The 243,793-nt window shown below is 39.3% G+C and overlaps 4 protein-coding genes and 1 long non-coding RNA gene across 10 annotated transcripts; 2 read left to right on the forward strand and 3 right to left on the reverse strand.

The window, feature by feature from the left end:
- Positions 1-36,330: 36,330 nt before the first annotated feature.
- On the reverse strand, positions 36,331-79,408 carry PDHX (pyruvate dehydrogenase complex component X). The gene is made up of 11 exons (XM_066997163.1): positions 79,249-79,408; positions 71,578-71,661; positions 66,999-67,099; positions 59,654-59,862; positions 57,623-57,721; positions 52,432-52,615; positions 50,396-50,543; positions 48,003-48,061; positions 45,674-45,832; positions 40,285-40,349; positions 36,331-38,338 (listed from the first exon to the last, which is right to left on the reverse strand). Exons 1-11 carry the CDS (start codon positions 79,373-79,375, stop codon positions 38,074-38,076), a joined length of 1,500 nt encoding a protein of 499 aa, XP_066853264.1. The 5' UTR covers positions 79,376-79,408; the 3' UTR covers positions 36,331-38,073.
- Positions 79,409-79,416: 8 nt separating this feature from the next.
- Positions 79,417-95,605, forward strand: APIP (APAF1 interacting protein). Its single transcript, XM_048058870.2, has 8 exons — positions 79,417-79,550; positions 83,183-83,283; positions 85,708-85,756; positions 87,067-87,184; positions 88,481-88,616; positions 91,495-91,662; positions 92,226-92,339; positions 93,539-95,605. Exons 1-7 carry the CDS (start codon positions 79,506-79,508, stop codon positions 92,323-92,325), a joined length of 717 nt encoding a protein of 238 aa, XP_047914827.1. The 5' UTR covers positions 79,417-79,505; the 3' UTR covers positions 92,326-92,339; positions 93,539-95,605.
- Positions 95,606-118,673: 23,068 nt separating this feature from the next.
- On the reverse strand, positions 118,674-141,249 carry LOC106044491 (uncharacterized). The gene is made up of 5 exons (XR_001212309.3): positions 140,939-141,249; positions 123,939-123,973; positions 121,701-123,850; positions 120,422-120,618; positions 118,674-119,674 (listed from the first exon to the last, which is right to left on the reverse strand). It is a non-coding gene; the product is annotated as an uncharacterized lncRNA (long non-coding RNA).
- A 6,881-nt stretch (positions 141,250-148,130) lies between these two features.
- EHF (ETS homologous factor) lies at positions 148,131-235,085 on the reverse strand. 4 transcript variants are annotated; one of them, XM_066997164.1, is made up of 14 exons: positions 234,325-235,085; positions 220,355-220,521; positions 212,081-212,254; positions 204,971-205,090; positions 204,203-204,291; positions 203,266-203,403; positions 163,745-163,844; positions 160,826-161,071; positions 160,441-160,500; positions 158,100-158,168; positions 157,941-158,009; positions 154,854-154,913; positions 152,544-152,739; positions 148,131-151,705 (listed from the first exon to the last, which is right to left on the reverse strand). In XM_066997164.1, exons 6-14 carry the CDS (start codon positions 203,284-203,286, stop codon positions 151,606-151,608), a joined length of 921 nt encoding a protein of 306 aa, XP_066853265.1. In that variant the 5' UTR covers positions 203,287-203,403; positions 204,203-204,291; positions 204,971-205,090; positions 212,081-212,254; positions 220,355-220,521; positions 234,325-235,085; the 3' UTR covers positions 148,131-151,605. The 4 variants fall into 4 exon arrangements, with proteins under 4 accessions (XP_066853265.1, XP_066853267.1, XP_066853266.1 ...); XM_066997166.1 differs by lacking the exon at positions 204,971-205,090; XM_066997165.1 differs by lacking the exons at positions 220,355-220,521; positions 234,325-235,085 and adding an exon at positions 215,723-215,864.
- ELF5 (E74 like ETS transcription factor 5) lies at positions 215,748-232,028 on the forward strand. Of its 3 annotated transcripts, XM_013194620.3 has the most exons (7): positions 215,748-215,873; positions 219,875-220,001; positions 226,240-226,473; positions 228,105-228,155; positions 229,740-229,886; positions 230,934-231,129; positions 231,735-232,028. In XM_013194620.3, the coding sequence occupies exons 2-7, from the start codon at positions 219,878-219,880 to the stop codon at positions 231,829-231,831; spliced, it is 849 nt and encodes a 282-aa protein (XP_013050074.3). In that variant the 5' UTR covers positions 215,748-215,873; positions 219,875-219,877; the 3' UTR covers positions 231,832-232,028. The 3 variants fall into 3 exon arrangements, with proteins under 3 accessions (XP_013050074.3, XP_066853268.1, XP_066853269.1); XM_066997167.1 differs by lacking the exon at positions 229,740-229,886; XM_066997168.1 differs by lacking the exon at positions 226,240-226,473.
- Positions 235,086-243,793: the final 8,708 nt, after the last annotated feature.

Below are 243,793 nucleotides of genomic sequence, written 5' to 3' on the forward strand. Positions count from 1 at the left end.
GCCAACTCTTTTATATCTTCTTTGCAGAATGTTTTATTACACACACAAATCAGCCTAAATAACATCAGCCCTTTCTGATTCAGGGAAAAATCCATGAAGTAATGTGTTAACTATCAAATCTAGGAATGTCTAAGACTCACCATTGTAAGTAGCATAACCTTTCTAATTCTTATTAAGAAATCTAAAAGTTTCAAAGTCATACAATTCCTAAAAGTATTAGGAAGATTAGAAATTTGAAAACATCTGTACATGTTTCAGTATCGTTCTACAATAACTTATTTTACGATTCTTAACTAGGCTTCCTTTTCTCCTTAAGCCAAGCTTCCACTTTTTTTTTTTCATTTGTTTTGTTTACGTGTGATCATCTCCCATGTTGCATTATCCATCTGCCTTAACACCAGTTAAAGGCATAAATAGCATTTCTGTATATGGCATACCTCTCATTATTCAGTCATTAGCCTTATTCCACCATGTTTCTGTTGTTCCCATGCTGTCTAGTTTCATTTCCTCTACCATCTCAAGTTCCTCCATTGTGTTGCCAGGTTGTGGTATTAGTATATAAATATTTGATTTCACCCTGACCACACCCAGTCTCTCAGATGAGGTGTAGTTCCTTCTGTACCTGAATGGGTCCCTGTTTTAATCTACATGATTCCTCTTGCTGTCTTTCTACCCAACACTCCTTTGTGTTTTGCTGTATCCTTATTTATCTGATTTTTCCTCTTTTGGTGAGCACAAACCAAGCCTAGAAATCATACAGGTCTTTCCCCAACTTCTTCCCTTGATCTTTGTTTTAAAATTATTGTCTCATTATCATTGCAGAGATTTCTGCAGTTGATTATTTAGAATGTGATTTAAAGTAGGTCACCCATTAGCTTTTACCTTTTTACATGGCCTATCATAGTACAGTTCATAATCAGTAATATAACAGTCAGAAGTGCAAGATACCTACTTGACACAAGTATTGAGGCTTCTGGCAGGGGAAAAAAAAAAAAGAAAGTTGTGGAGGAAGTATATCTACATGGCTTTAGATATAGATTACCCAGTTCCAATTTTCAGATTTGTTCCTGTACTATGTATTTTTAGACATTAGTCCAGTCTCATTTTTGATGTCTACTTTAAAATATTTTGCAGTCTTATGGATATACTTCCTCCAAATTTTTCAGCTCATTAGTGCTTGTTTTACCTCCTTTGCACCACAGTAAATTCCTCTCCTTCTTTGGCATTCACTTGCTTCAGCACTTGTAGACTGTTATCACAACTTCTTCTGAGTCAATATTTTACATATTCTTCCTATGTCAGTCTTTCCTGACCATAGTCATTTTGCTGGCATGGTTTGCTCTAGAATTTTTGCAATTTATCAACATCTTTTTACATTAGCATGTGACCTATGCAGAATATTCATCTTTCCTTATCAAACAATAATTTCTAAAATTAAAACAGAATTTTTTAAACTGTCACATCTATTTACCACATCATTTTTGAATGAAGTTATAGAACTGTATTACTCTTCATGCTGACAACTACCTTAACCACTACTAGATTGTTCCTCCCAGTTTTAGTTATGCATTGTCTCATTGTATAGTACACATTTCTGGGATAAGAAAACATCTTTTTCTACAATGACTCTGGGCAGCACATCATAAGCAGGCCATGCCACATGAGTAGATTCACAACCATTAGCCACAAAAGAACATGATGACCACAGCACGTTATCTTGTGTAAACAAAAAGAACATCTAATACTATTTTAGTTTTGTTTGTTTGTTTGTTTGTTTTGTTTATTTGCTTTTTATCTCCCCCAACTCATCCTACACATAGACGGAAAAAAAGTAGCAGAGATAATTTGGTGTCTGCGGAATACCAAATGTGAAAGCTGTGAAAGTACAATGAATCTTGAACAGTTTATTACTGTACGATTATCCAAGGTTTCTAAATTTGCCCTTCAAAACTCAGATGTAATATGATTGCAAAAATGTGCATTCAGAAGCAAAACATTTTGGTCCTAAACTTGTTTTTATATGAAATTCTGAATAATTATCATCATGAATGTTCAAACATAAATACTAAGTACATTAATTAAAAGTATATTACCAATGTTGTGAGAAAATTGGCTTCAGCAGCATTCAAAAAAGACCATTGGGATTAGAAAAAGAGGGTCTATGATCTTGCATTAACCTCCATTTGCAGTACTGATTTACAGAAAAAAAACATTCCAGTTTTCTTACTCTCAGAAAACAGACTACAGATTGCAATTAATTTTCCTTTGCAGGGACATTGGGAGAGGGAGAGTTTTGGAAAGGATTTTTGTCCTTTTCTCGCACAGCATTTGAAGTTATGAATTTCCTTGCAGTTTTATTACTGTACACCCAGACCTGGAAAGGCAGATCCTAACACACTTACCATGAAGTGTGTGGTCGTCAGCTGTGAAAATACAGATGTAGCGTTGTTAATTTGTTTCCTCCAAACAAGTCCAATTTTTCCTTCATGGACATGAAAAAGATTTGGCATGTGCCTCTTTGTGAATGTGACAGAAGAGAATTTAAACCCTTCCAGCGCTCTGCCAGTGAACTTTACAGGGTAGAGGTTTCTTGTGTTCTATTTGTTATTATTTTTATTTAAAAAAAAAAAAGGAGAAAAAAAGAGGAAAAAAAAAAAAGAGGCAGTCTTCTGGCTTGCAAATAATTAATGGCATAGAAACTCACTCAACCTAATCTATGATTCAATGTGAGTAAAAAAATGAGTTGTAGAGAGGAAGTGAACACTTGTAGAAGAGAGGGAAAAAAAATACATAAAAGAAATGTATGAGAAAAGGAGAAAGGAAAGAAAAAAGGGGAGAAAAAGTAAAATTCAAAATCTTCTTAGTGAGTTCCATTCAGGAAGTAAATGTATGTACAAATAGCTGAGCAACAAATACCGGAGCACTAGTACTACTGTCCATTCAACTTTTCTTGTAAGAGCATACAGTTCCCCCTTGAAATTACCTCAGGCAATTCAAAGGAAATATTGGCTGCTCACAGAAATCCTAAGCAATCTGGAGAATTTCCAAGACTTTTTTTTTTTTTTTTGTCTTTGCCAGCCATTTTGAAACAAAATCTACAGGAGTGAAATCTGGCTTAAGTTCCTCTGCCTGTATGTTCCAGAGCCCCGCAATAACCTTTCCTTTTCTTCTTCCATTCAGTCTAGCTCAGTTTTTCATGAAGTATTTTTAGGTCATATTTTCAAGAAGAATAAAAAGCACTCAGAAAATGCCAAAACATTATTAAAAGAGAATGGAAAAATTTATATATGAAGTTTAGCTAATAGCTCAAATATTCTCCCTACATCTCTGTCTTCTTGGAAGAAAGCCAGACAGGGCTCAATTTCATTTCAGTATTGTAGATCAAGAAAAATGTTTTATTATATGCAGGGAAAGGGGAAGAAAGGAGGGAGACATTGGTTGTGTAGGAAATCCCTTCTACTGAGGAAAGAAAATCTTTAAATAAGTTTTAAGACTCTGAGACAGGAAAAAGAAAGCACACAAGACTGTACCCTGGGTTACAAATTAGTCCTGTGTAGAGAGAAACATATTTCCATTCCACTAAATTTTGAACTAAATTTTTTGGGGGTGTCTGGTGTGTTAAGGTAAATAGTTGGTTGGAAAAAGCCAGTCAGAACAGTTTGGTCATTTCAAAACATAAAAAATAGAAATATATTGTTTTATTCAAACATCCATACTTCTGACGCTTTTCTTTCAATTTTTCTAACACCCACATACTTTACATTTTTACATGGGAGTGGTTGTTGCATCAGGACCATGCCATATTCCAATCCTATGAATGCTGCTAAAATTGTAAGAGTAATAACTGCATCTCATATACACCCAGTGGCTCTTTGCAGCTATGATTATCAAATATTCCACCTCCACAGGGCATGCCCAAACATGGGGCTAAGCAAAACTTTCATTGAAACTGCCAAATTCCTTGTAGTCACACAAACTCAGAGAAATAAAGAAGGTATCATAGTCAAGGAGAAGACAAGAGCTGACCCACAGATAAGTGGACTGCAAACAGGAGCCTGTTGAAAGACCTCGCTGGGAGAGAAGTAGACCTAGGCTGACTCAGTAAGGAAACAGGCCAGAAAGCAAGAGGGAAATTGTGGTGTGGAATAGAAGCAATAGAGAAGTTCAGCTTTGTGTTGAAAGATATAAAACTGGCAGCCATGTCCACACTCATACGGTTTCTCTCAAGACATATGCCTTCTCCTGCCAGGAGGATTGCCCCACTGAATGCACAGTAAATTCTCTCAGGATATAAGGCTGCTTTGTGCTAGAGCCACATGGTCATCTGTCACTCCTCGTAAGCGCACACTTGTAAGCATCCGTCTACCACAGATAACCATCACTGTCAACTGAGACAAAAACTGTGATAATACTGAAGATAGTTTTCTGCGAGGCAGCACTTTTGGAGGCTTTTTTTTTTTTCATTTTGCTTTTGAAAACCTAGCACATTGCATATTAACACCTCTTGTTTTTTAGGTTGCAGGGTCAAGGTTCCAAAATGAGGAAATATCAGGAATCATCATTCAGTCCTGTTGTGTGCACAAGGAAGCCACCTTCACAATTTCAGTCATATATTTTCCACCTTCACAATGCCTTATGTAACATACATGCTGCAAAATACTCTGGGAAGGGAGTAATGCTGTGAAGTAAAAGTGATTATTGGCAGTAGCACCATTACTCACCATAGAGACTGGGAGGTGTATAGCAGTTAAACTGTGGGACTGAAGGAGGTAAAGGTGTGTTCAGGGTTGAGGTTAAAAGTTAAGTAGTACCCTGTGAAACTGAATCCTGTCTCTGCCACATATTTTCTATCTGGACCTGGAGAACTTGAAGCAAATATATATATATAAACACAATTGAAGGCTGCATGTTGGCTTCTGAATGTCTGAACTGAAGCTTCAGCTCCAGTTACAAAAATCTTACTACAGTCTTACTTAAAAAAATCTTACTTACTAAAATCTTACTTACTTGTGAACTACAGCTGCAAATGAAGAGAGAGCGAGCTCTAATTTTTGTCAGGACTGCGTATGGTGGCAACAAATAGAACTGTACTGTCACAAATCAAGCACATGAAGTTAATTGTTTCTTTACATAATAAATCCCATGTGTCCCTCCTGGAGGTAATATAATTTACTTGTCTCAGGGGGTGGTGGTTGGGTGTGGGTTATAAAGACAAATTATAATGCTTGAATGTTTCAAAAGCACTAGTGATGAATCAAAGAGAAGCAGAAGGGCTTCTTGGTCATCAGACACAGCCCCTAAGTGCCAAACACAGAATAATGAGGCATAAACAAAATACTGAAGAGATTCTTATTAAATGAGCACTGTCTATGTCAAGCACTGAGTCTGGGGTCCTGGGAAGGTGAGGAGCAGAAGCAGTGCGTGATCATGAATTGAAGTAAGCACTGTAATCAGAGGTATAAAGAAGCCAAAATTAGGCAGCACAGACAAACCTGGTTTTGTTATTTGCTACCTTTTGAATGCTTGACTTCATGGACTGATGTACTGTTCTCTTCAAACTGTATGTCTATACAGCTATATATCCTTTCCCAAATCATTTCAAATGACTTGATCTTATGACACTTAGCAAGGCTTCTAGGGTTATCCATTGCCAGGTTAAGGACTGTGGCTTTGAGAGGGAAGCCAGCATATCATCAGCTTGTCAAGAGAGCACTGAGGGTTAAGAGTTAAGAATATTTGCAGACGACCTCGGGTAAGAAGAGAAAACAACCAGCAGTCTCCCTACAACTTCCTGAGTATTTACCGAGTTCACGTTTAAGCAAGACAGCCTATCCAGCAAACTGGCTGCATCCTCTACAACCTCAGTGCTGGCAACATTGTTCTGAATGGACACCACTGCCATTCTTTGGAGCATCTTAAATGCTTCATCGACAAAAAGCCTATTTCCCCTCTCTTTACTATCATACAGTCTCCTTTTAAAGGGATGATACTAACAAGTTCTGAGTGCATTCAACTGTCTTCATGTAAGCTTGCAAAACTTTACTGTGATTTTCTCCCCTAAAGACCAATTTCTCTCTGAGGCACCATTGCTGGACAGAGCAGCAGATAATCTTTCAAATTAGAATGCAACTTTTATATTTCAGGTACAACTTTCTTTTAGACGATATCTGGGCTCTTTAAACTATAAATTCAGTAAAAATATTCCTCCTGCATTGCTGCAGTGTTGCTCAATAAAAGAAAGAGAAAAAAAAAAAAAACACAAACACAACAGTTCTCTAAAACTCCCGAAGCTCACTGTGAGAGATTTCTCACTCCCATCCCACAGAGGAAGTTTTCCAGTTCGAGCCTCCCATCTCAGCTGGGGAATGCCCTGATACAATGAGTGGGAAGCTTAACCTCAGGGAGTCACAAGGAGACTGAAACAGCAGATCACAAGGTGAGAGAGAAAGAGAGAGATCAACTAAGGAAGGCTCTGCAGACCGCTAATAACACAACTGCATCAGAGTGCAGATATAGCCAATAGACATTACACCACACATTTGATTGTAGCCAGCATTCTCTTAACTTGAGAATGGGAAATTACACCAAGATGAGAAAATCTTAGCTTCTGCAATTGTTTAAGTGTTTCACCCTTAATTAGCACCCACTACATGAAGACAGAGCAATCATGTTACATAGTGGTAACAGCCCACTCAAAATAGTTACTAGTGAAGATTCCTATGATTCAGACATGCACATGCATTCGACTAAAATCCTGAAAGGAATTTAAAAATTGGAACTTTTAATTGAATCAAGGAATTGTGATAGTGGAGTAGAGAACCATCCAGTGTAATATCCTGTCCGCAAATTAGTAACAGGTTATACATAATGGAGGAGAGAGGAAAACCCAGCAACACAGTCTTTCAAATACTGGGAAACAAGCTATTTATCTATTCTACTTAAGAAACCCAAGGAAACTAATCTAATGCCATTGCTAATGTACTTGTCAAGTGAGTGTGATTTTCTTTTTCTTAATTAAAGGCCTTCATATTCCAAACTGCCAATGAAGCACTATTCACCAGAAACTTAATTAACATAGTAGCCTCTTAAAGTGATGTTCACTTTTCTGCTTAGTTTATATTTTGGCCACATTTTGTTTTTCATTTCCTGATCACTATGTTCCAAGCACCACCAGTTTTGCTTCTAAAGGAAAAGAAAGTTTATTTTAGTTGCTTTCACGTTTGATAGATAACAATTCACGTGATTTTGCTGTTATCTTTTGACTCGCATGAGACATTATCTTATGATGATATTTGGCTTTTGTATCAGATCTACGGTACAATTTGCATTTCAACTTTAAAACTACCAGGTAAAATACAAAATACACCAATATCATTTTCTCTGCCCACAGCAATATCTAATCGTTGTTCACTATATGGGTATTTATAATGGACAACAATTACTATTTAATTAGCAGTCCATCATCATGAATCGACTAACTACAAAATACATTTAAGGATTAATTTGTCCATCACTGCAATACAGCAACTGATTGAGAGCATATTATTTTGACAATTGTTTATTCCAGATGAGTATATGTGAGAATTTAAGGTGGAAGAATGCTGCTACTTGGATTGTGACCAGAACTCCGGGTTGCGTTCTTAAATGCAAAGGAACGTTCATAGGACTAGTTACAGCAAGGTAGTCATTAGCATCCCGTGCACAGTTTGTTTAGTCCTAACTAAAGCCAAATGCACAGCCAGATGGGCAAAAAAAGATGGAAGTGAGTTCTCTGAGTCAGGGGCAGGATGCAGAGAATGAAGTGAGGTCCCCTGTTTGCTATCTCCCCCACAAAAGCTTTCTGCCCATTAGTTAATAGCTTCTTATTCACAGGTAGTGATTATTACATTTCCATGGCATAAGCCTCCTCTTCCCAGTCACACCCTGAGCTCTTTCTCCCACCCAGGAAATAAGCCACAAACAGGTTGCTTTGTTGCATTTCTGGTTCCAAGCGTACCTTATTCTGTAACACGTTACTGTAATTATTGCTTTTTCTCTGGCTATTCCCATAATAATTTTCTAGCTTAAGGGGAAAAAAAAATATTCCAAAACAGGTTTATGATGCATTGAGGGGAAAATACAGAGAAAGGATGTAGGAAACAAGTGATGATGTCCTTAAGTGGTCAAGATTCCAAACGGTCTCTTTCTGCTGCAGAATATTTTTAAAAATTTTGCTTTACGGAAATACAAAACCAGCCCCCAAACAGTTACATGCATAGATGTTTTGGTACCTGTGGTCCTTATGCTATGCTTTTCCAGGCTGTAGCTGTGTCCTCATTTAGACTTGTACATTGCATTCTGGCTAGCATTGGTAGGGTTAAAGCATAGAGCATCTATTTAGTACCCTTGTCAGAACAAAACCCAGGGTGGTATAACTCTTGCTTTGCTCTTTCTGTTGCTCTGTGCCCAAATCCATCCAAAAGGAATAAATTAATTCCTAGAAAAATAGAATATTTTATGATGATTTGAATACAAACTCCTCTGGAGATAATAGGCATAATACTTTTTTTTTTTTTTTTAATAATAAAATTAGTACATTCTGGAAACAAATAGCAGGCATACCTTTCATATACATTTGGAATACAGAGGAGACGAGATCTGAGAAAAAAATGTTAGGTCCAGAGAATTCTTGATTTCAAAAGATGCCGGGTGCCAATTAAGTACTGTTAATTAGGCCCTTCATGTCAGTATTTTTAAGCCTGACATACATGCAGTGCAGTGCCAGGTACATATCATGTGCAGTGCCAGGTACATATCATATAACTGTGTGCTGTTGCAATTACTGTTCTAGTTTGCACAGGTGTTTGTTTCATCTCATTTTGCCTAAAAGCAAACAGAAAGCTATGTTAATAAAGATGTGAAATTGTCCTGAAATAGAGTAAGAGCTTTAAAGACTGAAAGTCTCTATGTCAATCTCTCCTGAATCATTTCATTATAAAATTTATGAGAGTGCTTTATGATTAATCCAAAGCCCTGAATGCTCGCGTTGGCTGCAGTAGGCGAGAGTCGCCTTTGCAAGCAGGGAAGTAAAACTAAAGGCAACCTAGCGAGCTGAGACTTGTTTCTTCTTACAGGTTGGTTTTGGTGACCCTGTAAGAGTAGAATTAATAACTGAGAAGTTATTAATTTGGCTGCCTCTGCCTGCTGTGACGCTGAGCATGCCTCCCACTTGGTAGTACTCCACTCACGTCACAGGAATGTTAGCAGGACTGGCAGCAGAGCAGGCTGCACGTAAAGAGCACTGGTCTGATAGCCACTGAGCTTGTGTAACTCAGTTTTCCAGAAACAGAGGAGACATTTTTAAGCAATTTAAGTGAAGGAATTCAGTGTTTCTAAGTCAGAAAGCCCCAAGCCTGTGAAATCTGGGAAATCCCTGCTGTTCAGTTTCCATCCAGTAACTCTCACTAACTTCAAGACTGTCAAGAGTCTTGACAGTCAAGACTGTCAAGAGCCATTTCACAAGTACTTAGACTGAGATTTACCGAAAGTAGAATAAGCACTATCTATATTTCTCTCAAGCTCACCATACCTGTATGGTATGGTATACCTAAAGCACACAATGACTCTATTAAGTGGACACATTATTATTATTATTTGGCAAAATAGATGTCAGTGAAATGACAGAACCACAACAATATTTACAAATTAATGCTTATGTTCTCCTTACAGTCATTTTAATAAAAGCTTTAATTTTGGTAAATCTAACTCTACTTTGCTCTGATTTTCATATTTTCAAGTGGCAAGAGTGTATCATTGTTCATTTACACTCCAATCACATGGACAGCATGCGGGCAGGATTTTTTTCAGCTTACCCTGTGGGGTTTTTTTCCCTTCTGGTTTATATCAAATGACTACTTCAGACTCAACGTTTCATAAACAAGAAATTCTGTCTCTTCTGTTAAGTAGCATACACATGAATATGCTCTCTCTCACACAGAAATACTTTTCTATTTTAATCTTTTCCAACAAAATTATACACAAATAGAAGGAGATGCAATCCTGATCTCTTCTGGTCACTTCAGGTAAAAACCTCCAAGTTTTGAGAAATTCAGTGAAGATACCTTGGACCGTATAAGTCTAAACAAATAACAATTTTTAAATAGACAACATGTTAGCACCTCATGTTTTTTAAGGACAACTTTTATCTTGACATATTCGCTATAATTTAACTACATGTGATTCATCAATTGTGATAAAAAGTAAATTTAATTTTTTTGTCGTAACATGTAGTTTGTATGTAACAAAAAAGTCTTTGGACTTTGTTTATGAAGTTATTCCGTATTGATTTCAGGGTTATTTTTGCAAACTCAAACAACTGGGAAAGTCTGCTGAGAAAGTTGAATTATCTCTTCCTTAGTGTGCGTTCTTCAATTTACCTTAAAAAAAACAAACAAACAAACAAACAAAACTGTTTGCTAAATTGCTGCCTTGCTTAGACAGTATGTGTATGAATAGCACTGGCATGACGTACAGGCCATGTATTCATTCAGGGTATTCTCTGCCTGTAGACAGACGGACCCCGCCAACAGTCATTCAGCCTCACACTCTCCAAGCTTACTCAGAAGATTATCAAGCACATTTGGGAAAGAAAAGACAGTTAGTTAACTGACTCAGTGAAAAAGATCAGATTTCCAAAAACGATCCCTCTGATGTAATCAAGATGTCTTTAAAAGAACAAATGAGTCATGTTGCTATAGCAGGACAACATTTCCATGCATCGTAGCTATGCAGTATAACCATGGAAAACTGTGAGAAGGGGATAAATCATGCTCATGTAACTCATGCTTTTGGCTCTGTTATTATCTCAGCCCAGCTCCATGCAATTCAGACTCCCCTTGGTTTCACCTGCTGTGAACCATCACACATAGTACATGACAAATTCCTTCACTGGCAAGTATCATATCTCTGGCCATGATTATTTCACATAGAAAGGCAGACAGCGGAGCCACAGTGTTCTGCAGTTCCCTTGGCTCTTCCAAATGTTAACTTCTCTAATGTCACATTTGAAAAGGGAACAGTTGCAGAAAGTGGCGTTAATCATTTAGAAGGCAGCACTTTCACCTTCTCCCACCAAGTGTTATGCCTGAAAGGAAGAAAATAATATATTTACACTGTTTGTTTTCGGGAGATACCACTCTCTTCTGCAAAATGTGCTGCAGGCAGGATAGTTACATTTACTTCAACTGATAAACAGGTGGTCCTTCCTTTCTCTGAGCCTTGAAAATGTAGAGTACCAATTGCCCATGAGGCAAGAAAAACAGCAAATGGGTGCCTACAAAGAACCAGATCCAAAAAAATAGCTTCAGACATACCTCAAGTGCAAACCAGGAAGGATTCAGGGGATCTCAGCCAAAGGCTGCTATCTTCAACAATCTTATCTCAACATTTTGATACCTATAGGGCTGTAGTTTGTGCAATAAAATGACTGATTTCTGCTACTGGACATGCTCAGAAAGCTTAAATGCAAAATGCACTGAGATCACAAGAGCTAAAAAGTATGATCAGATTTCTTATCAGTGATGGGAAATATTGATTATTGTTCACCTAACACTGAATAGTAAATAGATTTTTATTTATGGGAAGTAATAATTTATAAGGTGTAGACTAACTCCTGAGAACCACCACTCCAGGACAGCCCTCCAGATTGACTGTCTTTGCTTTTGAATGTTGTGTTCTTGACTACACAGTGGCTCACTTTTATGGGTATAGGTAAAGATAATCAGGTGCCTGTTTATCTTCTAGGCTATCTGTGGCTTTTTTTTTTTTCCCCCTGGAAGTGTGAACCCTAGGCAGAGGAAAGCACTGAACCTGTGTCTTCTAATTCCTGAGCAAGACTAAATGTTAGACTTCCTTTCACAGGAAGTCTATCAGCCTGATAAAAACCCCACCGCCTCTGAGCCAACATCCTCACTAAGAAGACAAATTGGGCTCTGAAGTCTAGAAGGAGGTTTCTCACTGGAAATTCCAGTTTTTAATATACTTCAGGTCATGACTAAAGAAGAATTCCAAGCCCGGGAAAAAGGTCCAATTTTAGAATTATTGTTCTACCAGCCTCTATCAGTCTGCCTTGAATGACCAGGCTGGCTTTTAACCCAATTCTCCAGGCATTGCAAGATGCTTAACATACATCCAAACCAAAAAAGTACCCTTTTTTTTTTCAGATGAGACTTCTATAATTAATTTCCAGGCGTTTCTGTAACTTTGACAGTCTAAAAGACTCAGAATCCCATGGAATTGATTAGGAGCATAAATACGGGCACTGGGACAGTTGTATGCAAAAGATTTATGGGAGACAGTCCTGTAAAAACATTCACCAAAGTCTCTCAGTCTTTCTCTTCTTTCTGAAAGAAACAATGAATTGGATTGCCCTGTCTGGAATCCCATAGTCTCTCAAAACCTGTAAGACAGAGTGTTAAAAGTCAATAGATGCATCATTTGCCTCTTAATATTCAGGTGGAGGCTGCCAAGAGAAAATTACTTCTGAATTCAAAGTTAACTGGGCAAGACCATTACAACCATAATAACAATGTGATGAAAACCTTTGTTCTTCAGTCATGTACAGCTCACATTTCCTTCACAATATTTAATTGGAATGAGAAACCTCCTTGTATGCCTCTCTAGAGGTAGAGTCTGGGAAGCCTCACATCCTGTTCCCCTCACAAGGACCAGCTCCTTCCTCTTTAGGTGTTTTGGAAGGAAAAATACATTGTGAGAATTTTTGAGGTTTGCCAGCTCATATGCAATAATCTATTTCCCTCTGGGGTTCATTTCGCCATTTACCAGCAGCTTCAGGTGAGAAAATCAGATAATAGCACTAAATCATGATCTCTTGATTATTACTTGATGGCTCTACTATGACAGCAGAACACATGATATACTTGCACAGAGACATATGCAAATCTTCTGTTACTGTCCATGGCAAACTTGTAGCTCCGCTGAGGCAGCATATCTCATCCTGGAAAATTAAGTGTTGTTTGTTTAAGTGCAGCTAGTCCAACATGACATTTTGCCTCTGGAAGCAGTGGCTCATCTCTTTTTCTGTGTCTGTGTTGATACTGAGCAATAGGCAGCATTTCAAGCAGTTACTTTCAGCAAAAGAGATGTGACACATGTATAAAGGGGAACTATTATTGTTCTACTGTCTTTGCTTCTAGCAAAACTAATTGGTTTCACTCGGCTTCCCCCTTACCTAACTTTCCTGCTGAGCCAGAGTGAGACCTTTGCTTTCAAAAAAATAAATCTTCCATTAAGGCTTCAGAAACATGTGTCTGGATGAATAAAACAAATACCAAAAAAAGAGAAGGTCCTTAAAATTACCTTAGGAAAGAGACATCACACTAGCTGACCTGTAGAGTTGACTGTTGTGTATGTACAGCACAGCTGATGGCCTACACCACCGTCCGTGAGCACCACAGTCTGCTGGAGTGTTAAAAAAATCAGATCACAATCCAAATAATTTCTGAACAAAAACTACACACTGGTGTTCAAATGAGTTTTCTCTCTTAAAACTAGTGGTATCTCTCTGTCATTTCTTATAAAGTATAGATTTACCTAGACAAAGTAAGGAATGAGGTGTCACATCTGAGTGGGTTTACTCTGAGAAAGCTGTACTTTAAAGATACTATGGCATGGACTGAAGTGTAATTTAGCAAGTTGATTGAAAAATCAGTTGTTGCACACTGAGTTTGATTCTCAGAGCCAGCTGCTTTTAGGGAAATATGATGTTATTCACCTTTGGAAGAAAATTATTAGAGAAACTCCCTAAAGTGGAAATAAAGCCACACACCTCCCCAGAACTAATCAGGGGAGTTAGCTATGCAAACAAATTACATTAGTTATCAGACTGTTTTGGATAATTAAGTCTCATGGGCCAGGGTGTAATCACCGGAAAATTCCCACCCTCTCCCCACCTCTGTGTATGACTTTGAATACATTCCTCATGTGTCTTATTTCTGTTTTACTGTAGCTCATCAATCATACAACACTATTGAAAACAGGATGCAGAGGTGAATTGTTATCTCCCAGATTGAACTGTTAGATCCTAAATAAGAGACTGGAGTTCCTGTGCCATTGAATTGAAGCTCTCTGTGCCTGGATATTTCTGTACTCTGAAAAGACCCTGCAAAGATTACTTAATTCAGCTTTCTGCTCAGAGGCTGGGAGCCGCAGAAGAACCTAGGCAGAATACTGCTCTAGCGTTGTGCAGGTGAAGGTCACCCACAGGTTTTGCATCGGGCTTTTAACTGGGACCATGGACTAGCTGCAACAGAGCACAAGGCTGCTAACCATCTTCTGCGGATCAGAATTAGGAAAAGTGTGCTTTGAGCCAGAAAGGAACAACAGCTTTGCAGTTCTGGACATGGGCCTAGTTATCAGGAACAAAAGACAAGTGTCAGACAAGAAGGCAGTGGAGACAGCTTAGAGCAATAACCACAGACTTGCATGATTGACTCGATAGGGAAGCACCTGAAAATGCTGTAGGGTTGCTGTGGCTAGCTTCAAGGCAGCTGTATCCACAGCAAGCTGAAAAAACTTGTTCCTCTTGCACCTGCTAATGAACTCAAGCGAAAGAGAATGTAGGCCCAAACTTTGGGGCTTTGCCATTATCACATTTATATTTTAACGACCACAATTAAATAGAAACCTTGAAACATTTGGCTTTGTAAAAATATACCTTAACAATAGAAAAGTAATGAAAGAAGAAATCTTGCTATGACTTGTAGTATTGGATAATAATGCATGAAAGAAAAAAATAAAAGGGAAAGAAAGACATCCTACTCTAGACTAAATCCACCCTGACAAGTGAATATGGCAATAAAATCAATAAGGACTGTAAAGTAGCTGCACTACTAAAATATTTTTCCAAAGCACATTTTAATATTAGATCACTACCAACACATTTCTGAAAAAACAGCTGCAACAAAAGCCATCAACCATGGCATCAGTCCTTATAAAGGGAGAAAAGAACAGTATGAGCAATTCTCACCCATTGCTTAGCCAAGACATGGAAAAATATATATATATATATCTTTCAACATTAATAACTTTGGAAGTGTGTTTTGGTTGAAATTGAGGGGAAAAAAAGGAAAAAACACCATGCTAGAAACTGTACAGCTTGATAGCCCTATTTTATCTAATTTCACAACTAATAATTTCTTTTGCTTTCTAAGAAAACTTACATGATAAAAATAAGCATCCTTGACATGGATGCCTTTTTTCTTTATTTAAAGTGTTTTTTTTTTTCTGTTTTTTTGTTTTGTTTTGTTTTTTTTTTTTTTCTTTTTTTTTTTTTTTTCTATTTTTAAAATCAGTATTACATTAAATTTCTGGTAAACCATACACTTCTTATGCCTCTCTATACCAGCATCTCTAGCATGGCCCAGGATTAACAGATTACATGATCTGGGGGAAAGTCAGTTCAGACACTGATGGTTCTTAATGAAGGAACTCAGACTTTCAAGCAGTACAGAGGAGTCCAATACAGAAATGTCTTGCCTGGGGAAATACAGTACTTTTTCTAATGGCAGCTGCCACTGAGTCATCAAGCACAAGTGGTTAGGGAGAAACTGTTTCTCAATGCCTTGTACTTCAGTGATTCAAAGGCACCAAGCAGATAACACACTGCTTCCTTTTAAAAATTAACCACAAAGCCCAACAAATATTATTAAACGAAATAATGTAGCTAGAAACCGTATCTAGGGGTGACAAAGCAGACAGACTTGTGATGGATCAGCTGCTTCATAAAAAACGCAAAATAGCTGAAAATATTTCCCTTTTTATAATACTGCTTTTGTGTGTCATGACGAGATAAAAGTCCTTACGGGTTTTTTACTTAGAACATTCTAGAAAACATGGCTTTGGCAAAACTGCTGTGATCCTGATAACTAATAAGAATGGTACTTATTGTGATTGTTTGACAGCCATTTTACTACAGATTGATGAATAAGTAATAAGAAGAAAAATTTAAACTGAAAGCTCCCAGCTGAAGTCAGTGGAGATGTGTGGGCTGAAACTAGTGGAGAACCAGCACTTTGCTAGAGTGCAGGAAAAGTTATACACAGCAGTTCATAGAAGGCCTCTAAAAAAATAAAAATTAAAAAATAAATAAGTCAATCTTGCTTCTTATATAATGAGATCACAGCAATGGCTGAATACAACACCTGGCTGTTATAGTAATGGATGTTTTCAAAATGCATAGTTTCTGTGTCGCGGTCTACACCCCTTGCTTTACCTGCTTTTACAAGAGATGTCCAAATCTGTTTTTTCATGTTAATAATAGTACGAAAGCAAATATCTGTTTTCTTTTGTTTTGCTTTGCTTTTTAAAGTGCAGCAGCCTCCAAAACGCATCTTAGCATCTGCTCAGCAGCATGGAGTAAAATGGCACAATAAGGTTCAAGCAAACCAAACCGAAGTTGTACAGGAATCTTTTTGGAAAGGCTGGAGGCAATTAGTCTACCTGGAACACTTCCCGCAGCGCAGGTCACTACACAGCCCTTTCCCAGTTCTCTGCTTATTCCACCATTCTGCTGTGACAGTCTTGGCTACCTTTCCAGCAGTCTTAAAAGCCAGCTGCTGTAGAATATTATACAGCCTTAGAAACTATTCATGCTACTATTTGCAGAGTGCAGAGAGAGGGAATTTTGCCTCTCTCCTTGCCGGTGGCACAAAGTAGTTAAAATCTTGGTCAGATGTTTGACTTGGAGAAGATTTAAAATTAATACTCAAGTATGAAAGACCCAATAACTCATGGAAACAACTGGAGAAAAATACCATTATTAAAATGGCAGAAGTGCTAAGAATAACCAAACTTCTTGATATCATGAGTGAAAGATCACTTGTTTCCATTCAAATCCTCTCATGTTTCATACAAAATATAGATTTGAATAGGCAGCATTTGGGTAATGATGAAGCTGAGACCTAAAATAAGAGTGGGAAAAGAGATTTAAAAATAAGAACAGAAGAAAATAAGAATGGAAAATTGAGAGGCAAACAAAACAGAATGATGTGAGAACCAGTGGAAGAGTGAGTGCCAGGAGACAATATTGGAGAAAACAAAAAGAGAAATGAACTACAATGAGATGAAGAGGGGAAAAAAAAAAAAAAAAAAAAAAAAAGAGAGATCAGGAGAATAAGTCAAGATCTTGGGGAAAGGAAAGTAAGAGATAAGGTATTATTAAAAATAAGGGTTTGACAAAGAAAATATCACGTCTCTAACCCTGATCTTCCTACTGTGTCACCTGGAAGCTTTGTGAACACTAATAGACTTACATGTTCTACTGAAATTGTAGAAACTTCTACTAAAAATTTTACATATTTTTCTCAGCTTAGTTAGCTAGCTGTCTAGCTACCAAGTGGTTCCGCCATTGTAAAACTGCTGACACTATAAAATACATTAATCTCTACAACAGTGAAATCATGCAGTGTATCAACTTACTGTAAATCTTTATATACTGTATACTATTGACTGGAGGGTAAATATTATGTAAAATGTATGAACATACACAGTTAGATAGTGCATCCTCTCTCAAGTTATCCTCACTGTAGCACAGGTTGTCTATCTTTTAAAACAAATCTGCATGTATTTAGCAACGGCTTTGTGAAATAAAAAAGCTTTGCAAAGTTAAATTTCCAGAGGCTACCCTAGCCATGCCAAAACATATAAACACAGTGAAGCAACATTTCATTTTCTCTAAAGTTGCTCTTTTGACTGAACTACTACAGCTTTCCAGGCCATTCTATTATCCACCAGGCTACTGAGGATGATGGTTACTGATTTTTGAGAGCATTGTTTTACTCACTATGTAGCTTCTGAAACAGCTCATAGCTGCAACATTGAAGTCTAATACTCAGCAGTTATGGACACAACTTGAGGAAGGTCTTGTCGCATCATAACCCATCTCACACTCTTGTCCTTGTTCTTGAAGAAGTAATAGTTGTCCAAGAAATGGATGATCTTTAACTACAACCTGTTAAAATGAATTTAGATTTAGTTTTTTTTGTTTTTTTTTTTTTTTTTACAGGTGTACACTTGGCAATTCAGTGTATTTCTTCTTACTTAGGCCATTTCTGCTTACCCTAATATTTGTCAAATGATCTGTCTGAATCTGTCTAAAACTTAGCAAGGCAGAAAGTAACAGCACCCTGAGTTTGCTACACCCACAGCTTTTAGATCACAGGCAAAATGCTGAGATACAATGAAACTGGTTCTAGTGCAATAAATATACAGTACAATAAATATACAATAAATATAAATATAAAAATCCAATTAGGGTTAAAATGAAAACTCATTTTTTAAGGTGAAAAGATGGGCAAGTGGATCCGGTTGTGTTTATGAAGTCTCAGAATGTTCTCACTTTAAATCCCAAACTGGACTTTGAAACAAAGAAAGCAGAAAGAGTCTGCAAAGAATCTATCCAGCTCATATACAAAGCATGGCTCATTCTAGGGCAAAACACTTTGGGTAAATTTAATCACTTTGGTACAGACCATGAGGCCAGAGAAACATAGGAACTAAAGCTTCTAGATTATTCCTTAATGATGGTGCGCCAGTTTGAACTCACATTAAAAAAATTCCACAGCTACCCAAATGAACTGGAGTGAGAGTGGAGTCTCTTGCAGTGACTTAGGTATTTAGGAATTTATATTCCACTGACTCACGATAAGACTTAAGCTCTTGCAGGATACATTTTTATGCAATGTGGTCCCATTACTCAGTAACGGGATTCAAATTTATTACAGCACTTTCACCTTTGAGTGTTTTACTTTCAAGTGGTACCAGGACACAGCAAACAAGCCCTGATTTCCGGCTAACTACTGGCCTACTAACTTTGCACACAGATCTTTAAGCTACCTTGAGCCAAACGAAAGACCCAGCTCAATGGCTTTTTATCTGAAGTTCATCTTTGCGATGAGTCAGCCATACCCAATGCAAGATAAACACATGAAGGAGTGATTCTGGGGAGAGATACAATGCTGGTACGATAGATTATGTCACTGTAAAAAGTTGATCCTTCACAAAGATTGTTTAGCTTGTGCATCTCTGCTATATCTGTATGGATACGCAGTGAAGAGACAGTCTGTTTCTTTATCCAAAAATGTAAAGTGTTAGAAAGACATTTACAAAGAACAACAACAACATGAATTTCTGAGAAACAAAGAAAGATGATAGCTTGCTTTTGGGCCTAGAGGACACGTTTTCACCTTAGTAAAGCATCAGCACGGGAGGTTGCAGTTGGAAGCCATGGTGCCTTGAGGTCTTCAAAACCCAATGAGAGGAAAAAAAAAAAAAAAAACACAACAAACTGATTCAGAGCAGTCCCACAAGACTGCACGTGGTGGGCCGTGTGCTGCTAATAAGGATCCATCAACACCGCCAAGCAAGACAGGGGATGAGTCTGTGCAGGGAGTCCAGTCAGGAGCAGGAGAAGGCAGAGCCAGAAGCAAGGCCACAGCACACACCTGAGGGGTCTGGCCAAGAGACAAGTGGCCTACAAGGAAAATCCGAGAAGCAGGGGCTGAGACAGTGACAGCTACATCATAACCCAGGCCAGTAGTGAAACCTCCTCACCTCTGAGATTAAACAGCCCACGGGCAGAGGGCACGTGTGTGTAGGTTTACATGTCCCAGCTGAGGCAGGCTGGGGCCCTTCAGGCCCATAGCACCCTCAGAGAGGCCTGGCGCTCATGTTCTTCTTCAGGGGTGCCAGCTTGGTCTTTGTCCAAATACAGCCCTCCATGACGCAGAACAGTATACAGTAACACAGTGCATGGCACAAATGTAGGGGAGATATCCAAGTACAAGAAGATGAACAGGTTTGTAACAGTGGGACATGGTATAAACACAGGACACACAACGTGGCTGCAGAGCTCTTAGACAGGGAGAATACTGCACATACTTTTCCGTGGCTGTTTTGTTATAAATAGAATCAGTAACGGTAGAGAGGATAAAACAGTTTCTCGGCAAGTAGAGCAAACATATGTTAGAGACTCAGTTGACACTAAATGGAGTTTGGAAGAAATCCAATAGTTAAGTGCTTTTTTTTTTTTTTCCTTAAATTAAAACAATACATTTTGCACCTGTGCATTTATGACTTTGGTATTATATTAACATTACCCACCTGCTCTTTTCCAGCTCAGTTAGCAGTAAAATTTGAGGCAGCCTAAACCCAAGTCATATAACTTAAAAGATACATGTAATATTATGATTTATGATTCACTTTGTCTTTTTTCTGTTCACAAATGTTCCGTTGCAATCTTTGAGACACTCAGAACCTGAGACTTAAAAAGCTAAAGCCTCTTTAGTAGCTTTATTTTGGGTACTTTCTTTTCTACTGGCTAGAAAAAATGAAGGTCTGATTGCAACACAAGTTTTGTTTTCAAGAATGACTTCAAGTGATCTCAGACAGAGTTTACTATGTCACTTGTGTGTCACAGGAGAATCAGGAACTGGTCAGTCAAAGCTAGCAATTCCAAATGTTAAGGGATTCAATAGTAATATTTAATTTTGCAAATATGGTTGCAAGGTGTTTTGTGAAAGAGTCACTGAATTTTCTGAAGTCACTGAACTTCATTACGCCAAAGGTTTCACTGAACTGAATTACAACAAAGGTAATTTTAAACTTCTTAATGAATGCTTTAATTCAAATCCCTCCTAATAAGATCAAATAGTTGTTAATTTGTTAACAAATCACATTTGCTGCTGGTTTAGAAATGGTAAGAGATTTTGTAGCCTCTCAGAGACTCAGGATGCAAAATACATAGATATTTTAAAGCTGAAACCAATCTTTTTTGTTGGAAGTGAACTGCAGTGGGGCTTATGAAGCACAGTTGTAATTCACTTTTCTTAAATGGCTCTCTGAAGTATAAGAAGCTTCATGAGGAATATGTCCTTTAATATGCGTAATTCCAGAGTTATTTCTCCATGCAAGGACTTTGCTCCAAGTAACTTGCCCAACAGGATTATTTTTCTGCATCTTCTCTCAATACTGACTTCTTGATCGACCCGAGGCTGTTCTTAGGGAGCTTACGCTCTGAAATCTCATTTAAGCGCCCTGAAAAGGGCAGCTTTCCTTAGGAGCTCTTTTCTGGACAAGATTAATAAAAATAAGGATGTCTTCTGATAGCATCCACTAAGGCCTTCGGCAATATTGCATTTATGATTTACCATTTACCATGAGTGCTTTGGAGATATTGTATTATTGCCAAACATAAGATCCAGCCAACAAAATGCTCACAGATGCAGAGAAAAAAGAGGAAAAAAAAAAAAGCCTGAAAGTAAAAGGATAAGGGAAAAACGAAACTACTCTGATAGCATGACATATAGGAAAAGAAGGCCAAACAGTCTGGAAAATAAAAATGAAATATTGGGCTCACAAGGTTCATCAGAACTAGAAAAGTCAGCAACAGGTGTAACAGATGGGTGGATTCTATGGAGCAATCCACAAACGGAGCTCTTCTGTCTACTTCCATACAAACCTAAAATGAATCACCAAGAAACCATCCTGGGGTTAATTTCAGCAGAAATATGTCCCTTTTTCTGGCTTTCTACCCCAAAATTCAATGACCTGTTGAGTAGGAGATTGAGTTGATAGCTCTTGCCTCTTTTTAGTTGCATCAGATAGCCAGCATGCTGTGGTTGATTGCCTCACATTTACCCAGCAGGCACAGCAAAGCGAGCTTCTGCTTTTTCTGTAGTCTATGAAAACCACAGAGAAGGGCCTGGTGTTTTCTTGTTGCCTTATAGTACTGGACCTTGAACACTTGAGTGATGTGCCTAACCGTTGGAAAAGGCTCTCATTTTCCAACCGTCTTTTCCTGCATCACTCCAGCAGTTATAAAGTAACACAGTAAGTTAATATGCGGATATTTTAGTCAGTCTTTGCTATTGGCAATTCTCTTCCTCCTACATCATTCTGCCTTCTGTCTCCAGTGCAGGCAAATTTAAACAGTTTTCCACACCCTTTGATGCATTGCTTGGTGAAGTAGGTGCTATAGAATATTTTAGCATCAGCATGTGAGGGTAGGCCTGTTTAAAATCCTGGCAGATTCACAATAAACAATACACTGTGGAAATAGAGCCTGGAAAGTTACAACTGCTTCCAAAGCTCCAAAAAGAATACCTCACTGGAGTTTACCTCACTGGAGTTTAATCACGTTACCTTGGGGATGACGTACAATAACATGTATTTAGCTATTAAGGGTAAAATCCCTCCTTCTCAAGTACCCACCCTACTAATAATAATCCTCGAAGATTGTCTTCTGTGTAAAATCCAGTGGTTTTTTTGTTTGTTTGTTTTTTGTTTTTTTTTCCCCTGCAACTAAAGAGACACAGAAATTTTATAAAATAATCTGCCATACAGAGGATTGATGTCTGGATAATGGATTTGACTCTGAAATGTTAAAATTGAATAGTCATTGGAGAAAATAAAGGCACAGACTCACTGAAGTCTATTCACCTTGAGAACAGCGTGTAAGTGCATAGCAAACTGCACCGTAGCAAACTTCTGATGAAGACCACTGGGGTAGGTATCTTTTCTGTTAAAGTCAGTTTAGATGGGTTGATATCAACATGTGATGCTGTGAGCAGAAACTCATTTAGGCTCCATAACTGTTAAAATGACAATGGAACAATGAAACTAAACCACTTCTTTTTGCCTACATGTTGCTCAAAAGGAGTGTAAGAGATGCTTACCTGGGAGAAGCTTTGCTGCTTAGTCCATGCACAATGGTATATCAGAGAAAGAAGTGTATCTGCCTTTGCACGTTGTCCTCTACTTGTAGGGTGATGTCCCATACTGCAGACAGTTCAGTGGAGTAGAGGGAAAAAGCTATAGTCTTTTAGACAACGAGAATGGGAATAAGCTTCTTGTATCCTTGTTCACCATATCACGTGTACATAGACTTAATAGACCTTTATTGTTCATACATTTCTAAAGCCTTTCACCAAACTGTATAAGCAAAGGCAAATGTTTGTACCTCTTAAATATATCCAAGGCATAAAGATGTGACCTTTTCTTTCTGGGATTTTAATTACAATTCTTTGGAACCATGCTCCTGTTCATTTCCCCACAGAAACAGGCCCACGACATCTGCAATGAATACCATGTGTTCACAGCTGTGATCAGAGAATGAAGCATCTCAGAGAGTTCTCCACTGATTCCTGGAGAAGGTTGCCTGTTCCCCAGTACAATACTTATGCCTAATGCATTACACACAAGGCACCAGAAGAGCTGAAGTGCATCAGCAGCCAAAAAAGAAAAGCTGCAAAATAACATATTATTCAGTTTAGATTGGGCGTCTGCACTTAACAGCTTGTCATTTTCCTCTACTTGGGCCACATTGAAGCAACCTCTCATAATGCTCTATAGTGTGACAACAGAAGACTCACACAATAACACCAATGTATCGGCCAGAAAAGGGGTGCAGAATCAGAGCTATTTCTTCCAGAACTTAAACAGTTTAATTTTTATTAAGTACACCATAGTCAAGGAGTCATTGTTTTCCATCAACACAAACTGCAAAAACGCCTGGCTGGCATCCCAGGCACAGATTGTCCATGTTGGATACTTGAACTAGGGCAAACAAGCCACTGCACAAGTGCTTCTCTATTCTGTTGATCACAGATGTGTTCAATACAGTCCACATAAGAAATCTCAAAGACCTGTTGAGTTTTATACTCACAATGCTTGGAGAGAAGGCCTCTGTAAGGAATGTTATTTTTACCATGGATAACATCCCTGGATGCAGAAGAGGCATGGGAGGTAAGTACCGCGTTCTGGAGCTCACTGGACAGTTCTGAGACAAGGAGACAGTCCTGAAGCAGGCTGGCCATGAGTCACCAGGCCAGTCCCTTCTCCTTCCATCGACCAGACTTGCTCTGTTTCCTACTGTGCCACCTGGTTGACCTGCACCTCCACTTCCAATATCCATCTTTAGTCTCTGGTATACATTCCTCTTCTGGGAAACTCCATGCCCCTCTTCAGCATGGCCTCTTTCTATAACCTTTTATCTCACCTGCTAGAGTGTATTCACCCAATTATTTTCCTTGGAACATACTAGAAAATGCACGCTCATCTGTTCTAAAAATCAGGCCTAATTACAGACTTAGTTATATGACTGTTTGTATGAATTACAATCATGTTAATTAATTATTAATTCTTATACCAAATAATCAGTTGGAATAGTACTGGGAAAAGTCTAGTGTATGGCCTTTTACAGCAGTTAAATCTCCTTGGTGTTTGAGATCAAAGGCATGGGTTTGATGATGTCATGCTCTTGGTTTAAGATGACAAACCTAGTGTGCTGTAATCAGCATCAACATGTACCAGCATCTCTTGTTTTTTCCCCCTACTTTTTTTTCTGTCCTAGTGTCAGCCAAGTATTCATTAAAGAAATGTTCTTTCTGAACATTCTTGTTTCATTTTGTACTTGCAGAGGACTTAGGAGATGCCTACCAAGTTATTGTTAGGTTGCTTTGGAAATTCAAGTATGCTCAGAAAAGTACATATCCTTATAATAGAAGAAGGATTTTCTTCTTTTTTTCTTTTTTTTAATCTAGGTTGATTTTTTTTTTATTTAAAAGATGCAAATACATGTATATAGAAAAAGCAACTATATTTCATATTATTTACTATGTAATGAAGTTATCCTGAGGAGCACTACTTAATTTTTACATCTGCTCTAAACACAGAACAAGGGAGACCAGTTGTCTTTGTAGTTGGATGCATTTGATATGAAATCAGAACACACTTAATTTATCATTTGCAAACATCTTACCCAGTTTTAGGAGCAATTATTATTATTTTTTTTCAAGTTCTGGATTTTAAAAAGATTCTGTATTTTCTTTCACATGCCTCAATAAATCACTTGGTAAGCACCTGATAAGCAGGCGATCCTTGGAAGTATGGAGTAAGAGTCTATTTGTAGTTTGGAGTTTCCAGGAAACCTACACTTAAAACTCCAGTCATCAGCAAGCATTTAGCTTTGTGCCAGGAATTACTAGACAGGACTTTCCTCCTCTTTGATTCATAATCTAAATTTCCAAATTATAGATAACAGGAGTTGATGCTGAAGACTGAGTCAGATTTAATCAAAAGTGAAGATTAAAGCGTTTCTTTCCTGCTGTATCTGTTTCATTGAACTTCATTTCACTGCTATAAGTGATTTGAAGTCTATCAGAAAGCTAATCAAATTAAGCTATTCTTCAGCAAATCCTTTGCTTCTCATTTTGAAAGTGGCTTGCAAGCTGATTCCTGACCTGTGCATGAAGCAGCTCTCTGCCAGTAACACGGCAGTTCTAAGGGCTGTGCGTACCACACGTACCTTTATCTCTGGGACATACACATCTGGTGATGTTAGAAACAAGTCTCCAAGTCTAAGGAAGAAATTATTCTTTTTATATCATACATTGTAGTGACAGTGCAAAAGGTACCTTCAAAAAACAAAACCAAACATTCAGTTAAAGTAATCATTCATGCTCATTCTCTAGGGAAATAAGAAACAGTAAGCCAAAACCTAATAGTTTCTCTCCATGCTTATGTGGTAATGAGAGTCAGTCATTGACATGCAAGCCTCAGACTTATTTTAGACACTTTGGCTATGCCACCTGGCCTCTAGCTGCTATTCCAAAAGGGCAGCTATTGTCCCCTATTGCTTTAGCTTCCTTCCTTTTTATTTTTTTTGAAACCACTTGTAAAAGGCCACCACAGTCCCAACACATAATGTGGGGGAAAAATATAATTAAAGCCATAAAAGCAAATTATAAATCATATTAGCTTCAGCAATGGTGCATTTTACATATCCCTCAGCAAACAGCTTCTAACAGAGTGATTTGGCAACAGGTACCCTGTTCTAAATGCTAAAAAAAGAGTGTAATTTAAATTAATGAGGCCTACTTTAGTGAATCCTGAAGAATTAAAATAGTTTAGAGACGGAAAAGGAATTCTTTTGAAAGGGTGGCAAATCCTGCTGGATTACGAGTAGTGAACGATTTACAAATGAGCAAATAAAGTAATCTTAATTATAATACTTCCTCTTGCTTCACAGACTTTCACTAGTTAGCTCAAAAGAAACCATTTCAGGAGTTTTCTGAGGAAGGCAAGTGATCACAATATTCACAAATATATATATTTATATCCACAATATATATTGTCTCATATATATGTATATATATATACACACACATATGTGTGTGTGTGTATAGATATATATACACGTATATGATATTCATAGATTTCTTACTCGAAGCCTCTATTTTTCACCTCTTGCAAAAGCTGTGAAGACATCTACGAAACAGTTCCTGACATGGGGTTGGTAAAACCAGAAGACAGGTCATGGAGAAGCATTACTAGCAGGGATTATTTGAAGCCAATTGCAAGATGAAGGGGAAAAAGAGCTAACAAATGAGAAAGGATGGAAATAAGCTCACAGGAGAGGAGGCAACAGAGCTGTGTTTTTTTTTTGTTTTGTTGTTTTTTTTTCATTTTGTTTTTTCTTTTCCTTAAGCATATGATTCACAATGTGTCTGAGATTTCAAGACTTCTTTCTAACAAACATGAACAAGGACCCTCTAGAACATCTCTACAACAGTCAGATAAAGTTCTGCTTCTGGAATATCCTGTCTTTATATTTACTGTAGTGGAGAAACAATGAGCTTAAAATGTTGAAATCATCACAAGGAAAATGAAAATCTAACTTTCTTGTAAGATTTCTCACTTGTAATCTCTGGAGTCTTTATAATATCTTCAGGTAGCTAAACTGGGTGCTTCAGCTTTCTGTTGTATTGTAAGTTGTTTTCTTGGTCTTCTCATAGTACAATTGTTTGAAAGAGATGAGGCCAAGTGCCAGGAGACCTGAGACACATGAACATGAAGCACCATGTGCTTCCCTCATTGACATTTCAGTATCACTGGAAGCAAACTGCAGCTTTTCAATATATTGTTGGAGACACTACCCTAATGCTTTCAGTCTTTTAGCACCTTTATGGACAGTCCCAGTAGCATTTGCATTTTATGACTCTGGATTCTATTCACATATAAGCAGGAAAACAGTTACTGATGAAAGAATATTCAGAAAGTCTTTAAAAATTTAACACCAATACAGTTTAAGTCCTCACAGACTTTGACAAAAGTTGAAGTTTCCCATCTGAATATGCTTTGCATTTTATGCAAATGAACATTTTTGAAATATTCATAGCAATTCTAGCAAAAACATTTTTAACTACAGATATACCTCCATAGTTTTGTGAAAATGACTGTCTACTTAAAAATGGTTTTGGTAGATGAAGCCACTAATTCTTCCAATACATTGAAACTAATCTTAACGGGGCGGGGGGAGGAGGAGAGGGTGGGCAACACCAAAACCAACAACAACAAAAACCACAACGGAGTAAAAGGAGATTAGATATTCTTCTCACCTTTTTGAAGGCCTAGAAAAACGCTCTTCTTGCCATTTCTTATCATAGGTGAGATAGGGATTTATCCTAGAAAACATATTTAGCGGTCGCGTACCTTAAGAAAACACTATTTAGAATTGCAATCTATAATTGCTTAATCTGATGTTTGCATATAAAAGTCAGTCAAGCATTCAAGCTAACCACAAGAATAATAGCTAAACACATGCAAATATTTTTTCAACATCACAAAAATTTCAGAAGAACCCCCTAAAAATTCCAGAGTCAGAAGAACATATTCTAGAGTTTGCAATTAGAACTCATGGTTGGTATGATAATTCCCTCTCATTAAGGCTTTTTCTGCTTCTCACTTACAAGGCAGAACTAAAATTTCCTGTGCTTAATTAACCTGGAAAAAAAAAAAAAAAGAAAAAAAGAAAGACAACAACAAAATATTAAGAAAAATAGCATCTAGTCATGCAAGAATCCAGAGTTCTTTTGAAAGTTCCAAGCAAAGTTACTATTTTCCTGCGCTAATCTCTTGCTTTATGTCATTAGGTAGACAAATTTGTATCATTAGATTAAGCATTACCCACTGCTATGGCTAGTCAGTAATTTTTTTAAAAAGCTGGTATTTCCTGAGGTATTGATACCTGTCCGCTCAATTCTGAAATTACAAGTAAACTGGCAATCGGGTGTAGAGCATACCTACAAACAGACAACCACTACATTAAACAGCCTAAAAATTAATAGGACTCAGGTTTAGAGTAGTCCAGAGAAAATAATGGCCAAGGCTACACCCAAATCAGCCCTAATCCCTTGAGATCTCTAGACTACCCTTTCTGGATTCATAGATTGATCAATTAACTTAATCAAATCCACTATAAGAGTTGCAGCTTTCGCTTGGTTAGTTGATTGCCTTTTTGTATATATTTTAAACAAAATTAAATGTTTAAAAAATCTCCAAGAGCGCTAGACACCTTACACTCAAACAAGAATGTAAGGCTTCCCTGTCTCCTCCCTGCCAAGTCAGTCATATATATGTCAGTCCGAAATACCGTGATGAGCTATGCATAAGGGAAAGCCGCCTTCTCACAGATTGCCTCATAGATTCTTCAGGGTATATCTCTCAGCCAAGAGTATCTGCTCCTAGCTATCAACTGTCTCATCGCTTCTGTTTGAGCAACAGATGCAATGTTGCAATTATTTTCTTCAAATGTAATCAGGGCAGGTTTCTCTCAGACCTGCCCCGATGTTGTACCCATACACATACATTCTCTCACACACACACTGAAGTAGAAGTGTTGAAGGCTCAGCAGGGAAGTTCAGAAGCCTGTCCCTGCTCATCCTGCAGCCCAAGCCCAAAAGGTTTGCAAACATATTTGTTAAGCAGTAGCGTGACTGGCCCTCTCTGCCAGTCTGTCTCAGCACACACAGATGCACATTTGCACATGCACACACGCATGATGCATAAACATGCTTTAAAAGGGTGGCCAAGAAGTAAAAGTCACTTTCATAAGTGTGTTATGGACTTCAAACTTATGAAGCTATATTTCTCTAGGAATTTACTAAAGATAAACACATGGGCAGAGATCACTTGCTTATGCCTTATGGCTTCAAAAATCCAAGCATTCCTTGATAATCAATAAAATAGAGATCCTATGCTACACAAAGAAAGATGACCAAATACAGGTGACAAAGACAACTACCTTTTGACTTTCTTTCATCTCCTCTACCCTACACAACAGGGACGATCTTCCAACATAAAGGATGCCTTCCTGCCAGTGTGCATTCTTCGGCAAAATACCCCTCTCTCTCTAGGGTCAAAATCTCACCCGATATTTAAGCCACATGAATATAATTGAAGACACTCCTGATAGGTCAACCTAGTTTTGTGAATTCATAGCAGCATCAATGCTATTGTTAAAGCTGAAATCAATAACCTCGGGGTAAACAGTGAGTATTGACCTTCATATGCATCATTCTTCCCTTTAATACACCCAAGTGTGTCACAAAGTAATGATTAACGCAGTTGTCACAGCAACAGGCAGCTGGGAGAAGCTGACTTGTTTTAAAACAAAAGTATTAACACAGATCTGTTGTGGTAAAACTACAAGCCTGTCCTTCAGCTCACAGTCAATGAAACCAGGTGCATCGTGGCTAAAGACACTGGTATTGAACAACATGTCCGTAAGAGGAGATGATCATATTTCTTCTTCTTTATAAACTTTTCTTATTTCAGTAAGAGCACCTAGACCCTTTGCTTGGGGTCTTCCTCTGCTGATTTCAGAGTGGTTGAAGCCTGATAGCATACAAATATATAGGAAAAGCAGATGAGGATGTAGGTGCCTTAGAGCACTGTTTAGGATAATTTAGCACATTCCAAAATTTCTCTTCCATTCCAGGCTGGGAGTTGCTCAGCATCATTAGCACTTGTTATGAGTTTAAGCAAGACATCACCTGCTTTGAAGACTATGAAAACTAGATTAGGCTCAAAATAGAAATGGACAGAGGAAGGACTCCTAATCTGCCCAAAAAAGATGCAATTTCTGTATTCATCAACAGGAAAATGCAAATTGTTACCACATCTGATAATGTCCTGTAAGCACGACCAATTTATTTGAGAATTGATTCCAAAATAAGCCTGTAGATAACTTGTCTCTATTTTTTTTAAAGGAACAGCTTGAAAGTTATTTTCATTCGAATCTGTGTAGTGCTTATACTATGAAGTGAATAGTTAAGGTGTTCTAGAGTCTTTGTCACAATGAGAAAATGCATAAGCAATGTATTACACTCATCACATGTAGCTAACATTTAAACTTTGAGCCAGAAGTCTTACATTTTGGAAGGATAAGAAGAGTTTCAGAAGAAGATGCAAGTTCCTCCATCAGCCAGAAACCCCATTCCAGCTCCTATTTTCCATACAAAGAAGAGGAAACAGAGTGATGCTGTCTGCTGAGACAGAGAGAATATCAGAGCACACTGCTAATGACAATTGGGATGTGACAGAAACTACAAGTATCCACAAGGCTAACAGCCTTCATGGGTATTTAAGTTTGTAATTTATTTGGCAGGGAAGAAATTTGAAGTGCACCAAAGCTGCAGAATAAAACACAACTACACAAATCTTCATAAGAAAGGCAGCTGAATTGGGAATTAGTTGATGAACTAGGTTAACAGAGAGTATCCTGTACGGTTCAATTGCTTGAATCCCTTCAAAGTGAAGTGAACAGCACCCTATAATGTTACATAGACAATGCAAAAATCATGAAACTTTAGAAGAGAGAATATCTACTGCACTAACAATTGAATATATTTTTCATACAAGTGTGAACAAAAATAAAAAGGCTCACAGCTGTCCTTTCTTCGTGTCTAGCTCTAGGCCACAGGAAAGGAACTTTTTAAAGTATAAAAAAGAATCTTCTCTTGATCCCTAATCTTTAAGGAGATAAACAATGGTATTTATTGACATAGCATGAATCATCTTCCTAGTACAGGTAATGAACAAACAGAAAAGTCTGTCATTTTCCAGCTAGTCATTTCTGGTAATGACACAAATGTTTAGCTTGCCAGGACAATCATTAAGGAGAGAGTGAAGAACAATATGGTTATTGTATCTGAATAACTATCTACCTTGATACCGTCAAGTCAAAGCAAAACAGACGTCAAAGGGAATACAAAGTGAGCACTTTACAAAATCTCCTTAACTAAAATTGACATCCAATCCTCCAGTTAATGCTTTGTGTCCCAGTTTAATTAACACATTGGCCTTCGGAATCTCCTTGATTCCTGCAAAATTTACTAGCTAGCATGTTTTTACAAATCACCAGCAAGTTATTGTGGACATCCGACTGCTTTACCCAAGCATGATTACAAAGGAAGAAATCATGGGAGCATGTAACTTTACAGCTTATGCTTAACTAAGGACATATTGAAAGATATTTTCAACTAAAGTGATCATCAGTTTTTCCTCTGTTTAATCTACTACGGATGTAATTGCCATGCTGATGTAAAGGAATCTGCTCACTGTGCCTTCAACATTTTAGGGACAATTGGAATATAACATCCAGTTCTGCAGGAAATGCCATACAGCTACCACGGTTTCTGCCTAATCTTAATTCCAACAGACCAGGGCACGTTAGTATTTACTATTCCTTCTTTATTTGCGTCAGGTGCTTTCCAAAACACTTCAAAAACAAACACTGAATCATCAAGCTAAAGTTTAAATTCAAGCATAATACCTACGTACTAAAATAGTTTAGTGATTATTTGCAGAGACCTTAACAGAGCCAGACTCTCAGAAAAACAGACTGCTCTGTCTGCCCTCTGCTGGCCTTTGTGTATTTCAATTTTCCATTTAAAATGAGTCCTTGACTGAAATAGCAGAAAATAGCAACACCATCAAGGCTTATACCAAGTAGATCCACCAGCAAGGAGTACATCAGTACCTTGATTCCTGTTTTTGAAGAACAATTCAGTGAACAGCTACACTTACAAAGATGAACATGCTGATTAATACACCTTCCTGGAAAGGAATTTTGCATAAATATGCACATTTCTGACAATTTACAAAATAAAGCAGTTTGTATAATATATTAAATATATTATTTATAATATATATAATATATAATATATTAAAATATAAAAAATATATAGATTAAAAAGTGCACTTCACATGCTTGGCTGTCAAACTACAAAATTCATTTTTCATGCTACATTAACATAGGCAGAAAGGGAACTAGTAGGAAACACTGAAGATTTTTCTCTATTGTGCTAATATCCTTTAAAGCTACTGCATCAGTGCTCATTTTCATTGCATCCTGAAACCACTGTTATGCTTATCTTAGATATAATCCTTCTGCAAGAACAATATCTACTCGTCTGAATTGAAGAAAAAAGAAATCATGTAATAAGTTTCTAACAACCCAGTATGCAAAGACTAACAGTAAAAGAACAACTTTTGAGATACTCAGAAAGGGTTACCGAAACACTGACTGGACCATCATTTTAACTAATATTTGGAAACTTCAAGGATAGTGAAAAAATATTGTCGTAATAACCATACAAAAGAACACACACTGAACAACCATAATTTTTCTCTCTTTTCTGCAAATACATTGTGTTTTGTGACTATTCACATGGTATTCAATCCTTATTTAAATAAAAGAAAAAAAGGGAAATACAAACAGCAGGCTACAAACAGGTATTGGAGTATAAAAAATTGTGGGTGCTAGGTTACGTCCTGAATTATACTGCTTGACTGCTTATTAGCAACCTTCAGGGTAAAGGAAATTAATAGCTACTTATTTCGGCTCCACGGTGTACTATAGCACTAAATGAATATTTCTCCTGATCTAGAAAACTTAGAAAATTGAGAGCATATGGACAGCTAGTTAGATTTTACTAGTTGGGCTGCAGTACTTCATAAATAGTAGTGAAGGATATTATATTTCAAAGCCTTGGGAAACAACAACAAACAAAAAACAAAACCAAAAACCCAAACATTCTCTAAATAGCATGAACCAGACTTGCCAGTTAAGTCAGACATGATCAGGAGACTTAAAAACAGCCCTTCCACAACATGGAAGTGGTATAGATGGTATAGAATGTAAATTGAAATATTACCTATGGGGAAGACAACAAATTTCTCAGATTACTAGAGTAACTGGTACAACGATGCAGTAAGTGACCTTGTAGCAATAAAAATAATCACCAATAAAAGCTCAATTTGAACAGGTAACTGAAAAGAAGTTTTATGTGACCTAATACAATGAAGGATGGTCCCTTGCTGCACTATACTATTGAGAATCACTCTCATACAGTTAAGCAGTTTCATTCAAATTCCGCATGTGGTCTGACTCCTAAAAGTTTCCTTCTAAAAACAGTACCTGACTTGCACCAACGTTGAATGTCAATTTACAATCCCGAATTGAAGTTGTATAGGATCACCCAACTGTGTGTGACAGAGGAACATTGTGTGCATTAATCTGCAAATAAGACCACCACCACTACTACCTGCTTCAAAGAATGCTTGCTCTTTATCTAGCACTACCACAACGTACAGCTTTGTGGCTTACAGGAAGGGGCAGCTTGGTTGAATACCAGAAGAGAGCCTGTCTGTCACAACTATCCATCTCCTGCATTCTTTTCTAGCTTACACAGCTGTATGGACTATATGGGGTCTGGAAACAGATCAAAGAGGGTTTTGAACACATAGATACCGCATTCCTTGATAAGCAAGTCAATGACGTGCATCGCTGTGAATTCTTAAGACAATACTTCTACATTTTAGGAAAGGGGAAAAAATTCATCACCAACAATGCAGACCCAAGAAACCTGGATAAAAACTGTAAGGTTAAAAAAACCGCAAGTCATAAAATGACCTACTAGGTTCAGTAACCTATACATTTGTAGTGTTATATAGCCTGCTTGCTTACAGAAAATTGCCTCATTGGCAAGAGGTTTCCTTGTAATATGGCTTCCTTCTGCCACAAGACAACATTTGGATACTTTTCAGCCCCCAAAGCTTTTAAAACTGAGTTTATGGTCATGTTTGCCGCATCAACTGCTCAGCTGCTCCATTTCCTATCCAATGTTTTTAGTTCCATGATACAGATTTTCACATCCTTGAAGTGGAGCGGTTGTAAAAGATACTGGGTTGTCCATTAGTGAGACCAAAATTCTTCTCCATAAAAACAACAAAAACATCTGTAGCAGAAGTGACAGAAATTAAGATTCCCAGTTGGCTGCTCAGGATCTTGCCCATTTTTGGTATACAAATAAATTGTTTTCCTTACTGTGATTAACCCATAACTGAAAGTGCTAGGATAACCTGAGTAGTACTGAAAGGGGCTTGCAATGTGTGCATCAGATGGAAAAATCACCAACCCACCAATCCAGTTGACACTGGTCATTGCACAACCATTACTCACTATACTTTATTTCCCTTGTTCTCAAGGAAATTACAATAATGTACAAATTTTTCAATGGACTTTAGAGAGGAAAAAAGTATTTATGGCCTGAAATAATACATAAAAAGACTCAGTAAAAACATAGAAGTCATGAAAAAAAACAACTAAATAAAAAAAGAAAATCCACTTCAAACCTACACTTTATCACCATAAAACTAATCAGATGACTAATCCTAAAGGCAACTTTATTTTCTTTCACTTTATGGCACAGCCTGTTGCATATGAAAAACATGTCAAACATGACACTTAGTTCCAGTGATTCTGCATTAGTTTCCCCCAACTGCAGTTTCAATCTGAAATGACACGTACTTTAATGCAATCAAAATGCAACTTGCTGTACAATGCAGCATATAAAAGCATGTATTCTGGCTTTGTCACATTTATAGCTTGCTGATCAACTTTCAAATTCTGTTGTATCCAATAGGACTAATCTCTAGTTGAAATAAAAGAGTCTATTTTGTATGAATGGAGATGAACATGTGGACAAAAGGATTAGGTGGAAATAGGACTGTGCATTCACTTTGTAGGACTGAGGTTCTTTCAGGGATAATGTTTGGAAGACTAATTCCAGAAAATTTATTTTAGAAGGAATATATTGCAGGAAAAAAATATCCCCAAAAGTCAAGAATTCTAAGAGCATAATTAGGGATTGAAACCTTACACATATAGTTCATGACTTGCCAAATATCACAAGTCCATAATAACTACCCCATAGTTTTTTCTAACTATACCCCTTTCAAGGAAAATTATATAAAGAAGGCAATTTTCACCAAGCATATCTTAAAGGCAGATATTTCTAGCAGACAACAGCATAGTCATCAAATTTTAATTGTGTTTTAATTCTTCAAAAAGTTAGATGTGTTCATGGTATTTCTTGCTTAGGCATGTAAAAGATGTTAACAGATGTCATTTTAAAGAACAGAACAAAAAAATTATTTTTCATACAGGAAATTTTTACTTGAACTAACTTCAAATGTAAGCATAACCATTTCATATGCTTCACTTTGAGGTCCATTTTAGTCATTGCCCCCATTCCCAAATCCCTGAGCTCTCCACAAGGATATTCATTGTTTTATTTTAACCCACATGAGCAACTCGTTAGCTCCCTTCTGCTAAAACTGTAGATGTTACCGAATGGTACAATTACTTAAGGAGAAACATTTTGGGGGGATCTGACTGCTATCACAACATGATTGAATTCCAGAGAGGTCCTTCACAGGCTGATGACTGACAAATCACATACATCCATTTTTCTGCCAAATGACAATGTTGGCAAGCAGGCAGATGTAAAGAAAACAGATTTAAAGTTTTGATTTGCTTTACTGAGAGACTGGCCCAGTTCAAAAGTTGCAAGGGTTTAATTAACCTGTAGAAAAAGTTGCATTGTCTTCATGTGTTTGTGTTAAATAGGGCAAGTATTAGCACCCACATGAATGAGACAGCATGATAAATGCAGTACATATATGCAACACCGCCTTCCAGTGGCTCCAAAAAAACGTTAAGTAAAATACGCTGACTTGCCCTACATGAACTCAAGCACGCACACAAAACTGTAGATGTGTATACAAATCAGTCATGCAGCCCTTCGCTATAGTCAGCCAGAGAGCAGAATACAAGTGCTGGGGAGCACACACCAACACTACAGTGTACCTAGTACAAAAATGAAGATCACTGTATCAGGTTTTAAATTAGCCTGCACACACTCTTGTGCAGATTTACCTACACAAACAAATGAAAACGCATTAAGTACAATATATTATGGTTCCCTCCTCCCCCCTCGAAAGTACTATGGGATTAATAGACAACTTTGGAACAATTCATGGTCAACCATTTAAAACTGCAAATAAATCTTAAGCATGCAATTGTGAATAAAATTTCTCAGTGAAAAACTCCTGGAAATACCAGTAGATTACCATTATTATACAGTAAACTGAACTTAGTAATCAAAAGTTTATTCTCTCTTTACTGTTAGATTAACAGTTCATGAAATTTATTGTATTAGAACAAGCTAAAGTAACAAACTCATGTAATGAAAACTCTCAGCTCAGTATTAACTAAAAGTTTTTCTCTTGCAATTAGCTTTTTAAATTATGGCAGCAGCTCAACAAACAAGTCCTCTGAATCTTAAAAAAAAAAAGTACTTATAAAAAAACAGAATTAGACGAACTCCCAGAATACAACTGAATTTATATTTTCACCAGGTCCTGTAAACACAATTGTTTCATTACAAATTCATACTTTGGATGGTTCCACATTCACATGCATTCATTCAAACTCATGGTTCCATATTCATACACAGGAAAAAGAACAATCCATTTCTGTTCATTTAAACTTCAGGCCACTGCATTTATGACTCCGAGTTACAATTCAATATACAACTAATGATGAAACACTTTGTATTTACATCTTTAATCTATCCATTCAAAGAACAACATTAAAGAGCAAATTTTCAGTGTGCAAAATTTTCATACTGCAGCCTCCGTGAAATTAAAAGATCAAAGCCAGTTTTTCATCATAATATTGCTGGCACAAATAACTTGTTTTTTAAGCTAACCATAGTGTATCATAGAATACCTGAAAACAGTATTTTTCATATTTTGTGGTACTGAAGAAGAAATTTGAGTTGGGGCAACTTTGAAGGCAACTTTTTTTTTTTTTTAAATTAAGCCAAAGAAAATCTGTTACTAATTAATTGTTGCTCTATTTTCCCCAGATATTGGTAACATCAAAAACTGAAATCAGCGAAGCTGAGATTTCATCATTTCCAGAGAATACATTTATTCTGATATTCTGATTCTCATCTTTGCACTCATCTCAATGCATGAGATTAAGCAGCAGTCTTAAAATACTGAAAAAAATAGATGCCGCTACAATTTAAATGTGCTATAATGAGATCTAATTATATGAATGAAGCTGTGGATTCTATCAGATTATTTCGTATTTTGAGAAATTAATTTTTTCTATGATCTAATTTAGTCTCTCACATTTTCCAGTCATTTTTTTCCCCATTCCTCTCTCCAGTCAACTTGTTTTTTCTCAGTGCAGTTTGTAGTAAAGAAGAATGAAACCAAACAAAAACTTTTTTTTGGTTTATAACTTCTTTGCTCTTATGTAGGAATCCAATGAAATTTCTGTCAAAAGCTTATGAACCTTACTTCAATCTTATTTGGATGGTACAACATGCCAGACAAGCACTTTGCAAACTGAAAAACTACGGCAGCAATACAAATTAGCTACTCCACAACCTCAGTATTGATCAGGAGTCATAGCAGCACATTGCTCAGTTATAATTCTTGCTTACCTCGCTATAAAAGCTAGATGTTTAGCCCTTAGATGAAGCACCTCACTCCCTTTTAAATTTTATTAAGTTTTCTTAAGCTTTCTTTTACAGAGGAGATTGACTTTTCTATGCAAACATTATGTCCTATTAGTACTAAATGTTTAAAGAAATGTGGTATGTTAACTTTGAAGTGTTTTTTTAGCTTTACAATATAAAACCTGATCATTGGAAATGACTAAAAGCATGAAAATTAACAGTTTTTCATATTAATTCAATAAATTAAATATTTTAACTGTCTATCTCACACTATTTACTCCCCTCTAATGTACTTGGGGGTGTTTTTCTGTAACAGAGTTCTCTGTGTTGTCAAAACAGGAAGCAATCTTCACTGAGTTTAACACAAGGCAAGTCGTATCGGATTCTCAAGGTTTGCTTTCAAGGTCTCCAGAAACTTTGAAGCCAGTTCATCATCTACCACACGACCATCACTCGAAAGAGTCACTGTCATGAGTTGATGCTGCTTAAGCTTCTCATTCCCTTCTTCATCTTCCACAACCTTGAGCTCTGGTCTTGCTCGACCCACTGCTAGGATGCAGGCCTGTGGAGGGTTTATGACTGCAGTGAAATCGTTGATGCCAAACATGCCCAGATTGGAGATACTAAATGAAAAAGAAAAGAGTTATCAGTAATGTCAGAAATGACATCTCCTAGAAGAAGGTCTATATCTAAAGACTATTGTAGCTAATTTCTTTCTGAACGCCAAACTCATTAACTCACTAAAAAGATCTGAACTGGATTTCAGTTGGGCATATTCAGACTCTTGGAGATCTGGGATTTTTTAATTACAACTAATGCACCTTTTTCTAGAGTCCTATTTCTTTACAGGAATACATCATTACATTACACCACAGTGATCACAAAGGCAGTTACAACACTTTTGCTGCATGGGAATATACAGTAATATTCACAGTTCCTTTGGACAGATAAATGCATCATCTCCAAGGAAGCACTGGATGTATTGCAACATGCCAGAAAGCTACCAAAACAAAACAACTTGTGTAATTTCTGTCACTGGAGATCTAACCACAGATTTAAAAAAAAATAACACAAGAACTACCTGGCTTTCAAACACAGTCCCCACATGATAACGTTTTAAAATGATTTTATACTTTATTCATGGGCCCATAATGGCCTTTTTCAAAAACAATGTCTTCAGAGTACAGAAAAGAGGAAGAATAAAAGGAAATATGCTGAAATTCAGAAAGTAGACAAGCTTACTTTCATAAATATGGCTGACAGGAAAAGCAATATCTTCAAATAAATCTTTGCCTGTCCCTATTCTAAGCCAAATGCCTTTCAAATGAAACCTCACAACTTCAAGTTACAATAGCCAAACAGTATGTTTTGAGCATTTAGATTATCACTCAGGCACAGAAAAGCCTTATCATGCCTTTCTCTCTTGAAAACTTTGTCTGTGTCACCAGCTGGGAAGTGGTACATGAGGAGGGGCTGGACTCTTGTGATAGACTGTTCACCAGAGAAAGTTGGCCTACCATCTCCTCCTTCTGTTAAAGTTACTGCAAAAAGTGGAAAAAGATAATCTGTTATTCTCTCATGGGCCATTTGTGTTTAAGACGACATCCATGCCTCCACTGCTGCATTTACATAAGCTTTTTATGGTGAACAGCTTACAAATTTTTATGACCACTCCTCCAGCATGACACAGCCACTTATTCCAGACAGGTGCAGCCCAGGCACACTCTACTATATATTACAGCAGTATTTCTGCAGAAGAATGTCATTTCTAGCAGTATTCTCATCACAATTTTTCCATTATAGAAGAATATTAATGATGAACATTCAGACTTAGCTTTTAAAAACTGACAAAAAGAGAGGTAAGCTAAAATTTGTGTAACAAAAGTGTTCCTTGATGACGCTGTTTGGCAAGAAACACTTCACTTAACAGAAAAAAGTTCACTTAATAGAAAAAAATATCAAGTATATGCTACTATTTAAAATCTATCTGCTTTGGTTTTGATGTTTCAGTTAAAAGCAAACTGCAAGAGTTAGCACCACAGCTTTGCTATAGCACTTGTTGCCCCTCTAGAGACATTCTTCTAAATGAATTACAGACAAACAGGGCATTACTGTATGCTGTGCTACCTCTGACAATGAACTAATTTTTAAGTATTTATTTCAAAAACGATTATCAATGCATTCTCCTAATTAAAGGATGCAATTAAAGAAAAACAAGCAAAAAACCTTTCTTCTGCAATTGCAAAAAACTAAGTGTGAAAACAAAAGTCAGAACAGTCTTGGTATGAAAAACCTGAATTCATCAAAAAATGAAAAGCCAGAATCACAGCAGGCTCTGATGAAATAGACTTTTGAAAGCCAGTACCGAGATAATACTTTCTCCCAATACATGACATTCAGCCCAGGCTTGGCCCTCATAATCATCCCATGGAGTTTCATCCTAAACGAATCAAGATTTTAAAAGGTAATGCATGAATGGTAATGCATTAATTTAATTCATTAAAATGGCTGAGAATATAGCAGTTCTGAACCCACATTGCTTATACTGAACACTGCTAGAGAATGTTACCTAAAAGATCCTCCCTGGTACTCTTCAGGTAACAGCTTTCCATCTCTTGCTTTCTTTGCTAGAGCCTAAGGAAAATGAAATAAGAAAAAGATGAGGAACAAGGAAAAGAAATTAAAGTGTTGTAAGAGTTTCATTCTTTTTACTTCAGGAAGACATTTAAGTACCATACAGCCACAAAAAAAGTCATCTGCTTTTGGATTGTGGTGAGCATTTTAGCAACATTGTTGTTGTAGCTGCAATGATTTGACAAAAAAGACTAGGACACAAAGCTTCATTTTCCCAACTATATCAGCTATTCAATAAAAGCTGTTCTCTCACCTTACCAACTTTGCTTCAGTTTTCACAATGGAACCAGTTAGTCTTTCCTCCACAGTGTTTTTATATAACAGGAATATCTAGCAATATACTGATGAGACAAATTCACTGTATTCCTCAACATATTTGTCTAAAAAAAAAAAGCCAGGTACTGGCATACTGTTTAAAAAAAAAAAAATGCCAGAACTTTCTAGTAGATGGAGAATATAATTCTTTCAGCTAAGTATTCAGCTACCTTCAACATAAGTAAGACTTCCCTTCCTGCAGCCTCCATTTCATTCATGAGACTTTTCTGCATCTAAACACAACAGAATAACTCTCCAGAAGAGTTTTCTTTGAAACACAGCCCAAGAAGTTCATACCATGTTCTAAGGTGATAAGATCACAGAGAAAAAGACCATTATGCATCCCCTAGCGTGTTTCTAGCTTAGTGGACTCCTTAGACAGAACCAGTGGGAATGATGATGAGTAATTCTTGCAGTACGTGTCACATCAGGAGGAAAGGACCCTGTGGAGCCCAAAAGAAATGGCACCCCAAAGTGGGTCAAGAGCCAGTTATTCAAGCCAGCAAGCTGTTCCTACACCTTTATATAGAATCCAATGGAAATGTGGTGACTGGAAATGTGCAGGGTGACTTCTCCATTAGTAGCAATCTTTTCCAAAGTAGGAGCTCTTCAAATGACAGCATAGACTGGCATGGGAATATACAGAAGAGGCGATCTATCCTATTCACATGCAATACATTTAGTGCTTTTGGCATATATTTATTCTGCAGGTGGAAAAGTGCATGGAGAATGTCAAGTTGTGACCGTTCCAGCATTATGACATCGTATGACAAAATAGCCATTTCCAAAAGCACAGTCAGGGAAGTAGGCTCAGATCTCAGTTACTGGGGAAGACTGATAAAAGCAACAGTCTGTTTGCATTTTCCTCCTTCTGCTCAAAATAATAAAAAAATAATTATAGTTTCTAAGCATTTAATTATGCTAGGGAAATACAAGTGGAAGTGAATGGAAAAAAAAGTCTGATTATCACCTCACGAAAAAAAGTAACATATCACATCTATGAAACTTTCTTGGAGAAAAAGATTCCAGGAATCCCGTTTTCCAGGAATTTTCTTCTTCCTTTTTAGGAGTTCTACTGCTGCTTTCTATGATTTTTTCCACGTTCTTTCTAGGAATCACCCTTCTTTCCAGGAATTTACCTTTCTGCCCCACATACCCTCTTTTTTTTTTTTTTTAAAGCCTGATTTCTGGGAATCGCTCCCTTTGCATTCCATAAGTTTTCTACATGCTTTCCATGAATATCCTATCAAGTGCTCTCCAGGAATATCTGTGTTTTCTAGAGATTTTTTAAGTGCTTTCTAGGAACCCTCTCTCCCACAGATGTGCTTTCCAAGAATCACATATGCTTTCTATGAATATCACCATCCCAAGAGGTCATTTCTATGAACCCTCACTGCCCTTCTTTCAAGGAATTCTTCCCCACCATGAAGAAATCCCTCTCTGCTTTCCAGTTTTCCAAGTGCTTTCCAGGCATTTTCCACAGGATTTCTAGAAGTCCACCTCCCTTCCCTGATGGGCTTTCTAGGAATTTTCCATGCCATTTCCAAGACCCCTCTTCCCTCAACATGATTTTTTCCAGAAAAAAAAAAAAAAAAAATCACTCCCCTTCTACTGTCTAGGGATTTTCCATGTTTTCTCAAAAATCCTAGATGTTTCCCAGGGATGTATATACAAATGCTTTCCTAGTCTCCAAAACAAGCTCTGAAGAAAATATTGTCCATCTATCCAGGTAAAAACTATACTGAACTAAAGCATTCCTACAAAAACCCTGGGAAACAGCATTATCTAATTCATTCTGTTATCACTAGAACTACTAGCCTGATCAAACAGGAGTTTTCTATCCCAGTGCTACAAAACTGTAATAATTCCAGGTGCCTACAAATATTGTGTGTTTTTTGGTGCGGTGGTTACCTGAATATTCTCAGAATATAAACCAAAAATAAATCAGTTCACCCATGCCAAGTTGCCTTTAGCTAAATAAATTGAATCAGCGACTTCATAAAGGCATGGTATATATATATATATGTATATATTCACTTCTTTTCAGCGGGCAATCCCTCTTGAATTACTAAACATTGCGGTTTCCCCTTAAAAGTTAGTCTGAAGCACTAGTGCTAGGCAATGGAAACTTAAGTGATAAAGTAGTTCATAAAACAGAATTTAAATACAATCTACCTTAAAATCTCAGCAATTCCAATGGGACATCATCTTTAAAATAAAGACTAAAAAAAGGTATTGCTGTTGTACAATGACTAGCAAGAAAAGCTTTTTATATACAGAAAAGTGTTGTTTAGGTGTCAACTTAGAAGTAATATATTAACAAATAAAAATGAAATAACCATGAAGACATGTTGTTACCAATTACTTCAATGTTTTTAAAACTAGATACAAAAAAAATTAAAAGTTATAATTGCTTTTATGTATTGAACGGTGATTTTTTTTTTTTAAATAAGATCATAAGCAGGGTATGTACAACTATTTTTTTTTTTTTTATAACCGTTGTTAGTCATGAAAGGCATTGATCCTCAATTAACAGCAAATACGGAAGAAACTCTGACTGTGAACTTAACTGTGGATCCAATTATTCTGTTTATTTAAAATCTTTGTGTTTCTACAGCATTTCCTTACAGAGGGCTTCATAAGCATTAATATAATAATCCTTAAAATTCCTTCTAAGGTGTTCATACCTTTGTTTTTACCAATTTACATCTGTACAATGTCTGGAAATTATAAAATAACTATTATACTTGCCACTGGATCTGACATAGATCAGCAATATAATACAGCTCCTAGTGGAATACTACTACTTATGTATGAAAAGTTATATCACAGCACAAAAAGGGATTAATCCATGCCACAACTATAACTACTAACCAATTCATTATCTGTGAGGAAGTTTATCCGATCTGGACTCTACCTCCATTCACATGCAAACAAAAAGAAGTCAATTCCATCATAATTTCCACTTATGACAGTTGCTTTTATCAGTTTCTAGCAAGTGAAACAAACAGACTGCTTAATTGTGTTGATGGGTATTTTCCACCAGAAATAAAATCTTGGCACGTCTTCTTGGACTATTTTGTGAGACAAACCCAACCAGTACATGGATAGTAACATCCATGACACTGTTGGTCAAGGTAAACAACTGTCTTCCCTATGTACATTTCTAAACAGCTTCCAGGCAAGGATCATAAAAGGCCACAGTAGTCCAACAATTGCAATGCCTTCAGCTTAAAACTAAACAGCAAGAAGTTTAAGGAAATCTCCTTCTAATGAATCGACCACTAAGTAATTCAAATTTACACCAAGTTTTCAAAACTATGACATATTTTCTATGAATTTAAAAGTTAAAAGGATACATTTAATTTTATTTCAGGCTTTTCTTCATCTCTGAATAATTATTGAACTAGGAGTTAATAGCCATGTGAATAGTGTTCACAGAATAGAGTCAGTATGAGCATAATACATGTGTGCAATTGCATTACTTGAGTGATGAAAATATGGAACTAGGATGCATATGACCTGGAAAAAAGTTAGATTTAACATGCAGCAGGAGACATGTAGGTAACTTTCACAAAGAAAACAGCTGCCAAAATACAAGGAAACTGGTGAAGAAACAGATGCAGTTTCACAGTTTGTGCCTTCAGAGCATGTACACATGTGAAGGGTACATATTTGTTTCAATAATTCAGTGAAGAAGTTGAGCAAAATTTTGTTGGCGTGGATACCTGCAATCTGTCTGATTCAATGGCTTTCATACAGAGTAGTTGTGACCTATGTTACACACATTCTATTTGAAATGAAAGGGAAATTGAAATGCTTACTTTATCATTGCCTATTAAACATAACACACGTGTACACTCTCATCATGGGAGCTGTGAAACACAATTTCTGTTAAGAAAGGTTTGCAATACTGTGTCACAGTATTAAGGTATCGGGGATGAAAATTGAAGCATATCCTACATTTCACTTCTAATAATGCTTTCCTTCTTGCCATTCTATCACTAATCACAATAATTGAACAATCTCAGCTGACCTTCTTCCTTGGCTGGCTAGAATATTAGTGAAAGGATTTACTTTCACAACATGTGGAACATGAAACAAGTCATACTGACCAGAAAATCATGGAAGACATCTTATTTCAGAACATTGTGTGTGATGACAAATCTTTTTTGTTACAACTCTGGTAGTTGTTTCCTTCTGCTTACACAGAATATCACGATTTCTGTAGTTTTCAGTAAAATACAAAAATTTATGAAGAATAGCTTCTGTCTTGTTTTAGGACACTTTCATTCCCTAGCAGCTACTTTCATTGCATTCTCCAGATACTGCAGGCCTTACATTAGCACACACTAAATGACAAAGAAAAGCTCAGGTTAGAGCATTTTATCATTCGTTGTGCTTTTTCCTGCCACAAAACACTTCCGCTATGACTGACAAGAATTTCCATGGCTTCAAGCCACCAATTGGCACCTGGCCTGTGAACCCTATACTGCTTATTTGTAAGAGGAGTTTAATGTTTCCTTTGGGGTGACATTCTCAGTATGAAAAGCTGAAGACAGTAATAAGTGCCATAATGTAACTGCATAGAATGTAACATGAGCAGCTACAAACAAATTTCTGGGAAATGTAGGAAAACAAAACACACAAAACCTCAAACCTAAAGATTGGAAATACCAGAAATTAATATTACCTAGTTTTCTCAGAGGGATTAGGGAAATACTTTGATGGCATCGAAATGCAGAGGTCTGTACAGTTTTATTTTTCCAAACGGGCTAGCCGGCCATCATATTGTTTAGTTGCACGGTAAGTCATTGTTCATTAAAAATGATAAGCTGTAAAATTAATAGTAATTAATAATTAATTCTAAGGAATACTGAAACAGCTTTAGACCCATTTTGAAAATGCTTTTCGTTTTATTGATGTGCATCTAGGTCATGCTACATTTTTCACTACAAGAAACTACATAGCTATTATATTCCTCAGCCTACTGTACATTGAAGTCCTACCTTTGCAGAGGCAGCAATTTCCTGTATTCCCTTGGCAGCAACATCTTTTATGATCGGTGTAATGAGACCTCGGTCTGTTGCCACAGCAATAGAAATGTCAATGGACTGCAGCTGCCTGCAGCCTTCTCCATCCCAGGTTACGTTCACATCTGGCATTTGCTAGGAGAAAAAAAAAAAAAAGCTGGTAGAAGAACAATGGTGCAATCAATTATCAAGAAAAAGGAAAATCCTTTAAGACACATAGCACGATACAGGCATTCACCAAATTAATTAGTGCATCACAGACTGCTGCATGTAAATGAAGGCAAAAGATCAGGTCACATCTGTCATCAGGACTGCTACAAGCAGGACAAAAAAATAATGAAATCACTGTAAAGCTCTAAGAATAGATTTACATGATTAACTTGATTTAAACTTACTTTGACAAAAAGCATGACTATATACTCCAGGAACCAAAATAAACAATGGCAGGGGACCCAGATGGTTTCTTTTTGTGCTACTGGAGAACTAACAAATTAACAAAAGCCTCTAAATTCCTTCAGGAGTCACTGACACCACCTTACAGACACCCAGAACACAAAAACCAAAAAGCATTGTAATTTCTCCCCCCAAATAAATCACAGGATATTGACTTTAAAAGCGTAAACAGAGATCTTACTATACCCGTGTGTTGTTTTCCAGTTTTGTCTCAAGCCTTGCCCTAAACAAATGAAGCTACAAGCAGAATATGCTGCAGGTACGCTCATTGTTATTGGGATGAAGTTCTCCTAAAATGCATCATAAATCTTTCTGCATAGACCTCCAATTAAAATTCAAATAATATCTACTGATACTTTTAATGATTTTTTTTTTGACTTTATCATATAAAGCCAAAGCAGCTCAGAGGAAAAGAAAAACAACAAACCAACATATAGGTGTAATCTCAGGTAACTGATCAGAGATACTGTGAAGGTGCTATTTCCAGTAAGTCCAAGATTAGTATTGAGTGACCTTAATGAAACTCAGAATTAGGAAATTGAAAACTGACACCATAGTGCAGAAGATATTCCAGAAAAAAAGTTATGGGAGGTACACACAGCTAAGCTTCATTCATGGAGATGCTAATTAACACTATCACATAATTTCTTTAATGTAAAAAAAGGAAGAAAAAAATCAAGTACAAAACTCAAAAAATAATCTACATCCAGTCTGTGCATAGGAACTCATATTTTTTGTTCCAGTTTTTCTTCTCTAACATAAGAGAAGGGGTAACTTGTCACTTCAGCATTATGGGTATAACTCCTGTACCATTAAGTACAATACTAAATGACTGAATGAACGATATTGGCCACATAACATTAAGCAATATATTTCAGACTAAGCTTCACATGCCATTAGGAGAAGATGAAAACTATGTTTCTGTCACAACTTGTCTAAGCCATTGTTGGAATGTTCTGTAAGTGGAAAAAAAAATAATAGAAGAATATGACCTGAAATGAAGTGTCTTAAAAAAGCCCCAAATTGGATAATCAACCTTAAAAATGGTTGACAATGGTTGTGATCTAAAAACTATAATTAAGAATTTTAAAAAAACTATAATTAAGAATTTTAAAAATCAAGACTTTTTTTTCCAGAAACTTATTTCATTATTTCAACTACAGCGAATAAACCTCTAACAGTATTACAGAGGAGTTTAGATTGTCTAACCCACGCATCTATAAATAACGTGGTTTCAACATTTTACCCAAACCAGGGCAGAGGTCTTTCCATATGTATATCTTTAATAACACATGTAGGCTGCTATGCTCTTCACATACAGGAAAATTAAGTCTGTTTTCAAGTTGAGCTTAAATGTGAATTTCTTTGAATCACAATTACTCAAAGCTAGATTACTATTTTAGATTTATTACTTTAGATACATTTAAAAAGTAAGCTTTTTAGGAAAAAGGGAGGGGAAAGGGGAGAAAATAATCACAAGAAACTTCAATGTGGAAAACTAAGCATTTGAAATCTTATCCCCAAATGAAAGCAACAAAGGTCATAATATTACAACAGAAAAAAATTACTTAAATCAGAATAGATAAAATGAGAACTCCATAACAAGTTTACATGGAAAGAAAAAGCTTTTGTTCAATTGTAAAACCCACTGTTTCCTTTGTCATCAGTGACTAAGAGTATATATTCACATCAAGTACTAGCATTTAACACTGTACAACAATGTAATGTGAATAGCAATAGAGAAAACTGTTTATTTTTCAATATTTTCTTAAGAATTCTTATAGTCATTTAATAACTGATTGTCAATTATTAAATTCAATTATTAAATTATTGAAGTCAATTATTCACTTACCTTCAGAGTAACTGCTGTCGCCTTGATAATAAAATCATTTACAGATACTTTAATATCATCTGCAAAACGAAAAAAAAATCACTGCCCTTAAGATGTGTTTATTAGACCTGTGTGATGACAAGGTTCCAGCAACTCAGCAGATTTGCTTCTTAGGATTATTGTCAGAAAGTAACTCATCTTTAAATTACTATCATAAAGGCAAGAACACTTTTTCTCCCCTTGGAACAAAAGAAATATCAAAAAAGAGAAGTCTCCTCAGCAGAGACATTCTTTCTAGCTTTTGATATAAAGTCAGAGTAGCTGCAAACTTGAGTATTATCATTTGTTCTAATGAGAAGTATTCCAGATGTGTTTTATGTTTTACATATTTACTTTCCATTTAGAAAACTACTATAGGATCTAAATACACAAAGATAATACTGAAGACTGCTATTCTTTATGAACTGTAATGCATAAACTGGAATAATTGCAAAGATCAGCTTTTATTCAGCTATGAATCACAAGTATGTCATTCTCCAGTGACCCTTGTGGCCCTGCAATGTAAGAATTAGCAAGGTGAAGGTATCTGCAAATCCTTAAATTGAGTTAATGCTATATTTTAAAGCAAGCTGCAAAATAATACGCAAGTAAGCAAGTTAATAAAAAGCAAAATTACACACAAAGAAGTCAGTATTAGCTAGAAACATATAAAATAACCTTAAGAGGACTGGATTACTTTTTTTTTTTGACTTAAGCATAACAAATACTGCATATCACTTAGTACATTTGCTTGCTTTCCCCCAAAACTTGGAAGAAGGAAGGGAAACAATGGCTACATATGCTCTGCATGTGTTTTTCAAAGCTTTGGGAGACCAAAGTACTAATAATGATCATGATTGCCAACAGAAGCAAAGCCTACAGACAATGCAGAATATTCCATAGTTGCTATAGAATTATCCTGAAGATATATGATATTTACACAATATTAAATTCATCATGCTTATAATAAAAAGGGTAAATTACTCTGCTGCCATCGTGACTACTGTCAGCTGAACAGATCAAGAAGCAAAACTACTTAATTTTTGAGACTGACTTACGGCATGTAATAAATATACATATCTTTAGGAATACTTCTCTGATGGGAAAATCATTTATAGATAACTATGTAAATTTCTCAAGTGATCATTAATTTAGAGGAATTAACCAAGTGACCATTTGCCACATAATTGACTTGCAATGTTAGCCATGAATAGCAATCTATGTTTAAGAAGAAACCCAGAACTCTAATATAACACCAGGGAATCTGCAAGTACCGAACTGGATTGACAGAACTGCAGCATGAGAGACAAACCTGCCTTTTTAAATACATATTAATTGTACTTTACTGATGTGAAAACTGGGTAGAAAGATTCTAATCTGCATTGTTAATTTTGAAAATATTAAGAAATTCTATTGCACAGTACACTCAGCTGATTTTAGGAAAAACAAAAACTATTTTAGTAATATCAAAGCAATCTTTGACTATTACCTTAAACTTCCACAATATTTTCTAAATACATCATTTCACTGAATACAGGTTGTGACAAAAAGTGAAAACTTCATTTCTTAGTCTTATACAAATATATTTTTTTATAAATAAAACAGTGACACATGAAAATTGGAATTTCCACATGACATATACTAAGATTTATAGCACTTGATTCAATTGTCAATGTGTATTTCAAAATTATCCAGTTCTCTGCGTGAAAGATTTCTGTTTACCTACCATCTTAACATAGCCTTAAGCATGTATCTAAGTTTTTCATTGGAAGAGGTAACTGCCTTACTCCCATTAACACCATTACTATCTGTCTCAAAGGGGAATTTACCATGCACTGGCTAGCAGGGGTTAAGAACTTTCTCTTCTTGTCATGGATAAAGCTATTCTCAACCAGAATTTGAGAGACTGTATTAGCTTTCCTTTTTCCAATAAATTCAGTGAAGAAGCCAGCAAAACTAAAAACTTTAACTTTGTACCTGGAAGGATAGTACACGAGGGTATTTTAATTTAAAGCTTCCCCTGTTATTTTTCACATGAAGAATTTGAGGTTTTTAAGCCATAAAAAAAATCTAAATATTGCTGTATCTGGATGGAATGAAACAAAAACCAACTGGACAATGCATAGTCCTCTGCAGTTGTCTACAAACCATTGTGTTAGCTGGCAAAGTAACAGCTCTGTCTTCCTGTATCTTGACAAGCTATCCAGTTCCACTAATCACACAGGACTACAGCTTGAGTCTGACATACAAAACACCAAAAAATACCATCATGTTCTGTCCACACAAAATCTACACCTCCTGGACACAAGGTGATGTGAACAAGGCAAAGTACACATTAGTGCCACATGCAATAGTAAGTCAGTTTAACCACTAACCTTTGGCCAGTTCAGTTCTTAATTTCAAAATAGCATCAATGTCACAGTCAGCAGCAGCATATGCATGAGGTATAGTAGTTTTAGACTCTGTTAATCTCTTAGCAATAACTCTTCGGATGTTGCTAGCTGGGATTTCTGTGAATGTGCCCTGAAAGAAATCACATAGTACAAATTAAATATCAAGAGAGCAAACATACATTCCCTTTGCTGAAACAAAACTCCCAATACTGATGCATTATCATTGGTGGTTCCCGTTCACTTCAAACTTCACCTATGTGGATCAGAAAGCAGCACATTCCAACTACAGAAAGTAACATGATTAAGATCAGTGAGTGTTCTAGTCTATTCCACTGAAGTTGGATTAATTCAACAGGTTTTACAGAACGAAGACAGTTCACTTTACAGTATAGAATTAATCCTAGAATTAATTCTAGCAGACGTCTTCAAAAAAATATGTCCAAATATTCAGGCTTCAGTTCTCAGCCAGGGTATGTAAGCGTTCTTCTCCATCTACCAGACCTGACATATTGCTCAGACTATGCTTTGTTCCCTATAAATTATAATAAATATTTCCTCAGTAAATTACTGCATTTCCAGTTCTCAGAGTAGTTGCTTCAGACAGGTTTCACTGCATATCACAGAACTGAAGGGGTTGGAAGGGACCTCGAAAGATCATTGGGTCCAAGCCCCCTGCCAAAGCAGGTTCCTTAGAGCAGGCTGCCCAGGTAAGCGTCCAGACGGGCCTTGAATATCTCCAGAGGAGGAGGCTCCACAACCTCCCTGGGCAGCCTGTTCCAGTGCTCCGTCACCCACACTGTGAAGAAGTTCTTTCTCATGTTGGTGCAGAACTTCCTGTGCTCTGTCTTCTGGCCATTACCCCTTGTCCTGTCCCCACAAACCACTGAGAAGAGGTTGGCCAAATCCCTCTGTCTCCCACACCTCAGGTATTTATACACATTGATGAGATCCCCTCTCAGTCTTCTTTTCTCCAGGCTGAACAGACCCAGGTCTCTCAGCCTTTCCTCATAGGGAAGATGCTCCAGGCCCCGTATCATCTTTGTGGCCCTCCGCTGGACTCTTTCCAGGAGATCCCTGTCTTTTTTGTACCGGGGAGCCCAGAACTGGACACAGTACTCCAGGTGAGGCCTGACCAGGGCAGAGTAGAGGAGGAGGATCACCTCCCTTGACCTGCTGGCCACGCTCCTTTTAATGCACGCCAGGATCCCACTGGCCCTCTTGGCCACGAGGGCACACTGCTGGCTCACAGCCAACCTGTCGTCCACCAGGACCCCCAGGTCCTTCTCCTCAGAGCTCCTCTCCAGCAGGTCATCCCCCAGCCTGTACTGATACGTCTGGTTGTTCCTTCCCAGGTGCAGGACTCCACACTTGCTCTTATTAAACCTCATTTGGTTTCTTCCTGCCCATCTCTCCAGCCGGTCCAGGTCTCGCTGAATGGCAGCACAGCCTTCTGGCATGTCGGCCACTCCTCCCAGCTTTGTGTCATTGGCGAACTTGCTGAGGGCAGACACTATTCCCTCATCAAGGTTGTCGACGAAGATGTTGAACAAGACCGGACTCAGCACCGGCCCCTGGGGAACACCGCTAGTCACAGGTCTCCAGCCGGACTCTGTGCTGCCGATCACCACCATCTGAGCTCGGCCAGTCAGCCAGTTCTCAACCCACCTTACTGTCCACTCCTCTATCCCACACTTTCTCAGCTTTGCTATCAGGATGTCATGGGAGGCGGTATCAAAAGCCTTGCTAAAGTCAAGGTAGATGACATCCACTGCTCTCCCCCCATCTACCCAGCTGGTGATGCCATCATAGAAGACAACAAGGTTGGTCGAGCACGACATATCTTTTTCCTTATTCTTCCTCTCTCCCTCCAGATACATTCAGTAATGTTTCAGTGCAAAAAGTTTCCCCAACTTCTTCATAGAAGCAAATCATCTTTTAAGAAAGCAGTGGCTTTCAGCACTAAGCAGCAGTGGCAATATTTACCTCTAATAAAGTTAAGGACTTAAAAGAAACATTACCGGTGCAGCTGGTTGTCCTGGTGTGGAAAGCGGTGGAACTGCTGGCCTTGGGTAAGCAGAAGTCACAGCTGTTGCTTGCGAAGCAGAAGGCACTGCACTAGGCTGGGGAGGAGCTGGAGAAACCACAGGTTTCAATTCACTGGGTTTGCCCTTCTGCTTCTCTTGCAGAAGTTTGAGAGCATCCCTGGTGATTAAACACAGTGAAATACTGACAAAGAAGAAACAATTTCAAAAATTCCCAAAGTATTACTACTCCATCGCTGATTTGTTGGCAAACTTTGTGCATTTAAATTTCTGTTGGTAAACCAAACGTTAAGAAGATGATTTTTAAACTGATACAATTACTGTCTTTGTTGATATCTTGAGTTATAGTAAATTATCTCATTAATTTCTATTAATAAAAGTTTTTTTGAATATGCAGTAACAGAAAACATTTGTGTCAGAAGCATTATATTTGTCATCACTAATTGTCAGTGTACAAGACAATTTGTAAATTGCACTAACCATTCTTGTAAATAAGGTATCAGAGTACATATACTTAGGTAATAAAGATCTGAAAATCTCAAATACAAGCTATTTCATTTGTTATATTTGGGACCACTTCAGCTAAAAAAATTAATTATGTCATGATAGTTATGATAGGTTTCTAGTGCTACTTTATAAATAATGCTCACAGGAAATTAAGCATTACACTTATCAATCATTTCTCTGTACCTTCCTGACATAAATATGCACAAACAGGTATAGGTAGTATACAAGTTCACACTTCATATACAGTTCGAAAGATAGCACCATACCGAAGACATACATACAAGGAAAACTCATATCTTTAAGCTACAATCCTATACCTACAGTAGGTGCATTGCATTTACATAGCTACATGCTAAACACTGTTTGCACGTATGAGGTAAAACAGATAAAATTATATTTACACCACCACTGCCAATTGCAAGTAAAATAAGCTATGCTAATAAAATCTGTCTCTACTAGGGACTTGGCAAAAGAGCTGTATCAGTCATGGATCACCTACCTTTATGCTCCGGATCTGATAACAAAAGCTTGTATCATGTACCCTACATAATCCTCTATCACTTCATGAAGCCATCATCACAGCATGTACACAAAAGTTTATTACATAAATTGGTAGAAGAAGTCAAAAGCAAGTGTAAAAATCAGATTACTGACAACCATAGCATGGCTTCTAAATATAAGGCATACCAAACAAAAAGGCTTTATACTTTCACTAATTACTGCTAAAGGGAGAGTTTATTCTTCAGTGAGTGTCAATAGTTTATATGCTATTAATTTTTTATGAAGGGGCAAAATCTCAGAACCACAGAACAATGTGAATGGACTTGTATGTTTTCTTAACAGTAGCAATCCAGAACCAAGAATTAAAACCTGAAAAGCTCTGTGTTTTCTATATATCTATTACTCATTGCTGACTTGCTTCAATTTGTTCTTTTAGCTTCAATATATACTTCAACAAATTATATTCAAGAAAATAAACAAATCTGAGGTCAGTAAATTCATCACTAAAGCTGTTACTTGTTTTTTCCAGAATTACATGGTAGCATTTCTTTTAAAAGTATTTAACATTTAACCTAATTACCACATGGGGGGGGGGGAGCGGAGGAAGATGATTAGATTTCACTGAATGAAAACCATCCTCTAGCATTACAATTTCAGATTAAAAAAAATAGTAACTACATGATGTAGTGCAACTTTCCTACTTAACATACTAGAAGCTACCAAAAATTACTTAAGGGTTTTAACTTGGCAGCCATAAGACAGACCATCTGCTCATTATATTATTCCCAGATTACATAGGATAAAGCTTTAATAACTTTTTATATATTTAAAGTTAAGAAAATGTTTTAAAATTACTTCCATGCATTATGCAAATGGCATACGAAACAGATGGCCCTACCTACCATAGCCAAGTCAAAGTGCTTTCATGATTTTGATGGCTTTTAGTGTGTTAACTGAAAAATTTATTGCTAGAGTTGAGCTTATTTTTAGACTAGAATATTCACTAAGGAGTTTCTGAATTTCGCGCGAGTATGAGATAGACATTTTTTATTTTTTAAACAACCTACTCCACATGACTTAACAGATTAAGAAAAATAGGCACATCAATATTATGACTGTCATGGGTGCAAGATTCGGAACCTGAACATAAGATGGAGGAGGCACCAAAACATATCAAATTACACATTTCTGTACAACGCCAAGAAGAGACATTTCATCAGAACTGGAAAAGAAAAGATGTGACCATCCCTTCCAAGCTACTTTATAAACCCCCTATCAATACAGGATAGTAATGGAGAAACATGAGAAGAATAGAGAAACATGAAAGAGAGCAATCTGCCCATGGAAGATACCAGAGCTTGGTGAACATTTGTTAAACAACGGAACGCTATACCAAACTGTTATTATTAGAAGTATGCAAATTATGGCAACTCTTCAGTTTAACCACTACTACAGAAATGTGCAGACTAACACTTTCTACTCCATCATGTTAGCCAAAACACAAAAAACGGACAAAGTAAACTGTGTATTTTGTGCTCAAAATATATTTTATATCCTTTAACTTGCCCATTTCACACACATGCCTAATAATCACTGAAGATCCAGTGTTGGCACCATGAGATGCACATTCTGACAGTAGCATACCCTTGTGGCAGCTATTGCTACCAAATTTCCTCAGTCTCCTTTCACCTGAACATCTGATTACTCTATTCATAGATTTCTTGGGAGAGGGAAAAGGTGAGCAGAGAACGTTAAACAACTTCTACTGCACCATCAATGTTATACAAGGAACTCATTCCTCCATAGTGACAGCTGATAAGCTGTATGAAGCACAGATACCACTGCAGGTCTGCACTTAATAAATACATTCACATAAAATGACTCGTTGGAAACCCATCACTACATAAGTGTCCTATATCTTGCTTGCAAGGGGAAAACATAAATGCCTGAGAAACTCTGAAATCCTCAATCACATCTAACTTAGTGACAGCAGGTAGGAAGGTACAGATGGAATGAACATGGCCTCAGAAGACCAGTTACTGCTGGTAACTAACACGCCCACCTTTCACTGTTTGCATTTACAAATTCCGACATCAGCAAATATGATGAGAAAGTGCCGAAGCAGTCTGAGACAATCAACAATTTTAACATAGCTCTCCCAAAACCAGTGTCTGAGCTGATGACTAGAAATGTGGTGTAACAGAGGTTGACTTACTTTCTGTTAATACATTAATTTTCTAGTATACTTCTGAAGAAAGCACAAGACACTGCTTAAAAAAAACAAACCACTCCAGAACAAAACCAAGCAGAACAAGGAATATAGTACTTCAGACTTGAAAGAAATGAACTATCAGCCCACTAAAGGAGCAAATTTGACAGAGAAAACTATCAAGTGAAATCACCTATTTCTGTTAAAAGTAAATTTTACAGTGCATTAAATCTAAAGATACAAAGTTGAGGGAAAAGAATCTTGCTTTCTTACATAACTCACTATCCTTCTTTGTTTCTTGTAATCTGAAACTTGGATTTTAACAATATTAAAAAGTCTTGGATTTAACCAAGGAAACTTGGTGTTTAACAGTGAAAATTGAACCTGCTACACTCCCTCAAAGAATCAATCACTAGACTAGTTAGAAACAAGAGTATGAGTCATTCAGCTATAAAGTATGGCATGCATTTAACAGGAATCTCAAGTTAGCAAAAGTAGTATTTCCCTGAATGTCTGTAGCAGCTTTCTACAAAAAAAATCTGCAAACATTTCATTTCCAAGTGTAATAGCAGAGCCTGGAGGCACCTGAAAGGCTAATACCATTTCAAAGCAATGGTTAAAAAATCTGCCTGCATTTTAAAATGTGTTTTCAAACTCAAAGTCTTTTGTATGAAAGAGATGTTTTGAAAAAATAAGATTGGTAGTCAGAACATTTTCATAGTTAGAGAAATCTCTTTGCTACATCTCTATGACAACTACGGAATGTTATAGGTGTTTCAAAGTCCTAGAGGGTTTCCACCTGCCATAGACTAGTAACGCACCACAAAATACCATTACAATTGCATAATGAAGAAAATGATCTCTCTGATAATTTGTTGCTGTACATAGCACATTCTATCCATTCAAATCCCTATTTTAACTCAATCCAACCAAAGACTATATGAAAAAGTTTTAAAAAGGAACAAACTTCCATGGTCTGCTTTTCCAGTACATTTCAGTTACACTAACCTAGCTTTGTATGGAAACAAAAATTCAAAAAAAGGTTGTATGGAAACAAAATTACAGCGGCTAACAAGGGCTGTGTAGGTGAATGATGGCATCAGTCAAAAATAACAAGTTCACTTAGAACAAAACCAAGAACTTCTACAAAAAGTTATCTTTAATAGCTTTACACACAACTAATGCAAAGATAACACACCATTTCAAGGCTAAGCATTCTGAATCTACCACAATACCTTTTTACACACAAGCTGCTAACTCCAACTGCGGAGCGTTAATCAGTAGAACAGAATACTCAAAATAATATTAAACTAGTAGAAGACTGATCACAACAAACCAGAGCTGTAAACACTCCTTAAACTAAAAATAGGAAAAACAATAACAACAACAAAAACCACACAAATTGGAGAAAAAACAGAACTCTGGGATTTCATTCATACCATGCATACATTTCATTGCTCTCCCCAGTTTAACAAAAAGGAGAGCAAATTAAATCCTGACAGATTTCATAGCTGAACTTCAACGAAAGAAGAAAAAGATCTGAATTCATCAAAGAATAGGAGCTGAAGAAAAAAGTCCGCTGTTACTTTGTTTTGGCTCTGTATCTCTGAGTAGGGAATAATTTAGATTCACAACAGTAGCTAACACTGCTGTCAAGGCACTGATAGCCACTGTTAATGTGACAGCAGTACCATACAATCCACGTTGAATATAAAAACAAAAATCTATTTTATTTAAAGTTAAAGGCTTCTTAAAGTATCTCCTAACCTATTCTCCCCATCTGCTTGACAGGTTCTTCAAATTACACTAGGCAACTAATCCAAAGAAAAATCTGGAAGAAAAAGATGGCTTTTATGAAAATAGACTTTTCAATTTCATGGAGATTGCTCTTGGTTCAAAGGAAGAAATAAAGGAATATGAGGTTGTATATTTACTGAAATATCTACATACTCTTTAGTGAAGATTCCTCGAGGCCCAGAAGGTGTAACATTGCTTGGATCTAGTCCATGTGTCTCCAGAATGTTGCGAGCTGCAGGACTTAAGCGAACCCTAAGGAAACGAGAATAAAAATTAACTATTTAAAACACTAAGGTTTACTTCTTCTATTTACTGCAAGAGAAATTATACAATTTATGCTGTATTGTGCAAGCAACAGCTGGGGAAGAAAACAGTTCTATGCAAAAGCTGTGATCCTAATACTAAAGACAGACTCTTCCCCCCCCTCACCAAGCTTCAATACCAAGTTGAATTTAAAAGCACAACAGTGACTTACAGGGACCAAAATAAAGAGTAAAAAACCCAACTTCAAATTTTCCTTCCTCAGCAGTATAGTGGGAAAGTGTTATCAGTGCAGAACCAAATACATTCTTTAAGACTAGCTTGTAGTAACATAAAAAATGAGTTTCAGGAACTTGGGCAAAAGGATTGCTCATCTCTACTATTTGTTTGGCTAGTTGGCTATGACTAATGCAGTTTAATTCTTATTATAACGTTATTTTTTCCCTAGCTTCCATTTTATTTTATAGTATTGATTTAATGAAGCAGATGTTCTTTGGGAAAGCAAGTCATACAGATGTAGCTGCATAATTCAGTATCTGCTTTGGAAGACTAAATATGAATTCATCCCACACTCAAACATATCTATTTGTTATTTCCTGAAGGAGAATATGTTTGCACTACATTGAATTTAAGGACTGTCCATACGTCCTTGTCAAAAGAACACATCATAAATGATCATTTGATGCCAAAGATGCTAATGCATCTCTGAAATTAACAGCTGCAGAGAAACAGTTGCACTTTTGACAAAAATACAAAACTTAATCCTTTCAAGTGCATGGATAATCGTCCTCCTACAGGTAACATTTGGGCATTGACCAAATGACCACTCAGTTGGTTCCACATGTCTTTCACTTCCATTAGAATAGCCCAAATGATGGTATCAAAAGTGAACATAGCAAACCAGATTAGCAAAGTAAGGAGGTATAAAAACAAGCAAAAAAATCCACACAAAAAAAAAGCACAAAACCTCAAACAAATGAAAACAACTCAAACCAGAACAGTTTGAGTAGCACATGCTGCCAAAATGAGAGTTCCCCATTCTTTTCTATAATAGGCTGACTTCACAGCTTTTATGTTATTATAATTCACTCCAAGTGGGGAGTAACACCCTTGGTTGACTTGATATTTTGTTTGCTTGTGTAACGACATATCCTAGTCAAAAATCTCCACCACAGTCATTTATAAGCTCTAATGTGAAACTGTTGTTTGAATAAAACTCTTCAGTTTGGATTATCTGCAGCAATGTCTAAAGTGCAGCCTGCAATACAACCCTATGATACATAGATTACTGTTACCTGCCTAACACTTTGGGGTTAATATATTTGCCTTCTAAGGTGTTTGCAAATGCTTATCATACCCAAACATATAAAAACAATCAACAACAACAACAACAAAAAAACACAACCTAACAAAGAGCACACAAACTCACGATCATTCTGTTAGGAAAATAAAAATAATTTGTTTCCTAATATCAAAAAGTGGAAGAACTTAGCATGTTTGGAGTGAGCCATTTGTTGTTGCTTGTCTCTTTTTTTTTTTTTTTTAGGAAAAAGATAAAGCAAGTTAAAGATAAACTGATCATCTGATGATAAGTATCTAATGATAAGCATTAGCATCCATCATATGTAAAAACAACTTTTTCCTCATCTAATCTTAGAATACTTCATAAAGCAATTATGTATCAGAATAAAAGCACATTAACAGAAGTTGCTCTAATAAAAGTATGTTGTTTGAATTGACTTTTTGGGAGTACAAGCAGAAAAATATTCTGAGAGGGCAAGCTTTACTACATCACACATACTGAAACACTCTCTTAAATAATAGCTTAATACTAGGTAAGAAGGGAAAAAATATTCTTCTTGGTTCAGCTCTGCTGATCTAACTGAATAAGAGTTCCATTTCATAATGAGCACAGAAACTCACTGCAATTTTCCAGGTGGATGTTCCAGTTTAGGAGGAGGGGCTGAAACTGAAGGACTTGCAGGAGTTGAAGTAGGTGCAGCTGCTGGTGGAGCCAGAGAAGATGGATCACTAACATCAGCTGGTATTTCGACCTGCTTCCAGTCCTGTCCTTCTTCTACCAGCAGACCAATTAGCGAGCCCAAGCGTACATTTTTGCTTCCTTCTTCCACCTAAATTTAAAGCAATGAGAACATTAAGTTATTGCATTGTCTAGACTAACATGACTAAAAAGGGTAGATGTAAAAATTTCAGGCATGTTAATGACACTTCATCAGGAAAATATATCCCATTTTATTTCTACTATTAATAATGAAGACTCATGACAGAAATTAAGTACAGCTGCTATTTTAAGGTGAAAAGGAAATATTAACTTACATTAATGCCTCAAAATCCCATACATCTAAAGTTAGCTAGCATTCAGAAGTTAAAGTGAGGAAACTCAGAGTACCTCTGGGGAAAAAAAAAAAAGCCCTGTTAGCTACTGAAAATGAGTGTGGATGCCTAATCTTTGGGAACAAAGCCTGAAAATTTTGCTAGTTATGTACAGCTAGATACTTTGAGATATCCACACTGTATCTAGCAATGGTACTTTTTAAAAACATAACTTTGTAAATTCAGAAGCTAAAAAACAGAAGCTCCAACCCCATAGCAAAAACTTAACTTCTTTTTGAGAAAGATAACACTTGCTTCATGCTATCATCCACTGCTAAAATTTGTCTATTTTAACATAACTGGTGCCAAATAACAAGTATGTCCCAAAGAAAATGCCAGCACTTATTTGATATACAATTCACTATTTCAGATAACACCTGAACAGAAATCTTACAGAAAGAATATAATGTAATTAAACCAGATAAGGCCAATCTGTTCCAGATGTTCTTTTCAAAATTAAGACGTATCTGTACGACAATCAAAAATAGCTTTTTTTAATGATTTCGCAGATAAAAGCATGGACTTTAAAAAAAACAACAACATTGACTTAATAACCTAATGAAGGTCTCCACAATAGGCTACTCCTATGGTCTTTGGAACGGTTGCAGAAGCAGAACTCTTTAGATCCTCAGAAGCAGTAACGTTTCCAGGGCATCATGCCAGAAGTTAAAATAGCTCTTGGGACCACAGGTAGCCACATATAACTTAGACTGTACCAAGCCCAAACAGAGTTAATTTCCAAACAAAGGAAACACACTAAAGTTCCACATAAAGCCATATTGCACAAACATTTGCCTCAGATGGAGTTAGTAAACATCTACCTGCACTGCTGACATTTTGACCAAGAAAATGCAAATCACTATCAAATGTTTGAAAAGTCCAAACTAAAAACAAGAAACAAAATAAATAGATACACATAGCATTTGAGTATAATATTGTTCTTAGTAGTTTAATCAAGTTTTGTAGACACTTAAATACTAATAAAGGAGAATGCTGTAAAACTGTAAGAAGTGTACTAGGCAGATGCAGATACTAGAACATTATTATTCAGGGAACATGGTTGTCTGCACACTTACGTCCTCTGACAGAACGCACCAGATTTCACTGGATTACCTGTCCCCCTCCCTAGAAGGGCCAGCACTAGATGTAAGAATGAACAGCAAAGCCAGTCTGTTCTGAGTATATTCTCATAAAACATTTCACATTTACAGCTTTGTCAGTGCACTTCGTCTTCCCCCAGGAACACTACATAAATTTTGGTGTAATACTTCTTTTTAAACGAGTATTCATTACATGAGGAAAAAAAAAAAAATCTGAGACAAATATTTCTTGTTCTGATCTCTCCATTAATACTCTGAAAAGCTGTATTTGAGAAAAAAGTCTGAAGTGCTCAAGATTTGACTTTTTTTTTTTTTTGAGATGAGTTTAAAGTACCTGGGAATAACAGAGTGCCAAGCAAAACTCCTGAACTGCTTAGTGTAAGGCTGCAGGACCCTATCACAGAAAGGTCCATTGATAAGCGCATTTATATAACTGCATAAGCTTGCAGTATTGCTACCACTCATAACCAAATAAAACAGCAGCCTGAAGCGGATGCAAACACAACCTACCTAACATAGCCACTGAAAACACAAAAAAATGGGTAAAACAAAAGAAAATTATGCTATAAACAAAAAAAATCACTGAAATTATTCACTAATAATTTTACAGCATTATCTTATTTAGCACTGAACAAGGCATTTAAAAACCTCCATTTGTCGGAATAGGAATCAGATGTTTGATGCTGAATACAAGATTCATGCCAATGACAACACAAAAGAAATGTCCCACAAGTTCAAAATACCTCCCGTGTTAATATGAAGCAGCTTTTTTTTTTTTGCAAACTAAGAATTAACCATTTTTTTTTCATGCTTTCATTTCTATGCAAAGGCATGTGTGTACAATAAAGAACAGCTCCATTTTGATAAGCAGTCTACAAATTGTACCTGAACAGACCAGTAAGCACTAGGATATGCTTGTGGTGTTAATTCTGCATTGCAATTTTGGTCTAAGAGTGCTTTAACGGTGCTATGATTGCACATGCAGAAATCCAACAGGGATGGTTGACCATTCAGTAATATAACAATTCTACTAGTCAGAATTTGTTTATAGACTAGCATTGCATGAGCATTCAAACCCACCAACAGTCTTCATAGTGAGCCTATTGTGCTTTTGTGCTTTTTCTCATATTCATTACTCCTCAAGATAAACAGCTGTGAAAACTCCAGCATTCCTTAATTTCCAGAACAAGTTTCCAACCCAAATGAATGTACGGTTTATATTTTTAAAAACACGTATGTTTAAAAATATTTTCAAAGAATAAAAATACATGCAAACAGCTTTTGCAGCTCAGAACTGGAAGAGAGAGAGACAAAAAATATTATATCGATTAACTTTTCACCTCCTGGATTTTTTAATCACAGCTTCTACATTTCCAAAATTCAAAATACCAGAAGACCCCTTTGCATTAAGTCTCAATGAACCCTGGAATCTCGGATGTAGAAAGAGCTAAAATAAGTAGTTTCACAATATTTCTATTACTCTGTGTTTAAGCATAACCCAGGAGATTCTAAAAACTCCTAGCTTAGCAGACAAATCAGCAAAGCACAGCCGAGCCATTCCAGGGAGAAAAAGCTGGAGAAGATTACTCCTCTATGCAATTAAAGTTTCCTCTGAGCTCGTGCCACTGCAGCACAGTGGCAAGTAAGGTGGACACAACTCATGCTGGCTGACTACAGTGGAAGTTTTACACAAAGTAGTTTCTGTTCATAGCAATTCTCATTTAGGTCATGAATGAGAAAACGGTAATGGATTTTAAATACAGCTCTTTAAAACAATCATTCATCCTTTGTTTTCAGTCCAAATTGAACTAAGTATTTTAGGCAAAAAAAAAAAGTCACAGTTAATTTAAGAACTAACACTACTGAAAGAATAATCACCTTTCTGAAATTACCCTTCTAAAATTTTCATTCACTCATTTAAGTTTTTAGTGCATTTTATACCAAATCAGATGTGATCATTAAAAGACAGATTCAGAGAGAAAAGGAATGTATGCATATGGACCTATTTTATTCTTAGCCTGCACTTTCTTACATCATACATACTTGCAGCATATAGTCTTTAAAAAAAAAAATAAAAAAAAACAGAACAAAAGGGTTAGAGAAGCCTGAATTCCTTTAATCTAATGAACCTTACCTCTTTAAAGGTAAAAAACCACAGTGTTAGTTTGCATTTGACTCAGTTTTCTGCTCAGTTAACATAGTGCAGAACTGTAGCTGGAATCAAACAATGTAAAACCGTTGCCTTGTTTCTTTTAGGAAATGAGTAAACTTCAACTGATTTGACCACTTAAATGCATTACACTTATTCTTAATTCCCCATCAACCACATCACATTTGAAACTTTTGAGATGATCTTTGAAAGGATAGCCTTTTCAATATGTAATCACCTTCCCATCCACAAACCTGAGCTTAATGTCATAAATTTTGCACAGAAGTCTACTGAACATCCAGTATAGAGCAGGATACTGCAAAAAGACTATTAAGAATTGTATTCGAGCTAAAAAAAATAAATTAAAAAAACAGCAAAATCACATCCTATTGCTCCCCTATTATTTCAGTTCCCAAAAACATCTGGAACTTTGTTCCAGTCTCCTAAAAAGTATAATATCTATTCTGTATTACAATATTTAAGCCCACCATTTCCAGATTCCAAAATGGAGTATTAACCCATTAAAAATTTGTTTGGCATAATAATCTGTTCAGGCTACTCCAATAAAGCTGCCCCTCTTCCCTTAATCTGAAAGACTTTACAGCTATTATCCCCCTTGAGACATCTCCTTCTCAGACTCAGCTTCCAGTGTATGATTGTTACTGGATGGTGTGGATGTCTTGGCTAAGGTTGAATGCCACTGCTAGAGAATCTAACTGCTGCCACTGTTGAATGTTGCCAGAGAGTCTGGTTTGATCGATAATTAAAAAAAAAAGGTACCACAACAGCAAAATGTACATAAGGAAATTTTGGAATCTGGGATGTTTTTGGAATACAATGCAGGGAACAGGAAAAACACAGTTTCTGAAATACTAATGCTACCTGTAGTCATCATGAACCACTATTAAAGATGCTTGCAAGTCAGCATTGGAGTCTACTATCCTTTCCTTTATGTCTCTTGGGGAAGCATACTTTAAGAATTTTGACACAGAGAATCCCCATGTCTCCTCTTCATATAATCTCACAAAGCAGTATCTGTAAATGCAGAATAGGTATTTCCTATTCAAGAAGAAAATGAAGAGGTTGCACAATAATTTTCAGAAGCATTCAAATCTGAAGATGAAAGAATTAAAAATAGTGAAACCATTACTCATCTACCAGTTATGAAAATAACAATATGAAGACAAAAAAAAAAAAATCCCCATGCTTTTGGAAGTGTCTGCTGTGAGATTTTGTTCTGGAATACCAGAATGGATTCTCTGAAAGTTACTAGATGTGCTGATATGCAGTTGAATGCAACAACTCGAGAGTTTTATCAAGGTGCTACAAAAAAAAAAAAAGGGGCCTAGGGAAAATTACTATTTAGCAATGCGAATTACAAGTAGGAAAAGGTTTACAAACTTCTTATTTATATAAACTACTGTTTGAAATGCAAGTTTTCTTGTAGAAATTGCACGCTAATAATAATTTCTTATAAACCCTGACAAGCTTAACTTGCAGCTGCATTCCATCCTAGATCACTTCTCCTCCCAAAACTCCTCCCACCTATTTTGATGCATTCATTTTTGCAAAGAATATTCCCTGTGCTCATACAAAAAAAGAAGATGCTAAACAGACCATCACTTCTTAAATACTCCCACAGACAACGGCAAGTACTCGCCCCTTTTTGCAGAGGGTAGCTATGCAAATACATTCTGCTACAACTGCATTTTCGTACAACAGCGATAGGCAATGTAATATACCAACCCAATTAGCTTTTGTAATAGCAGCACAAACAAGTCTCACTGTGGGCAGGGTAGAATTTCGTCTTGCATGCTGTTGGCTCTAGGAACTAGTTGTAGCTACACCCTTTCTGTAATTTTCTAAGTAGCTAGATTACAACTAGTAGCAGTATGTCTATATACCTCCACAACCCCATCTCTTGATTAGATATTCCCTAAATGAGACCTCCCTGACCAAATTACATTTTATCTACTACAAAAATTTGTCATCAACGGCATTCTCTTTCAGAGTGCAATCCCAGTTCTCAGTAATTGTAGGGCAGTTACCAGAGTAACACTGTTTAGCTGACACCAAGCATATGGGAAAGTTATCTCCTGCCACTTTAATTAAGCTATTGTTTCAGAGCAGGAGCCATCTTTCACAGACCTACCCTTAGTAAATGGCATTAGAGAGAACTACTGCAATCATTTTTCATCTTCAGGACAGTACCTAAGAAAACTGGTTTTACACTTTGTAAGATTTTAAGAAATTGATAGAAAAGGAAGGATGATACTGTGATTAAGTCAATGAACTGAAACTTAAGACAAAATTCAAGTCCCTGTCTATATGTGAGTCTTTGCTTTTACCTCACTGAAGCAGCACAAGATCTCTGCTCTTTAGATGCCTACTTGCAAAACAAAAACATTTAAAAAATGGGAAAAATATCCATATGCCATTGGCTTGAAAATCCAAGGTCAGTCCTAAATCTGTTTCAAAGAAGGAGTATTTATTCCTGTACTAACACTGTTCTTCAATTCAAGCAGTTTATCCCCTTGGTGTGGGTGCAATCAAATACTTTGATTTTTTGATTTTGCAGTCAAAGCAAATCTACGTTGCTAAGCTCAAGCAACCAAGATCCTTCCAATCACAGCCAACTCTTAAGTAACTTTGCTCAGCACCCTTCCTCTGCGAATTTACCTTTAGTAGCAACAGGTAACCAAAACTGTTTATAGGAACCCAAATAACGTCAAAATGCCACTCATCCTCTTGCATTTTACTTCTCCATCTCTACATTTTGTCCACTCTCTTCTTTCCCAACACACCACTTTGAACTAAATGTTTCTATAAAGGGTTTCATTATCTATTGCACATATAGGACAAAACAATTTCTCAAAAGTTCTTATTCAAAACTCTTCCAAGTCACTGTTACTGTTTAGCTATTGTGCATGGAGGGGAAAAATATCTACTATACTCCACCAGCACGAAAATTAGATAGTTTTGAAATTTTCAAGTAGGAAGCAGTTTGGGAAAGAAATGCATAAGAAACGGGAAAGGGAGAAAAATTTTGGTCCTCCCAAGCAAACCACATGGTTGGATTCTTTTGAGTGTAAAGAATGAAGCCTCTAATTTATCCATGGTATCCATTTAGAATGAGGCAGAGACTAGACTATAAGCACCAGGCAAATGATGCTTATAAAAAACTGTGGTTTGCAAGAAAGATTATGTTACAGCTTTATTAAACATTTCACACACAGGAACAACAGAAGATCACTACTGTATTCTTGGTTAAAGCACCACCCAAAACTACATATTCCAACTGACTGTCACTTTTTTCTCTAAGAAAGAGGAGTCAAACTGCAATGTTTCACAGGTGTAACTCATAAGGAACAAAAGATACAAATTAATACAACTCAATTGGACTAACTGAAAATCTCTCTCTAGATATGTCTAGAAATTACAAATACAAGTGGTCTGGTATACGTACTGATATAAATAGAGCAATTATTTCTCACTAGGAATGCAAATAAGTGCATTATACTAAGAGCTGAGCAGACTGAAAGCTGTCTAAACTAGTTTTTGAGGCACTATGCTAAACAACAGTCTCAAGAGAAATTGTAACATCCTACTCAGACAGAATTCCTACCAGTATTTTTGCCAATACGCCATCATCACTTGATTCCATGGTAACCACCGCTTTGTCTGTTTCAATTTCACACAATGCATCTCCAGCATTCACCATTTCACCTGCAAAATATAACAGAACTTAAGAATACTTAGACTAAACTTTATTTCAGAACTATTTAACCATGGAAGACAGACACTTAAGCATATAATACAGGCACTTTACATTCTTAAATATATTCTATAGCTAGCAGATTCCCCATCACGATTTATTGTGATATATTGTATCTTGCAATTCCAAATATGAACACTAAAATTTAGAGACAGAAACTGCAGCAGCAGAACATTAACATATCCATTAAATTCCAAATAGCATTGTTTATAGCAGGCTTTCCAAAAGGAAGTACACACACACACAAAATGAAATTTATTTGCACAAGACCATCAATTAGTAGCACTGGCACAAATACAATCCTCAGCCTTCCATTTTCATTGCTAGCCATAAGCCTAAGCATGATGTTTAAACCTGTAATTATTAAGATAATGGTCTTAGTCAGCAGCGTCTGTAACTAAGTATTACGGTTCCATAGTTTGTACCAATATTATCAAAGATTTAAGAAAAAATCTCAGGTACTTGAATCTTTTTGGCAAGCTTATCTGCAGGCTTGCTTCCTCAATCTCATACAATCAAAAAAGGTCTTATAGAAATGCATTTACTTTGTGAAATAAAAATATGCACAAATGTTAGAATCTGCTTTTGCAACATTACAGAAATCCAAGTAGAATAATTTTGAAGTCTACCCTTCCCCTGCTTTTCAAGTATACCTATAACTGCGGGCACAAAATTACAATGGGTCTGGAATCCTTCAACACACCAATACTGACCAGATGGCCTACATTAAAACTGAAATTACACTGAAGAACTTTGAGGTAGTTGAACGCTTTGGCCTCCAACAAAATATGATACTTTTCCTTATAGAGCAATGAAAAATGGGGTCAATATGTACAAGTCTAATGTGTACAGATGTTAATATTTCCCCAGTACCAGAACTGCTGCAACATTATTATCTAAGCACTTAATTCTTTCTGCTACTGATGCTTAAGCATCAGAAAGAAAAAAACAAAAACAACAACAACAACAAAAAACTTGTGCAGGTTACAACCTGTATTTAGGTAGATGATACATTTTTTAAATTTTATTATTAAATTGTTGCCTGTTTCAAAACTACCTCAATTAGAAAGGAAAAATAAAGCATTATGATTCTTGTGATCTCTGAAGTAACAAACAATAAAAGCATTCAAAGCTCAACCAATTACATAGTTTCAGAAGTTGTAAAAATTCCTATTGTGGAACTTGGCAGGGGAGGTCACAAAGTAGCACCTGATTATTTAATTTAATAGTCTAATTGCCGCGCCGCAGTTTGTGATAACTAGAGCATAAACAGTCTACACAGGAAACTAAATTTCCAGGCTTTATATCTGTGGCTTAATCCCATTGGATCATTAATTCAAGTGGCCTATATATCCTCAGATCATTAGGTAAGTACTTCATAGATGTTAAGAAACCAAATTGTTGGGCAAATTGTGCAATCTGCAAAGCTAACATAGGCAAGCAGAAAGGAACTTAATTCCGTATCTTATTCTCTTCTCCCAGCCTGTAATCAATCTGTAAATGTTCTGCACCTTTAAAAAGAAATCTTGCTATTGGAGGCTGCTTAGCACTAACTCTAACTGTGCCAGCTAGGCAAAACAAATTTCATGTGATTGTCCCTTACAACTTATCTCTTACTAACTTAGTAGTAACTTAGTATCTAACTTAGATACTTGGGGCTTTTCACAGAAAGGTGAGGATTCCCTTACACAGGGAAGACAAGAGGAGGGATCTTCAGGGAAATGGGCAAACCACTTTTCCATTACTTTTTGTTTTGTTTTCCCTTCCCTAGTCCCAGTAAATACTGCAGCCAAGCAGTGGTCAAAAATTTGGAAGGAAACTGTTCATATGCAATTTCAAGAACAATTTATAGCAGCCTTCAACATTTCACGTGTTTCAGTATCTTAGTGCTATAGAAGGAATCATAGTTATTTTCAGTAGACTGCAAAATTTGTGATCACTCCTAAATAGCGCCCACTTTGATGTCAATTACAAATCAGCTTTCCAGCAGAGATGATTGGAATGAACAGCTTTGCAAAATATATCTGTTTTTATGCTTTCTAATGAGAAAGCAGTGTTTCCAACAGAAGTTGCCTGAATGGTACTCTCTGAGATTATATATAATGCACTTGAAAAAACCTTTTATACCCCTGTCCCCCCCCCCCCTTTTTTTTTTTTTTAAATTTAAGTGATTAATTTCTTACAGCTAGACTGAATGATTAGTATTCCTACTGAAGCTGAGTTTCCTTCTTGGAAATCATATCCAATTGGCATTCAATAGCCTGCATCCTCCATTCAGTTACTTGCAGAGAAGTATCCAAAACACAAGGTACAAACTGCATTCCTTGGTACTCTTTGCAAATCAAATCAAAGTTGACTGAGCTTAGACACTGAACTCCCTGGAGGTGACGTCTCATAAGAAGGCCAAGTTACACTGCATTGGGAAACTGCTAGCACTGCTGCCTGGTCTGTTTCCTGCCCATGATAACAAGAGGGTTTTAGTCTCCAGGGCTGTTAATCTATCATCTTTCATCAACATTAAATTCATACATAATAAATACAAGTTTTTAGAAACATAGTTTTGTTTTTAAGTGAAGGACTTTATTACCCACAGGAATCAACATAAAACTGCATTAACAATGAGAGAGAAAGACTAAAGCTGTCAATTAAATTCAGCATTTTTCCGTCTGCTGTACTGAAATCATCTGCCCATCCTGTGAAACTGTAAAATGAAAACATTTGATACTCAAACAAAGAGCAGAAAAATGATCGAGTAGTATTCTACTGACCCCTGCTGGTTATAGTGGAAAATAACACTTGATATGCAATCACCAGCCTTCTTCTGTCAATTGCTTGACAATATTTATTTTCTCAGATATGAGATTATCAAACATTTATATTCATTTTTTATATTCACTTTTTAATGTTATTTTGTTTATTTTCCAGACTTCCAGAGGGGAAAAAAAAAGTTCGTTGGCACTTCTGTGACCATAGTTAGTTCCTAACAAGACAATATCCTATACTTAGATTTGGTCTTGCTTTGAAATGGCACATATAACAATGAAAATCCTGAAATAGCTTCTCAAACTCCAACCATCGATTAAGTATTAATTCTAATTTAGTTAAAATACTTTTATTTTCCTTTTGCATTGTGTTTGGAATGCAGCAGGAAGAAAAATCACTGTATATCAGTTACATCCTAGGACCAGTTTATGAGGAAAACCGATTCATCCACGTTTTATGGACAAACTATCATATTCTTCCTCGTAAAGTCTTCAGAAATTCTTACCAGAAGCAAAACATCATGTCCATTACTAGAGAATCTCTGAGCTATAATGCTGCCATCTGTCTACCTCCCAAAACGTATTCAAAACAGATACAAGCAAAGTACTCCAGTAAGACAGCGATGGAGGATGTACGAACACTTAAAAGACTAGCCAAAAGAAAGAAAGGACTTAGAACAGTCAAAGCGGATGTTTTGGTCAAATGGTGCCCGTCGAAGCTAATGGACTACGAGAAGTGCTTAACTCCAAATGTGCCCGCTTCTTCCGTAAAACCAAAAATGTCTGAGGACAAGATCTCTACAGTCATCTAAAACTTCACAGTGCACCCTATACAAATGGACAACTGCCACCTGGAATCCAAAACTACGAAGTTCAATTTTAATATTACACTGGAGAAGGAGGAAGGGTAGGAAGAGATGAAGAAGTTTTTACTGACAGAACAGGGACTGCTGATCTTTTTGCCACTTAAATACGACCTATGTGAAGAAAAAACGTACACTGAGACTAGTTATCTAGCTACTCCCACATATTTTAACAGAAGCCTATTACTTTTCAGTTGTTAGACCACTAAGATCCCTAGATGACAAGTTTTATTTTGGGGGGGAGGGTTGGGGATTGTTGATTTTTTTTTGTGCACGTGACATATTTCTCCATTTGGAGAGAAGGCTATGAAACAAATTTAGCTTTTCCTGTCAGTTTTAATTGTTAAACAAAAAGTTAGATGTTAAAAAACTCCTAAAAAGCAGCTATAAAAAACCATGCACCTTTTAAGTTATTTCATCACCCACCAGAATAATCGAACAGAAACCCTCCCTAAAGTCAAGGGTTCTCAGGCTTCTAAAGTAACTGTCGAAACAACATCTGGAGTTAAAAGAGAAAACAGCAACAACAACAAAAAAAAAAAAGGCACACAACTTACACCCTGGAATAACCTAATGGAAAATTTTCAATATATGGTCAAAGCAACCTTTTAGAAGACAACTAAAGGAAAAATGTTTAAAGACAACAATTCTAAAGAGTGGGTATTGTTCAAGAAGAAAGCAACCACATACCAAACGTTTTGCTTCAAAATACTAAGGTACAACCTGAAAGAACGATCTTATTCTTATAGAATATATAGCTGAAGAATTACAGCTGTGGACCTAAGGGGGAGAAAAAAGTCTCACCTTCCTTTTTTAACCATTTCACAATGTTTCCTTCTTCCATTGTAGGAGAAAGGGCAGGCATGAGAACCTTAATTGCAGGCGTACCTGTAAAACAAGAATATTATTATTTAGACTAGATACTTTTCCAGTACAATTATTTTCTCAGTAAATTGCTTAACTCAAATGAAACTACAAATGAATGGATCTGAAGAACAATTGAACAAAATATTCACTACGATGCTCTTTTTCTAGAACGTACACACAAGCACGCACTGTAAATGTACTCCCAAGAGCACCAAGGGAAGCAAAGCACAAAGCACTAAATTTGTTTGTTACACAGAGAAGAGCCAACTTGAATATGAAGCCATAAAAATATAAAGCTTTAAATAAATTGAACCCTGTCTTAAGTAAAAATATGATATAGACACTTTAGGTCTGATGAAGGCGACTTCAGACGCTCATGCTGCTTCAGCTTTGAAGCAATTAGTTTTTAAGGAAAAAAAAGGGAAACTTCTCCTAGGACTAAGACTTCGTGCATTATTAAAAATAGACACTAGTATTTCAAGTAGCCTTCAGTTCAGCTTGACCTACTGAACAATGCTTTGGTGGATGGAAGTGAAGCACAGTTATAAGACTTTTGTCCAACAGAAATGTAAACAGAAAAAAATTTACGGCTCACTTAGAGCTCCAACTATGTGGGTGTTACCATGCATCGAATGAAAATGCAACAACAAAATATAAACATACACTAGAAGAATAATCAGCTATCACGAAGCTGTGAATTTTCTTCCTCACATAAATGTCACAAAATTCTAAAGCTGAGCCACTAATACCCTCTGCTTCGTGCATACCAGAGGCATAGCTACTAAGCCAAACAGGGTTTCTTTTTTTTTTTTTTTTTCTGGTGTTTCTACATGTGGCCCTGCATATGCTTAGTTCTGCCCCATCAGAGCTTCTCTGAGCAAAACCTTGGCTAAAATGCCATGCCATAGCCTCTCATTCACTCCAGGACACACAGGCAAACAAAATGAGTCTTAAAGACAAGTGAGCAGGGAAGGGAGTCCAAATGTAAGATTTGTCAGATATAAGCAAACCCAAAGGAAAGAAAAACACCAGGCACACGAGTGTGCATGCACACCAATCTCAATCCTGAAGAGAGGCCAAAACTCCTGCAGTCACAAGAAATTGAATGAGAGGCATTGGTAAGTTACCCGTTGGTGTACCCTGATGGGCTATGAAGGATTGGATACTTCATCCACCAATGCCTCAGTGGTATTCACCAGCATTTGTCTCTCTAGTTATGCAGTCTGATTACAAACATACGAGCACTGTACCTACAAAGCACCTCCTGTTCTATCTCAGACTGCCTCTCTATCCTCAGATTTCTAGCCATGTGCATGTGTGTGAGGACAGAGTGCGGTGGGAATGTACAGAACATATCTAGCCAACTGTCAGGATCATTTCTGACTCTTAACCAAAGGCGATAGACTTCTAACTTAATTATGACCCCTGCCTTAATGTTCAACTGCAATATTAAGGGCGTGCCAAGGCAAAGCATGTAATCCCATTCCCTGAAGTTTAGAGTCCTGGATTCCAAGACCAGACATTTCATCAATTTTCTCAAAATCTACCACAAACACTGTGTGTTCCTTCTCCTCTCCACTTCAGGCTTTGGAATTTTTTCCAGATGACAGATTAAAGCATATTTTTTAAACTAATAAAGCCCCCCTGATCCTAGTACTCTAGACAATGATGATCTGCCTCCTGCACTGATAAACGGTTCCAGTGTTTATTTATCCCTTTTGCTAGGAAACCATATCTACTTTGCAGTCTGAAATTGCCCAACTCCAAATTTCAGTGATCAGATCTTATGTCTGTTAAAAACTTGAAAGATTTCTCATTCCAGAGATCTTTCACAGGTAAGTGTCTCTATACAGGGACCAGGTAAATTCCCAGCCTTTTCCTTCCTGTGACAAGCCAAACACAAAGATCTGCAGAACGCCACGTATTTAAGCAATAAGGACCCCAGCCTCCCTGGCCGTGACACATCCACGTACTCGGCACGGCCGGCCAGCAGATCACTGCCAAGAGCCAGCCAGCTGAACCTTACCAGGGCACCCGAACACAGCTGGAGAAGCGGCCCTGCACAGCGCCGAGCTGCGTGACACCCGCGTGGGACTGCGAGCGCGGGGCTCGTGCCACAGCCGACGCGGGGCCTGCCCAGCACGCCGCCTCCTGCCCTCTGATCCTGCGCGCCACGGGGGCATGCAGACGTCCAGCCTGTGACACCGGAGATACCCTGCTGACCTTCTGCGGAGAATTACGAGGCCAAACAAATACACCTCTTTAGGTGCTATTTTGGAAGAGTAGTTTTCTAGTGCCTGGTCAATTTTTAAAGCCCTTTTTGAATTATTCTTATCAGAATTTGTATTAAGTTAAAGCATAGAAATAGACAAATAGGAAGAACACTGCATATAATGGCAAACACAATTCTGCTTCATATTCCCCTTTTCTCTGTACCCTGTCAGCAGCATTAAGGTTTATCAACAATAGGAAGCAGCAGCACATTTCTCCCAGTTCCTGTATTGCTTAAAACAGGAACAACTTTAAAAACTTAGGAATGACCCCATTTTTTTCCTATTATCCAGAATAAAATGGGCAATGAAATAAAATCAGGGGTTTCAGCTAAAAGGCCAGAATGAAAACACTTCCATCCTTACTTCCAAGTCCTAAGAGTTACCATGGTTAAGATCTCAGAGAAGACAAAGATAAAAGGAAAACTTAAATTAATACACAATGTTTTAAGGGATTTAAAAGCATCCACCTCTGTCCTGTAATTAATTAATGTTAATATATCCAATAAATCTGCCCTTGCCTGTCTCACTGCTACAGGATTATGAAAGAATTAATTATCAAACTTGTAAAAGGTATTAAAACATAAATATTTCAGAGGTTAGGTAAAGTTAAAGATGTTACATAGTTTTTCCATTATTGCTGGACACAATGCATTTTTAAAATGCAAAATTGAAATATTGTATTGAAATATCTAATAACCTCAGCAGCCATTAATGACCTCGCCATTTTAAGAGGCACAGAGAGCAGAAAGTGAGCTATCTATTCCCCAAAGTCCCCAGGACATCAAAACAATCAGGGTCGCGCTCCCCAAAACTCTTGAACTGTGGAAATGAGCCCAGTGTATACATGGTTCATGTTTCCAGAAGACTGCATGAAGAAATACACATATTTCTTTCAGCTGTCTATTCCCAGGGTAATTTTCCTTTTCCAACTCAGCCCTAGAAATTGTTCCATTCTTTCTGTGATACTGAAACACTTGTCAGGGTTGCATTATTCATTACTGTAGTCCTTAGAAATGCGTCCAGACAATGTTCTGGGTAACACTGCTAGTCTTCATCTGAGCTTCCTCCAAGAAGTTTTTTTTTTTTTTTTAATGTTTCTTTTACAAGCTCTCATCTTGGACTAATACACACTAAAATGATCTTCATTAACAATGTATATTATTCTGTGAATTCTTATCTGTGCTCATTTACCACATCATGTTTTATCTATGATTTTTTTTTGTAACACTCCAAGTTAAAGCATGAGTTTACTTTTCTGTATGCTATGTACATTCATTGAAATACATTTATAGGTAACAGCAAGTAGAAAATGCATTACTTGAAAATTTACAAGATGTAAATAAATGCTTTCCATTTCATTTGTCTAACTTGATAAGTCAACTTTGATGATCAAATACAACAAACAAACAAAAAAAATTACTTTGAAGTCATATCCCACAAAAATCTAGGACTACCTAGAACTTGGACATCCTTCACTGAAAAAAATGAAAGCATTCCACATTTCTAATGAGAAAAATATATGTTTTTAAAGACAGCATGTCATACTTTTCATTTTAGTAAAGAGTTACTTGACCCATTCCCCACTATATGCTCCATACCATGGCATAAACCCAAAACTGAGCAACAAATCTGGGGTACTGTAACATTTTCCCTTTCTTGTTATGAGCAGCTACAACAATCCACACAATCCCTTCTGGTCCTTTGAAGGAATCAAAAGACAAGATCCAGCAGCAAGCATATATGAAGTACTGGAAAAGTAAACCAGAGACAAAGCAGAAGGAAGAATCCAAAAATTGAGGCATGCATTAAAATGCATCCTCTGAAAATGAGAAACTGTTGTGCCTCATTGCAATAATGGAAAATGCAAATGAGGAGCAGCATTCAAACTGACTGTGCGAGGTGTACGACTCTGCCTTTAATAGTCACAAACAAATAAAAATTCTACCGTTATGGCTCTGCAAAAATATTTAGGAAACGTAATAACAAAACCTAAGTTTGTGAAAACTAATCCTATGCTCCACTTTCTTTGAAGATGTACTGCAACTTGCAGGGCCTATACTACTACTTGGAATGTAGCTGACCTTTTACTTCATAACAGAATTCTATATTTAGTATTCTGGGTATGAAATAGACACAGAGTGATGTGGGGATTCCAGGCTGGAAAAAAAACATCTGGCTGTAAAATTCTGTGCATTGTCAGTCAAGACTTAAAATGTATTGCAAAACAACTGTTGATGTTTTCTTTTGTACTGTTGAGATGTTTTCTTCTAGACCGTTCACCTGAAAGTTCAGCATACTGTTTAGATTACAAAACAATTTGCATATGGAAATATTTTGATCACCAAATGCATTCAAACCGAAAGAGTTATATAGACACATCACAGGTCAAAACTTAAAAGGAAAATACGAGTTTACTTGTAGTTGCTAGGTGTTAGCTCTTGAAATTTTTCCGTATCTTCCTACATGGACGTTGCATACATTTTTAAATCCATCTTACTGTCTGGGGTAATTTGGGGCCTTGGCCAGCCTGACCTAGTGGGTGACATCCCTGCCTATGGCAGGGGGGTTGGAGTTGGATGATTTTTAAGGTCCCTTCCAACTCAAGCCTTTCTATGACTCTGTGAAAAGGAATCACCGTATTCACATAGGGAATTGCACTGTACCATAAAAGCAGTCCTTATAAGCGCTCTAAAGTAAATATTGTTGCTCTTTCATTGCATGTAAACAGAAAGTTCTGGCAATTCACACAGTCCCATAAAGATGGGGCTCACTCAGTTAACAGAACATAGAGCTCCAAGCACATGAAAATTCTCAATTCCCAGTCTCCATCCACTAATTTTACTGCTATCAATTTGAAGTGTTATCATCTACCATTTATCTCACTTTAAAAAACGAAGGAGGATCTAAAAAACTACAACAGAAAACCTTCACATAAATTGTAGCTACTGTTTTAAAGATAACCCTCTATGTAGCCAAGAGCATTTTTCTGGGTGATATATTTTAAGAATTATGTCAAATGTAGGCATGAGATTTCTGCCTCCTCCTCCTCCCCTCCTTGAAGAGATTTAATGCATCTTTACACTGTATATTTAATGAACTAAAGAGCAGACCAGTAGACCTCTGTAATAGGCTATTAGCCACAGCCTGAGAATCTTGGTGACAGTGAATTTTGTACTTAAACATATCCAACATAACTTTGGTTCATTGCCTTGTTTGCCCTCCTTTGATATGGAAACAGTTACAGCTTTGTCAAAACAAACAAAATGATTTAATGCGCCCCAGTGGTGAGCTGTTTCACAACTTCCTAAGTAATACTCCCTAGTGACAACAGGTTTCAAAGATTTACTCCAACCTGACATAAATGATAAGATTAAGGAATACTAAAAAACTAACACAAGAAATGATTGACAGACCTCCAATATAAAGGTTCATTCTATTTTTCTTTCTATGAAGAAAGTACATCAGTGCTCTGGCCTTACACCAAGTCTACTTTGCAGCTCCACAAAGTTACTAGAGGGTCAACTATCTGTCCAAACCTAAGTAATTTATATCAATTTGCCACTATTTTGAAACAGATCTAAACATTGGTAGTTCAGCTAATGTAATTAAAGACATCTGAAAGCCTACGCATAGACACTGCTGGAATTTCACATTTTTCAGCTTATGGAGATGCACAGTGTGACCTAAGAGATAATGGAGGGTTAAACCAACAGCAGAAGTTATCCAATTTTTGCTCCCATCACCCTTCCCCCCCCCCCCCCCCCTTGACCTCCCCTATAGGAGGGAGGTCATCCTGTGGCACATCCTTCATATTCCACAGGCAGGAGGCAGATCATGCCCTTTAATACAAATAGATTAAAGCAACATTGTTCTACTCGCTGCAACATAATGCACTGGCAAGGCCTGCCAGCAGGACAAAAGAGAGATGTCACAAGGTATCACAGAGCCCTTGCCCCTAGCTGGACTACAGGGTTGCAATTACCAATTAAGAGGGAAAGAGCTATCCTATTGCTTTTAATAAAAATAAAGCTTTTATAAACAGATACTGCTTATAGGCAAATCCAAACCATCACCTAGTCTTTAGGCATATATTTAGACAAAAGGTATACGAAGACCAGGAATTAAATGTCAGAAAAACAACTAAAGAGAAACTGTTCTCCTTGATACCCCTCCCTGTTTTCCAGAAAGGTGCCACACTACTGCACTGCCCAAGCCAAACTGCAGTGAGAAAGACCCCTGGTGTGACGCAGGAGCATGAGTGACATGCCATATACGTAAGCATCTTGGTTCACTCCCACTGTCTCACTTACCCGCTAATAGCCAAAACATTATGGAGAACATCCCCAACGTTCACCTGCTTAAATGACACGTAACCTACCTGAACAGCCTGTCTCCTTCACCTAGTCCAGCCTTTGCCAACAGCTTTGTGCATTGACTTAGCTTTTCAGTGAAGGCTTAACCAAAAGAGCAGCGGCAATACCTGGTTTGCTCTTGGTACATTTCACTGTGTAACTGACTAACTCTTATTTCTCATACTAATTTACATACAGACGATTTCTTTGATACTTCTGCAAGATGAGAACTGCATCATCTTTACACCTTGACCTTCCCAAATTTGTTCCTACACGCTCACTCTGGGTAATTTCACCAGATTTCTGCTGCACGCTTTCTTGCTTTCTTTCCAAGGCGTAGATGAGTTACCTCTTTGAAATTGACCTGTACTTACATTTTCTTTCTTTCCTTTATCTGTCTGCCTGTTTCTATGTTTTGTGTAGTTCCATATCGTTTACAGCAAAGAATGAAAAGTATAAGTTTTCCTAAAAGTTTATTAGATAATGTTTTTTAAAAGTGTAGATGCCAAAGACTTGAATATTACTATCCTATATGTCCTACAAAGGAAAATATATGTGGACTCCTAGGAGAATTAGGATACAAGTTATTTATAAAAATGCATAAACTTGAGGTCTGTTGAGACAGTTACCAAATGTAACACTGACAATGTATACTGGAGAACTAGCAGCAAATTACAAAGGCGCATTCATCAGGATGGGACACCAAACCACCACAGGAACTGAGCATGGCAGCCCTCACCCGGCGCTGAGGCCAAGAATCCACCTTTGGAATTAAGAACAGCATTTCAGTATAAACCCTACATTTGACTCCTAAACTCGCATTGAAAAACACAGAGCATCTGGTCACAGACAGGAGCAGCTCTTATCAGAAAGCTGCCGAAACGCGCTCGCTAACAGCTCAGCTCGGCTCGGCTCGGCTCGGCCCGGCCCGGCCCCACCGGCCCGGCCCCGAGGCCGGCGGGCCGCCCGCAGCCAGCACTCACCGCGGCGCTGCCGGGAGCCGTGCAGCAGCCTCCAGCCCCCGCGGGCGGCGGCGGCGCCCAGGGCCGGCCGCCCGGCCAGCAGCAGCCTCAGCGCCCCGCCGCGGCTCCGCCACAAGGAGGCCGCCATCTTGCCTCGCCTCCCGCCCCGCCCCGCCCCGCCGCCGGGGCTGCCCGCTGCGCTGCCTGCGCCGAGCGCCGGCCCGGGGGCGTGCTCCGTGTCCCGTGGGGCCCCGTGCGAGGCCCCCCGGCTGGGCGCTATGGCCGCCGCCAACGGCTGCGGGCCCGGGGGCGACGGCGCGCAGGTAACGGGCGGCCGCGCGCAGCCCCGGCCGTTGGGGCGGGGCCGGGCTCGCCTCGCCTCAGCCGTTGGGGGCAGCGCTAACGGGCGGCGGGGCTGGGGCGTTGGTGGGAGCGCGGGGCTGGCCGGGGGGGCAGCTGCCAAGCACCCGGCCTCTTAAAACTCTTTAAAGCTTCTAATTGCTGTAATAAAATGTAAAAGTGGCGTGCAATAAATAAATGAACAATTCCAGCCGGAATTCACTGTAAGCGTTGGCAGCTAGAGGCTTCTAGGCAGTGCAGGGATCCTCACCACACTGCTTTCTAACCTCCCTTGCAAGTATTTCTTCTTCTCACTTAAAAGAAAAAAATCCCTTCTGATTTATAAAGTCCCCGTATGGTTTTGAAGGTGTCGTAGAAAGACTTTTGTAAACGATCATTACGTTATTTTTGCTACTTTGGTTATTTAACAAGTTGCTATAGACAGGTTTTAATCAGAAATCTACAAACTTACACTGCTTTTCTTACTTTATACATAGTGTAGCACAGTTCCATGTTAAACTTAGCTGTTCCAAGAAATAATGATTTGCTACATGTCAGTGTGAAATACCAGCTATATGACTCCCTCTATGCTTCTTTCTCAGGACTATATATTTTTTCTAAGCAATTGGTGAGGGAGATATACATACATATGTGTGCGTCTGTGTATATATATATATGTATATAAATATATAAGGTACTGCTTATTTACGGTAATATCCTGAAATAACCACGCTTTAGTTGAGTTTTACAATGCGTTTTTTCCACAGGTAGCCTGGGGCCACCTTGATTTCCATTATGTTAGATTTACATGATATCACTTTTTTAGTTTTAATAGTACCAAGAATAATAATTTCGATAAAATAGGAAAAAGCCAATTTTCCTTGAGCAACCACAGTCTTTTTGCAGAGTACAATAATCGTTTTCTGAAAAAAATTTACTGATGGAAATAGTCTATATTTTAAGTGAATACTTCCAGTCAGTTTCTGTTTTGAAACTTACCAGCAAACTTGTTTTCAAAAAAAAAAAAAAAATTAAAAAAATAATGGATTGAAAAATCAGTCACTTCTTTTAACTCATGAAAATTTGTGAAGTTTTCCTTCATACCTAATATCTTGTGGAAAGCTCAGGTCAAGATGATAACAGCACAGCAGCAAAGAAGCTAAATTGCCCACAGTGACTGCGTCAGAAAACTAGTGGTCTAGATCCTGAGTTGGAGACCTAAGGAAGAGAAAACCAAGTGCCATCCATCCTTCAACTTAAAAGTCAGTTTAAAAAGTATTGTTCATTGAAATATGACAAAGAGTGATCCTGTGGTTGCCTTCTGCTGTCACAAGTTCACTCCCAAGCTTGTTACAGTAAATAACCTTTTTTAGATTTGAAAAGGAGTGTCATCTTTATTATCAGTAATTTTAAACATGAAATACAACAATATTTCTGTTCAGGTAGTTTGTGATTATAATCAGTATCCACTTACCCTGGAAAAATATTAAACTCTGAGGATTGATTTCTGATTCTGGAGTTCTTCAGAAAAATAGTCAAAATTTCTGGATAATACTTATTTTTATGTTTTTGATGAAAGTAGCTCCTGAATTTGAACTTAAAAATATTTCTAATGATTTAAAGTGGCAAAAAGCACGTATATTCTGCTATGAATGTGACTTTTGTGCTAAATGTCTGGATTCACCAAACAGGGAAAATCTGAAACAATTGGAAGAATGTTATAATAGATTTTTTCACAGCTGTGTACATTCAATAAATAAGGGCAATATAAACCTGTTTAATAGGAGTTTCTTCCATCAAAAGTAGAAGGGATAGATGTAATTTTTCTTTGAAATGAAAAATTCCAGTGTATTCATGGGTTAGAACTAGTCAGTGATGTCATGTTGAATGAAAGTCAAAACAAGACGTCATGGGACTTAGTTTGTGGCAGTCTGTAACAAGTTAAAACAACAGAACGGGAACCCATTATTTTTATTTTTTAAATATATTGAAGGAGACTGTAAAGAACAGAAACAGAGCAGGCAGGATTAGCATTTGAAGTGAATGCCAATTCTTTAAAGATAACATCTTCATAAAGAAGTGTCATTGAAGAATATGGTGCTACACTGCTAAATTGAAGTATTGATCAGACTTTTTATATACATACAATGAATTATGCAAGAGTTTGCTGCAGTATCCAGGGTCAGTATTTGATGACCTATGGGTCTTTTTTTCCCAAAATAGCCTTCCTAAAATTGATCCTTTTTCTGATGAAAACAGTGGCAGTGCAGGAAGTACATGTGTTAATTGCTGATTTCTGTCACACATTCATATAAGAAACAAAACCAGCTCTATTACTGGGGTGTTGTACTTACAAGTCTTACCCCATTCCAGGAAGATACATTTATGCGAAAGTACTTCTCTGTTTCTCTGCTGTTTTATCCATTACTTGAAGGGTTCAATTATATCAGAATCTTTGTGAAAATACATATAATTTTTGTTTTTACACTGGTAAATCAGGGAGGCTTTGATGGTTTTTATTCTCTAAGATAAGATAAAAGAAATACTCAAGTCAACATGCAAATGTGTAAATTCAAGCACACTGAATTAAAGTCTGTATCTCACGATTTTCTCTTTATATCCTGGTTATTTTTCTCATACAAATATTTCCAACATTCAAGATCTTAAATTTTCCAATACTTAATTACCAAAGACCGTTACGTACCTGCTATGTACAGCTTTCTGAGTTTTATATGTTCAGTGCAAAGAAATGTTTAGAATTTCCAATAAATAGTTTTCTCTTGTACTGTAAAGCCATTCTGGTTTAGGTCAATGACAAATGTATCTTTGCTATGACAGGTACCTTTGGCTAATAGACAGATAGATAGATGTATATATCTGTATATAAATGTGTATTTATATGTGTAATATAAGTAGTGTAATAATAAACAATGGAATGTGGAAAAAATAAATAACCTTCTTCCTTCTGAAAGAAATATTAAAATAACACAATCTGCCTTCTGGCTAAACTGCTTGTGAGGTAACCTCACATTGTAAAAATGCAGGAATGTGAAGTTCATCAAATAATTTGCCTATCTTTTCTATGGTATTTTTGACTGCTGTGTAAAATAATATTAACAGCTTAAAATTATATTCTACTGACATTTGTAATAAGTATGCATAAAATCATATTATAATTCATAATTAAACTATGACATTTCAAAGCTAGCAAAATAAGCATACAGAAAATTGATACAATGGAAAAACAGTAGAGCTTTTCAAAGTGGATGAAGTTATATACATTTATTTTCCATATAGTCTATGATGTGATCTTGTTGGTAATACTCGTGGGCCACTGCACTTGGATAAATTTGAGATGAGACTATTCCTGTGAAGGATAAGCAGCCATATTTTATTTCAGAGTTTTGTTTGTTTCAAGGTGTGAATGGCCCCAACAAAGCAAAAAGAACATTGTACAAAAACGCATTCATTTTGTCATTGAAGTTCGTAAGTGTAAATTAGACTGTCATACTGCAGTATGAAAGCACTACCCCTTTAAACTATGTTTCAGAATTGAAATTCTTGGTTTTGCGATGTTTATGAGAGCTTTTAATTTATTTTTTTAATTTATTTGCAGGAAAAGTTGCATCCAAGAAACCTTATCCCAGAACTTTGCAGACTGTTTTATGATTTAGGCTGGGTAACAGGAACTGGTGGAGGAATCAGCTTGAAACATGGGTAAGTAAAGACAGAAGAAAAAGAAACTGGATGATCTTTGAATGTCCCTTCCAGCCCAAATCATTCTATGATAGGTATAGAGAGAGTGTAGCTGTATTTAGTGTTTGGTGAGGGCAGTTCAGTTCCATGACAAATGTTTGACTGTCAAGCACGTGTAAGAAGGTAGAAAGGGAAATGAACAATACCACAAATTTAACCATACAGAAAGGAGGTGTCTAGCCTGAATTAATTACTGAGGTTCCTTCAGTGGAGAAGGACAGGCAACTTCAGAGAGTTTCTTTATTCTGTCCTTTTTCTATCTTTAAGGTAGATGAATTGCCTTCAAAGAATAATCTATTCTCCCTTTTTCGTTCCATTGACTGTGGAATCTAGATCAGGTTACACCAGGCTATCAAATGCCTCTGGTTAGATGAGATTAATCCTACCTTAGACATGTCGCAGACAAGACATTTCCTTCACTAAGGAAATCACTGTTCAACTGAGATAATTTCTAAGGACATATTCTTGGCATATAATTAAAGCAGAACAGGCAAGAGCAAAACAATTTTTGGTGTGTATCCGAGGAGCAACACTTTGCTTTTTACTTGCTCATCAGCCCCTGTTCCTACTTTCCAAGCTTCTAATGGAGACAGAGCTCCTCTCAGTGGCCACTGAAAAAAAGAGAAATGATCGCTGCAAAATAGCTTTCACAGTGTCTGTCTGCCACCATCGCGTCACGGGGCGTTGTGACACTGTAACTTGAAAGTGACCAATCCCTCATTTTTCTGATATACCCTTCCATGCAGTGTATGTCAGAAAGAAAGCAACTATTAGCATTTAAATATATTATATATGTATATTTCAAATAAACACAGCCCTAAACACCAATATTTGTGGTATTAGTGATTATTAGTGATATTAGTGATTATTGTGATATCAGATTTGAGCAGGTCATTTCACTTCCCTGCCAGATTTTGCAAACAAACCAATGGCAATAAATAATCAGAGGAATGATAAGAGTGTTAATTCTTGTTTTCAAAGTTCTTCACTTACAGAAAGATCCTTCTAATGCTACTTTCTCATCAGTAGCTAAATGTAGGCTATTTTCTTTGCTGTTTCTGTGTAATTCATGTTCATTGTGACAAGACAAACGTTGTCAACAGTGAATAAAGGAACGTAGCATTGTGTTCCTCGACAGTTCTGTCACTTTATTGCTCAGACCACACTGAAATACGTATTTGAGTTACTACCAGTATATCATCTTACTGTGGTAGGAGTGGTAATCTTTATAACTGTATTCATGCCTACAGCAGCAGTAGGTCTGTTTCAAAACAAATGGCCATGAGGCAAAGAGTGGACTAGCCTAGAATTGCTCCACAGGAGATAGCTAAAGAGCAACTGAAATTCAACTGAAATTCTAGCAACTAGTCTTACCAACTAATCCTGACCAGCATTACTCACCGCACAATTTACAGGATCTACTCAGAAAAAAGATGCCAGTTTGGATATGGTATAGCATTATTAAAAGTGGATCTAGAATTCCATCAGGTATCCTGTATTTCACAGTCTGTATTTCATCAGCAGATTTTCCTTGCATGACAAATTTCTAAACAAGTGGAAAATAAATAAATAAACATCTCATGCTTCTTAGCTATGTCTGTAACTTGAGTAATTATTCACTAGATGTCTCTGCGCTCCTGAATTTAATACATTGCTGTTGAAACCAAATAGTGATTACATGTATAAGAGATAGTAATCTGATTTTCTTTGCTGTTATTGAAAATATTTCAGATGCCATCTTAAAATCATTTAAATCAATTTTTGTAGATTTTATTCATGTAAAACTTGCAAGAAGTGATGAATTTCTACTTAAATTTGTCACTTGATTGCATTGAATTTGATCTTTAACAAATGCAAATAAATATATAAATGCATTTTAAAACTATATAAACTAGACAGTTACAACAAAAATGAAAATATTTATATTGTATAATAAAGTAGACAATTTATACTGTTTATAGGTAGTCTATTGATTTTTAAGTAGTAGTTTTGCTACAGCTCGGTATCTGATTGCAGTTTCTTTTGTACAATTTTTTGTTCTGAATTCTGAGGTATAGAGTTCTGACTTAATGTAGATGAAAGTTGTGTGTTTTCCTTTACAGGGAAAACAAAGTTGCATTTCCTGCATGTGTTTCAGATTTCTTAACAAGTTGAAAACACTGTCTGGTACTCATGTGTGCTAGAGAATTGATATGCCCTTGTATGATCCACTTGCCTTTAAAAAAAACAAACATCTACCTCTGACTATATTCAAGGAGCAAGAAAGTTGTTAAATTTTCACAGACTAGATTTGCTATTTCCTTTTCAATGTATCTACAGTTATGATGCCCATGCAGTTAAATAGATGTGTGTTTTATAGTTTTTCCTGTCTGTAACTTTCCTTAGGAATGAAATCTACATCGCTCCTTCAGGAGTCCAGAAGGAAAGAATACAGGTATGTTGAACATTATTTTTACCTCATTTTGAGATGGGTGGAAGTACCTTTGTTTAGTGTTTCATTTTTCCTTATGTAAAGTTAGACACTTACTATACTATTCATTGCGTTCTTGTAATAACTGTGGAGTTCTCTCCTTATTTAAGTACTCGGATAACCTAGCAACCCAATGTTCGTTTCAGTGGCCAGTGTGGGTTAAAACGGAGAGATCATCAAGACTAAATTAACTCAGAAGACTGAAAGTTACTCTAGACCAGCTGTTTTCTTTTTCAAGATTAAATGGCTGTATAGATATCTGTCTACAGTTTCAATAACACCTATCTAACTAAGCATTAACACCTCCTGTCTATTTCTTGTCATTTGAGTGATTGCTAATCTATCTCTTGGTCTTCTCAGAAAAAAGATGGGGTTGCACCTCAAAAAGGTGATCTTGGCTATTTTATTCCTTCCCTGAAACAGCAAAATACCAAAATATAAGTGGAGGGGGAAATGGTAAATGATAACTATTTTATGACAGCAGGAACTCCCCCAGGTATTTATTTTACAGGTCTGAGGGAAAATACAATGATAAGTGAAAGGAATCTCTTCACTGATAGAAACTTGCATAGTGCCCGATAGGAACATTAGCAAGATAAGCAAAAAATATGACAAGATGGTCATGTTTTGTTCCTCGCTGGCAGCAGCAGTGGACTGAGCATAATGAGCAAGGTGATCTCTTGTGACTATATTTCCTGCTGATTTTTTTTAAATTAGAAAACAGTTTTATTTCTACCGTGAACAATTCTCTACTGTGATGAGTAGCTGATTGATGCAAAGGTAACATTCCTGTAAAGCTACTAAAAGCAAGGTTAAAAATACATAGTTTTACAAGTTAAATATATTTAGTTTTAATTTATTTCCTTTGTTGGTTCTTAATAGTTTAAAGGAAAAGTACATCTACATTTCTTTTTTTGAATAAGTTCCTACTTTTCCTTGTGTATTGATTGTTATTTAGATAGATGTTAGACGATTGTTATTTTGATAGATTTAGATAGATGTCTCCTTTCCTAGAAATTTTTAGTTTTACAAATATCTGCTCTACAGCAGTCTGAATAAAAGAGTGCCTAATATTCACTCACTTTACAGTGGTGATAATTAGTGTTAGCAGCTAGAATAACTTTTAAATTCCTAATCTTTTAATCTTTTAACTTTTTCCAAGGTTAAAATTGCATGCTATAATAAATACGTGGCATTCATATATGTATATATTTCCCTAGAAGGAAGACAAAACTGGTCAAGCATCACAAGTAACAATATTTTCTGTCTTACAGCCAGAAGATATGTTTGTTTGTGACATGAATGAGCAGGACATCAGTGGTCCCCCACCACACAAGAAACTAAAGAAAAGCCAGTGCACACCTCTTTTTATGAATGCCTACACTATGAGAGGTACGTAGCAAATCTTTTTGGTTCAGTGATGACTGAAACACTATATATATACACACACAAAATCAAAATTCAGTACCAGATTCTTTATACATGAAAGTCACAGTGAGAAAAAAAAAAAAAAAAAAAAAAAAAAAAGCCATGAAACTACAAAATAAATTAATTTGTACAGGAACACATACAGCGGAAGGTAATCTGTGGTAACATCCCATGAGTCTCATTTACACTTTCTTATGTAGGTATACCTGTGATCATCATCTTTTCAGCACTGATTTTTAGTGCAGTCTGTTAATTTAGTGTAGTTGCAGGAGGGAATGGGGTGTGTACACATTTTGCAAGGTGTAGGATATCCTTTTACAAGTTTTGGCTATGGTTAAAGGCTCTAAATTATTGATAGGTGAAAGAAGTATGAAACTTTTCTTTAATCACATAGTGACTGTAATCACACTGCTAGTTTCCAGTTCTGTTTCCTTTTCTGGTGTCAGAGATGTTAAAAAAAGCTCAGTTGTTACAATTGCTTAGTACATTTAGGTAGCAGTATGGCTTGCAATCATACATTTGGGAAAAGCTATTGGGGGATTTGGGCTGCAAATAATGTTCTGTGCATTTCTCTGGCATGACTGTACTGGAACATCTGCAGATGGACAGTAATAGACAGCTTTTGCTATTGTGTAAGATTACATCTGATACTATACAAAGGGTTTAGGGTATCTCAGCTCATCTTCCTACACAAGAAACTTGCATTTGTACCTGAGGAAAACTTGTATTTTTTTGGCAACATTGCAGCCGTATTAGTAAAGTAAATTATAATTATTGTCTGTCTATCTATCTTTCTGTCATGGTACAATAAGATAACAATAAATAATTTTTCAGAGAATCAGTGGATTATTGAGGAAGACTACTTGCATAAAGTCTTTAATCTTTCACAAATAAGTTTGGAAATTCTCTAGAATCACAGATTTCTGATGAACTTAGAGTGTTTTAGTCTTTGCAGTACCTAAAGAAATATGCGAGGAATGTTTCTCTTTGCTTTTGTGCAAGTAGTTTTTCTCGCAGAATTTGTCACCAACTAAAATTTGACAAGGGTACCACAAGACAATCTGTAATTATCCTTTATAGATGAGTAATTATTTCCTACCTTTATTTAGGCTGCTGTATATTTTTTCTTCTACTACAGTAGATCACCATTTGCTACGATGCCTAGCCAAAGGAAATGTATGAAGCATGTGAATAAAATGTTCTTAATAGATGTATTTTAAAATTATAAAATATGTATTTTTCTTCTTTTTCTCTTCTTAGGAGCAGGCGCAGTGATCCATACTCACTCCAAGGCTGCTGTTATGGCTACCCTTCTTTACCGAGGGAGTGAGTTCACTATTACCCATCAGGAGATGATAAAAGGAATACAGAAGTGTACTTCAGGAGGCTATTACCGGTATATCTTTAAGAACAGAGGCATGCTATTTGATTGCTTGTTTTCAGCAAAATAAATAGATGACAAGTAATTTGAGTTATGTGTGTTCAAGTGTATAATATAAAGTATTAGGAATAAGTAGTAACAAGACCTCTGGAATAAATCAGTCATTGGCTTCCCCTACGAAGGTCTTGAGCCTATGGAAGAGATCTTAGATAAAATCTTGTAATGTCAAAGTTCCTGTGGTCTGTTGAGCTACAGAAACAAACCAAATAAAGAGCCATGTCCCAACAAATACCTCAAGAACAGAGATGTTAACACATCTATACAATGTTAAACTGAAATTGTAGCCAGCCAACATTAGGTTAGATTGATAAAGCACAAACTGCATTTGGGTGGACTTCACATATCATTGCCTGTGCTAGTTTAGGGCAAGTTAAGAGAGTAGAGGATTTCAGATTTTACTTGACAGACTTTGAAAGAAAATTCAGAATAAACAGCTCATTAAAGATAATGTTATTACTTTTCAAGGATGAGCTCTGAGGTAAGTGCTGAGTTATTCCAAATTATGTGTGATGGCTTGTTTTGAGGACTCCACCCACAGAGCGTTGAATTGAGACCAGCAAACAACATTTATATAATATGTGACAATTAGATGAAAAATTGAAATGCTAAATTCTTTCCACTTTTTGATGTTAATTTTTGTAACTAACAATTGCCCTTTGGCAAGGGAGCAAGCAATATGTTTGACTTGTGATTTTATGCCTAGGCATATTTTATTCAGTTTTGGTTGACTTGCCAGCTTTCCCCTTCTTGACAGCATTAGCATTTGTATTTTTCATGTGGCAAAACTTCCTAGTAAAAGACATCCTTTATACTGAACTGTCTAACAACACTGGTTTAAAAACAACAACAACAAAAAACAGAAACAGTTTCTTTTTTTTTTTTTTTTTTTGGTTTTGCATTGTGAGTTTTAAAAAATTCCTATATGTTAGTCAGGAAACACTGTATTTATTATGCTCCATATCTACAAGTTGTCTTATGCCATCCTACGAATTTACCAGAAAAAATAAAGAAAGCAAAGCTTCAGATTACGTTTGCTAAGTTCATGTTTGCTAAGTACATGTTCATCCACCCTAGATCAGTTCTGTTGTCTTACTTCACACCAGAATGCACATTGAATTCAAAAGAAATTCTATAGTGCAGGATAGGATCTTAAAAAAATACTAACAACAACAACAGGGGATATTGAGAATATATTTTTTCTAATTGCATAAACCTTTTCTGGAAGCTATCCAGGAAAATGTTACAGATAGGATAATCAGAAGTATTTCTTGGCCTAAATATGATCCTAGAGATGCCAGAATAACTTTACCTTTGACTTCTCTAGACAGAGAACTAGATCTGTAGTAAATAGCTTTGAAAGTCTCAGATTGTCTCAAAGTATTTTATATAAAGTTTTATCTGAATGCGGGTTCCTTATCTTTCAGTAAAATACTTGATATCTGTTCAGTTTAACTCATTCAGAGTCTTCCATGGGTTTTATAGATAACAATTCCGGCTGAATATGAGAGGGCACTTCTTTACTGTGAGGGTGACAGAGCACTGGAACAGGTTGCCCAGAGAAGTTGTGGAGACTCCTCTGGAGATACTACAACCCGCCTGGATGCCATCCTGTGCAACATGCTCTAGGTGATCCTGCTCAGCAGGGGGTTGGACTAGATGATCTTCAGAGGTCCCTTCCAACCTCAGCCATTCTATCATTCTGTAAATCTTACTAACAAGGTTATGATTGGGAATCAGTGTATGGTGTTTATACCAGCTTCCAAACTCAGGTCCAACTAGAAAGCAGGAAACCAATCCCTTAGCTGATGTCATTACTAGTAGCAAACACTCCAAATCTAATTTTAAGTAATCAGAATATATGAGAGTCAAAGTAAACCTATAAATACTTAAGTTTTCTTCACTCAGTATTTTTTAGGCTTCCTTGGGAAAAGCATCAGCATAGAAAACTGCAAGGGATGAGACCTCTTAATTTTGTGAATATGTAATATGAAGTACAGGCTATATTATTTTTACCATTGCTTCCCCTCTGTGTTTTTTAAAAATTGTACTAGCATCCACTCATGAAATATCTATGAGATCTCAGTGATAAATCTGCATGTGAACTGAGGACTTATTAAAAACTATTTAAACAAGTTTCTGCCAGTGTTAATTAAGGTTCAAGCAATGCCAAATATCCCAGTCCTCCTTCACAAGAAACTGTTAGGCAAGTTCCATTGAATAACATGCATCATCTTGTCTTTGGAACTGGGGTTCTCAGGCTCTCTTAAGATCACATATAGCCCACCAATCACTCTATCACAGAGAAGAATTTATTTTTCATGTGTTGACTCTTTCTATTTATATGCCTTAGAAGGACAATCTTATTTCCAGGGGCTTTTTGGACTACCTAAATTAATTTTTTTCTGGTCTCCAGCAAACAGCTTAATTTCCTTCTTCATGATGTGATTCTTTTGAATAATTTAATCTGAGATCAAGCTTGTAGGTGATGCCAATACAGGATGAAGAGAGTCTGAAAAAGTTGTAAAGGGACCCAACAAAGTGATGATATGTGAACAAACAACTACACCTAATACATTAAAGTGTTATTTTCTTTTTCTGCCTCAAGTGCGATTCAGATATTGCCAGCATGGCATAAGTTTGGGAGTGGGAGATATCTCTGGAGTTCATATGTTACAGTGCGCCTAACAAGAGAAGAGCTTAAAACTCTGTAGTGTTGAGAATTCAACATCTTTATGCAAAGAGAATCTCTTCCTTATGGAAGAGCTAAAGCATAAGATAGATCACGCTTCCAAACATAGCATTTTTTAAATATAAACATCTATTTTTCTCTTAGATACGATGATACACTAGTGGTTCCCATTATTGAGAATACACCAGAAGAGAAGGATCTCAAAGAACGAATGGCAAAAGCAATGGAAAAATACCCAGATTCTTGCGCTGTATTGGTCAGACGTCATGGAGTTTATGTATGGGGAGAAACATGGGAAAAAGCCAAAACAATGTGAGTACGATTTACAAATATGGTACATTTTGCCATTATACCTCAAAATTTTAATGACCCTAATATTACTTGTATTTCTGTTAATTGTTAATCATTCAGAACATTCATTAATTTCTGGCCTCACTGAATGTATTTGGTAATGGTTTCATCCATGATTTCCCTGATTTTTCTTCCTAATCAGTGCTGACTGACAGAGTTCCCCATGTTTGCCTTTTACACAGGCAAGTCCCTTCCCATATGAAACCTGAAGACAATCTCTGCTTTTGCTTGACTTCTACCAATATTGTTCCCAGTCTTCCCTAGTCCTTTTTCTGGGGGGTATTGCATTCTTCATTTGCTGATGGAAGTGCAACAGATCAAGTTCACATAGCAAAAATGCTGGGCACCAGGGTGTCCTTGCTCACTCACCACATAGCAGTGGTAGAAATAAATTATAACAGCTGTCCAGACAGACCATCACATTGGTGGTGTACAGTTCAAGAAAGAAAACTAATAACTTTCAGAAAATGTGGTAAGACTTGAGCCTAACTTTACATTTCACATATTCTTCCTTTTAATTTTAGGTGTGAGTGTTACGATTACCTATTTGACATCGCAGTGCAAATGAAACAGCATGGACTAGATCCTTCAAAACATCCAGCAGAAGAAAATGGGATCTTGTAAATGACAATATTCAGGTGTGAATTTATCTGTGCAGATGATATTTTTGGAGGGAAAGACTGTAGTTGACACCATCTGTTCAGTCTGCCTTCCCAGTCAGGCAACAGACTAGAAACTTCAGTACTCTCCCCTTCCCTGCTCCATTACCATTGCAGTTGTATCTATGCCAGAAATAATGCTCCCTTACCATGTAACGCGATGGAAGGATACGTATTAAGCATGCCCAGTGCCTCTTCTTGCGCATATATGTGGCATGGAATGAATTGCTTTTGAAAACTAAAGTATATCAAGCATTACCTGACAGAAAACAGTAAAAGAAAAAGCCCTCATCCTAGTAACCTAATCTATACAGAGACATCTGAACACCTACTTTTGTTCTTCAGCTTGTGGGATCAGATTTGGTTTCAGTCTGTCTCAGTGCTGTTACTTATTTGCTGTGGTTTTCTGGTCTTCGGCAGAAATGGCTGATTATAATTTGATTGTTGTGTTGATTAGTGGCACCTGTGTGACCTGTGTCACAGTGAATTTCTGTTTGTAACCAGTGTTTCAAAGTAAAAGCACATACATAAAGTGACCAGGCAGTACTGTATGTAATTGAAAGAGGAGTTCTGAAACAATTCACATTTAGGCTCTATACAGCTCGGTATGGCAAAACACAGTGGTAGCATGGTGTTGCAGAGTCTGGGATACCTCTTTCTAATATCTAAGCAAATTTAAAGATACTGGTACTGAGATCATAAAGGAGTTCCTAGACCAAAGTAGTGGTCTAATTAAACAGGATGGGCTAATTTCTTGCACAGAGTTGGCCCATCAGATAATTCTCTCCACCCACCATGTTTGCATCAGAAGAGATGAAAAATGGCTGCTTAGGCAGCATAGGAGGTTACCTAGACCAGCCGGGTACTCAGAGCATTAGCCATTATGCCCACGCTAGAGGAGGAAGCAGGAGGACAGGAGGCTTTCTATCAAATGAGTCCTTGTCTGAGGAGATATTTGGAGAGCTGCCACTGCATTCAGGGCTGAAGACATGCTGCCTACCACACCTGCAAAGAGCTACCCTATGGCCCATGAGAAGGGTTCTAAAATTGCTCTTCAGCTCCTGAAATTGAATAGGTTGTACTAACATGGTGGCAATAATCTTCCTTTGCCTATTTCTTATGTCTAAAATACTTAGCTTTAGAATATCTTCATTTTTTATCCTGTTTTCCCTATACAGGTATCTTCTTACATGGGAGTTCCAGATTCCACACCTCACCCTATTGAAACCAGAAGGGGGTGCTGTTATACTCAGCTGATTGACAGATGTTAGCAGTCAGTTTCGACTATCAAACACATCAAAGAAGAAAAGGAGAGTTAAAACAGAGATCCTGGACAATTACTGCTATTCATGAGTGCTATCAAAACCTACAGTAGAAGGAATGAAAATTCAGATGCAAAAAAAGAGTGGAAAAAGCTACAGAGAGCTAATGTGACACTTTGTATGCTTTTTGTATTTCAACAAATATGCGTTTGCTGATCCTGCTACTACGTCATTTAATTTTTTCTAGATCTTCATTTCTGAAAGATATAGTAGTCCTTATTCTTGGGAAAAATGTGGGGACCCCCCCTTAATTAAAAAGTTAGGTATGAATTTTAAAGGATTGTTTAAACTGTTGTTTCATTTATGCTATGTTAATAGGATTTCTGTGAAATTAAGCCTGTAGCATATGTATTTTCAAATCATATTTTGTCATTATAATGAGTAGGAAACTCATAATTTTATAGCATGCATTGTGAATTTGAGAGATTTCTCTGGGTCTTGTCTGTGTTTTTTTTTTTTTTTTTTTTTACCTCTTACAATTCTTTCACTTTCAACGTGATTTTGTTTAAAACTATTACAACTGTAAAATATTTTTGTTCTGAACAATGATTATCCAGCCTAAGGTAGGCTTAATCAAACAGCTCATTAGTAGTCTCACGTATTTATGTATCTTAGTGTCTCATTTCAAAATCTCCTGGAATAGCCCCCAGTGTCATCAGTCTAAGCCATGATTGACCAACTTTCAGACTGAGCATTGAGACTCTTCTAGGGAAGAACACCGATCGACCAGCTTGCACTGCCAGAAGGGAGAGGTCTTGTTTTCCCTCTTGTTTTCTGCTAGGGGCCATGCATTCCCACCACTTCCCTTGCATCATCTCTGGCACTTGTTTGAGCTTCTGTGAGGCGAATTAACTCATTAACCTAAGAGAAAACTACTGCAGGGGGTAAAAAGAAAATAATTATATTTTTCCTAATCAGCCACTTAGAATGTTAGATCAACTTAGAGGTGGGTCCAGAGTACCAGAGCTGTGGCAAAAGAGATAGCTAACATCAGAGATGGAGAAGACATTCCCATATTTGATGGGGATGACTGTTCAAACTTAATCAGCAACTTCTGGAAAGGTATTTTACTAAACAAAGAAGTCAGGAAGAACTTTTTTTTCCCACCTATTAAAAAGCATTGACTTTTTGTAGTTACGTACATCAGACTACCGATTACATCACAACATAAGCTGTTGGTCTCTCATACTACTGGTGATTGTTTTATGCTGACCTTGCACCAAAAAAAATAAGCCATCCTGTTTTGGCTTGGTGGATATTTGTGTGCCCACTTAAGTCTTTCACCGGGCTCCAACAAAACTCTTTTTCAGTAAGGCATCTTGCTGTAAGTGAAGTACCTACTGACCAGAGCCAACCCAGGTTGGGCAACAGCTGTTTTTCTAAAGCAATATAATGTGGTTACCTGTGCCATGACAGCCTGGTGCAGCCAACAGAGTTGTTGCTGCTATGTCAGCAACCAAATGCGTTGTATCTCCACATCCTTGTGGCAACTATAGCCTGTCTTTCTGTGCCAGGCACAAGACAGCATGTTCAGCATCTGCTGCTACCAGACAAGACCAGCTATCAAAGAAGGAATCAAGACATCAAGTGATGAAGAGTTACCATTTGACAGGACTGAGGCATGTAGGGAACGATGTACCACAGGAAGCTTGCCAGCAACTTATCTACCAGTATAACATACCCTCACCTTGCTGGGAGGCTTAAGGTTTTCTCAGCAGAAAAATCCCTAAGCTTTGCTCTCAAATTTTCCTGACCCTGTCAGTCACTTAACAGTTGAAGAATTGTTAATGAGAATTGGCACACAGTTTGGATAGCCTCCCCCTGCCTGGTGATTGGGCTGTGAGGCTCATCAGCATCCATTAGAGCAAATTTAAATGAACAAAGTCCTTGCCACTACATTCTTACATTAAAGGATTAACCAGATATAGTTCTTTCCTTTTTTGAGTTTTGTGTCATTCACTTCATCCTCTGAACTCCCTTCCCAAGTGGTGCTCCCTGACTCTTACAACTCACGAAAAAAAGCAGTAGCATCATGCTGACGGACCAGCAGGTTTCGTTATGAAAAGTGTCTTTTGACAGTTGGGCACATTTGCCCTTCCCTAGGGGAGGTGGAGGTGTGCCGGCAGTGTGCGACCTTTAAACCTCAGGGGGAGGGTGGCCTTAGTTGTGAAAGGGCTGTTATCTCTAAGTTACTGCAGGTTGCTGATTACAGTTTTATTGATACATTTTTTCATTATTAGACACTTATTTGTCAGTGGTAAATACCTTGTGGTGACTAACTACACATCCTGTGACTGTAGCAAGAACTTAGATGAAAAGTGTGGTGTTTTTCAATTACATATTAACGCAAAAATCTACTTATTGTTGAAATCTAGTTGCCATCTACTGGTTATGATCTTTGATTCCTTCTTTAAAATGCTAGATTTCTGCAAAAAGAGAATTTCTGCAGTATTCTGAAGATATTGTCAGAAGAAGATGTAACTATATCATTCCCTAATAATGATGTTTTATAAGGATAAAGATGATTTTATGCTTCTTGATGTTTTGTTCTGCATATTTAATAATGACAAACTACAAAAAAACACTCAAGGAAAAGTATTTTTGCCAAATATATTCCTCTGGGGTGATATGTTAAATACAAATATTCACTTCCTCACCCAAATACAATTTGTAATTCTTTAGCCTTTCTAAAATTTGCGTAAAATAGGAATTTTCTGTAGTAGTTAAGTTCTTTCATAGGGGATTTAGGGATACTCTGAGTCCCATTTCTGTATCACTGAATGAGCTAAATATATTCTTCTCACATCTGTGTGTGAAATCTCAACAAAAAAATCAGTGATTTGACAACTGTGGTGGCTTCACAGACCCGTGAAATGATTACTCTCGCCCAAAGTGTTCATAAAGCTCTTACAGTTCAGTTCCAATTATGTGAAAAAAATATTAAAAATTTCCTGCATGATTTATAGCTCCTAAATTCCCATCATTTTGAAGTCTAGATAATATTCTCATGTGAATTGTAGACTAATAAGCCAGCTAGATGTGTATGTTTGCAACGAATACTTGATCTCCATAGAAGCTGATTATCTTGCTTTAATATCACCAGATAGGATTATGTAAAAATGCAATAATTCCCATTTCAAGTGGGTCATCCAAAATACTAATTAAGTTCCAGTATTTCTCAATAAGAGTAATTTCCTAGCTAACATCCTACTTGCTTTCCAAGAAGGAAATAAAACTGCAGAATGCAGCATATACTAATATCAAGTGATAGAGCTATAACTTATATTGGCATCATAACTGCTCGCTGTAAGTTCTCTATGATGCTGTAATGCCTGAACAACTGCCATTCTATTTCCTTTAACTGAAATCATCATTTAAAAATTAACATCTAAAAATCCTACCGACTAGTGGAACAATAGGACTGCATTAGTATTATTCTTGTAAATTCTTTGTTGCTATTTAAATGTGTCTAACAATTTTTTGTGCAATCTTTAGAGGAGATGACAAACTGGGAAATAAACCAGGAGCATTTTCAATGGATTACTTCTGTACCAACAGAAAAAAATATATATAGTTTGATGTTAACCCTTATTAGTTTCAAAATTCTAAAACAAAACAACCCAAACCCCTGCTTCTGGGCTGATATAAGTTAATGTATCCTTACTGAAGGGAGTTATTGGCAATATACTTCACTGATTCATATGTAACCTAAAAAAAATAAAAATAGGAGAATGCTTCCTTTTTCAAGGCCCTTTGAAATTCCCTTTTATTATAAAGGGAGGTGAAGAGGTGAATCCTTGTAGGCTTTGTTTTTGTTTTCTTTCCCAACATGTAAGGTTAATAAAATCTGTGACTTAGAGACCCACGTTGTGCACAAGTACAGCCCTCTGAGTCGTGGTAGACTTTTGTAACCGGGGTACACATGATAAAGCTTTGATACCAGCTAATCAAAGCTTTCATAGAAGTCAGTGAGTCTGCATGCTTGGTTTAATTTTATGTCAACACAGTCCCTTGACGATTGGCAATGCTTAAAGCTTAAAGTTACTCCAGAAGAGTGCTACTTGATATGTTTTTTAAAAGAGCAAGTTTCTAAGTCCTTGTGTCTAAAAAATACAGTCTTGGGCATTTATTCTGGAAGTACACAAGGGTTTATTTCATAAATCAGATGCTAAATAAAATCTGACTATTTTTCAGTTGACTTCATTAGCGTGGAGACCCATTTCTGCTAAATTTGAATACCAGTGATTCAATATACCAAGTTGCAAATATACCTTGCAATTACCATTGCAAAATTATTTTGGATATGAAGCCTCTAGTGAAACCACAACTGTTGGCTATTTCTTAGGATTTTATTCTATTTAAAACAAAATGAATTCCAAATATTTCATTTCTGAATTTTTCACTGTCTTCAAACTTTCCCACATCTGCTAGATTTTGCTAGAGCTCAATCAGGAAAAAAAAAAAGGCAAAAAAACTAGTGACTGGCTAGCGTGCAATACTAAGAATGGACTGAATGTGTTCGACTAGATGAAATTTAATGGAAAAAAATCACAGAAATGAAATCGCCCGAATAGCATTTGCAAACACCCACTCTCTGTACTTACGTTTGTGTATTGTTTTGTTTTGTTTTAGTCTAAGATACTGCGCTATTGTACTAGCAAGATTCTTCCATCTACAACAGATAAAATTACAGAGTTTAATCTCCAGAAACTAGCTCAACAAGAATTTATTTAAATAGTCGAGCATAAATTCTCGCTCCTAAATGAGCCTCAGATTAGCTCCAATTTCTCTAATGGTAATTTCTGATAATTACAAACAGAATACACTGGATATAGAAGAAAGAATGGGTCTTATATTTAAAGCAAAGAGCTGGAAGTCTAGATTCTGTGGCTGATTCAAGTGTTACCTTAAGGTCATGCCTTGAACAGTTCACTTTGATGGGAGTTTCAAAAGAGCTTGAATGAATCAGATACTACCCGAAATCCCACTGGAGATTTAGGTGTGAAATTTCATCAGGCTCCCCTGGAACTCCCAGGATTTCACTGTCTGTATTTAAGATCAGGGGATAAAAAAGAAAAGGGGGTGGGGGGCACCTCAAGTTCTGGTTGCTAACTTATCACTCATGTATTCCACATAGATGGCAAATAACTAGCAGGTATTATTTAAAAAAAAAAAAAAAAAAAAAAAAGGAAGCCTTATTGCACTAGAAACAATTACTTTAAGGAAAAGATAAAAGATTACCTCAGATAACTTCACATCACAAAGATTTACAAAATCAAGGTCAGAACCAAGCTTTCCTGCTTACTCAGATGTGTACATTAATGCTATCATAAGTAACATAAATCAATTTTTGTGATTTTAATTCCACCCCTCCCAAAGGATATTAGCCATCTGTCTTTCCAGATTAGACATCAGCTTCTCACCCTTAAATTCCTGTTCTCCAGAGAAAGCAGGTTACCCCCCCAGTCCCTGCTTCGGTACAGTTTCTGAAAACAACACTGCTGTGCTACGCTTAAGCACATGTATATGCATGAACGATGATGGCAAACTACCTGGGCTCAGCTGGTTGCTGTGCATTTAATGATTGCATTTCTTTTGTCTTTATGCTTTGTCTCATTTCCGTGTCTTATTCAGTTTTAATCCTGCTTTTCTGTTAGATTTTTCCCCCTCACCTGTTTTTCCGTACTCTCTTTGAATGTAAACTCCATACCATTTGCATTCTGGTTGAACTTTCAAACCCAGGAACATTTTTGTGTTAGGCAGCGAACAACTCAGCTCTTCCCTGATTCATCTGCTACATCCCTGACATATCCGAGCATGTCCTGTTATTTGCATGTTTGCAAAATGTTGGTACTGAAGGGGTTAAAGTGCCTTTTGTACCTCAGACACACTAGGATTTTGCAAGCAAATGTCTGTTGGTTGCGAGAGCATATGAGCAAGTATGAGACTAATTTCCTGTTAAGGAGTCGCTACATTAAAAGGATATTTGCATAATCATAGACTAAGATAATGTAGGGAAAACCCCAGAGATCATTCTGATGCCAGGATTAAGCCAAGCCCAACATGTAATTTATTTGAATGCATGAAAGCTGCTTCTTATCGTTCGCTTCTATCTCAAGTCCCCAAGCACTTTAGTTGGCAGCAGCAGGCTCTCACTCCTCCTGGCTAATTCATTATCCTCAACAACTTTTAAAAGGGTTATTTTAAGTTTAACTTAACAGTCCCTGCAACTTAATTCATACAATAAGAAATTATTCTTTTTATGACTGGTGTCACGTTCAAAATCAAGCTACCACATCTCCTTCGGTCATCACTTTATGTAATGCCCTGGCCTTCAGGTTATGATAACTTCTGAAATATCGCATGCACCACAAAAATAAAGGTCTCAGAATACATCTACGAAAAACATAGCCAAAAACAATGAGATTTCATAACGCAGGTATTTTTTTTCAACTTGTATATAAATAAAGGAGTGTCCACGTAGGAGTTTAACAGAAGGCCCTCAAGAGAAATCAGCAATTAAAAAACAAGGCACTTAAATGTTTCTGAACAGATTAATACTTAGTGCTGGTTGTCTCTGACTCACATTTTGAATACAGTTCCACGCTTTAATTTTTTATTTGAAGAATCTCAAGTAAGGAATTTGTCACGCTTGCCAGCTGATACTTCCTTCATGTAATCAGGCTTAGAGGCTTGTGGCTGGGGTGCTGTAGAAAGGCCTGAAAGATTTTATTTATTTTTTAACCGAAGTCAGATGGGGAAGTTATCTGAATCCTAAAGTCCAGATGCCAGAAAAAAAGTTGGGGGGGGGGGGGGGGGGAGTGGTGTGGAAGAAAAGAAAGGCTACTGTCATGTTTGTCTCCCATGGTTAAAATTAAAGGGGATACAAAGAAATTTGCAGGAGCAGGAAGAGGGCAGCTGCTCTCTCTGAAAAGCATCAGAGGGAGGAGAAATACTTCCACAGAATTTCGGTGGCAGCCTAGTGTATCAAGCCTCGAGCCACAGCATAAGAGGGGAATAATCTTTCAAACAAAGTGAGGGGAAGACAAACATTATGATAACAAATGATTTAGTTAATTGTAATAAAGACAAGAAGAGAAGATAATTAAGACCTTAAACACCTAACTAAGAAAGCATCTAGTAGCAATGGCAGCAACATTAGCAGACAAGCACCATTAAACAGGAGGATCACCGCCGTCTATTGCAACTGAAGCATTAATGCAATGCTTTCTTTGTAGTAGGAGGTAGTACCTTGTTTTACTACGCTTTTAACTACGATTAAAATAGCCGGATCCCTGTAGCCTGGATGTAGTCCATTATTATTAACGAAAGAGTCATACCTTGCACGTTAAGATGTATTTGAAGTTTCTTGTGCCCAGTAAGGAGGACTGCTATATATTAAAGAAAACCTGGACATTTCAAGTTGTTAATAAACACATTTTCCTCACAGATTTTGGAAGTGCTAAAACCAAAACTATCACGTACTGAAGATAATAAACTAAGCCTAATTAGACCAGACCAAAACAATAGTCAATCAAGTAATCATAACAGATAACTGTGTGATACCTGAAACTCACATTGCACAAAATGAGTTTCCAAATAAAAAGAAATGACAATGCATTACAACCTGTTCCCATAGGGAGACAACGGATAGAAAAGAGTCATTTCATCTGTATTTAAGTTTGATGTTTCTCCGTAACATACGGTTTGTGTTTAACTCTAACTTGACAAAGTTTCCCAGGCTGCGACACACAGATCAAAATTGGGGCATTATGTCATTCAACACAGCATTACGCAAGTCTTGAGTTTTCCTTACTCATGTTTTTGTGTGCATAGAAATCTATGCAAAAATCTATACGTAGAAATTTATCAGAACACTTAATCTCAGGAGAGGGGGGCAGGGGTGTTAAGAGGGGGGGAAGTCCCCAAACTACCTTGCTTGCTTACTTTATTATTAGCGATAGGCCATTCCCAGTTTCACTTCCAGAAATCCTCCAGAGCTCTGTAAATCTCTGTTCTTATCTGCCTTACCTATCTTTACAATTCTGTTTTTTTCTTCGTGTAATACTCAGAACTGATCCTAACACCACAGGGAATAGTTTTGCAAAGATTTCTCGAAGGAAGAGGTGTCCATGAATGAGAACTGTGTTAGGATGAAAGAAGGAATTCAAAATATTCACGCGCAGTAACGGGATTTCACCAAGAGCATGAGGAATGAGCACAAGATTCCTGAACAGAGCAATACGCAGAAGATGAACAGGAAGGAGAAAACTAAAACAGGGGATTGGTGTTAGTATTCTAGGAATTGAAGGTAATAAGCCAGGGACTGTAACAAAATCATAGTATCATTCAGATTGGAAAAGACCTCTACAATCATCTAGTCCAACTTTAATCTAGCACGCATTGAAGTAATCTTACACATGAAAAAAAAAAAAGGAAAAAACATGTTAGAGAAAATTGGCCATAAAGCACTCAGGAGAAGTTTCATGAAGCTGACAGATCTAAACAGCTAAATAGCCAGACTTAGCCTTGCACCATGGATGTCAGCTAGGTCAAAAGAAGATTTCCCATTACAGGATTAAGTTTATCACACAATGAGCTGTAAGACACAAATGCATATTTTATGTGTTTGGAAGCCAATAGAGAGATCAAGACCTTTATGGTTCATGCCACAAACATTAGCTTTGCTACACTTGTAATTACCCTCTCATTTAAAAAAAAAAAAAAAAATCAAGATGTTTTTCCCTTTGCACATTTTGTTAAAATCCTTAAGTTACTATTTTGAATTACAGTTGACTGAAATAGATTTATTTTTCTTCCTTATAAATGTCACATGGAGATTTTTTTTATTTTTTTTTTAAAGAGAATTTTTCATCCTCCCAGAAGTATCAGTCTAGTGGAAATGACAGAGCTCAGATTCTGAAAACATGAGAAGAAACTTATTTTCACAGAAATAACAAAAGAAAGGCAGCTGAAGTATAGCAGGGGTTTTTGAAATGTTGTTAGCCCGGAGAGGTTAGAGTCAGGATAACTTCATGAGTCGTATTTTCACACTTTGTCAGATGTGCACTGAAATTTTGAATTCCAAATTTAAAGTACTTTTCAAAACTACTAATCTCTATGGAGGAAACTCACACAGTCTTCTATACTTTTAATATAGAGTACAATGACTAAAATGCCATAAGGCTAAGATTATGCCAGAAATAGTTTCCCAGGGACAGTGTATAATGAAAGTAGCTGATGCTTTTTTTTTTTTTTTTTTTTTTTTTTTTTTTTAAACTTTAACATTGCTGTTAGGGACTGAGCAAGAGAAAGTCATTTTGGAGCGTCCCTCAGAATCTGTAGATGTCCTTGTGACTTAGCTTCCATAACTTCAACAGTCTCTTGGGGGTATCTAAAATATCCGCTTTGGTCATTTCAATTTCAGGAGAGTACAACAGCCGTATAAAAAAAAAAAAAATCACACTATCTTCCCGAAACTGCGATTTCCATGCTTAAATTCTTAGAGGATAACGATGCAATTTCCCTCTGTTGGGTAAAGTCATTTCCTGCCCAGAGAAGTAGTATCAGGTCTTTGACTCATCTCTGATAAACTTAAGCTCTGTGTAGGCTTTACTTCCTTATACATCTTTCAAGCACATATACCCCCTCCAATATAATAATAATAATAGGTAGTTTTTTGATGCTTGTAATGGACTTCCTTGTAAAGACTTCTACATTCAAAGGTATAATAAGATTAAAGTTTTTTTTTTTTTAAATACAAGCTCTGTGTGTGAAGTAGAATAAACAGGTAATAGCAAACAAGAATAAGAGCAGGTCTTTAATCTTGATCCATGTCTGAGTGTTAGGTGACAAAACACAGCAGAGAATGGCCTCTTAGTTGAGAAATCTCAGCCTAGAATCCATTTCTGAAGATAGAATGCTAAGCCTTGCCTTTGAAAACTAACCATCTCTGGCTACATTTTATTTCTGAGCATAAGGAAGGAGTCCCAGTTCTTTCATATGGTACCCAGACAGTAAACAGTCTCACTGAGGACAATGAAACCCAGCAGCTTTTTGGAATGAAGAGGTCCAGCTAAGTTTCTCCCATCTCCATGAAGAGAGCTAGAATTTGAGTTATTCTAAATTTGTAAGGAGTATTCTCATTTCTTCCTATTGAAGGTGCTCTGAACTACTAACTGGCTCAGCAAGAGACAGCAACAGGCACTGATGAATTCTCAGGCAGCTGAGAGATTACTTATGTGAAGAAGGGGAATCTTCGATTCTAATCTGCACTCCTCAGCAGAAGAAAGAATAGAAGTGAGGTATAGGATATTTTGAATTCATGTTATTTATGTAAAAGTGAGATATAAAATGTTACTTTTCTATGTCACTACCTTGTGAGAAATTTTATTCAGAGCCTGATCCAGGTGTGCTCATACCCTACAAAGATACATCAAGACTCTGATTTCTGTAAGGGATCAGATTGGATGTAGGTGCTTGGTTGCCCACAGCTTTATATTAAACATTATTCTAGGAGAACTTTATTAGATAACAATGGGAAAAAAAATATTACCTTGGGATTAAATGGTTCTAATAGAAATACTTAAGATGCTTGAAAATAGCCCCTAGAGGTTTGGATAAGCACTTTAGAACAAATCTAAGGAAATGAGTAATTATAGCTTCCAGGCTTCCCTTTTACCAAAAAAAAAGCCTTTTTTGCTTTCCGTGATTCTTACAGTCTTCTTTTGGTCCTGAAATAGATGACAGATGCTTTTACCAATCATTCGCCTTGGCAAATTTTTCATTTTTCAAATTAGTAACCTTTAATAAACACACCCCTGTAATTTGCATTGATAATCCTTTTCCCTAGAAGAGTGGGTGTTGCTGCAGGAACATGTCCAAAGGTTGCTCTCCAACCACTTACTATTGAAAAAAGCACCACGCCAGTAGCTATTATGACTCAATAATAGATTGAAATCTCTTGTTATGCTTTAATATGGGATAACAACTCCCTTAGAATTTCCATTAATAACGAAGCACCTCAACGAAATACAGACAGAACAACAGCTACTGCGAACTTCTAGTAGGTAATATTTCGGCAAGATCTCTATTACGTTAGCACTCAAGACGCTGCATCCCAGACTTCCAGACACAGTATCCTGGTATTCACCCAGGAAAAATGATAACAGGCGCAATTCAAATGCTGACATGCGTAGAAATGACTAAGTGTGATCTTGAGACAATAGAGCAACACAGATATGTTGTGACTGTGAACAGGGTAGTGTTACTGCCTTAAACTCTACATTATTCAGAGTAGAAAGGGGTTAAGCTGAACCAGGAAAAAAAAGCAAAAAGCTCATATGAGAGTGTCGTATTGGAGCAAGGGAGTCAGTTGTACCCATGCAATAGTGCCACAGTAACAGGTGGAGCCTCTGGTCTAAAGAAGTGACTTAGCATTGATGAGTTTTTATCTTGGAATAGGATTATCCACTTCAGGATGAGAATAACAATCTCTTATCCATGCCCTACTTTATTTTGATGTTGATCCTGATATAGATGAGGTGTCACATCCACCTTCTAGATGACAGAGACTTAGGCCAGGACCTAGTTCTTTCTGTCCACATTTGAACATGGATGCTAAAATCTGCTGGGAGAAGAATTTGATTTTATTGATTCAAAACTACTTGGAAAAAAAAAAAAGGAAAGAGAAAGGGACCAAAACCAGTTCTTGCTTTAGTTTTAAGAAGGCTAGAGTTTATTTTTCACTTTTCTCAACTCATTCCTATGTTAAAACCTTAGAGTCTAATTTTTAGATGCATTATTAATTTCCACTACTATTAGCACAAGCTGATTCTACCCTGCTCAAAGAAATATAAGTTTAAGTTTGGAGATTTAGAGGTTGTAATAAGTCAAAGTGACAGGACAGTGGTCCTTTTGCTTTGTGAATGAGATAGATCTAAGCTTATGTTTCACCATGTAATTCAAATAACCTTCCCTCATCCAAATAATTTACCACAGAGAAGGAGAACAAAAACAAAGATTATTTGATCTTCATTTATACATGTCAATCAAGTACCTCTTTTCTTCCTTCTCCTCCCCCAGTTGTGCATCTTTCCCCATTGCCCTGCAGCAGAACGTGGGTGGAATTCAATGAAGGCACTTATTCTATTCCCCACCACCACTTATTTGTGAAGAAACTATGATAACCGTTGTCAGTAATGTTTATGGAGGTAGTAGGAGTAACCTTTTCTTGCCATGTTAGCTTGGGATTTTATGTGCAAGCATTTTTCCAAAGTGTCGTTTTGTTTGCACACCAGTCAATTACATGATTACTGGAAAATAGCAAGCACTGAAAGTGTTATCTCAAGTTAAACAAGCAAGTTACTGCCACTGCTGATAGAGTCCATGGAGTAGTTACCAGCAAATAATTTTCTTTTATTTTTCTACAGTAACTATGCAATTAACTTGTATGCCCAGTGTTATTTCAAGACGGGTGTACTGTTCAACTTACCTGAGTTATGCAATACAGGTATTCTGAAGTTGATGAAACATCCTGTAACCCGAGATCATTGCCACCTATTTGGGTGGAAAGATATCCATTCTGCAAAGTGGCCAATGGGTAGCAACCCTAGGGAATAAACTGTTCTCTCTGGAACAGTACAAAAGAAAAGAGAAAGAGAGCACACAGAGAGATAATGTGTGAAAGAAAAAAAAAGGAAAAAAGATGACCAACAGCCTTACATCAGTGGGACTCGTGAGAAATGGTCTTAAGCCTGGAAGCATCTAGCTTGCTTATGTGAATTAGGTCAAGACACCGACTGGTCAGAGCCCTGTTTTCCTTATCTGTGGAAGGAGGATAAAATTCCTTTCTGCCGTGCTCTGTAGATTGTGACTAACATAGTAGGACCTCATGTTCAATCGAGGCAGCTTAAGTACAGTTAATAAATAAATATAATACTAGAGAAAAGGAGGAAAACTATACAGGAGAGAATGAAAGGAAAAGAATGAAAAAGGAAGAGGCAAACTTATTGAAGACAACAAACATGACAAAGACTCAAAGATATCAAGAGGACACAGAGGTATCCATAGAAAATAAAACATTAAAAAGAAATATGGGACAAAAAACTTCGAACAAAAGTATCAAAAGGGCAGAAAAACAGCTGAGATTAGAAAAACATTTACTTTCTAAATATGGCTGATAACAGAAAAAACAGTGGCTGTGTCATAAAACAATGAGTGCCCTGTGGCAGGCCAGCACTGTACTATCCATTTCTCCATGCTGGAAGAACAAGTTTCTTCCCTCTCTAACTGCTTGCACTGCTCTTGTGGTACTGTCAAATGTCCTGGGCCCTCTGGAGTTGATGAGAGCTCTACAGGGCAGAGCCCCAAAGAACAGAGTAGGTGTCTGTGAGCCCAAAATACTTGCACAGAAGTGCTACTAATAAAGAAAGTTGCCTTGAGGGCTAGTAAGTTCAGCACTAATTAAAGTGGCTGATTAGCAGCTTTGAAAAATGTGGTTCCCCTTTTCTACAGGACAGGAACACAGAAGACTTTGACGGTTAGTTTCTGTATATGTTGTGCAGCTAGCAGATCATTCCTCATCCCCTGGGGTGAAGGTAACTCCTTTTCTTCCTTCTCCCTCTCTATGAAAACTACCAAACTTTCCAGTGTAATGGAGTTTAGGTTTTTGTTGGTCTTCTCTCTTTCACCTGTATTGGCCCAGATTCTGTGAGTAGACATCAGCCAGCAGCAATTGAAGTGAGTGGCTTGAATTGGGAGCTTCATGCTATTCTAAAAAAAAAAAAAAAAGCAAAAAAAAAACCCAGAATAAGCACAGGGAGATAGTACCAGATGGTTAGTCAACAGTTCTTGAGGTAGGGAATGGCAGGGATTTCTAGCTCAAAATCTGAGCGCTAGAGAAGAGAAGGAAGAGAAGAGCGAGCTCAGGGAGAGAGGGCAGCAGCTGGGAGGAGTAGCCTGCTGGAAAGAAGTGCTGGAAGAAATCTGGCTGGGAATTAGCTACAATTTTGACACTGAGCTCTCTCAGTCTCAACTGGATAATGCAGTGTTTAATAGGAATTTGGTGGCGATACTAGCAAGTCAGGTCCAGAAATTTTTGATTTTTTTCCCTCCAATAAAGAGAACAATTTTGCAGAAGAATAAACAAAGCCCTTGAGAATTAGCTATCGCTCCAACTTTCTCAGAATACTGCATTGTTTTGTAAAAAATAAAATAAATCAAAGCTTTCCAAAGTGACTTCTAGTTTTATTTGCCCGCGTCTCATTCTACAAGTCCAGTGCCTCTTAATTCACACAAATTCCTTGGTGCAGCAACTATACGCATGAAGCACGTACAAAAGCAACATGTACAGGGTGGCTAAAAAACAGTGATCCAGTGAAATACTGACTGTAACAGCTTTCTTGAAGGCACAAAGCCAGCTTCAGTAAGCCAAGTAAAAAAAGGTTGAGAACAGATAATTTTGTTTCAGGAGGATGGCTCAGCATCCTGGAAGCAAAGAGTGGCCCCTGACTTTATTTTAAAAGGTCCTACAAGAAGATAGAGCAGTCAGACCAACTACTTCAGAAGTACTCATCTATGGAGTGGGGAAGTATGAGGATCTAGAGGGGGGTCTGGAAGGTTTTCTTAAGTCACTGCAGCTCTGTGCCAACACATTTATATCTTCCTCCTTCATATCAGACTTACAGTGAAGTTCCCTCCCCCTTCAGGGAAGAAAAGTGACTGTCAAACATTAATGAACTGTCCTCAATTTGTGCAAACAACCACTAGAAAGTCATATGAAGTGGGACATACATGTACAGCATGCACAGGTTTTTCGTACAGAGCAAATACATAAACAAATTATTCCTTACTTGACCTAGGGAAACACCACGCCTACTCCGCACACAATTATATCTTTTATGTTCTGCATGAAAGAATATACTGCAAATGAATCTTAGTACAAAGTTTAAATAAAGAATTACCAAGTAATAATTAAACCAGCCTGTCATTTATTATGATTAGACACTAAGGTAAGGTCTGTTTCTTTTAATGCTTCCCGAAGAATGTACTCATTTTAGAACAGGTATGACCAGTCACACAGAGGTCTCAAAAGACACAGTGTTCTCCTCCTAGCTTAGTGATGCACAGTGTATTCATTTTTATTGCTGGTTTTGACCCAGTTATTGATATCACAGCCAAGATGACATGCTAAGAGCATTGTCACATTGAGATTATGACCCAGAACTTTCTCCTGTGACCTCTCCTATCAGGTTTAACTAATGATCTCTTCACTTCTGTTATGACACTCTGTCACTGCAGGACAAAATAGGTTACTGTGGTTCAAACATGAACTCCAGGTTACATATTCCTAAGCTACATTAATGTGGGAAGATTTTTGGCACGGATGGCCATCCACAGGTTAATAACAAACAAGAAATCAGACCTAAATCTGGGAAAGTGAATCTGCTGATATACCAAGAAGCACCTTACAATGGAAATATTTTTTGTTCTTTCTAGTCTGGATGGTGTTTTGGGAGCAAGTGGTGTAGGCTTACACATGCACAGTTCCGCAAATCTATTGGCACTGCTCTGTATTAGATTGGGATTCATCTAGTGATGAAGTTGTGCTGCAGCAGCCCAGTGGCTTGTCCACTGCTTAGTTTTTCTAGTGTGCCGAAAATCACCTACTCCTGAAGTCTTAATTTCAGATTTTTGGGTTACAGATGATGCCAATCCTACAAAGTTATTATTTACTATTTATACTACAGTCGCACCTAGAAACCCCAAATGAAAGGATCTAATTTAATTTGGTGTTTTGCAAACAATAATACGAGTTCCTGCATCTGAGATCTAACAGTGGTCTTATCGGTGAGGATAAAAGCTGTGGATGGAACAGATAAACCAGAGGTAGGAGTGGATTGGAAAGACTGAATAACTGTAAAACAAACAGACTTCACTACAGCTCACTACTTGCCTAACGATGGGAGTGGTTCACAGCATCACAGAAGAAAAAGGTTTGAGGAGGGATTTAGAGAGGGATAAGGCATCAGCTTTATGGCTTTTGGCAAGGACTGGTTTCCGCTGCTAGGTACTGCGGCAGAGAAAAGATTTAAGACTTCTGTGTCTCACTGAAAGAAGCACAGCTGCTTAAGAAGTTTCACTAGGTGACCACCCCTCACTTTAATACATTAATTGCTATAACATATGGTGAAAGATAGTTTTGCTAATTGACTTGAGCCCATTTAACATCTGTGAACTGGAAAACAGTTTCAAATTTTCATCTCCTGTGAGTACATATAATTATATCCTCTCTTTGTTGTTTATCCTGAAGTTGATCATGCTCCAGTATGGTTACGCTCTCTGGACTTCAGCTGTATGTTGAAATGAAAATTGCACAATAGCCATCATCACAGAGACTTAAAGGGAAAATTGTGAGATTTGTTATAATCTCATATGGCTTTACAGGATATTTTAAACCAGCAAATACAAAAATAAAGTGAAATAAAGTATGACTGCATTTCACACACACAAAAAAAATAAACTAATCTGTTCCATCATGGGTTCCACAAGATTGTTACTTTCCCTCTTAATTTTATACTTTTGGGAGAGACAAATGACATCTGTATTAACAATAGTTATTTGGAAGCAGATAATACTGCATTAATTGTATTGAGTTTTATTTATGTTGGGCTGAAATAAACACCTAGGTTTAAATCTCCTAAGAATAAAATTAAGCCCTCCTGAAGCTGACAGGTATGCCATTGTCAGCTGCAAGTTCTCCCCCCACACCACCCTACTCCCAGGGACCACTGGCTGTCTAGGGTCCCTGAATGCTATTTCGGGCTTGAGTGCTCATCCCTTAGCCCTGCAGCCCTGGCAGGAGCCTCCCTTTCCCATCAGTCAGGCACTTTCACTCACCTAGTCGCCTTTAACTGTGTGTTTGAATCAAGACCAGATTCGTTGCTCAGGTTGCCTTTCCTGATGTAGCATACTAAGTGATAAAGCGTGCTGCAAGTCGAGCTTTCCGGTAGCTGAACCAAAAAGTTCATAGGCACTCCCCCACCCCTTTATTTGTATCTAACCTCTTTCTTTTACACTTTGCCATGCACTTCCTACTGCTTAGCTTCTGCTGCCAATGTGCAACATATTTTTCAATTGATTAATGACTAATCTATACAGTATGCACCCATGCTAGCTCCAGTCATTGTCCGCACCGTGTTCATGTCATAAGTATTTGAAGGTTATATTTGGCCATTTCCTTGCTTCATGTCCTTATTAAAAGGCACAAATGCAGACCTTTGATGGACTATAAATAGCCTGCCAATTCACCTCCTCCCTAGCAGCTCAGTCGCCCTCTCAAGCACCCCATTATTTTGGTTGCACAGTTCCAATAATTAAGTCTCATATTTTTTCTAGGCCTCAATTACATTGCTTTCACTGACACCTATAAAAGCTTATTTCAGGAAACAGGAAAATTAACCACAATCTTTATTTATTTACATCCACATAAAATAAAACCTAGCTAGAGTTGTTAAAGCACCTGGCACAGGTTTAGAAACATAATTACAATATTACAGAATCAGTCAAAACACCAGCTGCTCTTTCTTTCCTGTATCTCTTCCATCAGCTACATATCATTCACTAGTTACTGAAAAGATTCAGTAAAGATTAAAACTCATCCCAAACCCTATCTATTACGCAATCGTATCTTTACCTTGCTGTTATAGCTAAGCATCTCTTGTACAACCTTTGGAAAGAAGCTATGGGGAATAAGTAAACAAATAACTTCTAAAAAGAATTATTAATGTAGTCTTCTATCATGAAGCCCAGATTACTGCACCCATGGCACAGTTCGGCCATTTCTATTGCTCAGAAACTACTTTCATGTAATTTTAAGAAGTGCATTGAACAAAAGCCTACCCCTCCCACTGAGCTGAAAAACAAAGCAATTAATCATCCAAATAAGATCTAAAATAATTCCTACCATATAAAATTTTCTGATAGGTAGCAAAGAATATTTTTAAAGGTCAATAGAGATGGGGAATGTAGAATTAAATACTGATTAATCAGGATAAGATTGGTAGTTGATACAAGAACAGGTTAACCACCTAGTGCTGTAAATAATTACTGGTCTTACATTTAAGATCCTTGAGTATAGCAAGAGAAGCATATCTTCAAATTATTAGGCATATATATGTGTGTGTGTGTGTGTACATGGCTGAAAAAGGATATAACCATGTCCTTGCAGGCAGCCTGTCAGGCACTGGCTGCTGCCCACGTGGTAGTTGTGGGAATATTTCAGTGGGTAGTCTTGCAGTTTCACCAAGGACACCTTCAGGCCAGCCAGGATATTCCTGTTGATCCAATCTGGATTTGCATCAGATTGCATTCTGGCTGTTATAAATTCAGAAATTTGGAAGGGCCACAACAAGATTCTTGTTGTCAGTTAAATAGACCAGGAGTTTTCCATGAGCATGTAATCTGTATGTTCACTTTGGATGCTCTTCAGAAGGTGTGAGCCTGGAGGACAGCTTCCATATTAACTTTACCAGTAGAGCAGGACTGAAAATAGGAATTGTGTTTTTCAGATATAAGTTTTGTCATGACACACAAACGCAACCCAGAAACTTTAATAAGCAGGTGCTACTGTAAACTTAAATTAGATGTTAAATATAATGATTGCGATATTTAAAAGACAGGCTTTATGAAATGTTGGGTTCATCCAATTATACATACCCTTATTTCTTTTATTAGTAATATATTCTGCACTGAGATTAGTTAGTACTTATCTGCAATGTACTTTGCAAACTGGCTAATCATTCCCTGCATCAGATAAGAGGCTGCAACATTTTGACCCCATTTGATAGTGGAAAAACACATGCAAACATTTCTTGGTCATGCTGGTAAACCTACGATGCCTTGATACAATAATGGATTGGAGCGTAAGAAAGGTTCTCCAGGCCCACACCTGGTCTGTATGCTCCCAGTCCTGTCAAAGGACTGAAAGCTTTGATTAATCACTTGACTGACTGCTTGACTTCCCCTCTAAACACAAAGTTCAGCTACATCTCCACAAAAAGACCCTCCTCCACATTTTTTTTTTTAAACCAGCTTAAAACCGATAAACATCTGACAACAAGCAGTTCATCACATAGCATGAGAAGCTTTGGTATATCAAAGGGCAAGAGATCATAGAAGAAGCATTTGTCTAAAATGTAGCCAGATTTTCCAAAGAGCTCAAGGATAATTTTTTTCAAATGCTCGGCATCCACCTCTATAGGCAAATTTTCAGAAGCGCTCAAAGCCATGCATGCTAAAAGTCTCTAAGAATGTTGCTTGTTGTTTTGGTTCTTAAACAGAAGCCAAGCTTTTTGAAAAGCCTGTCCCCTTTGAAATATTTCTGCTAAAGGATATTACAGTATACCTCAGTTATTATTTTGGGTTCCACATGTATCTGTACATCTCTACAAAATAACCATAGTGTAAAACCAACTTTTTGTTAAATGAAAAGCAAATTCAGTCACTTTGGAACATAAGTCTTTCATTTGGTTATTTGTTGAAATGGCTTCATAGGCAGCCTTTCTATGAAATACTTCATCCTTGTTATTTGGAAGCATTATATCATAAGGACTTGTCAAGTCATTTTTCCATTACATCTATCTATAAAGTAGGCACTATCTTTTCTTACTTTTTCATACAAATATTTTTCACTAACCTAATGCCTATTCTCCTCCTCATAAATACTGTGACTTTCACAAAACAGAATTACACCTGACATTATGTTCTAATGTATTGTTCTGTAGGGTTTTTGTTTGCAGCACTACAACTACATTTTACTAAATCCTTACTTCTGAATAAAACACTGGAGAACGGCCCCAGAAAATGGTGCTAGTGTAGTTATCAATAAGAAAATTCAAGAAACCATCTGGAAGAAAAACAGAGTGCAATTTAATAACAGGGTCAAGTGGAAGATCTTACACTTGTACAGACATGATCAACTGTATAAAAGTAGAATGAGGAATGACTGCCCAGAAAACAGTTTTGGATACACTGAGGGATATATCTGAGCATAAGCTGCACTTGAGTAAACAACATCATGCGGCCACAACAAAGAGAAAGAGGCTGGCATCACCCTTGGATGTGTAAAACAGAGCACAGCCTGACAAATGCATGAAGTATTTGTTTTCAGCATCAGCAAGGTTTTACCTGGAATGCTAAGCATAGGACCAGGAACCCCACTTTACAAGTATGATATCCAGAAGCAACAGAGATCAAGAAAAATGGGCAGGGGTCTTTAAAAGACTGAAGGAGCTAGAACTTTTTAGCCTAACAAAAAGGAGCCTGTTTGCTACACTTGCTGTTGCAAGAAGGCAAGGTATTATCTCTATCGGTGACATCTGCAGCTGGGATGACTGCAATCCCAAGGTAACAACCAAACCTGCCAGAACTGTGAGATGTATTGATCTGTCACAGGGAGGGGCACCAGTACGTGCCTGAAATATCCGGTGCCAACTGAGATGAGCAAGAAAGTCTGTGCTAGTGAACTGGAGAAACCTTGGTGCCCATTCAGAAATAGGAGAATAGAAAAAACAGAGGAGCACCGAGGAGGAATGAGGTATGGGGGCACAACAACCAAGTTACCTGCATCTGAAAGTCAGTCTCCTACAGAGGTGTCACTGATGTTATCCAAATCATGTATCATGACCAGAAAGAAGAGACACCACGTCCTGTAGAAGATCCTGCTTTTCATATGGATAACACAGACTGCACAATGTGACTCCTAATGGTCACAATGTTAGATATTTCATCAAATAACCGAAACTTTTCAATATTTGATGAGATGCCTTTCATAATATGATTGAATTCTAAAGTGTTTTAACATGAGCATATTTTAAACATCTTCTTAAAATGCCACTCAGAAATGTTCTTTCAGGTTCATCATTTAATACTACAGAAACAAAACTCTGGACAGGAAAGCAAAACCCAGAGAGGGGAGAGAACTTGACGATGTTCCTCTGACCGACGCTGGAGATGCCTGTGCTGCCTTTCGAAGCTCACGAGACATCCTGCTGAGACTTCATGCTGCCCCCTTTTGCTACTGCTGTGTCTGCTTAAAAACATACCTCAGGTGTAAAATGCATCCCAGCAGACTACCAAGTCTAAGATCAGGACCTGACTGGATATAAAGGGGGAAAAAAAACGTGGAAATGTAGTAGTGGACTAGGTCACCAAGAAAAGCTGTGGAACATGTGTCCTTGAGGGTGCTGAAGGGACAGGACCAAGACCTGAGCAATGTGGTCTGCATTCAGGGTTTATGCGGCTCTGCAATGGAGGTCAGGTCAGAGAGCTCCTCAGGTCCCTTCCCACCTCTGTGACTGTGCCGATCCTGGGAATTCACCCTTCAAGGCAGCTAGCCTCGCAGGTGACTTGTCCTCTAACCAGAAGAGGAATGCATTACCCAGAGAACACTTCATGAGCCAGTGGGTACCAGGAGGTCACATCACCAGGGGCATGCGTTTCGTGGGCACGCACAAGTCTGCAGGTCAGTGTGTCCATGCAGGGACATACGCCTGCGCGCAGGGCACCAGCTGGATGCTATGTTCAAGCTTGGAGGCTCTCCAAGGCCCAAATGCCCATCATTTAGATGGACTTCGATGGAAGATTAAAAGAAATACTTGTGTGTTGCTTGGCTCAGAACACCCAGGAAGGAGAGGAACTATTCAGAATCGCCCGCGGGAGTTTACAACTGGGAGCAATGGGGTAAAGTCAGGTAAAGAAAAACAGTTTGAACATCAGTAAAATTTCCTAACTGTGAATGTTATTAGACTGGAATAATCTCCCCTTAGGGAAGCAATAAAGACGACATCATTTGCATCTTTGCAAACTAGACCAGACAAAGCACTGGGAAATATACTGTGGGGAATAATCCTGTAAAAAGATTGCACTAATTTTTCCCATCTATTCTTTCTTCATAGGATTGCTTCATACACACAGCGTGCCATACTCCTTTTCCTGTTACTTTATTCCCTTTCCTGTGGGCTGAATAATAATAATAAAAACTGGGGCAAATAACACCTTTCTAACTGAAACATAACACTAAGACAATTTGCCTTTTCACTTAAAAAAGATGTATTTTTCCCTTAAAACATAACCAGTGGTAGATACAAGATCATATTCTCTAGGATAATGACACACTTCAGTACAATACGCAATTAGGTTTGCCTTAAATTAATTATTGTTTGACATGCTGCTCATACAAATACTCTGTGTAACAGGAGGAAGTGAGCCTGACCTTAATTATTGCCTGTAAATAATCCCCGAGTTGTAACTAAGTAGTGCCTTTTAAAATGTAATTATTATAATACCAGAGTTACAGAGCTCATTGATTTATAATTGCTTAATTGTTTATACCCATTAAACCACAGCTGTGATAGGTTCATCATGCATACTTGCACTTCTCTGAAAACTGATGAAGTATGGCCAGGAACTTGGACCAACGTTATCTCCCACAGCTCAACAGCTAAATAATCATTCCAGTCCAGTCAAGGTCAGAAGCGTTCATCAGATGGCTGATAAGCTGTGGGAAATGAGCTGGTCATTTCAGTACAGATCCTTCAGAATAGCGAGGTGGGAGGGAGTGGGGACACAGATTTAGGTACCTCTGGGACCCTAAGCTCCCACCAGCTTTCTAATTCAGAGCAGAACTTCCCCCTCCCTGTAAGTCTCATTTTACACCTTTAGGCTCATAACATATACTAGTACACTGTTGGAAATACTAGTAGCTCTGCTAGTGATAAACATGATAGCCATGCAATTATGAAGTTTTCCTCTCTTTAAAATAAAGGGGTATGCAGTTGTTTGTGAACTTACATGCAAGGGAGAGACTCTGATTTTTGCCTGTCATGCCTTGCAGCTTCCCACATGTGAAGAGCCTTTCACGAAGAGAATTCAAGCCGCACACGGTCCTCATCTTCAAACTGTTCAATTCTTTCTCTGCCACTGTCTGGTAATCACCATCTAGACTACTGCATTATATTACTTTTACTACTCCATTGTGAGTGGGGAAAAAAAAAGAAAGCTAGCATTTAGGAGTAGTCAGCATGACACTTTCATTGAAACTGTAGTACATCCCACCTGTCCGAATGGAGAAGCCAATGTCTTCCTCTGAGAAACTGGAATCTTGCACTTTGTTGTAAAGATCCTAATTTATATTTCTCATAAAAAAGTGGTATTTAGAAATAATGTGTGGATTTTATACCATTAAAAATTTGGCTAAATATAAATATTTATATTTCTGCTATAATTTTCTTCAGTATGTCCAAAATAAAGTGGGAATGAAGATATTTGTGCAAGCTGCACACATAGTTTAAGGTTAAAGCAATTAACCCTTTAAGGATATGAAGACCCCATTCCAATCTCAGGTTTTCCTAGTGTGTTCAGCATGAAGAAAACATCACCGTTTGTCTCAATTTCTGCACTCCTAAAAAGGGAGTATTAGTCATGTAGGTTCACCAGTCAGGTTATATCTAAATTCCCCATGGTAAATGAGACTAAAGAAATGCAAACTATTCTAGTGTTGTACAATCCAGATAGAGCGATAATGCCCTGCTTGTTATTACCAGCATTCCACAGCAATTAGGGAATCGCAGCAGAATCCTAAATCTATGGGAAGAAAATCAGATTGCCTCGAAGTGTGGTCCTGTCCCGTCATGTGACTGAAAGTGTAGGATTAAAGGCATCTCTATCTCAGCACTTCTTGTGCACTATCTTTTTGGTTTATAATTGAAAGTGTTGGTTTTTGTTGTGCCCCCCACCCCAAACAGTCAGTTATGCAAATACAGTGCAGGTCCTGCCCTTCTGCGTACCCTCACCAGTCATCAAGGCTTTGCAGCCAAATTCTGCTCCCACTCCTACCTGCACAGACCTATTCCTACCAAATAGACAATGTGTGAAGGACGACTGCTTTAGACGTAGGAGCCATCCGTTCCTGATTCCCTTGGAAAGGCGGCGGTGGTGGTGGATTAGCTCCTCTTAGCTACTGTTAGTTTGTTGTTTTTTTTTTCCCCTCAGATATAGCATGAAAAAAAATCATTCAATCACACAAACGTCATTTATCTCCCTTAGCTGCAACGCCTATTGAAGAAAATAACGTTTACGTTGCTGACAGTTTGTTATTTTCCTCATCTGTGAACAGCTGACATTTCTTATCTCATGCTTACAATATATAAACTCTGCAGCACAGGCACCATCAGATCATTCCGTATTTCTCCGTCATTACAGTCAGTGCAAGAACAGTAGGAAAGACGACAGCTTTTTTTTTTTAAAAAAAAATTCAGAAGTGTTTTGTACTGTTTCAGAGACTAGTTGGTACATGAGATATATCCTGAAAATGTAAAGCATTATATAAATACCATGGACAGATGGATTCTTCCTAGCTCTCAAAATTTTGAGTATTATTTTATTACTGTGCCTTGGCTGAGTGCAGCAGCCAGCTAAAACAATCAAAGGAACTTTAACCAATAAGAGTAATTGCAGATCCAAATACAGTGTTAGAGGTTAACACTTTAAAACAAGGCAACACAAAGCTGCCTTGTGTAGGAAGCAGAAGAAAAGAGTAAGCAAGTCAAAATACTCATAATATAGAGAAGATAGGAAAAGATGCAGTTGTGAACTATCTGTAATTAAATACTAGCTATAACAAAGAAATTTACTTCCCTGACTTTCAAAGAGCAAAAGGAAGGAACAAGTAAAATAAAAGCCTCTTATTAGAAGAAGTTGGCCTGATTCTGTGCTGGTAACTCATGGACAGAACTTCTGACAAGCCTGACAGCAAGAACAGCAGGGTTTAAAGGTTTGTTTGACAGGATCGGGGGAGTTTACAGTATTTTTGCTGGGCATTTTAGAACAACTCCTAACCGAGGTCTGTGGAGAGACAGTAAATTGGCTCTCAGTTGATCACTGAACTGCAGTGAACAGCATTTTTGGTTAAAATTTAACTGAGGCAGCATAGGGTAACCTTTAAGTAAATTGAAGAGCTGAGTTTGCTCTATCAAATGACATTCAGGAATAAAAAAATAAAAGGAAAACCAGGGATCTTTGAAGCCCTGTGACTGGAGTACACAAACTGAAACACTTTGAAGACATTTTCATAGATTACTACTTCACACTAAAAATAGGAAACCAGAGCAAACAAGCAAAACAATAAATACTAATCAATACCAAGTAAACTGGAAAAAAAAAAAAAACAAACCACCAACCAACAGATGAAGCGCCCAGAAAGAAAATTTTCCAGCTCCATTGTAAAGTTTTGTACTGGGATAAGTTACATAAATAACACCTCCCCAACAATTCCAAATTTAAATTATTAATTCATTAAAGAATACCCCCTGACCTTCCTGGAAACAAAAGGGACATGAGAGTGAGGCATTCCCCAATTCTGTTATCAAGCCCTGAGCCCACCCCACCTCAAGCAGGCACTTGGGTGTAGTGCACCTGTGCAACCTGTAGTAACTCTTTGTGGAAAAACCACAAACACACCAAAACAGCCCTCTGCAGATGGGGATGCACAACCTTATGGAGCACTGCTCCCGAGGGGGGAGTCGGGCAGAGCGATTGCTGAGGGAAGGTCCAGGAGCACAGACAGAAGGGCACTAAGACAATTTGACACTCTTCTAAGCATCTCCTGAAGAGACCTACTCACCCTAATTCAGAGGCTTGCTTTCCCCTCCTCCAGTACTACATAAACTCAGTCCATTTATCAAAAACTGTATATAAAAATATCAGAAACTGTATATAAAAACCCGTGCACAAAAGTATACTGAATGCATAAGACTAACTGATAATCAACAGTCTTACTGGGGACACTGAGCACCAAACAGACAGGGACATCTGCCTGTATTTCACTCCTCACTTCATCCTCCTGGAGGGGAGGTGCTGCATGCAGGATTCCTTGTTCGTAGGGACTTCGTAGTGCAGGATCTGGCACATTTTGAACCCTCTTCTAATTGAGATCTGTAAGAAGTAAGGTACAGATTGGTGTTGCTCCTAATTAAGTACATCTGTTTCCACCCAGAGCATTTTTCTGTCAGCTCGAAGGAACACCCAGGACTGGCAAAAACAGACACCTCGAATTAGCACAGAGGTCATATGTGCTGACATGCATAATATAAGCAGATTGTCCCACTTTCCCACCCACTGAATTCTTGTTGCTAATCTAATTGATACCTTCTGATTATTTCAGATGGTCACTTGCAAGTTACAGCAAAGATAAAATGCTGGGGTATCTTGTGACACTTACCCAGTTTGTCTGCCCTACTTCCAACACAGTTTTCTCTGCTCTGTTTGTCTCTCCCTCCTTACCATTTACCCCAAGCAAACATGCTGCCTCCTCTTCCCATGTTTTGGGAGGAAGGTGCAGTATTGAAAAGCCCAGTTGAACCTGGAAGCTTTCTTTTCCCTACATCATTTCCTTTATTGCCTCTCTTCTCCTCACTGTCCCTTCCCACTTCTCCCATCCCCATGATTACCTGCTTCTCCCCTCTCCCGTGGGTTCTTTCACGCAGCCTCAGTCTCACCAACCGGCACAGCGCTGAGCTGAGGGCTGCAGCGAGGGCCAAGGTCCTGCTGCACTGGCTGCAGCCACAGAGCAGGAGGACAGCCCTTACCTAGTGACTCCGTGCACTAATTAAGCATTTGAGGACACCAGGAGTGAACCAAACAAGGAGGATAAGAATTCAGTATAAGGTAAAACGTGTATACCTGCTATTATCTTTATCCATTTTCATGCATTCTACAGAGAAGGAAGAGGCGCTGAAGATGTAGGTGGAGGCTCCTTTGCATCGCACAGAGGGGGATGTTCTCCCCCCTCATTCTTCTACTCCTTCGCCTCCGGCTGAGGTCAAAAACCATGATGAAAATACCAGGGAAAGTAATAGAATTTTTGGACTTGAGGTAATCTGGAAATTATTATTTATCATTGTTTTTGACATGTTTTCAATAAGAATGGAACAAAAAAAAAATTAAAGAATGGTCCTAGTCCCAAAGAGCTCCCTTCCCAAAAGAAGGGATACCAAACAAGACCCAAATGTAATCCAGGAACAACAGTTAATGGGCATGTGCACGTAGTAGGTCTCACAGCAGAGACTTTCAGAAAGACTTAATCACAAAGTATCCCCAAATTACAAAGACTTCTCAAAAAGTTGAGCATTACCTACTAAGACAGTGCAAGGAATAAATCTAGTTACTATATTTTTTAACCTGAGTTATGGATACTCCCATAACAAAGAGGACAGGCACGATATGACTAAGCATGTTTGCATGAAAATATAGAACTTATATTTAAATAAGGAAAGATTTTTATTTTTTTTTAATAAGAGGACTAGTATATGTATTTTCTTTTGTACAAACCATTCTCTAGCAGAACAGAATTCTTTAACAAAAAAAAGTCTAAGGTAAAACCAAAACTTTACCAAGCCCAATGTTTCACTAAGCTCTTGTTATGCAGGAACAATTTAATATGCTGCTGGCAATAAATACAGTAACTGTATTCAGTCAGAAAAAAAAAAAAAAGGAAAGACCAAGGACTTGAATTCTTCATCACGGTAGGTCTTGCACAGATGAAAAGCATTCCCTCGGTAGCTGCACTGTCCTATTTCCTCTTTGGGAAGTCACTAGAGGGCATCATCACCTGCTCAATCCTGCCTGCAGACCAGGTCAGAGCACTCGTACCCTTCTCTCCAGAGGCTCACCAGGAACAGGATGGCTGCACCTATGCTGCCCGCAGGATTGCCCTCTGCACAGCTCTGAAAACCCAACTTTCCAGTTGTTCACAGAGCCATGGCACAGGGGCACCCACAGGGCACCACAAAAATGGCCTGCCTGAGATCTCAGCAGAGAGAAAACCTCATGAGCACTTGGCTCTCAGCACCCCTCAGCATGCAGCCAGGGGAGCCTGGAGGACTTGCTCCCCAGTTGGGGCTACCCAAGCCTTCTACCACATACACAGTAAAGCAACATTCACCATTTCACATCGCTGTACCTTCACATCATGTGCCAGCACTCAAATCCTCACAGAGATGATCTGTCCCATCTGTAGTCCTGCAGCACCACCAGGACACCCACTCTGCATCCTTACCAGGCTGCTCAGGTTGCCACAAGAGCGCAGAGACATCTCCCAGGAATGTGTCTCCATCCCAGCACAGGGGGGACCCAAGGGGCCAGGTTCCTCAGCTTGGTTGTACATGCAGCCACAGTTGGCACCAAAGCTTGTGCCAGCAAAAGCTGCAAGCACAGAGCTCTTGGTGGCCCAAGCAGCCAACATGCCTTCCCCCACCACACTAGCTCAGCCCCAGAGCTGGGGCGCTCAGCTGGCCTAAATCAGCTCAGCAATCAGCCCTGGTGGCTCCCTGGCCAGTCAGGGCACTCGCTGCCAGCAGGCCCCTCCACCCCCTGCCTCCTGCACTGTCATGTCCACCTGCGGAGGCAGCAATGATGCCTCTCTCCAGCCCACCCGAACGGGCACTTCCAGATGAAGAAATTTTAGCAGGGTCCAAGGCTTCTCGCAGTTCCTCTGCAGAAACCAAAAGCATTACACATGGAAAAGAAAGTCTAGCAGAAGTGGTTTTATTTACATAAAGGCATTCCCCAAGTAACGCTGCCTCCACAGCCTCCTGTAGTCCAGGCCTTCCCGTGTCCTCCTTCCCTCCCTGGACCCATGTTGCAATGGCGATGTGCTGGAGAATACGGCACACCACCCCCATGTCATTTTTATTTTTGAGCCAGGAACTGGTGAGGCCAGGCTGCAAGCATCGTCAGAACCAGTGTTAGGACAGAGTAGGTTGCCACCAAGTGGGAATGGTCACACAGGAGACAGGAGGGCACGGCAATCCTCTCCTCACCACTCCCAGCCACATTTTATCCACTTTTCAGCTTTTCCTATTCCCTCCGCCTTACAGTAATCATTTTCAAGGAAAATCTAAGAGAAGGCTGCTGCTGGCTTTGTACAGCACAGACTTGGGCTGGAAAATGCCTTCTGGCCATGTGGCTGAGGGAGAGGCAGACTTGAGAGCAGCTACAAGCCACAGAGATTGTCTCTTCATCTGCTCCACAACCACCCCTGCACAGCAGCTCTATCTCGACTATCTCTTACAAATGGCACTGCTAAAACAAAGATGTCCATCATCTCCCTAATACTCTCACTTCTCCATGAGGTTATCTGTAAAAGTGCTCACATAGCGACTTTTCCAAATTGCTCTGGCAACCTAAGGAAAGACGAAATGCTGAATAGACCATGAGAAGGTGATTAGCTTTGTTAGACCAAGGCCAGGAATCATCTCCCACAGGTTCATCAGAAATGTGTCTACTGTGCAACATTCGTGTAACGAGCCAGGTCCCATTTTTCACTAGTGTTCTTACAGTGAGCATGCCAGTGGAAAGATCTGAGTGTTGCAGGAACTAAAAACACGGGGGAGAAGGTCCAGCCACTGTTTTCACACAGCTATTTTACACCTGTTCTTTCTTTGCCCTTCTCCCTTGCTTCTTGTGTTTCCTAAAACATGCCAGGTAGGTCATCTCCATGACGTGGTATTCACCACCTGTCCACTGGACTCCTAAACAGCACTGATATTTGGACAGCTTCGCTGGAGGTAAAATATGTACATTCAAGCTGAGGATCAGGGAGCTTTTGAACCCTTGAGTCTGATTACAGACACTGCTACACACATACAAATTCACACCAGGGTGAAGCCCAGGTTCGTGCTGCCCCCCACATATCACCACCATGTCCCAGCCCACCAAAAAGAAACCTGGGAGTGGTATGGGCATGGTGGGGCAACAGGACCCATGTGCCCTCATCTGTGCCCAGGCACGGTACAGGGAGCACTTGCTCTTTGCCTAAATGTAGCATAGGAGAGTCTCCACTAATGCCTCACCATCTACGTCTTCCAAATTAATTTCTTCACTGTGTGGGGAGCTCTTGAGAAAGGTCTTTGTGCATCAGAGGACTTGGAAGGAAGCACTCGTTTTGTCAGGGAGTGACAGAGTTCAGAGAGATTGGGGACGAGTGACAGAATGGTTCATTGCATGCAAAATACACCTGTATATCACAAGGGTCTTTCCAGAGGAGCTTTGGATCATCTCCAAAGCCTGGAGCGCCATGAAAAACACTTGAAGTTCCAGTGTTGGAAACACCTGTAATACAAGGAACAGGTCTACAGGTCATAAAGAGTTTGGGGCATTTTGATTCTTACCTGGGATTTTCCCTTCAAAGGGTGGGTACCTGGAGCTGCTCTGCCCAGTTTGATTCTTGAGTGCCTGTGAAGGGAGTGCACATTTTAGTTTGGAGGGAATAAATAAGCAGTAGGTGTATATCACCCCTGCCCTGCACTATTAGCATTGGTGTACCCATTATAGTGTGCCAGATAGCAGCTTCATCAGCTTGTTAGGAAAAGAGTGTATGTTGGAAGAACCCCAGGAACTGGAAGAGGGGAACTGGAGGGCACTTTGATATTGATTGCTAAAAAGGTGGAAGGGCAATGATATAAAGGTAGGTAGGTAAGTAGGTAGGGAGGGAAGAGGATGAAGGGGAAAACGCTGGAACTGGATCCCAATTAAAGAGGTAATATGTTCAGATCTAGGGCACACATGACCTTGTTAGCTGCATCGTCTGCAGCCTGGAAAAGACGAAACATTTGCATTTGAAAAATCAAAGAAGCAGACTCAAGTGGGGTCATAAGTTTTGACTATTTTAGGTCCTGGAAACTCCAAGCATGGTTAGAAAATGAGGGAAACCTCTGAAAATTTGAAACTCCAAGCATGGTTAGAAAATGAGGGAAACCTCTGAAAATTTCACAGAACTTTCTACGATGAAAAATGTTGATGTTTTCACCTGACACCGAGAAAAATTCACGTTACAGCAAAAGCTTGACTTATCTTGTCTGTACTGAGTGATGACGGTCTCTCTGCACTGGAAAGAGTAGCTCTTATCTTTCTGTGTACATACAGCGGGAGGATACTTGGTGATTATTATTCACTAAAGCTCCCATACTAGGCAAAGCTGCAGTCTGAGTCACTTTAACAGAAACCCACCCATTCCCAGGCCTACAGCAATTACTCACAAGCCAGCATTTAGATATGCAAATAACAACATATTGTAATCAGCAGCTTGTCCAATAATATGCCCTTTGTTCCATCAAAAAGGCGTATCAGTTCTGTACAGTTGGCAGTGAACATGCAAAGAGGAATTTGAAAAAGCAAGAACATCCAGAACAGCAGCCCCTGCCAGTCCGATTGCAGGCACCACTGATGTCAGACGATGCATCAGAAGCTTAGGGTGCTAATGACTTGTTGATGCGTTTGACATTATGCAGCTATTCCTTAGCAGATATTTTCACGGTGGGTATTGTTTTTATAGATGTTGCCATTTTACTCATGAGCTGGAAGTTTCAAGGGAAATTTTTGAAAAGAGGATGAAAGCTTGAGGGGACAGGGACAATGGGAGAGAGAAAGCTTGTCCGAACTTTCACATACACCTTGTTCAAAACACAGAAACATGAAACATCTTGTCCTTAGTAATAAGCCTGTTACACTATCGGGAATATAGGGCATCTGACTTCATCTGCTCAGCCGCAGTCATTTGCTTATATTCATGTATACATATATACATATAATCAGCTGTAGTCCTTGAACAGAAGTTAAAACATGCAAAAAAAATGGAGAGAACTTGAGGTAATAGATCTAACTAAATTATCATCTTGAAATAATCCAGCTAGTTTATCTTCTTTGTTTTTTTGTCTGTCTTTCTTTTGGAGATTTGCAAGACAATTTTTAGAGCCTAATTAACTTTTTGCATGAAGATGCACTCCTTTCATTTTGGAGAATTAATCACATTTAATCTGCAGACACCTAGCCATTATAGCAAATTTGTCTGTCCACTATGACAGATAGATTATGAGAGAATAAATGGAAAGTGACATTCACATTAGCCAGAGTGTGTTTTTGGCAGCCATCAACTGGCTTTTCGAGTTACTATGACTTTAACACATCATCGCTTTTTCATTACAACAACCTGATTGAGTAGGTTAGGTCACCAAGTGGCTTCTCCAAGCATTTATTATGACAGTAATGTTGTTTATGTTATCAAAACCCTTCTGAGTGAATTATTTTCTTAAACATAGGGTATCCTGCTGTTAACTAGAGACTAGCTGTACAGAGGAGTTTGGGATTCAAAGCTCTTCGGGCGTGCAGGATTGCAGATCCAATTGCAAACAGGGGAGAAGAAGCTTCCTGATAATGAATTTTGGGCTGCATATCCACAGCAGCTTGTGCCAGTAGTGAAGGTGCTGGAAAAGATGGCTTTCTTACACGGGGCTTTGTATAAACCAAAATGTGTGTACCTATATGAGAAGGCAAAAATACCAATGCAGTGAACTATGTCTAAGAAAAAGCAGGAAAAAAAGAATGAGTTCATTCGTTCTAGATAAAATGATTAGAGTATGGAAAATATTTTCTTAACTATGCCAAAGAAAGAGAGATACAGTAGTTGTACTTTGCACTTCACCAGAAGTGTGATCAGTACTTTGTAAAATACGTGCAAAAAGCAGGGCTGCTTAGGAGAGAATGAATTCTAGGGTGATTTATATCAGCTAAATAAAGGTAATTAAAGATATAAAGGACTGAAGCAGTAAAAACAGGACCGAGCTATTTAACCGAGTGTGACAGCTTTGCATGACTGATTATTCATGAACTACTCCTAGGTAGTTAAGAAACATAAAATGTGATTCATAACCTCTAGAAAGAAAACAAGCTACTTATTAAGAAACCTAATTTTATGATGCTCCTAAATCTAGTGTAAATATTTGAATTCCTTTCTAAAAACTTTCCAAAAAACATGATTAAATACATCCATTCACATAATGCACAGGTATCTACATACATCTATTTCACAACTGGTAATTAAAAAAATAGGCACTTCTGTATGCAGTATAAATGCATTATATGCATACTCCAAAAGCATTAAACAATTAGTTAACTTTTCTACCAGATTGTTACCATGCATTTTTATGGAGATCAGCACTATCATCTAAGGAATGCTAAATTAACAGGCCTTTAAAAAAGAGAAATGATCCACAAAATTTTCCTCTGATCAGACTGAAAGCTCCTCTTCGCAGGTAAGTAATTGAGTAGTACACTAAATGGTGACTGTAGAGTATATTAACAACTCTTCATTAACTCTTCACATGCAGTAAATTGCACCTCATTTACTCCATCGGTTAGCTACTGACTGCAGTGCAAGTGTATACATGCAGGGGGTTAATGTGAGAGCCACTACAGCACAGGGAATTACTAGGTCATTGCCTAGCACCTAGGAAATCCCTAATTGCAACTCACCATTCAGTAATGAACCAAATACATATAATTCTGCAAAACAATCTGCTAATGAAAAAAAAAGCACAAAGTAATTCTTGTTTATTCATGTAGGTATCACAGCGGGAAGAGAGATAAGTGCTCATTTCCATAAGAGTTTTTTTTTTTTTTCTTTTCTTTGTAAAATCTTTCCCTTTATTAAATTTCCCCTGCCTGGACTGTTACTAAGTGTGAGTATTTCTCATTTTTTTGCATTGATGAGGTAAAATGCATTAATATATATAATTATAAAAAGTCATGTAATTATGAGCATGCTCTGTTATGAGCCAACTTTAAAGTAAACATAAAACAAACACCAAGGAATTACTAGCAAAGGTAATTACCATAAAATAATGTTGCTGGACTATCGAACGCTGTAATTGGATATTGCTACAATTGCCAGTGCATTTGTAGTTGAGCTACTCATGTATTATGTGTAAGTAATTTTCCTGGAATGTCCGTCTGAATCAGACACTGAATGTCACAGACCAGCATAAACGCAGGTATTCTAGTTTTTCTTTCAGGATTAATTCATAGCACAACATCTGCAGGATCTGTTTTGGAATTCCTGCATCATAGTAAGTTTTTCTCTCATTCTATGTTACTTACGTTTTATTGAAGAAGAAAAAGATATTTTAATGTGTGTAAGCACAAAACAAAAACAACAAGCTTTAACCCCCTTCAGACTGACTTCTAAAATTATCCTTTTTTTTTTTTCAGTATTTCACAATTAAGTTATATTTCTGACATTGCTAGATTTGTTTAGTTTTGCTTGCAAATACAAAGCTGCCTGGAACAAATCAAAGCTTATATTTAAAAATCCTTTATGTAATATGAATATAGAAGCTACTTCTTAAAATGCAGTGTATCTTTGTATGGTCACTGCTGTGTTTGTCCGAGCTGTCATTTTGCTTTTCTTTGCCACTGATTAACAGCTGCAGTTAAAGGAAAAGGACAGATTTAGCAAGTAACCTGCAACAGGATGTTCAGCTTCCTCTCCTTTCACTGTTTTTTTTCTCTTACTACAGTCTATGGACAAATAGGTACTGAAGTCATAATAAAGGCATATGTTTACATTTTCCTCCTGGAAATTCCATAGAATTTAACAGTTACCCTTTCTATAAAAACTTCAGAAATTTAGGAATCTCTCTATAGCAATGCCATTCTTCTGAATTCAGTAGGATGGGTTACAACACACTACAAAAAAAAAAAAAAAAAAAAAAAAAAAGCCAAACCTAGATCCAGAAAAACATACGTAGTTATGCAAAAGGTATAATAATGATATGCTCATAGCATTTAGATATGGAAGATAGCCATGGAGGTTTTCTAAGCTACCTTTCTATTATTGAAGGTCTGAAATGGCTAGAGACTAATATAAGCAAATGCCAGAGCTGGTAACCCTGTGTGGTATCTGTTACTCGGACAACTGAACTTCCCATTTACTGAGCACCTGTTCTGAATTATTTTCTAAACCCGCTTTGTTTCAAGAAGCCTTTGTAATAGCAGAACAATTAGCCTCAGTGTTTTCATACTGCAACATTGTCAGCCCAAGAGAGGAAGATACACAATGCAAATGATGACCTGAGGACTCGAGAATTTAATAAGCAAAAACACCACATGCAAACTCTGGTGGGTAGAGATTCCTCTAATATGCATGAGTGTTGGTTTTAGACTGAGATGGAGTGATCTCGCTGAAATAAATCGTTGCGTAATGGCGGAGCATCCCTCCCTTACCCGTCGGACTCGGATGGCCCAGCTCTGGGCTGGCCTGTGCCGTGTCCGCCTGCCGCTCTGACCCTGCAGCTATGCTACGGACATGCAGAAACACCCTGGAAGAAAGCCAGCGCTCCGGGTTTTAGCCAGAGTCAAGGCACGCGGGCTGTATGATACAAGCATTTGTGCTGCACGATAAAAGGTGTCTGTGGCATCTAATAAACTCATTGTCTGGTTCATGCAGGTATTCATTGTTGTTGTTATGGCTAGTGGTAGTACCAACTGCCACTCTCAGTAGAGCCCAGGCTCTCTGAAAAATAAGTATGTAACAATTAAAAGGCAAACTCTGTCTGAAAGAGTTTACACAGGAAATATTATTTCGAATGTGATTTAGCTGCAGCTGAGGGGTCATGAACTGCTGCCACGTTCGAAGGCACGATAATACGAACCAAAAGCAAAGCAGCCATTCATGCGGGTTTATCAGCCTGTATGTACCTTGGGGAGTGTCAGGAGCTGATCCTCTGCCTTTCTGCTGCCCCCATCGCAGGGCAACAACCCCCAGCAGACAGGTGTGGCTGCCGGCTGTGCAGCTAATCTCTTGGATCAGCCCGGTGCGAATGGGTAGAGCCCATGAATCAGAGTCCAAAGGGTGGGTGTGCAAGCACGATCTCCCTGCTACCCAGAGAAGCGGAGGCGTCGCTCCTGCAAGCAGGACTATTCCACCCGCCTGGGCAGAGCACAGGGGCCTCCTTGGCCAGGAAATGTGAGGAGCAGCTTAAATTTGGCGCCGCCAGGGCGGGAAGGAGATTTGCACATTGCAGCAGCTTCAGCCCCAGCCGCACGCAGGCTGCTGTGGGGAGCGGCCGGTCCCAAAACGCATCCAGGAACCACCGGGGAGCACAGTAAAAAGCGTGCTGAGAAGTCTGTGGGAGCGTCATGGCACAACCAACCGAGTGAGGAGAGTTTCTTCACTCTGCTTCATTAAACTTTTCAGATATAGCCATTGAGGCCATCAAACATGCATTTAGTTGGCATCAGAGGTTCCCAGAGTGACTTGAGACCAAGAGTCTGCTCTGTGCAGAGCTGGCCACGTCCACCTGTGGCCATGACTCCCTTCACTGCAACCACAAATTACAGGAGGTTGGTCTGGTGAGAGGAACCTTTGTGCTGCTTTGGGATGCCCCAAATTCTTGAGACCTTGCTGAAAATATCCACTGAGAGAGAGACAGTCGTTTATAATTTTTTTTTGTCATTCTCTCCTCTAGCCCCAGTTAGATGTGTTGTCTGAAGGGCTTCTATCTGATTTTTGTTTGTTTGTTTGTTTGTTTTGTCGGTAGTGTCTTGCTTCAGCTTGAAATTCAAACTGGAAAAAAAATGCTTCTAGAAACAGATGAATGTGTAATTCTTAACTGAGTAAAGAAAGAGGGTCTTTTCCCCCATAAATAACTTGCCAAAATCCATTTTGCAGCAAAATTATCCTTCCTTCAATCCTGCCTTCCCTTCTTTCATCAAACTCACGCTGAAATAACACTCTTAATCCCCAAGAAGCATCAATATTTTTGCTGCAGAACATTGCACAACTTGTGGTATGGACTAATGCCATGCATTAGCCGTGAAGCAAGGTTTGACGTAGCTAGAGAACATCAAGTACAATACCACATTTTATCAAAACCAAACAGCAGAACAATGCACACAAGGCTCTCGCAAATACACCAGACCCATCAGATTTCCACTTGATAAAGTCAGTACAGAGAAGAAATATAGGGTACACTCTGTCTTCATTAACGCAGGAGTAGGCCCGGCAGCTCTACTCTTCCTCTACACTGTGCCCTTAAGCCAGCAGACCTCGGGACGAACCTTTTGGACTGAAATAAACCACAATGAGTCGTGCTTTTTTTCACATGTCCCAGAAGGGATCTGGCCAGCTTCTCCCCAGAGTGTTTCCCAGATGTGCGTTAACCTCAGCAGGCCTCCTCTGAGACCTGCAGCGGAGGCCAGGCCCCGTCCTCGGCCCTGCCCCTGGCTCTCAGGAAGCACCACAGGGACAGTTCCCTCAGGGACACAAGATATGACCAGAGGGGCCAGTGTGTCTGCCAGCGAGCCAGGCAGCACCGTGCAGACGTACGCACGCGAGCCCAACCACCCAGCACAGCACCGCTCAGAGCAGTGAGCCACCTAACGATGTCAGAGGCAAGCCCTGCTAATTAGGGGGCCGCAGCAACCCTAGCTGGCTGGTGTGACGCCACCTGGGATGAGTTTGCCAGCCATGCATCAGAGGGACGGGGCTGGTTTTGGGGCCAGGCTGTCTCTGAGGGGTTTGGGCTGTGCTGCCCGGGCCCTGTCAGCGCAGCTGGTGCTCTGGGGCAGGCCTGCAGGGAGGGGGGATGGAGAGCAACGGCCAAATATCGCAGGTTACATGATCGGCACCTTCAACAGAAAACAACCCAAGCTCAGCTGCTGTGCTAGGCAGGTCCTGGTTGGAAAAGCTAAGAAGAGAGCAAAGCTCCAAAGTGGAGATGAATGAGGAAGCACACACTGCTGCAACTCATGCTATGACTTGTTTACAGTAGAGCCAAGGTTTTGCTTAGTTCAGTAAGTATCCTAGTTTAGACACCAGTCCAAACCTCCTTTAATGAGACACTTGGAAATCTTGCAAAAAGAGCCTTCCCGTGCTCCTGACGTTGGGAAGTTTGCAAGTTACACTGCAGGAGAGATTTTCCCTACCTTGTTTTCTCTTTCAGTCGCAACCGAAGCCAGATAACACAAAAGGTGAGTGAAAATATTTTTAAAAGGAAGAGTTTCTAAACCTTTCTTGCATTTGTTGTGGGCAAAGACCCAGTCTCTCTGAACTGGTTTGTTCAAGGCATTAAAAAAAAATGATTTATATTCTCCAGGCTGTTTTAAAAGGCAGGTAATGGACATTCTGTTATTTCATAGAAGAATAAATGCACTAAGACCAGAGGTTGGTCTGATTTATGGTTGAGCTGTCAGGTATATGTTATGGCTTGAATTTACATTAAACCATTGTGACTTACAGTAAATTAAATAGAGACCATAAATGGAAAATGTTTAAAAGGCCATTACATAACTGAATAAATGGGCTGAACATGTTGTCTGCATGCCTCTCCCACACCCTGATTAGCGGAGGATGATGGCTTCATCTGAGATTGAATCTGAGCTGTTGCCGCTATACATATTGCCAGGCTACAGCAAATATTACAAATCACATGTAATTATTTTTAAAGAACAGTGAGGGAAAACAAATACAATCAGATATACTGGCTCCTTTTGCAACTTCACCATCTCCTCATTGAGTTTGCTCTAGCATCACACATGTAACGTAAAGAGACAGGAAAATGAGAAATATAAAGAAAATGATATATTTACATACAGAAAGTAGAGGGCTAAGGGGATGGACGAAGTTTTACCACCCAGGTGACTGGGTCAGCACCCACGCTTCAAGATAAGCACAGGCTAAGGCACCAACAGAGCAGCTGACGTTGTGCAGCTCGTTCAGAGGGAAACACACTTCATTGCACAGCAAGCTCACAGGATTGCAATATGAGGGGTCAGGAAGGCACGGCTGCCGGTTATGCCTCCTGCACAGAGCAGTGACCCTCCACTCTTAACAGCATGTGCAGTTGCAGCCTGTAAACGAAGGGAAACAAAGTCACCTCAGAAAAAAACTCCAGCTATTTTTGGCTGCCCCATTCAAATGTAACCATAGCTCTGCATTGCCAAACAAGCTCCAGGAAACAGGGACGTGCTTCTCTCACCTACAGTAATTCTGCAGCAAATGCCACGGTACTGAAAAGTCCCCAGCCTCCACTTGCTGGTCACTCGGGTTTTTGTTCAGAGGTGTCCAAAAGGCCGGGGAGATACGTTTACTACTCCTGAGCAGCTCCCCAGTGTGCTGCACTCTCTCTGCCAAATCCTTCCTCCTGACACTTAAAAATAGCGATTTGGTGACATCTTCTTATTATTTCTTATTTCTCTCAAATGCTTGATGACCTGCATTTATTATAAAAATCTTCCACTGCTAGTTTTAAACAGCTCCTAAAATTCACTCATCTGCCATGTTTTCTGTTTAGACTGTGTTCATCCATACAATGAACAGAAACAAAACAGATCAACAGAAATGAGCCATGGGAGTGCCCTATCCCTACCAAGCACTTTCACACTCCCCAAATCACCCAGGACAGCCTCTGTTCTCCCATGCAATCATGTTACTGGTAATGGGCAGCCCAAAAGCTCAGAAAACAGAAAAAAAAAAAATTGTTTCGGTCATTGGGCAGAGCAGGGGAAATCCATAGAAGTTCCCCTCCTAGGTTCAGCCAGGAGATCTGAGCTGCAAGGGAGGAAAAATACCACATGAGGAGGAGGTTGTCCAGCTCAGAGGAACTGCTGAGCATCATGGCCATCCCGGAGCATGTCCCTGCTTTGCCACAGACTCTGCACGGCCTGGCGCAAACCAAGGTCTGGGCTGGCCAGCTCTGCTCTCTGTAATATACAAGCAATTGATGTTCTCCACTGCTCAAGACTTGATGGGTGGTCAATGCTAGGATGGTTGTGAGACGCTCACATCCCAAAATTAGGGCTCCTTTTGTGGGGTTTTGCTTTAAGTTCAACTATCAAAGCGTGCCGCCTGACATTTCTGTGCACCACTTCTTGTCAGCTACTGGGAAGGGTTTAACATTTCTGCATCACTTGTGATGACTGATTCGTCATGTGTTGCTACAATTTAGTTTTACGACAGCAAGGTAAATTGTTTATCAGTCCATAAGTCAATAAATATTAATTTAAAGCACTTCATATGAATGCAAATAACTGTTTGTGAAGATTTCTCCTATAATCAACTTGAAATGCTTCCTAATTATTTTTACTGACATCTTTATTTCAGCAACAATTCAACTGAAATCCATGTTGAAAAGTTACGTTACCCAACATCTTAGATATCAGGTGACTTTTCTGTGAGTGAAAGTGAAAACCCTAGTATGGAAAGGTTTCCAGTTTCTGTGCCACAGTAAATTTGCAAAACTCTCAAAACCCGGCTGAACAATTTGGTATGACAAGAACCAATCCTATTAGTTCATGGTTAACAAATTGCCCAAGCCCTCTTTCCAGAGATTCAAGATCAAAATGTGTTTTTCTTACAAATTGAAAAACTTGGGTGTGTTGGATAGCTGAGCTGTGAGTAATTGGGATACGGAGCCTTTCATCTGGAGCAGTCAACTCCGATTCACATCCCTTGTTGGGAGTGACTGCAGCTTCTTGCTGGATGGTGCCACTGCAACACCATCAACCCTGGTGCACAAAGGCGGTGCCTAACAGGACCGCCTTCCCCCAACCTCCTCCTCTGTCCTGCAGTGGACAAGAGGTGAGCCAGGAGCTGACTCCAAGATGATGATGAAATATTTAAACATCTGCAGAAAAATCATATGCAAAATTTTTAGTAGTTGCTAGAAATAGAACATTTCTTGCTGAAATATGTCTGCTTCTGGGCTGGAGCGGTGCAAGATGTGGGCTATTCACAGGCTATACCTTTTTTCCTCGAATGTCAGCTAACAAGCAACAGATTCTTAAAGCTGTGAGGATCACAAGTACAAGCAGATAATTCAACCACCCTTCCTACTTTGCTGAAATCAATAGTCTATTTGTGAAGCGAAACAGCAGCACTATGAGAAATTATATTTCACTAGTGCTTTTCTTTCTTACATCTTTTTAATACTCTTCATTTATCTTGCAGTATGTCTGTATGACTTTTGGCAAGAACAGTCATATGCGAATGTGTTTTTTTTTTTCCCTGCTCTGTTTCATTCATTAGTAATATCTAACTCTGAGGCTTGTGCATTTAAATCCACATCCATAGCATAGCTTGTGGTCAAGATGCCAACTGTTCTTCCACATACATTTAATTTCCCTGGATGAAATGCTGATTCAAGTGGACTTAATAAAGAAGTAAATCATTTAAGCATGGAAATGAAGGTGTTGCATGTGAGAGATCTTTTCTAGTCATCTCATTACTGCATACTAATGGTTGAGTTTAATCTCTACATCTTTTGTTTGGTCTGATTAGGCATATCCCAGTTCCTATTAGGCATCAGGAAGACAGCAAGTTATCCTTAGAAGATAGCAGCATGAGGCTCAGTCCTTGCTTCCTGACACACCCAACTCCCACATCATTTCATGTGCCTGAGGACGACAGTACCAGGTGCCAAGTCATTCTAGATGGCCAGGAACCTTTTTTTTCTGTGATTTGGCAAGATCAATAAGGCATTTCCATCTGATTAACTCAGTTAACGCTCTTTTGCACTGAAATCTTCCAGACACCAAGATAGAGAGAAGTTTGTCCTGAGTAGTAGGACAAACTCATTAGTATGAAGTTAATTAGTTGCTAGCATTTTCTATAGGTACTACAAACTAATCTGGTCTGATAGCAGAGCCAGCATATGCCTTGCATAGGTTTTTGACTCCTCCTGGAGCACTGTGCAGAGTACCCATTGTGAGTTTGCCTGCTGACTCGCCCAACGCAGGAATCACATATCCTGTACGTCCCAAACACAAAGCTTTCATTGACTACAGATGATCCTCAGATGACTAGTCTTGGTAGGCTGCAGCCAGCCTTTTGTTACTACCTTCATAAATACCAAGCATTAGTCATCTTAGAAGACTGATGCTATTGTATTTTTTGTGTATCAGCTGTATTCTGGATGGACGTATCACTGTTTATTTTGTTGGTTTATTTAACAAAAAAACATTCTCCATCCTGGTCCTTCCCTCAGCTCTTTAACTACTCATCGAGAACTTAACTGCAAAATAACTTCAGAATTAAAGTGTCACAAAACAGATGGTCTACAGATTGAATGTGAAAGGGAAAAGTGGCACAAACGCTAGCTTTCTTTATTTTAACACTGTTTCTTCCCCATACCCACTTTCTGATGGGACTCCTTCGTCTTCCACTGGTCAACAAGAATGGGATTGGCTAAAAATTTTAATTTTCCTTGAAAAAAAAGGCAACTGGGCAGGCTGGTTAACTGGATTGATGGGTTTTCCTGTCAAACCAGAAATGTCTATGTTACATCGCATTTTTCAGGCTTTGTTGTATCTTTTTTTTTTTTTTTTTTTCCACCATTCAGTTACCACAGTCCAAATTTTGCACAGTTTTGCAGGTTTCCATTAAAAAATATTTACAATAAAACTAAATAAATGAAACCTTATTTTTGTTAGCACTTTAAGAAGAAACAAAAGCACTTCACACAGAGTGACAGTACCTCCTCTAGACAATTTTGTGCTTCATGACAGGCTCTAGACGATTTTGTGCTTCATGACAGGCAAAGGAAAGAACAATCCCAGCACAGGACAGCTGACAGCATATGGCAAATGCATTCACATTCAGGATCTCTCTGTTTCTACAACTTTGAGGAAGTTGCTTCAACTCAAGTCTACATGCAGGTAGATAAGCATTTCAAAAACACCGAAGAGATCTGGACTTTATTTTCTGTGTTTAAACAGTGTATAAAAAGAGGATAACCGTACTTCCGTTTCTGACACCAGTACTGTGAGGACAGGATAGCAAGGTGCTTTAGGATACTACACCAGTATGAGCTGTATGTGTTATAGGCACACAGGAAAATTTTCGCCTTATCTCTTTGTAGATAGAAAGGCAGTTATTTGCAGCACATGATCCTGTCAGAGTAGAAGGATAGACCAATCTAGGTTAACACTCCCTACAATCTAATGACATTAACAACCTCTCTCATTTCCTTTTAAAACTTGAACTTGCTGTATCACTTACCTGCAGGGAAACAGTAAACAATTACCTACCAGGCTAGATAGGTGAGGCTCAGACAAAACTCAGGGTAGGTCAGTATGATCTGCTCCCCTCTCTGTCGTCTGCACCCAGTTTGAATTTTGCATATATTCTAATTTAAACTGAATGTCTATATGATACTCTTCTGTTCTCTGAACGTCTAAACATTTCTTACAGAATGTAGACTCAAGTGACTGAGTATAACAGTGAAATCCTAGCACAAGGTGGCTTTAGGAGTTGTCAGCGCATGCAGCTAGCGGTGGCCAAAAGGTTTTGAAAAATAAATATTTTTTCCATTGAGACATCAATCATTTCATCAAAGCCTGTATGACTCATGAAGACATACTGCAGAGTCATAGAAAGTTAAGCTGGCAGTGGTCTAAGATCATGTCAGTCCATCCCTCACCCAAAGAAAAGGTCGGCTGTGCTTACATAATTCCAGAGATCTTGATCTAACCTGTTCTTGTGTCTGCTGACGGGACTCCTATTTGTACCTTTATGAATCTCTTGCTTGCATCCAACCCGAGTTTCCTTTGCAATTGTTAGGTATATTTCTTGTTTTGTCGCACTGGAAATGGGGGAAGGTTTACCTCCTTCCTGGCAGCTTTTTACATATTTTAAGACTGGAACCATCTTTCTTCTTATTCTTGTCCTCTCCCTGTATGTTAACCCTGATTTTCTAATCTTTCCTCGTAAAGCATGTCTCCTGGATCTCTAGCGCTTCTTGCTACTCTACCAGGATCCTGATGTAGTAGTGTCTGAAGCTGGACACAATATTCTAGCTAAAACTAGATTCACTGCAGGTGAGCAGGCTGTAAGGGCACTGTTATTTCACAGATGTCAAGCCTACTTATGTGTTCTTGTACATATTTTTCGCAGCAGCATGGCACTGCCAACTAATGTTTAACTTGGGATCCACTGCAACATTATGTTCCTTTTTTTCTGTGGAGCAGACATCCAGTAAGCCATTTATCATCTCATATTTGAGCAACTGTGTATTGCTATTGTGCCACTGATCTTGTTTGTGTCTGTCAAAAACACCTTTTACTTATTTCAGATCACTTCTCTAATGCGTCATCATCATTTTGAATTTTCATGCTGTCTTTCAAAGGGCTTGCTGCATCTTCCAGCTGGCATGACCTACAAACTCAGTAAATTGACTCTTTTTTTTTTTTTCCATGAGCAAAGTCATTAATGAAAATATTGACTAGAACCTGGCCCATGACAGATCACAGTGGAGCCACATTAAATGCAACTCAGTTTGACAGTGAATCACTAATAACCACTCTTGCAGTACAATTTGGCAACCCGTTTGAACACAGTTTGGAGTAATTTCATCAAGACCATGTTTCCATACCTTAATGATGAAAATATCTTATGAAGCAGTAATAAGTCAGAAGCCTAGCACACTAAACCCAGCACATTCTCTCTCCTATTAAGGAAATGTTAACCTGTTGTGCTATCACAGAATAACATTGGTTGGGGCTGAGCTTGGAAATCCATTATGACTTTTGTAGGCATTTTTCAAATACATTATTAGTACCACTAGAAGCTGAAGCTATACTCCCTGACCTGTATTTGTCTTAGTCATCTTCTGCTCACCATCCCCTTTTAAAGTATTGTTTTTGCATTTAAAATTTCCAGTTTGCTAGATCGCTGCTTGGAACTTCTTTGCTAACAATTCAGAGTGCCTCAGCCACTTTACTAATGAGTTTTGAATGGATTTCAAAAACTCCAGTTGATCTGAACCATCTTTCTTTTACCTTTCCAGTCTAAAGTCTGGCTTCTTTTTGCTAGTGTTAATTTCTGTGGCCATGCTGATCAGAAGTACAACCACATTTCCAGTGGGAGGGCTATAAAAGTTCAAAATGCTCTTTCTAGATGGATGGAACAGTGAAAAAAGGATAAAGAAAACAAATCTTTTCCAAACTGAAAAACAACATTATTTATAACCCAATGCATTCTGCAAAAACTTTAAAAAAATTTTAAACAGTAAAAACCTTTAAAGTTATAAATCATGGTTGTTTTTATTTACTTATACTGTCTTCTGAAAAATAATAGAAAATATTGTGATTCGTTTAAGAAGATTAGTATTTCTTCTCTGTTTCCCCTGGGACATACCTGAGGGGAAAACTTACTAGCAGCAATTTTCTTCTTTCACTACGTGTATTGAGATTTTAAACCTGTGTTATATGTCTGTATATATGTCTTTCACCTACTGAATATCTTGGCTATGATTTCTATGCGGTGAAGTAAAACTGACAGGCCCAAAATGGAATTAAAGGTTTACGAGCAAACAGCTCCAGAGACCTCTGCCTGCAACCTGAGCTATCTCATCTGTGGATTATACAGGTCCTCTTTAGCAAGCTATTGCTTTCTCCAAGTTAGAGCAGAACAGTAAATAAAATAAAACTATAAAATAAAACAAAAACATTGATCTACTATATTTTCAGAGCATTGCAGAAATAATCTTTTCAAACACACCACACTCCAGAAATAGTAATTTAGTGAGACTAGGTGTTGCAGCTAAATCCTTCGCATATCTCACATCTCACACATATTTACGTGTCACAAGTCAGCTTTCTGCATGCAATGCTCCAGCTGCAATCACTTGAGGCATTGAGAAAGATTTATGTCTGGAATACAGCACTGGTAAACAGGAGAGTGTCTGTCTGAAATAGCTGAGACCATTCACTGCAGGATCTCTCCAAGTGATCAAAATCAGTTCAGCACATTTTATGCCCCCATGCACATAAAAAGTCTCATAATAAATAACCACATAGCACTCCACATAGGTATGAACATACTACCCTCTTTATCAGAAGCCTGACCTATTTAGGAAAAACACATCTACAAATACACTGAAGGAAAAAACTATGAAGCCTCCAGTTCCAGCATCTTAAGACAGCAACTGAAGAAAAAAACACATTACTGACGGTACTGATGAGAAAAGGAGAGGACACATGATGGAGTGATTAACAAGTTTGGACTCCCATTGTTAAGATAATTGTCTTTTTCTGGGAAACCACTTGGGTATGATCACATGGGTACATTTTCATATACAGGTAATGATCCAGGTTGTATTATGATTTATGCTTAACTGCACTTGGTAGAGACAAAACAACCTATTCAACAACACTTTAAAAAGTACAACTTACATTTGCTCAGTGCTGTCCCTTTCCATCGCAAGGCACCTGCACTGCACCTGCCTGTTTCTCACCATAGCACGGCAGGCACAGAAGGACGAATGTTGTTTACTGCATTACCTCAGCCTCCTAAAGGAGCACTTTTTTTCTGTTAACTGTCAGCCACAGATCTTTTACAACCCTGAGCTCTTTATGCGAGGCTAGATTGAAAGGATACTTGCAGCCATTTTCCTTAAAAAATCCCTCAGAATTGCCCATTAAGGGTCATATTTTCTTTCCTGATTTTCCCTGGAAGTTAAGTAATGACTTTTACTCCTCTCAGAGGGGTTCCCATTTCCCCTTTCCATTGCTGGAGAAGCACTGCTGTAGCTCCTCTCGGCAAGGAATGTGTAGAAGAGAGACCTGACCTGGGCATCATACCTCAACCCAAACACCTTGGAGCTCTCAGCATCAGGTGGGAGATGCTCTCTTCTGCCTCACTCTTTTGGGCAGGCATGTAAACCCAGGGGATAATCTAGCCCAAAGAAATTAATTATCGGTAACCAAGTCATTGCAGTGTTGTGGTGATCCGCTCTGCTTGTGGTTTCTTTGTGTGTTGTGTTTTGTTTTGTTTTCTCTTCCCCAACCAATCCCTTTGAATAGGCTGGGGAATGAAGGTGTGGGAACTGACTGAGGAACAGAGCTGTGTGGGTTGATCACACAGTATTATTATTTTTTAAAGTAGCATATCAGGTGAACAGCCAAATCATAAAATTTTAAGATGGAAAAAAAACATAATAGGTCCCACCTATTCTATCCCTCTGCCAGTACCAGATTGTTATCTGCAGTTTATTTTCCAGCTTGACTTTTCATGGGATAGGTGATTGCTCACTGCCTCTGAAAATCAGGCCCTACTGGTGTTCAGAGATGGGGCCTCAACCACTTCCCTTAGGAGACATGAGGTAATTGTTCTCAGATATTAGTATGCAAATGCTGCATCCAGAGTTCAAAAGGCCTAGACGCATCACGCTGCAGTTTCAGTCATTACAGTTATAATGGTTGCTAATTCTGATCGCACACTGCGAGTGAGTACGGTGCAGCCCTGCAGCCTGAGCACCTCCAGCCCCACAGCCAGCGCTCAGCAGGGACTCGCTGCACGGCCAGGCAGTTACTCCCAAAATCCACCTTTCCAGTTCCTCCTTTTCTTAAGGACATTCCCCCACTTACCACCCATCTCTTCATCCTGTGGTATACAACCCCGCTCCATACTGTGTCTCAGAAGCTCCGGTCCCCTTTGGTCCCCGCTCCCCGCATGGCGCAGGCCGTGCCTGCCCTTCCCCACAGCGAGGAGGGCCCTGTGACTCATGCGGCCTCCTGAGGTAACGCTGGCTGGTGGGAGGTTTCTTTCCCAAACTAACACCCTGCGTTCGCAACTCCTCAACAAACTAGTCCTCGCAGCTTAGCCGAGGAGGTTTGCAATCATCCTGGATCCCCCTGGTTTGTGTCAGGCAGTGGGGCAGTTCCCCAGGTTTGCACCCCGATCTTGTCACACCTGCACTTTGCCAGGCACCGAAAAGCACTCTTAGAGCCGTAGAAACGCTATGGTGGAAGCACAGTACATCACTTCATTACCATGAAGAATTTAGGGGAAGGTGTCAGTATGTTTATCAAAGCATAATACACCTGCTAGGCTCAGACACGTGTCCTCTGTCCTCGCCACGAAGCAGGCAATCGCTTCAGGTCTCACAACTGGCTCACGCCGATCTAACCTGAAGCAGCTCTTGAAGGGACAGGAGGTCACCTCCCTCTCCTGCTCCTCTAATCACAGATTCCAACTTTCTCTCTTAAGTTGGAGCCAACAAACCTGCAGCCTCAGGGTGCAGGGATCCAAAAAAAAAATATCCTTCTCTATTTCAGACTAATTTTTGGATCCATCAGCAAGTGGGGCCAGCCCAGTGCAGCAGCAGCAGGCACAGAACAGCAAAGCAAGGGAGTCAAAGCCACCCTTTCAGCAGCAGTCACAGGTCAGTTTATACAGACTATGAGTAAATTAACCTGCAATCAAGCTCAAGGTATTTCACATGGAAGCTAGCCTGGGACATATGCTTCTGATAAGGCCCCACTTCCAGCTTTGTCTTTCTCCAAGCTGAGGGAAGGCCTGCTCTCCCCTTTCTAGGGCAGGGGGATCTGCTTAAAGCTTCACCTTTGCCTTCAGGTTCCTGTAACTTATAACCTTGATGTCCGACTGAAATATCAGCTTGTAATATTTCTCCCACACTGTTGTTGGTTGTTACAGTGTGGCTTTTTCTTGACACGTAAAGAGGCTTTAAAAATGCTGATGGCCCTTGGGCGTAGCTGCATGGAGTTATTATCTTGTGAAACCATTTATTAAAGGTGACAGCAAAGCTTAATAGCTGGCTTTGTTCTTAACTTGACTATAAACAAATGGGTTATCCGTATGTAGTGAATTAAATTCTTTCTGCACACCAGAAGAAAGGGGTTTAAGCTTCAGCACAAAACTTTTCGTTGTATGTGTATTGATAAATTACATCTGATGGAAACATAGATAAAAGCAGATCTCATTACCACTGCTCAAGGAGACCAAGCTTCATGGCAACAGAACATGATTGGGATGAGACGGTGCCTGCTTGGATCCCAGGACACCCACAGTGGGTCTTTGTATTCTGCCCCCCTAAATTTGATAGCACCAGGTTGTTCCTCGCCTGTGTGAGTGCACAGTCCAGCGTGAGTTACTTTCCTTCAGTGAAGCCATGAGCTCAAGTTTCAGGGAGCCAAAGGGTGTTTCTTAGCCTCAAAATTTGTTGCAGTCTTCCAGTCCTTCGAATTTTCAGCACTGTCAACCCCGATCTCAGTTTTTATAGCAAAATTAAAGGACAGCTCCATCTGCCATGCTGCCAGTCTTCCACAGCTGCTGATGGTGGCAGACGTGACAGGGTCTGACGTGACAGGGTGGCTTGCCCCCTTGGCTTGGCCAGCCTGAGCAGAGCTCTTTGCAGGGCCTTTTGCAGGGCCATCGGGAAGCCCCAAGATGGGAAAGGGGCTGGGAATATGCAAATATGCCTTTTATTATCCCCTTCTCCTCAAATCTACAGGAAAAGCAAAGAGTATCCATTAACTGTGCATGGTTGCGTGACAGCTGCTGAGCATGCCATGTGTCCCCATGCAGAGTGGCCTTCTCCACCAGATGCCTCCTGGCATGCCAGTGATTTCAGCCTGAACATACCAAAACGTTTCACTGGTGCTCTGTAAAATACTGAAAAATATTGGTTTGGCATGAATAACTGGTGAATCATCAGCATTTGTAATTGTTTAGGGCTATGGAAGTAGTCTTAGCTTATTTGTATTCTGGTTTCACATGAGAACATTGATATGAAACAGCAGTAATTGAATCTGATAAGCACCAGTGAGCCTTTCCCGAGGAGAGGAGCTACGATTTAGAGAGAGATACAAGAGTACAGATAGAACTCTAGAAGAATGCATGGAGACTTGCATGTTGCCTCACATCGCTACTCATAGATTTTATAAGCTCCCAAAATGAGTGATCATCAGCTAAGGCAAAGCTAATTACCTCAAACATTATGATTGTATCTGCCGTAAGAAGGATAAAATTCAAGGCGTTTCCCCTCCCCCCCTTTTTAATTAATTGTCTGTCTATTTAAGCTTTCTTTGAAAATATAGGGCTCTTAGAGAGCATAAGAGTGCAGTCTGCAAGTCTCCAGCGACAAATGCTGCTTCTCCTCCTGTCAGTGTTCAGATACTGGGTTGGTGGGGTGTCTGTATCGAGGAGAAGTACCACAGTCCACAGGAGATAGGACAGCAACAGACCTCTTGTGTTGTCCTCCCAGCTGTGCTGACTCAGAGTAAGAGAGCCCCTGGAAGGAGATTTGGTTTTCACATTTGAATTTCCACGACTTGGCAAATTCAGAGCTTATAACTGTGTGAGCTGGAGCCAAAGGGCTAGTTTATTCTTACCCTATGAAAGCCATCTCAGAAGATTGGCGGCCTGACAGCTTCCAGGGAAAGAGCAGTTCTCGTGAGTACGGCTGGTGATTTTGTAACCGCCCCACCTGGGAAAAAAGGCTGGGAGAAGGGAGCAGAGGTAGGAGCTGACAAACAGTGAGAGAAACTGGCAAGGCTTGAAGGAGAGGGTTCAGTCTACTCCCCCAGAGCTCTTCATGCTCTCCACGAAGGGCTGTGTCTCAGCATCCTCAAGGCACCATCACCTCCGGATGTTCTGCAGTACAATTCATCTCCTGACCTTTCTGCAGTACTCACCGTCATGGCATTCAGGGTGCTTACATCTGCCCAGCACATTGGAGAAATGCCGGATCCGCAGCCCAGGAGGTGAGGGTGCAGAGCAGCACCATGCCCCTCTGCCCAGTGAATCCTACGGTCTCCAGAGGCTGCGACCTGGATAAATGCGGCACTTCTCACCTGTATGGAGCTTTCTTCCAGCCTGCCTTAGAGAGCTGTGAAGCACAATAGTCTCCTTGCCACACAATGCTGAAGGTCACGTTATTGTCCAAGGTTTTCAAGATGCAGAAGGGAACTTTGAAAAGCGGCATGTGATGTGTTGTGGTCGGGCCCGAGCGCCCTCAGTTCCACAAATGAGGCTTGTAGAGGCTCTTTGGGCTTTAACGGTCTCTTCACCACTCCAAAGATAGGCAGAAAGAGGGAGACTCCTCTGCAAAATGCACAAGATGTGTCACTGATACTGAAATCACTGCTTGAAAAGGCATTCACTCCTCTCTGAATTGCCCACAGCCTGAAATGAGGAAAGCCTAGCGCGGATCATTCACTTATGCAGAAACCTGGGATCAGTCAAGAAGCATCTGTCAATGGAAATAGTGACTTTCATAATGAATGATAGTTGCAATAAATAGTCCACCTGTTAATCTCATTTTGCTATCAATTAATTTAAACAATAAATCACTTAAACTAATTCACTGGAAGAAGAAACTATCTCAACATCTAGAGAGGCATAAAACTGCAGACTCAGATACAAACAAAAAAACAAGTACAAGACATACATAAAATCTGTAATACCAGATGACAAATATTTATGAAGCCTTCCTAATTCCCTGGAGCCAAGTAGTGTTGCCTATGCAGAAACCTTGTTTGTAAAGGCAAAGGGCAAAAGCATATTTTGCGTTGCTCTTCAGCAGGCCTGGCAGGCCAAATTTAGGAAGAGAAACTGCATTTCTGGCCCATCCTGTCTCCCCAACCCTAGGCAAGATGTGAGAGGAAAAAAGAATTGCAATGCTGAAATTTTGGAGGTTTGCATTCAGATTTTCTCACTTTTAATTTAGAATTCAAGGGAACACTTGGAACATCAAATACTCTGCATCAAATAGGTATTAAGCAGCATGCGTTGGGGATGACAGTGAAAAGAGATGGCCTGTGGTAAAAAGGATGGTAATCAAGGTAGCAGCAATGATCCATCAGGATGTAAAATTTGTGGGACGGATCCTTAATTAGTTTAATTAGAATGAAAATATATACTTGTTTATGTCAGATCTGCTGTGAAATTATGAACTATAATACTTTAAACAAAATACAGTCGTGACTGCCAGCATACTGACTTTTACCCGGAAAGTTTCATTAATCAGGTTCTCCTAGAAAAACCTCAGACCAGAACAAACTTTCCGGTGAGGGACAGCTGAATGCAGAGCTACTGGTGCAGATGCAGCATGCAATTTTCATGCAGTCTTGAGTTCTGTGATTAAAGCTTCTCACAACTCTGATGTATTTTTATCTTTGGATCTTCCAAAAACGGGTGAATCATTGGAGAAGTGCAAATGTTTCACTAGCTTTCACCGAAACTGTAACAATTTCTTCATCTACTTCATAGCATATAGAAAATACGAAATAATTTTTAAAGGATGACTCCATTCATTAAATCAGATTCAATTCTGAGGTAATGACTATTATGTAAAAGACAGAAACAAAATGTTAAAAGGAAAGGTATTACTTAACCTTTTCTTAAAAATGAAAAATAGAATTACCAAAAAAAAAAATCTCTCCTGATTTGTGTTGTTTGTTTTCCTGGCATGTTGGAAATCTGTTTTTCAGTAACAAACTTTGCCAATCATAGCTTTTGAACATTAAAAATGCTCTTGCATGATATATCTTGTTGTTAGGTTATTCCTGTGGAAAAAAATACAGGGGTACATCAAAACGAAAACACCTGAGAATGTTCAAAATTTCTCACAGAAATAATCAGCTCTTTTCAAATAAATTTATCTTTCAAGATAACAGTCTCAAGAAAAAAAATATTGCCCAGTATAGTAACTGGTAGGGGCAGATTCATCAGAGCTTCCCTGGAAAAAATAAAGGTTTTTAAACTTAAGAATAATCTTATTTTTCCTTTTAAATTTATTGACATTTCATATTTACACTAAAATTTATCCCGAATCTCACACAAAGTACCCTTTTCCCAGGAACAGTAAGTATGCTGAATAACGAGCCAAATAGCTGAGGAAGAAGAAGCTAGAATTTGCCTATTTGTTTTGCAATATGTGGTGCAGTACTACTTATCACCCCTCTCCCTCCTCATTCCCTGTGTTAAGACTGAATCTTATCATTGGAAATTCAAAAGGAGGTGAGAGCAAAAGAGAATATTATGCCATTTTGAAGACAGAGGAGGAAAATTCTTCAGCAGAAACCATGTTTTCAGTTATTTCGCTTTGATAATTAAACATTTTTTTAGCTTTACAAGGTTATGTAGGCATATTGTTCTAATTTCTTGTTCTCCTTACAGTTACAGACTTGTAAACACCAATTTGTATTTAATTTTTGGAACCGAACTCTGACTGGAAGACTACAGACTGACTTCAGTCAGTCATCATCATTTTTTCTGCCTTTGTATTTCCACGCAGAAGAGTTTGGTGCAGTAAGACATGGCTATCCACTCAGCCTCTTTCTCCTACTTTTTTTTTTTTTTTTGTCTTTCTGGCATTTTCTCGAACATCTTCACATGTTGAAACAGTGTCAGGTGACTGAAGGAGCTAAATATCTGGGGAAAGGCAGCAAGAGTGCTTGTTGGAGGAAATTCCTGGCTGGCACAAAGCTGAGCAGAGCTATGCTCTTCCACAGCTGCTCAGGACTTGGACCGCCTTGCGCAAGGCTCTGTCAGCAGGGGAGCAAACACTGCAAACCCAGATAGATAATCCATCTCTAAAATTATTATAATTATCACACTGACACTGCTTGGAAGCCATTAGTATTGGTAACTTTTAATTGCACATCTGTCTGCCGTATCAGATTTCACTTACCTGAACCAATTCTCACTCACCCTTAATGCAGACATGCACGCAAATTTATATCGGGTTTAGATGTAGCTTGGAAGAAAGTCTGTTTCCAGTGCTCCTTTTACTTACTCTCAATTTACATAGGACTTGCAAATTGAATTTTGCCTTGAATGTTTAGTTCATATGGCCTTAGAGTGTGGCTGAAAGCTGCAGTTTTGCTTGATTTTAAGTCACAAGCAAAGAAGAGGGTCTTTTTGTTGTTTGTTTTTAAATAGGCATTTATTTGCATGTTTCCAGACAATATTTTCATTTGTCTTTGGCTCAAATATTGGCCTCAGCTTGCTTGAAACAAAAGGCCCAACCATTTACTGGAAAACCAGCTGTGTGCTTATTTAAAATTCAGTCTGAACTTGCTTGATATCTGGTTCCAATTCCTTTTGAAAGCTGGCTCAGGACTCTTGTGTTCTCAAACTACGACAACCCTTTCGGGGAACTGGCCTGGTTCTGCATGCTAAACACAGGGGTTATGCCTGCGTTTAAAAATGAGACATTTTCGCTGATACAGCCACAGTCTGCCACAGGGTGCAAATGCTATATGGGCCCACCGACTTTCTCTCAAGTATAAGGTTGTCCACTTCTTTCTCAAACTGCAGACCAAATCAGAAGAGAGAGGTTCTTTTTGTTCGCTGAGTGTTTTTGTAGCCACCCCTTTGGTGAAAAATAGCACAAAGGAAAAGATTTTGTCATTTTAGCTGCTTTGATTCAGTGAAGGAAATGCTCAGTGTGAGTAATGCCAACCTTAATCAGCCTAGCCCTTGTGCACGCTTCAAAATACCTTGAAGTTAAATCAGTGGTGAAGTAAGAGCTTTGTGAAGTTCAGCGACCGAACAAGAAAGGCAGTCTAGCTCTGCCGACATCACCAAGTGTTCCAGCGAGCCCCGTGAGATGCGAAACAGGTTTGGAAATCCAGTGGCTCCACAACAGAAGGGCTATGTAGCAGATAAAGTAAACTTAAGCTATTGGATTTTGTGGTAGTTACATCATTTCTTTCTCAAATACTAAAATATTCTCCAATATCAAAACAATTCAATGTAGTCACAATTCCAATCTCAAGATGTAAAAAAGCAAAGATAAACATTCACCAGAAAAATTGTTGAGTTGTTTATTTGAATTTATATCATATCCACAAAAATAGAAACAGTCTTTAGAACCATTCTGTGATACATAGTCTCCAAGCTGAGATTTACAATGCCAATAGTGAAACATCTAATGCATTGTTTTTTTTTTCCACACATGTACATTGAGGATGCTGTGAGAAGCAAGCAGGAATTACGCAATTTGCTGCAGAAAGAAAGACGAAAATGTAACTAAACATTTTGTTGTCTGTGTAGTTCACCAGCCTACATACAGTTTCTCAGGATGTTTTTAGAGTAAGTTGCTCTAACTTTGTGCAGAAAATATAGTTTGAGGGTGCTCATGCCAACACCTCTGACACTGTGATTTGCATGTAACTATATAAATATAATATACTTTCCTATCTAGAGCTTTATACATATGAAAAATTATGGTACAATAAAAATCTATACACATGGTGCTACCAGTTCAGCAGCTGCTAACTTAAAGGATACATCTAAAAATATGATTGCTCAGCTTCTGAAATACAAAATAAAAGAGCAATCAGAAATGCTTTTTGTTTAAATAGTAATTTACATAAACATTCATCTCTTCATTTTCTCCATTTGCTTAGACCTGGTAAAAAGATTCCCTTTGGTTGTTTTCATCTGTCCTTGGCAAGAACTGTAGGTTTAAACAGTCCTTTGTGTTTGTCTTAGGTGATGGTTAATATATTTGTGAAACAGAGTAAATGTTGGCCGGTTTCTATTCCAACTTTTTGTGCTGTTGTAATGCTGAATGACAAGTGCCTAGTCTGAAAAGTTCTGCAGAATGGGAATATAAACTTGCACGATTTCCATGTGCTGAAAGATATGACAGTGAAAGACTGGCACTTATAGTGCACCCCAGCGTAAATCGTTCTCTGGATTTATACAGTGGTCTTTTAAACGAAGCATTATATTTTCAAAGCCTTTACAAGCAGGTTTACCTGCTGCGCAGTAACAAAGGGGTGACATGTCTATGTCACAAGTTCATTTTATTTCCCAGGAATTTTGTTGAAAGTTCTGGTAGAAAGCAGTTTTATAAAGGTATTATAATCAGCTGCTGTAAGATGTGCATTAACCTAAGTACAACAGTATTGCTACCGCCAACAACTACTTCTGTTTGCTTCCAGAGCAAGAAAGGGTAACATCTGGGTGCCACTGGATTTGTGATGGTGCCACTGATTTCAGGTTTTTCACCCAAGGTGTGGATTGGAGTGTGTGGGGGTGAAGTGCATGGAGCAAAGGGCTGCAAATAACTGCCGGGTGGGGGGAAGGAATGGTCTTTGGAGCAAAGTGAAGGTGCTCTCCTCATCTGGTGGCCTGGTTCTTGTTATATGAACTACAAAAAGATGGTAAATGGAGTGGAATGTAGCCAATCAGGCTGAAAAAAAGGAAATTAGTGAGTTGCGCTAAAGCAAGCAAAGCTACCACAGTCGGTCAAAAAAAAAAAGAGAGAGAGAGAGATACACTGAGAGAAAAAAAAAATTTTGCTTTGAAGTACAGAGGCTTATTACTTGATTTGTAAATAAGACAAACCTCTCTCCACCCAGGTTATGAAAAGTAAAAATTGTCATGTACGGGTAATTGATGGTGACAGCTTTGGCATACACAGTGTAGGAGGTGGTGTTATTGTTTGACATGCCCTACATGTGTAGATAACAAGTTAGGCTCTCGTGTTTGCCTACAAATTGTTGCTAAGCACATTTGATGCCCTTTATATTGATACTTCTCTTGTCTCTTGGTTTCATCTCTATTTGCTTTTAAGACAAACAAAAAATGGAATAGCCTACAACCTCCAGCTGCACCTTGCTACATTTCAAGCTAATTTGGATTCAAATCCAGGGGATGCCCGAGGAAATGGATATTGGATGGATTTAATATTCTTCTTTTTTTTTTTTTTTTTCCTGGACTTCTCAGGCCCCATAAATGACATTGCTTTCCAAATTCCTCATCCCTGAAAGAGAATTGGAATCAATCTTGGTTTGACCTCTGTTAACATCACCAAGAAAATCCTGTTTCTCAACTCCCACATCTCACGTACTCAGTGACCTGGTAAAGTGCTGCCTCCTCTAGTTTTTATTTCCCTGTGTTCTGCCTGTGCTTGGTGCCAGCAGGAAGCATTTGTGTCTTGGAGAAAGAAAAAGCTGCCAATGAATGTTGAGTCTCCGCATAGCACTGCTAGAGACGAGCCCAAAATACTGACCCAGATCTGAAAGTCTCGGTGTCTTTACGTTGGTAGGTTTTTCTGCAACTAAGAATTCCAAGCAAATCACACAAATACAAATGCAAAGAGTTAGACGTGAGAAAAGCAAAGAAAACTCATATTTTACATGCAATGGAGCTTTGCATTTTTCAAATGTTTTTTGAAAATAAGTATCCAAGTGAGACTTGACCTGCCAGGAGGACCATATGACTTGAAGGAACTGGGGAGACTTCTCCCTCTTGTTCTGCTTGTTATGTTAGCATATGTTCTGCTTGACCACCTCCTCGCCACTTTATGTGGCATGGATTTGATTGATTTAATTAGGAATATAAGGGGCTGGGGGGTGGGGGGGGTGGGGGGAGGAGGGGGGGAGTATTATTATTTCAGCTGAGAAACTGGTGCCTTTTGGTAACTTTGCCCAATCAGAAAACAATCATCTTCGTTTAATGGCTTTTGGTCCCTGAGATTGACTCTCTTCCTGCAGTCCACCTCAAAGATGTCAGTTAAAAACAAATAGCCCTTGTCCTGGAAGGAGCTGAATGCCCTTAGGAGGTTAGGGAGGATACTCAGTACCAGGCAAGGTCAGGTCCTAAACTTCTGCCTACAAAAGAAGGTCCCAGTGGTGGAGGTAGTATGGGTTCTTCAAATGCTTGACAGCCACCTTGCAGAGCCACTGCTCTCTGTGGCTGGGATAAGCTAGCTGAAAGGGAACCCACCGTCTGACTTAACAAAAGCAACTGGAAGCCAGCAAAGTATTAAAACACTCAGAAATCAGAAGAGGGAAGGAACAAGTGATAATGGCCAATGAAAGCTATAAACCAGCTGATTATGGAACAAGACTACTTGGCTCAGAGATGCTTTACTGTTTCCTCCACTTACAGTTGCCTTCCAAAGTGGATTTTCATACTCCCTAAATGCCCCAGTATTTTGCTCCTTCCCTTTCTTTGCATGACTCACAGCATTGTCATAAATCACATTATGCCTGTATGATTTAACAAAAAAAAAAAAAAAAAGAAAAACTTCACAAGAAGGGAAAAATAATCATAATTCTATAATGTTATCTTATATCACAGAAAACTGTGTACATTTTTTCCCCATACAGGACATACTTCAAATAAAATAATTTTAACACCAATAATGATAATGTTCCTTCTTCCCGACAGAAGTAGAATTGTTTTTTCACCCCCGTTTGGTACATAAATATAAGAAAATAGTCTTTGAATATTTACATCCAGGTGTTTTAAATGTTATTTCTTGACGTATTTAATTCTCATTTTCTCTCCAGCCGCGGGCATTCTTTCCAAATTTATATACTAATCTGCGACCATCCACACGCTCCAGGATTTCTCTTTTATAATAATATCTGTTAAAAGAAAAACATAAGAAAGATTTAAGTCTAAATTCCTTTACAGTCCCAGAAGACCACTGTCAAATTGGGAATTCCAAAGCTATCTGAAGTCTTTATTTTCTTTTGATATAAATTACACCTAAGATTATTCTATCTGAAAGTCAGGGAAGAAAAAATCATTGTGCCTTCTTTTTATTATTTTTACTTTACATTAATTATCTTATTAATTTAAATTTCACCTTTTTTCAAGTTATAAAGTATTGCCTTATTTATTACATACTCTCATGAGATTTTTTTTTTTAAATCTAAATAAACCAGCATCTGAAAGAATCTTAGCTTCCATTTTAAAATACATTTTGAATATCCATAGATTATGAGAAATTCTGAAAACGTTAAAGCAAAAGGCAAAGAAAATCCTAACAGAGGATTTATAAACTGATTTTAAGATGATGGGTGGGGGGATGCCTAAGTTTTAAACTGCTGGAGAAAAAAAAAAAAAAAAAAAGCTCTGCAATTTAAGTGTTCCCAGTTCAGTCACACATGAACTTCAGCTTGCTATAGCCATGTTTCCTTCCTACGGTCAACTACTTTTATTAGTTGTTTATGTGGACAGAAACAGAATACACATGTATGTATAAAATATACTGTAAATATTATATATCTATTCTAGTATACAGAAACAGGAGGAAAAAGAAAAGACAAAGAAGAATGTAATGTTACAAACTCAAAATTAGTGGGAGAGACCTGGTTGTTGCAAAAACAAATTACAATTCATTTTAAAAAGCCAAACAGCTTCTCCCTTCAGGTAGTTTCTTTACGTGCCCCAACTTTCTATGGCATCTTCTCAGCTCACCTCATAGCCCGGCTGAGTTTCTCATAAGTCATGCTGCTGTTGTTTTTCTTCTTCCCCCAGAGCTGAGCCACAGCTTCAGATTTTAAAAACCTGAAGACGCCTTCTGACCGGTCTTCCCACTTGATTAATCCTGGGTTTTTCTCAGGATTGAGAAGAATATCTCGAATAAATTCCCAGAGATGAGTTCCTCGAGGGTCTGAAAGAGGAAGGGGACAGGAGGAAGGACTTTAAGGAGCTCTCCAGGCTATGGTCTTCCTTATGCCATTTTATCACAGCATGTCATCTACAGACAATGACCACGCAGTGGGGACGGGCCATAGCTCCTGGAGCACAGGATCACCACCTCGGAGATATATAGGTAGTAACGCTGACAGCCTTTATACCGAGGCTGGAGGTGAGCGTCAGCTTTTTGCGGTCTGAGCCCCATGGCAGGCAGGCAGATGGGAGCCCCAGCAACCAGGGGAAGCAGAGTCCAAACCACCCGCTGCTTCCTCCTGCCTTTGGCACTGCTTCTGCCCCGAAGAGAACATGTTTAAGTCATCCCCTCATCTTGCTTGCCCATTTTCCTGATATTCTTCTACAGCATGGCATGCAACCTGCTATTGTCGTGCAGTACATGAAACAACCAGGATAACTGTAAAGTGGGCACCGAAGCTCCAGGCATTTAAAACAGACAGGGAGAAGGCAAAGGAAATGAAATGCTGTTCCACATCAACAAGTATTTGGTGTCAAGTATCTTAGATAGGCTTCAAGTAGTGAGAAAGTTTACAGTGGTTAGAGGGATAGTGACAAAACCGGCTAGCCAAAATTGTATGGGAAAACGGCATAATAAAGTTTGACTACGATAGCAGAGAAGACAAAAAGAGATCTCCAAATTCAATACATAGGCCTCCCAGGTTAAGCACAAATCCACCCCACAGTATTGTAGAGATGGCACTAGAAAGCCCACATCAAAAGGAAGAATTAAATAAATCCAACAAGTGAGACATCGTAGTTTACGAATGAAGAATAACAAACACAGTGACAACATGGGCCAGAAAAATAGCAGTCCTTTGGTCTGCCTTCAAACCTATGCAAAGGTTTAGACCAAATTCAGAAGGAGACAACCTCGTCAAAGATGTGACAGTAAACAGAAACTGGTTTACAGGCTAACATGGGTAGAGTTCAGTAACTAATCCAGTGTTTTTCTTTGGAACGATAATTGTTTTGTAGAACCAACAAAATGTGGTGGATCTAGTCTATCTGGACATCAGCAATATGCCTGATAGATTGTGATACGAAGCACCAATGAAGAAACTGGAAATGTAGGGGATTAGCCCAGCATGGCAAGGTGACCTTCTCTGCATGCCAAGGCTGTCAAGGGGTTCTTCTCGGGGCTGACTTTGGACCAGTCCTATCTAATCCTTTCATTAGCAACCTTGATAAACAAACACACACACAAAACAAAGAGTCTGCGTGCAGATAAAAAGTTCAGGTGTTCTGAATGGGCAAAGTCACAGAGCAGGGTAAGAAGAGGAGTCATGAAGAGACATAATCTGGAGACTGTATTGAAACAGAATGAAACTGAATACTGCAAAGCACAGCAGAGGACCAACATTAACATGTTCTATTATAAATATGGAATAACAAAAGAATGCAAGAGACATACACAAGATATTTTCAGCATAAAAATACCAATAAAGTGCATTAACAGAACTGTGTCCAGAAATCACAACTATGTTAATCTGTCTTCAGATTGAGGTTGAATCAAAACTAGCATTAAAAGAGGATGAGGCGAATGGGAAGACTGCCATACCAGAAGAGCAGGTGGCAGGACTTGTGGGAGGGGGCAGGTGTTTGCTCATGATGCCGTGCATGAGAAACTCTGGGAGGAGATGCTGAACAGGGTCTCTGGCACTGCTGCGCCTGGCAGGCATGGGCTTGGGCACAGCCATGCCTGTGCACAGATCTTCCCAATTTAATTCTGCATCTCCTTCATAATTTTTTTTACTCCATTTCACCAGCCTAGCTCAACACAGTGTAGAGGAAACTGAACTCTGGTTGTTTCCCCGTAAGCCCTCACTGATAAAAATGTTTTGAAGACTGCAACACTACTGTGTTAAAAATAATGTAAGCAAACAGCACCAGCAACAGTCAGATCCTTGGAGGATTCAATCACAGTAACCATCTAAGCAGTTCTGCTTTCAAAATGAACTCAGAATGCTTCCTTTTCCCTCCCAAAGGGGATTTACTCTTAATGTGTTTCTTTTCCCTTCAATCAAACAACATTTATGACTGTGGACATTATAGCCATTATAACCATGTACTTACTGTGCTTCTTGGTGTGGGACTTTGGGGTATGATCTTGTGTTTTTTTCACATCTGAAGAATCTGCAGAGAAGGAAAATGAAGCCTATTTGTAAATTTGATTAAAGGTTTTCCATTGACTAGCAGGTTGAAAGAAATAAAACCACAAAAAAGAATGAATATCTCTTTTAAAGATAATCACTTTTCAGAAGGCAATCTAAGGGAGGAGGAAGGGGGGAGTGTTGTTTTCTGTACTGTATGGTAATCAGCACACTTCACAAAGAGACCATTGATGAATAAAGAATGAATGCAGAGGTAAACATTTGGCTTTTGAAACCTAAATTAGATTAACAAATACCTCACCCCATGCTATGTGTGAGAGAGAGAAAAATAAGAGGATCACGTCTATAAAAGGAATCCTGAATTGTCCCATTATGTCTTAGTCTTTGCAGAAGCATGTATCTTTGGGGGCTTATTTGTTTCTGACGAGATGATCTAATGCGAAATGTATGCGCCGGTACCGATGCGCAGAACACCCACCTGACTAAAGCATAATGACCTGGCAAAGCGCGGGTGTTTGGGGGGGTAAGGGGGGGAGCGGGTCTGCGCTGGTAGGAGGTTTTGGCAGCTGGACGTGCATATATTGTTCCGTGGCTCCGAGCCACAGAAACAAGCCATTTCTCATCGATGGTACTTTATCACCTGCAGCCAGCCAGAGGAGGAATCAGATTTCTGGCACAAGCGTTTCTTCAGAAACAAAGAAAAAAAAAAAGTTCCGCCTGTTCCTCGCTGTCACCCGCCTGGCACCCCGCACGTTCAACCCTCCCGCCCTCGATCCGGCACAGCCTGACTGCCGTCGCCGCTCGTGAAGAGCTTTCACCTGATCCTGTGGGATCATCCCGAGAGGGAGCCCCTCCTGTGTTTGCTTTTCGGTGTGCTTCATGCCCGAATTCCATAAAGCAAAGCTTAAGGTCCCACGCATGTTTTCCCAGCTTCTATGAATGCACGATTATCATACTTTTCATGGAAACTGGGCATTTGCATGTGCAAATGACTCACAGGAAATATTCATTTGCATAGAAACTTGTCGGATTTGCACAAGCAACTGCAATAACTGCATGTGAAAAGGTAGATGCAAAGCTATTCACACACTCGCTTTATTCATACATAACTGGATACATGAACTGAGCAGGTCAGAGAGGATAAGTCTAACCTCCGCTGTTCTGAGCCTGACATAATCACAGTCCTTGACCCCCTCGCAGCAAATGCGCTCTGAGTCATTTTGCCTTCCCACTCTCAAAGAGCAGGAACCAGCCTGAGCCTCACTCAGCTTGGGGGGAAAAGTAAAATGAGGCTTATTTCACTGCCTTTCCTCAGATTACGATTCCCCCGATGTTATTAAAAGCCTGTGGGAACTCCCGGTGAGGACAGCAGGACCAGGCTCTTTATTTGCCCTCTTATTTAAATACTTCTCATTTTAAGATCCCACAATTCGCTCGTGAATGTTTGTTATGCTCTGTTTAGCTGGAGATTTATTCTTGGAAATTCAGCTGCCTTCTGCCTTGCTGGTGATTTATTCTGGATTTCAGCTGTGTAAATAGCCTCCCGCTCTGCCTCCGCTCTTACATGGAGACCGGTTTCAAACATGCCATGTTAGGAGGCCGGGGCCTGACAGATGAAAAGAGTTACGATGCAGTTTCAACAAAGCTGTCTTGCAAAACTTGTGACAAAAGGTTGCAGGGTATTTGCATATGATTCAGGAATGAGCCATTTCTTTACGGGATATACAAATTTAGTTTTTACAGGAGGCTGTGCCCTTGGCGTGCCACCCTAGCTCTAGGCTCAAGCAGTCAGCGGGTAAACACACTGCGCCAGGAGCTTGACAGGTCCCCAGTCCCGCCAGAGAGCTCCGAAGTCCTGGCAGCCATCTTATGAGTGGGTGGAGGCGATGGAGAAAACAAACAGAGTGGGGTTTTGGGGGGTTTTGATTTTTTTTTTTCTTTTTTCTTTTTAAGGCTTAGTGGTTCTCTTTTTCAGGTTAGGTTTTCTCTCTTCGTTTTTAATTATTGCCAAGTGCATTAGTTTAAACCGTATGTCCCCATGGCAGGCGTGGCTGTGCTGGGAGGCCAGGACACAGTGAACACACGGGCACAGGGGGTGCCCCTGCTGCCCGCATGCAGCCCACGGTGCCTTGCAGAGGCAGCGCCTGCGAGGCTGCATCATCAGCTGCACGCTCTCCCTCCTCACCGTCCCGTGACTTCCACTACTTTATCCCCCAGGTCTATTCACTCAAATGCCTCCTAAGAGGGACCTGCCTTTCCTTGCCCCATTCTCACTCCCCCACGATCTCCACTTCCCTCTTTTCCTACCGCCTCGCTCACTCGCCTCCAACCCCACAGCCTGCCCCAGGACATCGGCTGCAGAGTGCCCCGACGCATGTGCCCTGCCTGCGCTTTCACCGGGCACTACATCAAATGGGTTTGCTCTTTCCCCTGCCCTTTAGCAGGCAGATTGTATCTCCGCTGTGGCCTCGTGGGAGCACTGTGGAGGGATGAAAACAGCACACGGTGCCTGCCTGGGGAGAGCCATGAAGCTGCTCTCAGCAGAAACAGGTTGAGATGGGAGCTATTGGGAAGCCCTTCTGCTGGTGCGGGTGGGTAGACGGCTCTGTGCCTGCTCTGCTGTGCCCACGGGCTGCCCCTCAACCTGGCCCCGAACCTGGTCACCTACTCGACACGCATCCCCAGCTCCCGGGGTGGAATATGACTCTTATTTGCCCATATTCAGCTTCCCCACAGAAAAGCATGACTGAGCTGGAACATCTTGTCTCTCTGATACTAACATCTTCCCCTCTGACTCAGTCACTTTAAAAGATATATGGAGGTTGCAGATTGTTTGATCTTCTTTGTCTTGACAGAGGGAAGAGAGAAGCACTTCTTTAAAGCGACTATTGTAATAACGATAGCTAAAAGAGTTGTCAGAATCAGTACTGCTTGGTATAAAATGACTGGAGGCTCAGATTCAGTCCTGCAACAGAAGACCACGGAGACTATTATACGTCGGTAGCTCTGGGACAAGCGACAAACAACGATATAATTACAAGTTCCTTACCAGGAGGCTGGTGGCTAGGTGTCGTCATGGAGATCTGAGCACGACAGAACGTTTTGCTGTCCAATAGCTCTGGGAATTAAAAAGAAGACATTTAAAGTAATATCCTCTGACAACAATAAGTTGCCTCAGAAATGCATGAAGTACTGTGGTGTTAGTTACCTACTGTGCTACCATAGCCACTGTCATACAGGTAATTCTCTTCTTTCCAGGACACCATTAACGATGGATCTGAAGGTAAAGGACAACAAGGAAAATCACATCTCTAAAAGAACATCTTTTAGCGTGGGGGTAAATTTGAGCACTGACAGACAGAAGGGTGAGAAATGTGGAAAAAAAAAAAAAGAATAGCGAAGGGAACTGAGAAGTGAAGGGGCTAAGCGGGAAATTGTTTCCTTTCACTCAAATTGTGGATAGGGTTTTGCATACTCAGGCAAATATACTTACACAAAGTGCTGACTTTTAAAAATAATGCAGCAGGCTTTTCCTTTTCCTGGCTAAGATATCATTTATGCCTGCACTTGAAGGAATTTTCCTATGCCAGATCAACTATAATTCTACCCAATCCAGTCCTGAAGTCTCAGCCCCTGGTGATTATGACAGTGCTTTGGTGCCATGGAAATGAAAGTGCTCTCAAATATCTTGTAGAACAGGAGAATGCTTGTAATGACTATTTATTTCTATAATTGTAGAACTCGAAAGTCCCCTCTGAGACAGAGCTTCGTGTGTAAGCACATAGTCAGAAACATCAAAGCGTAACCCTAGATGTAGGGCCATTTTATTTCAGGCATGTCAAGTCCCTATCCTTAACCTAAAAGCCACCTTTATGATTAAAGAGGAATACTTTTTATTGACCTTCTGGTCCAGATGGATCAATATAAACAGAATAGAAGTATTGTCTTTATAACCTGTACAGTGAGCAGGAAATTACTATTTTTACAGTGCATTTTTGAGGTTATAAGCTTTAAAAAATTCTTTTTCTTTTAAATCCAGGTTCAGAAAGGATGAGATGTAAGGTTCAAATCTGGGGTTTACTTCTTCTTTTCATGTTCATATACATGAAATTAAAAAAAAAAAAAAAGAGTTATAGCTAAATCATCATGGTTGGCTGAGTTACCACTTATGACATAGGAATTTAGCAGGCATGCTAAGTAATAGCTGCATGTTTGGGCACCCAGAGCTTGTGTTCCTACAATAGCACACACCCTTTGCTTGTTTGGACACCTGATCTGCCCAATGTTGCCTCTGAAAACAGGCCTTAGCCAGCCGGAACATGGGCAAACAGCTTGTCTTCAAGTTTCAGCCTTTTTTAGTACCCAAGTGGCAGGCTTCCCCTCTAAACTGCCAGCCCTGTCCACACCAGTCCACACTGCCCCACCACCAGGCACAGCAAAGGGCACAACGAGTCAGTCCTGGGCTTTGACCTTTCCAGGATGTGCAGCAGAGGTACTTTGCTCAGCCCTGTGTATCTCTAGTGGGAAGGGAGACTAACATTATACCAGGATCTCATAAATCAGGACTTAAAGGATTACTGTATTTTTCTTACATGGCAAGCATCAAGACTGCTGCATGCACACCACCCGTACCACATGGGCATAGGCAGGGAGTGGGCTGCAGATTGCAGTGCTTACTCGCTACAAGGAGAAGGTGAAGTGTCCCTGGCTGGAGAGGCTGGGCTCCTGTGGATTAGCTAAATGTATTGGCTGGCAGCATTTGCTGGAGTCCTCACGCGCTACAAATCTGTATTTGTTCCCCCAGGAGGTATTAAAACTTGTCTCATGAACACATCCACACACAATGAGGCTGGGACCAGTGGGATAGGGAGTGTTCAGATATGGACAGCGGTGTTCTGGGAAAGGAACTGGCAAAATAATTGTGCCCAAAGAGCACTGAGCCAAGCTGAAGTTCTTTTCTTGGTGAAGCAAAGTCCTGGCAGGAAACAGATCTAGCTATGAACACACCGGAGAAGAGACTGCCGCATGAAAAATGCAGACTTGGTCAAACTAAAATACTACCTGAATTTCCGTGTCATTGAAACTTGAAGAAATTGAAATGTAACATTTTTTTACTCAGAACTGTTTGGTTTGGAAATTTTCTCATGTTTCAAAGCATTAACATCACTTCATAACAAATATTTTTTCTCTTTAAAAAAACAAACAAACATGACAATACTGTGATAAGAATTGTTTTGAAATCTGCTGAATGAAGCAAATAATGAAGTTATCTATACAGCTGTGTTTGCTAACTACTGCAAACTGTACTAACTCTGAACATTAGTATAGACTGCTGATATTGTAGAAGTCTCCTAGAAAAGTGGCCACATGCAAAGATATGCTGATACTATTGAAGCTTCAAAAAGTGGACATTGACTGATATTTGTGTTACTTCTTTTATTCTGCATGAAACACTTTCCACTGCAATTAAACCCGTTTTGATTTCAGTGGAATGGACAAGTTCCCCTTTTTGCCACCATCAGTAGACAAGTTACCCAACAGCTACTCACCTGTTTGTTCTGTCTTGACAATGACATTATGCGATTGGTACATGTCACTTCCACACTGACCTGCAAGAAGGCATATAGCAGATATGGGAGCAGTATGAGAATGAGCACAGAAGAATCAAAGATACAGCTCCAAGCACAAACTGCTTCAGTTGAGCCAGAGGGCTAATTTTGGTGTGGGGTACATACCCTTTCCCCTGGTCCTTCTGCCTTAAGTCACGTATAAGTGATATAGCAATATAGTCAATTAGGTATAAGCAGTATAGCAAACACAGCAAATGAGTTTTGCCAGGTAGGTTTCAGGGTAACATAAGAGGCTTCTGAAGATCCCAGAATTCAGACAACTGTACGTGCATCTCTGTCCCCGTGTAGCCTAATGTCTATTTACCATTCCATTTTAGGTGCTGAAGGTTGCTGTAGAGCAGCTGCCCTGCTGTCCCAGCTGCCTGAGTGAATTCCTGCAGACTCATGCTGCACAGATGTTCCCCGTTGATATCAAACTCTTGGAAGGGTATGCAGTTGGCATCCAGTTGGTTGGTATCAAGGAGATGCTGCAACCACTCCCAGACCTGAAACTTGGTCCAGTACTGCGGGTGTATTTCGTGCCACTGGGTTCCATAGAAACTGCTGGACACTGGAAAAGGAAATGGGCATTAAACATCTGTGTTAGCATCATGGGATTATGCTGAAGACAGGAAAGGTCTATAGCTAAATTTCATGCCCTGGACGTCCATAGATCTAGATTCTTTTTTCAGTCCTTAACGCTAGCTCAGTAGCTATTGCTGGAGGTTTTTTTTTTTTTGTCTTAGTTTTCCAATTAAAAATGGGAGTTATTACTTCATATCTCTCTTGAGAAGTTGAGTGAGTAGGAATGAATTTAGCAATGTTGGCTAAATACACCAGTATTTATTTCTTCAGTGGATGATACCTTGCAGAAGTACTGTCACAAATGTGTGTTGATCTGGGTGTAGGAAAAGTGTTTTAGTGCATCAAAAATGATGGAAAAAACTTCTAAAATCCACATAATGTACAGTGGAAATTTTGTTTCTATAAGGACTGAATACGAACTGTGTGTTTCAGCCAAAGAACAGTAAAATAACAAGGCACTCTTATATTGTTCCAAAGTACAAATCTATCAGTATGGCATGCAGCTTCATGGCAGAGCCGGACTTCTAACAAATGCATGTTATCTTTGTAGTCGGGTAAGATGATTTCTGAATATAATTGTAAAACTCATTTTTAATTAAGGGAACAGCCTAATTTTCTTTTTAGGATGTCTGAGTCTTTTCTTGGCCTATCTTTCAAACTGCTCAGTTGTATGTCGCTGCATGACAATAATTTATGTGTTCAAATGAAAGAGAAAGTATGTAGGGACAGGATAATTATATAAGATAAGATAAGATGTAAGATATACAAAGGCAGGACTGCCTTGATCCGGCCTCACAGAAGGGCTGGCAAAAGGAGTTCAGTGCAATTTATTCCTTGGGAAAGGAGGACAGTAGAGTATGCCAGGCAGAGACAGCAGCATGATAAAATGCTCACAAGAGCAAGAAGGTGCATTTAAGGATGAGGGAATGACAGATTGCAGAGGTGGTTGAATTACGGGAAAAAGAAAGACTTCCGTGGCCTAGCTCTGCGGTAGCCCCACTCCAGGACATCTTCTCTCTGCGGCACTGATCTGTTTCATCACAGTCTCCTCCAAGAAGATGATTACCCACACAGCTCTGAGACATACGGACAACAGATGGTATTGCTAGAAGACCACAAGTAACAGAACTGGCACATTTTAGGAAATCACCTCAGGGAGACCTCGGGTCTCTTCGGTTGAGATACAGTGCATAGTGCTAGCTCATGTGTGAACATAAAAACCCTCAGAGTTGCTTAGGTTCTGATATTGGCCAACAAGGTCTGTGTCAGTAGCTTAGAGAGAGTTTGCAAGACTGTTGCTCATTCTGATATTGAAGGATGTGGGAAATGAGTGCAGAAATGATTAAGACTCTGGTATGTCGGAAAATAAAGGTTTGATGGAGCCAACAAATATTTCCTGAAAAGGAGGTTGATATTTATTTCCATCACTTTCAGAGGCCTCTAGACTCCTAATGTAAGTGGAGGGTCTTTAATGAGAGGAAGAAGTAGCTTGGTAAAAGGACATGAGGGGATGAATAACTGTACAGGCCGGCGTGTTCAGTTTCCCGTGACTCTAAAACACATGTCAATTCTGAGAATTCACTGGGGTCTGGGATTCACTGCACACTGAGATCCCTGAACATGAAACCCACCATCACCTTCACGAAATCCTGTGCAAACTAAAACTCAGGACTTTTTCTGTGAATCTGTTACAGGCAGGCTGGTATATTTAATAAGCGTACACTTACGTATTCCTGGGTATTTAGAAATTACACATTTAAAAAAAACAAAAACACAGGTGTTTCACTGAATAGGAACTTTCATTGTAAGTTTTGTAGTAGCTTCCTGTGGTTCAGAAGGACAACTGCAGTATGTGTTTACTTGGATTTTAAGGTTTACCTATCAATTGAAAAACACTATTTTGAATGATGAAAAGAATTTAAAAATTATGTCCAACACTGTATATTGATCTATATGTCTATGTCTATATTTTTATACTGAGAGAGAATATATATCTGTGCAGCTATATTAAAAAAATAGTAAAATAAATTTCACCCTGAGTCACACCTTGTAAGTTAATTTAGGTGCAAAAGTCATCACTAGCTGTTAGGCATTAGAAGGCATATATGGGATTAAAGAGATGGTTCTGTGCATAACAAAGAAGTTCTCAGATCACAAGCTATCTAGTGCCCTAATGCCAGTCTAATCAGATAGCTATCTAGTAATTTGAGCTGAAAAAGTAAATACTGTAAGTGAGCAAAAAGACTACTCCCCTGCAAAGCCGGAGGGATGATTAGTACTGAAGAGTAATGTTGGTTCAGAGAGGGCATGAGGGGTAAATATAAGAGAGAAAGAAATCTGGACTGAGGAGAGAGAACTTTTGGCACTTTCATCACCTCTACATTCATCTTTAAAAAAAGGAGCAGTAATGAAATGAACCATTAACTGATCATGTTCAGAAACTTAAGCGTTGCAGGTTCAGCTTTTACAAATAAAGTAACAAATATAAATTTTCCTACCAGAAGTGAAACTCCAGTAAATTAGTATCACTGAAAAATAATACTTGTGCATATTTAAAGGTATAGCAGTCCCTTCCACCCCAACCATCCCCCTGCCCACCCCACCTCCCCCCCCAAAAAAAAAAAAAAAGCATAGCTCAGAGTTGTTGAATTCCTCCTACCATTGCATGTGGAATATCCGTCTGTCCAGGAAGGCTGCTGGTGGAGTAGGTTGCTGCTGGAATTGATACTCATTCTGCCAGCTCCTTCCAAAATCATGATCTGTAAGTGAATCGAACAGCTTGCTTAGTGAGCAGTGTCTAGTCCAAAAGGTAAATGGCAAAAAAAAAAAAAAAATCCACTGAAGGTGAAGTGAGCAGGCCAATTCTATTTGTAGAAGATACAATTGAAATCAAGAACATGTTGCCACAACCCCTTTTCAGCTGCCACAAAATCTCCTTATGATAAACATTACCATGTTTGATTTGCATATGCAAGAAGCAAGTTTCTACAGCTGCCCATCCATAAATGAATAATCCGTAATCAGAAATGAAGCCGAATGAAAAGGCAAGGCTCCTGACAGAGCAATACAGGAAAATTGCCAAGCTTTGAGAAGTGAAATACAAAGTTGTTTGACTTTTTTTTTTTTCATTTAAAGAGAAATTTGGTTTAAATATGGTTTTCTTTTTTTCTTTTTCTTTTTTTTTTTTAGGAGAAAGAAAAGAAACTCCTTCACACAGAGGGACCAGTATGTCAATCCTACAAGGAGGTAACATTACAGGGAATATCTTCTTGTCCGACCCAGTTTCTTATCTGATCCATGTCAGCAGTGCCCCTAACCCATTTTCAATGACAGATGTCACAGATCACGCATTTCAAACCACCAAAAAATTGGACCGTCAAAGATCTTGTAAAGGAGAAAAACTTGACACAAACTTTCCTCTCTACTTATGTTGGCTTTAGTAACATGAGTAAAACTGTCCTTAATTTTGGTTGGACATTTTTGTGCAAAACTACTTATATGGTATTTTAGAAAAATATCACATTTATCACACATTGAATTGTTTCAGTGAATGTATACAAAATTCCCAAATTGCAGGTATTCTTGATATTTCTTATTACCTTTCAGTGGTTTAAAGTTGCCAAGTTTAAAAATATACATTATAACCATACAGTACAGACATTTTTCAAGAGTTTAGGAAACTAATTTGTTAAATATTATAAAGGTTTCAGATCATTACTCTTATATAAGTACACAGAAAACAAACCATTGTTCAAAAATCTTCTAAATCGAAAGCGACAGTCTGTAAAAATGAAACTTTAGACCTCAAGAGAGCATTTGAATGCAGCTGGACTTAACTTTGGAATTAAAAAGAGTTTAAAATAAAAAATGGACTTGTGAAAGTTAAAGACAGTGGTCTTGGCCTTTTACCCATCAAGGCTAATTTGATCAAGGCTAATTAGAAAACTATTGAGAGCACAGTCAGAACCCCACAAGTTCATACCAACAACATTTTTGGTAGAAGAAAACAAGTCATTAGGAACAGTTACAGCCTTGGTTTTAAAGAACTGCCTGAAAAAGGTATGGGTTGGCATATTCCTCCATCATCCTCAATACATTATGCAGTTCTTAAAAGTTACAAATGCACATTTTAAGGAGAGTCTCTCTCTTTCTCCTCCCCCCACCCCTCCACATATATATAAATTTAGAAAGGGGGAGAGAGAGGTTGTTGAGAATTACTTAAAAATCCAAAGCCTTAGGAATTACGCCACAGTGAATGGTCCTTTATGGTATAACCTAGTTCAGTGCCTTTTTTGTAGCTATACAGAATGGCAAAATCAAGCCGTGATGTTTTAACATTTGCTTTTCACTCCAGCAAATCTGGAATTCAGTATCCACCTGTTGGAGAATTTCATTTCTCATAGCAGATACGTGGGGGTACAAAATGTCAGCAATGAAGTGATACCTATAGTCACTCTATGGCCAAATAAAAGACGATGGGAATATCAGTCAATAACTTTATGCAAGTTAGAAGAGAAGATATTTTTTTAGCCCCATGTTAAAGCTAAGTAACTTGATATTTTGAGGGGAAAAGTGCTAGGAAGCATTTCAGTTTCTTACACTGATTATATGTTGAGCATAAAACAAGAATGTAGTTTATCTCATACACTTGATATAGAAAAGCTTTTAAACTATAATGTGCGTTTGACAGTCAATATACACCTCTGAGCAGGTATAGACAGAGTGATATTTCAAATTATTTCTTTCATTAACTTTTTTTTTTTTTAATTATTTAAGATGTAATGATGTTCATTAGATTCTGAGTGACTGAAATATTAACGTTAAAAAAAACTCTATTACAGTATCAGATAGAGGTGAGGTAGAACAGCAGGTATTCCGGGAAAACTATAAAACTTGAGGGTCAGCAAAACTCTCTTAGGAACGTAATTTGGTAAATTCTCTTGTTTGAAAAGAAAACTACAGTTGGTACTTATCATTGAATTTCAACCTACTGATCTAAAGTCACATTTTCAGAAGAGAACACAGATTTACAGGTACTGTGTTATGTCATTTTGTCCTGTTTCCGCAATTTATGGAATTCTACATAATTTTCATGCCTGATACTTGTGCAAATAAAAACGTGTCTTGGAAAATGTATGCTTATGAACAGAAATAATTTCCATGATCAAGCTCCTATGTATCTTTGTTTTGAAAATTCAGTTCAGGTAAACTCTTGTATTATTTTCTTCCTAATCAGCTGAATTTCCAAATCACAAGATCGTATGACACTTCAGCTCAGCGACTAAATCTATGGACAGTTTAATATACCAAAAATTGAGTCTTGCACAGTTTCTCCCCTTCATCAATAACCAGAACCAATGCGCTTTAGAGAGCTGAGTAGAAGTGCTCTGAAAGCTTTTTCCCTGGATTCTGATTTCAGTTATGTTCCCTTAAAATCTTATTCCCCGCATTACAGTGCAGCAGGCAATTTCTCTTCACAGTATTCCTAAACAACACTAATAGTATTTTCAGACAATATGTGTAGAATTTGCTTTACAAATTCATCAATCAATACAACCCTTTTTTGAAAGCTATACAAGTTATTTCAACCAGAATAATTTAATTATCTTCCCACATTACCTGTGGGAAAAATTATTCATGAGAGAAAGAATTCATGATATGACAGTAATCACTGGGACAGGATTCGATTCAGCTTTAACCCAAACTTTCCCAAAGTTATTGGTATTATTCAAGGTATCGGTTTATTTTTTGTGATTTGAAAATTGTCGGGTCACCTCCTGTACCTTAATGCAAGAGTGTTGCTTGTTTGGACATCACTTCTAGCACTTTGTTCAGGATGAGTATAATGCCCCACTCATGTAACTTCCATGGTTTTGCTTGGAAGTGTGCGCATCAAGCTCAAAAATGTTTTCCCTATGAAAATCAAATAGTGATTTTCTTCATTTCATCCTGTACGTGCCTTTCTTTGATACAAGTTCATGACAGATTTATGCTTATAGCAGTGTCTCATTCCATACTTGGAAAGATTTTGAGTCAGGATATTGGAAGGGGTGTGCTCTTCATTACTTTAGGGCCAAATCCTCAAATCTCCCTTGTGTACAGACAAACCTGGTTAAAGGGTGTGAAGCCTCAAGGGGAAGGACACATAATATGTTCAGTTTTCTTTTAATCATATGCCATGTATCAAAGTGAACGGTGGAACTAATGAAGCCTGGTTTCCTATGAATGTGTATCTTGTGGTTGGATTCTCTAGTGTCTAGTAAGATGTGAGCACTGATTGAAGTTTTTCCCACGGTTGGGGCATTCATAATATCCCGTTCTCTCAAAGGAGTGAGCTCAAGCTTCACTCCTTCTTTCAGACGGAGTATTAATAGATTTTCCTCCTCTACTTGGCAGTCTGTTTTCATTAATCCTGTAAGAACTTCATATCTTTGAGACTTCTACCCCATATCAAATTTAATTAAAATTGGCGATGGGACTCAAAGATTGTTACAGGCCAAATGCAAAAGCCAACACGCAGACAGAATAACCACAAAAGCCTCATTTCCTCAGGAAACCATGCTAAAAAAGGATTCTAGCTGAGATGAGATATTGGAAAACAACATATAGATCTGAGGATCTCTCTCTCTACTGACTAAGACGGTACGTTAAAAATGAAAGCACATATGAAATACTGTGTGCATATACACAAATACATATTTATATACACATATTTACACACACTCATCCTTGTGTGTATCTGCACACACATTTCCATTCTTTCTTACTGAAGAGGTGCCACCTTTGGCAGCTCTTATGTCTTAAAACACTACCAGGAACACCGCACAGTTATGAGAGGAAGCAAATAACACTTTACTCAATCAGCGAGGTTAAATATAGCTGTGTGCTGGTGTTCAGCAACATTCTTTCCAGAGAGAGTCCTACTAGAGGGCATGAGTACATCCAGAAAAAAAAAAAAAAAAAAAAAAAAAAAAAGATCTTTCGCCTACATTCAATATATCAGATGGTATTCAAAGCCCAAACCCTGAAGGCCTCTCTTAGTTAAAGCTCTCGCTGAAGTCAGGAGGAGCTTTGACCGAGCCACAACCCAGTGACTTGGCAGTAACAGGAGCTCACTTGCTCTGTTCTTCTCGTCTGTCTTGACCGCCTGACCACTCTGAGTAAACGGCGGTAACGGAAAGAGCAAGCAGCCATGGCCTGGCAATGGAGCAAATCCAGAAAAGCATATTTACAAGTCCTTGAACCTTGAACACTGCATAGTGCACTCTATGCAAATTATTTTATTGCACTACAGGTGTGCTCTGAAGGTAAATTACTCTGATCCCCTTTTCCACATTCACCCCCAATGAATCTTAACATCCAGATAATGAATTTCTCCTTTCTTTGAACCCAAATCTTTCAGGAACAGCGTGTATTCAATGACAGCAAAATGCTGAACACAGCCTGAAAGGAGAATGAGCAGTGCAGAGAAAATGAGTGAATCCTAAAGTACTACGACCAGAGTGATTGCTATGGCATTGATTTGTACAGTTGCTTACATTACAAGGCTGAACTGAACTAAGGGTCTCATTAATTACAAATATGAGGGGGTGTGGAGCCCATGGGGGAAGGAGGCATACAGCTTTTTGGTTTGTAAAGCTACGTACTCTATGCAAAAGACAAGGGGAAAAAAAAAATGTCTAAGGCAAAACTGACTGAAACTATTAAGCTATGACTCCACCCGTAAGCTATGCAAAGTCTAAGAGTGACTTCTAGCTGAGACAAGCTCAGTGCAGCTCCTCCTGGCGTGTCCAAAAGGGTGGATCTCTCTTGGCGCATTTACCTATGGAATCCTTCCCCATTTTTTCCCCTTTTACCATCATGGCTGAACTTCAAATGTAGATTTCACCTGGGCCTATTTGCTTTGAAGTATGTTATGTACACAGTGAAGACACAATCCCTGCTTTTCAGGGCTTGGAGTTTATGGAACAAGTATCTACAGAGTATGTTAAATATTTTAGATCATTACTGCACCTTGGATTACAGTCAAGCACTTAAACAGCAATCTAAAATAAATGATACCGGGTAATAACTGCAGCTGCAGAGGAACAGAATCTGGATTTTAGTCGTTTTCTTGAAAACTCAAAAGGCGACAGTGGGCTGAGTTTTCAAGACATCGGAAACAAAGGAGACGCGCAATAAAGCAGGTGGACCTGCTTTACACATTCAGTTACTTCAGAAACACAACTGCATTGTACTTGTAATGTATAAGATCAATTAGCTGCTTTGCATGCCAACCACCTATTTTACATCTCCAGTAGCAGCAAGGGCAGGCACAAACTGAATACATGAATGTTGACAGCCTGTTTGCATGTTACCGTGAGCTTTGGGTCTCCTGTTTTTTTCTCTCCTTTACTGTGCACTACTGCCAGGGTACCTGTGTTTAGTTCTGAGATGCTGTGCATATAAATACGGTTAGGGCTGACCCTAAGATTGCCCTGTGGCCTCTGTCTGTTTGCAAAGGTCTCACGTATCATCCTCGGTGTCTATGCCAGGCTCCCAGATAAGATACATCTCTGCCAGAGCTCACTTGCAGATGACCTTTTCTGAAGCTTTTTAGGATCTCTCCAGACCACACAAATCCACACACAACCATCACATGCTTCCTTGTTTCCATCCCTTTGTTTTAGCGCACAAAAAGCAGACAGAATCCTCAAAAGAAACAACTCATCTGCAGGCTGATTCCCAGCAGGGATCCACTTCACAACAAAAAGCTCAGCTGAAGACCACTTTGCTATGACCTGCAAGGTGCCCTTCAGATGACAGCCTATACAGCTTGGCCAAGCTGAGGATAATCTCAAGACTCACCACTTATGTCAATGCAAACATACCCCATGAAAAATTGTTTCCAAACTACTTGAAAGCTTTGATGAAAACTCCAGTGAAGAAATATTATGATCACGCTCAGTTATTTGTTGTATAACATACTCGGTGTTTGATGCATTTCATTTTCAGTCCATCATAGGCACCCTTAGGCCACAGTAACAAAATGTGTTTACTGAATCACATTGTGAGTGTAAAGTTCAAGGAATCATTTTTATAAGAAAATTTTCTAAATAATCTCCAGAACTCTTTGTATTCCAGATTCTGGTTTGGGGCTTTGGGGCCAAGTTTTTTTCCTTCCTACACCCCTCTGAACTATGCATTCCTACGCTTCTGTATTTCTGGTGTGTACAGCTGTGGTTTATATGCATAAAACCACCTTTGCATGTGCAAAATTGGCTCTTGGTGAGCTTTCAGAGAATATATTGAGACCTTGATCATTTGCTGTTGTGGGCTTTTGGAAAGGAAGAGTTGGGTTTATTCTTTTGTTTTCTTTGAACCTGGTATATTAAATGTATACATAAAGGTAAACTGAAAGACCAGAAAAAGGAAGATGAATAGAAAAGAAGCTTTTAGCATTTACCTATGTTACAGATAGAATCACGATAAACCAAATCAAATAAAGCTTGGTTGGAATCTTTTATTACTAAAGATCTGATTTTCATGATGCACTACAAGGCAACTTTTGTATGAGATATGTGGTGGTTGTTTTAACATGTTCATATGGATGCTTCAAAATCTTGCATATATATTTTAACTAAAGAGAAGCTTGAGTAGAAAAGCTAGGATCTAGATCTCTATCTGAGCTACCCCTCCGCTCCAGGGTTTGGGTTTGGTTCTTATCTCTCTTTTACGATGTAATTTAAAGACAAAACCATAGTTCAGTTTCCTTTTTGAGCGAGAACAAAGTTCACTTTATGAATGCAAAAACAAAAATTTCCTTGATTATATGCAAAGTCTCACAGGTTATTTTTTCTCTGTCCCCTTTTTTTTTTCATAATCCACAATCTTAATATGAACTGGCTTCAATTTTCAAGGTACTAGTTAGTATAATGAAAATAAAAGAGAGGATTTCAACACAGGTTTTGTTTGTTTGTTTGTTTTTCTAAATCAGAAGCAAACAGAAGGCCAACTGCAAGCAGAGTCCTCAAGGCACAGATGTGCCTTACACTGCTAACTGCCAAAGGTTGGCACTTTTGCAAATTTTACCCACAGTTATGTTACCTTAGCAGAGGAAAACAGTGAACCGGAACCTGCCTCTTAACAAGGATCCTGTGTTTGGGATCCATGCTTCCTTTTCACATCACAGGCTACATGTGCCTCTTTGTGCCATACCACTAGTTTTTGAATAAGAAAGAAAATAGCATCATTTATTTTGCTGTCAAAAAGCTCATTCTCTTCTTGCAGAAGATCTGTGCACAGATCTGTACATTATTAGTGGAATTGCGAGTCACACAGCTAAATCAAAAGCAAGACAAGAAAAGGTTTTATTTCTTGTAATAAATGCTTATGTCATTTTTGCACAGACATATTCTTAGAACACTTGAAACAGGTAGATATGTTTGCAAACAACTGCCAAAAAAAAGCAGTTTTTTTCTCTTTTTTTTTTTCTTTGGAGTTGGTGCTGCAAAACATGGTTTTGACGGGCATATGGCACTCCCTTTATTACTGTCTGCATCACTGCAGCAAGTCCGTGATAATTTGGGTCAGCCATTTTCTCCTGAGTATTTAGAAGTCATTTGCAATAGATTCATCAGTCTTGCCTCAGGGATACAGAGTCTTGGAAAACACAATAATGGGAAAAACTGCCTTTACTCTTTATTCTTCTTTCAGCACTTAATACCACACCTCATGGAACAACTCCACACCTCCTTTCATGTCCTTCCTATCTCTCTGGTACATCCTTCCTCGAACCAGGAGCCAGCTCATCTCCCTAATCTCCTTTTACTAAACACCTTTCTTTTGCTTACAATACACTAAATACACAAATGGCCAAAAAGCACTCTAGATGCCCCTGTAGCTTGACAAACTACCTGTCTATAATTAGGCAAGAACCTCATCAGCTAACAAAATACTACCATCGTGTTCTAACACCTTCTCCTTTTCCCTTGGCTCTGGCTCCCCAACCACTTCCCTCTACCTTCCACGACAGCTTCTCTTTGCTTTGCCTTAAAGACAAAGTCTGTACTGGGAGACCTGCTTTCTATACTACTAACGTAGCCCATGTGACTCTTTGGTTATTAGTGAATAATGACAATAATTGTGTTTGTATTCATGTTTGGCTCTCATTAGATGCTGAAATGTTTACAACGTAACAGCTACTCAGACACACAGAGTCTGACATACGCTGCTGCAGCAGCCAGGATTTCATGGAGAAGTATATTTTAACCTCTATCACAACCAGCACTTCTCCTTTGTTAAGGGAGTAGTCTGGTTTTCTGCAGTAACAACTACTAATTTGTCTATTTCTGAAATAAAAAGATCCTTTTTTACTCTCCCTCTCTTTTTTTTTTTTTTTTTTTAACTTGGTTTCATACGTTGCATTTTTATAAAGAGCAACTGCTCAGAAACTGCAAGTTTCTTCTTTGGGGATGGTTTCTACGTGAGAACTGCACAGAACAAGGAACATGGGTTGGACACCACAAAAGGGAAGGTGCCCTGGGGGTCACTGTGAGCAGCCTCTAGTGTCTAGGAAGGAGGGGTAAGGCAGAGATTTGCCTGGTGGGGAGAGCAGCCCCACAGACACGGGCGCAGGTGAGCTCTCAGCATGAGGACTGAGCCTTCGCGTCCCTTTCCTGCCAGCACTCTGGTCAGGACGCTCAGCCAACCCAGCCAAGAGACTGCTGCACATCGGTGTGGTGCCTGTCTTGTTTCTAGGACATTACAGCCATGAACGTCTCCTCAGTTAGTCCAGAAGCTGACTCAGGGTAAAGACAGACATTTGGTTTTTTGTCTCCTGTACCGCAAACTACTAGCAGGAGAGATATCCAGCTGGAGTATTTGGAAAACTTCCTGTTCTTGAGAAGAATAGAGATGAAATCTTGAATATAAATTTCATTCCTTTAAGATCTTCATACTTAAAATCTGCTTCTTTCTCATGATTAACATGCAAATTTTCCCAGTGGGGCTATTATTCTTTTACATGAATTGATTAATTCAATTAATGAACTAATAGTATTTCTTCATTAATTACATGAGGAGACAGCACAAATTAGCTAGGATGCGGGATATGGAAGTTGAGAGTTAAGTGTTTTATCCTAAACTAGGTCCAAGCACAGCTTGCTGGGGGTCTAAGCCAGTCAACAGTAGTGTTTATACCTTATTGTGACCCACCTAACTGCGAACTGATTGCACTCTTTTGCTGGCATGAGAGCTGAAGTTTGTTTCAAGGAGGAGACATAGCAGGGGCAGTACAGGGCTCGTGATGGGAAGGATTATTAGTTGCAGAAGTTAGGGAGGGTTTATGTGGCTGACTATTACCTCCTTTGGCTGGGTCAGGCGTGTTCCCTAGTGCCAAGCTGGGGAATACCAATCCCAGCAGCGTGACGGTATCTCCAGCCAGGATGCCAGCTCCTCTTGCACTCCCCTCCAGACTATGAAGTATCCCAGAGTGGGCAGGTGTTTGTGAAGGAATGTGTTGCCAAACAGGCAGCTATCGCTGAAATAGTTCAATGGAGCTCACTGACCCTGTTCCTGAAACCTGCTGTCAGGCAGACCATTACTTTGACTGCCATTCAGTCTTGCGTGTTTGTATGTGTTTAGTAAGTGCATTAATTTGCAGCACAGCTGTGCCCATGTGGTTTCTTCATACTGTGTTTGTTGCGTAAAGAATAAGAGAGTGCAAGACCACTGCCCTGGCATCCCACTCCACAGGCTGCACAGAGCTGCCTGCTTCGCCCCTGGGTGTAGCCATGGGCTCACTCACCCCACACAGCCAGGACTTCGAGGAAGCCCTGTGCCTCCTGTGCCTCCCGGAGCCACGTGGCACTGGGACGGTGGCTGACACACTCATTTATGCTCCATGCCTTCATTAAAAGCAGCCAGAAAATGGGGGGAGTGAAGTTTTCGTGCTCTGCAGCCACTTTCTACAGGTAAAGCAAGGAGAAACAGTGGGAAACAACATCTCCCTGCTTTTGTAAAAGCCAAGAGCAGCTTTCCCCCCTCTCCTGCCTGTGGTTAGAGGAGCAACACTTTCATGGCGCCTCTCCTCCTCAGCTGGCACGGTGAGCTGCCCATCCCGTTTCCATTGATTTCTCCAGTGGTTGCATTAAACAATACAATGGAGTATTTATGTGTCAGTGTTGGGAGCAGGTTGTTAAGTAAAACCCACCGTAAATAGAGCCGTTAATTCAGTTGCTGGCATGGCTCTCTGTTATCTTCTCAATACCTCCCAGAGGGTATTAGCCTTACCCTTTCGTTTGAGTTGGCAGCAGAGTTATTTTTTTGCACCTGCTGCTCTACTCCGATAACAACACAGGTCAGCTTTGATTTGTTGGAATATAAACAAAAGAGCAAAGCCAGGCATCTGCCTCAACAGCCTGGGCCGGTTTGACGATAGAGCTTTTCCCATTGGGTTTTGTACAAATGTACTCTTTCAATTCTTACGTGAACTCTCTCCTGCTTCATAAATAGTACTTTGCTACAGAACAGCCCAGTGTCAGGAGGACAGCTCAACACCGTACTTTTCCATCAACTGAAATCTCAACAGGGCAAAGTAACACGCTCTTCTAAAGGTGAAGTCAGAAGAGGTGTCGCACATAAAGAAAAATAAGCTGAGACACAGAGGTTTGAAAATCAGCAGGAAAAAGCAGAAAATTAAGTGTAGATTTTACAAGCAAATTAAGCAGTAGATGACCCTTCTTGAGAGAGGAAGAAAACCTGAAGCATTGTGAGGGTTTGCTTTCCCCTGTTCACCTACACACACTCCACCCCTTAACCTGCTCTTTACCAATAAATAAATAAATAAATTCTACAAGAAGTAGGTCCTCTGCTGGAAAATGGGCCAGTTTTAAGGTCTTCTGAAAATCAAGCCTACAGGGCTCATGTACTGTAAAAGCATTTATGTTGATAGGAGAAATACTGATAACCATAGAGCAGAAAAGAAAAAGAGTCCCCAGACAGTGAAAGCGATAAATAGCACAAAGCACAGAAATGAAGGAAGGAACTAACATTACCTCTTCATGACAAACAGGAAAATTGAGACACAGAGCTGAAATGATTTGTTTAAGACACACAGTAAGTCAGTGGACAAGTCAGTCCAACTCATATCTCCAGCTCAAGCTCCATTGTTATCCATTGCATCATGTCTCCAGCAAAAATTTCAACATGCAGATGAGTTAGGATGATCATGGGGTATTTTGAGGGCAAAGAGAAGGTACTAAATAAGCGAAACAATTTTCTGTAAAACAGAGACCTGTTCAGACCGAAGCAAGGCTCTTCTATGCATCATGGCTATTATGTGCCTAGTAGAGATTTGAATGTTAACTTAGCCAAACAATTAAATCTACACTTGAAGCATTAAATCAAAAAGCTGCCCTTGACCTATGTATGATCCCGAAAAAGAGCTAGAAATTCCTAAGCAGAGCTGGCTGAAATTCAAAATTTCTGTTCTATGGAACTGTGGCTACTTCAATGCTTTTTTTTTTTTCTTTTTTTTTTTTTTTTCTTTTTATCACAGTGAAAGAAAGGAACTTTAAAAAGCAAGTTCCCTGGCAACAGAGAGGGAGGATCCCCATCCCTATGAGCTGACATGTAAAAACCTATATTCGAGTTGTCCACGTAACAAAAGTGCAACTCAGCCTGTTATGCAAAACTGTTTGTAGAAGGTAGAAAATGGCAAACACTAAACTGCAATAGTACTGCAGGCAGGCAGTATTGTCACCACGGAGCAGCTGTGCTGGAAGCAGTTGCCTTGCCTAACATGGCTGCTGCCCACGTGGGCAACAGGAAACCCTCCATGGGACTTTGTCATGGAAGTCCTGAAACACAGCCTCTGTGGACCGGATCTGATGGTCTCAAACACTTGCTGGGATGTCAAGTTTGTGATCCTATTCCTCCCCTTTCACCAATTGCTGGTATTCCTTCTCTTCCTGCTTATTTCTTTTATTTATTTTATTTTCGTTTAATTTACTTTCTTTTATTCTCTCTCTTTTGTTTTTGCCTTCTGTTTAATCAGACCAGCTGACTGGACAAGGAAGCTTCTTTTGAATACCATCACGAGCCTGTAACCAGTAAGACAAACAAAAACACCATCTCCAATTATCTATCTGTGGCACAAGAGTGCCAGGTCTTACTGCAACTATGGGGTTTGTGTGCAGGTCTCTAGGACAGAGGCCGGAGGAGTAGGAAACAGGGGAAAAAGCTCTATTCCCTCTGTTCTTTTTGCTCCCCTCTGCAGGTATGTATCTCATTTAGTCCTCAAGGTAACTGGAACGGGTTCTGCCAACAAAACCAATAAAAATATTTCCGGACTATTTCAAACAGCTATTTTCTTCAAAAGGAGATTTATTACCATCTGATTTATTCCAACTGCAATGTTTTTCCAGAAAGGGGGAGTTAGTAGAGATCTTTCAAAAAAAAGTGTTTTTAGGGGATTTTTTTCTTCCTTTCTTCATATCTTCAATGATTAAATCTTCATAAGATTTTTAATATCGAAGATGTGTTATATCATAAGGCAGGCTGATACCTTGGTTCTAAATTCCCCCAAACCTCCTTAACTTTTCATGTGTATAGTACCATTGACTATGTTGACACCCTTGAATCTCTGCATCCCTCCAATACATTGATGCTGAATGTAGCAGAACCTGCCTGCTGCTAGAGCTGCAGACCTGCTGCTCTGGGGCTTGGGGAAGGGCAGCCCTGGGCACAGCAGCTCTCAGGCCATGCACATGCTCCTGCAAGAAAGCCGACTATGGCACAGGGCAAAAACAGCAGGCGTGGAAGTCGCAGACAACCCGCGCTTGGGCTCTAGGCATGAGGAGCCCCTCGCTTGCTGCAGGACAACACAGGTTGACCATTTATACCTGCTGACAAAATACACCGTAACACAACTAGCTGTGTATTTTCAAGGATTAAATGAAGTTCTTCAGATTATCACACAAAGTTGGTGGAATATGGGGTAAACATTTGAATTCCTATTTTAAAAAGTAGAGCAAGAAAGCCCACACAGGAGACAAGGGATGTGCATGTGCACGTACTTTGTTCAGCGTGGTTGTGTGACTGCATGCGTATCGGGAGTGGCTACAGACAGACTGAGAAAGATTTACTGGATTGACTATAATTTGACTATCTTCCAAAAACATTTAATCATTTGAGATTTTAAAGGAGGAAGAGAAGTTTCTACCTGTTCTCACAAAGTATAACAGATCCATCAAAAAAAGTCTTAGGGAGGGTAAAGATAACTACAAGTCACTAAATGAAGGAAAAACCTGTATCTATTTCACTTTGTACATCCTGCTTTTGATAAGTCTCTAAGGATATCTCACTTGTCTAATCACCTATTAATTCAGTCTTCTAAAACCTTTTTCATCTTTCTCTATCAGGGCAGCTGCCTGGGAACATTACAAATGATGTCTGAGTTGTGTGGCAGATCCCACTGCAAAAGAGATGAGAACAGCACCCTTCAATGTGTCAGAATTTGACTCCCTGATAAAGCCCCTTCATAGCCATGCCAATCTATGAGACAATTGCTTAACCAAGCATACTTTGAAAGTGCATCATCAAGATGCAAGCTTCTACGCTGTTGTGTAATAATAATTATATGCTTCAGTAAAAATCATTAAGAAAGTTTGGGGGTAATCATTACATTGTGCATTTAGTCTCATTCCTGACCATTGCATCTTGGGCAGTTTTACACAGGATCGTTAATTATATAGCAATATGAATTAGTTACCTGCTCACTGCCAGATGAAAGAAAACCCAGAGCAGTTTTAAAAAGCAGAAACATTTTTTTGATGATGGCATCAGTAATTTGGACGATAGAGTGTATTTTAACACATAGGAACTCAATCCTTATGGATCTGTAGGGGCTCAGGAAACTTTTCTGTCTACATCTGATAGTGAGCAGAGTAAATATTCAAGACATTATGTCTGTATCCTTCCTCCCTAATAGGAGAAATATTTTATTCTTTGTATTCACAGATTGTGTAAGTAGAATGGCTTTCTTTTCACTACTGCAGAGCAATCCTCTTTTAATGTCCTATCTTCTTGGTCTATAACCAGCAAATACCCAGCCCCAGCTAGCTGTTTTTTCTACTAGTTCTCATACTCTTTCCTGTGGAGCACATTTCACAAAATCAGCAAAAGTATAGGTAATGATAACCATGTGCAATGTCAGCTTTTCGAAAGGGAGCCTTTGAGGGATCTTCCTCATAGAGAGACATGCAAAATGCCAAATGCAAGTTGGTTGCTCCACTGGCTACATGACTCCATGTTTACTCATTCTCACCCATCTATAGGCCAATGACCAACAAATGTCCCAAGCATTTTAGGCATTCAGCAACAGATTTGGTTCAGGCTGCATCTCTAGTAAAGCTCAAACAAGCTTTTATACTAAGAAAGACTGGTAACTTCCATAGATAACAAGTTAATCCTTATTTTTCCATATGCCAGCTGTGTGAACAAACCTTTCTTAATTTACCCTTTCTATTATCAGTGTTACTTATAAATTTCACCCTTACCAAGTTTGTAATGTACTTTTTCACAAAGATTTAGTGAAAAAAGTCCCTGGTTCATCGGGGGCAAAATACGTGCAAGCTGCAGAGTGAGCTGAAGGCAGGGAAAGGAAGAAAGAGCAACAGACATTTGTAGTTAGAGATCTTGCAGCATCCTCAAGGCTGGCTGAGCGGCTGAAGCCAGTGGGCTTTGCTGAAGATTGTGTTGGACTTCCTTGGTGCCCACAAGGCACTTCGTACCATTAGGAAGAAAACTCCCTGACTTTATGCTTGAAAGTTTAGCAATAGCTAAGCTGTGAGACTGGAAAGAGACTTGACTTCTCTAAACATCGCCAACTATGCAAGCTACAGAAATTGTTAGCATTTCTGTTCATTTCCTCATGTACAGCAAAGCCTTTATATTCGATTCTACCACATCCTAACATCATGTGTCATTAGCAATGACAACAGACAATTACGTTTGTGACCCTTTTCTTTTTATGTGCTGCTTGCCGCAGGAATGCCTGCCTAGTCCTTGACAAGAAGGACCTACTTCGCAACCATAGGAAGGCTGATGAGAAAGAGAGCACTGCAAGACCATAGAAAATCCTTTAAAGGGTGGTCACGCTACCATCAGAACAAGAAGGGGTCATTCATCTATCTGTTTCTTAGTCTTGGCACGCTGACCAATTTTTAAGCCAGACAGGTCTGTCCCACTGTCTGGGTACCACAGGCTGTTGCTCCAGTTCTCAGAAATAGCATTCATTGTACTGGAGACAGGTCGGGCACTGGTGTGGGAACTGAAGCACGCCAACGGCAATAGAAAGCATGTAACCGTGGACTCCGCAAGACAAATCTGGGTAATGCTGCAGTCAGTGGAAAGTTTGCATGGGAGAAGACTGAATGATTTGGTCGTGAGACTAAGGTAGACACATTTATAAAGAGCGTGGAAGGGGTGAACAAAGAAGGGTAGATAAGGGACAATTCTGGAAAGGTGTCATGTCTCGTGGACAGTTCTCTCAGCTCACAGAGGCAATAAAATCTTTAATCCTCTTCTGTAAGAATTGACCATAAATACTCACTTCTTCAGCAGGTGTAGAAATTAACCCACCCAGGATTTTTTTGTGCAATTTACTGTGGGAGAGGCAGCAGGCTAACACAACAGTCCTGTCTGGACACAGACACACTTATGGAAATCCTTCATTTTCCTCCCTAATCTCTCTTCATCTGTGTCTCCAGATGATTTTTCCTTTTTAGTTTGATCTCTGTCCATCACAATTTGTTACCTTGCACCTCCCAGACAGAACAAGTACTGATGTTAACAATAAAATTCACTAGGAATGAAAAAAAAAAAAAAAGGAAGTTCAGTGGGAGCCAAATGATTTAATTTTGTCTTTGTCCAGCTCTCCAATAGCCTGTTTTCACCACTGCCAAAAACTCACAATACCCTGAGAATATCTGAAGTAATACGAAATTACTGTGGCAATACCACACCATATTCTCTCGGGTGACAAGAGAATAATAATTTTCCACGTTAAACAGACCACGTTCTATTACCTGATCTCACCATGACTGGGATAATAAGAATTGCTGTCACCCTATAAACTGCTGTGAAGGGTTACCTAATTTCTGCTGGGGCAAACAAGCACAAGTCTGCTCTGATACAGTATTCTTTATGACTATGACTTGGGAAGAATATACTGTTTTATTGGTCTCAAGGGCTTTACAAATACCAATAGGACTAGCAAAAAAATGAAAAAAATAAAATGAAAAAAAATTAAGTGAACAACATTAGCACTATTAATGATAACATTGCCTCTGCATGTAGGACCAATGCATGGAGGTGAGAAGGGGGTCTAGAGGATGATGACTCTTTGAAAGCCTCAAACATGCTTTATAAACTCCTGACCCAGAAATCCAGTATGAGGTAGGCATCACCTCTGGGAAGAGGTATCACTTTTGGGGGCAGAAACACATATTGACTCACATTCCCTTTCTGGTTGGCTTTGCTGTTCCTACAGCCTGCGTCCTCTCCTGACACCCGGACTTCACACTGGATGTTGAAAAATTAGTGGGAACCATTGAAGGGATTAAAGGATGGAAAAGCTTGCTTACAGTGAAACTGGCACAGGTTTTTCCATGAGATGGAAAAGCCTATGGGGCTCTGACTACCATATTTATCAAAAAACAAGGCTAAGGGAGAAGCTGTTCACAGCTACACACAGCTACCAACACAAGGAACAGAAATTTGCCACTCAGGGAAACTTCACACTAGCCATCAAAAGATAACAAAGTCAGGTGGCTGAATGCTAAACCTAGACCACGTCAGACTGAAAATGAGACGAAATATTTTTAGAGGAATGATATCTAAGCAGTTAATTAAAACATTCTGGTGAATTTCCCATCATTGGACTTCTGGACTTTTTTTTCAAGACTGGAAGTTTTCTAGAAGATAAGCTCTACTTCAAGCCACCTAATTAAACTTGAAAATTCTGGGAAGTCCTATGTTGTTATCACCACAATCACTTCTGGTTTTAAAACCTGTAAGGGCCAGGAATTAAACTGTCATTAATTGTGATATTTGTTGGTGAAACAGCTTAATCCTGCTGTTTTTCTAGTTTTAATTGCAACTGTTTTCTTTGGTTTCCACATCTGCATTAAATATAAACCCTCTCTGTTTTCCAGCTCTGGTACTTTCTGCAGTGCAAAATAAATGACAGCAAAGTGCTTAAATTGCTACCCACAAATTTGCTATCAAAACAGAACTTAAAAGAGTGCATTTTTTTATTACCCCACTCAAGTTTTCACAAATTACAGGAAATACTGGTATAAGAGGGTATGTTTAACACAGTTCCATGTGATACAGGTACAAATAAAATCATTAAGTGAAACTTTTACATCAGTGTTCATTTCTATCATTATTAAGTGATTTCATTTCAAAAAGAATATGAAAAATGATAGTTGGATATACCTTAGAAGCAAAGGTGACATATTACACGTTTAGATGAAGTAATCTAAAATCTCGTTACCGATAAAATTCAATAACTCTAACTATATACATACAAGAGTATCTGCCTAAAATCTCTCATGCAGTGAAATACAAATGTTTATCACTAAGCCCATCACATATGTTTTACACAATCAGTGTAGATTTTGAGCAACTTTTTGTTTATATGCACATCTACCATTAAACAGAATTTAAAAAGTCTCTTTCTTGCTGTGTCTATACCTCAAGGGGCCAATTCTGGTTCTATTCAAATAAAATTACCATTGGAAGAGAAACAAATTAAACAAGCAAAGACACTGCAGGCCTCTGCTCACACTGTATTTACCTACTCAACGCTTGAGCCGGCTTCTCTGGGGTGCTTACACTTAGAAGGGACTAAGAGCAACAGAACCCCACTTGCCACTGGAACTGCCACAAAATTGACTTGAGGCCAAAAATGGGTCAAATTATAAATTTCCTTTCAGATTTTTCGCTATCAGTACAATCACCATCACCATCCTCATCACTAAAAGCAACAGAAACAACATCCTTGTAAAGTGTCTCCCTGTTCCGTGCCACCAGCACTCTCAGGGGTACTGAGAAGGTCCACTCCACTCTCTCACCCCTCACCTTACTGATTAGATGACCTCTCTGAAGACAAAGACAGCAGATTTAGGACCCAGAATATTGTCAGCTACATCAGAGACTTTGAGTAATTCTGGTGAAGCCACTGGCTCAATTTGAGGTCATTGACATTCTGGGTGAGTAAAGGCAGCAGGTCTGGCCCCAATCAAACATAAACACAACAGGCTTATTTAAACATAAGTAAAATGCAAGTTCAAAATAGGAAAACCGAAGTCTTTATTGTAACGTTAAAAACCCTTTTGATCAAATTAGTTTAGCTGCTGTTCCAAAGTGGGAAGGGAGGGGCTCAGTAGGGTGGGCATGAGTCCAGTAGACACTTCTCTCTTTTCTTTTTTTTTTTTTTTTTTTATGGGTGTTAATTTAAAGGAAGTATATTAAAAAAAATAATAACCCAAACACCTTACCTCATTTAGCTGCAGATTCTGGAGTGGAAATCCTTAACTGAGGCAATGGGAAGACTTTCTAAAGAACAGTAGGTTGGGTAAACACAGGTACTAGGTTATCTCTCCTAAAGACTCCCAGGAGTGAAGATAAATGGATGTGATATTAATTTTAAAACATTTTGCTGAACACTCAGGCAGCCAATAGGGGAATTCCTTAGGTCACTTCCTGTTCATTTGATTGGGTCTGCAACGACAACAACGAAGACGAGGTTGGGAACATTTGCATAAGGCCAGCTCAGTCCTCAGTATTCAAAGAGAACAGGTCTAACCGGGTTACACGTGTGGCTCCAGAACAAAAGAGAAACCTGGTAATGGATGAGGGATTGATTTCTTTGTAGTTGTTTTTTTAAGACCATCCTTTTTTTTTTTTTTTTAATGGAGGTTATTTCAGGTAGATAGGGAGATTATAATTAGAATGAGGAGAAGTGAAGAGCAGGAATGTCCTAAATTAAAATTAGTCTGAAAATAACATGAGAAGATGCATGGTAGGTAATAGCCCTGTGCTTCCAGAGAGGTGGACTGGATGAGCCAATATCATGGGCTTGATTCTTTCTTTTTATACCTCGAGAGTCCTGTGAAATGAATGAGTTTGCACAAGCGGGAGTCTCTAGGTCTTCCAGCTTCTCTGGGTATCTGAGAGAATGTAAAAGAAAATGAGGAAAAAATCTTCAGTGTAGGTGTACATAGGGATGAGTACAAAAAACAGCTACAGGAAGATTAACAAGGTAGAAAATCAGCAGATAAGTGTTTCTCTGCTTTTAAACTTCCTAATTCTGATGGTTCAGACCAGCGGGGGAGAGCTAAAACCTTTCTTAAGGCATCTACTCCACAGCACATGGAAGTCAGGCAAAATATTTGCTTGCTCTTCCCAGCCACAGGCTGGGTGTTGGATTAGAGGCCTTTCACTATCCAGTCATCAGTTCAACTCTTGTGTTGGGTGAAGAGCACGGAAACGCTGTTTCCTCATGTAATATCTGTGCTTTATGGACAGTTCCGAGAATTGTGAGCCCAAATCTGTCCTTGACTATGCGCAAGTTACTTCGCCAGATTGCAACCAGGAACCTGAGCAGGAAATGAGGTGACTAAATAAAAATATGAACTGTCATCTATCGTCAGGTAGTAACGTAGGAAACTTCCAGGGTTTCATTAATTTGTATGTATAAAGCACAAGAATTGCTGAGCGTTTTTATTCTGTGATTTTTCAGAGGTCTATGTGAAATTAATTTTCCAGTCTCTGTTCACTTTTGGTTCCAGGGCTCACCATAAGTCTCCTTCCCAACAGATGTACTCTCAGTGCTCCGTTTACCAAGCACAGGGAATGAATCGTCCTTCAACATCTAGAGATACTATTAATCATTAATCAGGATCCATTGTCAGTTTAGAGGAAACATTACACGTTATTTATGCTGAACCTGATTTCAAGATAAATTGTGGATCTCAGGCCCAAGGAATGTCACCTTTGTTCTATCATCCGCACTAACACCAACGATACTAAAACACAAGTTGTTTTTGTTCACACAGATCAGGTGTGCATGAGTACGCGTGGTTTGAGAAAATCCCATTGTTTTTTCAGCCAGGATATAGTCAAGTTCCATAGCTGCTCACCTTGACTCTTACTTATCAAAGTTGTCCTTGTGGAAGAAAGAGGCTGTAAATTTCCATCTTGGAGAGCAGTATCACACCGAGGGCTAAGGATGTCATTGAAAAGAGCTACACAACTGTTCAGAGTTTTCACAAGTAGGTCAACTATCTGCAAGATTTCTCTACACATTCATGTCACTGAGTCTGAGTATTTGCATACCAGTTCATCACTTGGGTGAGTATTTAGACTAAAGCTTTCATCATCAAAATAATGTCTTATCATCATATCAGCATGAATGATCAATCCAGAGCAGGAGAACAGGAAAAAGCTAAGAAGTGAGCAAAGAATGAGAAAGCAATAAAGAGCTCTTCCCTTCCCTGGAAGGACATCTTTAACAAGGAATCCACCTCTAACATCACTTCACTGAGCTAAATGTGGGAGATGAAAGAGTCACACAAATACATCTCATCCGTATGCTGCAGAAGCACCACAGAAAGCTATGACCCCAGGACCTCAGCATTGCTAGGGACATCAGACTTTTCCTACTGCTAAGAAGGACACCAGCAAAAGTGGCAGAAATTTGGTTCAAATATGGTACTTAGACTGGTGTGTCACTTTCTGTTTGTGTGGCTGCAAGCCTTTTCTGTCTCAGCTCCCAAGGGCAGAGACAGCTCTGGTTGCTAAGGCCCAGAATACTTCCAGACAGACAAAAAAGCACATTGTACCAACAGGTCTGGGCAAGGTGAGGCTAACTTGGCCGGCATACCAGCATGCATTATTTAGTAGTGTGCTATTTTCAAAGGCAGGGTGCCACACAGGGTGGTGGCTCCTTAAATTTACTGCCCTGCCTGGCCAGCTATGCTGCCCCCATGCTCCCGATTATGCTTATTGACACTTACATGTGGTTCAGCACAGAGAGGATTACGGGTGGCTTTTGGAGACAGGCAGACCTTTCCCTCTGTGTATCCTTCTGCAGCACTACAGCCACAAAATTAGCATGATTTTGGTCCCCACACAATTCTAGGTGGCAGAGGAAACATGAAAATCTCTGTAATTAGGAGCTAGGAGGCCACGTTCACAGTATGGTAGAAGTGTCAGTGCAGATTCCCAGAATTAATTTAATTATAACCACCAAGGATTGAGGAAATTATCTAAATCTGTTCAGATTCTTAAATTGGCGTCTGTTCCTGCAGTGTCTGACACCTGATGAAAGCAGAGAACAAATGTATGATAATTTCTACTTTTCCATTAATATTAATCTCTGCTTCATTTGTTAAATTCCAGTAGAGTATCAAAAGGAGAATGTAAGAAGCTGATATTGTAGGTTAGACATGCCAAGCAATCAGAGAATTCAGTGCATGATGTTCCTGTTTTCATTCTGTTGTAGCAAAATCAGAAGTGATTCATAAAGTTATCTGTAAAATAATATACTTCCTGTAAAAACATCATTAGAGGAGCTACAAGAAGCAGGACAGATGTTATTTTCCAACAGTGTTAGATGTTATAGGCAAGCACCACCTGTTGCTAAGGTTGCCCATTACTTAGGCTTGCAAGACCTTGTAATTTTTTTCTTCACAGTTTTCCAAATCCTAACTTAACTGTTTGGATAAATTGAAAATTTCAGTCATGAGTCATTTGCTTTGCAATGAAATTTTGGATAATTCTCATTCTTAATAATGTATATTTTTCCAAGAAATTAAAAAAAAAAAAAAAAAGAGAGAGAGAGAGAGAGAGAGAAAACGATACTTTGTATTCATAGTAAAAACTTTCTGCTTTTTCTTTGGAACGTTTATGTTTGAACCAATGACTGATCAACTGGCCATTGAGTTAAGGATGTTCTATTTACCACTACCAATAAAATACATCTAAATTCAGACAGTTTAAATCTCGTTGGCAAATAGCAGTCCACATAATAGACTCCACAATGTGGAGCTGCATTTCCTGCAGCTTTCTTGTGCATTGAGCATTCTCCATTTCCAAGGTTCACAGGGCTTTGCCAGCAGCTAACAAGGGCTATTCCAGTCTACGTTCACCCTTCTGAAAAGACACATTTTCTGTGAGTCCCACATTAGGCCCAGCAGCTACTCTCAGTTCTGGGGAGCTAAAGGTTTCGGTCCTGGGCTTAGCCACAGGACACCCAATGCTGAGACACCTGCCTGCACTTCATGTTTAAAAAAAAAAACAAATAATAGAAACCATACACAAGAAACAGAATTAGAAGAACATTATTAATATTGTGACAAGTTAAGCAGCACTGTACTTAAGACACAGACAAAATGGTATTCCTTCGAAGTGAAGCTAACCAATATTATGTATTCAGGGAGTGGCCCTGAGCTGTATTTGTTGCACATGAATCAAACTTGCTCTGAAAACTTGTATTCATTTCCTCATGAGTTTTCTTACAGTGTTCATCCTCATGGTATTTGAGGTATTATAGTAATACATTTATTTATAATGTAAATAAACATTTAATACATGTACATTAGTGTATTGCATTATATTAATGCATTAGCACTAATATTACAGTATTAGCACCAAAACATTTATCTTTATGCTGCCCTAGCAAAGTGAGAAGGTAATAACTTACTATCCCTATTTTAATAGGGAATCCTAAAAAGATCAAGGTAAAGGTGTTTAATAATTCACAGTATCCATTCTGAGATGCCTAAGAACCATGTATTTATATCACTTAGTATTCTACAGCTATGTAAAGTACTGAAAGCACACTCCCATTCACTTCCATTTCAGATCTTAGCACTCAGCAGTTTTGCAAATCACATTCCCTTTCTCCAAGAAGACAGACTTTTTTTTTTTTTCCATGAACAAACAGTGACTTCAGTCTAGAAAACAGCTCAAGCATTTTGTCTGGATTTTTCCAAACATATTCAACCTAAAGCAAAACTCATTACAGCTCTGGTGGTTACCATTTGAATAAATTATAAGTTAAGGCAGTAACGATGAGGAGCTAGGCAATGGCCACAACAGAGTATCAGCTTTCCGTACGATTCTGTGAAGGTTCAGTTTCTAAACCTATACAGCTATGTATGCTAATATTTCTTCAGCTTCCTCACAATCCCCGAGCCATCAGACAGACCCCAACATGCTGTAAACCCAAACTGATGAACTGGAAGTAACTGAGTAACAAAGCTGTTTGGCTTTGGATGTCCTCCTGATGAGAAGTCCTGCAAATCCAAGCATGCCTCAAAAGGGGTACTGGACATCCTGATGAAAACAGGGGTAAAAATGAGGCCCCTCAAGTTCCTCCCCCAGCAAAGCCAGCTGCCAGCCAAAAGGACCACATAAGCACCACTTTCCCTGCTCTTGAGGCAGAGCCCCTGTCTTGACACTTCAGGGCAGCTTGAGGCGTGGACATTTTCTCAGAAACTCCACAGTGGTTCCTGTTATTTTGCCAGTCCAAAGCTAAAGAAGAGGCAAAACTGAGTGCGTATCTGTTATTTGAAGGACTTGCAGGAAAAATATGCAAGAATCTTTGCAAGGATCACTGCAATTCTGTCCATGGTCTGAGAGAAAGATTCTGGGATAAAAAACATAGAACCTGAACTAAGCATCAGAATGGGGATGGTATAGAAACTAAAAAAAAAAATAAATAGATAAATAACATGTTAAGCTTTCCTTGGAAAAGATAAGGGTAACAAAGGGCTAAAATGAACCAGCAGGGCAAATAGAATGGCTTACACAAACACTGAAGGAAAAATGCAAATCCTAGAGAGAATATAGTCTCATTATTAATTGTGTGTTTGTTTCAGCCTCCTCAGTGTGCAGGTCAAACCAACTCAATGTAACAGCGCAGTGGCATCCAGCCACTCCTTTGTGCAAGAGCTTCTATTGTTGCTCACACTGGTGGGAGTAAACTGGTATGAGAAATGGGGAGAGAGACATTAAAATTAATAAATGTCTGTGGCAAATAAAGATGTAAAGAACTGAGGAGACCATTAAATCCAGTGCAGCATCTGTTTTGTTTTGCAACTCATTTGAAAGAACAAAGGGAACATTTTGTAAGGAGTCACCTGGACCAATTGATAAGAAACCATTTATAAGACTTAAAAGCCATGTTTTCTGCCCGTGTGAACCAATGCAATTCCATGGACCTCTGTAAGATTTTGACAATATGTATCCAACAGCATTTGTGAATATAGTCCTGTGCATTGCCTGTTCAGGAGTCAATAATCATGTCTTCTCTGTTTATTCATATAAACAGTTTCATTTTTTCAGTGGTGTTTCCTCTTATAGGAAATTATGGACATAGGTAATCATTTATTTATAACAGATGGTTACATGCATCAAAGGGGATGAAGAACTATTGAATAAGTGTTTTATCATTAAAATTTCTGAGCCCAAATAGGAATTATTGTGAGGCTATACCAACTGTGGAATGCTTTGTCAGAGAAAAAGCTTCATAACTTTATGCAATAGCAGGTGTTAAGAAAGAACAGGCAGGGCAAAATGGCCTAATGGGTCTTTTCTATCTGTTGTGGTTTCAATCCCTTAGCAAACACCTGGATGCTGCTGGGAACAAAACAAATCAAAACCTTTGATTTTAAGAACATAAAACTATCTTTCGCTGAATGCAAGCACACAGTAATGCACAAAGGAGCACAAATACGGCAAGATAAACTTTTAGTAGGGCTAAAATACTTTTCCTGTTACATTCACAACCCAGACATAGCAAAACCACAGGGGCCAGGAGTGGCACAGCCATTCCTACGTGTTGTGCCTCACTTTCCCAAAGTGTGGTGAATATAGAAGGATGTTTGTGCTAGGACAATTTGTAAATAGAAGTCACAGCGTAGTCTTGCTAGAGCCACTGATTTAAGAGACATTGGAACCGGAGCACAATCAGAGAGCTCAGAAGAGCTCTTAAACCGTGTGGACACCTTGTCTCAGCTACAGAGAAGAAAAAGTGGCTATAAGCACTGTAGAATGGCTGGACAAATGTTCAAGTTCATTCCTGCACATAGATGACTATTTGACGTAGTCAAACGTAGTATTTGATGTAGGCATTTTATATACAACATATAATGTCACACCTCTTAGGAAACCTACACATACTAAGTCCCAGCTGCAGAATTCTATTTCAAATCCTATTTCTTTTCAGTTGAAACTTTTTCTAATTTAAGAGTGTTAGTTTTCATAAGAAGCTCACTGGGGGCTTTGCAAACCTATGAGGAATCTACATGGTTTGAGTATGAGGAGAGAATTTAATTTGAGCTGATCTCCAGCAGAGAGATACATGAAGCATGTATGGTTTCTTTGTGCTCTGGGAAAGCAGAAGATTAAAAAGTAAGGACAACAGGCTGCCAAAAAAAAAAAAAGTTATATGTCATAAGGACAGATTGAGGAGCCTATAAAATAACGAAAAGTGATAGCAGCAGTTATGTGAAAATTTAAATTGTTCACACTGTAATCAGCTACTTTTCAAGGCAGTCACCCTTGTAAGCCACATGGGGTGACAAAATGAAACAGTGATGAGGAGTCAAGGACATCCCTAGACACAAACACCCATGTGCAGATTTAAAGCCCAAGCAGTTCAAGGACAGGGCAGCACAACAAAGATCCTAACCTGTGGGGTGGGGGGGAAGTTTGGGGTGCAGGGTGTCTGACTGTGAGATTATGGATTTGATTAGTTACAAGGAATTTATAGCACCAGTGCTGCTCCCTTGGATTGCTCAACTAGGAATACGCCCAGCAGAGACCCAGTGCAGCATGAATATGTGGGTGACCAAGTTCTTCAACGCAAGCTTCTCCCTCTTTTTGACATTGAAGAGTAATAATATTCTGGATGAGTGCATTTTCATGCATGTCTGCATGCATGTGGTTGAGCATTACATGACTGAATGACTGAGGAGGGGACAAAGTAAGAATCTTATTATGCATATGTCTGTCTTGGTGCTTAAATGTGAGCTGAGTGCATTCAGATGGGTACATTCATGTATTTGGGAAGGGCTAGTAAAAAGGCCTCCAAGATTTCAGCCTTTAGAGACAGGGAGTGTACGCATCTGCCGCAAGGCAAAGTTGGAATAGCTGAACAGAAGCGAATGAAGGGATCTAAGACCTGCATAGGTACAAAGGACATCAAAAACCCAAATCTTCATGGTTCAAGTTAGCCTTAGGAATCTTACTTGAACAGATCTTTCGGGGACATTTCAAAGCAGGCAGCTTACCTGTAAGATAGCACGATGTGTGAATAGTTCATAAACTATCCTCTAATCTTTGTGATGATGACAGGATTTCCTTCGCCAGCATCAGTCAGGGAATGAGGGTTAAGCCTTGGACACAGCTATAGCAGCCAAACCTTTCCAAACCAGTTTATCCTAACTCCTGTATCTACACAATGCTCAGTGCCCGTGAGATGCAAATATCAGGTTTATGATTAACTGTGTTAAAATTCCATGGAACTGCAAGTACTTTTATTTGTTTGTATAATGAAATTGAAACAGTGCACACTTTTCTTACTAAACTTCAGCTTTGCTAACAGATAAAAAGAAAGGTGAAACTTTCAGTAGATTTATGCGCCATATCCTTATATGCCCCCAAGAGGTTCCTTCACCTCCCGTAGCTAGACGCACCAGTATGCTACCTGAAAGGGAATATGCATGTTCAATATATGCACGACCAGGGGAAATACTATTCTATTTGACATGGAGGACAGTCTGAGCAGATATTTTACACCAACTTCAGATAAAATCAGCTGGTTCGCACTACAAAATTTGCCCATGTTAAACCACAGACCAGATACATTTTTTTTTTTTTTTAAAGCAGGACATGCATAAGACTTGAGAGGCCTGAATTATTATTCTGGGTTCTGCCACAGCCTTTGAGCAATGTCTCTCTGGGTCTATCTAGTCTATGCTGCTAATGAGGTAACTCTTCAAGTGATGGAGGTCTATGAAGAAAAACACATTCCTGTCTGTGGGACATTCCAAGGTAGAGTGATATTCACTTCATCGCCTAGCAATGAAGACTGCAGAGGTGAGTGGAATCCCATACATGAAGGTCTTGCAAATACCAGAATAAAGTACTAATAGTAATTACACCGATTAAGCTTGAGATGCCCAAAAATTTAGCCTTTGTCCTCAGAGTTATGCTGTATTAGTCTTTGAGATGGGCTGCCCATGTGTGAAAGCTGTATTATTCAGACACATTTTACTCTGCAAAGATCTCACTTTTCTAATCCTAGTATTTGGCAGGTTATGACATATGGCATGAACCCAGCTGAAAGTACAAATACATTCTTTTTGCCAGGGGAAGGGGCCAATTTTATTCAGGTATGTAGCTGCTTGATCCACAAGCACTGAAGAGCTGCATTTGCCTTTTACCAACCAGGCTGTTAAATCCTGGAAAGTGACCATGTGAACTGTATCCCAGGTACTGCAGTGAGGCGCATTGGCATGAAGCTGGTACTTCATCATCCCTGTGCAGGGTTACTATGTTACTTTGCATTACTCAGAATTAATTACTTGAATTATTTAAAAGAAAAACCTTCTCCCAGGTTTCTCCCATGCCCTTTCTGAAATGGCTTTTAGCAGCTGGCATGGTGCATCTGTGGGAGGAAAGAATGAGAAAAATTGGAGTGACTTTAGTAGGACTCATTCTCATTCTGTGGCTTGCAAACTAGACTCAGTGACCCACAGCAACACAGCCCTGAATTTCAAAGGAGTGAGTCTCTCCCCAAGCTGCTCCCTGTTCTTCTAGTAAGCCAGCGAAAGCCTTGGAGCTGGAATTGTGATCTTTAGGAAACTCCATCACTGGTCTCATGCCCTGTGGCCAATCCTTCTACTTACATGTAGTTTCAACAGGAGAACTCTACAAGCTTATTTTGTGTGAAAACAACTCTATTTAAGTGTGAGGACATATTGGCAGGTAGTGATGCCTGCTGGAATCACCCTAGTAGTGGGAGTTTGAAGGGATGCAAGACATGGACTCCTGATGGCTCTTGAACAGGAGACGTTTATTGCCCTTTTTCACTACTACATATACTTTCCCCGTAGCCCCACGTGCTGTCCACGCACCCAAATCTGTCATACAATTGGTTAGAGACCCTCAGACACATGCCTCGAGCCAGCCAGCAATTGGCCACTGCCCAAAGCTCATCTTTAACACTATAGCCAATTTATTTTATCTCGACCTTGCTCAAGTTTTTGGTTCTACCACTGTTTTCCTCATTATCTCTAATTCAGGGACATGTGAAACAGTGCAAAGCCACCTGCAAATTCCTTTCCCACAGGAGATGATCCCCCAAAAGAGTGAAGTGAGCCTACTGGTGATTTAGCAGCCAGGTGGCCTCACCATGCACCCACCCACATACACACATTGCAGAAATGCCTCTCAGAAGGATACCTGAAAGAAGTACCTATGGAGCAGCCACATCCAGAAGAACAGACCAAGTCTTTATGGGGATTTCTGTATTAGGAGATTGCACTTTTGCAACTAAAATGAACTGTCTGTTCTGTCATTACAGCCAATGACATATTTAGCTATTGGCCTTGATGATCTATTCAAAATGGCGACTGACAACATGCTCACCTCTGAGCACTCTTGGGTATGGTCAGAAAGCACACAACAAGCATGTTCTTGGATCGCAATGCAGCTAGCAAAGGAAATTTTGTTAATATGCCTAGGACTTGCAAAAGAAGAAGAGAGACAAGAGAGGAGAGAGAAGAAAGAGGGAGAAAGAAGGAAAAAGAATGTATTTTCAACTTATGGACTGTATAGGAAGTGGAACAGTCACTTTCTATATTTCTTTTCTATCACAATACATTTGGGTGTATTTATTTCATAGGATAATTCTGGTTGGAAAGGACCTCAGGAGGTCTCTAGTCCAAGCTCCTGCTGAATACATTGTCAGCTAAGAGATCAGACCAGGCTGATACAGGCTTTAGGACTATGTTTAGCCATCTAAATGAGTTCCTTAATCAATCAGGTGTATTTCATGTATTGAAACCACTACTAAAAGTACCATTGTAACTAGTCTAGTATCTAGATGAGTTATAAGTGCCCCTTATGGTGGCATTTGTACCGTTTCCTTTGCAAGACTACCAAGTGGTTTATCAAAATCTGTCAAGAAGCTTATCCTAGCCATTTCAGTTTTGACCTGCTCATGTTCACCATATGCTCCAGTTATAACCCACTGTCACATTCCTCTTGCCATGCCACTTGGAGCTACTTTCATCTCCTAAACTATACGTCACATCCCTATTCTCGTCTCCAATAATGTTAGGTGCAAAGGCACTGAGGCTCCTTGAAACAAACTGTACATAGGGGTGCAAGTTAGAAGAAATCATCTACCTGTTCATGGGCAGTTGTGTATAGATAGGTAAAAAATAACAGAAGCAAATTCCCCCTGACAACAACAGTTAATGATGTGAGTCAATCATTGCTAAATATCACCTTCAGCATTTTTCTCCATATAATATAGTTCCGTAGAACCAGCTCCATTCCCAGCACCAGCACTCATCCCTGGAAGTAAAATGGCAGTCAAGGCAAGTAAGCCATAACATTTTTGTACATGGAAATGTACAAAATGTTTCATCGCTCCCTGAAAGACACAGGGAAAAAGAAACACTACTAGAACTTTCAGGCATGTCAGCAGTCTTACCATTCCAAGCATTCATCATCTTAACACCATAACATGATTATAATATGAGTTTCTAACAACTGTGAGTTTCTAGGACTATTTCAGAACATAACTGATCAATAAGTGTTTTGTTTACAAAAATAAGAAACACGGGACATATGTCTTAGTGTCCTAGCATAAAATACTTGGTCTGCAAGTTCTAAGTCGGGAACTTAATTTTCTTATTTGCTGACACTGAATTAATTGTTATTAAGAAAATCATGAGAAAGATGGAGAGAAAGGAAGGGAAAGGCCTGCAGTCATGTATTAGGCCCCATTTAATATCTATTAACCTTTCTTTGAGATACAAGGTGAAAACCACAATCTGTGTAAAACAAAGGACACTTTAACAACACCATTCAGATCAGATTTCATTCATTTAGAAATACAAATGAATATAAACATATGAATATCACATATATATTATTTTGACTGGAGTCTGAACAGAAGTGGCCATTTGCAACATTTGGAAGTGAATCAAAACTACACAAGTTCTTTTGTAGAGATCCTAGAGCTGATAGGAAGACTTCAGTTGATATGAAGTTCTGTAAGAGGAAATTATTTGCTGTGCACTTGTGACATTGTACACTCTAACACCTAGGCTAACAGATCTGAGAATTCAACTTCATTGCTATTTCAAATGCCCTCTTAACCCAGAACCATATTCACAGTCACGGGTTTCATGTCTTGATGTACTGGAAGCCGAGGAAGAAGTCAGAAGAGTACAGTAGTACTCTCATGAAACTCAGTTTAGCCTTGTGGTGCATTTTCCTGTTTAAAATCAGCTCCTCCTCACTAATATCCAATGGTGTCACTGCAAATAGCTACATCACCTAGCATTTTCAAATTGTTTCAACTGAAAATTTTATAGACAGATGTGTCCCTTGGACAGAGCTGTGCAAATAACAAATCTCGTAAAAGAAAGGACAATAAATCATGACTCTGGTGACTCACTGCCTGTATAGAGGATGGAAAATGAAAGGGTAAGTCCTTGAATAAGAACTGCCTGAGATCTGAGTGAGACCAGTTACTGAGATAATTAGCCGATGGATGTGAGATGAAAGCCAAAGTCTTTTCATTTATACATTAATGAACCAGAAGATCAAAGACCTTGGCTAGGCCTATAACCACGACTGCAACATTGGCTTGCTATGCAATAATGAACTCATTATTAGCTGCTTTCATAAATTACCTGTGGTAGACTATTTTATTTTTAATACTGTACATAAAGCACAAAAACAACTACAATGTTATTTTAGAATATTTTAATTGCTAAGCATGCACTTTTGTGTAATGAGAGCATTCATCCCTTCAGCTGATTCCTACTGCCAGCTCTGTTCTTCCCTTGGAAATTTCCTGACAGGTGACAGACCTATTTTGTGGAAGAAAGGGGAATGTAGTGACCAAAATACCAATGTGAACTTAAAGTAAGAAGCATCAGTTAAGAGAAATCTGAAAATCTACCTCAGAGGGAGGAAAAACAGATCAATGTGCTAGGATTTCACAAGACCAAGAAAAGTAAATATTCTAATACTTAACTTCATGCTATCATTTTGTGCCAGTATATTTCTGCCATTTATCGCATCAGGGAAAGATATGCCTGGACCCACGATTGCAGAGTTGATGTTTAGCTTGAATGATTGTGTATTTAAGGCTATGGGGTTTATCTTGGGAAATCTGGAGTGTATTTCTCTTTCCGCCATAGATTTTCTGCAAGACTATGGGCAGGTTATATGATACCTGTGTTTCAGGTCCAGACCTGTGAAATAGTATCATTTCATACAGATGCTGGGAGAATAAGTCTATGAATGTTTGCAATCTGTATTTGAGAAAAGCTTATAAATACACATCTGATTGAAACTTTCAGATAAAATCCCAGTAGTTCATGAAGGAAGTTGTGAATCAACAGTAAGACATGATATGGAGAACAGCTTTGTCACAAATGGGCAAGTTATTATGTGGGCATGTTAGTATATGCCCTCTTTTAAAGGGCATAGAAAAGAAAGGTATTTTATCTGTCGGCAAAATTTCTGATGCAAAGAAGATACCATCAAATTTATTTATGACCTGCTCAGAAGATCTGACACTCTGGTGAGAAGTGTAAGCCCAGAAGATTGAGCCATCTGTTGCTACAGCAACACAAAGCAATTATTCACTGCTCTGGGACATAGGGTAAACCTGACATTGATTTTTTTTCCTCCCCTCTAAATTTTTTACTTAATGATTTACCTTCAAGAAGGTGACCCAATGATTCACCACTCAGGTGAGAATAAGGGTGGATGAAGCCCCCGCATCGAACAGTTTGTTCAATTTTTTTTTACTTGGACATTATCCACAAGCTAACATTTTTCCCAGTGCTTCATTATTTTGAACTGGTCTGCAAACTTTGTCAACCCCCACATTTCTCACCAACTATTCACCAAAGCTTTTGTTTCCAGCATGGCTATTCATAATGTCTTATTCATTCTGTGACCTCAGTAACATGTTATGGTTGTTTTTCTCCCTAACTGGATGACTTGAGAACCCACAAAGATCTCTCAAGATGGCTGCAGGAACACTTCCACTGAAAGTACTCGTGCGTGTCAGAGCATGTCATTGCAGAGGTGCAGCTGGATGGATGTTTATGGCTGTCCTTATTTCACAAACACTATAGTAAACAAAATGTCAGGCCAAACGCAAAGACCAGCAAGTACAGTCCAGGGGTGTTATTAAAGCATACATTCTCAGAGCTCTTTGAATCGCTCTTCCAGGTTCCCTTGAGAAAGGCACGGAGAGAAACTCATCATTGCTTCACTAATATTCAGGACCGGTATGATACAGTTTTGTTGGCTCTTATGCCCTAGAGAGAAAAAGGGATGTGGCTGAAAGACCTTCAACTGGATACATTACCCCAGGAAATGCCCACAGCCTCTGAAAAGGGTGCATCAGCCACAGCAGTCTCAGGGTGCCAAGGGGCAGTGTCATTGCCAGTGCTGGCGTGGCAAAGTGCCTGAGACTCCTAACTCCACCCTTGAAAATCTTTCCTCAGGACTTTAGTGGTGGACGAAACCTTGGCCTAGGCATTGAGTCCTTTTTGGTAATTAAATAGTGTTTACCATAGTGTCTATGGTTTTAAAAGAAGCACCCTCTAATACCCAGTACCCAAACCTAAATGCAGAGGACAAGGTCAGAAGGTGTGTGCTGTCACCCTCAAGAACAGCAGGTATTGCTAGCCCGGTGATCAATACTGGTCTGATCAGCACCTCACCAGCAGCAGTGCCCATCTAAGCCACGTAGCTGGAGGCTATCTGGAAGCTCCATTCTTGTTTTGTTGCTTTGGCTCTGATAAACTCTGAGTCACAGCAGTCCCTTGGTAACCTTTGGGAGGCAGAGTCCGCTCCTTGCTTTGAGGGTCCTGCTTCACCTCCCCTGAGCGATAGCTTTTGGAGTTGAGATAGAACTAAGACATTAGAACAACCTACCACTCCCTTCATCAGGGCAAGACTATCTTTGTTATATTAAATGAGTTTATGAATCAGCAAAAGCAGTTTCTCTCAGTAACTTTTGGCCCGTTAATCACTTGTGCTATTGCTAAAACTCAGAAGTCCAAATGGGCTGCACCAGACCAAACAACAGAGCTACCCTTCCTTCCCCTCTGCCCCTGGTATAGAGAGGAAGCAGGATCTCCAGACCCCTCCTAAAACTCAATGTTACCTTTGCTTTTTACTGCCCATGCCTGAGATCAGAAACAAGAAATACATTCCTTTCGTCTAAAAAGAAAGTACCACAGTACCTTGCTATCATTTGGTGTGCCAGCATATCTGTGTCCACTTGTAATTAAGATGTCTAAGGAAGGGCAGCACAGTTTCAAACTGTTGGCCTCTTGACAAGATAAAAATCACTCTTTGCTGGATTAATTCTCCTGCACTACTACTTTATTAGCTATTTGCATTTCTGCATCATGAGCAAGCATTTCCCACAGCCCTGCTGTCCCATCCCCATCAGAATTCTGTTTCCAAATCAGTTTTCACACTCTAGGGTAGTGGAGTTGGGTCACCTCCCAAACATCGTTCCCAGCCAAGCAGCTCTGAATGGGAAAAAGGAATCCATTCAGCTGCAAGTACTCAGAAGTCTTTCCTCTTGGCTAGGGGATCAGATGAGAGCTTAAATTCTTGCAATAATTTTCTTTCATCTCTAAATGCATCCTACCTTCAAGGTAGCTGGAGAGTGAAGGTAAGTCCACCTTTACAGTTTGGTTCCAAAACAAAGGCAAATTTTATGTAGGAAAAGACCAAACGGAAAGTGTCTTTTCAGTCTATACTAACAAGCAGATTTTGAGCCACTGGTATGGTCATCATTTAACCTTGAAGTATTTGACACAAACATGCAATGGCTCTACCACTGTAGTTACAACTATGGGAGGATTTTTTTTCTCTCTCTTTTTCCTTAATAGTGGTTCCGTACAAGAAGATTATAGTATCTAGGCGTTTGAATAATAGTATCTCAAAACAGATAAACTGACACATCTCTAAAGCATTAGGGGATATTAAGAAGGACAGCTCTCAAGATGCATGCAGCCAGTCACCATTCATGCACATGGACAATCTGTGGAAGAGCTATTTATGGCACAATGGCTTGTCAGTGAGGAAAATAAACAGCAAAACCCATTGCAACTGAAATTTCTACAATGACACAAAAATAATAAACAGGCTGCAAAAACTATATCATCTTAAAAATTGAAGATTGAAATCAACATTATTTGATTTTTTTTTCACTAACAGGTTGAAAGAAAAGGAAGTAGAATGGAATTTTAGTTCATCCTTCCGGCAAAAGTCCTAACTGTTTTTCAGATGGTGCTTGATCTATAGATGAAAGGAACTATGTGAATTAGCAGCACTTGACAGGAGAAGAAAGGACTTAGTTACGTGTATTTGGATTGATACAGTTGTTTGGTCTCACTATGCTTTTCTTTAAGCATTTTTTTCCCTTCTGAAGTTTAGCATTGTTACAGAACCCCAAAATAGCACTCTAAGGTCACAAGCTAAAGCCCAGGCATACCTGTTCAACATTGCCACTGACTCACAGTGTGCCTTGGGCAAGTGTCTGTCTAATTTCATGAGAAGGTGAACAGGAGAGTAATAATTCTCAATCTTATAAAATACTTTAAGAACTTCCTACAAAAAATAATAATAATATTAATAATAAAAAAGCTCTGCAGTTATAATTTCTGACCTGCCTCCCTCCCAGCCTAGTAACATCAGCAGAGCAAGGCATATAAACGCTATAGAAAAGTAATTCCCCCTGCCCACCATCTATTTAAATGAAATGTTTGAACGTACACCCACCCCTTCCTGACACTGGGTTAATCATTGAGCCACTTAGCAGGTGCATCTCCTTAACGTCTCCAATAACACATTATTAGAGGGGGCTGGAGACTGATATCAGTTAAACATATGGAGAGGGAGAAAGAAAAAAAGGAAAAACCTTACAGCAAACTACATGCTTTACTATTTCATGAGTTTTCTTAAAATGCGCTCCACAGAAAAGGAAGAAGTGAGGGCTATGGAGAGCTGCGGGCAGGCTGAGGGTGCTTGCAGTGGAAAATCAGGGCTGCAGCTGGCTCTGCAGCCCCCATCAAGCAGCCAGGGACTCTGGCACACTTGAGGGTTGTCGGGTTCAAGTGATCAGTCAGGTTCCTCGTGGATCAGTTGCTTTACTGTTTTGTGCAGTGTCACTTCATACATCTAAAGTGAGAGACCATGTCATGGGACACTGTTAACTTTGTATAGTTTTTATAGCCTTTTATAGAGATAGTGAAGCCTTTACAACTTCCATTGCTGGCCGCCTTCCTGGCATTAGGTAAAATGGAAGCCACGAGAGCTCTCTGGCGAGCTGCTCAGGGTGAGCCACGGTGCCTTGGCTCTGGCCAACGTAAGGTCGGAGTTTGCCCTCAGCAGGTGGTGGGGCGGGCAATGGGGACAGCCCGGTGTCAAGGCGAGGGCAGCGAGTGCTCTGGAAATCGCGGGATGCAGACGCTGTAATATCAGCTTTGTTTCCTGTTTGACTCAGCCTTTGTTTTTAATTTGGCATGTCATCCACTTGTTTACAGTGATACAGACCTGGTCTGGAGAAACCAATAAGCGATTTCCAAAGAGCTAACGCATTCCATCACGGGTCACAATCCCATGCCTGATTAAATACATCGTGCCCTCTAACAGTCGTGCTGGTGTGTGGAAACACACCTGGTTTCTTGGTTCGTTTGTCTCAGGCAGTGCCGTAAAGGTGAATACATATGGCAGTAACAAAGGATTGGGATGGACTGACGCAATGTGATTGGACTTGGTTGCAATATCACAGTTTTGCAATTAAGCATAAGGTTTTGAAGAAATTCCAGACTCCAAACATCCTGTAAGGCAGTCATACACAACTGCAGCATGCACAACTGGCCAAAGGCAGTCACCCGGTGTAATGCATACAGGGTGACAACAGTGTGGGCAGAAACGGAACAAGAGATGCAGAGGGGCTAATATGGCTAGGTATTGAATGACGGATTGAACAAAAACCACCTCAGGACAAGGGAAAGAGCACCATCTTGTGGAGAACAAGCCAAAATTGAAAGGAATGGTTCTGGTCTTCATTGTCACCTTCCTGCAAACAATGAAGGAGCTACTGTAGCCTCTAACTTACTTTGCAAATCTGTGGGAACTCCTAACTTACTCTTCACAGAAGATCGGATCTGTCTTGCTTGGTGTATGTAATCTGTGCAACTCATCAATTAAGAATCATACAGATAAAAATGAGTCTGTGAGTCTGGGAAAATCGGAGTTTAAGGACGGCTTTGATTTAAGTTCCCAAGCAGAATCAGATTCAGCTATGGCAAAAACATTGGCTTTAAACAACATTAGGGTTTCACTTTAAGTCCAAACATGCAAACTGTTTGGACTCAACCTGTTGCGATTCTGTACCAGCCCATACACATTCACTGTTTGCTCTCAGAAATACATCTCTGAGTCTCTGTCTTCATATGGGTTTTAGCATTCCTCCTTCCCCGGTCAGAGAAGTTGCCTGTCTTCATTTGTTAAGGCAACCAATTGAAAAGGGGGAAGTCAGAAAGAGAGTCTTTATAAGCAGTAAGACCAAGAAATCCTGGTTGCCTATGGATCTGGGTTTCTGTCATACTTCTCAAAACCAGTGTGGGCTGTGCCTCTGAGATTCCCACAGCAGGGAATATAGGTTTGTCTCAAGTGTATTCTCTCCTACCTAGTAGCTGTTGCAGCCCTTCCTGTGGGTCGTCTTTTACTGAGGGCACTGAAGGATCTCCCACCTTTCCTCACCTGACTACTTGTATACAACCTGCGATGTTCCTGGCATGACTACTCTTCAGTCAAATTTAGTTAAAACTGGCTAATAGCTTAAACAGGCATGAGGAAACATGGAAAGATGTACATGCATTTGCACATACACTGGCTTTCTTAGGAAACAAGGCTGAAAAGAAATGCCTAATGTGCATTAGCTCATCTCATTGTTTTGCAATGAATGGATCTCAGTCCTGTGTTTGCAGAGTACTTCTGCAACAGCAACATAACAACAGAAAAATACCAAGCCTCTAAACCTATTTGCTACACAACTAATTCAATAGAATTAAGAATAATTAAGTGCAACATTCAGCAGAATGAATGTGATGAGCTACAGTTCAGGTCAAGAGTCAATTCCAGTAACTCTGTGATTTGGAATTAAAAAATAAAAAATAAAAAAAAAAATTAGCAGTATTTTAGACTTTGATATTGGGTCAGCAAACATCATTTAATGTTTTTGTAGTAGAGAAGATCCAGGGGACACCTGAAAAGAAACTCAAAAATCAGCAGCTTTGGGAATTACATTAGAGGTAGACTGTGCTGAGTCTTTAAGTTGTTTCGTAAAATAGGGTCATGGGTTCCTTTCGCTCATCTGATTTGAACAGCATTTAGCTGTCTTGCACTAATGGAGCATATAAGAAGTCGAGTAGAGAATTGTGTAATTTAGTGGGAGATGACTGTTTGTGTAAAGTGGTTTCTTCCAAGCTACTTTATTTTTGCTCACCTTGTTAAAGAAATAAGATACATGCTATCCAGGAGAGACCCAATAACAGCAACAGATCCTACACCCTCACACAGCAGTTGAAGGGAGAGGATTAATTCTCTTTCAGGAATAATTGAATGTCACATAGAAAATATATAAGCAACTACAGAGTTTATGATGCTTGTCTTTGATAAAGTGACTGCTGCTGCTACCCGCTATTGAATGTGCTGATAAATGTTATATATCCTACATTGGATATACGATATCACATCTGTGTGTAAATACAGTCACCAAAATTGCATAAACAGCCATGACAAATAAATATATGTTTGGCCAAGCTGTCTATCTCACTGTCTTGCCATGTTTATCATGCTGGAAACCACTTGGTAGTGTTCACAGTTCAGACAACAGACATCTGCATTCTTTTAAAATCTGCCCTCTGATCCATTGTAGGGATGTTTCTTTTACACATATGTATTCTTTCATTACCAAGTCAAAACCTCTGTGTTTTTTTTTAACTGACTGAATATGAAAATCACTTCAGTGGATGGAATATTCTCCTAACTTGAGAGTCACCCAGAACATTGTTTGCTATAAGAAACTGTGTATCCATCCTGGTATTGTCACATAGTTTTGAATGAAGTAGAGCTTCTCACTGTCTGATTTGATCAAAAATGTTATTTCCAGTAATATTCTAAGGCATTGTATTTTCAAAAAATATTTCGATTTTACAGAAGGGAAATTTCTGGTGGAAAAAATGTTGCCCTGTCAGATTCCTCACCAGCATTGCATGCAAGTGCTTATCAGAAAATGCAATGACTAGTATCTAAAAAAAAGATCTCCTAACCTCTGCCTAGGAACTTGGATCTTGCTTCTCAACAAGGAGCCATAAAGAGGGGGTTTAGCCCATAAGCTACATTCCTCACTGACAGCTCCTACCTGCTTGCAAAGGCAGCGTACACCTGCCCACGTAGCCTCCACTTTGTCCCCCAACCAGCAACTGCATATTCCAAAGAGAAATTTCCCAAAGGAGTAGTGAACTCAGACCTGGACCCTGCTAAGGGAAGCACGGACTCACAGTGACTGCATCTGTTGTATCAGTCCACCCTGCTCCTTGCAGCCTGGGACCCAAGCCTGCCCAAGCACCTGCCTGATAGTACAGGCTATAAAATCCATGCCTGATAGATATTCTGGACACAAACCACCCCATACCACTGATGAGTACTGACAAAAAGACTGGGGTGAGCTCAGCTGATGAACGATTCTCTGGCATGTATTCCACAAGAAAGGAAGGAACAGTTACTCAAAGTTAAAATGACTGAGAGATACATTTAATGTACCTGTCTTGCTCCTTCACGCATCACTGTGGATTCCAGACATGCATGTATCCTTCAAGAGTCTTTCTCTTATTCTTCTCCTGTATTTTGGTTGTTTTTAATGGAAGTAGACTTTAAATAAACAAACAACATTTTTCCACCCTGCAGTCACACAAAAAGACTTCGTAAGTTAAAGATCAACTGTGTCTTGGTTTAAAACTACAAAGACTCAGATTTGTATGTAACCGTCTTATGGTCTACGGACTATTTCCTAATTGCATGCTTTATTGAAAATTTTCTGCTTGAAGTGAGTTTGAGGCTTCCCAGTGACCAAAGTCATATAATTCTTTCCTTGATCATGGTTTTATTCTTCTGTTTGTTCTTTGTCTTTTGTTTTCCTAATGAGCTCTTAAGAGAGATGATTGCAAAATGACTGTATATGTCTTATGTAAGGCTACTGCAGGCAGCCAATTGATGCTTTTTGTAACCAAGTGATACAGATGTGTAACCAGTTTCAGACCAGGGTTCCATTTTGTGAAGTATTTACAAACTGATGTTTATATATATAAATAACAGAAATTTAATGGAAGCATACTCAAACTTTGAAAAATATACAACTGTGTCTGGAATCTAGAATACCTCACAGGGGCCTGAATGAGCAGAAAAGAGTCTTTGCCATTAATAAGTCTCCTCCATCTTTATTCTTGTTTAGTAGGTAATTCTAAACAGGATTTTTTAACCCATGGGGGCAAACTGTACTATCCAAACATGGTTTATGCTGAGCTCTTTCAACATTCTCCTCTAAAAAACATTCTATATGGGTGACTATTGTACTCACTTCAGGAATAATATTGCAATGACAGCTGAACCAGATAGATGCTACCTATCTTCCTTTAATTAACTATATGTATATCTTAAAGGTTTTAATTTATCTTAATGCAAATCACACTCTAAAATTTACCTCATCAGGTGACTTGGTGAATGAGGACTGCAGTCAGCTTAACAATAAAGACTTCTTCCAGGCAAAATAGATGAACTAAAGGACTGTTCCTGTTTGAAAATTGAAATGCCTATTAAAAATCCTTATGATGCTGGAGATTCCTCCAAAGAAATATTGTTCACAGGTTTACATGAAAAAGAAATAGCACAAATAATACTGTGAACTACTGATTAAGCAAGAAGGATGAATGGTCCTTGTGGCTGTATATCTTACGTTATTGGTCATTGCAAAAGTACTACCTGATATCAACTGTATCCTCATTCTGTAAGCTGTGTCTAACCTATAGGACCACTAATGCTGTTCTAACACAGACTCTGAGATGTCCCAAAGGGGAAATTGAGGTTTTGAAAACAGCACTGCAAACCCCCTCCAGCAAAGGTGAACAAAGGCACTTTTCTCATTTTCTGTGCAAACACATAGGAGAGCAATTCCCCATTGTTCCCTGTGTCTGCCCTTCTTGGGCACCTCATCTGCAGCCCCTCCCTTACAGAAATGTACGGAGACATATTACAAGCAAATGTTCTCAAAGCATGACAACTGATTACTATCTGACTTGGCCTTGGTACAGCCTGAGCGTGTCAAGACCCGACAGTATTTCAATATTGTAAATGGAGTTGGACATGAAGTGAGGACGTGCCTTCTAAGCTTCTTCACTAGAAGTTGGCTTGGGAGAGATCTGTAAGCCGACATAATGGAAAACTAATAGGAGTGGTAATAGGAATTGCATACCGTTCCTAGCTGAGGTCCATGTAAAAAGAAAAACAGCAGTGGTTGCAGAAACTAACATGAGTTTTGTTAGCTCCCAGTTCAGCTCCCCGACTTCCTGGCTGACCTCTGGCTGTCATTTGTCTATCAAAAAATGTAGAGGTGAATCAGTTAAGTGCGTGAAGTCAATGTGTATATGCTAAAGCATGTTAAAGTTTCAATTCAGTGCCCTCATGTAGCCCTAAATCAGTGTAACTTAATCCTGAAGATTCAGTAAGATAATGATGTTTAACTTTCCTTTTGGCAAGAACAATCTATCCTACCCTAGATTTCAGTTCATTATCCATCATATTTTTGCAGAGCTGTAGTCACATAGTCTTGAATGCTGATCCCTTCAGATCTGTTAAACAAGTCCAGGTCAAATCTAATGACTAATTGGACATGAGATAGCCAAAAGTGTGATTGCTGTTGGCAGCCAGTGGAACAGCCCTGCCCTAGTGCCAGGGCATAACAGGGGATGCTGCACTGATCTCATTTTTCATGTGAATTAAAAACCTTTATCATTTGTAGTAGTTGAAGTTTGAACAACACTTTTTACAGAACTGGAGGTGTTTGGGGCGTTTTGGCCACTTTCCAGCTGTCTGAAATAGTATGGCAATGGACTATTTGGGGAAGCTGAGGGACATTCTTTGTTGGTGTTTTTTAAGAGAGGTTGAACAAAGAATTGTCAGAAGTTATCTAGATGTTGATTCTGCCTCAAAACAGAAGAATGGACTGGACTGGAGATTCCCAGGGTTTCTAGGCGGGTCTTGCTATGTCTTCTGTCACTTTTTCCTCTGCTTCCTCATTTCTGCACTCATATGGTTCTATTCCTGTTGTTCTCCACAGACTTGCTCCCTTGCTTGTTCTCTTTCTCTCCTCTTTGATCAGAAACATAGTTCCCAGGCTCAATTTCTAGTGCTGATGTGCCTCATTAGTGAGGAATGCTTCAGTGGCCGGGATAATTTGATTTTCTGAGTTCTTCCTCAGTCCTAAAATGCTTGATTATAAACCTTCGTTTCTTGTCCTAATCTTGCGTGGAGTTCTGTGTGCTAGTAAGTATATGCTATATTTCACAGAGCATCTAAGTCTCAGCAAAGCAATTCCTTAAATACATCACTTTAAAACTGCAAAGTATTTTAACAGAAGAAACTATAATAAGAGAAAAATACATTGATCAATTTTTAAGCAACTTCTTTGAAACAGTTTTACATGGAAAAAATGGTAATGTATGTTCCTGTTTTAATGCTGTAGGATAAAGAGCAAAAGGACGAGCACTGCTGAGCTTCCAGTGACTGTGGGATACTTTATAAAAATATAAGCTAATGGTTTTCTTGAAGAACAACAGAAATATGCTACTGAAATAGAAACATCATTTTTTAAATCATGGATTTGCTTGACATCAAAATTCATTGCCCGACACCTAAGCTAAGGCAAGGACTGGCTCCCCTGATGCTTTTGCAAAATCCTGAGCAGCACCACAGTGATAATCTTTCCAGGATGTTTCCCTGCTTGCAGAAGTGGCTGAAAAGCCACTGACCTACCTGCTCATTGTAAATTGGAGAACCTAAACTCAGCATATTAACACTTCCTCTGATCCATTTCCTGTCATGCACAGGAAACTTTGCAGCATGCCCCTGCTGAAGTTCTTCCTCCATCACTCACTAACCTAACATTTACAGATTTTCCACTAAGTTCCCCTAAGTTCAGATATGAATATAGACCTCTAATGATGAAAGGAAGCCCAAATACCCCCTCCCCAGTGCCTCTTCACTGTCCATCCAGATAATGCACATATACCTCTGGGACGTGTGAAGGGTTAAAGATTATTCTTCATCTACAACAACGTGCCATTTATCCTCTAATCCTTCATGCTTAATTCCTGAAATGTCAAAAGCATTGTTTGAGCCAACAACACTGGCAGCATTAAGCTTCCTTTTCTGCGCAGAGTGCCTGAGAAACAACAGACAAAAGTTTTCATTTCTTTCTGGAAGCCGCCTAGTTAAGGGTTAGTTTCATCTGGCTGTGGCACTGATAGCTTACAAGGTCATTTGAAGGAGAAACTCAACATAGTGAAGCACTGAAATAGGCTCAAGTGATCTCTGCAAATATCGAGGGAAACACACTGCACTTCTGTACACTAGGACATATTGCTACTCCTATTTTCAGGATTAAACTGAAGCGAAAGTTCAAATGTTTGTATTTATCCAAAGAAATACATGGCAAGACAAGAAGCCAAGCAGAGGTGTTCTTGTTGCTGGATGCTTTCTTTGGTCCCTGGGCTGTACTTCAAGCACAAAGGACCTCAGTAGCCTGCTGAGCTTCCAGGCCATAGTCTGAAAGGACTCCTGAAGCAATGCTTTCTTCCAAGGAACTAGCATGCAATATGAGTGGTATAGCAGTTTAGCAAGAATAAACTCCCCCGATTATAAGAGGCCTACCTATCTGACCCACCATCTAGAAAAGATAATTTGGCCAGGAGTAACATTGCTCTGTTGCTGTTCATAGAAGAGCCTTTGTACTTTGTAAGAGTGAATTTGTCCTTCCCATACACAGAAAAGGGTTCATTTAGTTGGAACTGTGAACAGCTCTTTGGCTGAGAGATGCCCATCTTTCTGGTTGCTAAAATACGTGTGCTGCCTTTGCAGGCAGTGGCAAAGGCATGCACAGGTGTGTAGCAATTAAGAGGTTACTTTACTGTGCTTTTCAGTTTCAAGGATTAAGAAACAGGCTCAAACACTTTTTGAAGTTTCATCTTTCATTGAATCCCTTAATCCCTCCAAGCTTGGCACCATTTCTCACTCATTTGTTTATATTTTAATCTAAAGTTTCTCACTTGAGAACTACATTGACCTTTTGTTTAAACCCGAGGCTGTGAGTGATGGTGCAGCTGGGAGTTTTGTTACAGCTTTTCCAGCTGCTTCTCACGACTTGGGGGGAGAGCGGGGAGCCTGCACACGAGCACTGCGTGAGGCTGGTCACATCCATGGCTACTGATTTTAGCTTTGCAAGTTGTGTCACTGGACCTGAATGCTCATGAGCCAAAAGACAAAGCAGTCATAGAAAGCGAAGGATGTGACACTGAGGGATCAATACCTGAGCAAATGTCATCAATTTTTCTGGGTTAGATAACCCTTATGTTTTAAAGAGATACTAATTAGAACTATTAAAATATGTAAACATTTATACCAGGCTAGCAAAGGGCCAGATCTCATGTTTCACCCATTCCCATTCAACAAAAGCTTGTCTTTTTGGTTCACTACAGGCATGTGAGAGAGAAAACTGATTTGCACAAACAGCAAGCGTGGGGAGGAGACACAGCTCAAAACACCTCTGTGATCCACAGGCAAATGGCGCTCTCAGACCAGCCTAACCCGTGACTTACTGATGTCTTGCCTCATCAGCTTCTAAGGGAGCAGCAAAGATGTCTCTGGCCCTCTGTCACCACCACCACCCACCACCCCACCCCAAGCAGCACAGTGAAGTTGGTGGCTGGCTGTGTGTCCCACTGTGTATTTGCTGGGAATGACAGAAAGACCCTTGCATGTCCCACCAGAGGCTCTGATGCCCTGGAGTCTGCAGCATGAACCCAGAGGCTACGCGTGGAGCACAATGTGCCCTGGCAGCCTGCTGTTGGGATGGAAGCCCACTGCCACGCTGCGTCCTCAGCAGGGCTGTGTCAGTGTCCATTCAGCCCTGGCTTAAAGCGTTTCATTTGGTACAAAATGGTACATAAAGAAACAAAACATTTCATTGGTACATGAAACATTCATTAGTACTTTATGTATATTTCATTTGGTACAAAATTCTTAGAAGCTCTGTTCCTCTCTTGACTTAGGTGAGGAGTAATGCAAAACTAGACTGAAAACACACAGGGGAGGAAAGGGCTCAGCTTCCTTGCTGCTACTTTAATAGGATATTGCATTCTTCGAGATGTGTCTTAAGAATGAGGATGACCACCAGTGATCCCTAAAAAGGAACATGTTCCACAGCAGGGCTGGCTGTGGAATTTGCCGCTGCAGGAGGTTATCGTGGGGCAAATGGGGCAGCTGGGCTTCAACAACTGCAGCAGCGTGAGTAACCACGGCAGTTATGCAAAGAAGGGCAGCAATAAATGTTTTTGAACCTCATAGCTCATAGCATCAGCTGATGACTTGTGAGAGTCAAGAGGGGAATTTTTTTCCCAACTCTCAGAATTGGCTGGGTGCTTTCTGCAGGGCTTCCCCTTCCCAAGATATATTTACTGCCCTTCCCTCTGCTTTGTTCTGGCTCAGTAGATTCAGGATAAGAGATGTGATCTCTTCCAGGCTCTGCTTTGTGCCAGGGTAGTTAGCATACAACATTTCCCTGTACTTTCCTGTAAAGACTAATAATAATTTGATCATATAGCACCTTTCACTCAGAAGTTTCACAAAGTGACTACCACAAAATCCCACAGTTGTCATGTTGGCCAGAATAGAACACAGACTCACAGATTTTACTCAAAAGATATCCAAAATCCTCATTTCTAACAGCTGTATTTTTCAGCCACAAAAACACCAGGTTCCACACTCAATCCTTACCCTCACTAGGACCCACAGGGTCACCCTTCCTCACCCACCATGCTGGAGGCACCCAAACCCACCAACGTCTCCAGAACTTGCCTATCAGCCAAGCTGACCTCAGGGCAAACTGCCTTTCAGTCCTGTGGTGCTGGGACTAGGACACAAGATGCGGGATCTGACACTGAAGTTCTGCCTCTGCCTAAGGACCCTATGTCTGTTATTGCTTATGAGACAGCCATGCTGTAGCTCACTGTTCTTTTAATCAGTCTAATTGAGAGGATTTCAAACTGCATGGACTAATTCATTAAGCTGCAATAATTCCCTGGGCCAAAGCATGAGGAGGATTGCTTTACAGTCCTACAATTAAGGCACTGACCTTAAATAAAGAAAGGGGACAACTCAAGCTTATAAAGCTTAAGATTCTACACGATGTGAACACGTGCAACTTTTTACACTTACCTAAAGCACCACGTTAATGAATGAGGCCCTTCTAGGCTCTGTCAATAGGAAAGGAAATTTGTGCCTATCTTAAAAATTATTAAATATGTTGTCTCAGAACACAGATTTTTTAAAACAAGGAATCTACTGTGTATGTGCATGCCTTCACAACAACCTTCCTTAGTGTCCTACAGTTTTCAGTCAGAGAGGTGAAAATTTGTTTCAGAGGACACAAAATGAGGAATGTATATACGTGACTGTTCATAGATCAGAATAAATTTGAGATCCTGAGGTAGGATGGCTTTCAGATAAGTCTAGACATCTCATGTATAGACCTCTACATGAACGTTGGCCACCTAGACCTCCGAGAGAAATAGGCACTTTTATTTCACCTTGTAGAGGTTTTATGGACCTTGCTAACAAACGAAAGGTATTTAAGAAGGATGATCATTTTTATAGCACTGAATTGAGCTCTACTACTGTTTTCCAACCCCTAAGATGTCTCAGACTGATCTACACCATTGTTCCCTAACCCCTCCAAGTCCGTAGGGGAATTCCCATCATATTTTAAAGGTCAAAGACACACCCTTGATTTTTCTTCCCTTTAAAAAACAGCAGAAGGTTGTGTAAGTGTGTGACTCTCAATTCTGTGGACATGAGAGAAATGGCTCTCACTCTACCTGACATTCCTTAGCAGGGATTCTGTTGTTAGATGGAGCAGCTGCCCACTTATAGCATCTAAAACTGGGAGGTGGCTAACGTATTTAGAATGGGGGCTAAAAGGAGAAATGTTTCATCATCCTGGTGAGCTGAGATCAGTCCATGGTCCTGCTTCCTTTCTGTCAAGCAAGAGAGGCCAAAGCAGAAGAGAAAGGAACAACTTCTCCCATGGTGTGGAAAATCCCATTTCTTGAGTCACGAAGTGCACAAAGACATTTCTTCACTAAAGTGAATCCAGCACAGCAGTCATTGCTACAGAGAAGTCAAAATCATGCTGCTGAACTGTCTGGAAAACCAATGTTTCTGTTCTGGCCTGTCTTCAGCTATGGACCTGTCACCAGTTCCAAACTTAAAAGGCCCAGGTGCTGCCTAGTCTTCACCACCAAGTCTCTAGTCAGCCTTTGTTTTTCTCAATATTTATTTATGCCACCAGTTTTTATTCTAATGCTGAAAACATTCAACTTGGCTTCTCACAAAAAATCTTTTAGAGCAGAAAATGTGCAGAATGTGTATTTTTAACATACAGCAATCATCCCAGCTAATGCCAAGGAGATTGTTAGAGCTTCCATCATTCTCCAACCCTACCCTGTTTGGTGGAGAAGATCTCTAGGATACAAGGGAATGGTATGTCAGAGGAAATGCTGGGAACTTGGGGTGTTCTGCAGCTTTGTTTAAAGATGTTACTAATTGTATCATCACTAATAGACTCGTCTGTCTCTAGTCAGTAGTACTGGCTCAGGGATTACAAAGACAAGAACATGGAAAATTGGTACTTTTTTAGGAGACTGTGAAAACTTGCTGGAGATCAGCATATGCTATAAAACCAACCAAAACCTGGATAACTAACTGTTCATGCCTCTGGTCAATGCTGAGAACCACGGTGTTATCAGAAATGAGATAGTCTGGGCATATCTACCTATGGTCCGATCACATTTTGGTTGCAGTGCTGCAGAAGGTAAACACACTGAATCACTGTCAGGAATCAGCAGATCATGGCAGGAATACATTGAGGCTTGGAGTAGGTTTAGAAACACAGGAATGTGAAAAAATCTAAAATTCTGTTGTTTTTTTGTTGTTTGTTTGTTTGTTTGTTTTCCCCTATCGATCTGATCATCAGGCTCTAGCTCCTTAGGGAGCTGTATACTGAACCAGTGCAAGTTAGTCTCCTTTGCACGTGACTGTGCACATAATCAGTGGCTGGCTCTTTCTCTGAATTGCTCTCCCCATGGGTGGCCATGGAACAGATTCACAGAGAGTCATGTCAACTGTCTGAACACCACATCTGTGGCAGCCTAGGTGCCTAAGAAATTCAACACACAATCACATCACAGCAATATCCCAGTAATATTAAAATCTACGTAAATACCTAGATTCTTTGAACATTGTTACTTACCCTCACTGCAAATGTCAGGGCGGGATCCCTGACGGCAGCTCACGGTGGGGTTGCACACTTGAGGAGGCGGTGATGCAATATTTATTTAATGTATTTCATGCATGTTGCTAAACCTCCAGATGTTTGTTTCTCTTACAGTTCTTCAGAAGTATGTCAGGATCTGTGAGGGCATCTCTGTGAGAGACAAAAAGCTTTAATTAATATAGTCAGTCCATCACTGAGTTAAGTAGGATGTCTTTTTCCAATAAAAGTATTTCCAGATAGGTGTCTCAGAAACTTCTGCATATTCTGGGAAAATTGGCATGATTCTTGTTTGGAGGATCTACATATGCAGGGATAAAGATGTGATACAGTGTGTTCATAACATCCCCTGCTATGACCGGGCAGCTGACACTGACTTGTTTGGTGTTGGTCAGTTCTGAATGGAGAAAACAAAGTCAATCATAGGGGTTTTTTTTGCTGGTGTAGCTGGAAGAAAAAAATATTTTCATGTACTGTATTATCCCTTTAAAAGAGCCCTCCAAGCTGTTCCAAGAAATCTCATCCATTGTGTTAACTGTAAATGGGCGTTTAATGCCTATCTTTCATTTTAGAGACTGGTTGTGTGATTTTTTCTAATGTACTCTGTTATATTGTCACTTAACCTTAACGTTGCCTCTCTTTTAGAAATGCTGATAGAAGCCTTTTCTCTTACCTTGCTCATTTTGATGTCTGCTGTAGAAAAAGACACTCAGATTAGTTTTGTATCAGGATGAGAGAAACCATGAAGTCATTATGGTCTCAGGTATGCTGAGTAGAGCTGATAAGGGAATTTTCACTGATATTTGGTATCTCATTGGTACTTGGATGTTTCCGTTGACATTTTGACTGGTAGTCTGAAGGAAAAACTGATGAAGGGAAGGCTTTCTTTGCTACAGGCAATGCAGACCTCACTGGGATGGGCTGTGGTGCCTGGGAGTTGTATGACCCAAGGTGCACAAAATTAGACCATGCTAACAGAGAGGTGTGTTCATTGCACCCTCCGTTATGGCAGGGCAGCTGGTCCTATGTTGTTTGGTGTTCATTATTTCAGAGTGGAAGAAACAGAGTTATTCAAGGTTATGCTGCCATAGCTGAAATCAAAAACTAGGTTAGTATTTACAGTTAGCATTATCATTCTTGTTTTACCGGCACACTTTCCAGACCATATAATATAAGTCAAAGTCTCCGTGGAGTCACTCAGATGATTGCAAGAGATAAAAAATAATAATGGGCCATAAACTGAGGGAATATCAGGCGAACCCAGCTTAATAGACTGTGAACAAAGTTCATTGTAGCCAGTGGAAATCTGAGCTGCATTTGGATCAGAAACATCTCACTGTGGAAATCTTTAGTGTCCATTTGCACTTGTCAGCAATACTTCTCTGATCAGTCTGCAAAGCTCTGTGAGTGGCACTTTTATTAAAAATTGTGAAAGATGGTGTCATGGACTAATCCAATAATAACTTCTTCCTGCTACTCTCAGGAGCCCAGTCAATCCTATTTAAACCTGCAAAGTCTTTGTTCATGTGCTGAGCGCCCAGGCTCAGGCAGTTCAGTGCAAGACAAAGTACACAGCATGGACCAGTGCCGCCTTGAGAATTCAGCAGTGCAGAGACAAGTATGCCTTCACAACAGCATCAAGGGAGAAGTCTTTTTCTACACCCTTGCAAACTGAGTTGATTTTAATTATTTTATTTTTGTTGAAGGGAAAGAGAAGTAAAATAATCTTTTCTTTTTTTTTGTGGCTCTTTTCTTTGGGATATACTGATCATACTGTGTTTACACAGCCTTTCAGATCTCTTTGTTACTTGACACAGTAAATATCACTCCTTCTTTATAGAGCTATTGATGTTTATAAGGTTAGCAAGAATTTCCTGTCAGGATGAACTCAAAGTCTGTATTCTGCTGTATCAATGCAAAAGCCACACTGCAGGAACCCAGTCCATTGCTCTGGACAAACTGATTAGCTATGGCACAACCTCATTTATTTGGCCTTACACATGTGGTGGGCTGGGTTTCTGAAAAGATCTGCTTGTGATGGAGCTGTCACAGTACATAAGCATCTTACCCGTTGGAAGAAGCAAACTTGAGCATCTGGCCATTTTTAAAGAAATGTGGAGGAAGATGGAAGAAAGGTGAGAAGGAAATAAATTAAAAAAAAAAAAATGGTGAGAGATAAATAATCTAGTCAGTTAAAAAAAAAAAAAAAAGGCAGGAGAAGAAAATAAGCAAGAAAAAAGAGCAGGGCCCCATGAGAGCCCTCAGACCAAGCCCCAGTGATGTTCCTGTGTAGGTGAAGGCGAGCATGCCAGTACATCCTGCTGCCCTGACCTGGCTGGCTGGGACACTGCCTTTGGGTGGCCGCCACCAGCAGTGTGTCCTGGTATGCTGTACCTCTCTGCACTGGGGAGATGCAACGTGACGCTCCCTCTGAGTCACTTCTGCCTGCCTTCACACACGCAACAGCGCTGCCTTGCACCAGGGCCACCTCTCCGTAGGGCCACAGCGTGCAGCTCCCTTCCCTCGCAGCGAGACATGCGCAGGAGCAGCAGCATGAAGCTGGGGAGGCTCCCTGACACCACGGTAATGGGGCAAATAAGTGCCTCTGCTTGGAGCAGGAGCATAAAAGACAAGCAGAAGACTAAACCAAAGGGATCCTGGGAGCTAATGCCACAGTATTTGTCTCATTTAATGTCTCCCCCTCTCCTCCCTGAATGACAATTCTAGCTGAGGAGTTTCTGAAGACAGGAAAACCTTAGTCAAATGCCCACCTAAAACATAAAAGAAAAGGTATTTTCAGTATTAGAAATAGCACCTGTCAGAAGAACTGAGGTGTCATACTTGCCTAAATCTTTAACTCAAGCTGTTTACACAGGCATCCTCAAGAGACTAGTAATTAACGTGGAGCTCAGGGGCACAAAAATATTTTGATCTAGGCTGACCAAAGCTCTTCCTCATTTATATTTAAAAGAAGTGTCCTTTTATATTAGATGTGCTCATTTTATTTTCCAATTCATTCTCTCCACTGTCAGTGTCTCTGATCTGTTGCTTCTAATAATGCCAAGCATCCTCCTCATGAAAATTCAAATCACTTTGCAGTCATTTAAGACCTAAAGGTAGCTGCATCTCAGCTAGAGCCCAGTAGGTTTTCATGGATCTCAGAGGCACTGTGAGATGTACCAGGCAGAGATGTTGCTTGGCATCAGGTGAACAATGTCCTTCCTCTAACACTGTCAATGGTTTGCCCCATGATTTTAAGCCAGCCACTTTGCTGCATCCCGGTCCTTGTCAGAAGTAAATGGTGAGGATGCCACTTCCCCAGGCTTTGAGATCTCTGAGCATAATGCAATAGTCCTTCCTACGTGCTAATGATGTAAAAGAAAGAGTGAAAGAGTCTCCTCAGTTCAAGTAGTTACACACACCAGGTTTGCTTAAGGTGGTCCAAGAGTCAGGCTTACGTAAATCAACACTAGAGAAGCAGAAAAAAACAATACAGAATAAAGGTAAACTTTCTGCACTTCAAAATGTTTCTTTCTCCCCCATTCTCTGGGCTGTGTTATACTATATACTATCACTGTCATCAAAAGGGGTGTGTATAAGAACTTGAAAAACCAAACAAACCTGTCTGTAAGGTGTTCCGTATATCACAGTCCTGCAGGTGGCTTTATTTCCAAAGTGCCGGGCTGTGCTGCTGTTAAAGCCTCCTGCTCCCCCTTGCTCCCAAGACCTTCTGGATTTAGCTGCTGCATCAGGAGTAAGCGCCTGCCTACAAGTAAGCTCCGTTTCTTTATTGAAGTCTCTATTTTCAAAAGGGCTGTCAGCTGCCAAGGTGTTTTTGCTGTGATGATTTATCAGGCACCCAACTGATGTACTGCCTGCCATTCCTATTTGTGCATCACCTGTTTTCTCAATGATAAACAATTGACTTTGGTTTAATGAATTAATAGAGGAGACATGCATGAACCCCAACAAATGCTTTTTAATAAATTAACGATCCAGACCTGTCTCATTAAATCAAAAGAGAATGTTTGTAATGTGACAGCTAATTAATTGCTTCTTCCAACCAGGCACCAGCTGGAGCAAAACCAATATTGTAAAGCCCTCCTGTTGTTTAAACAGACTGCCTCTTCCCCTTTCTGTGTCCCAAAAGTGTATTTAAGCAGATACGTATGTGTGTACATAAGCAGCACCAGCTAATAGTGAAATACTATTTGATGTGACCCACACCAATATCCTGTTTGCATAAATATTTAAAACAAGATTACCTTTGCTAATGATATTAAGAATTAACATTATTTTCTGGAACATGCATAGCTCTATATAGGAGTAACAGTACAAACTGCATATGGGTAAAACAGGATTTTTCCTTCCTAAATGGCTTTTGCTGCCTGTCATGTGGTCTAGCCTGTAGGTGGGACATGGTGCTGACAGCTTTGCCCCACACCTGTGAGTCCAGGTCCAGTCCTCAGCAGGGACTGAGGCTGCCCATCCACTTCACAAAATTAGTTTTCCAGTTTGGACAAACAGGTTTTCCTCACAGTAAAGTATGAAACCAAGCATGTGCTGAGTTCTGAACTTTCCCAGATCCAGTGGCTTTGGCTCTGTTTCAGATTCCCCTTCACTTGCAATAGTTCATCCATCTTCCCAAGTATCATTTAACTTGTGCAAATCGACTTTCCACCTCGGAAAAAATCACCATGAAAATTCACAAGCAAGGCACTAAATCTACTAAACTGTCGTTACCATTTGGACAGTAATAATGCAAATACTAATAACTTCATCCTTTTCTAGCTAAATCTTACCCAGATGGAGAAATGATTATAGCCTTGCAATGTAACATATTGTTTTATCTAAGCCTTCACTATTTCCAACTATTTTTTTTTCCACTAAAAGCAATAGCCTAAAAAAGTCAAAGTCAAATGAGAAATGATTTGTACCGCAAAGAGAATGTGTTGAATTCACCTTCCTCTCACATTTTTTCACTTCGGTTTCAAGCAAAAGTAACTCTTAAACTTGGGAAACTGTCAGAAAGAAATTATTTTTTGCTGACAAGCAGTAGAAATAAACAGTGAAATTCTGTCCTTGATGAATTTGAGGGGAAAACTGTCTTGAGTAGGACTGGGATTTCACTCCAGACATTTCTCTGTGTGAAATCTTATTTACGGGCAGGCAGGTATGGAGAGTTGTGGAGATGCTTTGAACTGGGTATCTTGGCAATCATTTTTAAAACACGTCTTACCAATTATCTGCAGGGATATTCTATTCACTTCTCCAAAACTGCAGTTGGCTTTCGGGAGTTTATTTCTGCCTACTCAGTTGGTACTGGGGTATATTCACAGCCGGCTGCTCATTGTGCTGCCTGGGGGGTGGCGGTTGCAGGGAAATAGGGTATGCTGGCTGCCGAGGGCATGGTTGGGAAGATCATTGTCACTACACGTGTCCTGGAGGTCTCTACCTTTTGCCACAGTGCCGGACCGGGATCATTGACTGCACAGATGTAGGTACATCTCTGGCAACGTCCAGAATCACAGAAGTGGGCTATCAGTGACTGGTAGTTCTCCCTCCCTTCTTCGCCGTTCTGTTTCTATCCAGCTCTTCTGCGTGTGTCTGTCCTGCCACCCCTTGGTGAGGAATGAGAGGTGAAATTCTTCCGTTGAAGTTGAAAAAAATTTGCATTGATTTCAAGAGAATCAGAATTGATTTTCTGCTGTGTCAAACACTAATTTCCTTTTATACAGGTAGTAAGCATGAATAGCTGTCAAATCCCTTGTTTTACAGAGACATGTGTCAATACACTGGCACAACAGTACAGAATGCTTGGCTTCTTTCTACCAGACACTGTGAATTTCAGAATTCTGGGTATCGTTAGCCAGCATCATCTCATGCCAGTAATGGAATTAAGCATAAACGCAATTGAAGAAAAAAAGTTAAATAAGCACTTTGTGCTTCTTTTCTTTTGGATTATATTCTGCAGCAATTCAGAATGCCGCTGTTTTGACTTTCTAAATTATTTGTGAACAGATACGACATTGGGAACCTTTCTCTGTGTGGGCCAGTAACTCAAATGAATAAAAAAATCATATCATAAACTCGAATATTAAATTCTGGCAATCCTGCTATACCTGAGACAGGACATGGTAGACTCATATGGATAGCTTTGCATGAATTCGGCAAAATTCCATATTGCTCACTGAATATATGGGGTTCATCCAAAAGCACAATTATAAATATATACATACATATATATATGTATGTATATATATAAATGCAGGAGCTATTCTACACTAAATCCTTTGGCAGAGATGCACAGTGGAGAGACTCTTTGGATACATTCACTAAAATGATTAATGGTTTAAATCCTCATATGTTCTATTCATAATGATATGATTAAGTGGAAATGCAATGTTTTTGAAATACCACTTTGCCCTACATCTAAATTCCTGTATATCAAAAGATTTCAGAAGCCTCCTAAATGTTTCCACATTCCATATCTCATCAGTACATCACATACATTACGATAGGACTTATCTTTCAATTCTGTAATTTATCTGTGAATACTTTTGAATCCTTCACATTTTCTCACTATATGCAGCTATTTGGACATCTTTGGATTTGGGGTTGATCTCTAAGACTATATTATCCTATTAACTAGCTCAGGTGTCTTACTGCTAGAAATTACCCAAGCTGGAATTAGTTATGAAAGGCAGAAGCAGCTTAGGTCTGAAGAAAAGAGCCAAACTGGCTTGAGCAGTTTTGTCTGAACTCTGAAAGGCAAGAGCCAAAATCAGGTCCATTTATGCATTCACAGCAGCTAGTCCATGGAACAATTCCTCTCTCTCCCAGAAAAGAAACTAGGACATAAAGTGCTGTGGATTTAAATTCCACTTAATTCTTTCCTTCACATCTCTCAAACGATCACCATTTCTACTAAGCTGCATATGAAGTAGTCCAGGGTCATGGGTATCATGAGTCTTAGCCATGAAGAACAGCAAAATGCATATGTGTGTACTTGCACGTATGTATGTGATACATGCATAAAGGAGGGGAGTGGACCACAAATTCTCTTCTTCTGTACCAACTTTAGTTCATGTCATAGATAATGCTTTTTTTCATCTCTTTCACTGAAATATAACCAGTTCTCTGTTACTTTACTCTGCAGTTGTCTCACTTTTTTATTTATTTATATAAATATATAAAATTGTCTCACTTTTGGTGCAAGAATCATCTTTCCTGAAGCGTGCAACCTCTGAAATAGTTTCCCAATTTTCCACATAAATTTTCAGTTTCTAATCTTCTTTGAAAGTACATTTCTTTCTCAGACCTTGTTAATCTCCTCACACTCTACACTGGCTGACATTTGTGGCAGTGTCTTATGGACACAGGGAGCATCCTTACGGCTGGAATGATGTTTTTCATCATGCGGACTGTATAGGGACTTGCTCAAATATTTTTTACCACTGATCTCATTAAATCATAATGTTAATCATAATGTTATTTTATGGTTTATCCTTCACTCCCTAGGAATGTGTGATTCCAATCATCTTTACTGTAAAACTACCTACGGTGTGTTTGTCAGCTGCATTGCTCTTAAATTTCTTAGCTCCTTTAACTGCAGGTTTCAGGAGGTAATCATTAGCTTTGGTTGAAGTTTAGGTGATGGTGGCCAATGGTACATCACAGATCTATATATCCACAACAATGAAATAATGCCTGTCAACTCATAAAGTAGGTTCTTAATACTATCATCTTCAACTAATGTATTAATATCTCAAGGTGATGCTGGATTCAGTAACCCACAGCACGTTTCTGTCAAACACAATGGTTTGTGATCCCCTGATGTCTTGGACAGAGTTATTTGGGACAACTGAAGAAGGCTATCCCACCTGTGATCATCAGACAGGTATGTAGACAGACTCCAGTTGAAAAGAATGTGCAATATCAAAAATTTATGGCTGGTTTGAATTTAATTTAGTTCAATTCTAATCATGTAGCAAACAGGCTGAGCCCGCTATTATACCCTTTCTTTTTTCTAGTCTGACTAACCTAAAGCTTATAACTAGCCATGCAAGATAAAGGAAGAATATTAACCAGTAGCAGTTTTAGTTCTACAGTGCTTTGTGTTTCAGTGATGTTTTCCCCTCTTGTGGCAAGGTGATACACACAATGCAACCAGGAACTCCCAAAGGACAGTTTGGTGCATTAACTGGGGCAGGGAAGTATGGGCTATGCATGGAGAGCTATGCAATTCTCTACCTGTGCGTTTGGAAAGCCCGTTCTGCTCCAGGCCACGCATCTCACATGGGCATCCCAGCTGTCCGAAGGAACTCATTCCAAATCTTCTCCCTTTGAAACAGTTGCTTTAAACTCCTAAACAGTGCTGATACTCTTCTCCGCACTCAGGCTAAATCATTCAACAGGCTCTGGAAAGAAAGGTAGCACAACCCAGTCACGTTACTGAGCCAAACTTGTGGCTAAGGAAGATTTATGGTTTTGTGCAGTATTTTTCTCTTACAAAGCTATTTTTGTCCTTTTAAATGAGAACACTGTTGGTCTTAAGGAAAAGTCCTTTCCTGCCAAGGCACAGTTGGAGTAATAAAGAAAAAACTTTCCACATGGCTTCTCCTGGTGCTAATCCATGACCATTGAGGTCTTAGTGTTTTGCTTCAATATTGCTGAATTTGTCCATTCAATGTTTGTGTGACGTATGAGGTAGAACATAAATCTTGCTTCAACTAAATGTCTGTATTCAAAGCCCTGCATAAATTGAATTTTTATTCAAATATATAGAGATAGAGAGCTTTAATATTAGTTTTCAATCCAATTTAGAATGAAATTCTAAAGTACATTTGAAATGACAAAAGTCACAGAAAGTATTCTGGTTTAAAATTTAAATTGCATTTCAAAGTACCTCATGCAATTCAATTTACTTTTGGATCAGTCACAATAATTCTTCTTATTTTGCCTTGATTTTTACCTTAGATTTGCCTGCTGTTGCATCCTATTTCTCTTTTTCTTTCTTTTTTTCCAACAACAAAACAAAAAAGAAAAAAAGAACTGAAATTGAAATAATCCCAAGGGGAGTTCTGATACCGGCAGATCAGCATTTGCCAAGGGCAAAGCAGCCCTTCAGAGTCATTTTGACAATTTCTAGCGTTCCTGCTGCGTGATCCCTGGTTATCAGTGCAAGCTCTGTGACTCAGCGGCTGCTCAGCCCTGCATTCATGCCGGTGAACAGCAGTGCGGTGTGCGCACCCCGCAGCTGTGCTAAACCAAGCTCCACCTGGAGCTAAGCGCAAAGCTTCCTCAGCTCTAAGATGCAGGGTCCTGTGCAGCAATCAGGTCAGGCTCCCTCTTGCTAAGCAAAGCTGAGCTGGGGAGATAATTAGCCTTTGCTGACCATGGTAAGAGCTACATTTCCTTCTCCGCATGTTTGTTATTGCTCAATTTTTGACGCTTTTAGGCTTTCCATACACTCTTGATGTTTACAATAATTTCTTCCCTGTATCAAATTTAAGACGACCTTGTAGAACCTGTGAGTCCTCTCATGTTTTCCTTCGTTTCTTCCACATCAGCCAGGGAGCACACTGAACTGTCTAATACACAGAAACAAAACCACTCCCGCAGTGCCACCAGCTTTGCCCAGGCAGTCGTAGGGCAGCCAGAGAAGGACGTAGGTCAGCACAACGCTCAGCCCGCACTGCCTTCTCATCACAGTAACAGGCTGAAGGACTCGGACCCATGCGTCTCTTGAAAACCTGCTTTGTACTCACTAGAAGCAAAGTATAAGGTCAAGTTTAAACATATTCCACATGGAAGTATGTTATTAATGTACAGAACTATGTATAAACCATATATATATTCGGAAAAAAGGGATGGCAAGTCTGCCTAGAGAGTCAGATGATCACTGATTTACAGCCTATAGCTGGGCTCAGCTCCTGTGCTAAGCAGGACACTAGTATTTTTATGTACAAGCCTAAATTAATATATGTACAAGTCCAAGTAAAATATTTCCTCTGAAAATGTGAAAATGTTCCTGCAAACCCGAGCAGAAAGAGGACCCTGGCTTAGTGGGACCTTCGGTCTGGGACAGGCAGCCATCCTCGCGTTCCCAGGAGGAGAACTGCAGGGTCAGTCACCCTTTACACATCCCACATTGGTCATTTTAGTGTTTTCATTTTCTGGCGAGCAGAACATATCAGGATTTGTATTTTAGGGGGCATCTTTTTTGTTTTATACAAAGTGGAGGAAGCTAAAATCTGTGACACTATTGTGTCATTTTCATTTCTTTTCTTCATTTTCCAGCACTTAAGTGCTGGAAATTAATATAGAAATATCAATATAGGGAAAATAATATCTAAAATGTACAGAAATTCTGTCTCCAAAAATTAAAACAAGTCTAAATGAAATATATCTTTTCCAGCTGACAACAAGGTGGGCCAAAATGTATAGGAGTGATCTGTCTGCCTTATATTACAAGTGGGTTATATATAAACTGGCTGTGATGCATCCACCCAGTTTTGTTATGGCTAAAAGCAGTATCTCCCCCCTGTAAGCACACACACGACATCGGCTTGTATATGCCATGCAGAGATCAGTGCATCCCAGGACAACCGGGGCAGCTGTCTTTTACTTGGCCTGTGCTCTTGAACCTGCCTGAGACTTCATGCCTTCCCCAGCCTTGCTTGTCACCACCGATAAATAGCAGGAGGCTCATTTTCGCAGTGCAGCCCCAGTGGGGGACATGAACGAAGCCCACAGACTGAAGTTACAGGGAGATAACGTCTGCAAACGCCATTCCCCAGAAGCTGGTACTGGCCAGCACAACGGGGTTCCAATATTCAGGTTTAAGGAGAACCATGGTAAAATAGCCAATATAATGGAATGGGCAGTGGAAATCACCTCAAAATGGTGTAAAGGGCAAGGTGTGAATCCCAGGCTCTCTTCTTCACCATCCTCCTTCCAGGTACCCTCCTTTAGGCAAGCTCCTGGCAGGCCCCTGCCACCGAGGGACCTACCTGTCCCCTCCTCTCCTGCTGGAGGGCTTTCCCCTTGCGCTTTTGCACGGTGGTATGAAATTCTACCTGCCCCTTTCTTTTTCACTAAAAGAAAACCTGAAAATCTCTCGGAGAGGTTTTGCCTTTGGCCGACCTTTTCTTCCAGCAGGGTGTTCGAGGTGGCACGGTACCTTGGTCACGTCCATCGCCAAGCAGGGGAAGCTCCCCTGAATGCTTAGCTCAGATGTAAGAACCAAAAGGCAAGAGCACATGCAAATAGGACGGCTTGGTGTCAGCACGTTTTGAATGCTCATCATATACATTAGTGCTTCACAGAGCCCTGGAATATGCCAAAAAATATCTGAGCCTTCCCAAAGCCAAAGCAAACAAGGAAATGAGACCAGATGAGTGCTGCTCCATGAAAGAAACATGCTGTGGCATTTATATTGCCAGCAAAGCTGATGTTTATCACAGTCAAGTCAAAGTTTCAAGACCAATGGCCAAAATATTTCAAGATTATTCAGTCTACCTGTGGAATGGCACAATAAACAGTCGTACTTTTCTTTCATGATATGATTCTACGAAAAGAAGAGCCATCAAACACTTGCAGGCAGACAGACAGTGCCGTCACCTTGTCATTCGGCTGCTTATTGCAGACAAACGCAGCAAAAGGGTCTGGGATCGCTCGCTGCCGCAGCTCACGGCGCAGCCTGGGAAACCCAGGGCTGGATTCACGCCTGGTCCCACAGCGAGGCCCCTTCCGCAGTCTGCTCTGCCTAGCTGGGGACCTGGTGGTGCTCCAGGTTCCCTAAGGGGGCTGGAGGCTGTTGGCACAGGATTTTTAAAAAAAAAAAAAAAAAAAAGTCTACCTGGTCCAGAAAGGGATCGATTCAGCCTTCTGCTTCTCTTGAGCAGCCTCTACAGTTGGGATTTTTGTAGAGCTCAAGCTTGATTTTTTTTTTTTTTTTTTTTTTTTTTGCTGGCAGAAGCCCTGTGAGCCTGGTGTTTCCAGCACTCCCATTCTCCCCCAAGGAAGCCTCCAGCCTCTGACACAGCCAGGTGTGTGCACTCCGCAGGGCTCGGAGGAGCTGATCCAATGTCAAGCTCACCAGATTTCCCTTTTAAATAAGGAGCTGAATAAAATCTCAGATTCAAATATCCTCGAGCGATGGGGCCCAAAAGCCAGACCCAGATCTTCTGCCCACTTCTTTGCTTTACCAGGATGTCACAGTAGCATCTCAGGGTTTAAAACACAGCACTCAGGATTACATTAATTCTGTATGTGCATACAGATGAAGATATTTATAGCATGGGAATGATTCATGAAAGCAACCACAAATTCCCCTGTAAACTTTTAGGACTTATAATTAGAAGTATTAATTATTTTACAGAAGCCCACGTAGGATGCAAGATCCATATTTCAGTTATTCTGTCACAATTTCAAACCCTTTGAATTAATTTCACTGTGGAAACTCACCCAGCCTATTTGCATCACTTTGCACTCTGAACTGGCTGTCTAGACAAATGACAGGTACAATCCACCTTGCTTGCAGTGCTATCATAACCTAATTTGAATTACGATGTCATACTAGCAGTGCCTAAAATCAAAAGTTCAGGATTCATTTGAAAATGAATTAATGAAAAAAGGATGGCTAGACTAAGAAATCATGAAATATAAGTCCAGAATAAGATGCTATGAGAGGTAAAAATAAACTAAACTATTTCTGCTTCCATTGTGCTACTTTCATTCACATGATATTTGATTGCTCTCCTGCTGTTATTTACTGTTCTGTAACAAGGCTACTTCAAGAGCATATGAAATAATACAGATAATATATTCAAAATCAATTTAGAGCCCCTAAACTGATAGGCTCTGAAATCAATAATCTCTCAAGGCTGGTGTTCCTGCAACTGATTAAGAATCTCACCTGAGAGAAATTGCTAGCCATCCTTAAAAACTTTAAAATAAGAGAAGCAAACAGAATAATGAATGAATGAAAATAAAGACTCCAAGATGCGGACCTGAAATCTATTCTCCCAAACTTTATCTCAGTGGATACAGAACGGACACAGTCTTGCCCTTGCCTATATTTCTAGTCACCTGAAAAAGCTAGCTGTACATGCAGAGGCGTCTGACGGGAGAAAATTGTAAGCTCAGACCTTTGCATGTGATAGTCTAGCTCCCAGAGAGAAAAAAAAAGTTTTTTACAGACTGCCCATCACTACGTGCCCAGCTACTTCAGTAATACAAGCCTGTGTTTTTATTTCTAGACAAAAAAGTGTGAGTCACAGATTATGCTTGTTAGCTGCAGCATAGGGTTTTATCACACCAGACCTAGATTTTATATCAGGAATACTTAAAATAAGTTTTTCTAGGAAAAAAAAAAAAAAAAAGGTGTATCGTAAATACATACATATTTCTACACATTCGCCTGGTACCTGCATTGCTGAGGAGAGATACCTGCTAATTTAATTGGCAAAGTAGCTGCAGGTTTCAATTCCCTGGCAATTTTACTGAGAAGCTCTTTCACACTTCCTCTTACCTGTCAGAAATGTTTCTCCGGTGGAAGGCGTGTTAAGAGTAATGCATTTTTCAGTTTCTAACCGATGCAAAAAGCATTCCCTACTGCGACATTAACAACATCATTTTAGATTAACGGAGTGAAGGAACTTGCTGGAATTATGAGAAAAGCAAGCAACAAATGAATGGCATTTACCCATCTGCCATAGAGCACAGTCGGTTGTCATCGAAGGAGAGTACCTCAACGCCTGAGACAAAAGGTTAGCTCAGTCTAGGAATGCATCACTCATTTTTATCACACGCTGCCAAGTTCTCACAAATTCTGTACTCTGACCTTTTCATATTTTTAATTGCTTTTTTAAAAGGTGTGTTATCTTTCTTTGTACTTGTAAACAGTTTCTTTCAATATGCCTGACAATTAATAAGAATATTTGTGTGACAACAGGAGACAGTAAAATGCACAAGGCAGGTCCTGATGTTTTCTGAAGGAATAGGGAAGGAAGTCTGCAGTCAGAAGACAAGAAGGAAGAGGGATCGGTTTTGCCTGAAGCATGCTTACTAAAATGAAGTGCACAATGAGCTTTGCATTGCAATGTTCCCCTTTCTTGCCAAATATGTTGCAGATTCTGATTCTTTCTGGACATCCATCCACCCGGAGTACTGGAGTAAGCACAACGTCTGTGAGTGGTTGCAGTTTTGCTGTGACCAGTACAAACTAGATGCCAACTGCATTTCCTTTTCCCATTTTAATATCAACGGCTTACAGCTGTGCAACATGACCCAGGAAGAGTTCCTGGATGCTGCAGGCATTTGTGGCGAATACTTGTATTTCATCTTACAGAATATCAGGACGCACGGTTAGTGTTCCAGAAACCAAATGCAAAAGAAAAAGCATTGTATTTTTCTGTGAGTTTCATGCTAGCAGAAAATGTGGGATTCATAGCCTCCAGAACTGAAGGATGGCAAAACAAAGGGCTGCTTAGGCGCCGTGCTGAGCTCAACCTGCACCGTCCTGGGAGGGGTTACATCCACACTGCATATAGAAAGACACGGTGCATATTTATTCCCGCAACCCAAAATACTGAAGGTTGCTCTGCTTCTCAGAAAGTAAGCAGGTTTTGGCTTCTTGGGGTTATTTTGCCCAGAGAAGTTGTGGATCCCTGCAAATGTTCAAGGCCAGGCTGGATGGGGCTTCGAGCAGCCTGCTTTAGTGGGAGGTGTCCCTGCCTGTGGCAGGGGGGTGGAACTGGGTGATCCTTGAGGTCCCTTCCAGCCCAAACCATTCTAAGATTTTATGCACTGCAAACCCACCTAGTTACTGCTAGGCTCCACGATGCTCTTGAATACAAACAATTTTGCTGTTTTCAACCTTATCTTGGAAGATTTATCACTGCTTAAATGAATTTAAGTTCAAAAACTGTCTAAGCTATGGATGGTTTTGTCTAAGTGAAATAGAATTAAAACCTCTGCTGCAGGTACCCTTTCTCTACATAATTACTTTCCACAGGTTAATTAGTGGACGTGCCATGCCAGGGTACTTCTACCAGGGTTCAAGGAAGGAGATTCAGGAAGGAGATCTGCCCTGGCAGATCACTGAGGGGCATTTGCGCAGCTTGGAGCCGTCAGGGGCTCAAGCCTGAGGCTGGGCAGAAGAAGATTATTAAATGCAGGAGATAAGGATGTCGTTAGAGGAATTAAAGAATACAGAGCTGGGAAGAAAAGCTCATTAAGAAAATTAACATTTTGTATTCAGTGCTGAGATTGAACAGTTGAGTGTAAATGAAGTACAACAGACTCTGCATTGCATGGGCACAAACGCCTGTGAGGAAAGGCACTACATGGCCCAGTAACGGGACTCTGCCGCAACGTACTCGGGCCATGGAGCAAACTACACCTGCACAAGCAGGCTTAACTCTATCATCTTCCCAGTTTTGTGTGCCGGACGCCTCAAAACGGATTAAGTTCCTCGAATGCAGATTTGTACGTGCTATGCACTTATTTATGGGCTGTGAATGTAATAACCCCTTTACAAAGGCGACAGCGTCCTGCTAATGCAGACAAGTGCCAGCCCTGTAAAGATCTGATCGCCAGCAAAAGAGATGATCTTTACTGAGGGGAAGGATGCAGGGAAGACTGCAGGAGAAGTTTTAAATGGACAAGGGGCTGAATGAGGAAGAACTGATCCAAGTGCAAGGAAGCTGCAAGTGAGCTTTGGAGATACGAGCAGAGACAAAGATGTGATGCAAATAGTATGAAAAAAAAAAAAAAAGAGGATAAAAATAGACATAGGAAGACCAGTGGGAAAGACAAATCATTTTAGCAGCAGAGAAACTGAAAAATTATTTCATGGTTTTATAGTCTGAACTTTCTATAATTTTACTCTGAGCTATAATCACAAGCAATCGTGCAACTTGGCTTTAAATTTCAGTTCAGTCATTGATCTTCTGCAGAAAAGAACTGAGCACTGGATTATGTTTTTCCCTCACAGGCATATCCTTTTTCACTGATGTAGAAGAAACAAAGCCAACCAACAAGGACTGTAAGTAAACTTGCTTGTACACACTAAGCTCCATTCAACCGGAAACGCAGTGTATTCAAAGATTAGCAATATTCAGCAGTTCAAGAGATTTATAAAACTGAGAAAATCCAGGCCATTTATTCCTACTCAATGCCTTTCCTGAAACACCTGCAGCATGCAGAGAAGTAAATGGTAACAGATCCCAACATTTCTGAACTGGTATTTTCAAGGGAAGTAGGATCCCAGGAGCCTTTGTAATTTCACTGAGGCTGCAAGCCATGCACCAAGCAGAGCAAAGCTGTTCTTTCATGCACAGATTCCCGAAGGGCAGAAGCAAGGCTCCATTCGCATGAGAATACTGTGAATTTCTGAGGGAGGTGGCACAGTTGGCACAGTAAGACACAGTCACAATTAGGGATCCCGCTGGATCCTAACCACAGCCAAGCTGGCTGTCCATCTGCTGAGAAGGCAAACAGGTATGCTAGTAAGAAAATCAGGTGTCTGACTACCTCTAAGCACAGTCAGAATATTTTGTAATCACTCAGTTCTGACCATGACCTGCTTTAATAATTCCCAGTCAGCGCTGGGGAATTAGTGTTTCTGGCTGGATTTACTAGTGTTTCCCACTAGGATTTAGGCAACGTTGGATGCTCCATCAGCGAAACCCTTGAGCCAGTAAAAGAATACTGAGCACGCTCACTGACATGAGAGACTCCAGTGAAAAGCAGCAGTCAGAAAAAATACATTCCAGGAAAACTTCTTACAAATTCTAGCTGATGCTCTTTTGGGTCACCAGCAGATTCTGAATAAGTTATGAAACCTTCATAGCTAAAAGCGTAACTCTTTCAGTTTCAGATAGTCTCGCACATACTTAGTTGGTTTGCTTCCACCTTTCAATGCATATTATTGTTGGACATGCAGCAAAATGGACTCCAGGTAGACAGCTCTCAGAAACATAACAAGATAGTAACAACATAAAACTGTGTTTCTTCTTCACAAAAGTTCCCCTATTTTGGTACTTTTAGCCCACTACTATTTATCCAGTGAAATAAATTTGTGAACTTTCATAGGGTTTCACTGATCACCCTTCTCACTAGATGTGTACTCAACAGACAGATACTTTTACAGCCATAGTCTGCATATTACTGTTCTTAGCAGACTCTGATAATCCTTCCAGTTCGGGTCAATCAATATCCTCTTCTAGTTGTTCTCTCATCACTACAGTGTTGAGACAGACACTTCTGAAGTGTTGATTCAAGTGCTGATCACCTGTGCAAGTATATTGGCAAATATCATAATCCTCTACTAAGTGGTTTTGACCTCTCAGAACCATCACACGGCACGAAGCCATGAAACCTTCAGACTGCACATCACAGGGAGCAGCCTTCATCCGTGCACACCAGGCACCCAATTCCATAAGCCTACAGAATCCAAGCATTTTGAATATAGCTCTGACAAAAATTTCATGTGTGTTGTTGTGCTGCAAGCCATCCAGTTGCATTAATTATTCACCTGGATTTACCTTTGTGCTAGAGCTTTATTAAAGAGATAAAGTTAGTAGCTCCCATACCCACTTTGACTTAATGTTGCATGACATTTGAATAGGTGACCTTTTGACCAAGTTGCCACCAGACTCAGGAGTTCCTTCTTCACTTCTCACGTTATTCTGCAGTTCAGTCCCAGCGCGTGATAAGGCATGCGTGAGGGCAGGTGGCATCAACGGCCAGGAATGTCACAGTCATGGTAGAACAAGTAAGTACATATCAGAAAGTCAAAACAGGAATTAAGATTGCACAGGCCACATTGCTCTAAATCTCCAGCTCCATGTGGTTATCAAAAGAAACTTTAATGGTACCACAAATAAATAGAATTTCACTGAGGTTTGGCTTTCAAGTACTGCCAGCTCTCATGATTTTATCATGAGACTTGAGGTACTTGGCATTTTTCTTAAAGCCACATCTCTTTTTTTGTTTATATTTCTAGCCATCTCAGTTGCACAATGACTGGAGAACGTAAACTGAAAATAACCTAAAGGTTCTAAACACAGAAAACCAAATAAGAGACCTCAGATATTATTATAACTTCCATTATTCTTCTACTGCTCCCAGGACTTTGGGGGGCAGACTCATGGTTTTTAAATGCTCGGGGTCTGTGTTGGGATTCAGCATTCATTTAACTCCCGGTACCTTGATTAGCTACTACCCAACCAATCTGAAGTTAAGGCAATAGCTACATATAACAGCTATGCCTACTGATTTAGTAGAGTCCCTCTATTTATGGCACATCTGATGCCCAAAGAAGCCTCTGAATCGAGTTGAAGCAACAGAGAGAAGAATCCATCAATGCTGGGAAATGCTGCAGCTCCTCATACTATCATCTCATTTTTAGTCAACCCAATGTTTTTTACTGTCTTTCATTTCAAACACTGTACATGAACTTGAAAAATGCTTTAAAAGCATCAAGTTAAATACTGTGTTGAAGCTGTCAATGATGAGTGGAACAGAACCAATGAATGACAACTTAAACTGTGCAAGACAATAAAATTCCTGGAGTAGAAGACAGATTCTAGCACAACAGGCATTTGAAAAGCCCTGATTTATTTTTACCTGGAGCAAGTAATGTGAATCCACTGACAGAGAGGCAATGCACTAAAATTTCCAAAGTTATATTCTGGTAAATGCAACCAGACAATGAGATTGACTACCTGGTGACAGAGTGTACTGTAAATATAATTCTGTCTTAGTACTTTGGCATGAGTAAGAAAAAATCTACTAAATAGCTGTCTTCTTCCTGTTCCAGACCTGCAGAGTTCTCATTTGTGGGAATTTGTAAGAGACCTTCTCCTTTCTCCTGAAGAAAATGGAGGCATTCTGGAATGGGAGGACAGGGGACAAGGCATTTTTCGGGTTGTTAAATCAGAAGCTCTGGCAAAGATGTGGGGACAAAGGAAGAAAAATGATAGAATGACATATGAAAAATTGAGCCGAGCTCTCCGGTGAGTTAACAGGTGGAAGGGCCCCTCACTTCAGTTGACTTCTACCTCGGCATCCATTTCTCATAACTATCCTGAAAACTCAGGTTGGACGGATGGGGGTTGGTTACTTTCTTCCTGGTTATTCTATACGTCAGAGATAGCACCCAATTTCCTTTATTTCTAAATAGGATCACAGGGCTAAATTTAAACTAGTACAGAGTTGTAACTCTGTCGATAGCAGTGAAGCTATCACACTTTAACTCAGCTGAGAATTTAGATTACATTTGCAAAATGACATTACAAAATGACCCATCTTGCTCTACCAGTAACATCAGCAGTTTCTTCTGAACTGTGGTAATCTTAGGTAAAAATACAGCCAGCCAACCAAAGAAAACACTTCTTTGTATTCCTTCTATTTTTCAAAGAGTGGAAGGTATAATCCAAAGCACCTGGGAAAGCTATTGCCCTCTAAAGTCACAAAATAGCCATTTAACAGAAATAAAGACTGGAAAGAACACATTGACTCCTGTGCTGTTCTCTGACCATGAAGCCCACATAAAGAACTCCTGTAATCTGAGTTCTACTACTTTCTCCATTGCTTTTGTTTGCTTGTTTTTCCCCTGCAGATACTATTATAAAACAGGCATTTTGGAACGAGTGGACAGAAGGCTGGTATACAAGTTTGGGAAGAATGCCCATGGATGGCAGGAGAACAAGATATGAACTGCCCCGTGCTTCCACCTCAGCACAAAAGACATCACAGCCTGAATAGTCCAGCTGCAATGGACACCTGAGAGAGAAGTTGTCCTCTCCCTCTCTCCCCTCTGCCTGTCTGGACGAATTCATTGCAGTCTGCTTCAAGAGACAGGCTACAGCAACAAAAAGAGCACTTGAATTTTGGAGTCGACCTCCCCTCCGTGCTTTCTGCCAAGCACTGTCTCCTAGTAAGCCTTTAGGAATATCTTTACTGCTGCTCAAGTGACCTGCCTGTCTCCCTGTCTCAACCAGTATGATCACTGACCAGTATGAAATTCCTTGCCATTCTGCTGACATTTAAAGGAGACTCTTTATGGATATCTCCCAGTTAGTTTACTACATTTCTGAAGAATATAAAAAAGTTTCTCTTTCATTTGATAAAAATACTCTTCTAATCCATTCCACTCTGAACCACTGCATTTCTCAGATATGCTAGAAAACAATGTGTTGTCCAAAATGAACAATTCAATCCCCTCTATATGCCTGGATTTAATATGCCCAGTCAACCTAGTTAACAAAGAAATACAACTCAAATCTGAAATACTTATCAAACAGTTACCTGCTTTAGCTACTAACTCCATCTGTGCAAAGATATATAATCAATGTATACTTGGTGTATTTCTTTTTAATCTAAAAAGAGTTCACTGCAGTTATTTATCGTTGTTCTATATTGGTGAGTTGCAATTGATCACAGTATCGGTTCTGCTATTCGGCAGAACAAATATGATTTTTATAATAAAGAATGCTGAAGGCAAATATTCACTTCTGTATAATACAAGTTCACTATCTACAAACTCTCACGCAGGGGAGCTTGAATTTTCCTGCTATTAACCTTCATGAAGGTGAATTCAAGTCACTGCTGTATTTGGAAGACGCAGTTCTGGAAAGGGTACGAGCAGGTTAGTTTTGAAATGCAAATGAATATCTGTGGAGAGATTTCTATGGAGCTTTTGCCCACACCTGTACAGAAATGGGATGAATTCTTCAAAGCATCCCATGACATACAGTTGTACATACACCAACAAAATTAATGTGCGGTGCATGCCCTCAGCTGCTCCATAGATCAACCCTACAATAAGTAAATTGGTTAGAAAGGAAGGCGGTAGGTATATGAGAATTCAATTGCGGTTTTTGAACATATCACAACTATTCAGTAGTTTTACAGGGATCGTTTCTTCCACATAATGAATTTAAGCAACAACTGTAAATCTATCAACCATTCTAGGCTTACCACAAGTGGCATTCAAGGAATTTCAATGGGGCTTTGGCCTTGCTTTCCAATGGACAGCTCTGTAGCACATTACTCTGCATAATCGCTGTTCACTGTTGAGCTCCTTTGTTCATTAACCGTAAGAGTCTTTTTCTTGCAACTCGGAAAACTGTTATTGTTTGCAATATTAATTAGGTTTTGTGGCAAGTGTTTAAGGACTCAGATTAACAAATTAAGTACTGCTGCTGCAACCCCATTTTAGGTTGGTACCACACTACACAGGATAAGTGGGCAACAGCTGGGATAGAGGATGGTGATTACTGACTTTAGAACCTAGATTGTGTCCCGGCTACATCTCTACCCATCAAAGGCTGCAAAGTTCAGATTAGAGATGGCTATCACTGAAGTTTCTTTCAGAAGTTATCTGTTTGAAAAGACTCCTCTTCAGTTTCCCAGCCATTTGTTTATTTTTATCTCTGTAACAGCAACAGACATTCATGTTGGGAAATAACCCCCATAGGAATACAAACATGGTTTCAAGGGCATACTGTGAAAAATGCTCCAAGTTTATTGCAGCTTCCTATTTCGTAATATGGGAGATTGACTTTGCTGAAAGAAAAGTCATCAGTCACAAAGAAAACAAAGGCACAAAACCCCACATAGAAATATTTCTCAGTCTATGACAAGGCAGAACCGGGAGATGCACACTTTTAAATATATTTTACTGCCTAAATTACACCATTGTTAGAGAACAAATATTCAGTTTAGGCTGCTAATAAAAGTCAAATATGCAGATTTTTGAAAACCAGCAGGAATTACCTTCTGTTTCCTAGTTCTGTGATGTTCTGCCACCATCACTGACAAAAACCAGCCAGGTGGCCCTCACTTTTACCACACCTGTGCCACATCAAAAGGGACATCAGCAAACCACAAGGCCCCAACACAGTTATGCAGATTTACTGAAAATGTGTTCTTAAAATATGAACGACTGTAAAATATCTACTTCTGGATTTGTATGGCTTTCTGCCAACTGCAATTTGTTAACAATGTGAATGAAATATTTAATATGCAAGACCCATGGCTTTCTTCCATTCGTGTTTCCCTAACTCATATCAGGGATACACAGAACACCTTTGGATGTTTATAAACAAGTATTTATGAGCCAATAACAGAAACACTTCTACAGCCCTTCTTTTGGTGCGTTTGTGTTTCAAGTAACTGCTTGATTTAAAGAGAAAAGCCACACTCACGGATGATGCCATTCACGACCCATGCAGGCTCTAAAGCATATGCACAAAACAGCCTCTTCACACCATATGCTGGAGGCTAACACACACCTCCGGGTTAACAGTACTATAAGCCTACAAGAAGGATGCCAGAGGGAACCAAAGTCAACCTTTAAGCCAGGACACAGCAAGGCTCAGGGCTGAGGGCTCCAGCGGCTCCACATGGCAGCAGGGCCTGCAGCCTAGGCCTGTCCCACCTCTCCCACCTGTCTGGGCCCAGGCAGCCCCAGCCCTGGGCACCAGGCATCTCCCTGGGGCCAGTCCGGGGTCAGACACAGCCCCAAATGGCTAGGCAGCGCTATCCGGGCAGTGCGATGGGGACAGGGACAGCCAAGACTGGGTCATCACTGGGGCCCCGGACACTGCCAGTGTGAAGGGAGGCGGGGCAGGGTCAGTCAGCCTGGAGTACCCTCAGGGCCCTCATGCTACAACACTGTTCAAAAACTTATTATGACTGACTCTTCTTTCACAGTAAGAATGAAAGTACGGAGGACATGATAACACTAATCAGAACAGTTTTCACAAAATTTAAGCCCTCATCTCAATCTCTTCCCCAAGTGCCCAATCTGGGCGGTGCAGGCCAGAATGCTTTCCCCCGGCCATGAGGGAAAGATGGCCGCAGAGCTTCCCTCCTGCTTGCCCTCAGCCACCACACAGACACGGCCAACACCGCAGAAGGCTATTTCAGATACTGTTAGCCATAAGGCTGAGCACACAGCCTAGAACTCTTTTTTTATTTTTTATTTATTTTGTAAAAGGAAAAAAAAAAAAAAGAGGCCACTCCCTGAGGCCTGTTTAAGCATGGTTCAGAAAGAATGTGTTAAAAAGTCTGAAAGTCTTAAAAAGACTACTGCAAATTGTCAGTGTTGTGACTGATGGTGTTGACATAATTTATTCCAACCAAGTGTATTGTATTTTCTGTGTATTTTCAGCCAGGAACAAAAGTTGTTCAGCTGTTCCCCGACGCTCATGAATGCAGTGTATAACCAAACACCAAAGCAACTTAATACAATCCTCCTGAAACAGATAAGGCATTTATTTCTAAGACCAAAGTAGGGTAAAAAAGATACAGCTTTATTTCTCATATGCTGCCTTCTTGTGCCACTGAAGCATCTATGCATGACACAATAAAGATCTTTAATGTCTTTAAGAGTAGAAACTGTTCAGCTATTGATGTTAAAGTGCCAATTCAAGTGTCAATTTTTTAAATCTCAAAACAGATTTCAAAACCTATTTTATTCAGAAATCAAAGGCTGTTGATGTAGCCTACCTAGACTTCAGCAGGGCCTTTGACACGGTCTCCTATAGTATTCTCCTGGAGAAGCTGGCAGCCCACGGCTTGGACAGTCACACTCTTTGCTGAGTTAAAAATTGGCTGGAGGGCCAGGCCCAGAGAGTGGTGGCGAAGGGAGTGAAATCCAGCTGGTGACCCATCACCGGTGATGTTCCCTAGGGTCAGTGTTGGGGCCCATCTTCTTTAATATCTTTATTGATGATTTGGATGAGGGAATTGAGTGCACCCTCAGTAAGTTTGCAGACAATACCAAGTTGGCAAGTTGGAGGGAAGCGTCGATCTGCCAGACAGCAGAAGGGCCCTGCAGAGGGACCTCAGTTTTGGGACCCTCAGTAAAAGAAGGACATCAAGGCCATGGAGCATGCCCAGAGAAGGACTACCAAGCTGCTGAAGGGCCTGGAACACAAGTCCTGTGAGGAGTGGCTGAGGGAACGGGGGTTGTTTAGTCTGGAGAAGAGGAGGCTTAAGGGAGACGTTGTTGCTCTCTACAGCTACCTGAAAGGAAGGTGTGGGGAGCAGGGCATCAGCCTCTTCTCGCAGATAACTCGTGATAGGACTAGAGGGAATGGCCTCAAGTTGCTCCAGTGGAGGTTCAAGTTGGAAATTAGGAGACATTTCTTCTCAGAAAGAGTAGTCAGGCATTGGAACAGGTTTCCCAAGGAAGTCGTGGAGTCACGATCCCTGGGAGTGTTCAAGGAATAGTTGGACCTGGTGCTTAGGGACATGGTTTAGTGGGTGACATTGGTAGTAGGGTGATGGTTGGACCAGATGATCTTGGAGGTCTTTTCCAACCTTAATGATTCTATGATCATTATTAAGGCTCTGAGCCAAAAAAAATACACCAACTTTTACATCGTGATTCCCACCTAGTACTATCCTAAGCTGTCAAAAAGCACAGATCTGTAAGGGAGGCACAAGTACTGCACAGGCTTATGGTGTCTTCAGAAGCATGTAATTTTGCAGCACAGTGTCTTTGCCATTTGGAATTCTCTCTTGCAAAGCACCATCTAAGCTGAATCACAGCTTTTCAAGAAAAATCCTGCCCCCAGAATACCACTCTTAGTGACATCTGTGTTCAACCTGCATTTTGCCAGGTTGAAGCAAAAATTGAACCCATATGTCAGCCCTTCCACATGCCAGAAAAATGCCTTAGCCTATTTCAGCAATAAATGATAAACATTTTACTAATTGAAGCAAGGATTTCAAGCTGATTATGCCTCTAGACAACACAAAAATAAGAGTGCAATTCTATCATTCAGGCATGATGATCCCCATCACTACTTGCCTCTAACACAGTGGAAATATGGAGGCCAAGGACTTTGTTATGAACTGCAGCACCGACCAGCACTAATTGGAAGAACCTCAGCTCTCAGAGCCTGTTCTGTAAAATCCTGCCAAGTCTTAACAAATAGAGACCTGGTTCTTACTCAGCAACTTTCTGTCACAAATGGAAATACATGCATTGCATATTACTGCTTCAAGCTCGAAAAAGAATTATACTACTGCTCCATGCAGTAATGTCTTTGAAGATTCATTCTATAAGCTCAGCATACAGCAAGTTTGAGCAGCCTGATCTTGAACAATGTTCTTTGAAAGGTTTAACCTTTCTCCTGGAGGCGCAAGGTGCAAAACGTGCGCATGCGCTAATTGCATCACAAGTTCCAGTGAAATCCTCTCCGAAATGAGCTACAGAAGAATTAGAAAGGATTTTATAGAACATTTCTTAATACATTTTCCACTCTACACAAGTTCTCATTAAATACAAAGTAAAAATTTAACTACTATATTATTCCCTTTCTTTCTTTTGCTCTATTTTTAGTAAGCAGGCATATAACCTAATTACAGTATTCTGCATATGTGTTGTCACTTCCCAGAATACAAAACTGGGAAAAGTCCTTTTTTTTTTTTTAACCAATATTTAATTTGGACTGAATATCGAAGTTGGAGTGACATTCTCACACTGACAATTTGCCAAATACTACATTCTTCTTATTTAAAGAAAACATTAAAATCACTAAAAGAAAAAGTCTCAGAACAAAGTAGGTTGTTTATCCAGTGAAAATCCTGTAAGGGAGAATTTTCCTTCACCCTTAGGTGACCTTTTCAGCGCTATTTATACCAAAGAGCTTGCATACAGGTGCTGTCGCCAGGCAAATATTAGAAGAATTTTTATCTGAAATGGTAATACAAATTAGTAGGGGAACAGACAGGAATTTATCAGCTCCAGACACACACTCGGTTGTTCTCACATCCCAAACCCTCCAAGCTATACAGTAGATCCAATAAGAGAGAAGTGTGATGAGCTTCATGCTGGTCCAGCTAACCAGATTATCAGACCAAAAGTAGTTTCGAGCCTTGACTTTCTTTGCATCTTTGAAGCAAGACAAGTTGACATTTGCACAAATATTTGCATGGCAAGGAGAAGGAGAAAATGAAGACCTGCCTATGTTTTTTCTCAGCAGTGCTCTCCCACTGAGCTTCATATTGCTGACATGTCTCCAGGACTAAATTCATTCATCCCTCCCCATTACCCTCTCTGTACAGATAACCCACGTCTGCTTTTGAAATGGCACTAGTAATCATAGCTTCCATGCTCTTCACCCCAGTGGGCTTTCTTAAGATGTCTTTCATACAGGGTCCTGAAGCCCAGCCAATTATTCTCTCTCATCCATGGGAAGGCAGGAACACAAAACAAGAGCAGCAAGTCTTAGTAGTACAGAAGAGCATCCACGTCTTGTCTTCAAACATGCAGCATCTACAGATTCCTTTGGAGGTCTCCAGGCCACTCAAGGCATTTCCAGATCTATGAAGAAGCTATTTCCATCTATACACCTTAAAAAAAAAAAAAAAAAGTCACCAAGTGTTTACCTCTATTACATTCTACAGCACAAAGTGCAGCTCCTGGGTTACATGCATGAGCAAGGCACAGTGCAACAGCCATCATGACATCAGAAATGAAGAACTCTTTACATAAAACCAATCTGTGACTCTGTAAAACTGAAACTGGGCACTACAACCATATTCTGAGTTGTTTTGCATCACATTGAACATTCCTTAAATTAAAATGATGCATAAATCCATTTTATTTTCAGTTTATTCTTGTATTCCAGTAGGACCACTTGCTCATAAATGTGCAATTCCTCTTTTCAAGTTTCTACTAGGTATTAAAAAAAAATAGCCTATTTGCAATACCAGGATATTCCAGCAGAGGCCACAATTGAGCTAAAACAGCCATGTGCAAGGCAAAACTGGTCTCAACCAAAACTCCAGTATCTTGAACACTCGTAAATTTTTCACACGTTCCCCTATTATTTAGCTTGGAATTATTTCCTCCTTCAGTTTAAAAGACCGTTATGTGCTATGAATAAAATATAATAAATGAAAATAAATTAAAAGTAATTCTTGTTAAATTTTACCATTAGGAAAACTTTTTCATATGTCATTCTCAGAACAGTTTTTTTTTCTTATAAATAAAGCTTCACAAATTACTTAGTGTGTTTTGCTTTTAATCCAAAGCTCTTCTGAACAACTGTAAATTGCAGGAGCACTGGATGGATTTTTTTTCCAGCAGTTGCACTTTTCACCCATAGCACAAGAGGGTACTCTCCACACCAGCTTTGTAAAGACAACTTGTATGCAACCAGTGCTTACATAATAGCTGTACCAGCATGTAAAAAATGCCCTGTAATGCCTGTCACAACCAGGTTCAAGTCCACGATGACTTGTATCTCACCTTCTCTATAGCTGTAACATCAATGAGGAAAAATTATAACTAAGGCTAAGACAAGTCTTTGCATTTCATAGGTTCAAAAATCTTATGACTAGCAGTAGGCTGCACATTGCTGTTTATCCTTTAATCACCTAGACACCTCTGCGAAAAGTCTTCCACTGTTGGTACTTAATTGTGAAGAAAACAGGTAAAAGTGCAAAGTTACAGAGTTGTTTATGCAAGTTTGGTTTGCAGGAATAGCAGTCGTGAGGCAGAGCTCTTGTGCCAGAATACAGCCTAGCTACTTTTTAAATTGGATTCAGGCAAGGTTGAGGCAGCCATTTGGTCTCAAGCACTGGACATATAGAGTGCAAGAGGGCAGGATCCAAACTCGAGGTTTTAAGTGAGCAACGGACTTGCACGTCAACATCAAGCGTAAGGCAGCTTTGAGAGTGCAATAGTGAACTGTATTGCCTGACCAGATGTGGATTGTGGCTCTACCAGTCAGAAGGTGAAGACAGAAAAAGAGACTAATCTAGGTACTTTGAGTCCACTCTTAAGAGGAGCCAGTGTCTTCTCAGGAGTCAGTAAGAGAGCATGTCCATTGCAAGTACATCCTCAGACACTGAAATATAAGGCTAACTTTTGGAAGAGGGACCTTGTGAATGAAATATTCATTTGAATATTGGCCATTAAAGCCACTTGCTCACAACAATGTAATTTAAGAGGTTAATAAAGGAAAATCTCACCTGATAAAAAGAAAGATACAAGAAGGCCTCTGATTAGATAATGAATGGACTTTGTACTGTTTGTATAATGATTGCCTGAATTATATACTTCAGGCTAAGCAATATTCAGCACTGACTTTTACTTGAAAACCTTCAACCCAGTACAGTCAGCCAGAACCTAAGAGATTTGTTATTATTAACTATTTTCTGTTCTGGAAAGTGTGCAATCATGTTTAGAGGTTAACGGCACAAAGTGCAATTCCAGAGCCATGGGAGTAAAAGTGATTTCTGAAAACTGGGAGGGGAAAAAAAAAAAAGAATGAAACAGGACTCAGAATGCCACCACTTTTCTATCATTCACAGACCATTATTCATAGAAACACACCTTAATAAGATACAGTTAGTAGTCCTCTGTAAGTCACCACCATTGTTTCGAATAGCCTTTTAAAATTACTTGAAGTAATCTTTTAAAATATCTTCTTCAGATAGATAAGAACGTCTGATTTTGTAGAATGGCATTTGGTTTTGTCCCCTGCAATAGTGCTTGGTTCTAGTGCAATTAACAGTCAGCACCCCAGTAAAGTTACAATAAGGAAAATGAGCTGCAAGTGCTTCCATTAGGTGAAGACCATTTGCACAGAACAGTATGCAAGGCTGAGCAAGACTGGTATGGAGGGTTGTAGATAAGCGTGGAATAGAGCCTAAGCAGTATGGATCAATGCCAGAGCAAACACGAGGAGCTGCCAAACTTTTCTGCAGCTATCTTTTATCAATCTTATCGGTACTTTTAAATAGCATATAACATAGGTTTGGATGAAAGGCTGTCTGTATTACCTCAGCAAAATATTTAATAGCTTGGTGAGATTTTACACAAGATAATCACTGTAAGGGCCAAAGAAGAAAAATGAAATGTACAAATTACAGTTATGCAACCCAACAGAAAAGCATAAAGATGACAAGTAAAAGAAGTTATGGTACATGAAAAAACAGAATGAAAGTGAAATCAGCACCACCACTAGACTATCTCCTCTAAATGTCTGAAGAGCAATGGAAATACAATATAGTCAATGGACATTCTAGACTATAGCCTTTATTCCAGCTACTTTGAAATTCAAGTTTTATTATTTTCCAGCAGTCATATCTTGAAATAGGAAGTCCAGGACAGACTTCCCACTGGAAATGATATTGAAAAATTTGAATTTAAAGTGAAGTATTTTTTTCTATAAGTTTTCTCTGAAAAATTGTATGTTTTAAGAAATGCCAGTGTTAGTGGCAAACTTCACTTTATATATAGCACCTCAGATCAATAGCTAGAAATTAGTGAAATAAGTAAATTCAGTGTCTTGTGTTGTAACACTGAATAGTAAATAGTAAGCCTTAACCTGAGAGCAAAAAGCTGCATCTATTAAAATACTGACAGATCTTAGTCAAAGTTAAGGAAGTTTCAACACTTGTGTGATGGTACTTTCATCCTGCATTCTTTATAAACTTGAACATATACACCAGTCAGATGTATAACCACTAAAAATAGCTTATAATTTATTTTAGACCTCAAGAAAGAAAGAAGCATTTAAGAAAAAAACACTGTGTCAAAAGCACCTTTGACCACACAATAATATGCAATAAGTAAAGCAGGGAAAAATGGCTATACATTTCTTCATTCTCTTTTCCAACTTCCCTCCACAAAGTTTGGAACATTGACAAAAACCTGTGTACAGTGTGAGAGCTATGATTAGGTAGAGCTACGTGCCTATGTGGTTTAAGTTTAATATGTGCCAATTTTGATTTTTCCTTCATCTCAGGCTACATAAATAGGAACACCAGACTTACCACCTTATTTAACTGTGTTTAACAAAGATCACAAGAAAAATGCAAGTAAGGCAAAATATGTTAGACTTCTGTTAAAGGTTACACCTTTAGGCAGAGCAACAATTGTGCAATTTAGAGCAGCACTGGTTTGGCCAGCTCACTTGCTGGAGTCTAGCACCTGCTACTTCAGCAGAGACAAGGGAACAGGTCATACAGACCTCTGCCCAGACAGAGGGTTAGTCATGCTGCATTTGGGCAGACATCCACTAAAGCAGTCAAAAGATGTTTGATCAAACAGCCAGCTACTGTGCTTCATTTTCTTTGATCTATTATGTAAAGACAGCGTTAAGGTGAAGAAACAAAATGTTTGAGTTTTTACTTTACTGAGGAACCAAGGCTGGATATGATGTAGGAGGATGAAGTAACTGCTGTGAACTGAATAAGACAAGCTGAGGGGAAGTGAGAGACTAGCATTTGGGTTCAGGTCTTCTGGTGTTTTTTCCTCTAGACACCCTCACACAGTCTTGCACAACAGTACAGTCCAAATAAATACAAGGTTATGTCAGCTTCCACAAGAACCCAGTTACTCTCATTCACACATTTTCAATGGCCATTCCTGACAGCCACTACTCTATGAGAACCTGCAGGTGAGACACAGATAGACATCAACATCAAGCTGAGAACGTGCACAGCTCCCACCCCTAGCACAGAGCCAGGGAAATGCCTTAAGGCACATTACATTTCCATTCTATTTGGTGGCATTGCAACTTGGCCTGTAAACACTGCCTTCCATCACTCTTATTCCTCAGTGACTCTCACAATATACATGCACGAGGTCAAATAGATTCCTGAGACTTAAGTGCAGGAAACAGAAAAGGAACAAATCTTCCCCAGCCATTTGTTTGTAGAAGAGCATATCCACCTGTGTCAATACTGTTGACTCAGAATTGTCTAACAATGAGATTGTTACTGTCAAGGTTTATTGCACTAAAAATCAAAAGAATTCCCAGTATGGGAAAAATCTGTTTGAAATTTAAGATGTTGACATCTGAGAGGTTCCATTATAGTTTTACAGTATTTGAATTGAAACCTTGGGTCCTTTGAATTAAAACCTTGGATCCAATTTTGACTCTAGTAATTAGGTAAGATACATTCAATAATCTTGTAATGATTTAAATGAGATGGAATAAGATTAAAGTGAACATTTCAGGGTTTAAGAAATCATCAAAACACCGTCTGCAAGTTCCTCTGAGAAAAGTGTAAAGTGTGTGAAGTAACCTGTGCCTTATGTTTTGTTACACAGTAATGCACTGTCACTTAAAACACGTCAGGCTGTAATTTCTAAGCTAAAATACAGCTATTTTGCTCTGGCAAGCAGGATGTAAAAGAATACTTAGCTGTATTTTTTCCATAAGGGGAAAAAAAAAGTTTACCAAGCCTCTGTAGGTGACTGAAAATAAGCTTCACCACAGCTCCTGAAGACCTGTTACTCAGAAGGCCTCTCAGAATACAACACAGATTTCCAACTGTACTAGAGTTGAAGCTCAACTGGGTGGAACTTCACCACGGGTGGAACTTTACCGTGACAAAGTTCAAGCTTTTATCTTACTAAGTCACATGAGCTCTACACAGCAAGCCAGGCTGTAAAAGTGTCATCGCCAGCGAGTTAAGTATCAAGCTCCTTCACTTGCTATTTTTACACCAGTGCTTCATAGTCTGAAAGCTAACCAAAGCTAAACAATGCAAATATAAAACCCTTTGCACACACACAGGGCTTTTTTTTTTTTTTTTTTTTTACTAATCTTTAGTCTACACAGAATCAATACATGATCCACCCCTGCAACTGAAATCATCCTGAGCCAAGCAAGAGTAGGACATCTGAAAACTTCTCAT

The sequence above is a fragment of the Anser cygnoides genome, chromosome 5, assembly GCF_040182565.1.
Source record: "Anser cygnoides isolate HZ-2024a breed goose chromosome 5, Taihu_goose_T2T_genome, whole genome shotgun sequence".
NCBI lineage: Eukaryota > Metazoa > Chordata > Aves > Anseriformes > Anatidae > Anser > Anser cygnoides.

Coding starts and splice junctions, on each gene's coding strand:
- PDHX (XM_066997163.1), bottom strand. CDS start 79,375: ATGGCGGCCTCCTTGTGGCGGAGCCGCGGCGGGGCGCTGAGGCTGCTG. Junction 52,616..57,622: donor CGAGGAATCTTCACTAAAGA/GTATGTAGATAT, acceptor TTTAATCACCAG/GGATGCTCTCAAACTTCTGC. Junction 38,339..40,284: donor TACCAGGGAGGATCTTTTAG/GTAACATTCTCT, acceptor TTTTTCATTTAG/TATCTCCAATCTGGGCATGT.
- APIP (XM_048058870.2), top strand. CDS start 79,506: ATGGCCGCCGCCAACGGCTGCGGGCCCGGGGGCGACGGCGCGCAG. Junction 79,551..83,182: donor CCGGGGGCGACGGCGCGCAG/GTAACGGGCGGC, acceptor ATTTATTTGCAG/GAAAAGTTGCATCCAAGAAA. Junction 83,284..85,707: donor GGAATCAGCTTGAAACATGG/GTAAGTAAAGAC, acceptor AACTTTCCTTAG/GAATGAAATCTACATCGCTC.
- EHF (XM_066997166.1), bottom strand. CDS start 203,286: ATGCGTGAAGGAGCAAGACAG. Junction 158,169..160,440: donor TGTCAAGACAGAACAAACAG/GTGAGTAGCTGT, acceptor CTTTACCTTCAG/ATCCATCGTTAATGGTGTCC. Junction 158,010..158,099: donor TGGCTATGGTAGCACAGTAG/GTAACTAACACC, acceptor TTTAATTCCCAG/AGCTATTGGACAGCAAAACG.
- ELF5 (XM_013194620.3), top strand. CDS start 219,878: ATGCTGGATTCAGTAACCCACAGCACGTTTCTGTCAAACACAATGGTT. Junction 226,474..228,104: donor ACAGAATATCAGGACGCACG/GTTAGTGTTCCA, acceptor TTTCCCTCACAG/GCATATCCTTTTTCACTGAT. Junction 229,887..230,933: donor TCACAGTCATGGTAGAACAA/GTAAGTACATAT, acceptor TTCCTGTTCCAG/ACCTGCAGAGTTCTCATTTG.